Here is a 246068-nt window from a genome sequence, read left to right as displayed (position 1 = left end):
AGTACAGACGCAAACCAGAGAACAATGAGGAAAGCACTTGGAAGATGAAAATCTGATAACAGCAATAAAATTCAAAAGAAGGATTGAAAAACAGAGTCAAAATCTCGCAGGAAGTAAAGAGACAATAAGAGGGGAGAAGAAAAAAATTACAGGATTAGAGTAGGGAGTTCAATGTCTGGATCATAAGAGTTCCAAGAAAAGAGAACAGAAAACATAAGGGTGAGGAAATTTTAAAAATGAATAAATAAAAACCCCGGAGCCAAGGACTAGGGATCCTCGACGCCCAGCACAAGTGAGGGGGGCGGGGAGGCGGGATTCTCACTCCGGCATGAAGCACGGTGCTGTCCAACTTCTCAGCAGTGACCGCGGGAAGCCGGAAGAGAGGACAAAGTCTGCAGGACTCTGAGGGGAATGTTCCTTTCGCAGAGCTCTACGCCCAGCCGTCACTGTGCACGAAAGTACCCTAAGGACAAACATCTTGACCTTCGGGGTTTTTTCTTTTCACTTTCTCAACGTTCCTGGCAGATGGCCCCCCTCCCCCACCCCCCTCCCCCCAGACAAGGGACTAAACCGGAGAAGAAGAGTCTGTGTGATGAGGGAGACGGAATCCCACACCAGGAGGGAGACAAAGGGTGACTCTGGGAGGTGGGGAGTGAAGTTTTCAGTGTCCGCAGAGTCCTAAGGGGGCCGGACCCCCAGGACACTGGACAGGGAGGCCTTCTGGAGAAAGGAAGGAAGGGGCGCCTGGGTGGTTCAGTCGGTTGAGTGTCCAACTCTTAATTTGGGCTCAGGTCATGCTCCCGGGGTTGTGAGATCCGGCCCCTCGTCGGGGCTCTGTGCTGAATGTTAAGATTCTCTCTCTCTCCCTCTGCCCCTCCCGGCTCCCCTGCTCGCACACACGCACTTGCGAGTGCTCTCCTCTCTCTCTCTCTCTCTCTCTCTCTCTAAAATAAAAGTAAGGGAAGGAAGGGAGAGAGGGAGGGAAGAAAGGAAAGAAGAAAATAGATTATGTAATGTATTTGAACACACTTAGAAAAGATTTAAACTTCAAAGGTTTAAACATCAAAGAGCATGGAGTTACAATGACATAGAAAACTATGCAAATTTTTTAAACGAGGTAATTATTTTTTTTTAATTAAAAAGCTGAACCAGAAAAAATCACAGTATGATCACAGTGAACACAGTGTGAGCTAACTTGGGCAGGAGGCTCCTGTGTTTCTTAACAAGCTTCATAATTACTATTTGAGTTTTTAAATGGCATGCGTGTTTAAATTTCATTTTTTTAAAAAAAAATGGGTTTAATTTAGACATGTAGATAAAAGTAAAAATATACTTCTGAATAATTGCGGAGAAAAATCCCAAAGGAAATTACAAGGAAAGCAACTGAGTGCGATATATCACCGCTCATCGTCTGAGCTAAAGTGGCTCCAAAGGAAAATTAAATCCTTATAATGTATGTATTACAAAACAGGAAAGACTACAGCCTAAATAAGCCTGACTTAGTAAAATGTACGACCAAACGTTGCCTTGGCCATGGGCTGTGTCCTTGGCCGTCAGCAAGTCTTTCCAAGACACCATTCAGGCCTGAGGGGGATCTGAATGACGTTCTGCCTGCAGGTTAAGGGAAGGCTGGTGGATGAGGCTCAGGGCAGGGGAGAAGGTCCCCAGAGAGGTCCCTCTGGAGGGGCTGAGCCAGCTCTGCCACTTAGACACCACAATCGTCACTCCTAGAGACAGACCCTCCATGCTCCCCCGGGAGCAGGGGAGTTGTGTGCGCGCGGAAGGTGCTGCACCTGCTGTCGCTGGGCTGTGACAGAGAACCGCATGCCCCGCCCCCGGGCACGCCCCGCCCCCGGGCACGCCCCGCCCCTGGGCAGGTGGGACGCCCCGGCCCCCACGAGGATCCAGCGTCAGGTGGACACGGAGAGTCCAGCAAAGACCTAGCTACAAATGAGAGCATGACAGAGGCCACCAGAGTATATCTGTAACAACACCAGCACGCCCTGAGGACAGCCAGCAATGTCCCCAGGAAAGGATCGTGGGAGGAGAGTACCAGCAGTCCACAGGTGGAGGTTTGAGCTACTGTTGTCGGGGTCACTAGGAGAAGGCGAAGACTCACTTTGGGCCAAGGAGGAGTGACAGGGACCAGATCCACACTCCCACCAGAAGCAACTTACAATTTTTTTTTAAGTTTATTTATTTACTTCGAGAGAGAGAGAGAGAGAGAGAGAGAGCGCGCATGGGTGAGCGGGAGAGGGGCAGGGGGAGACAGAGAATCCCAAGCAGGCTCCGTGCTGTCAGTGCAGAACCCAACTCACGGCTGGAACTCACGAACTGTGAGATCGTGACCTAAGCCAAAATCAAGAGTCGGTCGCTTAACTGACTGAGCCACCCAGGCACCCCCAGACGCAACTTAAAAACAGACAAAATATAGGGGCACCTGGGTGGCTCAGTCGGTTAAGCGTCCGACTTCGGCTCAGGTCACGATCTCACAGTTCGTGGGTTCAAGCCCCGCATCAGGCTCAGAGCCTGGAACCTGCTTCGGATTCTGTGTCTCCCTCTCTCTCTCTGCCCCTCCCCTGCTCACACTCTCTCTCGCTCAAAAATGAATAAACGTTAAAACATTTTAAGAAAAAAAAACAGACAAAATACAGAAGACAGCAGTTCACAGACGCTGGCTATCCGGCAGGACACGAGAGGGGTCGGCTGAGATGGGACACAAATGAGGTGAGCCCTGCTTGCTGCCTGGAAGAGAGCTGTTGGGCCCAGCACGGGGCGGGCGTGCCCTGGAGGAGGTCTCAGGTGTCACTGGACAGAGACACCACTATGGTCGAGAGAGTCTGGGGGAGCCAAGCTTCTGGGTCTGCAGGGGAGAGTGTCCCGAGAGAAGAGAACGTGGCCCTGGGGTCTGCGAGGGCTCCTCTTGAACGTTCAGCTGAGAGCAGACCAAGGCGCGAAGGAAAGGAAACTCTCTGAGGCCAGAGAGGGAGCCACGTGGAAGGAGGAGAGGGAAAGGCGGCAAAGCCACCTGTGTCTCCAGCCATGCTGGGGACCGGACACACACGTGCGCAGCCACGTCCCCGGTAGCACCGTCACAGCAGCCAAAAGGTGGAAGCAGCCCCCGCATCTGGCGCTGGAGGAAAGGGAGAGACTAACTGGTCCACCCATACAGTAAGGTCCTTACACGGAGGGCTGCTCAGCCCTGAACAAAGCAGGGGATTGTGACACGGGCCGCAGCCCGCGTCAACCCTGACGACGTTGTACTCAGTGAAATAACCACTCACAGAAGGACAAGCATCGTGTGGTTCCATTTGTATGAGGTACTTAGACGAGTCACATCGGTAGAGACAGGAAGCAGAAGGGGGGCCCCAGGGGGAGCAGGTGGGGGTTCGTGTTGAACGGGCTGGGGGGGCAGAGTGTCAGTTTGGGGAAGATGAGAGAGTCCTGGGGACAGACGGTAGTGCTGGTTGCACAGCCGTGTGATGCACTTCACACGGCCGAACTACACACTTAAAATGGTTAGTGGTAAATTTTACGTTACGTACGTTTTCCCAAAATTCATCTTAAAAAATACATGCTGGGAGTGGTGTGTGTTCCAATCCATCAGAAGGAATTAGGCTCGTGGTTCACAAGACATGGGGGACAGTGCTCACCAGGGCTGCCTCCCTGTTGGGGAAAACTTAACCCTAGAATAGAGGTGGGGCCGGTCCCAACGAAAGTAACAGGATCCTCGGGGATCAAACACTTCACAATCAGCTGACCCATGTCCCAGAACAAGGCTCATAAACACTTACAGGACGCAGAATTACACAGCATCCACCAACACAAAATTCACAATGTTTGCCGACCAATCGAAAACTACCAGGGATACAAAGAAACAGAAAACTAGAGGATGAGGAGAAAAACCAATGAATAGAAACAGATCCAGAAATGATGCAGATGGTAGAATCAACAGGCGAGAACTTTAAAGCTATGTTGTAATTATATTCCAATATGTTCAGAAAGATCTCGGAAGGCTCGGATACATTAAGAAGAGCCATGAAAGTATAAAACAGATCCAATCAAACTTCAATAGATGGAAAATATAACATCCAAGATGGAAATTACACCCACAGAATTCATCGCAAATTGGCCACTGCAGAAGAAGCAAGTGTCTAGATAGAAATGGAAACTACCCGATGTGAAACACAGAGAAAACAAAACACTATAAACAATGAACAAAGTTCAAGTGGCCTAATGCACACACACCACCTTAAGAAACTAGAAAAGCAAAACGCATAAACCCAAAGTGAGGACAAGGGAAATCATCAAAGTGGAAATCAATTGAATAGAACACGAAAAATAATATGGAAAAATCAAGCCAAGAGCTGGTCCTTTCAGAAAGTCGGTATAAAAGTAAACCTCTAACCAAGCTGAAAAAGGGATAGGAAACACAGGCATCAATATTAGGCATGGGAGAGGAGGCAATGCCACAGACCCTACGGATATTAAAAGAATGATAATGGAGTATCATGCGTAACTTCACAATCCGACAACTTCAGGTGGCTGAAATTCACCTGAGCAATTGAAAATCTTCTAACAAGGGCGCCTGGGTGGCGCAGTCGGTTAAGCGTCCGACTTCAGCCAGGTCACGACCTCGCGGTCCGGGAGTTCGAGCCCCACGTCGGGCTCTGGGCTGACGGCTCAGAGCCTGGAGCCTGTTTCCGATTCTGTGTCTCCCTCTCTCTCTGCCCCTCCCCCATTCATGCCCTGTCTCTCTCTGTCCCAAAAATAAATAAACGTTGAAAAAAAAAATTAAAAAAAAAAAAAAGAAAAAAGAAAATCTTCTAACAAAGCAAACTCCGGGGACAGGGAATTGGGAAGGGAGGAAGGAACCACAAGGAGCCAGATGAATCCTGTCGGTGGCCGATGTGTCCCTCACCTTGATTGTGGGGGTGGGTGGCTTCATGGGTGTACACATGTCCAAAGTCATCAGATTGTACACTTTAAAGGTGTACTTACGTAAACTGGAACCACCTTATTAAACTGGAACCACCTCTCAGAACCACGGCGGAAGTTCAGAGAGCCCGTGGCAGCTGGCCCCAGAGCCCTCGCACAGCGGACAGATCTGCTTCCCACGGGGCTCGCCAAGTCGCCCAGGGTGTGGAGGAGGTAAGAAGCCATCATCCGTCCTTCCCCATCCCTGCCGTGATGAGCTCCACAAGCAGCTGAAGACACACGGGGGCAGCCTGGTGTGGGCCCCCAGTGGGTTGCCTGCGGGGTAGGGGCCGGGGGCATGGGCACCGAGAGACAGAGGGGGTCACAGGCAGGTTCTGTTCGGGGGCTCCCCCTCCCCTGGGGTTTAGTGGCCTGGAACAGCTCCAAAAGCCACAGGTTCAGGGTCTGTGTCCCCTTCCTCCATCCTGTTTCTCTTGATGAGGTCTACTACTTAATGACAGTTGTTCTCAGCCTCAGGCCTCGGTCAGAATCACCAGGCAACCCGGTAGGGGTGTGGATTCCTGGCCCATCCTATCCACGGGGCCCAAGCCTTGGTGCTCTTCACTAGCCCTCCCTTGATTTAGCCACACGGCGAAGCTTAAACACCACTGACTCAGAATACTGGTTTAGCCACCTTACAGAGACCAAAACTACAGCAACTTTAACAAGATAGGTTTATTTCTCATGGAAAAGATGGGCTGGTCCAAGGAGCTAGGGTGATGTGTCTCCCGAGCTGGTCCCCGGTAGAGTGACCAAGTGTCTCAGTTTGCCCAAACGGAGGGGCCTCCTAGGCCATGACACTTTCAGGGCTAAAACCAGCAAGTCCCAGGCAAACCAGGGTGATCCTGTGGGCACCGTCCAGGGAGGCTCTGCCGTTGCCCACGGCGGCCCTCCACCTGCATAGCGAGAGCGGGCTCAGCACCACAGAGCCCAGTTCTGCCCGGAAAGGGGAAAGAGGAAGTGGGGACAATGTCCTCCGGAGGCAGGTCTTAAGTGGTAGCTGTCTCTCCGGGCACCCCGCTCTGGGCAGGGCCTCCCGCTAACAACGCGGGGGGCTGTGCCCTCAACGAACACTCGGGGCTTCCGTAATTAAAGAGAACGAAGACTGGGACCCAAAGTAGGAGCTGCCTGTCCTTGTGGGGCCCCCAGGGACCGAGGGGGCCATTGTGAGTGCCCAGCCCCGTTCGGGCTCCCCATACCAACCCTCCCGCCAGGAGGTACTGCCACCCCTGGGGTGAACCCTCGCTCTGTCCCACATCCGCGCTCCGGGAGTCCGGCTGCATGGTCCCCTGGGCTTTCCAGCAAGTCCTGTGAGGTGGGTACCACCGCCCTCTTTGCAGGGGTGAGACAGGAGGAAGGGGGACCGGCCAGGGTCACTTGCTGGTGGGCGGCAGGGCTGGGATTTGAAGCCATGACTGACTGTCAGTCTGTGTCAGGATGGGAGAGCAGAGATGGTCCTCCGTCACTCCAACCCCTAAGCCCTCCACCCTCGCCCCTGCCCATGGCCAGAGCCCCCTGCCAGGCTCGGGTGGCAGCTGGCCAGGGGGCCAGTATAGGGTGAGGCCGCAAGCAGGCCCCCTCTCCTCAGCCTGGCTCCTGCAGCAGGCGGGTGTGTGGACAGGGGAGGTGGAAGGGGTCCGCTGGGTCCTGGGGGTGCCCCTCCCCCACTAAAAGCCGGCTGCCGGCAGGCTGTGGGCCTTGCTGGGAAACTAGAAGGCCAGAAGCAAGGTGAGGCTGGGAGCTGGGTGCAGGGTGGGGACCTGGCCACAGCCACGCACGACCACTTCATTTCCATCCCTCTGGGATTGGAGGGAAGAGGGAGGGGTCCCATCAGGTCTGGGGAAGAAAGGACAGCAAGCCCCAGAACAGGGTGAAGCTTTGAACACGTTTATTTGCATCAGTCTGTAATGCATATACCCACACTGGACGAAATGATTCCAAGCTACAGAACACGGAGGACCCCATAGCAAGCCCCCCACCACCACTACCACTCCCCCCCCCCGGCCCCGCCCTGGCCCTCACCAGCCTCAGCAGGGGAACCCGGCTCACTGCACACATGGAACAGACACCCCGTAGAATTAAATCGCCACCAGTGGTCAGGGGGCCGCACCTAAGATCCTCCGGACCCTTCCGGGGCCACGGCCCCAGCCTCCTCCTCCTGCCGCTGCTGCTGCTGCTGCTGCTGAGAGGTGGCCACGGGGCAGTTTGCTGAGAGGTGGCCACAGGGGAAAGTGCTGGCTGCGGGGGTGGACCCCCCCTCCCAGGCAGCCAGGGGTCCTGCACTGTGGGCGGCGGCCACACCCTCCTGCAGCCAGCAGCCCACCTCACCTCTCCCGCCCTCTCACACACCCACGTGCCGGTGGGGCTCGGGGAGAGCACTGGCCCGAGGCCACCCAGCCGGGCAGTGCCTGGTGACCTCAGACCGAGACCCGTCCGACCTGCCATCCAGGCTGTCCCGGAGCGTCTCTAAACACTGGGCCACGGAGGCAGGCACCTGAGGGACGCCCCCACCTCTCCCCAGAGGGTGCGGCCGGACCAGCGGGCCAGGCAGGCTCCGGGAAGGTCGGCCTCGTCTTCCCGGCGGGAGCGGGGCGCGCAAAGACCCTGCGCTCGGCCCTTCCCGGGGCCGGGCGCGCCCGGGGCTTACACGCGGAGGTCCCGCGAGACCTCCCCGCACCCCGCGCGTGGTGTGCGGGCGTCGTCCACCGCGTCCCCGTCCACTTTCTGTCCGCCAGGTCCTGGCTCCGTCCGCGCGCTCGCCCGACGGGGCCCGGGCTCCCGCGGCGCGGCTCCCAGCGCTCCCAGCGAGCCCGCCCGGCCGACCCTACCCGGGGCGCGGCCGCCGCGGCACCAGCTCCGGGGAAGGGGGTGGGGGGACGCCGTCGGGTCCCGGTGGGAATTCGGCGGACTTTCGAGAAGGGTGGGGCCCTCGGGCGCAGGAGCCAGGAAGCGTGGGCCGGCCGGCGCGCCCTCTGCCCGCGGTTCCCAGGCCCGGCCCCGGCGTGCGGGCGCGGGTGCGGAGCGGGGTCCGGCCGGCGGGGCGCCGCGCCCCCGCCCCTGCCCCTGCCGCCGGGCCGCGTCCGTCGCCGTCGCCGCCAGGCCCGCCGGGTCTAGTGGTCCTAAACATTTCACAATTGCGCTACAGAACTGTTGAACTGTTAAGAACCACTGGACCCAGCGCGCCGGGTGAAGTCCGCGGTCGGCCGCGCTGCGGAGAGAAAGCCCGGCCGCCCGCGCCCCGCCGCCCCTGCCGAGCCCCGCGAGCTCCGGCGGCGCGTCCCCTCGGCCCGCGCCACGCGTGGCCGGGCGGCTGCGTCCGTGCGGCGGCGGCGCCTTTTAAGCCACGCGGCCGCCCTCCCCCGCCTCCGGAATGCGACCGCGCCGCGCCGGCCCGACCGGTTTTTCCGGGCCGGGCGGCTCCCGGGCCGACGGGTCGCGCGGCGGGTCGTCCGCGGCCCGGGTACCTGCTCGGCGCGCCCGCGCGGGGGTGGCCCTGACTCACCGGCCCCCCCCCCCGGCCCCGCCCGGCGTCCCCGCCTCCAGCGCCCGGCCGGGTGGCACCTGGCGTCCCCGGCTCCGCGCTGCGGGCCCGGGGACCACACCCGCTCCCTCCGGCCCGCCCCCTTCCCCCCCCTCCCCCTCCCCGGCACCCGGACTCGCCGCAGGGGGCGGAGGCCGCCACCGGCCCAGCTGGGGCGCGGGGCGGCCGGGCAGGTGAGGCCCCAGCCGGCAGCGGCCCGAGTGCGCTCCCCGTCGGGCGTGGGGAGGGGGGAGGGGGGAGGGCGCGGGCCGGACACGCCCATCCCTGCCCCTCTCACTTCAAAGGGAACTTCGTGGGAGGGGGGAACAAAGAGAAAGTGAAACTAGACGGAGGACCAGAGGGAGGGAAGGAACGCGCCCAGCCGGTTTCTGGTTCTCAGACCCTGGTTCTCAGAGAGTAAGGAGGACAGCCCGGGCCCCCCCCCCCCCAGCCCCCAGGGCCCGCGCTGGGAGCCCCGTGCTGCCCCCACCCCCCACCCGGGGCCACAGCCCACGCCATGCCCCCCTCCCCCCCAGCATGCGTCAGCACAGCCCCAGGCGCTCCGGCCCACTTAGTCACCTGGAGATGTTGGGGCCCGACCGGCAGCACCCTCGGGGGACTCTTGCAGGGAGCTGCCTGCTGCGGGCAAATGGGGGCTTGTGGGGGTCTAAGCTTTAGGAAAGAGAGAAAGTGTGGACGGAAGTAACCCGAAGTCCTCAGCCCTCATTTTGAGCCGCTGGTGTGGCCGCATGGGGGAGGGTGGCGGGGCTGAGTTCAGGGCGAGACACACACACACACACACACACACACACACACACAGCCCCAGGAGACCAGCGTCCTCTTGGCTCAGGGGCCCGAGTTGGTCCCAAGCCAGACGCCGCAGCCACCGAGTCACGATGGCCACTAGGCATTTTCAACAGCGCTGTTTGTGGTTTCGAGCCGTACCCCTGCAAGGGGGGTAGCGAAGGTTTTCCTCTGCCATGTTGCAGCTGGAGAAACGCTCACAGAGGGGCCGGGACTTCTCAGAGGCCAAACCGCTCTTGGTGGGGACCCAGTGCCCAGCACCGCGGCTGAGTGCAGGGCCTGAGCATCTGTGTTTGAGGTCAGGCACCAGGGCAGGGGTGGGGGATGGGATGGGGGGCACAGAGGCATGTGACCGAGGGGACCGAGCTTGGGAATTTCTCCCCGTCACCACCACTGCCATCACCACATGGGCCGGAAGAGCGCACCTCTGCGTCTCCAGCAACCGGGCGCAGCCCTGGTCCAGGGCAGACCCCTCCCCACACGCCCTTCCCCCCGCCCCCCCAATCCAGCAAAAGTGGGTCACTGTGTCCAGCACCAGACAGGACTGGTGACAGAAGGGTGACATTACAGGAACCTGTAGACCCCACTTGCAGCGGGAGATACTGAGGCGTGTCCCGAAAGGGAACGTCCTGCCCTGAAGAGAAATGAGTGGGGTGGCCTGGGGGCCCTGAGAAGTCTGGCTTTATGATGGAAAACACTGGGTAAACACAGATAGTGGCCTAAGTGAGAAACAGATGTTTCCCAGAGATAACCCTGGGATCCCGGTGATCTGAGATGGGCGGCTGGGAGCTGAGGCCTCTCCCAAAGCGAAATTAGTGGGTGTGAGCAACGCAGGTCTCCTCTTGGTGCCACCGCCGAGACCCGGTGGGGCTCAAGATGCCTCCCACGTCTATCCGGCACCAGCTCCCACAGCTCACCCCAGCCCCCGTGCCGGGTCCCCCGGGGGCGCCTTCAAGAGGTGAGGAGGCTGCCCCAGTGCCAGGCGGGTCCATAGCCCGGTGTGCCAACGTGCAGCCTGAGCGCAGGACCGGGCCTTAGTTTCTTCAGCTGTGAAAGGGGAGGGAAGAGAAGCCCGTGCCCTTCCGGCAGCATAGTGGGGACGTAATCAGCTAGCACGTGGCGGAAGGTGACCCTCCCCTGCCATCCCCGAGTGGCCACTCCAGCTCACACGGTGCATGTTGGGACCCAGGGGACAGGCCCTTTGCTGCCCTGTTGCTACTGGGTGATTGTCAGAGGAGCTGACTACAGATCCACACCGGCCTCTTCCCAGGGACACAAAATGGCCCTGAGGAAGTTTCCAGGCATGCGCCTGTGACTTTCCACAGCTTTCCGAGACACACACGCCCAGCCCGGGAGCCGCTCCTTGTGGGGCTCTGCGTCCCACAGCTGTGTGCAGGGGCCCAAGAACTGGGGGCCTGTCCCCACCACCTGCCCTCGGCCGGGGGAGGAACGTGCTGTTCCCTCTGCCTGGCTGGCAGAGGCCTCTCACCTGTCGTCAGTGAGCCACCTGGGGAAGAGCCAGGCCAACATGTGCTCTCCCTGGGACACCCAGGACAGCGGGAGCGTCCACACCGGCAGGTTAGGGGGACGCTTCGCCACTGCCAGGTGGGGGAGGGTGTGGCCCTCACGGCCTGGGGCTCCTCGGGGTCTGAGGGAAGGGCGGGGTGCCGAGGGCTGTGAGCAAGCAGGGCCCAAGGGACGGCTGCTTCCAGTGAGTTGCTGTGCCCTGGAGGCAGAGAAGACACGGAGGGGCGCTGCCCCAAGGGACCTGAGAGGCAGCCTCCCCCAGGCCTGTGTCCCACTGTCCCACCCCGCCCCCACCCCGGCAGCACAGCAGGTGCTCCTGACATCAAGCCCCCAGCTCCCTTCTTCCCCCACACCCCACTCTCGCGGCCTCCATCAGGGTGTGGGGCAAAGGCTCCTCGGGACCAGCCACGCTCAGGTGGTGTTACCTGGTTGTGCAAGGCCCGGGCACACCCGTGTCTGGGCGAGAATCTGGAAGGCCGCCAGCCAAGGTGCCAGCCCGGGCCTGGGAACCAGGCTGAGAAGCCTGGGGGTGCGGGTGGAGCCTCCCCCAGCCCGGCCCACCTGGGAGAGGCCCCAGCTGCACGGTGGGTGCCAAGGGCGAGCTCTTTGGGGTCACGCTTTTGCCCAGTATCTACAGGGCACATGCCCTCAGGCTGGGCCCAGCTCTCCCAAGCCCCCAACCCAGGGGCCAGACGGATGGACGGGCAGACGGGAATCCTCAAGTGGGCCTTTAAAGAGCTTCCAAGGTGGTGGAGAACCTGGATGGAAGTATCCCCTCCCCCCTCCCCCTTCTCCCCACCCCCATGCTCCTCATGCTCAGCAAGGACGGGTCAGGCCTGGGCCCGAGGGGGCCCTTGCCCCACTGGGCCGCTTATAATTGGACAGAGAACCAGCCAGGGGTCCAAACACCTGATTTCACTCCCAGCCGGGCCTCCCACGAGACTCGTGGCTGACCTCCGGCCCTGGAGGGCCACACCCACCTGCCCGAGGCGGCATGGTCACCCGGGCTGTGGCGACTAGGCGGCCAGGGCCGGCGCGGGTCACCCTCTCAGGCCTCCCTGGGCAGGGGCTGTGGGCACATTGGGCTGGACTGAACCTTGAGGAGCAGCCAGACAGACTGGGAGGGGCCGGGAGGACTAGAGAGACAGTTGGGTCGGTCCGGTCCGGTCGGTCCGCACAAGGGGAGTCGGGCAGAGGCAGGTATGAGTGGGGGCTGCTGGGAGCAGGGGCTTCAAGTGTCAAGAAGGAGAAGAAGCAGACAGACCGAGGAGATGGGGCAGAGGTTGTCTGGAGAAGTTGCAGCCTGAACAGTAATCTGGAGGAGGAGGCAGGACAGCGGGGGAGGGCCGGCCGGCGTCCCTCACCCCCGGGGGTGCTGAAGACACGGCCCTTTGACCCAGAGCCTGGGGCGCGACTCCCCACACACATACCCACAGTCCTGGGACCCAGAAGGACGCGCTGGAGCTGGGGTCTGGGGACCGAGGGAGGTCCCCAGAGAGACTTTATTGCCGCTCTGCCCGACCGAGACCTTTAGGTTGTGTGCAAAACAGAGTGGGGAGAGTCCCAGCGGTGGGGGTACGTCACAGAGTCGTGGGGTGGCATCCCTCCAGCAGGCCACAACAGGAAGGAATGGCTTGTTCCGCAGCAAGGCAGCTTCAGGTTAGACACCAGGCAGCACTGCCTGAAAACCGGAAGTCTCTTGAGATCTCTTCCCTGGGCACAGGCGGTGTGTGGGGGCAGGGCAGACGGACAAGTCCTTTCCCAGGGAGGGACCCAAGGACCTGAGCAAACCCAGCCAGACTTGAGAGTCTTCTGGAGGGCCAGATGACGGGGTGGGGGGATGGGGTGTGAGGTAGGAGGCAGGTGGGAGCCCCCCGCCCAGTGGAGTGGGGCAGGGTGGGCAGGACACGCAGTAGAGGGGTCTGAGGTCCCCTCCAGGCTCCAGGAACCTCTTGGCCATGGCCGGGGCCCTCCGGTGCGTCACAGAGTGGCCTGACAAGACAGAATACAGGAGGTGTGGGGTTGACCCTTCCTACGGGAAGCCCTCCCGGATTGCGCCCTTCAGCGCTTTTTTGGCTCCGCCTACACAGTGTGTGCCCCACCTACAGAAACAGCTCCACAGGCCTAAGTGACTTTGACCCACCTCAGCTTCCTCTGGCTCGGTCCCCAGGACTGGCCCTCAGACACAGGGGGCCACAGTCCAGCGGGGGAGCCTTCGGTCCTGTGTGGGGCAGAGGGAACTTACTGGGCCTGGGGCCTGGACAGCAGCCCCACCCTGGAGGTTCTGCAGAAAGGTCACCACTTCCAGGTTTCCAGCTGCTTCTGCCTACAGGAGGGTGCACGTGGGGGCGGGGCTGCCTCAGGGACACTGACCAGCAGCCTGGCCCCTGACCACCCACCTGGATGTCTTCCCTGGCTCTTCCCACCCACGCCCGTGACTCCTTGTCCCCACAGCTCCGGGGCCAGGGACCAGGAGAGCAGGAGTCTGGACATCGGGTGGGGGGAAGAGGGGGAGCCAGGGGAACGGTCAGGAAGTCTTCCTGGAGGAGGCGGCCTAGGAGAGGGCAGTGGGGGCACTGGTGGCACTCACAACAAGCAGGGCACTGCGCCCATCATAGCCTGGGCAAGCCAGGTCAGCCCCCGCCCGCCACCATGACTGCAGGCCTTCGAGGTCCGCCCTGGAAGCCAGCCTGGAAGAGGGAGCAGAGGAGGGGGTGCCGTCAGGACCCCAGGCGCCTTTACAAAGCCAGTCCCCAAACAGCTGACCCAGTGGCCAGGGCAGGAGGACAGCGGTGCGGGGCTCCCTGGGGGCCGGCCAGGGGCCTCCGGTCTGGTTTCACCCAGAGGGGGTGACTGTGGCTCAGGTGGAGGGCGCACGCAGGCGCACACTCACACAAGTGTGCATGCGCGTGCACACATGCCCCACGTGCATGCCAGTTTCATGTTTCACAACACCGCTCTCCCTGGGCGGGGTCCGCAGAGGCAGGAGGGAAGTCTGCGCAAGCCCAGTGGTGCAGGGAGACACGCGGGAGACCCTCGGGTGGCCTGGACCTGCGTGGCGGAGCAGGTGCCCACTGGGAGAGGGACCTGGGCCCACGTGCTCTGAAGAAGGAGGGGCCCTCGCCGGGGTCCTCCCCTCCATCCTCACCCTCCCGCCCCCCATCAGGGAAGCCCACTCCCCACCCGGGGGCCGAGCTGGAAAGGGACCGAACGCCAGGTGTGCTGGCCCAGGGCAGGGGGTGCTGCGGGGGGAGGCCTATCCCCCCAAGGGGCCTCAGTGACGCGCCCCTAGTTGGGAGACAGCAGCAGCCTCCACAGCGGCGCCGAGCTATTTCTGGGGTGAATCACGCTGGGTGGCAGCACCAGGCCCTCCCGGACCTGTCGCCAGCCTCCCACAGACTTGTCTCTCGGAAGGGCCCTCAAACGCAGCCAAGCAACTCAGGCTGGACAAGCCCACCGCCAGGTCCGGGACGCTCGGTTTCGCCACTTGTCAATGGAGCCATCAAGGCCCACCTGGCCGTGCAACCCTGAACCAAGTCACCCCAGACGTCCCTGCAGGGCCATGGCCAGCGGTTGTGAGCGGGGCCCTCCCTTGCTAGGTCCTAACAGACCCATCCCATCTGAGAGCTCACCTTGTCCCTGTCACCTGAGGAGGGCAGGGCCTGGGTTGTCCCCCCCCCCCACCGCCCCTAGGGACACAAGATCAGAGCAGGAGAGCCTGAGGCCGGGCTCAGACCCAGAGGGGCCTGTCCACCCCACCCCACATCTAGGACTGGGGCCCCCAGGGTCGAGGGGGTGGGGGAGGCACTGGCTGGTGGGGACAACAGGGCCAGAGCCTCGGGGCCTTCTTGTGAGCAGAGAGCTCACCCACGCCTCACTCCCGGCCGTTCAGCCAGAGACCCCACTGTCACCACCCACTCCCCAGGCTCGGGGGCTCCGACATTCAGGGCTGTGGACCTACGCTGCCTCCGACACCCCCAAACCTGGCTACCACCAGTGCCCCGGCCTGGGCTCCTGGACAAGCTTCTCCTGCCCTCTGCCTGTCTCTGTCCACTCCCCACCTGGGCTCTCAGACCCAGCCTGGGGAGCTGACAGGTGGCACCGAGTGACCCAGCGCCGGTGAGGCTATGACAGCAGCACCGCTGGGAGGGGGTGCCCGCGGACGCAGGAAGGAGCTGAGCTCGGCAGCCCTGGGCCTGGCCTGCACCCCGCCCACCACCAACACCCTCCCCGGAGACCTCCGGGGCCCCCGCTCCCCTGTGCCCAAGTATCCCCAGGCCTGCCTTGGTGTCACTCGGGGCACCTGTGAGGTCAGAGCCATGTTAGCGACTGGCTGCAGTGTGCCCGCGCTGGACAGCCACCAACCCCGTGGTTAGTTTACCAGTGACAGGGACTGGGTCCCACCACTGTGGGCCCGCACTGGAGCCCATCCATGGTGGGGGTGGGGGGGGGTGGGGATGGAGACTCATGAGACCTGTCACCCAGCCCAAAGGGGGATCAACCCCCCAACCCTCAGGGTGGGTCTCCTCTTCGGAAGCCCCCCACCCGGCCTACCAGCCCTCCCTGCATCCTCGCAGCCCTCACCTGCACAGCTCGGTCCCTGCGTCCTCTAGCTCCTGGGGGGACAGGCAGGCCCCAGCAGCCCGCAGTAGCCCAATGATATCCTGATGCCTGCCACGAGAGAGAGTGTGCTGACCACCCACCCGCCCAGGCAGCCTCTGCCCAAGCACGGCAGTGCCTCACCCACCCCCAGCCTGGGCCCCCAACCAGGGCCACTGCCCCCAGCCCCAGCCAGGGCCACCGCCCCCCGACCCCGACCCCGACCCCGGCCCCGGCCCCAGCCCCGGGCCAATGCAATGCCCTGCCACTCATCCAGGTACCTTCCCAGGACATCGAGGGGCTGCGGGGTGGGGCCAGGTCTGAGTCCCCCCCCATCGGGAGGGTCCGTCGGCCCTGACTGAGCAGCTCCTCCCCTTGCATCATGAGGCCCCTGCCATGGTCTCCCTCAGCCCGTCCTAAGGGCCCAACGCATCCCTGTGAATACCTGGGGATAGCCGGGCCCCGCTACACGCACCCGTCCCAGCCAGGGTTGCGCCTGGGGAAACTGAGTCAATCGGGCCTGCACTCTGCCCTTGGAGGTAGGGTGTCAGTGAGACACTAGGGGTAAATACGAACAGTAGGGACCCAGAGCAGGGCCCCAATGTCTGTGGGCTCCCCAAGGCCGACCGGCCTGGGCCAAGCCTGGAGACAGCCACTGGTTGTGCGTGGGACATGGGGGTGAGAGGCGGAGCAGGGCCAGGGCGGGGGCGTGGGGGGGGGCTGGGGCCACGGGCGGGCAAGGCAAAGGAACAGGGCGAGTGGAGGCTGGCTCTCACAGCAGAAGTGCTGACCAGGCCCCTTGCCCCACAGTGTCTGTGTCCTATAAATGGCACGGTCACCCCACTTTTAGGAAGCCTGGGGAGGAGGGTGGGGCCCCCCAGGCCTTGCCCTCCCCACCCTGAAGAGCCCTCTAGAGCACAACAGGTCTGGGAGCAAGGCCAGGAGAGTGAGGCCGGGAGACCGGTTTGGGGGGGCTGTTGTGCCAGGGGCGGGGGGCGGGGCAGGGACAGTGAGCTCATCACCATCCACCCACACCCAGCCGGATCGCCCTGGCCCCTCACCCCCATCCTGGGAACCCCCCGTGCCTCATGCTCACAAGAGTCTGGTAAAGAGGGTGCTACCCATCATTCCCCTCACCGAGGGTCACATGCCCACCCCAGGGCTCACACAGCTGGGGCACGCAGGACTTGACCTGGACAGTGTGGCGACCCCGGGCCCACACACCCTCAGCCTCTCTCCAGGAGGCTCACCAGCACTCCCCCCACACACCACAAAATAACCCAGGATCTGGCCGGCCAAGTGCCCATAGGGAGAAATCCCCAGGAGAAGCTAGGGGTCTGGGCTGGGGGGTCTGGGGACTGCTACAGACACCAGATAAAACAACAAAAGATGAAAAATGAGGGCTGTGACCCCTGCCCCCAGACACACACACACACACACACACACACACACACACACACACAGCCAGGCCAGGACCCCTCCCTTTAAAAAATCAGAGTTGTTGGGTGGGGCCAGCCTGGGGGACATCTTCCCTACCTTGCTGGCTGAGCCTGTCCCCCGAGGGCACCTGTGCCCATCCCAGCCTAACATCTGGCACTAAGCAGCCCGCTTTATGTCTACGACATGCACGTGCTGGGCCGGCGGCTTCTCCCCTTTCCCACCCTCCAGGCCCACAGGCGTGTGTGGATGACGGCAAATACGCATTCAACCCCTTGAGCTTTGTCCGTGAGCATTTTTCTTTCCTAGAAACTGCACCAGGGTCTTGCTGCGCCTGCCTGGCTGAGCTTAGAGGTCACCTCCTCCAGGAAGCCCTCCCTGACCACCCTGCCCATTCAGTCCTCCCTGTCTGGGCCCAAGCATGGTCCCTGCTAGTACCTGCCAGGCTTGGGGGGGGGGGGTGTAGGGAGGGGGCAGCAAGGTTCCAGGAAGCAGGTGTCGTCAGCTCTGCCGGGGAAGCTGTGTCACCACAGGCAACAGGGCAGCCCTGTCTAAGCCAGCTGTGCCCAGGTCCGCCCCACACGGCCCAGGTACCTGCCCTTCACCGCCAGCAGCAGCGGGCTCAGTCCATCCTCATCCCGGGCGCTCACACCCACCCCTCTCTGCAGCAGCATGGTGACCACCTCGGGGTGGCCTCCCCGGGCAGCCGCGTGCAGAGGGGTCTGACCGTTAAAGTTCTCTTGGCTCAGGTCACTGCCCTGGGTGAGGCAAGGGCACGTCACCCACTGAGGGGGCGCTGGGCAGGGGCGGGGAGGGGACGGGAGGGGCGGGGTGCACCCCGGGAGTGGGGCCCGGCACGGCCACCGGCACTCCCTGTAGCGGCAGTAAGGTCCCACCGGCTGGCTGCCCAGCGCGGCAGAGCAGGGCCCCAGGGAAAGGCGGCCCTGCGTCCCCCGGGGCCCGGCGTGGTGGGGCTGGTCCCTGAGGCGGTGGGGGGGCCTCACCAGCTCCACAAGTGCCTGCAGCACGTCCAGGTCGCCCGCATGGGCCGCAGCACAGGCCAGGCCAGGCGTCAGAGCTTCCCGCACCGCATCGGCCTCCTGGGTAGAGGACAGCGGCACCCTGGGACCTCGCCTCTCCCTGGAAAGGAAGGCCCTACTCCACACGTGGGCAGAGCTCCTTCAGGCTGCCTGCCCCCAGCGCCGGGAATGCTGTGGGGCATCTAGGGGCTCCCCAGGACGCCAGAGGGCCGGGAAGCCCAGCAGAGACCCCGCAGGCAGCCTCACACCCAGCCCAGCACCCTCGGCAGGGCCCGACCACAAAGCGACCGTATCTCTCGAGCTATTAAGCCCGACACAGCCGCCCTGGTGACAGGCCACACACACCCGGGCCTCTGACCACGGCCTGCCCTGGGCAAGTGGCAGTGAGCACGGCCAGAGCTGTCCATCACAGACCCACCCACCCCCACTCTGAGAGGGGAAACTGTCACATGCGGGGTGACCCCGGGTTGCAGTGCTGCTGTCCGTGAGCTCCCATGCCAGGCCTGGACATCTCGGGCAGAGCGGGGTGTGAGGTGGGGCACCAGGAGGCCCCCAGCACCCCTGTGGGTCTGACCCGGCCTGAACCCCAAACTCTAGACCCGGAAGTATGAGCTCAGCTCCCCTGCCCCTTCCAGGTCCAGGCCCCCGGGCTGGGAAGGTGAAGAGGAGCTTCAAGGTGCTGTACCCGACAGGTGCGGCTGTGGGGCCTGGGCCCCGGTGCTCAGAGCCCAGCCAACCCCGCAGCAGGCGCCGCCACTGTCCAGCACCCAGGACAGCGCGCCCGCCTTGACTCAGGCCTGCGGCTTCTCAGTCAGCCCTGCACCCGGGGCCAGCGCGGGCCGTCAGCAGGCCCGGTCCAGCCGAGCTTGGCCCCACTGGGTGATGGGGCCACGTTTTACCCACCATCCACATGTCACCAAGACTCCGCTAAACCGTCCCGGCCCCTTCCCACGGGCAGCTCCTTGCCTGAATCCTCGCAAATCCTCCCCACCGCGGACCCCAGCCCTCCACCTGGGTCCCAAACCACACCATGCCTGGTGGTTTTCTGCTCATGTGCTGGCATGATGGGGGCCACGGCTGGTGCCTGGCATATCCAGAGGCGACCCGCAGCTCAGGCCCCCATGTCACACCCCTCCCCCCCCCACACACACACTGGCCAATACCTGGCTCAGACTGAGGAGCTGGGCGACCCCCCGGCCCAGCGTGCTACAAGTCAGCGAGGGCTGGTGCTCGTCCCCCGCGGGCAGCGTCACCTCCCCCCGGAGGTCCCTGGCCAGCAGCTGGAGGAGGAGAACACAGAGAGCCAGGAATGCCCTGTGGCAGGCAGACCACTGGCCCAGGCACCCCTGGGGCACGCGGCGAGGGCTGTCCTGGGCCTGCAACTCCTCAGTCCAGGCTGTATCCCTTAGGCCTGAGCTCGACCCCAGCCAGGTCCCCACGGGCCGACCCCACCCTCCATTCCATTAGCTCAGGGTCTCCCAAGGACCCCATCCCCCACCCCCTGCACCATGGCCTCCACCCAGGTTGGCTGTGTCTGAGGTCCCCCTGGGAAGGGTGGGGGACGAGGGGGTGTCCTGGGAGCGGTTTGAGGAGCCTTGGCCAGACCGAGGCTCCCCGAGAGAGTGGAAGAACGCGTTGTCTGGGCTTGGGGTTGGCAAGGGGTGGAGGGAGCCCAGGCCTCAGAGCTGGTGTTTCCCCGCCACGGGGAGGCCCCGCATCCCTGCCCCCTCCCGACCCAGGCACACAACAGCCCTGACACGGGTCCCCATGCCCCCCAGCCCAGGGGGGAACTGTGCCCAAAGCCGAGGGTACACCTGTTTCCTGCTGTCCAGGCTCAGCCCCGGCTGGCCCAGCACGTAGGACAGCTTGGCCATGGCAGCTTCCGACGTCATGTCAAAGCCGGAGACGATGCCGGCTCCCGCCACGGCCTGCGGGGAAGGGGGCACGAGCAGGAAGGGGGGTGCCACTCGCCCTGTGCCCTCGGGCCCATCCCCTCCCCCTCCAGCCCTCCATCCCCGTCCCCACCATGCCGGCTGCGTAGCCAGAGGTCACGGTGCCCTGAAGGCAGTGTGTGCAGTTGACGATGAGGAGCCCTCGCTCGGTGGCGGCCCGGAACTCCCGCAGCAGGTCCGGCTTGGTGGGCCCGTTCCCGCAGCCGAACGTCTCCATGACGACGCCCCTCAGGGGGGGCTGCAGGAAGGCCCGAACCTGCGGGGCCGGGAAGGGACGGGGACGGCCTTGGCCTCTTGCTCCGGCAACAGGAGCCCACAGGCTTGTCCTGCACCTTCGGCTATGGCAGGGACGTCCGGGCTCTGAGCAGGCCACACGGAGAGCCATGAGGGTCTGCTCCCCACCACGCCCTCCCAAGGAAAGGCCTTGTCCCCCGTAAGTGTTTAAGGCTGCGGGTGGTGCGGCGACAATCCGAACGCCCCCTCCAGCGCGCCCCCAGCCTCGCCAACCCTCTATCCAACCCCTTATACCTGAAACATAGCAGGGGCTGCTCCCAGCAAGCCTGTGCCCTGCAGCTAAACACACATGCAGGGCCCCCAACGAGCCCCCCGCACTTCCTGCTTGGCCGCCAGGCTCCACTCAGAAGACGGCGGGCGGGACCTGGGGTCCACCTCACACATGGACGGTCCCCCTGAAGGCCCGGCTGCAGGAACACAGGTTCCCCAGCCCAGCACTGCCCCGTGCTGGGCGCTGGTAAGTGTGGCCCAGACGACCATATCCGTGTCTGAATCTGCCATGCAGGTGGGAACACAAGCGCTGAGCCACTGGCCTGGGGACAGTACTTCTGTGCAAGCATCCACTCCTCTGGCTGTGTCCCCCGTCAGAGCCCTGACCCCTCATCAGAAAGGCTGAGTCCAGCTCCCTCTGCTTCTCCAGGTAGAGGTCAGAGGTGACTGCACCCTGTCCCTGGTAGACACCGGGGATGGGGAGGCGACGCCCTGAGATGCACCGCAGGAAGCAGGCCCCGCCCTGACGGCCCAGCTGCCCCCAGCAAGCAAAGCCCCCAGGGCCCTTTCCCCTGCACAAGCCTCGCCCCGCTTTGTGGGGTGGGGGCAGGGCTGGGGAGCCAGCTCCATGGCCCTTCATTCCCCCAGCTATGGTGAGTTCTAGGAATTTCAGAGGCCCAGCACGATTCTCCCTGAAGCGTCCTGTGTGGCTCAGCCCCATTCAACCTGGCAGCCTCGGACAGTGACACACAGACACTACAAATGTGAGACCCACCCAGGCCCGCAACTGTCCCCTGGTGACAGTCCCTCACGTGGGCCCCCCCGCCCCCGCACTCCCCGCAGGTCCAGCCCGACCGCCAGTGTCAGCTCCTGGGACAGCCCTCGTTTTCGAGACCAACCGTTGGAGGAGCAGGCTCCAGCCCAGGGAGGCCACGAGGCCCAGCCCCAGGGCCTCGAACTGCCTCCTACTCTGAGGGTCTCTGCCCTTCAGAGGGGCCTGGGGAGAAAGGACCGTCGAGGACCCTCAGGCTACGGGTGACACAGAGCACAGCGGTGGCAGGACGGCGGGGGGCACATACACGGGGCCGGGCCCCGCTTCTGGTTGTAGGACAGGGGTCCTGGTGCGCGTGGCCTGCACACCCTGGCTCCCCGCAAGAGCTTCCAGCACCATCTCTGGTCCAGTCTCGGGGAGGCCACCTGAGCTACAAGCCCCCCCCCCCATCTTTCCTACCGGATCTTTCACAGCACTGAATACATGTCCCACGTACTGTGGGACGCTGTCCTAGGCCAGGCCCGGGACCAGCACGGGGGACACATGGTGGGAAGACCACCCCGTCTGTCCCCAGTGCCTCTGAGGGGGTCAGGTACCGGTTCACAGACTGTGAGCGACCCAGAGCCCAGGGCACTAGCACCCACCAGGCCACCCTGTGTGCGGGAACGTACCCGCGAAGCCGCATCTGCCCACGGTGCCCGGCTGGTCACAGCACTGAGCCCAGTACCCACACCCCGGCTCGTGGCCCTGCGATGCCCAGAGGTACCTTCAGCTCAGACACCCTATGGGACGGGCCACGTGGCATCTGAGCCCAATTCACAAGGCAGGCCGCAGTCAGGCGCCGTGTCTACCCCAGTGGCAGCTGGTGGCCGAGGGGTCATGAGCAGGGAGCACACGGAGGATGGGGCAGAGCCACCACAGAAGGAGCAGTCTTAGGGCCACGCCCCCCGCGGCCCTGCAGGAACCCGGGCCACGAGTCCACAGGCATCCACGCGGTCAAGCCCGCGTTGCAAATGAGGGAAGACCGGGCCCCGAAGCCCCAGCGGAAGAGGCAAGGGAGGGGTGCAGGTCTCGGGGACACGTGCAGCTTCAGCACGCCAAGGGGCCTGCGTGCCCGGGCCCGCGGCGGGGTGGGGGACGGGAAGGGGCGGGGCAGGACACAGGATGCGGGGGAGTGCGGAGGGCGCGCAGGGCTGGGCGGGTCCCTACCAGGGCAGCGGGGATCCCGGGGTAGAGACGCAGCAGCCCCACGTCACGCTCCACGCTGCTGTGCACCACCAGCCGCTCCTTCCCTCGGACCTTCCGCACCAGCTCCCGGTTGACTGTGAGGGCAGAGGTACACGTGTGGCACCGCTGGGCCACCGGACAGCCGACACCCCCGCACGCACTCGGCCCCAGCAACGCCCACGGTGCGTTCAGCCCCTCAGGCCCTCCGTGTTGCCCGGCCTCGCTCTGGGTGTCTCCAGAGCCCCGGCCCTCTCGCCGCCACCCTGCCCTGCCCTGCCCCCCCTCCCGAGGCAACTCCTGCCGGCCCTCAGCTCACTGTTAGGTCGGGTGCAGCCCCAGCCTGTGCCGGCTCTGCAGTGGCTCGGAGTCCGGGGCACAAAGGAGGGCACCCCCCCCCCCCCCCCCCCCCCCCCCCCCCCCCCCCCCCCCCGGGAACGGAGGCTGCCTGAGTCTGGCAGGGAAGGTGGAGGAGAGGCGTTCCAGGCAGGGGGAACGCGTGCGCAAAGGCCAGGAAGCACAACAGACATGACAGAGCTGACGAACCAGAAACGGTTTGTTGTCCCAGACGCCAGGAGGAGTCGGGCCCGGTCCTCTGACCAGCCAGCCTCACCTGTGCCTCTCTGGGCACCCACCTCGCCCACAGCTCAGCGAGTCAAGGAAGGAAGGAATGGGTGAACCAGTGAACGAGTCTTCTGGGCCCCCCACCTTTGGGGACAGAGAGCCTCCATCTGAGGCCCAACGCCCCAGGCCCCGTGGAAAGTGGGGGGCAGATATTCGCGGTCCGTGCCCCTTTCACCCACCACACAGAGGAGCTGCCCAGAAGGCCCGTCTCCCTGCCGGTCCGAAGTCACTGCTCTGCCAGGACCAAGCTGGCAGATGCCTCCCAAACCCGGGGGGGAAAGGGAGGGGCTGGGCAGCAGGCCCAGCCTTTGAGCCCTCAGGAGCCCCACACCCAGCACCGGACCCCGTTCTCTCCAGTCCTCGGCACAAGACAGCGCGATCTGGGCGGAGGCGTCGATGCCCACTGGCACGGACTGTGATTACGGCCTCTCTGAGGTAGCAGGCATCACGGAGACGCCCGAGTCCAGCACAGGGAAACCGAGGCCCAGAGTGGGCAAGGGCCACCCGGGCTGCTCATCCAGTCAGGTGCGGAGCCAGGACGAGAATGGCGGGAGGGGCGCGCCCAGGACCCTGGCCCAGGGCCCCTCCCTACGCCCCCGTCCGCGTGGGGGTGTAAGCCTGCACGCCTGCTGCTGTTTCCACCAGACCAATTCATGTGTGATAATAAACCAGGGAACATTCCGGACACATGCTGCCCTCTCCCGATGCGTCAAAGGGGGTGTGGGGGGATGGGCAGCGGGAGGGGGCCCGCGGCATCAATCAGCAGTGAGAGACGCCCTTTAATTTAGGGCCGAGCGCCCCAGCTGGACGAGCAGATAAGCTGGTGGGGGGGTAGGAGCGCTGCCACCGCCCAGGAGTTATGGCTGCAAAGGGGGCTTTACGGAGACAAAGAGCCCACGCCCCCTCCCTGCACGGCTGGACCATGCCCGCAAGAGCCCGCGGGGCCCAAGTCCTTCTTCCCCCAGCGGAGCCGAGGGAGGAGGGCGGGGTGGTATCCACGTAGCATGAGGGGCACCGTGACAGTGCCACCTCGCCACGCAGACCTCTGACAGTCCCCCCCGCACAGGAGGGCCCTGGGCTCTGCTGTCCCCGCAGCTGGTGGCAGGGTCACCACCACACGCCCCTCTTGACCCCCAAGCCCTGCCTGTAATGGCCTCACAGAGGGAAGTAAAAACACAAGCGAAAGTCCAGGCTGGGCTGGGGGGTCGTCCTCCAGCTCCCCAACAGGAGGGGGGGGTAGCCCCTGACAGCCCAGGCGTCATCGGCCCCCCCCCGCCCCCCCGCCCCCCCCGGCAGTCCTGCCTGCCACATCCTGGGCAGAACCTGGTGTTTCCCAACACCGGCTGCCGGAACGGGCCCGGGGCAGGTGGGGGCAGAGGCTCTCACGCTCTGCACGGGCACCCTGGCCAGCGGGAAACAATCTTGGCGGGGTCATGGGCCTGGGGCGCCGGGGTGGCCTCTGCCCTGCGCCCACCAGGCTTCCAGGCCGGGCCTGCCTCAGCGTGCTCCGTGCCCTGAGGCCTGCCTGGGCCTGGTGCAGCACAGACAGAGCCCTGCCGTCCCGGGTGAAGTCCTCCAGGCCTGCCGGCAGGGTGCGTCCCGGAAGTCCCCCTCCTGAGCCCCAGATGAAGTGTGACTCAGTCCCCAGCAGGGAGCCGGGCCTGCAGAGCGGGCGGCCCACTCCTGGTGCCCATGCCTTCCTTCCCCAGCTGGCCAGCACGGGGGCAGGAGGGGCTGAGCACCGCCACCCACCGCGGCCAGGAAGCTGATCTGTCCTCCAGCACCAGTATGCGTGCCACCTCCTCCGGGGAGCCCTCCTGACCGCTCAGTGAGCAAGCGGCCCCCCCGCCTGGCTCCCGGCGCCCTGGGAGTACCGCACATACTTCACATCTGCTCACATGTTCTGTCTCGTGACCCCTGGAGGGTGCTCGGGGAAGTGGAGGGTGGGCGGGGGGAGAGGGTGCAGGGTAAGACCACCAGAATGGGAGTCAGGGCTTGGCTGAGCCAACACCTCCCTCTGCGGGCCTCTCCACCTCCGTTTCCTCCCCTGTGGCCCCCTGCTGCCCGGGAAGAGAACCCCGGGGGACAGCCAGGTCGTGGCCATCGCCATGCTGGGATCCCCACTCTGTGTGTCCTGTTGGGATCCAGAGGCACTGGCGGCTTCCAGAGTTACGTGACCAGCCTGCCCATCCCAGGAAGGACCCGCTCCCACCATCTGCTCTCCACAGACAGCCCAGCAGCAGCCAGAGCCCCTCCCCACTCCGAGCCTTCATCATCAGCCTTCCCAAAAAGACTTCCGCCCCTACAGCCCCTACCCGGCCTGGGCCCAGTGCTCCTGAGGCCCTGCCTGTGCTGGAACATTCGAGGAAGCCCCTGTCCCTAGGAAGTCAAGGCTCTGGCCATCCAGAGTCCACTTCCTTCCCTGGTCTCGATCTGCTCACCCTCCTGCGGGTGTGGAGGCCGCTGCACCAGCAGACCCCAGGGCTCTCCCCATGCCAGCCTCCTGGAACCGCCCCTCAGGCCCCAGCGGAGCCCATGTGGGCGAGGAGGCAGCGCTGCCCTCCCAAGGGCCTGCAGTCAGGCGGTCTAACCAGAAGAGCCACCCGGTCCTGCTGGTGCTGGGTCCCCTGCCTCTCAGGCTTCTAAGCCCCAAAGTTCCCCCCAGGAGGGCTGGTTCTGCCAGGCCCTACAGCACCCCTGCCACCACCACGGGGTCTCTAGGACAGGACCCCACAGCTGGTAGGGCGGGGACAGGTGCCCAGGCCCCCCCCAGCTCAGTCAGGAGGAGACACAGGGCAGGCCCCCAAGCTGTGCCCACTGTGCTGTGCCCACCATGGACCCGGAGTGGGGACTCCTGGGGACACAGCAGGAGGGCAGACATCCCGGGTGGAGACAGGGCAGCCCTGGGGGGTGACTCCCTCTGGGTGAGTGAAGCCAGCCGCCCTTGCTGAGAACAAGGTCAGAGACAGCTCTACACTCAGGGAGAGGCGAGAGTGGGTCAGGGGCTCCCTAGGGGCTGGGCTGCCTGCCAGGCTCAGGAGGCAGAGGACTCCCCTGGAAGTTCCAGGGACGAGGTCACAGCACAGGAACCTCGTCCCGGGGGGCCCAGGTGCACGCCAGGGTCACAGACTCCTGAACTCAGGGTCACAGGTCCCCCAAGCCTGCTCCTCCTCTGGTTCAGCCCCCGGCTCCGAGCTGGGGCTCCCCACCGGCGCTCCCCCCTTGGTGGCCCACGCAGGCCCCCTCTCTGAGCGGCCCCCGACTTTGCAGCCCAGGGCAGCAGGGGGACTCTCTGGGGCCCCCAGACACGGTTTCCCGCCCAGCTCCAGGCATGAAACCCCGGGCGGGAGCCCTCACGGGATGGCCCTGCTCGCCGCCCAGCTTACGTATGACGTCAGCGCCCACGACGGCCAGAGGGGGCAGGTTGGGGGAGCAGAAGGCCGCAAACCTGCGCGAGTCCACCTTGGTCACTCGGTTGCCCCGAAACAGCTGATTCTGGAAGAACAGGCAGACCTGTGGGGGAGGCGAGAGGCAGCGGCTCAGCGCTGGGGAGCCCCAGGGCCCTCCGGCCTCCCCCCTGCCATCAGCGGAGCACCCAGTGAGGACAGGTTGCAGATGTCGATTGCGGCTGCTGCCCTCCCTGCCGCCCATCCCTCAGGGCCTGGGGAGAGCCAGGCAGGGAGCTGGCCACCCGAGGGCCCTGCCGCCCCTTACTTCCCACCTGCCCTCCGCCCCCATCCCTGCTTCTCAGGGAGTCCCTGGTGAACTCGGCCCACCCCTCACCACAGTGTCCGCGCTCCGGAGCTCAGGGGCTGGGGGGTCTCGTTCTGCCCCCCGCCCCAGCTGCTCTAGGGCTGTCCCCCTGGGGGAGGGAGGGAGGCACAGCGGTAGGGAGACAATGTGAACCGTGCTTCGGTGAAGCGCCCTCCCCCTGGCACAGGGTCCCCTGCAGTGCTAGGGGGTCTCGTGAGGTCTCCCCGTGCTGCCGTGTGGACAAAGAATGCTGAGCAGGGCAAGCCAGGTCCACAGCTATACTGTGTACAACCTCCCTTTACAGAAACTTACACGTAAACACACATAACGTGAACACGTGTAACACGTAACCCGGAAGGGAACACAGCACGCTGTTAACAGCAGCGTCTCTGGGAAGTAAGACATGGGTGGCTTTGTTCCCTTCTGCTTTCTTTATTTTCCGGGTTTTTCCACGGTGACGGTGTATGCCACTTGTAAGGCAAAAGACACATCTTCAAACCCTGGCTGACGGCTCACCTGCATGTCCCACCTGAGTGCCAACCACAGCCCCCGCCTGCGCCACGCAGGCCACGCCCCCTGCAGCCCACGCCAGGGAGGGAAGGGTACCTCGGGGATCACGTACTGGCCGGCCATGAGCAGGGCCCCCAGCAGGTTCTCACGGCCATCATTCCATAGGGCGTGGATGGGCACCTGGGGGGAGGCCGGAGATGGGCTGAGACTCATGCAATACCGGAGGGAAGAATGAAGGGGGGGGACAAAGAAAGGGCAGCTGGACGAGGCGGACAGCGGGCCATGGATCCCCCCACCCACCCACGGGACCCAGGGCACGGACCAGCCCGGCCGGCCAGAACAGACAGGACAGGCGCTGCCTTGGGGAGCTGCAGAGCTAAGCAAGAGGCCCAGGGTGCGGCCTGGGTCCCCCACGGTGCCAACTCCCCCGGTGGCCTCCGGAAGGCCCTCGTGCTCTCCGGTCAGCCCGGGACATTACCTGGGCACCAGTCAGGATGACGGTTTTCTGCAAGTTCTCCAGCACGAAGGACAGCACGGAGGCCGCGAAGGCCATGGTGTCAGTGCCGTGGACGACCACGAACCCGTGGTACTGCCCGTAGTGTCTCTGTGGGGGTGCAGCAAGCTTAGGCCGGACTCCTCCCAGGGACAGGCCCCTCCTGGGGACAGGCAGCTAGCTGGTCTCCCACCCCCTCAGGGAAAAAAAAGGAAACGATCCCAAATGCAGAGGGAGGGAATCAGGGAGGCACAGGTGGGATCCTGGTCACTTCTGGCCCAGAAGACACTCTGTGGGAAGCAAGCCTCTACCTGGAGTCTCACCCCTCCATGCTCTCCCCCACACCCAGGACAGCTTCCTTTCCTGACACCTCTAATTGCATGAGAGACATGGCCTAGCGGGGAGGGGTCTCTGGACACTCTCCTAGGATAGGAAGGTCCCCTCTGGACTTCCGGCCAGCGTCTCCCCCAGGCGATGCCCAGTCAGGCGTCCCAAGAACACTGGCGAGTTGGAGGACCACACCAGACTACTGTGTGTGTCAGCACAGTTCTCCAGGAGGGCCCCTTGCCGCATGACCACTGCCTCCAGGCAGGGGGCTGTGGGGGTGCGTGAGCCTGCGAGCCCATGGTCCTATAGGAGGGCCAGGCAGGGACACAGCAGTGGGCACAAGGCACAACCGGTGCCGGGAGCTGACAGGTGATCTGGGACGCTGCCTGGAACAGGACCTGGCAGGAAGGCAGGACGCTGGCAGGCAAACGTGGGGAAGGGTCCTTCCAGATACAGGCGTGCTGGCCACCTCTGAGAGGACATCCTCAGGCCACCACCTAGAGGGCAGCCGAGGCCGGCCCTAAGAGGGTGGCTGGCCCGGGCTATGGTCGCAAGGACACAGTTCTGGGAACCAGAGGGTCCAGTCCCTCCTGAAGGGACCCTGATGAAGCCAGGCTGGCCCTGGAACCGTGGTTGCTGAACCATGTGGCGGGCTGGGGCACCCTCTGCTGGCCACACAGGGCACTGCCACAGGCAGGCCCTGAAGGCCCTTTGAGTCTGCATGTGGCCGGACACTGCAACCAGGACAGCAAAGTGGTCAGGCCCCAACCAGAGGACAGTGCTGGCCACAAGCCAGGGTAGCTGCCCCGGACTATGGCCACAGACACACCCATTGGCAGCCAGTGGCCCCGTTCATGCACGCAAGGACCAGGCCCAGGACCACACAGTGTCCTGCTCACAGGGAAAGGGGGTGCAGCCCAGGGAGATGCTCTCCCCGCAGGACTAAAGAACACAAGCGTGTGACTGGGGCCAGACCCCAGCAGCAGGGAAGGGGAGCCTGTGTGATGAGCCTCTGAGGCTTAAGGGAGACGGGTGAGAATTGGGCCTGGAGGAGGTGGGGTGGGGTGGCAGGGCCCCCCAGGGAGGCAGTCAGGCCACAGGGCCAGGCTTGTGCAGGAGCGGGGGCTGGTGATGAGGAGACTGGGCAGAACGGAGAGGAAAGCTGATGGAGGGGCACTCTGGCAGCAGGTCCAAGGGGTCACCACGTGATGCTGTAAACCACAAGACCTGCACGGGGTTCGGAGCTTTTTACGGGCTCCAAATCCACTAAAGTCCCAACTCCAGGGTGGACAGAGAAGGGTGGGCCAGACATGCAGCCTGCCAACCTTCAGGGAAGCATCGTGCATCCCAGCCTAGGATACTAACTCAGACAAACCAATTACAGGAACACACTAGGGCTGCTGTCCAGACCATTTCCTCACCAGGAGAGTGGACATGGCCCTCGCTGCCTATCCTCTGCCTGCACGTGGGAAAGGGCCTCAAGGCCTTGCAGCTGAGATGTGACCCAAGGATCCAGCACTTTCCTGAAGCTGCCATTCTCAGACGTTCCAGGGTCTCAGACCAGGCAGGTGGAGTGCTTCCGCAGCATTGGCTCCTCCCTGGCCCACGAGCCCCGCCCATAACCCGAGCCCTGCCCACACCCCAGTCAAGTCCACACCCAGCCCTGCCCACACTTTCAGTCCCGCCCATACACATGTGTAGCCACGCCTACACATCCCTAGCCCCGCCCACACTCTCAGCCTTACTCTCACAGCCCCTCCCAGTACAGTCCCACCCATGCTCCCAGCCCCGCCCAGTACACACAGCACCGCCCACATTTCCACCCCTACCTACACGCCCAGCCCCACCCATACATACAGCCCCGCCCACAGTTCCAGTCCCACCCACTCAGCCCTGCCCAGTACACGCAACACTGCCCACACTCCCAGCCCCACCATACGTACAGCCCCACCCACACTCCCTCCCAGTATACACAGCCCCACCTACCTAGTCAGCCACGCCCACAAACAGCCCCGCCCACACTCCCAGTTCCCCGCCCCCAGTAACACAGCTCCACCCACACCACTAGTCCCGCCCACACTCCCCAACTACCTCGATGGTCTGGGCAATCTGAACCCACTCGGTGATAGTCATGTCACTGGAGTCGAAGAGGGGCTGGCACTCCAGTACCGTGTAGATGACCCTCTGGTCAGGGCTGGCGGGCCTGCGGGAGGCAGAACAAGGGCTCCCACTCTGTCCCCTCCTCCCTTGGCCTGCTCTGTTCCCCTCCACCCAGCCAGCCCCCCTCGTCCGCCCCCCTGCACTGAGGGGCTTCTCAGTAGGTTCTGCATATCCACAATCTCTCAGCAACCTGAATACAGGGCCCAGCCTTCCTTCCACCCAGAGTGCCCAGGAACAGGGACCTTGGTCCTCACGAGGGGTCACGGCTGGGCCGGGACAGGCTGCTCCCCAGCAGTGTCACCTTCCCAGAACCGGCTCTAAGAGGGGGCCCAGGCCTGGTCCTCCGTGGGCCAGGAGCGGACCCTGGGAGGACGATCTCTGGCAGGAGGGAAGCCAGACCAGGAGGCCATGAAGGGCACCAGGCAGCCTTGGCCCAGAACTAAGAAACAGAGAGAACTTTGCACTGGGGGGAGGCGGGGGCTACCTGGGGCCAGCCCCTGCCTCTCCCGATGGGCTTGGGTCCCCGAGTGGCTAGGCCCAAGGCCTGCAGCCCCCCAAGGCTCACTTGAAAGAGGGCCACGGGTCGGTGCTAAAGCCATGACATTAGTGACCACAGCCTGCCCCACGGACCCTGCAGGAGCCGTCCCGTCCCAGGATAGGCCCACCCCCATGACAGCAGGCCGTCATCCCCGGCTGGGCCCCAAGGCCCCACACTCACGGCAGCACCAGGGTGTCCTCCGGGAGGCCAAGGGCCCGGGCGTGGTCCTCATCATGGAACATGGGCAGCGTCCTCAAGGCAGCGGCCAGGCCCCTCCCAGGGACGAGCACTGCAGGCAGAACCCAGCGCAGGGGGTGTGGGGTCAGGGGCCAGCAGCCACCACGGGCTCCTGTAACCGCCGGCCCCTCCCTCCTCATCAGGGCACTTACCCAACACGCTGGGGGCCAGGCCAGGGCGGGGGCCAGGCCAGGGCAGGGGTCAGGGGTTTGGGGTGGGGACAGAATCCAGGGCCCTGGTGAGATTGGGCAGCCGTTCCAGGTCTGGATGAGACGGCTTCCTCCCGGGGGGCGGGGCAGCCCCCCTCTGGCCACTCCACCCAGGGCCTGCCCCGGCCCACCCCGTCTCCGGGCGACCCCGTGCTCCCAGCTGAGGTTCAGGGGCCCAGGCTGTCCCCCGCCTTCCATCACAATGCAGCGCAACGCACCCACGCTTCTCCCCACCACTTGCCAGGTCACCACACTAACTCCTGCGGGCAGACATGCTGTCTGCTCTGCCTGGAAGTCCTTAGCCCCTCCTCCTTCAAACCCAGTATGTGCTTCGCCCCCGCTCAGGTCACCACCTCCAGGAAGCCCTCCTTGACGTCCAGGCCCCGATGCCCTTCCCACACACTTCCCCAGCGGCCCCTGCTCCCTCACTAGGCTGTGTGACCCCTCCAAAACCCAGAAACATGTCCCATGTCCCAGAAACAGGCATCTGAGGCACTGGGCAGAAATGGCGTTGTGTTTTAGAAAACCCTCAAAGGTCACAGCTGTGTCTGCTAGAAACAACCCCTCGGCAAAGGCTCCCTCTTGTCCCTCCCTGCTCCCTACCAGCACCATGACCTTGGACAGGTCAGCTAACTTCTCCGGGCGTCTCCCACACACTTGGACACAGTGACAAGGACAACAGGGTCCCCTTCCTCGAGAAACGCCTTTAGCTGAAACGAGGAAGGAAGACCTTTCAAGACCGGGCGAGTGGTCACTCCTGGACGACACCCTTGCTCTCGGCCTCCGCAGCCCACGGGGCACGTCCAGCCCCCGCTGCCGCTTAGCGGCCTAAAACATCCTGCTGTTCGGGCCTTGAGAAGCCTCCAGTGCCAGCAGGGCTGTGACCTCACTGGCAGTGCCGGGGGACGGTCTGCCCAGGCCCGCTCGGGGTGTCGGCGGAATTCAGTTCCATGCGTGTACAACTGCTTCTCTGCTGCCTCTCCCACGGGGGCGGTTCTCAGCTTCTAGGGGCTTCCCGCGTTCCCGGGCTCGGGCCCCGTGCTCCGTGTTCACAGCCAGCAACGGCTTTAATTCCCATGCTGTGATCTCTCTGACTTGGCCTCTGAGTCATCTCCTCCCTTTAAGGAGCCGGAAAGCTCACTCGCCTCACCCGCGGACACCGTGCCGCTCAGTCCTTCCTGAGGCCACCGTGAGAGTCTGTCTCCTCACCAGGCCGGCGGCCAGCTTCCCGCCGCTGAACGTGAATCTGCTCTTTTCCTGAGGGCCAGCAGCTCAGCATCAGGCCCTGAATCTCCAGCCCAGCACCCTGGGCCCTCTCCTGTCCCTCGTGCCCACTGATGCCCTCCCTCCCGCCCTGCAGCTCCCGGCAGGGGCTGCCCCCCGACCGTGGCCTTCTGAGGGCCGCTCGGGCAGATCGGCTTCCCACGGCCGCTTAGCACATTACCCCAAACAGGTGGAGAGTGGGCGCAGCACCTCCCTGTCGTCACACAGCATCTGTGGGGCAGAAGCCCGGCCCACTCCACGCTCAGCAGGACCGCACTCCTCGCTCGCTCAGCTTTGCTCAGGCTCCCTCCATGTGCCCACCTTCTGCGTGCCAGGCACACTGGCCCCATGGGTGCTCCTGGGTGTTCATGGTACCATCTCCCCAGCCGGGGAGGGATCCCCAGGGGAGCCCCCGCTCCTGCACACGGCCCCAGCAGGGGCTCCACGCACGTTTAATGCAGGAGTAAACAATGCGGGTTAGCTGCTACCGGGCTGCTTGAGGAAATACCACGTCGATGGGGCTCAGGAGACAGAGGGGGACATCAGTGCACGATTGCCCGCCTGGCCACACCCCCAAGATGCCCGAAGCATGACCAGGACACGTGCCTGCCTCCACACAGGTCCAGGCTCACCAGCCCCACCAGCATCGAGGACAGAACTTCAGAACCCGGGCACGGAGGAGGGCTCACAGCCACCCGGCCGCCCAGCCCTGGCGGCCAAGCTCCCCGACCCCACCCTCGACAGGCTGACGGGCAGCCCCCAAAGGTGCACATGCCCTCCCCGCGAGAAAGGCAGTCTTTGCAGGTGCGATGGAGTTAAGGGTCTGGAGACGGGGGCACCACACTGGATTATGCAGGTGGGCCCTAAGTGTGGGAGACTGGACACATGGAGGAGGCAGCCATGTGAGGACAGGGCAGAGAACCGCATGAAGGCGCCGGCCGTGAAGACCACGGCGATTCAATCACAGCCAAGGAAGCAACAAGGACGGACCCTCGCTGCCCCATGTCAGACGCCTGCCTGTAGCACAAGGGGGCCACCTGCTTGGTCACGTGTTGGAGCAGCCCCAGGACGCTCACAGAGCCACTTTCCACCCCAGGTCCCCGTGGGGGGTGGTGCCAACCTGGGGATCCACGGACGGGGCAGGGGAGGTGGGGATCCACGTGGTCTGGGTTTCACAGGGCGAGCTCATGATGTGGGTGGTCGCCTCCACCCACAGCCAGGCTGTTGCTGGCCGACGGGGAGGCAGTGACCGCCGGGGGCATCCTGCTGCGGCGGGGTGGGAAGCGGCAGGGCCAGAGGACCCCGAAGGGTGGGACCCTGCTGTTCCCGCCCGGGACTTATGTGCGCGGCACAGGCAACGCTGGCCCAAGAAGAGGCGATGCCCTCCTGGTCTGTTCTCTCTGGGCAAAACCCGCCACGGCACTGTGACACCAAAAGAGCGTGGGAAAACGTGCAGCCAGAGAATGGGGGGAAAGAGCTGAGAGAAAGTCAGGACGTCAATGAACAAAAATCGTGCCTTGGGGTTCTGAGACATCCTTGGCTTTTTCAAACCGGTCATTTGTTTTGATTTCCTTACTCGTTCCGCATAAACGTCCGCTCTCACACTGAACTCTAATTTTGTAAATTGTATTATTTTTCTCCACAAGGGCCCCCGCCCCCCCACCAGGCCCCTATAACCAGAAGCAGACCATGCTTCTCAGCTACGGCCAAACCCCTTGTGTCTAAGGGACGGTTTGTCCTCTAGGACTGCGGGTCCCCGGGGAACCACCTATAGCTTCGGCTAGAAAAACGTGAGCGTGTGAAGCTATGCTCAGGGAGGAGGTCCAGGTCGAGTGCTCAGACGCCATGTTGCGGTGACCGAGAGACGGTGGACACCACCCTCATGGGCGAAGCTTGGCTGCAGGACCAACTGTGACCCCCACCCCAGGCTGTCCTGGCATGTTCAGATACCTGCCCCCAAAGTTCTGCTCCCCATGCCGTGTCTGCAAGTGCCTGCAAGGGATGCTGGGGCAGGGCGGCACTCAGAGGTCACAGGGGCCTCTGGCTCCCTCAACCGGATGGGAGGGGCCTCTGGCTTCCTCAGCTGGGTGGGAGGGGCCGCTGATGCTGCTCAGCCTTGGGACCGAGGCCATCATCTGACTCTGCTTTCATGATGCCCCTTGACCTGTGACATCTCTGCTGGACTCAGAGAAGGGATGGGTCCAGGGGTGTCCCAGGCTGCAGCGGCCTCTGCCCTCCGCTCGCCGTCCCGGCCTCTGGCAGGGTTCAGACAAGCGGAGCCGTGTGCCCTGCAGGCCACTGTTCACACCCTCCACAGTGACAATCCAAACAGCTTAGCTGCGGCTGGCCTGCTCCCCTCACCACCCTCTGCCACTGTCCCGAGGCTGGAGCCCCGTCAGCAGTGCCAGGCGAGTTAATCATTGATACTGTCCCGAGTTCAACGACCCCTGCTGGGCTCGGAGAGGGCAGGGGCTGCCCAAGGCCTCCAGTGTGGCCTCCAGCCTCCAGGCCTGGCTCCTGCGTCCATCCCCATCGTGCCCGTGCCCGTGCCCTGGCCTGGGGGCTGCCCTCGTCCCCGGACACCTTTTCAATCTACGCACACTTTTAGGCAAAAAAGCACAAGATGTGTGTCCCTGAACACTGAAAGCAGGCCTGAGGGCTGTCCCTGGCCTCAGGGGGCCAAGGGGTGTATGACACGAGAGGCACAGCAGGGACCAGACCCCATGTCTCTTCCTCTTTCGTCCTCTGGGGTTTAAGCCACACCTCCCCCCCCCCCAAGCCTTCCTGAAGTCGGAGAACTGGGGAAGGAGCAGCCCTCAGCAAGGAGCTAGGAGGCACCACCAAGGCCCCCAGCGGACTAGTCGCCCCAGGCCGCAGCTGCCTGCTCCCCAGCCATCGCCTGCCCCGCAGCTCAGGAGACCAGCTTCCTTGCCCCCCAAGACAGGCTGGTGCTTCTGAGGTGCCTTCCGAGCGCAAGAAGGCGTCTGCTGACCTCGCCTTCACCAGGCCAGGAGGCCCCAGCGCCAGAGTAGGCTCCAAGGGATTCTGGAAGATTCTTCCCCATCTGTAGCCGACCCCCACACCCTCTTTCCTGAGTCAAGGTCTCTAGTTCACCTTCTGAACATGTGACTTCGCAGCCTCTCCGGGAGTAGCAGCACCCGTGGGAGTGAGCCACAGGGCTGCCTCGGAGGACGGGCAAAGAGGTCAGAGAAAGGTGGGAAAGAGGTCAGAGTCCACCAGTCCATGCAGTCCAGACCCTCAGGAACCATGTGTGAGCTCAAGAGAATCGCAGACGGCCACATGCCAAGCCTGGAGGGGCAGCATCCGGGATGGGCCAGGGTCCCAGACGGTCCGCCCAGAGCAGCTCCCCTCTCTTGGCCCAGCCTCCACCTCCCGGCCCCTCCCGCTCTCTCCCACCTGGGTCCAGGCCCCAGGCCCTCAAGGGAGGCCACAGCCACACACAGGGTCCCAGCCGTACAGGTGCCCACGGCCCTACATCCTCTCCCCAGACCGCCTCTGTGACTTGAATCACATGCCGCTGCTGGTTTAATGTCAGCCCCTCTCAGGCTTGTGACGGCCGAGGGAACCAGACAGAGCAGCACCCAGCCGGCCAGTGTCACCGGGGGCCTCCAGGCTTCAGAAGTCCACCCATGAACTAACCAGGCAGAGAGGCGGAAGGCACAGCAGCAGAGGGCTGGCTCCTGGCAGCCCAGGGAGGGGCAATTGGCAGGCTGGGTGGACGGCCACGTCCCTGGGGCCTGAGCCCCCACAGGACAGGGCTCTACACAGGCCTTAGTCCTAGAGCCCGGCATGGAGTGGGCCCCAAGGAATGTGTGAGCTGTCTGTGTCACAGATGGAATAACAGGGACAGAGGCTGGAAAAGCTGCTGTTGGAGCCACAAAGAAAGCACCAGTGGGAAGGGGGGGACCAGGAGCGGTGGGGGAGGGGATGGGCCGAGGCCGAGGGACCCACCAGGACAAAGGAGATGTTCTGTTAGTCCTGGGGGGCGGGGGGAGGGGCGGGGGCCAGAGTTGGTTGTGACAGGGGAGGGGCATGGGACGTCTGCTCTGGCCAGGCCCCTGCAGTGGGAGAGGGGGGAAGTGGGGGGGGGGGGGAGGACACTGCAGGGCCGGGTGAGGGGCTGACCCAGGTGTGAGCACAGACGAGGACTGGAGCAGCAGGGAGGGGCCACTGGCAGGGAGCCTGGGAGGAAGGGGTCAAGATAGTGCCAGCCCACGGGAAGTGGGACCCCTTAGGGACAGTTAACCCGCAGACAGCAAGAGAGTGGCAGAGAGGTTCAAAGATGAGGCTGAGGGTGTGTCCCGGGCCCCCTGGGCTCGGCTGGGCATCCCACACGTCACGGGACCAGGAGGAGCCTTTGGGGAAGGTACAGGCAGTGTCCCACTCTCCCGGCCACGCCAGAACATGCCGGATGCTGGTGCACAGCCATCCACTTCCCACCCCTCCAGGCTCCCCAAGCCAGTCTCCCTGCAGGTGCTCGGCCCAAGCTGATGGTCTGTCCGGGGTCACCCGCGAGCTCCAGCGCCCTGGCCCAGGCCCTCACCCCCCACCCCCAGCAGCAGCCCCTGTCACAGGGGCAAAGACAAAACGCGCAACTCCCCAGAGCCATCTCCTGCACCTGAACAGTCCAGAAAGGTGTGATGGGAGGGTTGCCAGGAGCCCTCAAGCTTGAACAACGTTGGGGGAAGGGATGGGGTCTGGTCACAGCCCCTCACGATCCCTGGGGAGGGCCTGGACTGCCCTAGCCGTGACACCACACGGTCTTGTTTGTCCGGAAAGGGGTGAGATAGAAGCCGTGGGCCCTCGGAGACCCCCGTGGCTCTGTGCAGAGGGATGGGAGAGGCCCCGGAGGGCTCCGACCTGGGAAAGGCCACTGGGCACGGAACGACCCCATTCCACTCACCGCCGCGCTCGATCCGCATGCCGATAGTGCCGCCGGTGTAGATGGCCAGGAGCCTCCGCTCAGGCTCCACCGCGCGCGACATGCCTACCGGGGACCAAAGAACCAAGGGGACTGAGGGCACCAAGGGACGGCGGCAGGCGCACCCAGGGCAGCCGGGGAGGGCTGTGCCTGTGGTGGGGAGACGCGGCGAGCTAGGTGTGCGGGTGGGAGGTGGCGGGTCCTGTCCGGGGGCGGGTCCCGTCCCGGAGGGGGGGGGGGGCCGGGGGGGCGGGGCCTGAGAGGCCCTGGGCTGTCGGATATCGACCAGTGCAGTGGCCCTGGGTGTTGGAGTGGCTGTGACCTGTGACACACAAGCCACGTGCCTTACGGTTGGCCTAGGGGACCCCCCAGCGCGGAGTGGGGGGCGGGGGGGCGGGGGGGCACCCTCCCCTCCCAGGTGGCTCCCACAGACCCCGGTGCTCCAGCAAAGCCAAAGCCCTGCAGGCCACACCCTCGGTGTCACTCCTTGCGGGTGGGGGTGGGGGCAGGCAGAGATGCGGCCCGCCCACTCACTTCCCGGAGAAGGGCGGGAGGGGCCCTCTCCAGGGCTAGGACCCACCCCCCTCACCCCCTCCGCAGCTCTGGAGGGCAGGGAGGGCAGGGAGGGCAGGGAGGGCAGGGGGCAGCAGGCTTATCTCCAATGGGTTTAGCGAGGCTGTACCCTGACCGCTGGGGACCACCCCCCACCCCACCCCCTGGCTCCCCTCGGGGAAAACTGCATTGTCTCCACAACGAGCCCCTCCAGTATTTGATTTCTCTCCAGGGAAGCTACTATGATAACTTCCAACAATGCCAAAGTAATTCCTGTCTAAGCACCAGGCAAGTTTATTCTGTTGTCTGCTGGGGCTGGAGGCTTAAACAATAGAAACTCCTCACCGTCCTGGAGGCTGAGGTCCGGGATCAAGGCATTCCTCCGGGTTTCCTGAGGCCTCTGCTCCAATCGAGGGTGTCCCTCTGCCTCTGTGTGTATCCACACCTCTTCCTAGGAGGACAGGACGTCCTGGATTAGGACCCGCCTAATGGCCTCAAGTCAATCTCCTCTCTAGAGATTGTCTCCAAATACAGTCACGTTCTGAGGGGCTGGGGGTCAGGCTTTATTTACCATGTGAACTTGGGATGGACACGGTCCTGGCCCTCTCCCCCCCCCCCAAAAAAAACCTGGTTGTGCCTCCATTTCCATGTTCCTGTTCGAGTTCTGTGTGTCTGTTCTTGGGCTCCTCCTCTGAGCGGGTCCGGACACCTGCCGGGCCCCTGGTGCTGGGTTAAGTGAGCTCCTGTGCCTGCAGGGGCCACATTCACTCACCCTTTTGGGAAGCCACCCCCTGACCGCCCACCACTAGCACCCGAGGAACGGAGGTTGGGGTCCAGGCAGACCTTCTCCTCCAGGGCGTGGGGTCACACCAGGGCTCCACCTTCAAACTGTGCAGGGGCCAGGGGGGGCCGGTCCCCAGGCCGCCCAGCCACTCTGCCACGTTTTCCTGTTCTGCTCTGACTGCATTTCTGCTATAGCTCCCGATGTCCACACAGTCGTCTTGTTAACCATTTGTCACCTGTATGTAAGGGCCTGCTCTGCTTCTCCAGGCACTGGGGACTTGGCCCCGCTTTGGGCTTAAACCCAAATGTGACCATCGGCCCCTGTTCCCCCGGCCCCCAGGCGGCGCTGGTTTGTCGTAAACTCTGCCGCGTGGAGAGAGGCCGACAAGAGGCGTCAGGAGCCAGCGGCTGCGGAGGTGAGAGGTGGTCGTAGTGGGAACATGTCTTGAAGCTTGGGTGTGAGGCCAAGACCAGAGTAAGGGACCCCTCAAGTTTTGGCCAGAGCTTCACTCTACTTAGGGATGCCGTTTTTGACCACATAGGGAAACCCTGGGGTGGGGATCGGTTTGGGGCCAGGAGGTAGCGAGGTGTGCTGGGGGCGTTACGTTTGACATAGCACCAGACAGCCCAGGAGAATCGAAAGCTGTACCTTCTGGAGTCATCGACGCAGGGATGACATGTAAAGCCATGATGAGGTTGCCTAGGAGCGGAAGCAGGGACCCTGAGGCCCAACCTGAGCCTGGCTCTCCAGCGGCAGAGGCCCGGGGAAGGGGAGAAACTGGAGAGCCAGGAGAGAAGGTGGGGGGTCTGTACACCAAGCCCCAGGGCTTGACTGCAGGGTGGGGGGTCAGGGGCTGACTGTGCCCTGAGCAAGACGGAGGCTCTGGGCAACTGGACCTCATCGTGGGGCAGAGGGGACAGAGCCCCACCAGAGGGCCACTCTGAAGGCCCGCTGAGCTCCCTGCTGCTTGAGGAACTGCTTCTGCTGCAGGGACTGGGCTCCCAGGCTCTGTGTTTAGGACAATGGTGACTGTGGGCCTCTCCCTGGGTGGGGGGAAGCTGTTCCAGGATCCCCCGAGTCTCCTCCACGGGGAAGGTCAAGACTGGGAGCTGAGTCTGGGGGACCCGCACAGGCCCCCCACCCGCCTGTACCTGTTTTATTTCTCAAACGGTTCAAAGGAGCAGTTTCTCAGGTGCCAGGGGTCCCGTCCACACCCTCACTGGTGCCACCCTGTCCATGTCGGGTCAGAGACCCTCCCAGAGCAGGACCCAAGGCTCCCCGGGGGTCCCTGGCCCCCACTCAGGCTCACCTTCTAGAGTTCAGTTCTCAAAGCGCAGCCCCGGTCTAGCCACCTCACCCGGAGCCTGGGGGACACCCAAACCCCTGGGCCCTTCCCCAGACCCCCGACTCAGGAACTCGGGGGGCTTCCGGGGTCCATGCTCTACACACCCTCCGGGGAATTGTGACGCAAGTCCAAGCTGCAGAACCCTTGGTCCAGGCCAGGGGCCAACAACCTGTGACTCTGCCTGTTCCTGGAAATACAGTTTTACGGCAACAGAAACACCCCCTCATGTTCGTCCTGTGTGTGGGAGAGGCCAGGGGAGGACCGTGAGCAGGACCCCAGTGACCACACTTGGGTAACAGGCCCGCGGGGGTTCAAGGGAACCCGGCACACTCAGTCCGCATCGCGAAGCCACTCCCAGGCGCAGGCTTCCGCTCGCCAGGCACCACCTCCGCCTTGACGCTGGTGCCCCAGCAGTCCCAGCAGCTCCGGAGAAGCTCCACGAACAGCAGCCACGCATCCAGAGGGCACACCGGGTGCCACCACGTAGGCCCTGCTGATGGGAGCTGGCGTGGGCAGGACACCCTGGAGTCCTCCAGGAGACACAGGCCCACGCTCCCCGAGGCTCCCAGGGCACGGCCCCTCCAGCCCCTCCGTGCACGACGGGCCCTGAACAGGCCCGCGTGGTGCTGACTGCGGGCCCGGCCCTGTCGCAAGCACCTTGCAAACCCTGCTTTATTCCTCATTCCCTGCACCAGGCACATTCCCTTCCCGCTAGCCCCGTGAGGGAACTGAGCCACGGCCTGGGCTGCACGGCCGTGGGCTGCACACGGGGCCCGTGGACGCCGTGTGGAAGCAGGCTGGCCCGGGCCAGGCCCAGGGGCCGCTCTGAGTAGCTGGGGTGGAAAGTGAGGCCGGTGGTCTGACAGGAAGCCTGCGGGCAGAGCAGGGAACAGAAAAGTGCACTGGGACCCGGGGCGAGTCCTGGAGGCAGAAGTCCAATCGGAGCCCCTAACTCGGTGACACAAGAGACCCAGCACGCCCCCCACAGCCCCTGAAGACGCAGTGTACCCGCCCCTCCCTATGACCCGCGGTCACTGGTGGGAGTGGACGCTGGGTGGAGGGCAGGTGGGGAGATGCCCCCAGACCCATCAACTGGGGGAGGGGCCTCCGCCCCTGTGCCCACTGTGCGGTGACCTCAGGACGCTGGCCGGCGCCGCAGGGCGGCGGCGAGGAGGGGAGACACAGGAGTCCAGTGCCAGTTCTGCCTCAGGCCGCCCGGCCGCACCCCTCTGAACTTAAACACAGGGTGGCATCGAGCCACCCGCAGGCCTCCGGGAGGCGGGTGGGACGGGCCCACAGGGCGCTGCAGGATCGAGAGGCAGCCTCAGCACCCTGTACGTCTTCAGTTTCTTCGTCCTTGGTGAAGAAGGTCCCCTCAACTAAGCCAATGTGTCTGGGGTTACTCTACTTTTCGGGCATGCGTATTCTGCCCCTCCAGCCAGGTTCAGCCACACAAACGGGGCCCAGACCGGGCCCAGAGAGTCAGCGCGTGAGACCACACGTAAGCCTGTTCTCACCAGCTGTGTGCCACCTGTGGTCTGCACGCTCCGGGTCGAGGCTGGTACCCGGCTGCCTCGGTCACGCAAGGCAGCGTGGCGGGCCCTCAAACAGGCCACTGGAACAGGACAGAGTCCAGACGCAAAGCCTCACGCGCTGGCAGGTGGAGGCGCGACACCTGCCCACCCGGCGACCATGCGAGGGAGCTGTGTGCAGGGTGTCTGTTAGGAGGCGCTCTTGGGAGGGAGGCGGGTGGGCCTGTAGTCCACTCCCAGATCTCAGCCAGCCCCGGGGCCTCTGGGATGACCTTCGGAGCTATCGGAGTCAGAGCCAAGGTGCCTTCGAGCCCCGCGTGGACCAGTCACCGGACCCACACCTTGTCGGGAGCACAGCGTGATCGTGGGTGGGTGGTGCTTTTTCCTGCAGCAAATATCCCCAAAGAGGACCTGCCCACTGAGGGCCGTCGTCCAGCAGCTGGAGGGGGGCCCAGCAGTGTCACAGAGCCCTGCACCTGTCAGTGGGACAAGGAAGTCTCCAACGATCGAACCAAACGTTCACATTGGAACAAATAACCGCGGCCCTTATCTCTCCACACACACAAGCCAATCTGATACGGGCCATAAGCCAAACACAAATGCTGAGAGTATAAAATTCACAGAAGAAAACCCTGAAGGATTTCTTTGTGACCTGGGGTCAGGCAAAGACTTCTCAGTTAGGAAACTCAAGGCATGAACCATAAAACTTTTAAACTGACGAGATAAACTTCATCAGAATCCAAACGGCTAGTCATCTAAAGACATTGATAAACAATGAATAGACCACATACAAAAACTCAAGATAGATTAAGACCTCAGCATAAGACCTGAAATGACAAAACCAGAAGCAAACTCGGGGAGAAGGTTCTTGACACTGGACTCAGCAGTGATTTCCTGGAGATGATGCCAAAGCACGGGGAGCAAAAGAGAAGCCGGGTGACATCAAACTTAGAAACTTTTGTGCAAGGGGCACCTGCGTGGCTCGGTCCTTTGGGCCTCAGACTTCAGCTCAGGTCGTGATCTCGCAGTTTGTGAGTTCAAGTCCTACATCAGGCTCGCTGCTGTCAGCTTAGAGCCCGCTTCGGATCCTCTGTCCCCCTCTCTCTGCCCACCCCCTACTTGTGCTCTCTCAAAAATAAAACATTAAAAAAAACCTTTTGCGGTACCTGGGTGGCTCAGTCGGTTGAGCGTCCGACTTCAGCTCAGGTCATGATCTCACGGTCTGTGAGTTCAAGCCCCGCGTCAGGCTCTGTGCTGAGCATGGGGCCTGGAACCTGCTTCGGATTCTGTGTCCCCCTCTCTCTCTGCCCCTCCCCTGCTCATGCTCTCTCTCTGTCTCAAAAATAAATAAAAACATTTAAAACAATAAATTAAAAAAAAACTTTTGTGCATCAAAAGGGAACTATCAACAGAGTGAAAAAAAAGCAACCTATAGAATCAGAGAAAATACTTGTAAATCACTTATCTGACATGGAGTTCATATGCAGAATGTATATAAAGAATTCCTACAGGGGCACCTGTGACTCAGTCGGTTGAGTGTCCGACTTCGGCTCAGGTCACGATCTCGCGGTTCGTGAGCTTAAGCCCTGCATCGGGCTCTAGGCTGACAGCTCGGAGCCTGGAGCCTGCTTCGGATTCTGTGTCTCACTCTCTCTCCGCCCCTCCCCCAATCATGCTCTGTCTCTGTCTCAAAAATAAATAAATAAATAAATAAATAAATAAATAAATAAATAAATAAATAAAAGAATTCCTACAACTCAACAATAAAAATCAAGTAACTCGGGTCGCTTGGGTGGCTCAGTCAGTTGAGCATCTGACTTCGGTTCAGGTCCTGATCTCGCGGTCTGAGTTTGAGCCCCGCATCGGGCTCTGTGCTGATGGCTCAGAGCCTGGAACCTGCTTCGGATTCTGTGTCTCCCTTTCTCTCTGCCCCTCCCCTGCTCACACTCTATCTCTCTCTCTCAAAAATAAATAAACATAAGAAAAATCAAATAAATTTTAAAAAAGCTAATTGGCAAAGAACTTGAATGGACATTTCTCCAAAGATTATATACAAACAGTCAGTAAACATATGATAAGCTGTCCCCCACCACATGTCATCAGAGAAATACAAATCAAAACCATAATGAGATACCACCCCACATCCATTAAAATGGTAACTATTAAACAAACAAAAACAAAAACAAGCGGAAAACCACCAATGTTGGTGAGGATGTGGAGAAACTCGTGGGATTGTGAAATGGTGTGGCCACGGCAGAAAAGTAGGGAGGCTCCTCAAGGTAACTGAAACCAGAGTTACCACATGATCCAGAAATCCCAGTTCTAGCTAATTATCCACAAGGATCCAAAGCAGCGTCTCGAAGAGATGTTCAGCCACCCCTCCTGCTGGGGGCAGCACCGTCCACGGCAGCCAAGAAGTAGAAGAGCCCAGAGTTCTTCATGGACGAGGGACAAAGAAGCCGTGGTCCATCCACACCACAGAACAGCGCTCAGCCTTACCCGGGAAGCAAATCCTGACCCTGCTCCGAAAAGGACGAACCCCGAGGACACTGGGCCACGTGAAATCAAGCAGTCGTAAACAAAAGACAAACGCCACGTGATTGTGTTTGTCTGACGGACCTAGAGTCGTCCCAGTGATAGAGACAGGGAGGAGAATGGCGCGTAGGGAAGGGGAGGAGGTGTCTGATTTGCAAGACGACAAGGTTCCGGAGACCTGGGCCACAACAGGGCGAACACACCTGCCACCGAAACACGGTTAAGCGGGTACATTTTATGTGTTCTAAACGGGCAAGGACAGACCAAGAGAAAACATCTCTCTGACAAAGGACCGTAGAAAACAACATGTGGGGAGCAAAGAGCCCTGCGACTCCCTTACAAAACCACAAACACCCCCCAGATAGTGCCCAAGGCCGCACAGATACTCACAAAGACCCGGCTACAGCGTAGCAGTGAGGAGTGATGTAAAGAGAATTAACTACCAAGGGGGCGAGCAGCATTCTCACGAACGCAGGCGGAGGGCACCCCGGCAAGGAACCGACGTGGAGGCCCCCTCCGCCGCCCCAGGATGAGGGTCAGGCCTCTCTGGAGACGGTGTGGGGGGGCACCGAATGGCCCGAGCTGCGCAGGCTGGGATGACCGAGAGGCTGGCCGGGAAGCCACCTGTGGAGGGAAAAGCACCAGGGGCAGGAGGGCGGCCCCTCCTCCTTGTGCCCTCAGTGCCTCCCCGCCCCCCCACCCCCCGCAAGGCCTAACGCCACGGGCTGGGGAAGCCGGCGGGCGGCTCCGCTGTGACCAAGGACAGCAGAGCAGGCGGATCGGGAGCTGACAGAAGGCCGCTACCAACAGGAGTGTGGGCTCCAGCCACTTGGGCAACTCGGGTAGTTTCTTATGAACTTAGGCCACCACGCCCGCCGTCCGTGACCCAGTAATACCACCACTGCTAGGTATTTATCGGAGGGAAATGAAAGCACCTGGTAAGGACTACTCGGGGCGGCCTCGTTCACAATGGGCCCAACCTGGCGACAGCCCACGCGCTCCCCCGCAGCGGGTATTAGGAGATCGGTGAACTCACATCGGGGAAAGTGGAAGAACAAAGGAGGGCCGGCTGCGGTGACGGGAAGGAACCTCAGAAGCGGGGCGCCCAGCAGAAGCAGCCGGGCACAGGCCGCCACCTCCCACGGCAGCCAGGCTCGACCACGGCGGGAAGGCCCACGGCGTGGCTGCGAGTGGCAGAGCCCACGGACGGTGCCTCAGAGCCGCCCCCTCCCGTGTGATGTACCCCTCAAACAACCGTAACGGGGAGAACAGAACCTCCGCTTTAGGGCGATTCGAAAGCAGAGGAGGGGCCGCGGAAAGGCCCGGGGGCACCGCCGTCTTGCCCGGCACGGCCTCAAATCAAGTGATTTCGTGTCAACCTGAACTCACTATACCCCAGCAGCGAATAGCTTTCACGCAGGCTTCCAAAAATGCTGGAAGAAGTTGTTTTGTTCTAATTCCTCGTCAATATTTCCAGCTCTAGTTTCTATCATTGATGGGGCACGCCTACGACTAGTAGTTTTTCGCAAGCTGAGATTTCGAGGCGCTTCAAGGCCTGCCTGTGAAAACCAGGAGCTGCAGCCAGAGGGCAGTGCTGAGCCCGACGGCTCTCCGTCCCTCCCAGAGGGACACCAGCTGGCTCCACCTGCCTGGGTTTACTGAAACCCCCGAGCTGTGCGTCCCCAGCACTGCCACCGAATACAACTTCCGCAAGGAAATCTGATGTACGAGATCACACACCCCTTTCTAATTACAGGCCTTCGAAAGCACAGCCTAATTCAGCATCCCACTAGCGCTGGCCTACTGTCTTTCAACATTAGGCCTTCTATGAGGTTACAGTGACATTTTTCTTTTTTGCTTAAAAAAAAATCTTTTCAAGTTAATGTCCGAAGGTAATTATTCCAACACAAAAGCAAACCGGTACGAAAGCAGGATGCTATTTTTGTACCATGTCCCCACGTGCTCCAGAATTCTCTCTCCTGTGGCCCCCCAGTTTCCTAAGGAGTCTTCACTTGCTGTGAGGGGCTGAGTCAGCCGTGTCTTTCATTTTCCTTAAAGCAGAGGGGAAGCTCCGTGGTGGAGAGAGAAGATGCTTAATAATACCTACTTGAGTTCTGAGGATAAAAGGAATTCTGGACTTTTCAGCGTGGTGAGCGGGTGGTCAAGACGTACTCTGATCCGGGCAGGTCCGAATGAACGGGCTGGAAGCAGAAATTCGTGATTGCATGGGTCTAGGAGCCATCTAGGATCCATCCATCTGCCTCGGTCTCATCTCATCATTTTTCATGCTCCTTGGGCAACTTAGCGCTTTGTTGTGTATCCTTTTACCTTCGACAGGCTTTTTTTTTAGTACATACTGTACCCGACACGAATTCTGTTGCCTTGTTGTGACATAAACCAAAATTAACAGAAGCTTTAAAGAGCTAATTTCTTGGGGCACCTCGGTGGCTCAGTTCGTTAGGCATCTGACTCTTGATTTGGGCTCAGGTCATGATCCCAGGGACATGAGATTGAGTCCCACATTGGCTCTGTGCCGACAGCGTGGAGCCTGCTTGGGGTTCTCTCTCTCTCTCTCTCTCTCTCTCTCTCTCTCTCTCTCTCTCTCTCTCTCTCCCCCCCCCTCTTTCTCATGCACACATGCTCTCTCTCTCTCTCAAAATAAATAAACTTTTTAAAAAAGGCTAATTTCGCTCCACGGCTGACAGGAAGCTGAGTCCTGCCACTATTCGTGGCAGATTCCTCCCTCCATCAAGGTGCTCTCAAGTCTGAAGAAGGCTGCCAAAGCCCCGGTCGTCAGGCCTGTGTTTCAGGAAAGCAGCAGGAAGGAATCCCAAAGGGCCCACCGCACATCTCCCATTGGATGATGGCCATTATCTAGAATGTGCCCTCCACGTGTTTCTCTGGGCTCCCACTCTCACCCAGACGTGCATAAGCGCATGCACACACACGTACGCACGGCATCCTGGATTCCTGGTCCTGTAAATGAGGTATTCTGCCCGTGTCTGCCTCTTTCCTTCCCCACTGGCCACGCCCCATCGAAACCCCTTCAGCTGACTCTCACGTCGTTCTCCTCACGGCTGCACCCACCCCCAGATGTCGGCCGCAATCGTTAACGTGCCCCCACTGGTGGGCGTTCGCTAATTCTAATATTCTACCAGGACACCGTGCGGCCGTCCTGACATGGGGAAGTCAAGGGGGAGGCTGGGTTTCATTTTCACAGCTATTGCCAGACTGATTTCCAAAGAAGCCAAAACACTTCATATTTTACCAGCACTGCAAGTACTTTTTCCTTCCACCTCCCCACCAACAACAAATGCTACAACTCTTCTGAAAATCTTGCCAGCCGGTCCGTGGGTCTAGAGCTCACGGATTTCTGTTTCCCTACCTACTGAAAATCTGGGCATTTCCATGTTTCTTGGCCATTAGGATTTGCTCTTCTATGGACATTCAGTTCAGATAATTACTGTTTTTCCGTTTGATCATCACTCTTTGACAATTTCTTTAAAGGTTTCTTTATAATATATATTAACTCTTTGTCATCTACATCACAAATATTTTTACAGTCTATCCATCGATTGCCAATGTTACAGTATTTTTGCCATACGAAGTTTTTTTATGCTTATACATTGATACTTTCTTGAATAGCTTCTGGTCTTGCAATCTGGTAGTTACTGAGGGTTCCCCCTTGGGGTGCCTGGGTGGCTCAGTTGGTTGAGTGTCCAACTCTTGACTTCAACTCAGGTCATGATCCCAAATCGCGGTATTGAGCCCTGTATCCAGCTCCATGCTGAGCATGAAGCCGGCTGGAGATTCTGTCTCTCTTTCTGTCTGCCCTTCTCCCCTGCAATCAATCAATCAATCAATCAATCAATCAATCAATCAATAAAAGAGGGTTCTCCTACATCTATAGTGGCATTCTATTCTTGGGCATTTATTCATCCATATACATTTTAAGATTTTTTGGGGCGCCTGGGTGGCTCAGTCGGTTAAGCGGCCGACTTCAGCTCAGGTCATGATCTCGCGGTCTGTGAGTTCGAGCCCCACGTCGGGCTCTGTGCTGACAGCTCAGAGCCTGGAGCCTGTTTCAGATTCTGTGTCTCCCTCTCTCTGACCCTCCCCGTTCATGCTCTGTCTCTCTTGTCTCAAAAATAAACAAATGTTAAAAAAAAATTTAATTTTAAGATTTTTTTATCCAATTCCAAAAAGATGCCTCCTTGGGATTCTAACTAGAATTGTATTACATTCGCATATTAACTTGATTTTTTTATGGTGTAAAATCTTCCTAAACATGCCTTTCCATAGGTTCAGATTTCCATATGATCTGTTTTCTTCATGTGGGTCCTACACCTTTATTCTGAAATGTATTTTTTTCTTCACCATATATATGAAATGTTTGGTGGGTTCTTATTGCCAGAGCGGAGAAAGCCAATGACTTCTGTATTTCAGCTTGTATCCAGAAACCTTACCCAGGCTCACTGTGCCTGTTTGTAGAAACAACGCGGTTTATGCCGAACTGGGAGTCTGGAGCATTGGCACGTGCTAGGCAGAGGGCGCCTATGTGAGCCGCGGGGCACAGAGGCTCTGATGAGCTTCCTGGCAGACGCCACTTCACAGATGCTGTGACAACCCAAACACACTCGCTGTGGCTTCAGCGGGAGACGCCTCCTGGAAGTTGGCACCTGTTTTTCTCTGCACTTTGCCCCACGTGCCCGTTGCCCGTGATTTTACTTTGTGCCCTTTCGCTGTGCTAACTGTGGGCTGTGAAGACAACTCGACAGTGCGTCCTGTGAGTCATTCTAGTGAATGACCAGACCTGGAGGTGGTCTGAGGGACCCCCACACATCCTATCAGCAAAAAGAGCTTTACCGCTTGTCTAGTGTTATATCACTTCCTTTCTCTTTCTGGAGTCTTGTTGTATTTGCTAGAACCTTCAAGTCATTTTGAGCAGTAGTGGTAGCAGACAGTCCTAATTTTAAATGACATGGTTTTAATGTTTTGCTATTTAAGAGAACGTTTAAGAGAATTTCTGGTTTGCATTACATTTAAAAAAATTTTTTTTAATGTGTATTTATGTTTGAGAGACAGAGACAGAAGGAGCGCAAGTGGGAGAGGGGCAGAGAGAGAGGGAGACACAGAATCCGAAGCAGGTTCCAGGCTCCGAGCTGTCAGCACAGAGCCCGACGCGGGGCTCGAACTCACGAACTGTGAGATTATGACCTGAGCAAAGTCAGATGCTTAACCAACTGAGCCACCAAGGTGCCCCGGTTTGCATTACATTTAAGCAAAACTGGTCCTTCAACAACACAGTTCAAGTGTCAGTGACACTGTGTATTAACTGAGTCGCCGCACCAGGTAGAGACTGCCTGAGCTCGCCAGCCTGCAAATCACTACATAAACAACAGCCGCGCCTCCTGATCAGTGACCATCTGGCGCTTCTTCCCAAGCCCATGGGTGACCGGTCACCGCATGTTACTCAGCACCCGGACACCAGCCAGGTCGGGAGCCGTGCCACCTTCCGTGATGGACACACTGGCTACTCTGCGGAAGCGCGTCACCGAAGCCGGGAGTCGACCGACAGAGGTGAGAAAGTGGCAAGGACGGGAAGTGGGGACACTGGAGGCAAATCCAGGGGCAGCAGCGACGGGGCCAGAAGAAAGAGCTGCGGCCAGAGGGGCCTGGTGAGGCCCACTTGATGAGAAGGACGATGTCCCCCCGGGAGTGACGCCGGCCACGCCCCCATGCCCACGGAGCCCTCGACACGTTTCGCGTCGCCCCGAGTGCGAGTGCGAAGGCCGCGCTGGAAGCTCATCGCGACGCGGAACAGACAGCGACAACCGACAGAGGTCCAGAGAGGATGCTCGCGGCACGTCCTAAGTCACAGCGGAAGAGGCGAGCGCTGCTATTGACAAGTTTTTTGCAAAGAGAGAAAACGCTTCGATTCTTAGTGTTTCTGGTCTTTTAAATCAGTGTAGTAAGTACTGTGACTCTTCTCCTGCTCTGTGTCTTTAAATTGGTGGGGAGGGTCTCCACTGTTTTCACAAAACATCTTAAGGTTATAGAGCCACTGCGCTCCCCTGCGTTTTACCACACCGACTTCCCTTAATTTAGGAATGGAACCTCACGAACAGCTTCTTCACCACCCACCGAATAGAAGCAGCCAGCTTTCCTTCTGGATTGGTGTAGGACTTGGTTGGCGGTTCTCGACATGAAGCTGTGCTCACTTTCGTGGATGGGCCTTGCTTTGTTGTTGTTTTGAGCATCACTGGATTCTGTTTGCGAATGACTTAATTTCTTCCGTCTTTATTCGTGAGCGCTGTGTGGTTTCCTACTACTAACACCACCTCCGACAGATTTTGAACCTGGCGCTAGCTTCTTCAAATGAATGGAAGGTGCTTCCTCCCTTGAGGCTTGGGCTGGGTTAGCCAGGTTTGATCTGCTCTGTAAAGGCTGTGAACCCACCAGCAGCAGACCCTTTTTGAGTGGTGGCGTCTCACTCCACGTAGGCTATTTTCTCTGGACTTGTGGAGGGCTGATCTATTTTCATGGAACCACCTTTTGGATTTACTTTTCCTGACTAGTTTCCATTTTCTATCTTTAATCTGTTTCTCTAGGAACCGTTTTTCTCCAATGGCCTAAAGAATACTTAGTTCCTTTGACTTCTAGTCTGAGCAACTCCCAGGGTTTAGAATCGTTACCCTCTTGGCAGTCTGTAATTATTCTTTTCATTTCCTCTTCGTTCGGACAGTTATCTAAGGGCATTTTCTTTTTCTAATTTCCAAGCAGTTATTATTTATGTCCAATTTTAATGGATTATGACCAAAACATGGGGACTTTAAAATCCCCTCATTGAAAAAATGTTTCAGGGAGCCTGGGTGGCTCAGTTAAGTGTCCAGCTCCTGATTTCAGCTCAGGTCACGATCCTAGGGTCACAGGTTTGAGACCTGCTCAGCACAGAGCCTACTTAAGATTCTCTCTCTGTCTCTGCCCCTGTCTCCCACTCATGCACTCTCTCCAAAATAATAAAATAAAGTATAAAAATAAGATGTGTTTCTTTGTAGTCAGGCACACAATCTATTCTTGTGAACATTTCACAAACATAAGGAAAATGATTCTTCCAATTCGAGGGATGTCGGATTCTACACATTAACACGTCACCTTTACAGACTGTACTGTTGAATTGCCGTCTCCTAATTGGTCAGTCGGAACTCTCAGAAATGGCAAGAGTTGTACCAGGATCTCCCATCATCACTGCACTGTTGGGAATTCTCCCTGTATTTGCACACGTATTCATAACATACCATAATTTTGCCTCTGACCTTCTGTTACTGTTCCTTGTTTACTGGCACCCTTGACCTTGGGCGTCACCCCGCCGGACGTTAGCAGCTCAGCCCCTGCTTTTTGTTCGCCTGTCTCTGGAGTCTTTGCCTGCCTTTACTTTCCACTTTCATGGCTTTGGTGTGTTCTGGGAGAAGCACAGGGCTGGGCTTACTTTGCAGCCCTACGTGACTGTCTTTTGGTGGGAAAAGTCACTCTCTATAATAACTTACTTGCCTCTGCTCCCCTCCCCTTTATGTTATTACTTTGTTCATTATGCACAACTGTTCCTTACTCCTTCTCCCTATTTCCCTAAGTGCAGCTCGCCGTATCTCTCCATTTGTCGGAAGTTCTGATTCCGGGCTCCGTCCCTTTGCCGCGCTCGTGATCGAAGACTAGATCCCAAGTTATTTCCCACACCGTGTTTTCTTCCCTCTACATCCTCAGTGCTGGAAGGCGAAACTCTAGAACCTCCACTCCTACACGCCATGAGACCGTGGAACGTTCACTTTAATGATCTGTTCCTTACTTCTCAAAGAAAGGTAACCAGTGGACAGGAGGGGAGAAGGAACAAGCTGTTGAGAGGCCAGTTAGGAAGTTATTGGTCAGAGATGCTGGTTTTCAGCATGCTGATGGTTTTCAGATGTTTGGGAAACTCGAATCTGCAAGGCTTATGTGTGCAGTGACAAAGTAAACCAGCTCAGCCCCCTGTGTAAACTGCCCCATCCCAGCCAGACCCCTCCCTCCACCCAGACCAGACACCTCAGGGCTTTTCACACTTCACTCAACTACCACAGGTACTTCAAGCTCACATCCAGAACCCTCCCCCTACTCCACCAGATGTGATACCACCGACCTAGTGTGCAACTAAAGCCCTGGAGGCCACCCCAGAAGACAGCTCACCACTCCCAGTCAGTAACGCATCCTCAAGTCGGCCTCCCCCAGGGTTTTGAAAATTCACTCTTCTCTTCCCAGCTCGGCAGACTGAGTTCAGGCCAGGTCGCTGCTTGCCTCCCTCCCAGGAGGCATCCCCTCCCTCCTGCTCTGCTACCTGTTCTGCCAGTCTGGTCCCTGGAATGGAATAAGGAACCTCATTTAGAGCGGAGTTAGAATGGAGTCGGGAGGCAGGCGGGGGGAGCTCTCCCACCCCAGCACTCACTGCCCACCGCAGACCCAACAGGAAGAGAGGCACCTTGCGTCCCAGCGGGAGGAAAGGAAGATTTCCTCCTCCCCTGGCAACAGCCCAGACAGTGAGAGACCATCCCAGCTGAGCCAATGAGAGAAGGTCGGGAGTCCAGCCAATGGAAGGCTGGCCCAGCCCAGCGAGTAAGACACGGTCGCAGCACAGCCAATGAAAGATTGCCACGACCCAGCCAATGGGAGACTGCTCCAGCTCAGCCAATGAGAAACCTATACTTCCCGCTCCCAGTTTACTCCAGTGGACTTTTTGCTTACAACAGCCCTCCCAACTCCCCACTTACAAAGGAGCGCCTCCTCTCCTTTTTTCCAGGATTTGCCTATGGCTTTGGGGTAGCTTGTCTGTCCTGGATTGAAATTATCCCAGATAAATCCACCTTTCGATGATAAAATAGCTGGCAGTTTTATTTTCGAGATTAACAGATTTCCTCACCTTCTGCTCCTGTTGGTTCCTATCTATTCTCTACCCTGAAACAAGAACGGTCTAAAGCTCAAATGTGACATCACTGCCCTGCTTAAAATCCTTCCCTGGCCAGGATCTGCCTCCATTATGAAGTCCCACCATTCTCTCTGACCCCATTTCACAGAAACCCAACCTGGTCCAGCTTGTAAAAGGCAGAATCTGTGATCCGTCTCCTGAACCGTATTGTAGACCGTAACCATAGCCAAGGACTCAAACGTCCACCAAGCCCCAGGCTCACACAGCCCCACCCCCGTCCCGGCTTCTCTAGACATGGTGGCTTCAGCCATGACTCTAGCATTGCTGTCTGGTTTCAGCCAAAAGAATTAGGAGGGAGAGGGAGGGGAAGAGGGAGAAGGACCCGATACTATAGGACCAGTTTAAAACCCTGAAGGGTGCACCGGTCCAGTGAAGGCAGGTGCCATATTCCAGATCAGTAAGGGACCCACTATATTGGTGGCATAAGAGAAGCAATACTCAGAACAGGGCGTTCAGTATCCAAATTCTCAGAGCGGAGCGGGTGGTGCTAATTGCAGAGCAGACAAAACATGAAGTGCCCCCTGCTTGTTCAGTTCCCCTCTGGCCAATTTTCCTCCCTTTGACCCTGCACCCCAGTCTTCCTGGGCCATTTTTCTTCCAACATGCAGGCTTTCTGATGGTTCACGCAGGTTCTCAGCAGGGCTCCGATGTCCTCTCCGTGCCCCTGACTCTCCACCTCCCCTCAGAGCTCAGCTGAAGTGCCCCACCTCAGGAACCTTCCCAAGCAAACATCCTCACACATCCCCTCCTCCAGGTCAAGGCCGGACCCTCCAGAGGAGCTCCTAAGACAACACAGATCATGTCCCCTTTCAATGGTCTCTCCACTATATCGTGGGTTCTTCTAGGCAGAAAGCCTCTCTTGTTTCTATTCTACCTCTAGTACCCTGGACCTGGGACAAGTACTCAACTGCTTAGAAATCTTTTTCTAAAATTATTTATGATAATGACTCTTTTTCTGCACTTCACTGTGAACCGCTGTGACTCTGCAATCCATCCTACACTTAACGGGCCGCTCTTAAACCTCAATATAGCTCTCTGCCACCTCCATGAGCCCTGTGACAGAGGAGAAGGTGGCTTTTCACCTGACCTGAGGACAGTACACTGAGGCACCCAGGTCAGAGTCACAGGCCATCCAGGTCAGAGAGCCGGGGATACGGAAGATCACCTCCCAGTTCTGTGTCCTTCCCTGGATGCCTCTCCCCTCCTGACCGTCGAAGGCAGGCCCTCCGGTGCAAGCAAGAACTCCCTCCCCAAGCTTTGTGGGTTCTATCAAGCTGTATTTGAGTACCATCTCAGTGTCGGGTAGTTCAGATCCAGAAATGAATAAAACACAGATCTGACCCTCGAGAGACCTATAATACAATGTGGAAAGTCCACTCTTCAGGAGATCAGCACTTACTCAGGGGCTGGGTCACTTAACTATAACCCCTAAAAAGCAATCCCAAAATGATCGCAGCATAAATGAACTACTTAATTCTGGCACGCTAATAAACGTGGGGGTCACAGGAAAAGAGATACTCCATTCTGTCCAGAGATTTGTAGGCTGCCTTGCCGTAGACGGGACACCTCTGGGGGTAGAGATGTGCGAGGAAGGGGAGGGCTTCTGGGCAGGGGGGAGGAGGGGTGAGCAGGGGGAGCAGTCAGTCCAAGCAGGGCAGCATGTGCCAGGGGAGGGACGTACAAGGAAGTGAGAAACAGCCCCGTGGGCCTGGGTGGGACCCAGGTTGGGAGGCGGAGCAGCGAAAGGGCAGCCAAAGGCACGTCCAGGCTGGACCCGGAGGGCCTCCCGGGCCCGCGGAGGCGGAGGCAGGAGCACGTGGAGTGCCGTGTGGCACGCAGGGAAGGAAAGAAGCCAGCCCTGGCAGGGGAGGGGAGGGAGGGGCAGCCATTAGTGATCAGGCGGGAGACTCCCGCTCCCGGCCACCAGGACTCCACATGTCCACGCCGCCATTCTGACAAAGTGTATGGGATCCGAAACACGTTCATCAGCATGATATTAACAATTCTTCATTTTCACTGGCAAGTATTTTCCGGAGTGAATTTCACTATGTCCTTGTAATTCCCTGCTCACTTTTTTTGTAATAAAACATCTTTCATTAGGGTTAATTCTCCTCCAGAGAAATGTATGGGGAGTTGGGTTCCATCTATAATTTTATCAGTCACAACTTCTGCCACTGTAGATTCTCATTGGAGCCATTCTTTTCCCATGTGAGATTTTAGGAAGATGATTGTCCTAATCATTTGTAGACTGCAACAACTCACGGAGTGTGGTTTTAGGATTAATTATTCCTGCTGAGCTTGTTGTAATAGTTTTCAATGTCATCAATGAGATGGAATTCTTTGGTTTCGTCTGTAATACATTTCATCACTCCGTTGTATCGTGTGTTACATTTTGTACCAACAACATATATTACGAATCCTGCCCGTGGCTGCAGCGGTGTGCACTTTCAGGTTGGTCACAAGAGGGGCGTCCCGAGCAACCGCGTCCCGAGGTTTCAGCGGCGCGGGGAACGACGACACTGGTGGAGTCCCAGTGAGAACAGCCCGCCTCCCTCCTGTCTCCCTCACCAGAACGAAACAAAACAAAGGCACCAAACCTGAGTGGTGCCTGCCCCCCCCTCCCGCCCAAAGGAGAGCTGGTTCACCCGAGAACAGTAGGAAGAATCTGACCCCAAAACGCCAGGTTTTGCACAACTCGGAGTGCTTTATGCCAGATAATATTAACTGTCAAAGGAAGCTGAGGTACTCACTCTCCCACACCTGCACAACATCAAGAACAATCAAAAGCAACCTCAGGCCACATCATGATGCGCATCCAGTGATCCGTAAAACTGACACCTATTGGCACCGAAGTCCAGTCCGCAGGCCTTTGCCTCCTTGCCAAAGAGGCCCAGGGCAGGATGCCGTCACCCCTGGAGCGACAGCACATGGAAGCAAGGGCAGGACACCCTTTCAGTGTGCTGAGTTTGCTACCATCCAGCTGAGGGCTTTTACACCGATATCCTAAGAGCTCTCTGTCTGTACTTTCCTTGTGGTGCCTTTGGTTTTGGTGTCCAGGTGATGCTGGCCTCACGGATGTGTTAGGAAGTGTCCCCCCGCTTCGGTTTTCGGAAGAATTTGAGTAGCATGCATGTTAACTCTCGTGCTTTGTAGGACGTTTGGTACTGTAGCCTTCTGTTCCTTAAGTCTTCTTTGTGGGGAGGTTTTGATTATCCAATCTCTTCTCTCGCTAGAAGTCTGCTGAGATTTCCTCTTCCTTCCTCAGCTGTAGCAATGCGTGTGTTTCTAGCAAGCTGTCCATTTTACCTAGATTACCTAATTTGTTGGTGTATGACTGTTCACAGTATTATCTTATAATACTTTAATTTCTGTCAGGTTGGCAGTAAGGTCCTTGCTTTCATTTCTGATCTGTTATTTGTGTCTTCTGTTTTCCCAGTCTAGCTAAAAGGTTGGACCCCTGCCTCACTCCATACACAAACATTAGCTCAAAATGGATGGGTGGCTTAATATAAAAGCAGAACCTATAAAACTATTAGAAGAAAACACGAGAGTAAATCCTCATGATCCCAGATTTGGCAACAGATTCTTTTTTTTTTTTTTTTTTTTTTCTGTTTTTGTTTCTGAGAGAGCGAGCCTGCAAGCAGGGGACAGGGTTGAAGGAGACAGAGAGAGAGAGAGAGAGAGAGAGAGAGAGAGAGCGAGTGAACGAGAGCGAGAATCTTAAGCAGGCTTCATGCTCAGCATGGAGCGAACGCAGGTTTGACCCCATAACCCTAAAAAATAGGCAAAGGACTTGAAAAGACATTTCCCCAAATAAGATATAAGAGTGGCCAAAAAGTACATGAAAAGATGCTCCACACACTGGTCACTAAGGAAATGCAAATGAAAACCACAAGGAGACAATACTTCATACCCACCACAAGGGCTTACATTTAAAACAAAAACAAGGGGGGGCGCCTGGATGGCTCAGTCGGTTAAGCGTCCGACTTCGGCTCAGGTCATGATCTCGCGGTCCGTGAGTTCGAGCCCAGCGTCGGGCTCTGTGCTGACGGCAGGGAATCTGGAACCTGCTTCAGACTCTGTCTCCCTCTCTCTCTGCCCCAACCCCACTTGCGCGCGCTCTCTCTCAAAAACAAACAAACATTAAAAATATTTTTTTTGACAAAAACAAGGAAACTACAAGTTTTGGCCAGGATGTGGAGGAACAGGACCCAGCCCACACCGCTGGCAGGAATGTGGAAGGATGCAGCCACTCTGCAAAACGGCCTGGAGGCTCACTTCCCTCTGCTCTGAACAGTCCCTCCCAACTCCCCTGTTCTCTCTACAAAAGAAGGCTCCTTTGCTCTCCAGACTTGCCTCTGGTTCGCCACAGCTCGCTTGTCCCGAACTGCAACTCCTCTGCTATTCCCAAATAACCCCACTTTGCCACACCAAAACTTGCCCATGAGTGTTTGCTGCAGTATTCACGATAGCCAAAGACGGAAGCAACCCGAATGTCCATCAACAGATGAGTAAGTAATCCGACTGTGGTACAGACACGTAACAGGATATTATTACTCAGACGCAGAAAGGAGCAAAGTACTGACACAGGCTACAACTTGGATAAACCTTGACAACATTACGCTACGTGAAAGAAACCAGACAAAAGATCACATTGTACGATTCCTTTTAAGTAATACATCCGGAGTAGGTACATCTGTAAAGACAGAGGCAGATTAGTGGTTACCGGGGCATGGGAGAAAAGGCAGTCGGGAACGGGCAGCAGAAAGATTACTTCATAGATACGGGTTTTCTGGGTAACAAAAAGATTTTGAACCTAGAGAGCCAGTGTTCCACCACACTGTAAATACGCTAAATGCCGCTGAATTGTACCCTTTAAAGTGGTTACCTGTAAGTTCTGTGATTTCCCCCTTGACTTAAAGAAAAGTAACTAGCAAGTTATTTCATGGGTATCTATAAACGGACTCTACAAAGTTTACACGGAGGGAGAAAAGACCAACAATAGCCAACACAACCGAAGAGGAGTACAAAGCACTACCCAACTCAACAATCAAGACAGTGTGGTACTGGAGAAAGAAAACAGATGAAGAGAACAGAATAGAAGGCCCCAAATTAAACCCACAAAAACACAGTTGACTGATTTTGATAAAGAAGTAAAGCCAATTCAACACAAGAATAAAAGTCTTCTCATTTTTCAACAAATGTCGGTGAAAAAGGCGGACATCTGTACGGAAAAAGATGAACTTCAACCTCATATCACTGCCACCACCCTGAACTCCAAACGATAAAAAAAATAAAAGATAAAACTTGGTATGAATCACAGACTTAAATGTCAAAGTTAAAATGATAAAACTTCCAGAAATTCTAAAAGAAACTTTTACACTTTTTTTTAATTTTTTTTTTTTTTTTACATTTATTTATTTTTGAGAAACAGAGTGAGACAGAGCATGAGCAGGGGAGGGGCAGAGAGAGAGGGAGACACAGAATCCAAAGCAGGATCCAGGCTCCGAGCTGTCAGCACAGACCCCGACGCGGGGTTCGAACTCACAAGCTGTGAGATCATGACCTGAGCTGAAGTCGGACACTCAACTGACTGAGCCACCCAGGTGCTCCAAAATTTTTACACTCTTAAGTCAAGATTTCTTATATAGGATACACATACACAAAAACCACAGAAGAAATATGACTAAATTAAATAGTAAAATGAAAAAATTTTACTGTTCAAAAACACCATTAAAAAATGCAAAGGCAAGCCAGATTGGGAGAGAATACTTGTGATATAGATCTCTGACAAAGAATTTGTACCCAGAATATCTAACAAACGCATTCAACTCAACCTACATCCCTATGCCATAACAGCAGTATTTATATGCCTATAAGAACCCCCCTCTCAAAAATGAATCAACTTTTAAAAAGTTCTACATGTATCGTGTGACCCAATAATTCCATCCCTAAGTATTTACCCTGCAGAAATGCAACACACATCCACAGAGACATTAATCCACAAACATTCATTGCTACTTTAATCATAATCAACCCAAACCTGAAAACCACCCAAACCACCATCAACAGGTAAATGGATCAATACACCGTACAACAAAAAATGAACTACTGAACACAATAACACGGATGAATCTCAAAAACATGCTAAGTGAAGAAATCCAGACACGTGGAGTAAAGCACGTACGAGTCCATCACATGGAATTCTAGAAAGGGGAAGTCTGTTCCACAGCAGTGGTCACAGCAGTGTGACAATGTCTGGACAATGTCTGGCTGCCACAACTGCAGGGGGTTTGTTCCTTGTAAGTGGCGGGTGGAGACCAAGGGTGCTGAACGGCTTACAAAAGCACAAGACAGCCTGTGTGACCATGACAAAGAGTTATCTGGCCCAAAATGGCAACAGCGAGAAACCCAGCTCTCCAGGGACAGAAGGCAGTTCAGCGGTGGCCGGGGCTGCAGTGGCAGTGGGGAACTCTCTACAAAGGAGTCAGTATACGGGAACTTTAGAGGGTGATGGAAATGCTCACTACCTAAACTGTGGTAGTTGTCCCACGAATGTGTATGACTGTCAAAAGTCAAACTGCACACTTGAAATGAGTGCATTTTACTGTACGTAAATTTTATCTCAATAAAGTTAATTTACAAAATGAAACCATCAGGAAACTAGAAGAGAACAAAGGGGCTATTTCTAATAAACTCAAACAGGGAGGAGGGAGTTTAGAAGCCATAAAAGATTCATATATTTAACTACATGAAGATGAAAGGCTAAATTTCACATGGTAAAAAGAAAACACAATAAAGTCAAATGACAAATGGGAAAACGTCTGTAACCCATATCACAAAGGGTGGATTCCTCACTATAAAAATAGTTTTTAAAAACTATTAACATTAACATCTAGGGGCACCTAGGGGTCTCAGTCGGTTTAGCGTCCGACTCTTGGTTTCGGCTCAGGTCATGATCTCACGGTTCGTGGGTTGGGGCCCCGCGTCGGGCTCTGCGCGGACAGCTCAGAGCCTGGAGCCTCCTTTGGATTCCATGTCTCCCTCTCTCTCTGTCCCTCCCCCACTTGCACTCTCTCTCAAAAATAAATAAGCAACAAAAAAACCGTAACGTAACACAAAGAAAGCCTGGTAAAAGGTGTGAACACGGTTCCCACCCCAGGAAAAACCAATGGCTCGTGGTGTTCGAAGAGGCTCAGCCTCACTCATAACGACACATCCAAATTAAAACAAGTAACCTGACAGAAACGGCACCTCCTATTGTCACAAGCCGTGGGAACACTGCGGTGCGGCCACGGGGAAACGGGGCCCCCGTCTCGCTGGCAGGAGCGTATGCCCACTGGTACCAACCAGACCGAAGGCGGCATGGCAACGTCTACTAACTGGATGATTTTCTAAATGCCCTCTGACGCAGCAATTCTTACTTTAGGAGTTTATTACGGGTTATGTAAACGTATGAGGATAGTCACTGCAACGCTGTATATCACAGCAAGACTAGAAACTATCCAAATGTCCGCTGTGAGGCTGTAAAGTCAATTACAAGACAGCAATTAAACCATATACTGAGGCACTGAAAAAGCAGGAGTAGACCTCCAGAAACAGGATCCACAACAAACATCAGGTGGGCACACGGAGGTACAGCTGAGCGCATGTTGTGTGCGGCCCCCGGGGAAAACTGACAGAAACAGTGTCCACACGACAGAGACCGATCTCCGGACATGTCCAGTGAAAGGGTGCAAAGGCCCCGGCTGGGCTGGCTTCGGGGCCACCGTAACAAAGCCCCCACACACCGCGGGGCCCTGAACAACAGGAACTCATTCTCTCCCAGTTCCGAGGCGAAGGGTCTGAAATCGAGGCATTGGCAGGACTGTGTTCCCTCGGCACGGGGGGAAGGCTCGGGGCGCAGTGGGAGGGTCCTTCATGACTCTCCCAGCGCCTGGTGGCTTCCGGCACTCCTGGGCTTGTGGCCATGTCCTTCCGGCCTCTGTTTCCGTCCTCGGACGGCTTCTTCCTGGCGTCTCTTCTGTACGTCTCCTACAAGCACACCCGCCACGGGCTTTAGGACCCACCCTAAATCCAGGATGATGACCCCATCTCAAAATCCTTCACCTAACCACAGCTTCAAAGACCTTTGACCAAATAAGGTCACCTTTACAGGAGACTCAGGGGTTAGGACGTAGACAGAGCCTTTGAGGGGCCACCATTCAGCCCACAACACCAGTGGGCCTGAGACCTCTCTTCCCTCGGATTCACTGAATCTGGGCCCCTCTCTTCCCTCGGATTCACTGAATCTGGGCCCAGGCTCAGCACGGAGGGTCTCTCCCCGGCCTTGGCTGCAGAGCGCCCACGCGGAGCTCCATGTGGCAGCCAGCACGCTCTCTCCGTCGGTCAGTCTGGGCACGGCACGGTCTTGCTCAAAACCCTCTGAGTCCTCCCCTTGCTCGAGTACAAGACAAAATCCACCCCGCGGCCCGGACCTGGCTTCTTTCTACAGGCCCCCCCCGCCAGACGGCTCCTGCTCCAGCCCCAGAGGCCTCCCCACTGGCCCCCCAAGAACACCAGGCACGCTCCCTCCCCCGATCTCAGCCAGGACCTCAGGTCCTCCCCACAGAAAGGCTGTCCCTTCAGAAGGCAGCGCCACCGCCACCGCACACACCCACCAGCCATGGTCTGACAGTCTCTGCAGAGCGCGCTCCCCAAGTCTCCCTTCTCCATGTGCGCACCATCCACAGGGACACCGCGGAGGGGAACAGAGGCAACCGACACACGTGGCCCACAAGGCCTAAACCGCTCACTGCCCGGCTCCCGACAGAGAGAGCCACACACTCCTGCTCGGTCCCTTACCCAGACCCCGGACCCCCGCAGCTCTTCCGTCTCCTGACACCCCATCTGTCGCCCATCTGTACCCGCTGCACCGGCAGCTCCGGGAGTGCGGGAGCCTAGGCACACTCTACTCAGAGCTGACCTCAGGGTCCGCAGCCCAACGAACGCACGGGTGAGGGCTGGGGGGTGGGGGGGACAGGACGGCCTTTCACTCCCTGCCCTTTTAACCTTCTCATTCCATATCCTGTACGTGTATTACTATGAGCATAAATAACTCCTTAAGACCATGGGGATAGATGGCTGATTAATCCCTGACAAAGCAGGAAAGAATATCCAGTGGGAAAAAGACAGTCTCCCCGACAAATAGTGTTGGGAGAACTGGGCAGCCGCATGCAAAAGAATGAAACTCAACCACTTTCTTACACCACACACAAAAATAAACTCAAAACAGATTAAAGACCTAAATGTGACACAGGAACCCCATCAAAATCCTCGAGGAGAACACAGGCAATAACCTCTTTGACATGGGCTACAGCAACATTTTCTCGATGTCTCTCCCCAGGAAAGGGAAACAAAAGTAAGACCTCATCAAAATAAAAAGCTGCTGCGCAGCGAAGGAAACAATCAGCAGAACTAAAAGACGCCCCGCCCAGAACGGAGAAGGTATTTGCAAATGACATCTGATAAACGGTTAACCAAAATCTATAAAGAACTTCTAAAACTCAACACCTAAAAAACAAACAATCCAGTAAAGAAATGGGCAGAAAACACGAACAGACGCTTTTCCAAAGAAGACATCCAGATGGCCAAGAGACACATGAAAAGATGCTCAACATCACTCATCATCAGGGAAATACAAACCAAAACTACAGTAAGATACCATCCCACCTGTCAGAAGGCCAAAATTAGCAACACCCTTATGCTTATACCAGCACTGTGTACAGCAGCCAAGATATGGAAGCAACTGAAGTGTCCGTCAATGGATGAATGGAGAAAGGAGACGTGGGGGGTGTGTGTGTGTGTACGTGTACATACGTACACACAAACGATAGAATGGTATTCGGCCAAAAAGAGAAAACCTTGCCATTTGCAACAACATGGATGGCGCTAGAGAGTATCAAAAGTGAAGTCAGAGAAAGACAAAATACCACATGATTTCTCTCATATGTGGAATTTAAAAACAAAACAAATGAGCAGAGGGAAAAAAAAAAAGAGAGAGAGAGGCAAACCAAGAATCAGACTCTTAACCATAGGGAACAGACGGTCCCCAGAGGGGAGGTGGGGGCCGATGGGAAAACAGGTGACGGGGACAAAGGAGGGCACCCGTCGGGATGAGCAGCGGGTGACGTATGGACACGCTGCGTCACCACACTGTACACCCAGAGCTAGGAGCACACTGCGCGCTGATGAACTGGACTTAAAATGAAGCTTTAAAGGCCCACAGGACTGGAGAAGCGTGCACACGAACCATCACCGTGTGATCGCTGAGTAACGCCCCGTCTTCTGCGGCAGGCGGGGCTGTCAAGCGTGCTGCTGGCTTTTGCAGAGAGCAGGATTTCCGGAGTTGCTGAGAACAGAATGAATTAACCAGTCACGCCGACGTGACCACGTCGAGCGATGGGGAACGCGGATACCGAATGATATAGAGAGCTCAATCTTCACCAAGACAGCAGCAAGTAGACGACGACTGTGGCGGAAATCATGGAGGGCAAACTTTACTTACGATGCTTAGCAAGATGGAAGCAATTCCAGAAAAAAGAGTCAGGATGGTTTTCTTTAAGGGTTAGAACCAGAGAAACGAAGAAGCTGGATTTTTTTTTTTTTAAGCAAGCCTTCTGGTACCGTCTGACTTAACCAGGCCCCGCGCTGGACAGCCCCGGGGACCGGCTGCCGCTCACCTGCAGCGGGGCGCATGCCTCGGACCCCGCAAAGCAAAGAGCTGGCAGCAGGGGGGGGGGGGCCTATCCTGCTTCTTTTCACAGAGGACTTTCTGAGGAGGCAGGCCTCGGGCTGCCCCAGGCATCAGGAAGGGCTGTGCTGCTAGCGAGGTGCCCCCCTCCTGCCTGAGGCTGGGAGTGCATTCCCAGAACCCCCACCTGGACCACTCTGGCTCGGAGCTGAGCAAGACTGGGGGCGCGAGTGTGACACGGGCGACAGAGGGACACACACACAGTGCTGGGCCCCCAGTTTACAGAAGCTCCCCAGACAGCAGTTGCCCAGACCTCTACGCGAGCTCCTGGTCACCACCCCACGGCCCCCAGATACATAGGCTTCTCAGATTTTCTCACGGGCTTCGAACTGCCCGCTGGGAGCAGCCTGCCTCGGCGCCCGCTCCCCTGATCCTTCCTGCCGCCCTCGCGGACCCTCCTCCCATCAGCGCCTCTGACATCCGTGTGAGGCCACCAGGGACCCCTTGCCACCGTCTTTGCAGCGACTGCTCCTCTGATGCAACCCTGACCGACAGGAATCGGTTTTCACAGAGAAGCCCTTACTCCTCTCCCGGTTTTCTAAATTCAGAGGTTTTAGAATGAAATACATTTGAATCTCCTCTGACTAAAAACTGTCAGAAACAGAAACTTGGTCTCATGCTTTTTTATTCTTTAACACAGATAATACTAGTTGCCAGGTAATCTCTCTGATTTCCAAAATTTGGATTCCGAATTGTAACATAAGTAAAAATCTAAAATATATAAAACTGAAGTTAGTTTTATCAAAATTAAATATTTTTCCTCACAGAAAACTAGAAAATGCCACACAGTTGTAAGAAACATGCAGCTCCCTGTTGCGGGGTTTGGGGTTTGTGGTTCTGCCTGTACCCCAGGTTTAAATCACTGTAACAAGATAGAACATACTAGCACATTCTGGAACCTTACATGTAACATCGTCTATTTCTGTTTACCTTAATAAATTCAAAGCAAAATATAGCTCTTTTTCCAAATAAAGCTTTCTTTCAGAATGGTGTTATCCCAGAATCTTTAACACAGTGATTTTTCTGTTTCTGGAAAAGACTAGACTTTCCAATCCTTCCCACCAGAACAGAAATACCACTCTCCAGCCACCACCCACAGAGAAGAGGAACCAGGATGGGGAAGACCTTTTGGATGCAGTGGGCAAAGACCGTAATGCTCAGATACAGAGAAGTCAGTCTACAGCTGGAGCCTTTAATCCACCGCTCCGTGGCGGATCTGGTTCCTTCGGGAGGAACCGGGGCACGGCCCGCCGGCACGCCTAGGCACTGAGAACAATCAGTTTGTGAAGCTGGTAGAGAAAGGTGTTCTTCCCTCGGCCACTCTCCCGGTCAGCCTGCTCCATGACCAGCTTTGGATCCACCTGAGGGGACAGACAAAAGGACCGGTCAGACCCTTCTAGAAGACGGGCCTGCGAGACATCAAGCAAAGTAAGTAAAACGAATCATCAAAAGGACATACACACATGCACGGACACGTAAGACAGCAGAAAGTAGTCTTCTGGTCTCCAGGCATATTCCAGAACACCTCCCGTCTCTCACAGCGCTCAATGCCGCGGGTCTGACGAGCCACTTTCAGTAACCCAGTGACTTCACCCAAAGCTCCACACGCTCCTCCCCACGTACACACGAACTGCGGCTCCACTATCGGCTTCTAAGTATGTACATTTTCTAAAGCACATCAACCTCAAAGTAAAATTCTGCTCTCGGATTAAGTCTCCCAACAGAGTCTGCAGGAGAGGTGGCCGGCACACCTCCTGTCCCCTCCTGTCAGGGAGCTGGCTCCAGGCCCGGTCCTGAGGGCTCTGAAGAGGGACACCGGTCGGTGCCCAGGGGAGGAAGAAAGTCTCGTGCCGACTGAGGACGGGAAGCACCACCTGCAGGGGCATCTCGTGGCTCATGTCGCAGCAGGTTCATTCACAAAGACGCCCTTGGCTCTAGGAGTCAAGCTGCAAACCCCTCCCTTAGTTCCTTCCCCTCAAGTCCAATTTTATTTTATTTCATAAACATTATACACGGTCAAGGTCAAGGTGCCCCGGATGGGCCCTGCCCTATTTCCCAACTGCTATGGACTGAACTGTGTGCCCCAAATCCCTAATGTTGAAGTTCAAATCCCCAGTGCGATGGTGTCTGGAGGTAGGGCTTTGGGGAGGTGAATGGGGTTCCACGAGGTCACAAGGGCGAGGCCCCCACGACGGGATCAGAGCCCTTCTCAGAAGAGACATAAGGGTGACGCTCTCCACCACATAAGGACACAGGATAGGGGCACGGGCCTGCAAGTGAGGAAAGGGGTTCTCACCAGAACCCGGCTGTGCTGGTGCCCTGACCTCTGACTTCCGGCCTCCGGGAACTATGAGAAAATAAACGTCTGCTGTTTAAGCCACCCCGTGTGTGGCATGCTGTCAGCCCGAGCACACGGAGGCAACACCGATGCGCCCTGACAGCTGATCCAGATGTTCCTCCCGGCTTTATCCCAAGTTACAGGACAGTCGGCCTGGGCATCACAGAGGGCATGCCATCCAGAGACTGCCGGTCTGCTCTGTGACGCTACCCCACGACTCAACAGAACCGTCCACATCGCCTGTCCCTTTCTACTCTCTCCGGACCCTCCACAGCCCCTGCTCTGGGCCCCTCACTCCCCCGAGCCCATCACTCCCGGGCAGGCGGCTCGCACGGCGCTCGATTTCTCACCCACCTGATTCCATTCGTATGGCTTTTCATGCCACGTAGGGACAATTCTCTGTCTTGGTTTCGACTGACAGAACAAACTACAATTTAAAGAAGAAATAAATCATCTTAATTATACTCAGTAACTGAAAACCGGGAAGTCAGTAACTAGGATTGAAACAAAGATTGAAATCCAGAATTATAACTACAATAAGTTTTTTAAAGGTCGAGATTTACATACTTACAACCAGCAGACATTTAAATCTACTGTACGTTCAAAACCAGGCACGAAATGGAGCAAAGCAGGGGTTAAGACCAACCCTCGTTCTCCCCGTCCCTCACCCACAAGTGGAGGTGCCCCGTCACCACACATCACTGCGTCACGGGATGGAACAGGGTATTTTCTGTCCTCTACTCTAGACACCTGTGACAAGCCGGGAATGCCACTGGCTTAAAAAGGCAGAGAGCTAGAGACTTCTAGCAACGACAGAATAAAGAGGGCTGGAAATCTTCTTGCCACCTGAAACAACTATGAAATTTGACAACATTGTCAAAAAAAAAAAACCCACCCCAAACATGCAAAAGCTCTGGAAGTTAATGAAAAGCAAACAAGCTGAGAAGCACCGATTCATGAGAAACTGCGGACTTCAGGTGAACTGTGGGGCCAGCTTCTCCCAGCCACCGCCCATAGCCCCCAGCAGCGCAGCCTAGGACCCAAGCGTTGCCAGGGACAGACTGGCCACGAGAACCAGCATCTCCGCTGCCAGACTGAGCTTCCCTGATTTGGTGCAGGGGCTGAAAGACCCTCCTGTGTGGCAACACTGTCAGCATAAATTGTCCACCTGACAGGCAAGACGTAGAGAAAGCCCACAGCTCCGCTGGCCTTCGGTCACAGTCCTGCTGGGGGCCAGAGCAGACCAACAGACCACGTGGAAGCCCAAGAGGGAGAGCCTGGAGTGAGAGTACCAGAGGGCCAGACGCACACACACACCCGGGGGAAGGCGGGGAGGCTGCACACACGTGCAGGCAAAGTCCATGGAGGCCCTGAGCCGGGCACGCGGCCCTGGGCCACTGGGAAGTGGCGCACAGGAAGGCCCTGGGAAAACATAAAAGCTGGGGAAGAGTTCAAAACCACCCGAACCGTGGATGCACCACCCAAACCACACATACGTCTACCGGCAAAGGGCAGGAGCTTAAAGGCTTAGGTAACTAAGCACAACTTCTGACCCCTCGCTGGCTCAGCACTAAGCAGTGCAGACACGAGGACAACTCCTAGTAAGCCAGGCTGAAAAATAAAAAGGACAACGAACACAAAAACAAAAAGAGAACCCAGGCATCAGTGGCCTCACGACACGGAGGGGAACGTATCCTGCGGAAGCCTGCGGGATCAATACCCTATCCTGCTACCCTGCACCGTCTAAAATGACCAATTCTCAGCCAAAAACTGAGACATTTTGCCAGAAACAGGAATGTGTGACCCATACTCAGGAAAAATGAGCAGCCAAAAGAAGGTGAGTGGGCCCAAATGTGGGTTTAGCACACAGGACCTCAAAGCAGCCACACTAAGTACGTACGAAGAATTAAAGCAAACCACGTTTTAACAAATACGTGGAAATATGATGACAATGACTCAAAGAGAATTGCAATAAAAATCAAAAACAAAAAAATCAAAAACAGAAAAACCCAAAAAGAAATTCTAGAGTTCAAAAGTACAAGAACTAAAATGGAAGATCCCTTACAGCAGACCCGCATGTGCAGGTCTGAGATGTCAGGATAAAGAAGCAGGAAACTGAAGGACAAATCAATAGAAATTAACTACTCTGAAGAACAGAGAGAAAAAAGATTGAAAAACAAATGCCCAGAGACTCAGAGCGCAGCAAGACAACACCAAGTGTACAGACACAGGTGAGACAGGAGCCCTAGGGAATGAGGGAAGGCATAGAAAAAAAAATATTTGAAGAAATTCCAAGATGCAAATAGATTATAAGTAAAAGGACAGAAAAGGATGTGCATGCAAACAGAAACCAGACGGGTAGAGTAGCTACATTAATATCTGACAGACTTTAAGACACAACTCTTGGGACACCCGAATGGCTCAGTCCAACTCTTGATTTCAGCTCAGGTCACAATCCCAGGGTCGTGGGATCAAGCCCACAACAGGCTCTGCCCTGGGCATGCAGCCTGCTTGAGAGTCCCTCCCCACCCTCCCACCACCCCTCTCCTACTCGCAGACATGCACACATTCTCTCTCTCTTTAAAAGAAATTTTTTAAAAAAGAAGAAGACAACAACTCTTCCTAGAGAGAGAGATTTATTTCATAATGACAAAGGACTGGCACATTCTGAAAAGGCAACAATTACGAATGTATACATATCAAACAATATAGCCCCAAAAACATAAAAGAAAAGCTGACAGACTTGAGAGAAGAAATAATTCAATAATTCTAGAAATTTCAATACCCCACTTTGAATATTCATAGAACTAGTGAGAAAATCAGCAAGGATAGACACTTGATAGCTGCCACAACTCACCAGCTTGATCTAACCAACATCAACCGAGGCTTCCACCCCACAAGAGCAGGTACACATTCAAATTTTCAAGTGATCACGGAACACTTCCCAGGAAAGACTATATCTATGCTAAGCCATAAAACAAGTCTCAATAAATTTTAAAATATGGAAATCATTCATGGGGCACCTGGGTGGCTCAGTCGGTTAAGTGTCTAACTTCAGCTTAGGTCATGATCTCACAGTTCATGAGTTCAAGCCCCGCACTGGGCTCTGTGCTGACAGTTCAGAGTCTGGGACCTGCTTCAGATTCTGTGTCTCCCTCTCTCTCTGCCCCTCTCCCACTTACACTCTGTCTCTCTGAAAAATAAACATTAAAGTAATTTTTTTAAATATGGAAATCATTGAAAGTATGTATACTGCCTACACAGAAATAAATTATACGTTAACAATGTAAGGAAAGTTGGAAAATATCCCCAAATATCTGAAAATTAATATACTTATAAACAATTACCCATTTGGTCAAAGAATACATCACAAGGAAAACGAGAGCATATTTTGAAAAGAGTGAAAATTAAAATAGATCAGAAAATATGGGATGCAGCTAAAACAGTGACAGAGGGGACATACAGCTTTAAATGCCTGTGACAGAAAAGAAAGGTCTCAAAACAATAATCAAAGGTTCTAGGTTGTACAACTAGAAAAAGAGCAAATTAAATCCAAAGTAATCAGAAGTAAAGGACTACTAATTTTAAGAGTGAACATCGACAAACAGGAAAAAACATTAACACTAGGAGGAAAAAAAATCAGTGAAATTGAAAAGACTGACAAAATTGGTAAACTTTAGCTGAGTTAACCAAGAAAAAAAAAAAAAAGGAGACACACATTATCAAAATCATAAACAAAAGAGGGGACACAACTATCAACTGTACAGAAAATAAAAGGATTATAAAAAGATTCTGAACAATTTTATGCCAATAAATACGTCAATTTAAATGAACAAATTCCATGAGAAGATATTTACAAATGACATATCACATAAAAAGTTAGTATCCAAAATCTGTAAAGAACTTATCAAACTCAACACCCAAAAAACCAATAATCCAGGGAAGAAAAGGGCAAAAGACATGAATACAGACACTTTTCCAAAGAAGACATTCAGATGGCCAAGAGACACCTGACAAAACACTCAACATCACTCATCATCAGGGAAATACAAATCAAAACCACAATGAGATATCACCCCACACCAGTAAGGATGGCTAATATTAACAACTCAGGAAACAACAGATGTTGGGCAAAGATGCAGAGAAAGGGGAACCCTTTGGTACTGCTGCTGGGAATGCAAGCTGGTGCAGTCACTCTGGAAAACAGTATGGAGGTTCCTCAAAAAATTAAAACTAGTACTACCCTACAACCCAGCAATTGCGCTACTAGTTATTTACCCAAAGGATACAGGTGTGCTGTTTCAAAGGGGCACATGCACCCCCATGCTTATAGCAGCCCTATCGACAATAGGCAAAGTATGGAAAGAGCCAAAATGTCCATGAACAGATGACTGGATAAAGAAGATGTGGTATATACATACAATGGAGTATTACTCGGCAATCAAAAAGAATGAAATCTTGCCATTTGCAACTATGTGGATGGAACTGGAAGGTATTAAGCTAAGTGAAATTAGTCAGAGAAAGACACATACCATATGACTTCACTCATATGAGGACTTTAAGACACAGAACAGATGAACATAAGGGAAGGGAAGCAAAAATAATATAAAAACAGGGAGGGAGACAAGACAGAAGAGACTCTTAAATATAGAGAACTAAGGGTTGCTGGAGGGGAGGCAGGTGGGGGCATGGGCTAGATGGACAAGGGGCAATGAGGAGAACACTTGTGGGGTTGAGCACAGGGTGTTATATGTAGGGGATGACTCACTGTATTCTACTCCTAAAATCATTATTGTACTGTACGCTAACTTGGATATAAATTTTAAAAAATAAATAATAAATAAAAATAAAAATAAATGAACAAATTCCAGGGATGCCTGGGTGGCTCAGTCAGTTGAGCATCTGACTCTTGTTTCCAGCTCAGGTCATGACCTCATGGTTCATGAGATCAAGCCAAGCATCGGGCTCCGTGCTGAAGGTGCAGGGCCTGGGGTTCTCTCTCTTCCTCTCTCTGCCCTCCCCTGCTTGCCATGCTCTCTCTCTCTCTCTCTCTCTCAAAAATAAACATTTTTTTAAATGAACAAATTCCTAAAAGACACAAATTACCAAAACTGACTTAAAAAAAATAGAAAAATCTGAATACACCTAAAATATAAGAAATTGAATTAGTAAGTTAAAATTTCCCACAAAGAAAAGTCCACGCTCAGATGGCCTCATTGGAAAATTCTGTCAAATATTTAAGGAAGAAATACTACCAATCTCACACAAACACTCACAGACAAGAGCAGCAGGGAACACTTCCCAACACATTCTTAGAGTCCAGTTTTACCCTGACACCAAATCAGACAAAGATATCTCAAGTAAACTACAAAGAAACAACCCTCACGAACACAGGTGAGAAAATCCTTAATAAAAACATGTTGCAACCAATCTACGAATCTATGAAAAGGATTATATACCAAGTGGAATTCAAAACAGAAATGCAAGGCTGGCTTTAACATCCCAAAACCAATTAACACAATATACCACGTAAACTGAATGAAAAGAAAAAAAAAAAAGCCATGCTGACCTCATAGACAGAAAAAAATACTTGGGAAAACGCACCTCCTTTCCTAATAACAGCCCTCAGCCCATGAGGAACAGAAAGGATCTTTTTCAACCTGATAAAAGAGCCTTTATGAAAACCCGACAGCTAACGTCATACATTAACAGTGGATGACTAAATGCCTTCTTCCTAAAACTGGACTAAGAAGACAAAGCTGTTTGCCTTAGCACTTCCATTCAGCATTGCAATGGCCGATATAATAAAACAAGAAAAAAAAATCGGGGCATAACAGGTCAGTAAGGAAGAAGAAAATCTGTCTTTGCTTGTAAATACGACCCTGTACGTGAGAGAGAAAACCTGAAGAATCTACAAAAACTACTATACTAATGGCTTTTACAGAGTCACAAGATAAAATCAATACGTAAAAATCATTCTTCATTTTTAGCAAGGAACAACCTAAAAACAAAAGTAAAATGATTTCATTCACAATAGCAACCCAAACACTAAAACACTGGGGTGCCTGGGTGGCTCAGTCAGTGGAGCATCCAACTTTGGCTCGGGTCATGATCTCACAGTTTGTGGGTTCGAGCCCCACGTTGGGCACTGTGCTGACAGCTCGGAGCCTGGGGCCTGCTTCGGATTCTGTGTCTCCCTCTCTCTGCCCCTAACCCACTTACATTCTGTCTCTGTCTCTCTCAAAAATAAATAAAGCATTAAAAAAATTTTTTTAAACAAATGAATAAAATGTATATGGAAAAAAAACGATCTAGAATAGTTAAGCATAGGGGCACCTGAGTGGCTCAGTCAGCGGGGCAACCAACTTCACTCAGGTCATGATCTCACAGATCGTGAGTTCAAGCCCCGCCATCGGGCTCTGTGCTGACAGCTCAGAGCCTGGAGCCTGCTTCGGATTCTGTCTCCCTCTCTCTGCCCCTCCCCCACTCACGTTCTATCTCTCTCCTTCAAGAGTAAATAAACATTAAGAAAAAAATTTAGAACAGTAAGCATAATTCTGAAAAAACAAGAACAAAATAGGAAGACTAACGTTACCCAATTTCAAGCTTTGGCAATCAAGACGATGCCATATTGGCGTACGACAGACATAAGCAGAAAGAAACAGGAAGTCCGGACACAAACCTTTACAACATTTGTGGCCAACTGATTTTTGGCAGGCGCCAAGGCAATTCAGTAGGGAAAGTAGAGCTTTCCAGCCAGTGTGGTTATAATGAACGGATGTTCAGCTATGACAAAATGAACTTAGACTCTTGCACCTCATACCATACTACACAAGTGTCATCTCAAAACAGACCCAAAACCTAAATACACCAAGTAAATATAAGAGAGGAAAATAGAGAACAGAACTTCTATGACTTTGGGCTTAGCAAAGATTTTTCAGATATAACAACACCAAAAGCATAATCCATTTTTTAAAAAGAAGATAAAGCAGACGTCATCAAAACTAAGAACTTGTATTTTTCAGAAGATGCCATTAAGAAAATGAAAAGACAGGGGCGCCTGGGTGGCTCAGTCGGTTGGGCGGCCGACTTCGGCTCAGGTCATGATCTCGCGGTCTGTGAGTTCGAGCCCCGCATCGGGCTCTGTGCTGATGGCTCAGAGCCTGGAGCCTGCTTTGGATTCTGTGTCTCCCTCTCTCTGACCCTCCCCCGTTCATGCTCTGTCTCTCTCTGTCCCAAAAATAAATAAACGTTAAAAAAAAATTAAAAAAAAAAAAAAAAAGAAAATGAAAAGACAAAATACCAGGAAAATATCTGCAAATTACATATCTGTGAAGAAACTTTCAGCTAAAATTTATAAAGAATTTCTGAAACTCACAAACAAGACAACTCGATTTAAAAACTGGGTAAAAGAGGGGCGCCTGGGGGTGCCTGGGTGGCGCAGTCGGTTAAGCATCCGACTTCAGCCAGGTCACGATCTCGCGGTCTGGGAGTTCGAGCCCCGCGTCGGGCTCTGGGCTGATGGCCCAGAGCCTGGAGCCTGCTTCCGATTCTGTGTCTCCCTCTCTCTCTGCCCCTCCCCCGTTCATGCTCTGTCTCTCTCTGTCTCAAAAATAAATAAATGTTAAAAAAAAATTATTAAAAAAAAAAAAAAAAAAAAAAAAAGAGGGGCGCCTGGGTGGCGCAGTCGGTTAAGCGTCCGACTTCAGCCAGGTCACGATCTCGCGGTCTGTGAGTTCGAGCCCCGCGTCGGGCTCTGGGCTGATGGCTCAGAGCCTGGAGCCTGTTTCCGATTCTGTGTCTCCCTCTCTCTCTGCCCCTCCCCCGTTCATGCTCTGTCTCTCTCTGTCCCAAAAATAAATAAACGTTGAAAAAAAAAATTTTTTTTTTAAATAAAAATAAATAAATAAATAAATAAATAAATAAAAACTGGGTAAAAGATTTGAACAGATATTTCACCAAAAAATATAAACCTGGTTAATGAGGATATGGACAAATGCTCTGTATTATTAGTCACTGAAGAGACACCAATCAGAACCACAACGAGCTACCACCATACCCCCACCGGACTGTCGACCATAAAGAAGTATCCGGACAGTGCCGAGCGCTGGCGAGGACGTGGAGAAACTGGAACATGCGCTGCTGGCGGGAACGTAACACAGTAGTCACTGTGGAAAACCATCTGGCCGGTCCTTAAAAAGTTAACACAGACTCACCACACAGCGAATCAACGGCACTCCTAGACATCTACCCGAGAGCTGAAGATAAATGTTCACCTGAAGACTTTACACGACCCTTCGCGGCCGCGCTGTTCAACAGAGCCCAATACTGGGAACAATCCACGCATCTTACCCGCTGCTGAACACAGAGTGTGGCGCATACACAATGGAGCATCACCCAGCAACAGAAAAGAACAAACGTGTTATGACACGGATGAATCGCAAACCTGTTATGCTAAGTGAAGAAAGCCAGATTAAAAAGGAAAAAAAAACCCGATTCCAAGTACATAAGGTTTTCAGAGACCGAGCACAGATCAGTGGCGGCCAAGGGTGGGAACAGACATGCTTTACAGATGGGCAAAAAAACAACTTATGTTTTTTAAAACAGCTTTGTTGAGATATAATTTACTTACTACAGAATTCATCAATTTTAAGTCTGTAATTCCATAATCTTAGTAAATTTACAGAGCTGTGCAACAATCACCCTAATTCAGTTTAAAAAAATTTTTTAAATATTTGTTTTTGAGAGCGCAAGCAGGGGAGGGGCAGAGAGACGGGGAGACACAGAATCCGAAGCAGGCTCCAGGCTCTGAGCTGTCAGCAAAGAGCCCCACACAGGGCTCGAACCTGTGAAGTATGAGACCATCACCTGAGCCGAGGTCGGACACTTAACTGACTGAGCCGCTCAGGCGCCTCCACCCCAATCCAGTTTTAAACTGTTTACGAGTGAACTTCCGGGGACGACAGAAATGCTGTACCACTGAGTCGTGGGGAGGCTGGCACAACTGTACGAATGCGCTACGATCACTGGACTGCCGGTCAGGACGAGGTCACCCTTGCCAACAGTGGCTGTGAGGGAACAGGGACACCAGGCACTGGCCCTTCCTTGCCCGAAGCAGTGTCTTGTGGAGGGCAAGCAGCATCTGGCATCGTGGTGATATTCCGCACCTTCCCGTGTACATTCTAGGGGGATTTCTTTTGGTTTCAGGAGCACTTTTCACGTTTTCTAGAATCGTTTCTGATTTGGGCGTCGCTCCCCTGGGCAAATACCCTGAGACGGCCCACGCACCTTATGTATGTTCAACCTCAGCACGAAGTTCACAGAAAAATATGGTTACGTAAAAAAACGAAGAGTGCAAACTAAAGCTAGCCTTTCTCCCGACAGCTGGGACAGCTTTGCATATTTAACACCTTTTCCAAGGTGGACAACTTACCCTAGAAGTTTCTGACGAGCACTGTCCTGTAACTGTGCGATTCTTTCTGGCCCAAGAAACTTCGACCCATTGGGTCCATCGCACACTAGCTTGTTAATAGCAGCCCTGAGAATATTGATCTGTAAATAAATGGTAACACCAACATTCATGTGGTTCTGTAACTGAATTCCATTCCACATTTAAATACTTCATTAGCGTTCAGAGTTCATACTCTTATTACTATCATCAATACAGTTTCTGGAACAAATTATTAAAACAACACAAATAACATCAATCACCACTATTGTAGTTTAAGGAACAGTAACAAAAGAAAACACTGAAAATCAGCAAGAAAGGTTCTGACGTTTCAGTCTAATCACACCTCTTACGCCCCTCCTCTTCTGCTTGGACGCACATCACCGAGTCCAGTCCACCCCCACAGTCGGGTCTGGGGGCAGATGACGCTCCGCTTCCTGGAGGCAGGGATCCACAGACCCTGTTGGGGATCCTCCGGTACGAAGACCTGTCTCTTCTCCCGCATTTGTTTATTCCACCGTTTCTTTATGACCTTACGGACACGCAAATAATCATCTTACCTTCCTGGGTTACGATCCAGTACTGCTTTGTTCATTTTGCCGCCCAAACCGCGGCAGCTTTGGCGAGTGGGGCTCTCTCGGTTGGCCCTGCGGCCCCTCGACGTGCCCTGTCCTCTAGCTCCGAGCACTTGTCTACTTCCTGGCGCTACAGGAAGCCCCACACCTCACCCTCTGTTTTCCCTGCTCCAGCCCCAGGAGAGCCATTTCTCCAAGAAGCCCGCTTCCTTCTCCCGGGAAATCCTGTCAGAAACCAGAGTCTGGGCATACGGTGTGCTGGTGGCTTTGGGGGTGTCACAGCCTCTAGGCCTTCACAGGGCGGGCGGGCGGTACATGCGTGTACGGAGCTGCATGGACGCACGCGCACACGCGCGCACTGGTGCATGGAGAGGTTGCACATGCTCATACTGATGAGCGTCTGGGTCATCCCGTATCCCAGGGTCCATTCCAGCCTTCCCTGCTCGTCTGGAACTCCTGACCAGTGAGAAACCCAGCTCGCACATCCATGTACCGGCCGCTCAGCCTCAGTACCGTGTAAAACACCTCCAGAGTGAAGCGGCTGGACTGAGAGCGGTGTTTATGCGCTGCAGCCTGTTTTCAGTCAAAACGCTATCTTCCAAAGCTCCTTTTCTCCTCAACACAATTACCCAAAATCTGTGTGTGTGTGTGTATGTGTGTGTGTGTGTGTGTGTGTGTGTATGTGTGTGTTTCAATCACACACCTTAGTTCCCCTCCTTCGTGAGGGGCAGCCTGTGTGTGGATTGACAAGCACATGGGGTCACGCACCCACCAGCTGAACACCCCAGAGAGGAGCCCTTCTGCTCTGGAGTGACCACCAATCCGCTCTGTCCTTTAGTTTATCCTTCCCCAGAATGTCACGTGAATGGACTCTTAAAATAGTAGCCCGTGAGTCCTGGCTTCTCCAACTTGGAAACACGCATTTAAGACTTATCCATGGGGTGCCTGGAGGGCTCATCATCTCACAGTTGGTGGGTTCAAGCCCTGCATCGGGCTCTGTGCTGATAGTTCGGAGCCTGGAGCCGGCTTCGGATTCTGTGTCTCCCTCTCTCTCTGCCCCCGCCCCCGCTCTCTCTCTCAAAAATAAACATTAAAAGAAGTTTTAAGAGAGACTCGTTTGTGTCGTTGCATGAATCAACCGCTCATTCCTCTGAAGTGCTGAAGAGCATCCCATCCCACGGCCATCCCGCACACCCCCCGTTGAAGGACATCTTGGCTGCTTCCAACTTTCAGCAATTATAAACGACGAGCGACGCAATCGACATTCCCAGATGGATTCTCTGTGGATGTGAGTCATCGAATCTCTTAGAGAAAACACTTTGAGGTGGGACTGTCGGGTCTCACGGTGGATGTGTGCTCTGTCTTCTAAAGCTCTACCTCCTTTCTGCGTCCCCAGAGTCCCTGCTGCTTCACATCCTCGCCAGCATTGTTGTCAGTTTTTTGGATTTCAGCCATTCTAACGGGCACGTGGACGTACGTCATGGTCTTAACTCGCATTTCCTTGTGACTAGGACGCTGCTGTCCATGTTTTCGCTTACTTACGTTTTTAATGACTGGCTTGCGTATCATGATAAAAGTCCTTCATCACATACATGATCCGCAAGCATTTGCTCCTCGTGAACGGCCCATCTCTGCATCCTCTTAGCCGGGTCTCTGGCACAGCAGGTTTTAATTTTGACAAAGTTCAGCTTCTCCTCTCTTCTTTCACAGACTGTACTTTAGGTGTTGCATCCAGAAACTCCCTGCCAAATCCAAGGCCATCCAGATTTTCTCCTATATTTACTTCTTGAAGTTTTGTATTTTACAATTAGGACTATTAAGGAGTATCTTTAAGTCCCAAAACACCTTAGAGTGAAAGTTAAGTCAATAAAATGAAAACACCGACAACTGTAACCACAGCACCCTGGGGGATAAGGGCGGGCTCGGCGCAGCTCACCATAGCGCCTGCCTTCTTCCTCCACCCCCTTCTACGCAGTTACGCCGACCTCACCTAGTTCGTGCAACTTCTGAGAAGAAAAAGGGCCACGTACTTTACAGCAGCGCCGTTCAAACTACCTGTGGTGGAGGACCAGCTTTCTCACTTTGCAAAATGCACCAAAACTGAATTACCAGAACAACAAACTATAAAAAACACAAGCATATAAAACATAAGCCCACATTTTTCATGATCAGATTCAAAAGCCGTAAAATTGCTTTGTCAGCCTGCTCCCTAAGTTTCTAAGTGCTTAACCCTGCCCGCTACATTTATTGCGTCCCAGCCCCGCACAGACACACGCGGCCGCACCGCTACGCGCTCAGCAGGCCGTCCACCCTTGTCGAGAGGATGAAGCCGAGAGCAGGATTCCGCTTCCTCGCTTCCCACCGCGGACCAGCAAGGATGTGCAGCTAGTCCGGACCCGGAGGGAGGCATGGACAGAGATCCCAGCAGTCCTACTGGCCTGGTGTTTACTCCCACTGCCCAGAAAAGCCTCCTGTGCCCAGAGATCCCACAGGAGAAATTCAGAGAGCACCGTCTCTATTGGGAAGCTACTTCCTACAGAAAAGGGAAGTAAAACAGGCAGGATAAGGGACAGCAAGCACCTCTGGGGCCAGAGACGTAGGTGTGTATTTAAAGGTCCATGTCAGGGGCGCCTGGGTGGTTCAGTCAGTTAAGCGTCTGACTTCGGCTCAGGTCACGATCTCACGGTCCGTGGGTTCGAGCCCCGCGTCGGGCTCTGTGCTGATAGCTCAGAGCCTGGAGCCTGTTTTGGATTCTGTGTCCCCCTCTCTCTCTGCCCCTCCCCAACTCACGCTCATTTTTAATGTTTTAATAAACATTAAAAAAAGAAAAAAAATTTTTTTAAGTAAATAAATAAATAAAGGTCCGTGTCAGACACTGCGCTGTTAAATGGGTGTACAAACCAACCGAGAAAGAGAGAGAGAGGGAGAGGGAGAGCGAGGGAGAGGGAGAGGGAGGGAGAGGGAGAGGGAGAGGGAGGGAGAGGGAGAGGGAGAGGGAGAGGGAGAGGGAGAGCGAGGGAGAGGGAGAGGGAGAGGGAGAGGGAGAGGGAGAGGGAGAGGGAGAGGGAGAGGGAGAGGGAGAGGGAGAGGGAGAGGGAGAGGGAGAGGGAGGGGGGGGTAGCTACTACAGTGCTGATGAGTCAGTCTTACCTCTATGATATCCTCCACGTTGAACTGAACATCAAATGCTAGCTCAATGTCATGCTCTGGCAGGATAGGGGCCCCCGTGGTTGGATTCCACCCCAAACCACAAAGGACTCCAGTATAGTTTTTTCCATCCCGATCAACCCTAAATGAAAAGTTTTTAGAAGAGTTAGTATTTTGAAATTGTTAACCCATTGTTTCAACGTTAAAGGAACTGGCCAATAAAATCATTGTTCTGCCAGACCTCGTACAGCAACAAATTTTGTTTATTTTTGCATTTTCTCTTCCGGTGTTTACATCAGAAACAACAGAGGCTATGTAGTTATAAGGACGGTAAATGTGTTTATCAGTCCGTTATTTAGGTTTCTATTTCTCACTGCAGCACAGAACATAAAGACTATTTTATCACATTCAGTCTTTTCCTTCCTTCGAGTTCTTCCCATGGGTTAAATTCTTATTAGTGAGGTTTCCACAGAATATTTATGGCTTGTGAAACAAGTCTAGCACTTAGAACTTACAAGATGTTATGTCCCACCTTCCTACCCTGAAACAGCTGTACACACAACACAGAGCGTTACATCCTCCTTTAACCAAAACCTGCCCCCTCCCTCCAGCACCGCGCCCTGTCACTTCCATGTTCAACACATCCTTAAACCTGGTGACCCCTCCATCTCAGCTGCCACCAGCCTGGTCCAAGCCATCACCACTTGGCACCTAGACTCATGCGATCCCTTTCTGACCCATCTTCCCCACGCCGACTCCTGCTTCTTCCAGTCTGGCTCCCACACAGCAGAGAGTGTTAGTTTTTCAAAACAGACCCAGGATTTTTTTTTTTTCTCTTCACATCATTATAACAAAAACAAACCGAGTCTCAAGGGTGGTTTCCTGTGCCATTTTGAGAACAACCAGAGCCTGCTGCAAGCCACGCAGCATCCAGTGCTCGCTTCGCTCCCCCAGGTCATCTCAAACCCACGTTCTCCCTCCATCCCTGCGCCAGGCTCCAGCTCCCCCGGCTTCCCTACAGGCCTCTCTGCCAGGCTCCTCCCGTGGAGACCCTTCCTCTGCCCGTGGGCTCCTTCTTTCACCCCAGATGTTAGATTAAATGACAGCACCACAGCCCAGAACAGGCTCGACAATATAAAATGAACAGATATTGGGATGCCTGGGTGGCTCAGTTGGTTAAGCATCGGACCTCAGCTCAGGCCATGATCTCATGGTTTTGTGAGTTCGAGCCCCACGTGGGGATCTGTGCTGACAGCTCAGAGCCTGGAGCCTGCTTCAGATTCTGTGTCTCCCTCTCTCTCTGCCCCTTCTCGGCTTGTGCTCTGTATGTGTCTCTCCCTCTCAAAAATAAATAAAAACATTTAAAAATTTAAAAAATGAAATACCTTTTCCCATAATTTATATCAATAAAGTTTTGTGTTTAATATCAGTTTTTTTTTAATGTTTATTTATTTTTGAGACAGAGCATGAACGGGGGAGGGGCAGAGAGAGAGGGAGACACAGAATTGGAAGCAGGCTCCAGGCTCTGAGCCATGAGCACAGATCCCGACGCGGGGCTCGAACTCACGGACCGCGAGACTGTGACCTGAGCCAAAGTCGGACGCCTAACCGACTGAGCCCCCCAGGCGCCCCAAGTTTTGTTTTTTTTAATCAACAACGTTTTGATGAAAATAATCTAGGCAAAAAAAGAGCTTTTTTCTTAGTCCTAAAGATATACATACACACACAACAGACTTCTTTTTCACTTCAATGAAAATGAAAGAGAATCCCACTTCAAGTGAAATCAAAGACCCAGAATTCAGACTGGTAAATATGGTGCTGAGCATTTGCTATACAAAACGATTGCTGAAGTGTTCCTTTATAAACACTATCCTCCCCACGTTTTTAATAGAATATCATTTACTATTATTTCAGTTTATACAAAACTTTTCCAGAACACAGATAACAGCCCAGGTCACCAACAGTACGACTAACAGCTGCTCATCAGTGGCCCTCACATGTGGTAACACATGCTCATCACCACGGACGGTCCCCAGATATTCAGCCTGGAACTGACCCGCACCTGCTCATCTGCTCTACACCTGAAATCAATAAAGGTAATTAAAACACCGGCTTTCGTTCTTTTCTGAGGATCCTAAAAACTTATGGGACCCTAAGACACAGTAATCAGGACCACAGAAATATTTTTACTTCCTTTATAACCACATTTAAACTCAGACCGACGACAGCAAAAGTCACGACAGGATCCAAGCAAGCGGGCTCAGTGCAGACACAGCAAGGACATGCCAGACAAGCAAACTGTTCGGAGACAGCTTACATGAAGGAGCTCACGTTTATGGGAGCTGACAACTGCTACGCTTGTTAGAACCAACTTCTCCAGACAATGACGTTTAAAGTAAATACAACAGAAGAGGAGCCTGTCCTGCAAGCTCATACTTTACAGCTGTCTACACAAGCCAAAGAAGGAAACGTAGTTCCTCTAGTCAGTCTGAAGCCTCCATATAAAAATGTTCCCTTAAATATTCTGCAACATGCACCGTAGTAATCTGCAAAGTACCGTCCACCCTTAAACACAGGTTTGAACTGAGCAGCTCCAATTATATGCGGATTCTTTTCAATGAATACACTGGAAAATTTGGGGGGCATCTGTTGAAAAGAACATTTTTCTCTTTCTTCCCCGATTGCGTGAATACAGTACGTAAACACATAGAACACACAAAGCGTGTGCACCTACCCCAGGTTATCAGTAAGGCTTCCGGTCAACAGTAGGCTGTGTTGTTTGAGGGACAACTGTGTTCAAAGTGTACTGAGATTTCCAAATCCTGCCAAGGCCACTCCCCGGGGAAGGACCTTCCGCCTCCTTCGGCTTCCCTGCGATGCTGCCAGGAGCGGCCAGGGCAGGACAGACATCCCTCACGGCAGCTACCGCCTCCGGGCACCGTGCTGCACCCGTGAGCTCACCACTGCCCTTCTTTACAGATGGGGACGCGTCAGAAGCTGGAGGGGCACCTGGCATGCCCCGGGGCGGGCAGCAGGGGGCATGCCAGCCAGGGAGCCCAGGTCCACCTGCTGCCACAGCCTTCCCGCCAGACCCGACAGCACCCCCTCCCGCTCTACATTCCAGTCACCTCACGCTTCCAATACTTAAAGACACCTTTGGGGCGCCTGGGTGGCTCAGTTGGTTAAGTGTCCGACTTCAGCTCAGATCATGATCTTATACTCGGTGAGTTCAAGCCCCGCGTCGGGCTCTGTGCTGACAGCTCGGAGCCTGGAGCCTGCTTCGGATTCTGTGACTCCTTCTCTCTCTGCCCCTCCGCCTCTCACTCTGTCTCTCTTTCAAAAATAAACATCCCAAAAAAAATTAAAAAAAAAAAGACACCTTTGCTGTATTCCCCAACTTTCTCCAGCTTTTTAAAAACAGAGGTAGATCAAGATGTTTTAAATTACAAAAACGGTCCACGACTACACTGAACAATTCAGACGACACGTCGGCATACAGAAGGCGGCATGCCGTACGGACAGGGAGGTCAGGAGCGCGCATCTTATGTGCTGTTTTCATGGTGCAAAGCAGACGCTTTCCGGTGAGAAGTGGGGTCTTGGATCCCAGGCCTCAGGTCTGAGTGGGACAGTGGCCGGAGCAAATCTCACCGTGGAACGCGCTTCGGAGGTCGCTCATCAAAGGGGACACGGCTTCCACTCAGCTCTGTCGGGACGCTGGCCATTGGCACCCAACCACCAGGCCGCGAGGAAGCCCCGACGAGCCCTTGCAGACGCCACCCGCGGAGGCCCTGGCGAGCAGGAGCCGAGGCCCTGGGCCACCAGCCACGTGAGCAGAAGGGCGGAGGCAGGGTTTCCACGGGAGCCGTCGGGCCTCCTGCTGAAGACACGCTCACCGCAGGGCTGTCCCTGGCGGCCGCTGAATCCCTGCCACAGCAACCAGAGGGCTGATGGCTGATCTGTCGCGCGGCCAGTCAGTGGAACAAACGGTGAGAGAGTGAAAGTTCCCTTTTAATCCACTGCCGTCATCCATTAATGGGTTTGCCTGGCGGGTCTTTCTGTTGTTTTCGAAGAGTTCTCCTCCCCCGGCCCCCGCAGCACCCCTGCCCAGCCGTGAGGACTCCGGCGGGAGGTGAGGGCGGCCAGCAGAACGCGCTCCTGGAGACGCTGGGCTTGCCACCGGCGCAGGGGACAACGCTCCAGCAGGCTCTCCACGCGGAAGCACCCGGGGCAGGGGCGGCAGGAAAGGCGAAGCCCACCCGGGGGCAGGTGCGCCGAAGGGTGACCAGAGGCAGAGGCGACAGGGGAGCCAGCACCGTCAGGGCTCGGTCACCGGGCTCGCAGAGGGGTCGTGAGCTGCAGCTGGTCAGCGGCCACCAGGCGCGGGAGAGGGGACCGCGGCCCTCCCTTTTCTCCGCCCAGCGCGAGAATAAAGTCCCTCCTTATCCTCTCCGAAGGGACCTTTTGCTCCCTCACCTCCCGCCACCACGGACACCATGTTGGAGATGGCAGACCTTCCCCGTGGTCCCCGGGTGGCCGCCAGCGTCGACAGGACTGCGTGGACCCCGCACCGAGGGCCGCTGGGGCCGGGGCGCCCGGTGCGGGGGGAAGGCCGAGTGCGCCCATGTCAACTATCGCGTCCCCTGCAAGCTCCTCAAGCACAGCTGCTGCTGACCCCACAGATTACAAAAGGCTCCCCCAGCTGACCAGAGGCAGGGCTCCCGTGACGAGGCGCAGGCCACCGTCCCCTCATGGGCCCACCTGGCGGAGCCTCCGTGTTTGGACCGCCGGCATTCCCCACGCGGTCACAGAAAGCGCCCCATTCTGGCTCCCTTAACCTAAACTCAACAAAATGAGTGTGAAGTATGGGCTATGTGCAAAGTACCACCTTCCCCCTCTGACGCTTGTTTTTGTTCTAGAAAGATGGTGATTTAAATACCATCGATTTCCACATTTCTTGAGTGTCTCTATCATGTAACCACTTGCGCTTTGGAGATTTGAAACTAATACCCGGAGTCACACAAACCCTCCAAAAGAGCACATTTACAGGGAAATCGAAGCAGGAGCTTGGTCTAGAGTAAGAGGCAAGGACAGTGCAGTGTCCGGGTATTCCCGGAGCCGTGCCCCTGCTCCCACACGGTGGCGCCCTTCCTTGTTAGACAAGGACACGTGCTGCAGTTTTTACACGTCTGTCCGCCCCGGGGAGGACTCAGAAGACACCCCATTCATCAAGGTATTTATCAGCTCATTATGGCAAAACTAGAGAGAGGCCCAATTCCAACATTTAAAGGCATATTAAATCCTATGGGGACAAGAGCAGGTTGGGAACAAATACATATGTGAATAGAGTAGGGCAGTGTTTATAAAAGCCATTTGACGTCCACTGTGCAATTTCTAAAACGGGTAATTACAAAGACGTCATAACATGAAAATGCCTGTATCTGTGGAAAAGGACGCAGTACGACAAACACCTAAAAACAAAAAATATATATAATACTGAAAATAAATACGCTAAACATTTAAAAATGATGATGCTACTTTTTTCCCATTCAGCTTTTTCCAGATTTTTCTAAGGAACGCACGCTTTCAGTGGGAAGCAAGACCCTACTCAGCTGTCGTCTACACTGCAACAAGCACCATCTGAGACCACACCGGCAGACCGAGCAGGTGCATGGAGAGAGGGCCGAGCAAGCGGCAGGGTCGGGTGGTCCCGGGGGGGCGTGCGGCCTTCCCAGAGACCAGACCCCGTTTCTCCGCAGCCGCCGCCCTCTGCAGACGCCCACGAGTGCTTCCCCGGCAACACCCCGACTCTCAAGTGAAAAGCTCACGCGGCGGCTGTCCCCACGTAAGGGTGCCCCGAGGTCTCCCCCCAGCTCACCGCCCTCTCCGCTACAGCCTCCAGGAGAAATCACTGTTTGGTGGAGGCATCAAAAAGAGCTACACCAGTAGGACACAGCAGTGCGCCTCCTCCCCCATGGTCACCAGCCCCCGGGGGGGGGGGGGGGGGGCGGGGACCAGGCGTCCCGTGGACAGCCAGCCGGGAGCCTGAGAGCAGAGTCACCCCTCGGCCCCTCTCCAACAGGACGCCAGCCCCGAGCCCGCTCCCAGCTCCTCCTGTCCCTCCCCCAACCCCTCTCTCACTCAAGCCCCGCGGGACTGGAGCTCTCCCCGAGCCCACTGCAGGCGTGTCCCCGCGGCAACCGCTCCCATCGTGCCCAGGCAGGCGCGGCCGGGGTTCTGGGTCTCCTCTCCAGGGGAGGGGGCGCAGGGGTGCGCTCGCCCACCCGGGTCCTCGCTCCGCGAAGCCCGGACGAAAGGACGACGAGCCCCGCACCTCAGCTCCATCGCGGGTGCAAAGAGCACACTGAGGAGAGCCGGGAGGCCGGGGATGTGGGGCATCAGAGAGGTCTCTCTCAGCAGCATGGTGGACCCTGCGGGACGGGCAACAAAGGCAGCGTCAGGGGCGAGAGTCGCTCTGCAGGACCCCGCGCCCTCCTGGCACACCCCTCCTCCCGTGTCCCCCGCTCCGCGGAGTCCACTCCACGGATGCACCCCACGGCACCCCACAGCGGACGCCATCAGACCTGCCGGGGACCTCTGTCTGCCTGCTCTCCTCTCCTCTCCCCTCCTTCCTTCTCGCCGGGCCATCGGCTTTGTCCCAGGGCCGAGCCCTGTTCTACTCTGGGGACAAGCATGATGTAACGAATGACCGACCCATCAAGAAACCGACACCCGCGCCCTCGTATAAAAGGAAAGGTGATGCTCTATCTCTTAGCCTCGCAGCAGCTGGCGCGCTCAGAAAATGGCCTCCAACTGTGGCACAAATACACGCGTTCGCTGTCATCACGGGACAAACCACTCCTGGTAACAGAGCGGCGCAGGGAGAAGAGCACGCGGCAAATGAACACAGCCCCGCTCACCGGTGGCGTTGACTGACAGGGAAGCCGCAACCAGCATCCTCTGGTAGAGGTCCTCAGGGGCGTCGCTGATGATGACAGAGTTGATGCTTTCCTTCTCGATCCAAACACACCTGAAAGGGGCGTGGGCAGGAGACAGAGGCTGAGCCACCCACCGGGCAGCGTGCTCCGTCCAACCCGCAGCCGGCACGACAGACACAGGCAAGCGCGCGAGCGCAACGCTCAACAGGCGCAAGCCTCTTAACGTCCCAGCGGTCCTTGGCGCCTCCTCTTCTCGCCCGGGACCGCCGGCTCCCACCCTCGTCTCTCGCAGGCCTCGGCCTCGAGCGACACCCGCGCGCCGACAAGGCCCAGATCGCCACCTCCTGGTCCCAGGGGCCGGGTCCCGCGCTCCCAACCCGGAGGCCATCAGCTATGGCGCAGGCGGGCCCCCGGCCCCCCCTTCACTTGCCAGCAGAGGCCCCGTGGCCACTTGGAAGGCCCTCCTCCGCTCTTCCCCTTCCGGTGCCACTGACTCTACTCTCACACCGGCCTGCTGACTCCACCCGGGAGCTCTCGTGAAGTTGTCTGTTTCTGCACCTCCTGCCGGGGACTCAGCGTGGCCCACGATGTCCCCACCCGGGATTCCGGCAGTGGGCAGCCTCCGAAGTACGCTCCTGCCTGACAACCTCCTCCCCTGAGATCCAGTGCGTTCTTCCTACTGTGCTCCGCACACCTTCCAGCGCCCACAGACCCCCTGCCAACCTTTCGGAACCGCAGGCTCTAGCAAAGGGCCGGTGGGCCCGAGCGCTGCACCCCTCACGGCTCCAAGAGGCGTCTGCTCTAGGCATCCAGCCGTCAGTTTACCTTGTAGCCAAGCGACTGTTTAAAGGGCACGGTAAGACTTTCCAACTGGCTTCAGACGTCGAGACCTCGCTTCTGGAGCTCGCCCTCACCACACAGCTCTGCAGCCCCTCCGTTTCCGCCCTCCCTCCAGCCTCACGCACTTATTCAAGTGCAGGGTCACAGCGAGGCCAACGCCTTCAGCCAGCCTCCACCGCCCCTCACTGCTGCTCCTCAGCCTCCCCTGCGTTCCTCCTGTCACAGGATCTCTGGAAACCTCTGTGGCCTTCCGGGTGTGGTCAGGGGCCCCTCCGAGATGCTTTCATGATGTTCCAGAGCCTCACCAACCCATCCCAGGAGGACCGGTTTTCCCTCACACACCACCCACCCTGGACCCACAATTTTGGAATCACACCGAGTGCATTTTGGTCACTGTTGTTCCCCTGAAACCATAAACAGTTCCCAGAACACAGTGGCATTCACAGGGTTGCTGAATGAATAACACTACAGAAAAAATGAAGTCTTGGTTGGAAGATTCTCAAAAAGGTCTTACACAGAACAGCTTTCATGTAAGAGACAAAGAGTACCTCAGATCTGGAGGTAGGAGAGAATGAGAAGGAGCTGGAAAAGGGAACGTCCCAAGAGCTTAGACATAAAGATTAGTTTCTGAAAAGCTCTATAAACAGGGGAGCAGAGGAAAAAGGAACCCACGGGGAACCTGAGCTAATCATACCTGAACTTGGAGATTCTAGTCAAACTGTGACACTTCAGTTCATAAGGGTTAAAAGGCCCGTGAAGTATTGCCTGTATATACAAAATATGCAGAGTGTTACCAGTAAGCGAGTTATCACTTAATATGCATTTAGGGGCACCTGGGTGGCTCGGCTGGGCATCCGTCCAACTCCTGATTTCGGCTCAGGTCACGATCGTGAGATTCATGGTTCGTGAGACCGGGCCCCACGACGGGGTCTGCGCTGACGTGCGGAGTCTGCTTGGGATGCTCTCCCCCTCTCTCCCTGCCCCTCCCTCGCTCTTGCGCTCTCACGCGTGCACGCTCTGTCTCTCCCTCTCAAAATAAACATTTAAAAACTTAAAAATACACACATTTCAAAAATCCAAAAATCAGCTCATGCGTTAAAGAAAACAGCTACGCCTCAGCTACGACACCTTCAGGTTCGGTGGGAAGAGATGTGGCACGGGTGCTCTTCTGGGGACACGATGACTCTCTGCTTAGCGTTCCTTGACAGGAACGCTTCAGGAAGACACTGGCCAAAAAAAGGAAATGTCGCCCAACACCTGAGTGACCGTATTCTTCTCGCCGCACCAGACCAGCCCAACCGAGCAGGGAGCGCCGGGGACACACGGCCCGGGGCGGCGGAGGGGGGGCTCTTCTCCCACCAGGCGGGCACCCCCGCGGGGTCCCGCTCTCCACAGCCCTTACGCCACCCTCTCCCCCCGGGCAAACAGGCACAGCGGCCTTCTTAGGAAAGGCTGGTTGAAACACAAGAACTAGACTAAGCACCTCTTTACGCCAGGCCCGGCTTCTCCCCTCACTAACATAGGCTCCACGGCCAAAAAAGCGTCAACATTAAAAACCAGGAAGAGAAAAACCCATCGGGACCACTGGCTTACGACTCAGCACGTAAACGTAAAATTATCTTAAGTTTTTAGGCTGTATTTTATTTTTATTATTATTTTTTTTAACGTTTATTTTCGAGACACAGAGAGACAGAGCATGAACGGGGGAGGGTCAGAGAGAGAGGAAGACACAGAATCCGAAACAGGCTCCAGGCTCCGAGCTGTCAGCACGGAGCCCGATGCGGGGCTTGAACCCACAGACTGTGAGATCTTGACCTGAGCCGAAGTCGGAGGCTCAACCGACTGAGCCACCCAGGCGCCCCTAGGCTGTATTTTAAAACAACTCCTATAAATTACCTTGCAATTGGGAGCCCCCAGTTTATTAGAAGAAAAGCTCTCCAACAAAATCCGAATCAGGTACTTTTTGTCATCTTTCACGGGTGACGGCATAGACATATCTGCTATGTCTTCCACGGACTTGGAGCAGAGACCCTTGAGAGCTTCGTGGCTTTGCTGAAGACAGTAAGGAAAGTTCATTTTGCCAGAAGAAAAAACTGTACTGAAAGCACTTTATTCTAAACTAATCAAAGTACTTCACAGGCAGGACCTTATTCTAGGCTGACTACTAGGCCTTTAAGGTCAGGAAAAAATCTTGTTGAGTATTTCAAACAAAAGAATTAAGACAGGACTCATTTAAGGTTCAATTTCATCAGCCTTCCCTACCTCTCGGCCATCAGAAAATTGAAGAGACTGAGAAACAGTTCTTAAGAGAACTTTCCGTACACGAAGTCTCTGCTGCACACGGGGGACACCGCCAGAATCCCTAAAGTGGCTTTCGCGTAACCAAACACAAAACCTAGCCGGCTCTCGGCTACCACCCTCTTGCCGGTCCCCGCTCTCCCTAATCCCAGCCCCTGCATCCTCAGCAGACGCCACAGAAGAGAAAGAATGGCCTTCGACATTTGATTCAAACGTGGCATCTCTGAAGCCTTCCAACCAAGAAAAATAGCTTCAGGACGGATTTTGAAAGAAACGGTTGAAAATCATTTTGAAATATGTGAAGTACTTGGAACAAACGTTTATTAATTACTTTCATCAGGGAGCTAAATCTTAGATTTCGTTACAGAAAAAACAACTCCCCAAATGGAAAACCTTTCTATACCTAACTTTCATTCCAAGAAGGAAAAAACAGCTTAATGATAGGAAACCAACAGAGCGACGCCCAGCCGCCATGCTTTAGTGTCAAAGAAACCTAGACCTTCAAAACGGTGCCAGACACGCTGACTGTCCACCCGTCGGCATCCTGGGAGAGGAAAGCAGGGCCCCCGTCCTCCCCCCTCCCTCCCTCCCTTCCCCCCATCTCTCTCCCCCCCCCTCGCCCCTCCCTCCCCCCCACCGGCTCTCTCCCTCTCTCACACGCACGGCCACACGCCCTCCAGCCACCAGGACGGAGGTGCCTACTCTGGACTCGTAGGGCTCCTCGGCGAGCTCGGCGTAGCCCTCCTGGATGAGGACGTCCCTGACGCTGACGGTGTCCTGGGCCCCCGCGCACCGGTACACGTCCACGTGCAGGACGCCGTGCACCACGGAGAAGACCCTCACGAGGAGGGCGCGGCCGTTCACGAGGGAGGCGAAGCGCCGGCCGGCCTCGCGGCTCCAGTGCTCGCCGCACACCAGCGACTTGGCGGAGGGCCGCATCCCGCGGATCTTCAGCTCCAGCGCCTACGGGACAGAAGGGCGCGGCTGACCCGCTTCCGTGACCCAGCGAGCCGCTCCCCCCACCCCCACCCCGGACGCTGCCGCCGGGCGGCCCCGAACCGGGGTCCGCGCCAGCGGCCTCGTCAAAATCCTCCCAGACACGCCGTGGCCCACTGACCGACCGACCGACCGACCGACGGACGGAGAAGGTCGACGTGGGGGGTGCGCGCCCGAGGAGGCGCGGGAAGGGCAGGCTGCCCGTCACACGGTAGGTCGCGGGAAGAGAAGGTGACGGCGCGAGGGACACGGTCGGCGGCCCCGCGATCGTGCCGTACGGAGACGGACGGCGGCCGCGCCCGCGCGAGTGGGGCACGAGGTGCCGAGTGGCGGAACCTCTACGCCGTGCGCCCGAAACGAACGTCAAGCTCGTGTCGACTAGACTTCGCCAAAAATAAGGAAAGGGTTGTGTATACTCAGAAAACACAACTGGGGGCAAGTGAGGACGTCGCAGGAAAGGAAACGCGGGGCTGCTCTTCTACCGGAACGGAAGTTCGGAGTTCAGGACGCCTTCCGGAAGGTTTCCGTGCGGAAGGAAGGCGCGCGGGTGCGTCTCCGGGCCCCCCAGGCTCTGGCTCGTCGCAACACGACCAGACCCCTCGGAAACAGCATTCAAAACGCTACGGAATTGAACCGCTCCTCTTCCGCTAAGCGCCAAACCCCGCGCGTATCTGAACTCGCTCCGCCAACAAGCCCGCGGCACTACGTTTCTGGAGAACGGCAGACACCGACGTGGGCCGCTGTGACACGGCGAGTCCCCACCCCCCACCAAGTCCGGGGCCCCGTCTGCCCGTGGGGGGAGGACAGGCCACGTGGCCTCCACAGGCCTTCCCAGCTCCTCACTGAGGCCGCAGGGACTTCGCGCCTTACCTGAAACGGGAGTTCGAGAAGTTGACAGGGAATCTCCATTAAAAGATCCAGATCCACGTGAGACCTGTTGCCATAGTCCACAAAGAACACCTGGAGGAGGGGAGAGGACACGCTTCGGCACAGGGTCACACGCCACGCAACCGTCTTCTCGAGCTCCGGAACCGCAGGAGTCTCGTGACAGGAACTTAAATCCACACGTCGCTGAGGGGAATAACTGCTTTGGAGGTTACTTTTCTTTTCTTTCTTTTTTTTTTTTTTTTTTTTAATTTTTTTTCCCCAACGTTTATTTATTTTTGGGACAGAGAGAGACAGAGCATGAACGGGGGAGGGGCAGAGAGAGAGGGAGACACAGAATCGGAAACAGGCTCCAGGCTCTGAGCCATCAGCCCAGAGCCCGACGCGGGGCTCGAACTCACGGACCGCGAGATCGTGACCTGGCTGAAGTCGGACGCTTAACCGGCTGCACCACCCAGGCGCCCCTGGAGGCTACTTTTCTAACTGAAACGATTTTATAATTTCCACTTAAAATTAGACAAGATCTTCTATAAGCTGCTACAAGTCTGCCTCGCTTCCCTCTGCGTGATTAGTTACAGAAAAACACACCTCAGCAGAATTCCCAGAAACGTAAAGGATTTGAGCTCGAAAGTAGCTCTCTTGGTCAAAATCAGTGAAAGGCGCCAGGCAGACCAGGTCCGGGTGCGGGTGCGTGGGCAACGGCACCAATTTCAGTCGGTTTATTTCAGCAGTGAGCTTTCTCAGAATCTTGGAGGTTCTCTCATCAACCCTGTATCCCCAGAAGTGTCCTACCTCAACCACCTAAAAAAGAAGGAAACAAAGCAGAGGTGACCTCCAGAAACGATTTCTATAAAAAGGTTATCACAAGCCCACACGGCAGGACAGACACACGGTACTGCGACCCGAGGGATCCTACAGGCTTTTGACAGGTGCTTACAAGAACACTCGGGGCTCGCGGGTCACCCACGGTGAGGAAACGTGTGTCACAGACCCCTCTCAGGTGTGCGACTCGCCAGCACGCTCACCCACGAGAGGCTCCGACCCGCGAGCAGCCCCGGGTGGGTGAGCCAAGTCCGCAGAGTCTGCAGGCGCCCTCGGGGGCAGCGCGGGCGGGTGTGGTGTGAGGGCACAGCCCCTGCGAGAGCAGTGACAAGCGGGAGGAGGAGGAGCAGACGCTCCATCGAAAACGGCCTCACTGAGCGGCCCCCGCCCATGCTGCCAGGTGCAGCGAGGACCCACACCCACCAGGGTTTTCCAGCAGCCTGGAATCCAGGTTTCTACGTGGAGTCTCCTGATGAAGCGTGGCCAGATTTACCAGGAAGCAGACATGTATTTCCACTGAAATTTTTTTTAAGACGGAGGGGCGCCTGGGTGGCTCAGTCGGTTGAGTGACCAACTCTTGGTTTCCACTCAGGTCACCATCCCAGGGTTGTGGGATCCAGCCCTGCATTGGGCCCCATGTGAGCGTGGAGCCTGCTTGAGACTCATTCTCTCTCTTAAAATATATAAACATCCAATTAAAAAAAGTAGTAAAAACCACCTTAAAGAATGATGATGCTGATGGCAGTTCTGTTGACATAAACTGAGTAATACAGGCATGTGTCACTGTGCCAATGAACATTTTCACGTGTCAGGTCGAAATTAATGTTTTATCATTTTAAACTTTTTTTATGACATAATTACAGAGAAAGAGCATGAGTGGAGGAGGGGCAGAGAGAGAGGGAGACACAGAATCCAAAGCAGGTTCCAGGCTCTGAGCTGTCAGCACAGAGCCTGACGCGGGGCTCAAACTCATAAACCACAAGATCATGACCTGAGCCAAAGTCGGACACTTAACCCACTAAGCCGCCCAGGTGCCCCCCACCCCGCTTTTTTAAACATTTTTTTAAACGTTTATTCATTTTTGAGAGACAGAGTGGCATTTTAAATGTACCTAACGTTTTAAAAATTAGACTTTGATTCTAGAATATTTGTGTTTCATTTTCTGTTACAGTTCCATTTCCATTTAACAAGTACAATAATGCAAGCCCACCCACATTTACTAGATCACTAAGGTGCACAGGCTGTGTGCATGTGTGTGTCTGTGTGTACAAGTACATGCACTATTTCATGTCTACAGCATGACAATCCTAGGTTAAAAAGACAGAAAAGCTCTAATGATTCAGACACACCATCTCACCTCTGTGACATCAATTGTTAAGAGAAGATCTGTAATTGTCTGGGACCTGTCGAATGTGTTAAATGAGACCTGCATAGGATCTACTGTCTGCTTCTGGAAGTCCACATTCACCCTATGTAATGTGATTTAAAAAAAAAAGAAAAAGAAAAAAAGACAATAAAAGTCAGGTGTTACAAAGAAAACACGTTTACATATGTGAAGTCACTGCTCAAACTATTCCATTACTTATACAAGAAAAACCCATTTTAACACAAGAAAAGAACATCTTGTAAGCTGGCAATGACAATTTGATTTCATCCCAAATCTGAGTGTGTGATGGCTTCCCGAGCTGCCCCGGGTGGGGGGGTGGGGGTGGGGTGGGGAGGGGGGGTGGAGCGTGCACCAGGGGTTATACACCACCCCCAGGGGTGTATTCTAAAGGTCTAGACTCTTACAGAAGACCTACTTTTAAGGGCACACATTCTAAGACCTGCCATATTTCCTAACTTCTGGTTTCAGAGGTGAGTGACTTTGACTTTTCCTAAAGTACGAGAATCCATGCCTGGTTCAATGTTAGAAAACACACAGGTGATTTTCTAGTAAACCATGGAGACATAGTTCATCTCTTAAAACAGTAAGACAGCAAATGCTGAAGTCTGAGGACATGAAATACAAATGTGATAAAAATACAATTCCCCTTTCCTAATACTTTCTTTCTAGAATGAAGTGGAAGAATTATGAGAGATTCTAACCCAACTCTGCCCAGCTTTCAGACCCACTTATTAAGAGTGATTCAGGCAAAGCTCCCAGCAGGACACACCCTCCCTGGGCTACAGACCCAACTCCCTGCACCTTCAGAGCCTCAGAATCAAAACCTCAACATGGAATAGTTGTCGATGGGACGTGCTTCCTTCCCTCACCAATTCCAAATTCCTGTCAAGGTCCTCACAGAACCAAAAAGATCACAAATAAGAAATGATGACTGAGGGCGCCTGGGTTGGGCGTCCGACTTCGGCTCAGGTCATGATCTCACGGCTTGTGAGTTCGAGCCCCGCGTCGGGCCGTGTGTCGACAGCTCGGAGCCCGGAGCCTGCTTCGGGTTCTGTGTCCCCCTCTCTCTGCCCCTCCGCCACTCGTGCTCTCTCTTGCTCAAAAACAAATAAACATTAAAAATTTTTTTTTAAATGATGACTGAGAATTCCTCCACACGGTACTGGGACAGTGTGACCCAAAGCAAAGGCATCTGTTACATCCCGAAGGGTGATTTAACTCAGTCCAAGAGAAACAAATCCGTACGCCCAACAGCATCTACCGAGTGCCGAGTATCACTGCTTGGGGCCGCCACGCGGGCAGCTCAGCCTTCCTGTAGCAAACGAGGCTGGAGGGAGAGCCCCCGTCAAGAGGAAGGGGTGGCTGTGTGGGCCGGCACCGGGGTGCTCCCAACGCATCTCCTTTTTTGTCCCACCATCCACTCTGCTGACCACAAAGAATACTCCACTTTGCTTAAAAAGAGAAAATGAGAGGCGCGTGGGTGGCTCCGTCGGTTCGGCATCTGACTCTTGATTTCGACTCAGGTCACGATCTCACGGTTCGGGAGGTCGAGCCCCACGTCAGGCTCTGTGCTGACAGCGCAGAGCCTGCTTGGGATTCTCTCTCCACCCCCCTCTCCTCCACCCACACGCTCTCTCTCAGAATAAATAAGCCTTAAAAGCAACAACAACCGTATTTGAGACTGTGACAGCAGGCAGACAGGGGTGCCCGCCCACCTTCTGAAAATACCTTGTGTTCCTGAGCTTCGAAACCGCCCCTCCTTGGACCTTCCCCTCGATCTCCTCTGCAGAGTGTACATTCAGCTCCAGGGCAACTTTCAGCTGAGACATCTTGATCGCCATGTACACCGCGGGAAGAGTTTTAAACCTTTCTGTCGGATTACGTGAGAACTCCACGAAGGCTCTGCTCCACAAACGTAAAGCAAAAATCAGTTCATCAGGAACCTGAAAAGGAGAACTGAATGCATATTAATTTCTCTCAAAATGAGATGGACATTTTTAATTACATCTCTCCTCAGAATACCAGAAACTCTTCATTCCACAATTAAGAAGTTTTCCTTAAATGAAACTACCCACTTAAGAGAAACAGAAATCACAAGGACCTGTCATCTCGGTAAAACCGAGCGCCACCCTTATGAATTCCCCCACGTAAGGACAGGACGCACACCAAGTGCGAATGAGACTTTCAGCCAAGGAATCTTGACTCTCACAGCAAACACAGGATGACGGCTCCGTGAGCCCCCACGGTTTTTCTATTTTACTGTAAACTAAACACAGAGGACGGAAAATCAAGAAGAGGTCAGTCTCTCCACACTCCCCTCCACAAACAGCACCGGGCTGACCCCCCAGGCGGGCTGGCGGACACCCCTCGCCACCAGGCCTCCCACATCCCTGCCAGAGGAGAACCGAGCGTGCGCTGAGGGCGTCTGCTGGCATTTCCCGGGATAAATAAAGCTTCAAGTTCACACTTGCTTGTACACGAATGCCCTGGGTCAAAACATCATCGTCATGCAAACAGACCTACGACCCCTCCAAGTACCGTCACGGAAACGTGGACGTCTGAGCCCCGCGAAGGACGCAGCCGGTGAGGAGGGGCCGGCAGGGACGAAAGTCAGCCCCTAGCTCGGCCCTGCGCCCAGCCTGTCTGCAGCCTGAGCCCGCTGCCCCGGGAGCACCAGCTGTCCTCCGCCCTCCTGCACCCCCCCACCGCCCTCCTCCCCCGCCTCCCGGTGGACTCCCCGCTGAGCATGCGCACTGGCCTGTGCCCAACTCGCTCCCCTCCTGTTCTGTCGCCTTCTCTAGCCGGCTCCTGAGTTTCTCCTCAGAAAGCTTCTTTCACACTGAGGCCACACTTCCAGAATGCCCATCTTACAGCAGATTCTGAACTCCCGCCCACGGGACCCCCGCCCACGCCCCTCCTGCCGGGGGGCCGCTCCTCACGGCCCCTTCCCACTCAATGCTGTCTGGAAGTCTGGAAGACCTGCCCTCGTGGACCCCCATCCCCTTTGTCCTGTACACACGACCAACAACCAAGCCCAAGAGATCTTGTGTCTCACCTGTGGCCTCCTTGGTGTCAAGGGTTACCTTGCTTTACACGACTGCCAAGGCTCCCCCTCTTCTCCGTCCTCTGATCACATCCTACAAAACGGCGCAGCTCTGACACCTGGGGGTCTCCACACACCCGTCTATCCGTCCTCATCCTGGCCAGGTGGCCACAAAGGACCATCTGGCATAGAGCACCCGACCTCCACGACACACACAGATCTGACACAACACCAGCTGCCGGCCACCCGGCCTCCGCCCCGGCCTCGCGCGCACCCCACTCTCTCCAGAGACCCAGCTGGGCTCACGCTGGGCCCCTATGGGAGCAGCGCCTCTTCCTGCCCCAGCAGCCACCTCCGCCGCCCACCTCAAACACCTCCTCGGAACGTCCCAAGTGAACATGACTGCTCCGAGCCCCAGAAAGAATGTCTTCTGACCACCTGGGCCTCCCTGATGACAGTCCGAGACGGACAAATGTCTGTGGAACCCCACAACTAAGCTGACACCCCACCGCCAGGCTGGAAGCTCCACGTGGGAAGAGATGCTGTGCCTGTGAACTTACCACCTGTGCCCGAAGGCCCTTCACGCCTGACACCACTTCCTCGCTCAAGAAAGCCCTGCGTGACCCCATAAGGAGCACAGCCTCTACTCCCTCAAATAGTGATTTGGGTCATCCTTTGTCCTTACACACTCGATGCACAAGGACGGCTCCTGGTACAACCAGAAGAGCACAGTTACACCTCCAATAACTGACATGACATTACTATTGTGGCTAAAAAGCCAGAAACAAGGAATCGTGTAAAATAGGATTAAAATACCTATTAAAAAAAAAAGGCTCAGACAGGAAGAATATGAAACAGACACAGACTCCAACCCAGTGACAAGATCAGACTTGTTGGCTGCCGGCCACTCAAACCCGGCAAAGATCACCCACGCACAACTGGAGCCAGAGCCAAGGCAAACGCGATTTCTCTTCTCTTTCAACCGAGTGACCTCCTAAAGGGGCTAAGCTGTGAGCCTGGTGGTCCGCTACCAACAAGGTCCAATGACGCCTGGGGAGTCAGGACAGAGAGCTTCACCATGTGGCTCCAGTTTTAAATAAGTGATTTGTAAACGTGATGAAGAATCTCAGCGTAATCTGAGGGGCCCCTGGGTGGCTCAGTCGTTAAACACCTGACATGGGCTCAGCTCACATCTCATGGTTCGTGGGTTCGAGCCCCACGTCGGGTGAGCTCGAGCCTCATTTTAGGTGAGCCCTGTTTCTCTCCCTCTGCCCCTTGCTCACTCGTGCCCCCCCCCCCAACAAACAATTTCAGTGTAATTTGTGTTTGAATATTTAAGAAGACTTGAGATACTATAAGCTAAGCTAGTTCAATCTGTAACCGCTGTGGACAGCATTGAGACCCTGTCAGGTTATGAAAATCGATGTATTAATCACAGGAACAGAACTTACAATGTCTGAAAAACTAACCCAAACTGACATCAGCTTAATAAAAACAATTTATAGACCACCAGAAAAAATCTCCAATGTTAGAACTAAAAATCAATTTAAAACCACAGTCTTTTCTTCACACATTCCCTCCTAGAAATAAAAACTCAAAGGGACACTCTGAGCCGTGCCATTCTGGCCCTTATACCTGCAATTCAGATGAGGTGAAACGTACTCAGCGTCCGCAGTACTTGTCTGCCAAAAATAATTAGAACACACTTGTGTTGAGTAACTACAAGCAGGGAGGCCCTATCCTGGGGTGTCTCCATGGCCTACAAAGTAACCTATCACTAGTGATGCACCGTGACCAGGCGACTGGGACAGGCGACTCCCCGAGCACTGTCCCGGCACCGCAGGGCGTCACCGGGCCTTGTCGGTAGCAGACCCACAGGCTCACAGCTTAGCTGCTCTAGGAGGCCACGCGGTTGAAACAGAAGAGAAATCGCGACTGATAACAAGACAGACCAAAGCCACATTCCACGGCCACGTGGAACAGCCCGAACAGAGACCCATTTCTACGTACACTCAGTTTTAAGGATTCGTTCCCACAAACATTAAAAACGTTACGGCTCTTTCATAACTACAGTTGATTGCAAAAATATACTTACTTTGTACCATCAAATACAACGGATTTGACTTGACCACACTGTCTAAAGAGAGACTGTAGTTGTTTATGGTAGAGAAATCCATAGGGAGGAATGTGCTTCAACTGTAACACACAAAGCAGGATTAGTATTTAGTATTAGTATTTTAGCATCAGAGCAGACGTAGAAGCTAAGGAAACAGTTATGATGTTCATAACTGTTCACAAGCTAAAGCCGCTACACATTATTTTAGTTCACAAAAACATAGTTTACTGTCTTTAACCATAAGATGTAGACTCTACGGACAGGTGTACCTAATGACTAATGACTTTTACATCGTAACTAAGCTTCAATAATAAATACATGCTAAATAAAAGCTAACTCTTTCTCTGCCAAAATACAAAAGTCCAACAGGAAAAAAAAAGCTGTTTTTTTATTTTACTTTAAGCAAGCTGACTAAACACGTCTCTTGGCACAACCCCTCCTACGTACACGAAGGGAACCAGCAGGAGCTCTGCCCCACGGGCCCGAGGGGCATCACACACCGTGGCCACAAGTCAAGCACACTGAGCTGCAAACCCCTCCCGGCCCCGACTGCTTGCTTTCTCCCCTCCGTCTGGGTGATCAGCGTTCCAGGCTCTGGCTGGGCAGGAAACCTGGGGCCCCTGCACCAGCGGTCCCAGGCCCCAGGAGAGGCCGCGAGAGGTGGGGGGGGGAGGGGGGGGGCGAGAAGCCCCGGTTCTGAGCTGCCGGGTCAAGCGTCCAGTGGCAAGGTATGGAATCGCCCCAGGACTCACCCACCACAAGAAGTAAGGATGAGGGTAAGTCCCCACATCGAGGGGTCAGCGCAAGGCTCAGGGAAGCAGAATATAAAATGCGTAACAAAGGGCCTCTCAGGTAGGGGTTGAGTCAACGCGAGCTATCATCTGGTCTTCCTAATGCGCGTGGAGGGCAAAGGTCTGGCCCCAAACCCCACTCGTGGCAAGCACAGCTGGAACCTGACAAGGACCCCGCGGGATCCTTCTCGCTGTGCACGGGGCAGGGGAGAAGACCACATCTCGAGTCAAGGAAGCCAAACAAAAGAGCCTTGTCCGGCCTGAAGACCCACAGGGGCAGAGTCCCCAGCAGCGATAAGAGACTAATGACCACTTTTTACATTAAAATTCCCTTCAGCTGCCTGCCCCCAGCCTGAGCACCAGCAACGTTCAGGCTCGTCCCAGATCTCCACAACACTCAGTCGCCTGTGACCCTCCCCGTGCGCCTGCTCCCTTCAGTGATCGTGGCGACGTTACCAACAGGAAAAAGCTGGCATGCTCGAGCGCTTACTGTAGGCCAGCCACTTTACCGAGGGCTTTACACCCCCCTGTCAGGTATAAACTGATAACAGAACCGAGTGGTGCAGTGAAAGTCCAGTTCCCAAGTACTTTATTCCAGCTGTGCATCCTGACATTTCCACGTGCTCAGGTTTGACCAAACGGTCCACAAATGTTCGTCCAATGGTCCATGCCAATGGCTGAGCATCAGATTCACCGAAAACGCATATTATTTAAATGTTAATTTCCAGACCTTTCCTTCTAGTTCAGGTTTTGTGGCATGGAGCCCTGAAATATTTAAAAATAAACAAACACTCTCTAGGTGATTCTACTGGGCATTCAGGTTCTGTGGATCAGTTTAAATCACAGTCCTAATCTGACAACCAATAACATTTCACTTTGTGTAAAATGAAATTGTTAACTAAATATTCTTAACCTTATGGAGAAGGGTCTTAAATCCCTCAAAAGGGCACATTATCAGTTAGCCATAAATAATGTAACTTCTCAAGGCTATTTTTCCAGGCCAGGTCTGCAAAAAAGGAAGCAAGACTGAGGGCAAGTAGATGTGTGTGAAAAGGTCAAACAAGCTGTTGATATCCACGTGAGAGGCAAAGATCCACCAGGTACTTGTAACAATGGAAACACCTGGAGAAACACAACGTTCTGTAGCGGCCACACTGAAACGGAGCGCCTACCACGATGGTGGTCTTCGGGTCTTTGCCGGCCAGCTCCCTCACCGCCATCTCCTCGTCAGGCTGTCCGAAAGTAAAGTAATTTGGGTAAAAAGCACCCGCCAATACAACCTGGAAGAGAATTGTACGTTCATGAAGTAACGTTATTTATCAGTCTGTCTCACCAACACACAAATCTCTTCCCAGAACGATGTTAACAGCTGTAAGGTAAAAAATGAGCTTACATTAAAAAAAACTAGACCTTCTACCAACTGAGCCGAAAGTCCCAATTCTGGTTATTTTACCGGAAAAAGAGCAGCAGTCCAGACACAGTCTTTCTTCAAAGGACATGGAGCCCATCTCAGAAGGAGGGCTAGGAAACAGTGCCGAGTACGAGTGAGGGCACAAATGACTCTGCACGCTTTCCTACCTGCTCCCCAGCAAACTCCCCTCTATAGGAAGGGCACCTCTCCACACTCCAAGAAACACATCCAGTGTGCGCTTCTATTTTTTTTTTAATTTTTTTTAACATTTATTTATTATTGAGAGACAGAGAGACACAGGGCATGAGCAGCAGAGGGGTAGAGAGAGGGGGAGATGCAGAATCCGAAGCAGGCTCCAGGCTCCCAGCTGTCAGCACAGAGCCCGACGCGGGGCTCAAACCCACAAACTGTGAGATCATGACCTGAGCCGAAGTCAGTCACTTAACCAACTGAGCCACCCAGGCGCCCCAATACGCACTTCTAAAAAGCACTCTGCAGAGTCCCTTCTTCAATCAAAATATCATTCGAAACAAACACTCACAGAAGACTCTCCCTCCTTAAAGCAATCTGAAACCCAGAAAAACACCGTCTTCTGGCATCATTCTGTTTGCAGACGTCTTCCGTCAACCAATTCGACGCGCTTGATGCACACAGACGTCCTCCTCCTCCTGACCCCAAAGTGGAAACAGTAGCCACTTTTCTAGGCTGTGCTTCCTTCCACACAATCCCCGTAAGGTCCCATCCAACAAGCTAACTTGATCACGGCCTCCAAAGTTAGTATCTTCAGTATAAGGGAATAGCTATATATGTTGCATAACACGAAGAACATTTTTAGTTTCTTGAAAGCAAAAAACCAAGGACCCCTCCTGAAACAGGAACAATGGCTGGCGTGCTATAGAAACATGCCTCTGGAGATTAGCAATGGATCTGGATGACCAGCCTGATGATGTGGAAACCCTACGCTATGCAAGGTAAGAATGTTTCCTAACCCCCAAAGCAGGATGAACATCACGGACCTAAAATCTCTGCTGAGACATGATTTATATCAGGAAGACAGAGTGCGTGAGCTCTCAACCACAACACCTGGCAAGAAGAAAGAATCAGGACAGATATCCAGGAAACCCCAGCATACCTGCAGGATGAAGCGCTGCTTATAAACATATTCTTGGTCGATGACAGGCCGCCGCGAATCAACGTACATGTTGAACTGAGAGACCCGATTCTTCAATTCTCCGTACAGCTCAGCCACCTAAGAAAAACACATGGAGATACGAAGTCTCGAAGTGCTCCTGCCATTCAGAACAGTGAAAACACTGGAAAATAAGCACACTATTGGGAAAGCACTCATACATCTACGGGATCAAACACAGAATTCATTAAGAGTCACCTTATCAAAGGCTAGTAAGATATGGAAAGGATGCTCAACGATAACCACTAACAGAAATATCAGGACAGGGGTGCCGGGGGGCTCAGTTAGTTAAGCGTCCAACTCTTGAATCGGCCAGGTCATGATCCCAGGGTCATGGGATCGAGCTCCGCATTGGGCTCCTCACTGACAGCATGGGGCCTGCTTGGGATTCTCTCTCCCTGCGCCACCCCTCAAAATAAACAAATAAACATAAAAAAAGAAATACCAGGACATAAAACCATATATGTTTCATGATCCCAATCTATAAGTGTGCAAGCGCGCAAACACACACACACACACACACACACACACACACACACACACACACTGCAAACATGCACCCACAATGCCCTGTGGGCATAGGAAGAGCAGGTAACCAGAACCATCTCCTCTGCTTTAGTCCCTCACATGCCTCTGAACCCCCACCATGAACATGTATTGCTTTTGTAATTAAAAACAAGCTTAAGTGACCAATGGTTCAACAGTCGCTCTGAACAAAAAAAAATCACCCAGTTGCGATAAAAACCATCTCACACAGAACATCAAACTTCAATACACAGACACAAAGGAACACACAACAATAAATATCCGTAAATTGTTCATAAATTAATTTACCACAAAATTATCTTAATAAACTAAAAAAGTAAAAAAAACCACACAGATGTGAACATTAACTGGAGAAAACAACTAAGAAGACTTGGAAAGATAGAAAAACTTAAAAGCTGTGTTCTGTGAGGATGTGCAAAAAGCCTACGACACGTAGAAGGACCAAGCCCATCACCCCCATGGTAACCAATGCACTTCCATGTTCCTGAAACAGTTCTTTTTTCCTTTTTTTTCATGTTATTTATTTTGAGACAGAGACGGTGAGTGGGGGAGGGGCAGAGAAAGAGAGAGGAAGAGAGAATCCCAAGTAGGCTTCCAGCTGTCAGCACAGAGGCAGACGTGGGGCTCAAACTCATGAAACTGAGAGCAAGAGTTGGACGCTTAACCGACTGAGCCACCCAGGTGCCCCCTCCTGAAACCTTTCTTAAGGCTGTCATGACATATGACTTCTTTAGTTAAAAATCAGTTTAGCAGACGGCAGAGGAGCACGAAGTTCTCTGCTTCTCTCATCCCTGAAATGCAGCTAGATCAGCACCAAACCATCTTGCACACCTAGAAAACTGATCTGAGGATTAACACAACAATCTGCATAACTTCAGCCACAGAACTCGGCAGGTACGCGGCATGGATTGGTGAACTGGGGGAGAGAGAAGCTTCTGAGGGTAGAGAGCTGTTTTTGTGGAGAGAGGACAGAGATGGGGGGAGAGTACAGGAAAAGCACCCCCCTCAAAAGCAGCTGGAGAGAAAGAGAAGAGTGGAAACAGCCCCAAGAGACTGAACAAAAAAGGGAAAAAGGAAAAAGGAGAGGGTTTCACAACACCATTACACTCCATAAGCAGGGGAGTGCAGGGTCGGAAATTCTGCAGCTAGTGGTGCTCTGGTGGAAAGGATGAATCCCCTGGGAGCAGACAGCAAGGTCCAACGGTCCTCGGGCCACATGGGGAGAGGCAGTTCCCCTGCTGGGAGGACACTTGGTTGAGGCTGTGTGGCCTCCCCACCGGGAAAGGTCCCAGTGGGCCCCAGAGAACAGCCACGTTTGCTGGTGTTGGAACAGGGACGTTTATGGTGAAGACTGGCACCAGATGTGCGTTGCGGTTTGCCATAACCCCTGAATCGCTGCTGCTACGTGACTGCGCGAACTTTCTCTGGGCGGGCTAACACCCAGCCACAGTCTCCCAGCCTCTGCAGCAGCACGGTGGCCATCAGCATTCCCGGGAGCAAGCCAGCTCCCAGCCATTGCTCGGTGAGACACTCCCCCAGAGGGTCTGAGCAGGCCAAAGCAACAGGGCCCTTAGAACTCAGGGTTTTGGAAACATGGGCACATCTGAGATAAAACTCGGGAGAGAGATGCTGGCTGGCAGGCTGACAGCTTGGTCACCAACAGTGTCGAAGCCGGAGTAGACAGAAGCCAGAGACAAAGGAGGGGTACCTGATGATCAGTCAGTGAGAGCACAGAGTTCTGATGCTACAGACTGGGAAGCTGGGTGACTCCGTTTTCACCCATCCCGTACCTACACACACGCGCATGCACACCACACCAATCAACCCCAATAAGCTAAGCAACGCCACCTAGTGGAGAATGGAGCCACTACACCAACCCTGTCCAGCTGCGTCAACCAAGTCCTAGAGGAACATCACAAGTCTCTTGGCCGGCTCTGTGTACAGACTATGAAGTGCTTCATAGTTTGACTTCTAGGAGAAACTGGATGTAATTTCATTCGGATTTCATTCTGTTTGCTGGTCTATCTACTCATTTTCTCTTTTTCTTTTGTTATTCTTGGATACAGAAAGAGAAAAAATGTATTTTTATTTTCTGTTTTTGTAATTTTTACTTTTTTACTATATTTTTAAATTTTCGTATTTTTTTATTCTACTTTACTTTCTTCATTTCATTTTATTCTATCTTATGACATACATTTTTTTAATTTTTAAACTTTTTCTTACTTTTTTTTTTATTTTCTTTCCCTATTTTCTCTATTCTAGCAAGCTTCATTCAACAAGAAGACCCAAACATACCTAGGATCTAGCTTCTTTTATTTGGTTTTTTGTGCTATTTTTAATTTTTTACTTTTTACTTTTTTGTTTAATTTTTTTAATCTTTATTTATTTTTGAGAGAGAGACAGAGTGCGAGCGGGCGAGGAACAGAGAGAGGGAGACACAGAATCTGAAGCAGGCTCCAGGCTCTGAGCTGTCAGCATAGAGCCCGACGTGGGGCTCGAACCCACGAACCGCGAGATCATGACCTGAGCCAAAGTGGACACCTAACCGAATGAGCCACCCAGGCGCCCCTAATTTTTACTTTCTTCTTCTTCTTCCTCCAAAATGACGAAAAGAAGTTATTCACCCCAAAAGAAAGAACAGGAAGAAATGACAGCCAGGGGCTTAATCAACACAGATATAAACACGATGTCCGAACCAGAATTTAGAGTCACTATAATAAGAATACTAGGTGGAGTTGAAAAAACCATAAAATCCCTTTCTGCGGAGATAAAAGAAGTCAAATCTAGTCAGAATGAAATTAAAAATGAAATGAGATGCAATCTCAAATGGCTGCCACAGCGTCAAGGATGGATGAAGCAGAGCAGTGAATTAACAATACAGAAGACTCAATTATGGAGAATGATGAAGCAGAAAAAAGAGGGAAACTAAGGCAAAAGAGCATGATGTAAGAACTGGAGAACTCAGTAGCTCATTAAAAAGGAATAACAACCGAATCATAGTAGTCTCAGAAGATGAACAGAGAGAAAAAGGGGTAGAACAGAGAGAAAAAGGGGTAGAAGATTTATGTCAGCAAGTCATAGCCAAAAACTTTCCTAATCTGGGGAAAGACACAGACATCAAAATCCAGGAAGCACAGAGAACTCCCATTAGACTGACCATGAATAAGGCATATCATAGTCAAATTCACAAAATACTCAGGCAAAGAAAGAATCATGAAAGCAGCAAGGGAAAAAGAGTCCTTCACTTACAAGGGAAGACAGATCAGGTTCACAGCAGACCTATCCACAGAAACTCGGCAGGCCAGAAAGGAGTGGCAGAATATATTCAATGTACTGAACTGGAAAAACATGCAGCCAAGAATTCTTTATCCAGCAAGGCTGTCATTCAAAACGTTTCCCAGACAAAATTTAAAGGACTTCGTGACCACTAAACCAGCCCTGCAAGAAAATTTACAGGGGACTCTCTAAGGGGAGAAAAGACAAAGGAAAACAAAAAAGACCAAAAGCAACAAAGACTAGAAAGGACTAGAGAACATCACCAGAAACTCCCAACTCTACAGGCAACAAAATGGCAATAAATTCGTATCTTTCAGTACTCACTCTAAATGTCAGTGGACTAAATGCCCCAATCAAAAGACACATGGTAACAGAACAGATAAGAAAACAAGATCCATCTATATGCTGTTTACAAGAGCCCCATTTTAGACCTAAAGTCACATTCAGATTGAAACTAAAGGGATGGAGAACCATCTATCATGCTAATGGTTGCCCCAAAAAATGACAGAGTAGCCATACTTATATGACAATCTAGGTTGTAAAATAAAGACTGTAACAAGAGATGAACACAGGCATTATATCATAATTAAGGGGTCTATCCACCAAGAAGATCTAACAATTGTAAACATTTATGCCCCAACGTGGAAAGCCCTAAAAATATAAATCAATGAATCACACACATACAGAAACTCATTGACAATAATACCATAAGGGACTTCAACACCCCACCTACAGCAATGGACAGATCATCTAAGCATAAAATCAACAAAGAAACAATGGCTTTGAATGACACACTGGATGAGATGGACTTAACAGATATATTCAGAACATTTCATCCTAAAGCAGCAGAATACGCATTCTTCTTGAGTGCACATGGAACATTTTCCAGAACAGATCACCACTGGAACACAAATCAGCCCTCAACAAGTACAAAAAGGTCAAAATCATACCGTGTATATTTTCAGATCACAATGCTATAAAACTCAAAATCAACCACAAGGAAAAATTTGTAAAGACAACAAATGCTCAGAGATTAAAGAACATCCTACTAAAGAATGAATGGGTTAACCAAGAAGTTAAAGAGGAAATTAAAAAATACATGGAAGCCAATGAAAATGATAACACCGCAGGCCAAAACCTCAGGGACACAGCAAAGGCAGTCATAAGAGGGAAGTATATAGCAATCCAGACCTTCCTAAAGAAGGAAGAAATGTCTCAGATACACAACCTAACCTTAAACCTTAAAGAGCTGGAAAAAGAACAGCAAATAAAACCCAAAACCAGAAGAAGACACGAAATAATAAAGATCAGAAAAGAAATTACTGCTATCGAAACATACCAAAAAACAAAACAAAACAAAAAAACAGTAAACAGATCAATGAAACCAGGAGCTGGTTCTTTGAAAGAATTAACAAAATTTTATAAACCCCTAGCCAGTTTGATCAAAAAGAAAAAGGACCCAAATACATAAAATCAAGAATGAAAGAGCAGAGATCACAACCAGCACAGCAGAAATACAAACAATAACAAGAGAATATTATGAGCAATTATACGCCAACAAAATGGGCAATCTGGAAGAAATGGACAAATTCCTAGAAACATACACACTACCAAAACTGAAACATGAAGAAATAGAAAATTTGAACAGACCGATAACCAGTAAAGAAATCTAATTAGTAATCAAAAATCTCCCAAAAAACAAGAGTCCAGGGACAGATGGCTTTCCAGGGGAATTCTATCAAACGTTTAAAGAAGAGTTAACACCTATTCTCTTGAAGCTGTTCCAAAAAATAGAAATGGAAGGAAAACTTCCAAACCCTTTCTATGAAGCCAGCATTACCTTGATTCCAAAACCAGAGACCCCACTAAAAAGGAGAACTACAGACCAATTTCCCTGATGAACACAGATGCAAAAATCCTCAACAAGATACTAGTCAACCAGATTCAACAATACCTTAAAAGAATTATTAGCCATGACCACGTGGGATTTATACCTGGGATGCAGGGCTGGTTCAATACCCGCAAAACAACCAATGTGATACATCACATCAATAAAATAAAGGACAAGAACCACATGATCCTCTCAAGAGATGAAGAGAAAGCATTTCACAAAATACAGCATCCTTTCTTGATAAAAACCCTCAAGAAAGTGGGGATAGAAGGATCAAACCTCAAATCATAAAAGCCATATACAAAAGACCCACCGCGAATATCACCCTCAATGGGGAAAAACTGAAAGCTTTCCCCCTAAGGTCAGGAACATGGCAGGGATGTCCACTCTCACCACTGTCATTCAACATAGCATTGAAAGTCCTAGCCTTCCTTAGCCATCAGACAATACAAAGAAATAAAAGGCATCCCAATCAGCAAGGAGAAAATTAAACTTTCCCTCTTTGCAGACGACATGATACTCTATATGGGAAACCCAAAGATTTCACAAAAAAACTGCTAGAACTCATCCATGAATTCATCAAAGTCACAGGATATAAAATCAATGCACAGGGGCACCTGGGCGGCTCAGTCAGTCGAGAGTCCGACTTCGGCTCAGGTCATGATCTCGTGGTTCGTGAGTTCGAGCCCCGCGTCGGGCTCTGTGCTGGCAACTCAGAGCCTGGAGTGTGCTTTGGATTCTGTGTCCCCTCTCTCTCCGCCCACCCCTACTTGTGCTCTCTCTCTTTCAAAAATGAATAAACATAAAAAGAAATTTTTTAAATCAACGCACAGAAATCAGCTGCATTTCTATACACCAATAATGAGGCAGCAGAAAGAAATCAAGGAATGGATCCCATTTACAACTGCACCAAAACCCATAAAGTACCTAAGAATAAACCTAACCAAAGACGTGAAAAATCTGTACACTGAAAACTACAAAAAGCTTATGAAATAAACTGAAGAAGACACACAAAAAAGTGGAAAAATATTCCATGCTCATAGATTGGAAAAAACAATATTGTTAAAATGTCAACACCACCCAAAGCAATCTATGTATTCAATGCAATTTCTACCAAAATAACACCAGCATTCTTCACAGAGCTAGAGCAAACAATCCTAAAATTTGTATGGAACCAGACAAGACCCCAAACAGCCAAAGCAATCCTGAAAAAGAAAACCAAAGCTGGAGGCATCACAATTTTGGACTTCAAACTATACTACAAAGCTGTAATCATCAAGACAGTATGGTACTGGCACAAAAACAGACACACAGATCAATGGAATGGAATACAGAACCCACAAATGGACCCACAAACATATAGCCAACTAATCTTTGACAAAGCAGGAAAAGAATATCCAATAGAAAAAAGACCGTCTCTTCAACAAATGGTGTTGGGAAAACTGGACAGCAACATGCAGAAAAATGAAGCTGGACCACTTTCTAGCACCATACACAAAAATAAACTCAAAATGAATGAAAGACTAAACCTAAGATAGGAAGCCATTAAAGTCCTTGAAGAGAAAGCAGGCAAAAACCTCTTTGACCGAGGCTGCCGCAACTTCTTACTCAACACGTCTCTGGAGGCAAGGGAAACAAAAGCAAAAATGAACTACTGGGACCTCACCAAGATAAAAAGCTTTTGCATGGCAAAGGAAACAATCAGCAAAATTAAAAGGCAACCAACAGAATGGGAGAAGATATTTGCAAGTGACATATCAGATAAAGGGTTAGTATCCAAAATCTATAAAGAACTTATCAAATTCAACACCCAAAAAACGAATAATCCAGGGAAGAAATGGGCAAAAGACATGAATAGGCACTTTTCCAAAGAAGACATCCAGAAGGCTAACAGACACATGAAAACATGCTTGGAGCACCTGGGTGGCTCAGTTGGTTAAAGTGCCGGACTTCAGCTCAGGTCATGGTCTCGTGGTTCATGAGTTCGAGCCACACACTGGGCTCTGTGCTGACAGCTCAGAGCCTGGAGCCTGCTTCAATTCTGTGTATCCCTCTCTCTGCAACCACCCCCTGCTTATCCTTCCCTCCCCCCCCTCTCAAAAATAAACATTAAAAAAAATGCTCAATACCACTCATCATCACAGAAGTACAAATCAAAACCACAATGAGAGGGGCACTTGGGTGGCTCAGTCGGTTAAGCATCTGACTTCAGCTCAGGTCATGATCTTATGGTTTGTGAGTTTGAGCCCTGCATCGGGCTCTGTGCTGACAGCTCAGAGCCATGAGACTGCTTGGGATTCTGTGTCTCCTTCTCTCTCTGCCCCTTCCCCTGCTTGCACTCCATCTCTATCTTTCAAAAATAAATAAACATTAAAAAATAATAATAAAAATCAAAACCACAATGAGATACCACCTCACACCAATCAGAATGGCTAACACTAACAACTCAGACAACAGATGTTGGTGAGGACGCAGAGAAAGAGGATCTCTTCTGCATTATTGGTGGGAATGCAACCTGGTGCAGCCACTCTGGAAAACAGTATGGAGGTTCCTCAAAAAATTAAAAATAGAACACCCTACGACCCAGCAACTGCACTACTAGGTATTTACCCAAGCTCTACAGAAATACAGATTTGAAGGAGCACATGCACCCCAATGTTTATAGCAGCCCTATCAACAATAGCCAAAGTATGGAAAGAGTCCAAATGTCCATCAGCGGATGAATGGATAAAGAAGTGGCAAATATACACTATGGAGCATTACTTGGCAATCAAAAAGAATGAAATCTTGCCATTTGCAACTACGTGGATGGAACTGGAGGGTATGATGCTAAGCAAAATTAGAGAAAGACAAATATCATAGGACTTCACTCTTGTGTGGAATTTAAGATACAAAACAGATGAACCTAAGGGAAGGGAACTAAAAATAGTATAAAATCAGGGAGAGGGACAAGACATAAGAGACTTAAATACAGAGAACATCCAGAGGGTTGCTGGAGGGGTCATGGGTGGGGGGGATGGGCTAAATGGGCAAGGGGAATTAAGGAGGACACTTGTTGGGATGAGCACTGCGTGTTATACATAGGGGATGAATCAACGGAATCTACTCCTGAAAACATTATTGCACTATAAGCTAATTTAGATAGATGATCAGTTTAAAAGTATACAAGTCACTTTCTCTGACCACAATGCAATAAAATCTGAAATGAACAAAACAAGGGATCTAAAAATATCTCTATTAGGAAATTCAAATATTCTTTTTTTTTTTTTTTTTCAACGTTTATTTATTTCTGGGACAGAGAGAGACAGAGCATGAACGGGCGAGGGGCAGAGAGAGAGGGAGACACAGAATCAGAAACAGGCTCCAGGCTCTGAGCCATCAGCCCAGAGCCCGACGCGGGGCTTGAACTCACGGACCGCGAGATCGTGACCTGGCTGAAGTCGGACGCTTAACCGACTGCGCCACCCAGGTGCCCCTCAAATATTCTTCTTAAAAACACTTGCATCAAGGAGAAAACTGACACTAAAAGAGGTTACAGGAAGGAATAACAACAATCCCTCCTTACCATAAATCAACAGAATGTGGCCCAAGCTGTGTACGCAAGAAAATACACAGCTTTAAAGGCTTTTAATTAGAAAAACTTGGAAATGTTAATGGATTAAATACCCATCTCAGGAAGATTAAAATAGTAAACTAAGAGACAAAGAACTAAATTAACAGAAACAAGCAGGGCACCTGGATGGCTCAGTTGGTTGAGCATCCAGCTCTTGATTTCAGTTCAGGTCACGATCTCATGGTTTGTGGGATCGAGCCCTGCATCCGGCTCTGTGCCGACAGTGCAGGGCCTGCTTGGGATTCTCTCTCCCCTCAATCTCTGCCCCTCCCCTGCTTGCACTCTCTCTCTCAAAATAAATAAACATTAAAAAGAAAAAAAAAACAGAAAAAAGCAAACATCAGTCCATTAAAATCCTCTACCTCTCCTTCCCCAAAAATGCCTAACGCAGTAAAACTGACAAACCAAACCAAGAGTTAAGTTCCTTGAAAATAAAACAGGTTAAGCATGTTGCAAACTGCAGTGAAGAGTGAACACAGCAGGCCTGGGTTGCCCACACCCTGCACATTCCAAAGATAGACTAGGTTCCTGGGACACGGCCTTTAAAGCCCTCGGAACTTCCTGCCTCACAGGAGCGTCTTGTCCGCCCGAGGCCCTGGGCCTGACAAATCGTCTGTGGTAGCAACAGGATTTATGGCGGAACACCTGCCACGCAGTACCAGCGGGACCTCTGCGGGGCCGACCGCTAAGCAACCAGGGCCAGCTATGCGGGCGCCCCGTGCCTACATACCTCCCTCAGGTAAAACCCTGGACACCAAGGCCCAAGGGAGCCTCTGGGGTCGGCGGTGCTTCCCGCCTGCCGTCACACACGACTGCCAGGAGAGCTGCCCTGCCCGCCCCCCCAGCAAGCCCACGCGGAGAAACAGCTGAAGCCCTGTACCTGCCGTCTCTGGGCTTCTCCCCCTGTGCCTGTTACCTTTGCTCGTTTTAACGTGTATCCTTTAGCTATAAGAAACCAGAACCGGGAGAGAGGGAAGATGGCGGCGTAGGAGGACGCTGGGCTCACCGCACGTCCTGCTGATCACTTAGATTCCACCTACACCTGCCTAAATAACCCAGAAAACCGCCAGAGGATTAGCAGAACGGAGTCTCCGGAGCCAAGCACGGACGAGAGGCCCGCGGAAGAGGGGAGGAAGGGCGGCGAGGCGGTGCGCGCTCCACGGACTGGCGGGAGGGAGCCGGGGCGGAGGGGCGGCTCGCCGGCCAAGCAGAGCCCCCGAGTGTGGCTGGCAAAAGCGGAGGGGCCGGACGGACTGTGTTCCGACAGCAAGCGCGACTTAGACTTAGCGTCTGGGAGGTCCTAAGTGAACAGCTCTGCTCGGAAAGCGGGAAGGCTGGAGGACAAAGGGAGGGAGAGCTGCTGAGCCCCCGGACGACAGAGCTCAGTTTGGTGGGGAACAAAGGCGCTCGCCAGCGCCATCTCCCCCGCCCATCCCCCAGCCAAAATCCCAAAGGGAACCAGTTCCTGCCAGGGGACTTGCTCGCTCAGCGCAAACACCCAACTCTGCTTCTGCGGAGCCAAATCTCCGGCGGCGGATCTGACTCCCGCTGCCACAGGGCCCCTCCTGAAGTGGATCACCTAAGGAGAAGCGAGCTAAGCCTGCCCCTCCTGCCCCCATGCACCTTGCCTACCCACCCCAGCGAATACGCCAGATCCCCAGCATCACAAGCCTGGCAGTGTGCAAGTAGCCCAGACGGACCACGCCACCCCACAGTGAATCCCGCCCCTAGGAGAGGGGAAGAGAAGGCACACACCAGTCTGACTGTGGCCCCAGCGGTGGGCTGGGGGCAGACATCAGGTCGGACTGCGGCCCCGCCCACCAACGCCAGTTACACACCACAGCACAGGGGAAGTGCCCTGCAGGTCCTCACCACGCCAGGGACTATCCAAAATGACCAAGCGGAAGAATTCCCCTCAGAAGAATCTTCAGGAAATAACAACAGCTAATGAGCTGATCAAAAAGGATTTAAGTAATATAACAGAAAGTGAATTTAGAATAATAGTCATAAAATTAATCGCTGGGCTTGAAAACAGTATAGAGGACAGCAGAGAATCTCTTGCTACAGAGATCAAGGGACTAAGGAACAGTCACGAGGAGCTGAAAAACGCTTTAAATGAAATGCATAACAAAATGGAAACCACCACAGCTCGGCTTGAAGAGGCAGAGGAGAGAATAGGTGAACTAGAAGATAAAGTTATGGAAAAAGAGGAAGCTGAGAAAAAGAGAGATAAAAAAAATCCAGGAGTATGAGGGGAAAATTAGAGAACTAAGTGATACACTAAAAAGAAATAATATACGCATAATTGGTATCCCAGAGGAGGAAGAGAGAGGGAAAGGTGCTGAAGGGGTACTTGAAGAAATAATAGCTGAGAACTTCCCTGAACTGGGGAAGGAAAAAGGCATTGAAATCCAAGAGGCACAGAGAACTCCCTTCAGACGTAACTTGAATCGATCTTCTGCACGACATATCATAGTGAAACTGGCAAAATACAAGGATAAAGAGAAAATTCTGAAAGCAGCAAGGGGTAAACGTGCCCTCACATATAAAGGGAGACCTATAAGACTCGTGACTGATCTCTCTTTTGAAACATGGCAGGCCAGAAAGAATTGGCACGAGATTTTCAGTGTGCTAGACAGAAAAAATATGCAGCTGAGAATCCTTTATCCAGCAAGTCTGTCGTTTAGAATAGAGGCAGAGATAAAGGTCTTCCCAAACAAACAAAAACTGAAGGAATTCGTCACCACTAAACCAGCCCTACAAGAGATCCTAAGGGGTCCCTGTGAGACAAAGTACCAGAGACATCACTACAAGCATAAAACATACAGACATCACAATGACTCTAAACCCGTATCTTTCTATAATAACACTGAATGTAAATGGATTAAATGCGCCAACCAAAAGACATAGGGTATCAGAATGGATAAAAAAACAAGACCCATCTATTTGCTTTCTACAAGAGACTCATTTTAGACCTGAGGACACCTTTAGATTGAGAGTGAGGGGATGGAGAACTACTTATCATGCGACTGGAAGCCAAAAGAAAGCTGGAGTAGCCATACTTATATCAGACAAACTAGACTTTAAATGAAAGGCTGTAACAAGAGATGAAGAAGGGCATTATATAATAATTACAGGGTCTATCCATCAGGAAGAGCTAACAATTATAAATGTCTATGCGCCGAATACCGGAGCCCCCAAATATATAAAACAATTACTCATAAACATAAGCAACCTTATTGATAAGAATGTGGTAATTGCAGGGGACTTTAACACCCCACTTACAGAAATGGATAGATCATCTAGACACACGGTCAATAAAGTAACAAGGGCCCTGAATGAGACATTGGATCAGATGGACTTGACAGATATATTTAGAACTCTGCATCCCAAAGCAACAGAATATACTTTCTTCTCGAGTGCACATGGAACATTCTCCAAGATAGATCATATACTGGGTCACAAAACAGCCCTTCATAAGTTTACAAGAATTGAAATTATACCATGCATACTTTCAGACCACAATGCTATGAAGCTTGAAATCAACCACAGGAAAAAGTCTGGAAAACCTCCAAAAGCATGGAGGTTAAAGAACACCCTACTAACGAATGAGTGGGTCAACCAGGCAATTAGAGAAGAAATTAAAAAATATATGGAAACAAACGAAAATGAAAATACAACAATCCAAACTCTTTGGGACGCAGCGAAGGCAGTCCTGAGAGGAAAATACATTGCAATCCAGGCCTATCTCAAGAAACAAGAAAAATCCCAAATACAAAATCTAACAGCACACCTAAAGGAAATAGAAGCAGAACAGCAAAGGCAGCCTAAACCCAGCAGAAGAAGAAAAATAATAAAGATCAGAGCAGAGGGGCGCCTGGGTGGCGAAGTCGGTTAAGCGTCCGACTTCAGCCAGGTCACGATCTCGCGGTCCGGGAACTCGAGCCCCGCGTCGGGCTCTGGGCTGATGGCTCAGAGCCTGGAGCCTGTTTCCGATTCTGTGTCTCCCTCTCTCTCTGCCCGTTCCCCGTTCATGCTCTGTCTCTCTCTGTCCCAAAAATAAATAAACGTTGAAAAAAAAAATTAAAAAAAAAAAAAGATCAGAGCAGAAATAAACAATATAGAATCTAAAAAAACTGTAGAGCAGACCAACGAAACCAAGAGTTGGTTTTTTGAAAAAATAAACAAAATTGACACACCTCTAGCCAGGCTTCTCAAAAAGAAAAGGGAGATGACCCAAATAGATAAAATAATGAATGAAAATGGAATTATTACAACCAATCCCTCAGAGATACAAACAATTATCAGGGAATACTATGAAAAATTATATGCCAACAAATTGGACAACCTGTAAGAAATGGACAAATTTCTAAACACCCACACTCTTCCAAAACTCAATCAGGAGGAAATAGAAAGCTTGAACAGGCCCATAACCAGCGAAGAAATTGAATCAGTTATCAAAAATCTCCCAACAAATAAGAGTCCAGGACCAGATGGCTTCCCAGGGGAGTTCTACCAGACCTTTAAAGCAGAGATAATACCTATCCTTCTCAAGCTATTCCAAGAAATAGAAAGGGAAGGAAAACTTCCAGACTCATTCTATGAAGCCAGTATTACTTTGATTCCTAAACCAGACAGAGACCCAGTAAAAAAAGAGAACTACAGGCCAATATCCCTGATGAATATGGATGCAAAAATTCTCAATAAGATACTAGCAAATCGAATTCAACGGCATATAAAAAGAATTATTCACCATGATCAAGTGGTATTCATTCCTGGGATGCAGGGCTGGTTCAACATTCGCAAATCAATCAACATGATACATCACATTAACAAAAAAAAAGAGAAGAACCATATGATCCTGTCAATCGATGCAGAAAAGGCCTTTGACAAAATCCAGCACCCTTTCTTAATAAAAACCCTTGAGAAAGTCGGGATAGAAGGAACATACTTAAAGATCATAAAAGCCATTTATGAAAAGCCCACAGCTAACATCATCCTCAACGGGGAAAAACTGAGAGCTTTTTCCCTGAGATCAGGAACACGACAGCGATGCCCACTCTCACCGCTGTTGTTTAACACAGTGCTGGAAGTTCTAGCATCAGCAATCAGACAACAAAAGGAAATCAAAGGCATCAAAATTGGCAAAGATGAAGTCAAGCTTTCGCTTTTTGCAGATGACATGATATTATACATGGAAAATCCGATAGACTCCACCAAGAGTCTGCTAGAACCGATACATGAATTCAGCAAAGTTGCAGGATACAAAATCAATGTACAGAAATCAGTTGCATTCTTATACACTAACAATGAAGCAACAGAAAGACAAATAAAGAAACTGATCCCATTCACAATTGCACCAAGAAGCATAAAATAGCTAGGAATAAATCTAACTAAAGATGTAAAAGATCTGTATGCTGAAAACTATAGAAAGCTTATGAAGGAAACTGAAGAAGATGCAAAGAAATGGAGAAACATTCCATGCTCATGGATTGGAAGAATAAATATTGTCAAAATGTCAATACTACCCAAAGCTATCTACACATTCAATGCAATCCCAGTCAAAATTGCATCAGCATTCTTCTTGAAACTAGAACAAGCAATCCTAAAATTCATATGGAACCACAAAAGGCCCCGAATAGCCAAAGTAATTTTGAAGAAGAAGACCAAAGCAGGAGGCATCACAATCCCAGACTTTAGCCTCTACTACAAAGCTGTAATCATCAAGACAGCATGGTATTGGCACAAAAGCAGACACATAGACCAATGGAATAGAATAGAAACCCCAGAACTAGACCCACAAACGTATGGCCAACTCATCTTTGACAAAGCAGGAAAGAACATCCAATGGAAAAAAGACAGTCTCTTTAACAAATGGTGCTGGGAGAACTGGACAGCAACATGCAGAAGGTTGAATGAAACTAGACCACTTTCTCACACCATTCACAAAAATAAACTCAAATGGATAAAGGACCTGAATGTGAGACAGGAAACCATCAAAACCTTAGAGGAGAAAGCAGGAAAAGACCTCTCTGACCTCAGCCGTAGCAATCTCTTACTCGACACATCCCCAAAGGCAAGGGAATTAAAAGCAAAAGTGAATTACTGGGACCTTATGAAGATAAAAAGCTTCTGCACAGCAAAGGAAACAACCAACAAAACTAAAAGGCAACCAACGGAATGGGAAAAGATATTTGCAAATGACATATCGGACAAAGGGCTAGTATCCAAAATCTATAAAGAGCTCACCAAACTCCACACCCGAAAAACAAATAACCCAGTGAAGAAATGGGCAGAAAACATGAATAGACACTTCTCTAAAGAAGACATCCAGATGGCCAACAGGCACATGAAAAGATGTTCAACGTCACTCCTTATCAGGGAAATACAAATCAAAACCACACTCAGATATCACCTCACGCCAGTCAGAGTGGCCAAAATGAACAAACCAGGAGACTATAGATGCTGGAGAGGATGTGGAGAAACGGGAGCCCTCTTGCACTGTTGGTGGGAATGCAAACTGGTGCAGCCATTCTGGAAAATAGTGTGGATGTTCCTAAAAAATTAAAAATAGGTCTACCCTATGACCCAGCAATAGCACTGCTAGGAATTTACCCAAGGGATACAGGAGTACTGATGCATAGGGGCACTTGTACCCTAATGTTCATAGCAGCACTCTCAACAATAGCCAAATTATGGAAAGAGCCTAAATGTCCATCAACTGATGAATGGATAAAGAAATTGTGGTTTATATACACAATGGAATACTACGTGGCAATGAGAAAAAATGAAATATGGCCTTTTGTAGCAACGTGGATGGAACTGGAGAGGGTTATGCTAAGTGAAATAAGCCATACAGAGAAAGACAGATACCATATGGTTTCACTCATATGTGGATCCTGAGAAACTTAACAGAAACCCATGGGGGAGGGGAAGGAAAAAGAAAAAAAAAAAAAAAAGAGGTTAGAGTGGGAGAGAGCCAAAGCATAAGAGACTGTTAAAAACTGAGAACAAACTGAGGGTTGATGGGGGGTGGGAGGGAGGGGAGGGTGGGTGATGGGTATTGAGGAGGGCACCTTTTGGGATGAGCACTGGGTGTTGTATGGAAACCAATTTGACAATAAATTTCATATATTTAAAAAAAAAAAAACCAGAACCATGAGTGTAACGGCTTTTCTGAGATCTGTCTTTCTGGTGAATCGCTTAGCTCGAGGGTGGTCTTGGGGACCCCCCTGAACACACAAATCTAATCAAGAATCAGAGAGAGCACAAGTACACGATATTCAGAATGAGAAAATGAGGCTGTTATTTTAGAAATTATAAGAATACTATACTGAATATATGTAATTAAATACACGTAACATACACCATACATACAAATTATGTAGGTATTACAGTTATACACAGACGTAAACATTTATGAGTTATGTAAAAATCGTATCATAAATAAATAGCACGTATACAAATTCCGCTAAAGCTGGAGCTCTCGCTTACCACCCTGTGTACTGTGGGTACTTAATACACATGTGATAAATCTTTACACTCAAAGAATTTACAACTTACCTCTCTAATTCTCTTGATTTGAATGTAATTTAACCGTCCCCAGTCAAGTTCATCCTTTAAATAAAGGCATAACACTCAATATCAATTGACAAATTAGAGTTCGTTTGGCTACCGTAACACATAGATGTCATACAAAAACATAAATCAAAAAGAATACATACACCAACAAGACAAATAGCATAGCTGACTCTTTTTGTTTGTTTGTTTTCAATATGAAATTTATTGTCAAATTGGTTTCCATACAACACCCAGTGCTCATCCCAAAAGGTGCCCTCCTCAATACCCATCACCCACCCTCCCCTCCCTCCCACCCCCCATCAACCCTCAGTTTGTTCTCAGTTTCCAAGAGTCTCTTATGCTTTGGCTCTCTCCCACTCTAACCTCTTTTTTTTTTTTCTTTTTCCTTCCCCTCTTCCATGGGTTTCTGTTAAGTTTCTCAGGATCCACATATGAGTGAAAACATATGGTATCTGTCTTTCTCTGTATGACTTATTTCACTTAGCATAACCCTCTCCAGTTCCATCCACGTTGCTACAAAGGGCCATATTTCGTTCTTTCTTATTGCCATGTAGTACTCCATTGTGTATATAAACCACAATTTCTTTATCCATTCATCAGTTGATGGGCATTTAGGCTCTTTCCATAATCTGGCTATTGCTGAGAGTGCTGCTATAAACATTGGGGTACAAGTGCCCCTATGCATCAGTACTCCTGTATCCCTTGGGCATAGCTGACTCTTTAAAAGGCAGCTTTAACGGGTAACTTGTGCAGCTGTTGTAGGGACACCTGTAGGCAAGGCAAATTTAAACACACAAATCTATCCAGTCTTTTGAACCTAATCAGTTTAGAAGGAGAACAAAACCTGACCAAAAAAAAAAAAGAATTGAGTTCTTTAGAGCCTATTATCTAAACTAAAACTCAGGAAACAACAGCAAAAGGAAGGTTTCGGGGTTCTTAGTTGTGTTTTTGCTTTGTTTTGTTTTTACGTATCATTTATTGTCAAGTTGGCTAACATACAGTGTATACAGTGTGCTCTTGGCTTAGGGAGTAGATTCCCGTGGTACATTGCTTACATAGAACACCCAGTGCTCATCCCAACAAGTGCCCTCCTCAATGCCCATCTCCCATTTTCCCCATCATCCCACCCCCCCCCCCATCAACCCTCAGTGTGTTTTCTGTATTTAAGAGTCTCTTTATGGTTTGTCTCCCTGTTTTCAAACTATTTTTTCCCTTCCCTTCCCCATGGTCTTCTGTTAAGTTTCTCAAGTTCCACATATGAGTGAAGTCATCTGGTATGCTTTTCTCTAACTGACTTACATCACTTAGCATAATACCCTCTAGCTCCATCCATGTTGTTGCAAATGGCAGGATTCATAGGGGCACATGCACCCCCATGTTTATAGCAGCCCTATCAACAACAGCCAAAGTATGGAAAGGGCCCAAATGTCCATCCACTGATGAATGGACAGAGATGTGGTTTATATATACAATGGAATACTACTCAGCAACGAGGAAGAATGAAATCTTGCCATCTGCACGGTTCTTCGCTGGGAACGGTGCCTCCAGGCACATCCCTGTGGGCACGAAGCACTTGAAGCTGACGCGGCTCCAGACCCAACAGAAGGATCCCCAGGACTCGGGAAGTGGAAGGCCAGCTCCGCCGTGGGCCCCGGGAGCCACCTCCACAAGTGACCACTACCCCGAAGACAGGCTCCGAAGCCCTTCGCCAAAGGACCGCCTACTCCCTGTTCCAGCCTGCCGCCCCCTGAGGACAGGCCGCAGCGACCTCAGCTCAGGCCTGGTGCTCTCCTGTGTCACCTGCGGTGATCAGGCCAAGCGAGAGAAGCCCAGGGGAGTCTCCCTGGATCCTTACACCCAACTATGAACAGAAGAAACAACTGACCAACCTTTGGGTGCCGAAGCTCTCCTCTCTGTCTGCAAGCCTGCCAAGTCTAAAAACAAATGACCCAGTTTCAAAACACCTTATTAGCTAATTAAAAATTTTTAGAGTCTAATTCCAACACATTTTAACCAGAGAAAACTTACAAATTTTTTCCCAACAACTTCATAACACGTGCCCCCCCGCCCCGCCTCCCCCCCCCCCCCCCCCGGATCTACTTCTTCCAACGCAGTTAGTTCAACGTTGGATGCCAACAAGCCTCACAGTGCTTCCGGCAGAGAAAGGGCTGTGGTCTGAACGCACACTAAGGCCCTGCGGCGGCAGGCCCCCTCGCCCGATCGGAAAACACTTACTCTAAATGCCTCAACCAGTGCAATGCAGTCGCTCTTGCTGTTGCCGGAGAAATTCACTTTGTTCCTACAGGGAACAAACAGCATCATCCGATGCCCTTAAAAAGTGGCTTTTAAAAATAGGAATGCCAGGGGCATCTGGGTGGATCAGTCTGCTAAGCATCCAACTCTTGATTTCAGCTCAGGTCATAATCTCACCGTATGTGGGAATGAGCCCGTCAGGCTCTGCACGGACATTGCGGAGTCTGCTTGAGATTTTCTCTCTCCTCTCTCTCTCTCTCCCTCTCTCTCACTCTCTCTCAAAACAAATACTTAAGAAAACTATATATATATATGCACACACATACACACGAACACTAAATACCTGTATCCATCAAGATGCTGCCTAAAAGGCATTGCAAAAAAGTTCTTCAAGGAAAGCGCTGCAGCTAAAGAGAAAAACAAAGACGAGGTGAGGCTGGTAGAGCGGCAGTCCACAGCCCTCCCAAGACCTCCCTGCGCCCACACTTACCTATAATAAGACACTCATCGAGACATCCAAATACGTGTCCAAGGACTATGAGTTTACCGAGCTGCTGATTAACAGGAAGCTGGGCCAAAACTCTTCCTAAGAAGGTCAGTTCACCATCGTGGGGGTTCTCGTCCTCTCTCTGCCCACTCACTGCAAGTGCTCCAACCTTTACGAAATCAATTAGTGCTGTTAGCAAGCACAGACTTCTTCAGGTTCTTTTTTCCCAAGAGGCAGGCAGTTTAAACAGGAAATGAAGACCACATCTTGGTAAGACTCTGAAAGACATCTAAGTTGACTTATGAAAAATTGATGCTCCCCAAAAAAAGTCTTTTTAATTTGCTTTCTGGAATTTAGAACACATTTTCTTATTTTTTAAAAAGAGCGGCACTGGGAGGTAATGCTCGAGACACTCCCGCCAAAGTCCACTTATGATTCAACAAGTATAGCGCGCACGACATTAAACCGCAGACCTGACTACCACGTCACACACGACGTGACGTATTCAACTGTCTGTGGGAGAAAACAAAGGTACCTCAGTGTTTCAAAGCAGAGGCGAAACACCAGAGCGCCCCCAACTTCAAGGGCCAGAAGACCATCCGCAGCCCCAAGAAGCGGCGCATGGGCCAAGGCCCGGGCCACGGGCAGCAAGAGCACGGCGGGTTGGGGGTCAGGAGCCCAAGAATCCAAGGGGGCAGAGCAGTTTCTGGCAAGGGAAGGAGCCGCCTAGAACTTCGTGCAGATAGGACTTCGTGCAGATTCGGCCACGGAGCTGGTGGACACCAGCAGGCAGGCACGGTCGGGCGGAGCCACCCCGAAACCCTGCACGTCAGCCCACAACAGCGCCCTTTAGACGCTCGTCCCGCACGGCCTGTGAGGAAGAAATACTCACACCCCACTTGGCATTGGCATTCGTTACTTTCACATCTGCAGAAACCCCTCAGTATCACCACATGCTGCGTCTTCTCCCCTCCTGGCAGCAAAGGCCAGCAGACGGCATGGGGGCTGGGAGGGGCCCGGGGAGGGGAACCCAGCAAAGGCAAGAGCCTCAGCGAGATCACCCACAAAACTGGGGCGAACAACAGGTATGGAGCCTGGTATCGACGACGAGGCATTACAGGTGCTTTTTAAAGCCGATGCTGATGGTTTAGGACCATCAAAATACTTTAAAGATATCCATGTCACAAAACTTCCAAAATTTACCCAACAAAATCTTAGCTTTCCCAGCACTGACGAACATCACGCAGGCCTACCTCCTTTAGCAGAAGGATGGTTCGTTCAATGTCACCCAGACCAGGTGGAGAAAGGGCCGTTGCCAGCAAAGCTCTCGGTTCACCCATATCCAGCAATTTCACTTTCAATATTGTGCTTCCTAATGGACAACGCTGAAAAGAGCAAAACATTTAGAAACAGAAGAATTAAATAAATTAACCTAACCTACCTACACATGACTAGTACTTCAGAGACAGATGCAGGAGAGAGGAGAAGAGAAAAAGAAAGAAAAACAGAAGATGGAGAGAGACAAAGGGTGAGAGAGGAGAAAGAGAAGAGACAGGAAAAAAAGATGTGCAGGCAAGGGAGAGAGATAGGGCAGGAGAGGAGGGGGGGAGAGACAGATGGGGAAGGAGGGGGAAAGAAACAGATTGGTGGGGGGAGGAGGGGGGAGAAAGAAGGAAGAGAAAGAGAAAGAGAAAGACAAGGAAGAAGAGAAGAGAGGACAGAGAGGAAGCCGGCGCTGACCCCACGCTTAAGGGCCATAAAGGGGCCGGAGCCCGCAGGCACAAGGAGCCACTCCTCTCACTACAAATTTAACAAGCATGCGCAGTCCTGGCCGAGCGCGGGGCGCTCAATAAATGGCAAGCCAGCACTGTGATTAAAGACTAGTTTGGTCAGACAGTGACTTCCCTGGAATCAAAATTGTTAACACCTAACACTGTATTACCTAGACCATTCAATAAAACTCTATCTATAAAAAGCAAACTTTGGAAATGACCAAAGAGCATTACCAACATCTCGGGAACAACGTGGTCTGGGATGGAGCTGTCCCAGAAATCCCTGTGGATCAGTCTATAGCAGTGCCCTTTAGACACTCTTCCTGCACGGCCTGCGAAGGAGAAACATCCAAACACCATTTGGCATTAATCACCTTCGCGTTAGCATAAATACGTACGTAAGAATAACCATTAAATATTAAGAAAAGCCCTTGTTATTTTCTACCAGACCAGGTCGGTAAAGACTTCAGAATAAGCTGGTGTTCAAAGACCTCTCATGTAGGCAGATTAAGCACTGAAGTTTCCTCTGTGATCGACGGCATACAATGCGATGCGTTATTTCTAAAGAAAACCACGTTGGCCCCAATATGCAACGAAAATCAAAACATTTTAAATACAAGACATTTCCTGCAGATGCAAAGCTCACACTAATAAAAACACAAAAAGCATAGCTGGCAGGAGCCGGTGAGGCTCCCCCAGTGACGTGGCTGTGCAATGAGACATGTGTAGGCTGTCGCTGTCGCCGTCTGCCTTGGGCTTCTCACCATGGCCATCAGTCCCGATGCCTCCGCAAAGGCTGCCGTCACGACAGCTGCTTCACGTGAAATGAGGGCTCGGAACCAGGCCTGGCCCTCACGGACCACCATACGAGGACTCTTCTCTCGTGACTGTATTGCTTGTGGAGGACAAACTCCTTTATCCCTAAACATAATAAAATCTCCCAAGGAGAAAGAGGGGCGGGGAGGAAAAAGGGTGTCCTTAATAAATACCCAGCTTTTAAAAATGCAGCAGCCCTGGGGCACCTGGGTGGCTCAGTCAGTAAAGCGTCCAACTCTTGATTTCGGCTCAGGTCATGATGTCATGGTTTGTGAGATTGAGCCCCGCGTCAGGCTCTGCATTGACAGAGAGGAGCCTGCTGGGGATTCTGTCCCTCCCTGTCTCTCTGCCCCTCCCCTGCTCACGTGTGCATGCACACATGCTCTCGCTCCCTCTCTCTCAAAATCAATAAACAAACATTTTTAAAAACGGGGCAGCCCAGGGAGGTTGTCTCCTTCCCCACCTGTGGAGTCAGGAAAGACGGAGGGGCGTCTGGACTCCTGCCCCCCACCTCCACCTGTCTCCCCTGGTAGGTCCCTTCACCCGCGGGGAGTTGAGTGGAGAGTCCGGACTTCCAGCACTGCCATCATCACCCCCACCCTGCACCTTAACGTGCCAATGACAGGACTCTCTAAGTACAAAACTCCAAGGCAATGACAAAAGACAAAAGTGAAACCAACTCCTAGAACCAACTAGTGAACTCAGCAAAGCCACAGGGTACGAGATCAACACACAAAAGTCACTCACACGTCTATACACACGGCAGCAATGAACCCGTAAAAACCGAAATTAAAAATGCAACGCCATTTCCAATCACCCCGAGTAAAATAAAATAGTTAGGATCTGCATGCTGAAAACAACACAAGCTGATTAAAGAAGTAAGTGGAGACACAAACCGTGTTCAGGGATTGAAGACCCAGCATAACAAAGACGTCGATTCTCCACAAACCGTCCTATGGGTTTAATGCAATTCCGATCAAAATCACAAATGAGTTTTTTGTAGACAGGGACAAGTTCATTCTAAACCCTGCGTGGGAGGGAGAAGCGTGACACTTCCGAAAGTAAAGAAGGCAGGGGGAGGGGCCCAGCAGGGTGCAGGGCAGGGAGAGGCACACAGCGCCCGTGACACCGCACAAAGGCACAGAAGCCACTCCGCGGGAAATTCAACGGTGCTGGAATGGGACACCCACGGGCAAAGAGATGGACCTCGCCCCTAACCTCACACCTCTCACAGAAGTTCATTCAAATGGGTCACAGCCATAAACGCAGAACACACATCTCCGAAACCGTGAGAAGAAAACGCAGGAGAAACCCCCCCGGGGACGCAGGCAGAGGTGAAGCGTTGACACGTGGCCCCCAACACCACCCAAAAGGAAGACCTCAGCCAAGTTAAAAGTTTTCTCTCCAAAAGACCCTCGGAAGAGGACGAAGAGACAACATACAGGACGGAGTGGGGGAGGGTGTGCAAACCACACATCCAGCATCTCCCAAAGGACTAGCATTGAGGTGGCAGGGAGAACTCGACTCGCCAGTCACCACGCACACGGTCCAACTCTAAACCGGGCCCAAGACAAAAACGGACACCTCGCTGTGGGCACACAGATGGCAGAGAAGCACAGGAAGAGGCGCCCACCTCATCAGCCGTCGGGGACACGTACGTTAAAATCACAAGGAAAGATTATCACACGCCTTCAGAATGGCTACAACGAAAACAGCCGTTAACACCAAATGCTGGCACCGGTGGGGAGAAAATGAATCGCACACACCGCTGGCAGGAGTGGAGCCACCACGCAGCCACCGTGGAAATCGACTGACACAGCTTCTTCTAAAACTAACCATACGCTTGCCGTATCACCCAGTAATGGCACGCCTGGGCTCGTATCCCAGAGAAACGAAAACTTACATCCGCACAAAACCCGTACGTCAATATTCTTGGTGGCTTTATTGGCAACTGCCAGGAACCAGAGATGCTCCAACATCCTTCAAGAGGCGAATGGTACAATGGAATCCAGCAACAAGAACTACTGGGGTGCCTGGGAGGCTCAGTCGGGTGACCGTCCAATTTGGTTTTGGCTCCCGTCATGATCTCAGAGTTTGGGGGTCCGAGCCCCCAGTCAGGCTCTGGGCTGACAGTGAGGCGTCTGCTTGGGATCCTCTCTCCCTCTCTCTGCCCCTCCCCTGTACATGTGCGTGCACGTGCTCTCTCCCTCATCCTCTCAAAATAAATCAATAAGGGCGCCTGGGGGGCTTAGTTGGTTGAGCGACCAACTTTGGCTCTGGTCACGATCTAGCGGCTCTTGAGTTCGAGCCCTGGGCCAGGCTCTGTGCTGACAGCTCAGAGCCTAGAGCCTGCTTCATTCTTTGTCTCCCTCTCTCTGCCCCTCCCCTGCTCGTGCTCTCTCTCTCTCAAAAACAAACAAGCATTTAATGAATAAGAGCTGTGGATACATGCAGCAATTTGGAGAGATCTTAAGGATGTGGTGGTGAGTGAAACGAGCCCATCCCGAAAGTCCCCAGCTGCGCGCTTCCACCCGGATAACATCCTGGAAACGAAGGACAAAACGGGGAAGAACAGCGGCTGGCGGAGAGGCCAGTGCCAGGCAGCTCCTTCCGGGCAGCTGTCCTGTTCTGCATTCTGATGGCGGTGCTTACACGGGTCTGCACGTGACGTCAGACGGCAGAGAGGACACGCACCGGGGCGCGTGTAAAACTGAGCAGTGACGGTCTGTGGTCTACGTGTTGTACCGACACCGACCGCCTGATCCGGACGCTGCACTACGGTTCTGTGAGGTGTCGTTGCCAACAAGCTGGGAGATGCTGGCCGGTGTTTGAGAGACTCCAGGGACGATTTTCCAACTTCTCAAAGGAAGAATGTTTATTACAGAAATCTTGAACATACAGAAAAACAAAGGCTAAGACTCCTATGATCTCAAGACCCAAAGGTTTTTGTGTGTTTATTTCTAGTCATTTTTTTCCGAAGCATGGGACTTGTTTGGGGGGTAATTCTGGGTTGGGAGGCTAAGACACAGTAAGATGGTTACAGTTTATTATCCTTTCTTTCGCTCAATTTTATAACAACACGTGACTCAACATACGGTTTTCCCAAAGCGACGAGAAGCTGGCTCCGGCCCTGAGTGACCCACCCACTCGCTCTCACGCCCTCTCTGGGCAGCCGTCTCGGGGGAGGCAGCAGAGCCCCGGGCTAAGGGTGTGGACTGCAGCCGGAGCAGCGCCCCCACTGTCCAGGACAGCCTGAGGCCGTCACCCCTTCTCTGCCTCTCCGCTGCACCAGTAAAATGTGAGGATGTCAACAGCGGACTAGGTCACGGGGTGGCAGGAGGATTAAATGAGTTCACGTTAAGTACTCAGAATCGTGCCCGGCGCATAGTAAGCACTCAATAAATGTTGCCTCGACTCTATTTTGATGAGGTAGCTTTACTGCCCCACAGGTATTTTTGGAATGGCCCTTCGCCCATCCTCCCTAAAAGTTCTCTAATAAAACATAAGCCACGCTCAGTCCACACCAAGAACTCTGTCCCCGGGGGCCAGTCCCCACAGGTGACAGTAGCAACCTACCTCCGTGCATCACAACCACACCTCCACTGTGATCAAAGCCCTCCAGACCCTCACAAACGCCTCCACACCCTCAACTCCCCAGCAGTACGTGTGCCGCAGCAAATGCTGAATGAACCTTCTGTGGAACCTGCTTAGGAAAAGCAACCCTAGAAGGATCAGAACTTGGACAAGACAGAGGAAGAATTATCAAAAGTTAATTAAAAATTATCAAAACTTTGGGGGCACCTGAGTGGCTCAGTCGGTTGAGCTTCTGACTTCAGCTCAGGTCATGATCTCGCGGTTCGTGAGCTCGAGCCCCCCATCAGACTCTCTGCTGTCGGTGGGGAGCTCACTTCAGATCCTCTGTCCCCCTCTCTCTGCCCCTCCCCCATTTGTGCTCTCTCTCAAAAATAAAGAAAATATTTTTTAAAAATTATCAAAAATGTATCTGGTTTCCATAACTATTCCCCAAACGTTTTCTAAAATTCACCGCAGGGGTGCCTGGGTGGCTCGGTTAAGTGTCTGACTCTTGGTTTTGGCTCACATCACGATCTCATGGTTCATGGGTTAGAGCCCCAAGTCAGGCTCTGTGCTGACAGCTCAGAGCCTGGAGCCTGCTTCGGATTCTGTGTCTCCTTCTCTCTCTGCCCCTCCCCTGCTCACACTCTGTCTCTCTGTCTCTCAAAAATAAACATAAAAAAAATAAAGATAAGTTAAAAAAAATAAAATTCACTGCAAAAGACTATAGTGTTGAAATAATCACATGCCTGTCCGTTATATACAAAGACCGTCACCTAATTCTATGGATGAGAGGAGAATCACAAATTTAAATGCATAGTCTGACGATATGAGACATTGTTGCTTAAAACTTAAAACTGGTTTCAGTAAAGAAAGTATCTGCATAAGAGTAAAAAAACAAAAACCACAATGTTTTAAAACATCTGAATTTGCCACCAATTCGTTATTGTGCTGGAACACAAGTGCCTTACCTTTTCTCTGATTACAACTGGTTTTAGAGGCCCAACTCAATCGCAGACTCTGGTAATTCGTATCTTCATCACAAACCAGAGTTCTAGTCAAACAAAAATCTATAACTGTCATTTAAAAAAAGGAATGTAAACACCATGCCAACAAGAAGTAACTGTGTAATAATCACAACGCACAGGGATAAAACAGCAAGAAACATGCAGCCTTCAGATCAGTGCACATTACAGAAGACTCTGGAAGAGCACTGGCTACTCCTTACCACCCAGGACAGATAGAGGCTGTGGCCACATTCTTTCTTCTATGGACAAGAGCCTTTGGGCACAAAGAGCATAAGCCCTGTAGACCCGACAAGCCTCAAGAAAAGCCCATCCGGACTGCACGCAAAAGAGGGTCAGAGGGCACAACGTGGGCAGCACAGAAGCGGCCACGATGCCGGGCTGTGGGGACTCACATCCTGGGGGGGAGGAGGCACGCTGCCTAGTCTCTCCATGCTGCAGTGTCCTCGTCTGTGAAAGCTGGCTGCCGGAAGCCCCTCCAGCTCTCCTCTGGATTGATCGTCCCTGTCCTGACTGTGGTAAGCGGGCACGCTGGCCGGCAGGGTGCCGTCTTCTCTTTGCCCCTCTCCAGCCCTCCCATACCCTCACTGCCACTGCCCTCCTGGAAAACCTCTGCCTCGTTCAGTTCACCACCACCGCCCCTCCGTTATGGCTCCCCGGTCCCCACACCCTCCTCTACTGCTCCCACCCGAATTCTGGTGACTTCCAGGCCCAGGAAACCATGTGGGTGGCATTCAGGCTCCTGGTTCCATGAACCCTCTCCTCCGATCATCCTGTCCCCCACCTTCTAGCAGCCCTACCTGACACCAGCATCACAGTGACAGCAAGTGCCTCTCTCCAAACCTGCCTCCAGGCCTACCCAGCAATCCTTAATCCCTGCCGACGGCACCACAATCTGTCCATCTTGTGACCTGTTAGCTATCCCTCCACCCACCTCCTCACCTCCCTCTGTGCCCTCCCATTCTGATCTGCTGGGGTCCCCACCCCCCCCCCCTCCGTAGCCCTGGGGAACGTACTTCCCACCTCCACTGTGCGGCCCCTGGGACCAGGGAAGGACCGACCCATCGGGCCAGCAGGTTGACTGCCCCCTTCCATCGCTGTCCACTAGGCTCGAGTGGCCCTCGGGGCACCTGGCCCGTCAACCCCCCCACCTTTAGGGTCTTCTCCTCGACGCTCTATGGCCCCCCATTCTCAGTCTGCGCTGGCATCGTGCCTCTAGCTCACCAGGGGAAGCAGGGGTGGCAGAGGGCCCCATGAGCTCCCTCTGCCACCCGTCCTCACACTTGGCCCTTCCCCGGGAACAAGGGTAAGGCGCCCACGCGCACAAGGAGGCCCAGCGCCCACGCGGTATCCCATCGTATCCCTGCACAGGGACGAGGCCGCAGTCAACAGGCCCCTCTCTCCCACGGCACCTCTGCACCGTTCCTGTCACCCAGACGCTGGGTCTCCCGTCCATCCGGGAAAGGTGTGCTCTTGGGCCCGGCCACTCTTCGGCAACCTCCCCGTTTCTCTGCTCCCTTTGACAGCAGCATGTGCTAACTGCACGGTCCCCAATGCCCCTCTCCTCCCCTCCCTCCCTAACCTCCAGCAAAACTGCTCTGGTCAAGGTCACCTATGATATCCATGTTGTTGACCCGATGGCCAAATTTCCAGTCTTCTCCAAACTTGACCAATCATCAGCATGACATGTTATCCACCCCGTCTTCCTCAAAGCCCTGACTCGGTTTCTACGTCTTTGCTGGCTGTGCCTCTGCAATTCATCACTGCCCCCCTTCAAACACCAGAAACGCCTTCCCCACGTGCCACCACTGCCCGCCGGTCTCCGGGCCTGCACAGCCAAGTGTCCGTGGACGGGCAGCAGGTGCCTCGCCGCACCGCTCCAGCTGCCACAGTCCCACACCAGATCCCCCAGCACACCTACCAGATAGGGCCCTACGGCCACCATCCCCCTGTAACCCGCCGCCGATTCTTGCCCGCACTAGTCACACCCTCCTTCCTCACTCAGCCCGCCAAGCCCCCTGCCTCACTGCGGTCTGTCCCTGAATGAGCCTCCAGACGACGTCGTCCCTGCTCTCCAAATCCTGTCTTGCCAGCAAAACCCTAAGCCTTCATACGCCCCGGAAGGCTCTGCGTGACCCAGTACCCCGTTACCTCCTTGACCTCGCCCTCCAACCACGTCCTCCCCGCTCACCTGAGCCAGCTCCCGGCCTCCCCGTTTCCTGCACTCGCTCCGCAGACTCTGAGCCTCAGCTCCTCCTACGCTCTTCCCCACGCGCCCACCCCTCCCCGGCCGTTCGGCCAACAGCGTCTGCTGTCCTCCCCACGACTCCCTCCTCCACGTCCGCCTCCTGCACGCACCGTCACTTCACCTGCCACGAACTCTGGTCTTATTCATCGCCTATCACCCACCCCTGAAGGTGTCACGAGAACGCGGACTTTCTCCTGGTGACTATCTCCCCAGCACCTAGAACGGTCCCCGGCGTGGAGACCAGACACTGCCACGTTCTGTGGGTACGTGTGTATCTGTCCAGCCACGCCGTCCCTGCTGCTCCTCAACCCTGAACCGCCTCCTCCCACAGCTCACTCCTCACTCAGTTCAGGTCTTGTCCAAATACTGCGTCCTCGGCCGGGCGTTCCCTCATCACCCTAAAAGCTCATCTTCCCAAGGACCGTAGCCCTCTGATATACCTTCCCTACAGGGAGCACTCTGCTCCACCCGAAATGACACGTGTCTCTGACTGCCGTCTGTCTGTCTCTGCCAACAGAATGCAATCGCCCTGAGACGGGCCTTCTGCGCATTCACCACCATGCTCCCGGCACCCAGAGCAGTGCCTGGCACATGGGGAGCTTCAAACTACGAATTAACAAATTTAGGAAATCCATGAACAAAGCAATCAAGGACATGCATGCAGAACGCTAAGTCAGGAAGGGCTCCCTGCCGAGCCGACACAGCGCCCTGCTACACTTCCCCCTTTCCCCGACGCTCCTGCCTCACCCCCCTCCAGCCACAGAACTCCACCTGGGGCAGCCCCAGGCCCCACTGTCCACCAAGGCCCTCGAAGTGCCCCTGGGAGAGGAGGAAGTGGTGAACTACGAGTGCAGAGAAGCTGTACGAACCTGCTTTTCTAAATTCTCTCTTGCAACAGCCAAGAGCTGGGGAAGAGGAGGAAGAGCAACCCCTCAAGGGGCAAGCGGGCCTCTAAGTACCGTGCTTTATGTCGGGGAGAAAACAGAGAAGCATCTTACCGTACTTGACGTCTGGAACTGTGATGGAGCTCTCTGCAATGTTGGTGGACAGAATAATCTACCGAACATAAAAAAAAAAAAAAAAAAAAGCAAAAAGCATCTGACGTTCCTGCTATATACTGGAAACACTGGGCAAAATTAAAAAAGAAAAAAAAAACTCAAGCTCAAAAATTATTTAAAAGATTGTTAACGTAGACAATGGACTCAAGTTTTTAAATTAACAGTTTTCCTATTTTCTATAAAACACAACTGATCAAGGGTCTGGGAGGAGGCTGGGGGGAATCAACGTGGGGGCAGGGGGGCCTCAGCAGCCAAACCTGTATACCTCGAGGCTCTGCCCCACACTGGGGTGGGGCCCTGAGCCACCTACTTACCTCCCTGTCCTCAGAGATGCCACGCAGACAAGAATAATGATGCCCACCCACAGGCTCGCCGTGAGTGTTAACAGGAGTTAACAGATGTAAAGTGCTTCCAACCGCTCCCGACGCAAAGCACGGGTTCAATCACCAGTACCTACGGACCTGCAGTGCCTAAGTCACAGCGCCCAGGCACTGTGACATGACCTTAACTCAAGTCCAGATGTACATGGCTATAATTCACCTCCCTAACAGCTCTACGTTCCAACAGAAGTTCAGTCTCACAAAAGCCGTTTGCTAAGACACACTACAGGTGACAGGGACCCAGGCCATCTATCTGTTCAGGTCCACATGCATGACCTTAACTGCTACCCCTTTTCCTGGCATAATCACTGGATGCCCACAAAGCCTGGCAACACGGCAGGTGCTTAAAAGCAACAGGCAAGAAGCCAGACAAAGACAGCCGTCCCAGACCTCGGACACAGTGCTTCCGGGGTCCTGGGATTAGCACGGGGCAAAAGGCACGACCAAGCTAACACCCAAAGGAAGGGCTGAGCCTGCACCGTGCAGGGGCCGGCCACCCCTAGAGATTCCACACATTTGCCAGGAAGCGAGGGGGCTGGGTTGTGCGTCTGAGGTTCCGGACCACCGTCAACAGCTCTGGAAGGGTCGTGCTAAGACGCTGCCACGGCTCACGCACAACCCGAGGTTAAAGCCGTCCCCCTTCACCGGGACTAAGAATGCGGGTTCCACCCAAGGCCACGGGGCAGTGCTGCAGACACCACAACCGTCCCACAGTCTGAGAAATGCCAAGAGGTGAGAAGCATCAGAATCCACCAGCAACAACACCCTGAAGTGGAGGAGGTAAAGAATACTAGCAACCGACCGATAAAACAAAAGACGAGAGAGAAGCAACACACGCGGCTCCTCGGGCAAGTACGCGTCCGGGTGAGTCACCGCCAGCTGCGGCGCACATCAGGCCAGCTAGCGGAGGTGTCCGCGCTCCGCGACGGCACAGTCTCGGCGGAAAATGTGCCTGAAGTGCTCGCAAGTCCCCTCCCGGTTTCCTACCTTTCTGTACCCAGGAACTGGACTTAGAAACACGTTATTCTGTTCTTCTAAAGTCACACTTGAATGGAGTGGATAAACCTGTAACCTAGGGAACAGATTAACGAAATAACATGTCCATAAAGAACAGAAATGAGGACACACAAAAGCGAGCAAGTGTTCACTGAGCTGATCGGACTCCTTTAGGGCAGAAACAATAACGGAACAGTAAAGATAGAGCCATATCATTTGAAACATACCTTTTGTGAACCATGTTTGTGAGAAGTTCATGCATGTAGTTTATTTCACCCAGACCTGGAGACGAAAAACAGTGGAGAGAGGAAAAAAGATGTATTTGCTGCTTAAAAAACAACCTTTAAATGAGATGACATCCTTTTCAAAAAAAGGCCCTACCAATTCATTTTGACTTTGTTATCCTGTTTGCCCAATTACATCTCAATTACAAATAAAAATGTACAATGACGTTGACCACCGATAACTCAAAAATATGAAAAAAAAACCCATTCTTCTGGTGTTTCCCTTCCCACAACAGTGACCGCCTGCAAGTGTGGCCATCCGAATAATTACATTTCTTTTTTATTTCCCACTGATTTTTCCAAACTTTCTATGGTCAACAGGCAACATTTTACAACCAAAAAATAGTACTCAAAAAGTCCTGGTCACACAGATAGGCTAAATTTTTTTCATTAGGTTTAAAAAATGTCTATGGATACATCAAACTTTCATGTGCTCTTGTCCCAACCTGAACTATCAACCCTGTAATGTGCTGAACTGTGTCCTCCGAAGAGGTGCTAAGTCCTAATCGCAGTACCTGAGAACATGGTTCTGTCTGCAAACAGCATTACTGCGGACGTAACGAGCTAAGGTGAGGTCAGACTGGAGTGGACGGGACCTTACTCCAATAGGGCTGGTGTCCCCATAAGAGGAAGGGAGAGGGACACACAGAGAGAGCGCCATGTTAACAAGGGAGGCAGAGATAGGAGGGACGCAGCCACAAGCCAAGGAACACCAAGGATGGATGGCCGGTGGCTGCTGGAAGCCGGCAGAGGCAAGGGAGGGTTCTACCGGGAGCCCCAGAGGGAGCAAGGCCCTGCTGACACCTTGATTTCGAACTCCTGGCCTCCAGAGCAGTGAGAGAATAAATTCCCATTGTTTTGAGCCTTACACTTCGTAGCATTGTTACAGCAGTCCTAGAGAACGAATACAGAACGGCTCCCAAAAGATCAATTCACAAAATAAACATCTATCCAACCTGCGTTCACATAAACACGTAACAGACACGAGACAAAGTAAACTGTAAAATACCGTTCATAAATATTTGCCGCAGACAATGTTTAACAGTTAGAAGGCATTTATCTCCTTTTTAGGTATTCCTGAGCTAGTACACCGTGGCTCTGCTTTGGCCACACTTCTCCTTCATACGCCACCACACGCACAGCAGTCTTTGATAAATGTTTATTGGGGTAACTGCAACCCCACCCCACTGGCAGCGATGATTGTTTCCTGGGTACAAAAGTAATCCACAGCAACATAAGCAAAACATAACTGAAGCTGCAAACTCAAATGGTGCATCCCAAAATTAAGTAAGCTACTTTGATTTAGGGTTTTTGTTCTCCAAAACTACTTGTACAAAGACTCATGTGCTATCATTACCTTTTAACAACAAAAAATATGTGAATTATCGTCATGATGTGTCACCAAACTATACCACTGTATTTAAAAAATCAAAAACATCATTTTGAAAAAGTACAATTTACCACAAATTAATCTTTCTCAGGTAATTCACAAGGCCGATTTCCCAAATACTGAGATAGGGACACAAGGACTTTTCTGATGACTCTCATGGTGTCACAGCAGCAACATCGTCATTAAGTAAGCTTTGCGTGTACGATGATGGCAATCACCTCACATTTACGACGATATATGTGAAACGACAAATTTAACAAAGCCAATTACTTTATTGAAAATTTGGAAGCAGATAAAACTGGCTTTAAAAAATTAAACTCTTAAAAATAAGTTAATTAAATAAAATAAAAATTAAACTCTTGGGACACCTGGGTGGCTAGTCAGTTAAGTGTCAAAATCAACAAGTCTATGCTGATGGGGCAGAGCCTGCTTGAGATTCTCTCTCTCCCTCTCCCTCTGTCCCTCCCCTGCTCATGCTCTCTCCCTCTCAAAGTAAATAAATTAACTTTAAAAAAAAAAGGATCAGGGCGCCTGGGTGGCTCAGTCAGTTAAGTGTCTGACTTCAGCTCAGGTCATGGTCTCACCGTTCATGGGTTCTGTGCTGACAGCTCAGAGCCTGGAGCCTGCTTCGGATTCTGTGTCTCCCTGTCTCTCTGTCCCACCCCTGCTTATGCTCTGTCTCTCTCTGTCTCTCTCTCTCTCAAAAATAAAGTGTAAAAAAAATTTTTTTAAAAAAAGGAAGAAAGCCTAAAAAGTAGAAGCACAATTAAAAAAAAACTTAAAAAAAATTAAACTCTTCATCATCATTTTAGCAATGCAAAGGTTACGATAAGAGATCAAACTGAAAACCACATGTGCTCATGTTCTCGGAGTCTAAAAAGACTAAACACACAGAGCCAAGTACCATTTTTCACAAAATGGGCTAGACACAAACACAGCCTCCATCAAGGGCATTATAATTCCAGGCCACAAGCATGACACTCACCTGGCAAAAACACCAACACGCTGCTCCGCTCCGCCACAAACTGGGCACCCGACGAGCTCTTGCTCCTGTTACAAATGTTGAGTGCACAAACGTTAATCTGGCAAAAGTAGCCACTGCTGGTCTAGAACCCTGACAGCCCAGGCTTCTGTCGCGAAAGTCTCATACAGATCATCCAGCATGTTTTCTTGTATGTAAGAAAACACAGAGGTCCTGGGACATGGTCCCACAGTCACTGGGGGTGCCCAAGAGTCTTGATTCCCATAAAACTCATCTGCCAAACTTTCCCTTGAAATTTAGTTATTGTAATCGAGAATCTCAAAATACAAAACTTTTAAAATAACTACAAGTAAAACTTAAACTCAAACCATCAGCTTGCCTTCCCACTCCTGTCAAAGTATTTCCTCGGTGTGAAATCAGAACTTTGGTTCTCTGCACACCGCGAGCTCTCCTCGTGCAGGCAGACGGGGCAGTAACAAAACAGACAAACAAGGTCCCTGCTCTTTGTGGAGCTCACATTCTAGCAGGAGGGAGAGACCAGAGACAGGGAAGCAAATCAGGTGTCTTCAGTTTAGCAGTAAGACACCGTCAGGAACAGATGGGGGCCCAGAGACGCTGTGTTGCAGTCATTAGCTAATCTCCACACCCCTTCTCCTCTGCAGGTACTGGTCCCAGCACAGCCCAGACTGCTGTTGATCAGCTCTTCCAAGAATTAATAAAGACTAGAGTGAAAACTAGTAAGATAAAGTAAAACAACAACAACAAAAATCAACAAACTCAAACCCAGGTCTTTGAAAAGATCAATGAAATGGACAAATCTGGGGGCCCCCGGGTGACTCAGTCAGTTAAGCGTCTGACTTCGGCTCAGGTCATGATCTTGCAGTTCGTGAGTTCGAGCCCCACATCAGGCTCTGTGCTGACAGCTCAGAGCCTGGGGCCTGCTTCTGATTCTGTGCCTTCCTCTCTCTCTGCCCCTCCCCTGCTCACATGCTATCTCTCTTTCTCTCTCAAAAATAAACATTTAAAAAAAAAATTTATTAAAAAAAAAAAACAGAAATGGACAAATCTTTAGCTTTTGACCAAGAAAAAAAGAAAGAAGATTCAAAACACTAGAATGAGAAATGAAAGGGGCGCCTGGGTGACTCAGTTGGTTGAGCGTCCAACTCTGGACTTTCGCTCGGTTGTGATCCCACAGTCATGGGTTCAAGCCCTGCATCGGGCTCTGTGCTGACCGTGTGGAGCCTGCTTAGGATTCTGTCTCCCTCTCTTTCTACCCCTCCCCAGTTCACACATGTGCTCTCTCTCTCAAAATAAGTAAACATTTTTTTTAAAAATGAAAGAAAGGGCATTACTTTACAGAAATACAGAGGATTACGGAGGAATACGATGGAAAACTGTACACCAACAAAGTAGATACTTGACAGGAGATGGACACATTCCTAAATAGACACAAACTATTAAAACTCACCCAAGGGGGAAAAAAATGTGAGGGCACCTGGGTGGCTCAGTCAGTTAAGCGCTGGATTTCGGCTCAGGTCATGATCTCACGGTTCATGGGTTCGAGCCCCACATCAGGCTCTGTGCTGATGGCTCAGAGCCTGGAGCCTGCTTTGGATTCTGGGTCTCCCTCTCTCTCTGCCCCTCCCCAACTCTCACTCTGTCTCCCAGAGCTCTCTCAAAAACAGAGATTAAAAAAATTTTCTTTTAATCTGAATATGCTTATAATAAAGCAATAAACTGAACTGAGAAGTTTAAAATTACTCATAAAGAAAAGCCCAGACCCAATGGCTTCACAGCAGAATTCTACCAAACATTCAAAGAATCGATACCAATTCTTCACAAACTTGCGAAAAACAAAACATTTCCCAACTTATTTAATGAGGCCAGTACCAGACAAAAAATCACAAGAAAACTACAGACAAGACCTCTTGTACCTATGGATGCCAAGAGTCCTCAACAAAATACAAGCAAGCCAAATCCAGCAACATACGGAAACGACTGTGCACCATGACCAAGTGGGACTTATCCCAGGGATGCAAAGTCGCTTTAATACCTAAAAATCAGTGGGTCCTGAGAAACTTAACAGAAGACCATGGGGGAGGGGAAGGGAAAAAAAAAAAAAAGTTAGAGACAGAGGGAGCCAAACCATAAGAGACTCTTAAAAACTAAGAATAAACTGAGGGTTGATGGGAGAGTGGGGGGTGGGAGGGAGGGGAGGGTGGGTGATGGGCATGGAGGAGGGCACCTGTTGGGAGGAGCACTGGGTGTTGTATGCAAACCAATCACAATAAATTTCATATTAAAAAAAATAAAAATATCTTTAAAATATACCTAAAAATCAATTAATTTAATACATTATATTAGCAGAAAAAAAACAAATTTCACATCATTACCTCAACAGACCCAGATAAACCATTTAAACAAAATCTAACACTCTTTCACAAAAAGTTTTAAGAAGATAATAAAATAAAATCTAAACACTCAACAAACCAGCAACAGGAGTTTACTCCCTCAACCTGATGAAGGTCATCCACCCACAAGGAACCCACAGCACACATGATACTTCACAGTCAAAGACCGGGAGGCTTCCCCTGAGATCACAGACCAGACAAGGATACCTGCTCCTCCACTTCCGGTCAGCACTGTGGTGAAGGCGCTAGGGCATCCAGATTGGAAAAGAAGAAATAAAACTCTCTGTTCATAAACGACATGACCTTGGGTACAGAAAATCCTAAGAAACCCTACCAGAAATGGGGCACCTGGGTGGCTCAGTCGGTTAAGTGTCCGACTTCGGCTCAGGTCATGATCTCTCAGCTTGTTAGTACAAGTCCCGCATCAAGCTCTGTGCTGACAGCTGGGAGCCTGGAGCCTGCTTCGGATTCTGTGTCTCCCTCTCTCTCTGCCCCTCCCCTACTTGTTCTCTCTCTCTCTCTCTCAAAAATAAACATTAAAAAAAGTTTTAAAAAATCCTACCAGAACTAATAAATGACCTCAGCAAAGTTGCAGGATAAAAGATCAATACACAAAAATCAACTGTTATTTTGATACATCTCCAATGATCAAAAAATGAAATTAAGAAAATAATTTCATTCACGATAACATCAAAAGGAGTAAAACACAGAAATGTGTTTGACAAGATAAGTGCAAAACTTATACTTTGAAAATTACTAAGCATTGTTGAAAATGATTTTTAAGAATCTAAAGAAATAGGAAAAGATCTCATACTGGAAGACTGAATACGGTCATAGTTAGGATGGTAACACTCCCCAGATCTCCAGACTCAACCCAATCCTTTTCAGAGGCCTGGCTTCCCTGTAGAAATGGACAGGCTGATTCTAAAAGTTCACCCAGGAGTACGAGGGACTTGGAATAGCCAAAACAATCCTGAGTAAGAATGAAGTTAGAAAGACTCCTACTTCTAATTTCAGAATTACTTCAAAACAGTGGTAACCAAGGTGGTGTGGTACTAGCCCAAGGATAGACACAGAGACCAACGGAAGAGAATTTAGAGTCCGGAAATAAACCCGTCCATACGTCTATGGCCAACTCATTTTCAAGAAGGTGCCAACACACAATGGGCACAGGAGAGTCTTTGAACCAACAGTGCTGGGACGAGTGGTTAGCACACAAGCCCAAGAATGAAGCTAGACTCTCACCTCACATGTACACAAAACTGAATTCAAAGACCTAAGACCTAAATGAAACACCAAAACTGTAACACCCTTAGAAGAAAACAAGGGGTAAATCTTGATGAGCCTGAACCTGGCAATGGATCCTTAGCTATGACACCAAAAGCATGAGCAACAAAAGAAAAACTAGACAAATTAGACTTTACCAAAATTAAAACCTTTTGTGCTTCAAAACCACCAGCAAGAAAGTAAAAAGACAGCCGTCAGGATGCAAGAAAATATTTGCAAACCATGTATCTGGTAAAGGGCTTGTATCTAGAATATACAAAGAATCCTTATGATCAGTAAAAAAACAAAAACAAAAACAAAAAATCCAATTAAAATCGGACAAAGGACGTATGCCTCTAAATATACACACGCGCGCCTTTAAAGAGGATATACAAATGGCCAATAAGCTCCTAAAAAAGATGTTCAACATCATCAGTCATCAGCAACATGGAAGTCAAAACCACAACGTGATACTACATCACACACACCAGGATGGCTGGAATCAGAGGTCAGACATCAACCAGTACTGGAAAGGACGTGGAGAAACGGGGACCCTCACAAGCTGCTGGTGGGAATGTAAAATGATCCAGGTGCTCTGGAAACCAGTCCGGCAGGTCCTCGACTGGTTAAACACAGAGTTACCATATGAGCTGACAATGCCCCTCCTAGGTATATACCCAAGAAAAATGAAAATACACATCCACACAAGTACCTGTACATGAACTTTCACAACAGCATTCTGCACAAAAGCCAAAAGGAGAAAGAGAACCTAAGTCACCATCAATACACAAGTGGATAAATGAAACGTGGTGTATCCTACAACAGAGGACTGACCTCAGTCATAAAAAGGAAGAAAGTCCCAATACACACTACAACATGGACGAGCCGTGAAAACCCACAATAAGTGAAAGAGGTCAGTCACCAAAGATCACATCCTACAGGATTCCACTTACATGAAAGTCAAGAACAGGGAAACCTATAGGGACAAAAAGTTGATTAGTGGTTGCTTAGGACCAGGGGTGAAGGGGAAGAATGAGGAAGAGAGTGAAAGGGTCAGGGTTTCTTTCTAAGGTGATGAAGATATTCTAAAATGGGCTGTGGTAATGGTGCCGCGTATGTGTGAATATTCCAGAAACTACTCAACTGTACAGCTTAAAGGGGTGCATCATATGTTATGTAAATAGTATCTTGATAAAGCCATTTTAAAAATGAGGGGGAGGGGCGTCTGGGTGGCTCAGCAGGTTGGGCGACCGACTTCGGCTCTGTTCATGATCTCACAGTTTGTGAGTTCAAGCCCCACATTGGGCACTGTGCTGACAGCTCAGAGCCTGGAGCCTCCTTCGGATTCTGTCTTCCCCTCTCTCTGCACCCCCCCCCCACTCACACTCTGTTTCTCTCTCTCGAAAATAAACATTAAAAAATTTTTTTTAATGAGGGGAAAAGGAAGGGGAACAGAGAGAGGCGAACAGGATGCTCCATTTGTCACAAAGCTAACAAACAGGTGGAAGTCAATGAGCATTTTCCCCAGGGAACAAGGGTCAGAAGCCTTCACAATGGAAAAGAAGTCTGTGGGCCTTCTCTAAAGATACATTAACTACAATGACGACATTATAAACCTTCCTAACCACCAAGAAAAGATTTTAAAACGAAAGAAAAGGCCATAGAGTAGGTATGACACATGTGAGACTAAACACACGGTCGTATCAATAAGCACGGATGGCTGAACTCAGTAAAGCCAAAGTTTTTCAAACGACTCAAAAACCACCCCCAACTCTGCTACCTGCAAAAGACATACCTAAACATAAGCCGTTCAGAAAAGAGTGACAGCAAAGGAAGGGCAAAGATTTTAGAGGCCAAGACAGAAAGAAAGCAGGGCTGCGATCCTGAAACATGACAAAGCGGAATTCAGGCCCCACAGCATTAAGCAAGACCGAACGGGGCACAATATAATGCCGAAGGCACAGTTCACATCTGACAAGAGCTCCGTGCCAAAACACGAGCAGCCAAACCCAGAACTCTCACACAACCAGATGCTGGTGGGGACGCGGAGGCACGGGGCCCCCTATCCATCGCTGCCGGGAACGTGAAATGGCACAGCCACCCTGGAAGGCACTTGGGTGGTCTCTTACAAAACCGATCCAGCGATCCTGCTCCTTCGTGCTCACCCCGAGGAGCCGAAAACTTACGTCCACACCAACACCTGCACATACATGTTTACAGCAGCTTCCTTCATAACTGCCCGAACTCGGAAGCCACCAAGACGTCCTTCAGCAGGTGAACGCATAAACACACCGCGGGGCCACCCAGACAGGGGAATGCTGTTCGGCGCTACGAAGAAATGAGCTACGGGCCAGGAAAAGACATGGAGGAAACTTAAATGCTTGCCGCTAAGTGAAGGAGCCAATCTGAGAGAGCTGCGTATGTATGATCCCAACCACAAGACATTCTGGAAAAGGCAACACCAGGGAGACAGTAAAAAGATCCGTGTTTGCCATGGTTATAGGGGAGGGAGGAAGAGGCAGGACAGACAGGATCTGGGGGCGGGATACTACCACGCCGGATACACACCATCACACGCCTGCCGAAACCCATCAAATGCACACCATCAGTGAAGCCTACACTGCAGACTTGGGGGGCGACGATGATGTGTCAACAACAAGGTACTGCTCCAGTGCAAGACGCTGACGGTAGGGGGCACTGTGACTACGTCGGGCACGTGGGAACTGTACTTACTCCTCAACGTTGCCGTGAACCTAAAACTGCTCTAAAAATAAAGTCTATTTAAAAGAAAACAAAATCCATAAGGGCACCTGGCTGGCTCAGTCGGTTAAGTGTCTGACTTGATTTTGACTCAGGCCATGACAGGTCACGGATCTAGCCCTGAGTCAGGCTCTGTGCGGAGCAGGGAGCCTGCTTAAGATTCTCTCCCTGGCTCCCTCTGCCCCCTCCCCTGCCTGTGCACTCTGTGTCTAATTTAAAAAAAAAAAAAAAATCAAAGCCAGAAAGAAATCTTTTAAAATAGGTAAGAAAGAAAGAAAGACCAAAACTTGAAGGAGCTCAGAAACCACTAAAGTAACACAACTGCACGCAGGTTGTGGGGGACGGGACGGGATGACGGCCCACTCATTCTCAGGTCGTGTTCAGGGGGACCGCAAGACGAGTGACTTCACGCGTCACGGATGTCTGCACTTCGCAAGTGACAGTAAAAGGAGGGAGGCATGGACGCGCGCGTCGGGCCTGGAAGGACAGGCGGCCCGCAGTCACGTTCCGGTTGCCGCGAGGAGGCGGACTCTACATCGTCCGGGTCTGTCATTCTCACACAGAAACTGCATTTACGAGCCACAGGAAATGAACACAGGGAGGGTTCAGAACATAATACAGTATTTTTTATATCACAGACTCCAACCACCCTTGATAACCTGAAGTTGCTCTTAAGGGAAAACAGGTTCCGCTTCAAAGGTCCAGCTAAACACGTGAGCAAATGGGTGACCAAGGAGCCTTAGGGTGGGGAGCGGATCTTCCTCTTTTTTTTAATGTTTATTTATTTTTGAGAGAGAGAGAGAGAGAGAGCATGAGCTGGGGAGGGGCAGAGAGAGAGGGGGGACACAGAATCCGAAGCAGGTTCCAGGCTCCGAGCTATCAGCACAGAGCCCGACGCAGAGCTCGAACTCACAAGCTGTGAGATCACGACCTGAGCCAAAGTCGGACGCTCAACCGACTGAGCCCCGGGGCGCCCCCCATATCTTCTTAACAAACAGAAACCAAGGCAAGGAAATGCGCCCGACACCTTCTCCTAGCGCGGTCCTCTCCACCTGCCTCAGACTAGGACTGACAGGACTCAGCATGTCTGGAAACCATTCTCTCTTTAGGCTGTGACTGCTGGCTTCTAAAATTGTCAAGTCTTAAAACTGTACTTGGTCTTACTACTTTAAAGTGGAAATTTCCAGGGGCGCCTGGGTGGCGCAGTCGGTTAAGCGTCCGACTTCAGCCAGGTCACGATCTCGCGGTCCGGGAGTTCGAGCCCCGCATCGGGCTCTGGGCTGATGGCTCAGAGCCTGGAGCCTGTTTCCGATTCTATGTCTCCCTCTCTCTCTGCCCCTCCCCCATTCGTGCTCTGTCTCTCTCTGTCCCAAAAATAAATAAACGTTGAAAAAAAAATTAAAAAAAAAATAAAATAAAATAAAGTGGAAATTTCCAGTAAAAAAAAAAAAAATGGCCAATGTACCGACATTATTTTAAAATATACAGTGACTACTGGAGAAGGTATCTATAGTTACACGTTAACATTATAAAAACACTAAACGGTTTCTAAACAAACAGCGAACCGTTTGAACTCGCACGTGAAGCACGTTGCCAAGCGGAGCGTCTCTTACCCACTTTCCTTCACATCCATGTGGTCGAACATCTGGATCAGGGAGACAGCGACTTCGTATATGTCCTTAGTAATCACCGGCTCCTCCAGGATGTGAGGAGAAAGCTAAACACAGGAAAAGGAAAGGCCGGAAGATCAGAACAGGATTACAAGGGGTTCTGGGTTCAGACAGGTGACTGTCTTTAGTGCGTCACTTTAACACCCCAATAAAAAAGAGTACTGTCAGCAGCCAATACATGAACGCTTGCTGAGCGCCAGGCCCCAACGGACACGGTACGGACGAGTTCACCCCCTGTCCCTGTCACTGGGGTGCAGATGGGCTCAGAGTGCAGACACACAGAGGTGGGACGTCTGTCGGGAAACCTAGTCTGAAGACAGAGCGAGCAGCTCCAGATGCGTACAGAACCCAGCGCCGGCGCCCCTCCCGTCAGGCGCCTGTCTCAACAAGTCCTGAGACATCACCGCCACCACCGTCACAAGGACCGGGGAAGGCTAACACCCCATTACATCTGCCAACTTACAGGAAGAATATACCGAAGTCACCTATGCACCAGGGCACGGGTCGCCAGACTACTTTTAATCGCATACTAAAACAAAACTAATGAGCCCAGCTCATTCAAAACTGCCCTCCAGACACCTCCGCAGAATGCGGGAAGTCAACCGCAGCAGCCACCCCCCCCCCGGTGAGGTTGGCATCACTGGTCTGAGCTGACGGCTTCATGGAACCAAGGCCACCACCATGGAAGAGTCTCTCTACAACATCCGGCACAACAGTTACGGCATAATTTCCAGAAAATCTCTTTCATAGCCATATCGGGGGTTTTTTTGCACCAAGAGTAAGAAAGCTTTTGTGGTGTATTTAATAACCTTACTTATCGAGTACTATGCTCAAAGCACTGCATTTAACTTTGTGAAAAACACATCAGAAGTCTACAAGTGATAAGTAGTTAGCCACAGATGCAAACTTTTCCCCCCATTTTTAGAGTAAATTAAGTCAGCTGGTAAACCATTTTTCATTATTAGTACGATCCTACTAATGTAAGAATAACAAACCGGCTTTTATTTCATCAATAACTGTGAAGGAGCATTCTATCTTTACCTGGAACGACTTTCTACTTTATCCAAACGATAACCGTAACAGAAACATACAAAACAGAAATAGAAAGAAAGCATAGTTTTCACAAACCCCAACAGTGGCATTCACACCCATCAGAACGGTTTTTCTACAAACCAGTAAGCCACGGAAAAGGTACGTCACCAATTCAGAAGTAACTTCACTGTGTTCTAGAATCCAAACCCAAAGACTATCATTTAAATACAATACAAGACACCAGATACAGCCCCGCTTTCTCCCAGCAGGCGTCACACAGGTAACGATGGGAACAGTGAGGTGGGTCACGGGCCCGCTGATCCACGGCTGCCCTCGCCCCCACCACGTGTGAGAGTCAGGGGCAAACAACAGACGACAGACGAGGTCTCTGCTCCCCCAGACGGTACAGTGCGCTCAGAGCAAACGGGCCCACTCGCTCGGTCGATGCGCTCCGACAAAAGATAAAGCAGGGGAAGGGGCAGAAACGTGGAGGGAACGAATTCACGCAGGCGGAAACGGAGAGACTCACTCCTCCGCCGAACTAACGACCGTGACGCCGTCAACAGAAGGAGGCTGAAGCTCGTGTTTCTGCCCCACGAGGAGAGGCTGGAGCCCTGCGCGTCTGCCGTCACCACGAGCCGGCGGTGCCGAGGCCGGCCGGCTGGTCCCAGGAGGAGGGCGAGAGACTGCCAGAACGATGCCGAGACGGCCAGGCACCATCGGGGAGCAGGATGGGGGCCTCCACCTGTCTCACCGTCCCCGTGATCCCCTTGAAGTGGGTTACTGCCCAACTGTGAACAGGATTATAAAAGCCCCGTCCAGGGCGGGAAGGCGCGGGAGTGGTGGGCGGGGCCACGCTCTCCTTCAGCTCTGCTTCCGGACTAAAGCTACACATCGTGGGCGCTCCCTCCTGTCTCACGTCTAAGGGGAGGGTGAAAACAAAAAAGTTTAAAGTAAGTAGTGAAAAGAACTCTTCAGAGGACGTTGAAAAGAACAGCCAGGGTTGGCAACAGAAAGACCACAAGGGCAACACTGGCCTCAAGGGAAGGGTGACTTTCAAGAAAACCAAACTGGCCAAAGGTGTCAAATATTACAAGGAGGTCATGGTAAGTTTAGGGCAGAGGACTCTCAACTTAAGGAAGTCGCTAGTGATCCTGACAAATGCCATCTCAGAACAGGGGCAGTGGGAGCCAGACCACGGAGAGAAACACGGGACCTCGTGAGGGTGCTTTTTAAGATGAGAGAGACTCAGTTCTGATGAAATGGGGACAGGTAAGGGGCAGTGGAGAAGGCACTAGGAAAGGTAACACGAGGAGGGTGCTGGGGCGCCGGGGGGGCTCAGTTGGTTGAGCAGCCAACTTCAGCTCAGGTCATGATCTCGTGGTCTGTGGGTTCAAGCCCCACGTCAGACTCTGTGCTGACAGCTCGGGGCCTGGAGCCTGCTTCGGATTCTGGGCCTCCCTCTCTCTCTGCCCCTCCCCAACCCACGCTCTGTCTTTCTCTCTCTCTCAAAAGTAAACATTACAAAAGAAAAAAAAAAAAGCGAGGAGGGGGCAACAGTCAATCAGAAAAGGTCCCTAAGAAGGCAGAAAGGGAGAAAGGCTGGTGTCTGCGGAAGGAACGCTGCTTCTCCCCTGTAACATTAGATGGTGCGCCCAGGGAGTAGTAACAATAACAAAACTAGAATTTTTAAAACTCTTCTGACTCCAAAAACTATACAGCAGAATCTATACAAAATACTGCTTTTATAAGGCTTAATGTTAATATATTCATTCACCGAAATATTTCCTGAGTACCTATTAAGTACCAAGAACAGGATACTGGGTATGCAAATGCCAAAACCGGGTTCTCCCCAGCCTGGAGAACATGAGCGAGCCCCTGGCTGGAGAGGAGTCCAGGCTGCCCCGCCCGCACGGGAGCAGAGGGCAGGTGCCCAGGCCTGACCCAACTCCACAGTGCACCCACCAGCAATCATCGACGTGATTCCAACACACAACGGCCAGCTGGAAAGACTTGTAAAACCATCGGTACTTTCACATTCCAAAATGGGCCAGAAAGTACAAAATTTTTAAATGTGACGAAGTGCCCTCTCCCCTCCACCTTGAATACGGGCTATACGGGCTGCAATTAGTGACTTGTGTCCAAACAGCAAAGGACAGACGTGTCTCTCTTATGCTGCTTACATCTCACTGGGGTGGGGGGGGGGGGAGGGAAACAGGCAATGAGCAAAGAAACAGGTAAACACATACAAATACACAAAAGAAAAAGGGACAGTAACACTGTAGGGCAGAAGTTTGGCTAAAACTTCCTTGGCCAGGAGGGGCGCCTGGGTGGCTCAGTCGGTCGAGCATCTGACCTTGGCTCAGGTTGTGATCTCACAGTTTGGTGGGTTCAAGCCCCGTGTGGGGCTCTGTGCTGACAGCGTGGGGCCTGGAGCCTGCTTCAGATTCTGTGTTTCTCTCTCTCTGCCCCTCCCTTGCTCACACTGTCTCTCTTTCAAAAACAAATAAAAAAATTTTTTTAAAAACTTCCTTGGCCAACATCACCAGTGATAGGCCACGCTGGCGGTCCCCCCGTGACAATACAGCACTTCACCCCAGTGGTCTGCCTCCCGAAGATCCATAGCCCCAAGTCTACTCATGAGAAAAACATCAGAAAAATTCTAACAGTGGGGAATCCTACAAATACCTGACCAGTACTCCTACAAACCGTCAAGGTCATCAAAAATAAGAGACGTCTGAGAAACTGTCACAGCCCAGAGAAGCCTACAGAGACATGACGACTCAAAGCAATGTGGGACCCTGAGACAGAGAAAGGAAATTAGGGAAAAACCAGTAAAATCCAAATAAATACAACTTTAGTTCTAATAATATACCAGTTAGTTTCTTGGTTCTGACAGTTTTTTTATAAACGTGAACTTTAGAATCCAGGTGACAGAGAGGTGTTTACTATAAAATTCTTATAACTTTCCTGTTTTTTTGAAATACTGTCATCTACAAAGTTGGAAAAAAAGACGTGCCACATTTTAATGGCCATCGCTGGCCTCCCTCCACTGTAACAGATCTGACAAAATGTGTCTTCTTACCTTAGGTGGAACCCAGTCGGCTGACTCACCATCGTCGAGGCTACAGTCTACTTCCACATCACAAATGTTTGTGGTACGAGTCCAGCTCCTACACAGAGCAGTCTGGCACCGTCCATCAAAATCACAAGTGCACACACCCTCTGACCCGGCAATTCCACCAGCAGACGCTGTCTTCTACAAGGCATAACCTACACAGGGGTCTTCAATGGGGCAGCCGACCGCCCACGGACTGTCTGGAAACACTGTTGGTGGTCACAGTGGGGGCCCCACTTGCAGCTAGCGGATCAAGGCCAGAAACGCTGTTAAACATCCTACAGTGAGTGCACAGGGCGGCCCCCACCACAAAGAACCGGCCCCAAATGTCAACAGTAACAAGGCAGAGAGAGCCCAGCCTCTGAACACACCGTCGGGAGCGCACAGTCTCCTCCCGCAGCACTGCTTTCAACCAGAACAGACCAGGGGCACCCGGGGGGGATCAGCCGGTTTAGGCCTCCAACTCTTGGTTTCAGCTCAGGTCACACTCTAACGGTTCATGGGGTGGAGCCCCACGTTGGGCTCGGTGCCGACAGTGCAGGGCCCGTTTGGGATTCCCTCTCTGCCCCTCCCCCACTCAAAATACATAAAGAAACTTAAAAAAGAAGAAGGCCAGAAATACTGGAGATTAGTGAGACACGGACATGAGAGAACAGAATGTAGCTCTGAAAAGAGAATGAATAAGCTGTGAGTTGAGAAAGGACACGAAAAGCAGAACGAGAAGGCAAGGTGCACCGAGGGCACTGCTGTTTCTGCAAAGGGAGAAACCGCACATTTGTATCTGCTCATATAGACATTCAGAGTTACAGCACGATTCCTAAGAAATTAGTGACAGTGGTTTCCTCTCGTTGGCAGGGGAGCTGAGCAGAGGACAGGAGGGGGAAGGATAGAGTTTATACCTGCTCATAAACCTCTTTTTGATTTTTGAATCCTGTAAATGTATTACCCACGTGAAAATAATGTCAAATCAACTGCAACTTTTCGTAAGGATGTATTATCCCGGTCCTTCACCGTCAGTACACTCCTCCTTCAATTGAGAGCACCACAATTTGTATTATAAGAAGCAGTTTAATCAAAGTAAAATTTGAAATAAAACTACCTCCCACTCTCAACTGAATCTACAATTTTGTAGCTGACCAAAATCTGACATTTTACTTTTCACCAACAAAGTGTAAAACCAATCCAACAACTTTCACAGGAGCGTACAATGTGTTTCGATGCCCACAGTTCACAGCAACAAACTCGGGGCTCTCCCGACCCGTCCTTCTCCAGCCCCAGCCCGCACCATCTCCCAGCTTGGATTTCGTACGGTCTTACAATTGCAGCTGACCAGTGCGGGCTTACTCTGACACAAAGGCACATTTGCTATGAAAGAAACGATGCCTTCCAACATACCCTGCTGTGATGCATGTGCCCCAAATCATCAAGATAATACTCTTCGACTGAATGGGGCTTTCCTTCCACTTCAAAAACATACGCAGGGTTCATCTTGTTCTGGACAGGAACGGCAAAGTAATCTGCAAACTCTTTGCAACTGATGGTGGCCGACATGAGGATTATCTGCAGAAGAGAAACCATTAGAACAAACAAGAGCAACAACAACTAAATGTGATGTTGTTAAATTACCAAGCTTGTCTTCTGCTTTAGTAATTTTCAAAACTTCAGTATGATACATTGACTTAATCTTTAACGGAGTACAAATTATTAGAGTTGAACGAATGCTCAGAGACAACCAACTTTTACTACTTCTCCTAAATTATTTTATCAAGTGAGAGACTACAATAAAGCTAACCTATGACCACTTATCTAAAAGGAACCTCTGCATCAGAAAACAAAAGTAAAAACGAGCAAGTTACTAGACGAGGTGTTACAGAAACGCCAGGGAGCAGAACAGCAAAGAGGCAGACGCGGAGCCATAAAACCCCGGCTCTGAGCCACGAATCTGGAGCAGTCGGTCCCAGGGCCACAGCGGAGAGAAACCAGCCTAGGCCGAAGCAGGACACAGAGGCTTGGGGACCCACCACAAGTGGTCAGTTGTGCCAGGAAGCAAATACGGGATGTCCTCCGTGGGAAACTCTGTGTGAAAGCCAGGAGCAGCACCCACAGCACCCCAGATGTGCAGCGGACAAGGCAGCAGGGCCACGAAGGACACGCGCCATCCGCCAGTCTCTGAGACGCTCACCGGGGGTAAACCCAACTCTCAGCCGGCTGCCGACGACCCAGTGCGTTACTGTGTAAACAAAATATGTGTATTTTCCCCTAAGATGTTAGGTCCAAATGGTAGAAAGCATATTAACCAGAACTCATTTAAGATGAGTTGCTTCAGGTTGGAAGGAAGCCTCTGAGAAGCCATGTGGGTGTAAGAGTGGCCCCCACGGGGCATACTCGGTCCCGGCAGATGCTCTCTAAACTGTCTTCCGAGGGACAGTGAGGCTGATGGCGTGCGGGGCCTCCGTTCGGTTGAGGCGGCATGCGGACATGAGGCCAGACCGGACTGCTCGAGGCCATCGAGACTCCTCACTGCCACCAGCCTCTCCTCCAGACAGACAACTCGGCAGCCTGCTCAAGACACCAGCGTGGGACTGACGTGAGTGTGATCAGCCAACAGTGACAGCGGGGCCAGCAGGTGTGGGGATGGCCCAGAGCCAGGAACCTCTAAGGGTCTGTGCGGCAGAGGAAGGGGAGACCTTCAGGCCCATCTTCCCACGCTCCCGAATCTAAGTCTCTGACAGCAACTCTCTTTTTTAAAAAGTACTAAAAAGAGAATTTTTGAGCATTTCAAAAAACTCAGTATAATGCCATCTATAACTTGATTTCTCATTTCTTGGCCCAGAAAATATTCTGCTTCATAGGTTTAACAAATGAAGAAAATACTGAAACCAACCAATGGTTTCCTACCATTTTTATAATGGGAACCAAATTCCTGCCCACCATTTTCAGCGATGTGGTAGACTTTTTTTAAGTAGGCTTCGCACCCAGCGCAGGGTCCAGTGTGGGGGCTTAAATTCACCATCAAGACCTGAGATCAAGACCTGAGCTGAGACTAAGAGTCGGATGCTTAACCGACTGATCCACCCAGGTGCCCCTAAAAACAAAGTCTTAAAAAAATAATAATTCCTAATGACTAAGTAATTTGCATGTTACAGAAATTTATGCTGATATGTTAGACTATGAAGTTTCCAATTTTTCTTCAGTTTCCATCATTTCAATGGTATCATGTGACCTGAGTCAAAGTCAGACACTCAACCGACTGAGCCACCCAGGCGCCCCAAAATGAAGTCTTAAAATGACAACCAAAAGGTCCCAAATTGTTGAACAATCTTTAATGTCATCTTTAAGATTCCAAAAAAGGAACAGAACGGCCAAATCCCCGCATTCGTGCTACAATCGTGTCAAGCAGTGACACAATCACAATTTTCAGATTCCATCTGTCTGGCGCCCACCAGGTGAGCCTTCTGCGGCAGACGGGTCTCATCCTGGGAGCAGAGTCCCAGGAGATGCTTCCCTAAGCAGATGAACAGACGGAAGGCTGGCAGACAACTGCTTTCCAACAGCAGCAAAGCCCGTCACAGCCCTTTCCACGAGGCCACACTCCAGCCGCGGCCGCCCTTCGGAAGCTGCTCCCCACACACGGGGTGGCCTACATGGGGAACACGTAATTATCACAACCCTCTGCTAGTTCAGTCGAGTTCACGCCCTCCTCCTTTTAGTTCACGTGACGCAAACAGCGATCACCATCCCCACGGACTTTCAGTCAACTCAAAACCTAAGTCTTTAAAACAGCAGCGCACAGAACTGTCCTCAGGGTGCCTGGGTGGCTCAGTTAAGCGTCTGACTTTGGCTCAGGTCACGCTCTCACGGTCCACGGGTTCGAGCTCCACGCCGGGCTGGGCACTGACAGCCTGGAGCCTGCTTGGGATTCTCTCCCTCTCTCTCTATGCTCCTCCCTGACTCATGCTCTCTCTCTCCAAAATAAATATACTTTATAAAAAAATTTTAATTAAAAAAACCCTCAATTCCTCTTCTGGTGTCGTTTTTAGAACAAAGAATGCAGATGTAGTCACATACCTCCAAACTGTGGTAATTATTCAACCAAAAGCAGTGATCCAACACTCAGTATTTCATTAGAGTCAACAACCATCACATCACTTTCTGCCTGGAGAAAATTTCCGAATTTAATGCAACATAATAATCCAAAAAAAAAAAAAAAAAAAAAGATTCCACACTCCCATCCTGAGGGAATGCCCCGGAGCCAGCTTCCTGGCCAGATGTGGAGGAGGACACACGACAACAAATGTCAAGAGTCACTGCTTTCGATGGTTTCTGAAAAAACGAAGAGACACAAATCCAAATCATAAACCTTAACCCTGAATATTCCTGTCACTCAGGAAATCAGATTTACCTTCACAAAGCGCGAATTTGTTCTCAGAAGTTTGCGGACTACCAACAGCAGGAAATCCATTTCTTCAGTCCGTTCGTGTACCTGCAAAATAGAAAAGTGGGGCGCCCCACATGGCAGCCAGCGACGCACATGACCGCGCCGCGGAGGCGGGGGGCAGGGCAGCTGGCTCTGCTAAACACGCTTCCTCTGGACGGACCGGACGGCGCTCCCGGCTAAGAGGAAGCCGGGCCGCCTGGCCCACGAACGAGAGGGCACAGAAGAGGCCCGGGTGGGTCTCTTCCCCCTCGGTGCTTCTCTCTGGGGCCTTCTCTCTGGGGCATCTGGGCAGAGAACTTAGCATCTCTGGTCCTGCGCGTGCAATGCCAGTGGTGCCCCCCGGGGTCACGGAGTCCAGCGGAACCATCCCCACCCGTCCCCGGCACAGACAGCCACCGGACCCACCTCCTCTGCTTTCCCCTGCCAACCACACGCTCCCCTCAGTCTCCAGCTGCACCCAGGCTGGCAAGTGAGCACAGGGCGGAGGCTGAGGCCAGCGTGCCCGCTCCGTGAGACGCAGAACCGTGGCGACCGAGGGTGGGCCGGGTTGGCTGTGGCACGGTCAGGTCAGCCACAAACGGGCAAGCAGATGGAGGCTAGGAGCCGAGGGCACCAGGGGGAGCTGCGGGCGCTCGGGGTCACCCTGGGGAGCTGGCGTGGGAGCTGCAGCCCAGGGAAAGCAGCCCCGTCCTCACCCTCCTCTACCTTCCCCCCCCCCCGCCCCCGGCGAGGCAGGCAGGGCCCCCATGGACCCACAGCTCCCTCAACCTCCCCTGCTCTGCCGGCCCCAGGCCAGCCAACGGCAAACGTTTGGGTCACGTGGGGCTGCTTTTCTACAAGAACTGTCACTCAGCCGGGGTAACTCAATGCACAAGGGGACAGTAAGATTCGATTCTGGGACATTTTGCCGCCAAAGTGGAGAGACTGGCCACCGAGTCCAAAGGCGGGAGCGCTCTTCCCCTTGGTGTCCGGGCCCAGTCATTATTCCACAGCCACCTCTGCCCCTGGTCCCGATCCTTCCTCACTCCCCACCGAAGCGGAGCCGTGGGGAAGCGGGACAGGGAAAAGAAAAGAAAAACAGCACCTGAAAAGTATTTAACGTTCACATGAATGGCTGGACATCCCAGGGACACCATTATAAATGTAATCCTTATTTCATCCTATCACCAGACTCCGGAACACCTCAGCACAAACATCCCGTCTCCTACTCGAGAAAGAAAAATAAAGGCTCTCATCAGCCAAGAGCCCCCAGGTGACTTCTCCTCAGCGTTCAGTTCCCCGCGGCCACCACACCCTGACTTTCTAGACCCGGCTTCTCCCCAGGTTCTCGGGCCGTCCGGCCTCCCTCTCCTGCCCCGAGGACCCCACAGTCCTCTCCCTGCCACCGGCCAACACACACCTCAGCAGGGATCTGTCTCCCCGGGGGAGTGGCTGAAGGGAGACACCACCAGTCATGTCTTGATAATCTCCGCCCGATGAGGCCGGTACTGGGAAAAAGCTTATTGAAGGAATGGTTACCTGAAGCCACTTTATTCTTTTTCAAGAGCTGAGAAGTTAAAAACATTATCATCCCGTTTTCAACAGCCTGGCCGTCTTCAACCTTTGCTCTTAGATCGCCTTTGAAATTCAAATCATTCCACCATTTAGGAACAATATTGCTTATAAACCTAAAATTTCAAGCATATCCAATCCACTCTTCGCTGAGGCAGGTAATTATCAGCATGCCTACTAGGTGCAGGGGACACAGGTGCAGAGCCAGAAGCTGTGGTGGCAGGGTGACAAGACAGCCTCCGCTAGCCATGGCTCCCCTGCAGGACAGGCCCTTGCTCCGGGAAGGAACCAAGTCAGTACCGCGGGAGGACAGGTGTGTCCAGGACGTGCGTACAAGCCCAGTCAACGGTCAGAAAGACAGCGGACACACAGAAAATAAATGGGGGCACCGGCAGCAGAGCTCTCGAGTGAACTGCCCAGGGCGAACGCCACAAGGCCGTTTGCTGTCGCCAGCCTGTAGTATTAAGGCTCCAGGAAGTATTACGTACTGGGTAATGGCACCTTTGGATACACTGCCCGTGAAATTGCATTTCATCTCTATCTAATCTAAAGACACTCAAAAATAACCATCATGAAGAAAAACCCTGAGCCAGACTGTACGTCACGCTATTTTGCAAAGGACAAGAGATCGTCTTCCTACCTTCCACTCTCCCAAACGTCTCCTGGTAATGTAAAACCACGTTTAGCTGCGCACACGCTAGCAAATGCACCTGCTCGGCCCCTCCTCCAGTAGGTCTGAGTGCTGTTGACCATCACACGCATTTCAACAGAGTGGAACGCTGACCCTCCACAGCCGCCCGGGCAGTTTCACGTCAGCCTCTGTCTCTAGCCCCGTCTCCAACCTTCCACAAATCTAGCTCTTTGCCAATGTTTTTCATGCCTCCAGAAAGGCGTAATTACTGACGGGCTTTAAAAGTCAAGACTGCGGGGTCAGGCATTTCCAAAACTCCTGGGAAAGAAAACTCAACACCACATCCTCCCACCACAAAAAAACTCGTTTAAAATGTAAACAAAATCAATCAAATATTCCATCCTGAGAAAAATCCAGAAAGCTAAGACTGGCACAAAGACTCTTTACTAGAGCTTCTTAAGAAAGGAGACTGTATCAGTATCTCACGTGTACTTTATTTTCTTAAAAAAAGCACGACTGTCCTCATTTTACTAGATGGGAAATACCTGCATCCATGAAAGTTCTTCTGAGTGTCTGATGTGACTAACACTCTAAACCAGGGCCCGCCAGACTTTTACTGCAAAAGGCAGGTCGTGAGGACGCCCGGCTGCTGCAGCCACGCCTCTCTTTAGCGCCAGCAAACAAACAAGCCAAACTGTGTTCCCATAAAACTTTATGTAGGAAGGCAGGTGCCAAATTTGGCCCGAGGGCTGGAGTTTGCCAACCCCGCTCTAATCCAGGAACCTGGTCACAGTCCTCAACCTCCACACCTGTGTTTTAGAGCTAAGCGCCAACAAAAAAACAAAATCGACATCTAGCAACAGAATAAAGCAGATACAGACCAACGGCACGACACTTTACGAGGAGGGAACGTTTACAATAATTTGCACGTTGTCTGTTCTCTTACAAAGTAAGAACACGAGCGTAAGGGCAGAGCTGTGTTCAAGAAGTGCGCACCTCATCGATGAAGATGTGGGTGAACTCCACCAAACTCTTAGTACTGACTATTTTCTGAAGCAGGACTCCCGTTGTCATATAAATTAACTTGGTGTCTTCTGTTGCTATCTTCTCTAACCCTACCTAAAAGCAGAGAAGGAAAAGAAAAAGGAGAAAACTTTCAGGTTTCAATGGTTCACATTTAACTACAAAGAAGGCTATGTCCACACTGGACCTCCATATTGGAGGTAAGTAAGAAAGGGAATAAAAACTAGAGGCCCTAAGTTAAAACTGTCATTCTCAGGCACCTGGGTAGCTCAGCCAGTTCAGCGTCTGACTCTTGATTTTGGCTCCGATCACGATCCACGGTTTGTGAGTTCGAGCCCCACACTGGGCTCTCCTGACAGTGCAGAGCCTGTTTGGGAGTTTGTCTGTCTCTCTCTCTCTCTCTCTCTCTCTCTCTCTCTCAAAATAAACATTAAAGAAAAAAAAAAAACTAAAAAAAAAAAAAACATCATTCTCAAGATGATTTTTTTCCTTCTCTTTTTCAGGGGGTGGGGGGAATGTGGCTTATCTAGCCATACTGCCTGCACCATTTTTACATTAAGACCGTGGTGTATGAAGACATCTACGTACAAAGATAAAATCACAAAAACCGTGAGTCTCAGAATTCTGGCTCCTTTCGTATTCAACCAAGAAAGAAATGGAAGTTCTAATCAAAAAATTCAGTTTCACTGCTTTTTAAACATTATTATTATTTTTTATTATTTTTTTTTTTTTAGAGAGAACGCATGGGAGCAGGGGAGAGGGGCAGAGGGGGAGAGAGAGAGAGAGAAAGCAGAGCAGAGGGAGAGAGAGAGAGAGCAGAGCCCGACCCGGACTCAATCCCACAACCCCAGGATCACGACCAGAGTCAAAATCAAGAGTCAGCTGCTCAACTGACTGAGCCACCCCGGTGCCCCAAGTTTCACTGTTTTTTACATTACACCACAGGTCTGCCCTGTAAGCAACTGGTTTCATTTCAATTTCCAGCAGAAACCGTAGACTTCTACAGAATAACACACTCACGAGGAAAGAGGTGGCTTGCTCCCGGCCTCACCTGATAGCCCACCAGACCACCGAGCGTCCAGGCGCGCTCTTTGCTGATCCACCTGGCGATGCTGGTGGCCCCTATCTTCCGGGGCTGGGTGACCACAATGTTGCAGTAGGCAGAGCGCTGAATGTAATGGTCCAGGATATACTGTGGCAGCTGAGTGCTTTTGCCACTACCCGTGGCACCGTGTATAATCACCACAGAATTACTTTCTATCAGAGAAATAACCTACAATTTAAGAAAAATTCTTTTGAGATTGCCATAGTATCATCTACGAACCGAAAACTTTACCTGGGGAGGATGTTCAGGACTTATTTTCCTTTCATCTTTAAAAGTTAGATTATTACGTAACCATCTAACCGTCACAAAAGAGCACGAAGGCTGCAAATGGTTGCCACCTGAAAACCACTGTGACTGCCGTGAACAGGAACAGCTCACGGCTCTGGAGAGCCAGGCCAAGGCAGCCACGGGGCCCCAGGGCTCAGTGTCTTTATGCAGAGATGAAAACACCAATTTCTAGAGCTCTCGCTAAGTTTAAATGTCTAGTATTTTTAAATCTTGTAACGAACCTTACATAATTCTTCTGAGAAACACGAAAGCATTGCTGCCGTCACCTCAAGTGGTTTTAACATTTCATTTGAAATTCCGCAGATGCATTTTCAAATAATTAACTTCTACCGTTCCACTCCCAGACCGTACACAGCGTTTTTAAAACTCCAGTCCAATTCCTGCCCGCCACTCCCTGACTCCACCCTAAATTTATCTGAACTCCTCTCTCTAGCAATTGCTACGGTCAGGGAACACCGTCTAATTTGAGTAGCGGCCCCCAAAATTAGAGTAGGTCTACTCTACAGAAGTTGCATGACTCACTAAAACAAAACAAAACTTATATCTGTAACATTTGTGGTTTCGTTTTACCTGTTAGCTCATCCTCTACTAGTACATTAAATAAAGGTTTCAGTACGCTTATTTCTAACGTGGCTTAATAACAGGTAGCTAATTAAAAGCGTGATCGTCTTGCTGCTATACGCGGCCCAGCATTGTCGATAACAAGATGTATCGGTGATTGATCAAATCAGTTAACAGGCCAGCGGAATGCTGGAGAGAACGGTGGCCAGGGGGCATTATTACTGTATAAAAACACTTGGCAGTGAGTTTTTTTCAAGCAGCAGCTCTCCTGGGGACAGGTGTTTACCGACAGCTATCTCAGAGGGAAGGCTGAACACATTAAAGCACAGCCCAAAGAAAGACCATCAGCATGGTCATCGCACGGCCGAGGCACAGGACCCTCCGGCCGCCCCACAGTCCGGCACACGCCACGGACGCTTGCCTGGCACCTCGTCACTTTCCAGCCGTAGACCAAAATGTTGGGCCTCAGACATTTATTTAAACAGCAAAATTACATCATGACAAAAATAATTTTACCTCGTCCTTACATCGATTTATAGGCAAATCAGGATATTTGTAAGTTGTCTCTGGGACGCATGCCACCTTGCTTAATTTAGCCAAAGATGGCCTTGGACCTGTATTCAAAAAACAAAACAAAACAAAACAAAAAATACTATTACGTGTCTGGAAAAAAAAAACAGTAAACAACCCGAAGTTATGTCTAATCTATAAACCCGGCACGCACGTGTCCACAAATGCAGAAGTACATTCTGCAGGCTAACCCCGCAAGCAGCGTAACTAGAAGATTCCCTCCGTACCCGCGATGAATCATTTATACGAGCTGGGCACACTCTTACACCTCCATCACAGCCATCATCGCGGTAGGCCTAGCACCACCTCCTAAGACAAAAGACCTACAAAGCACACGGTTGAAAAGTAACGTGAAAAGTAGTCCAAGGGAACCTCGTGTGGAATGGCATCAGGAGGCGCGCGTGCGCGGGGGAGCCCTCACGCCCACCACTCCCTGCCCACCACAGACCCACAGGAGGAGACCCACCTTGCTCAAGGATCCGGTCTTACTCTCCCAGCAGGAAGAAGGAAGATTTCCTCTCCCCCCCCCCCCCCCCCGCCCCCCCGGCAACAGCCCAGCCAGTGAGAGTCTGTCCCAGCTCAGCCACCGAGAAACCTCTATACTTCCAATTCCCAGTTTACTCCAATGGAGTTTTTGTTTACAACAGCCCCGCTCTTCCCCTCCCCCTGCCCTCCCAAAAGAGTCTCCTGTCCTTTGTTCTCAGGACTTGCTTTTGGTTTTTTGGCAGCTTGCTTGTCCCGGATTAAAACGATCTGTTCTTCCCAGAGAAATCCATCTCTTTGCTGTAAAATAACTGGCAGTTTTATTTTTAAGGTTAACAGTCCTAAAATGGTTAAAGAACAGACGTGATGTGAAATTTCAGTAGAATGCACCGATGCATTAAGGGGTAGCTCCTTACCGCTGAAATGCACTGGTAGCAGACGAGTGCCGCTCAGGAGCTCCAGGTGCCCTGAAAGGGCGGCCTGACTGCCCACACAGAGGCCGACTGCGGCACTGACCACTAGCACCCCCTGTAAACACCCTGTCCGGCCTCGGGTCATGACCTGACGAACTGACAGGCATCAAAATTCACAGGACGCAAGCTTTCACCGGGAAATAAACTTCTACTTCAAAACAAACTTTTAAGGCTCCCGCCGCTTCAAATTTAGAGCTGTTCCCCTTCTTCGGCATCTCTCCCCCGATGCCCGTCTCCCCTGCTCCTCCCAGCCCTTCCTTTCTCTGTCCCAACATCTCCTCATCCTGTGTTCTGCCACCGTCCTTTCTCACCTGATTCACGTGTTGGCGGTGTCATAACTAATCTAATAATAAATTTTAAAAATGTATGTCTATTCTCCTACATTTGAATCAAAGTGTGTAGCACTTGTTCTGAATTCACAAAACAGAGCAGTCAGACCTGTTACAATCTTTCGGGCAAAGGTCGCTTCTTTGTAGACAGCAACGCTCTTCCTAGGGCGCCAGGGGCCATGGCCGAAGGAGGACTCCCCAAGCCCTGCCCTCAACAGCTCCAATCTTCCCGTCAGTGCACAGATGGCCACCGGACTCTCAAAAACGCGCACTGTCCTTCTGCTGTCCTGTCTTGCTTTCCTCCCATCACTCCTCTCAGCTTTTACATTTTTTTTCTATGTTTACTTTTGAGGGAGACAGAGAGAGAGCGAGCAAGCATGCACACCAGCGGGGGAGAGGAGAGAGAAGGGGGTGGGGGACAGAGGATCCAAAGAGGGCTCCACACTGACAGCGGAGAGCCTGATGCAGGGCTCGAACCCACGAACCCTGAGATCACGACCCGAGACAAAGTCAGACGCTCAGCCGACTGAGCCACCCAGGTGCCCTATCTCCTCTCAGCTTTTGAAGAACTCCATCACCAATGCCACCCTGCCTTCCCAGGTGGTACACCTACTCTTGGTCTCACCCCTTCCAGAAGCTCTCTTCACTAAGGAGTCCTTAGAAGTAATTAACCACACTACCTGCCAAACACTGAGTTGGAGCAAAATTTAATGTCTGGAAAGGTCTTAATTTAAAAATGGCTCCAACAGTTCATTAAGTTATCTGGAATTCTGAATGGTGGCTGGGTATCCAGGCCAGCCCACAAATTAAGAACATAATGTTTACATAAATAGGCGAAAAATAAACACTTTCCCACGCGTGATGCCAGTAGGTTTATCAATCAGCAACAGGCCTTTTTTCACGTACTACAGGAGAGGGATGAGAGTCCACTCGGCAGCAGGGGCTCCACTGTAAGACAAGACAGAAGAACAAGCAGTGGAAGAAGTGGGGAGTGAGAAGCGCGGGGGGACTCAGAAACACAGAAAGGCAGCAGCCGTGTCGTTTGCCAAGCGACTTTAAGACGTGGTTCGCCGTGCTGCTGACCGAGCCATTACTTGGACACCACTGATGTGACTTACGTTCCTTGATTACGTGCATTTTGAAGGTTGTTACTTAAAGACAGAAGCTGTACAAGAAGAGAATTCTGAAAGTCTTAACTCTACCGTCCAAACCCTACGCCTTCCTCCACGGAACACAAACACGGCTGGACGTTTCTAGGTCACTGGCTGAAGCACACCCAGCACAAATCAAGTCCTGCCTCCACGTCCACCGCCACAGGGGACAGGAAACCAAACAGGGAGATGTTCGTGGCCACAAGGCTCTCTCATCTGTACATCAGCAACAAAGGGAGGTGACCAGGCAAAGCATCATGATTAAGTTCTAAGAAAACAAAATGGATAATTCAGGGCATATCAGCAAACTACATATGACAAAGTATAATCCCAAAGTGCCGTGAGAAATACCTCAACCTCACAATTCGCTATTTTTATTTCCTGTTATCTTTTTACCCTGAGTTATTAACATTAAAATGTTTTTACGTGAACTGGAAAAAAACTAGAAACTGCTAGTTTCTCTTCACTAAGCCACATCACTCCAACCTATGGCTTCCACAGTCACATCTCCTCCTACTGATTGCGACCCTCCTGCCCCCTCTTGTAAGAACCCTGTGATCCCACAGGGCCCGCCGGGACAGTCTCCCCCTCGCCATTTGACTGTGACTTAATCACGGTTGCAAGGATTCTTTCTCCTGTGAGCTAACACAGTCACAGGTTCTGGGGCTTAGGATCGGACCTCTTCGGGGGCCTATTATCCAGCCTACAACTGTCTGTGCCCAGGCCTGCCCACCCCCACTCTCGATTCTCCGACAACAACGCCCATTTCAAGTCTGGGGCACCAGGGTTTCGTCCGCCACAGACCCCCGGCGCACGTTCCCTCCTCCCTGATCCCCGTGCTGCCCGGTAACGTCTGTCATCCGTCAGCTCTAAGCTCAACTGTTAACTTTCCCGATACCCCAGCTCAAGTCAGAAACCCTGGTCTCAGGCCCCCATACAGCTGTCTTTCAGAGCACTCACCTCCACAAGCATGAATCTGCGTAACTACATGATTAAATGATAATCTCTGCGAGGGGAGGGACCAGGTCTTACTACTTACCATGTTCCCAGGCCTCACACAGTCCCTGGCACACACCTTGATAAACACTGGTTGTTGAATGAATCCTTGGAATACAGCCAAAGCTATAATTTATGTAACTGCCTGGTGAAAAGTTCCAAAGGCATTAAGATGCCAGGGACAGAGAAAGCAAACAGTTCCAAATCTTAATCCAAATCAAAAGTTACTAGAGCAGATGCCTCCAACTGCAGGCATTCAATCGTAACCTCACTACTTTGCAGCAGCGGCAATCCCATGTGGCATGCTCCAGGAGCGGCGGGCGGCGTGCCCCAGGTCAGGCCATACGGGCGTTAACAAGAAGGATCGCATCACACAGTCATCTGAGAACGAACGCGCCTCCGCAAAGGGAAATACGAGCTGATGGAGGTCTCTGCAAGTAACACGCACACGGCTCCTTCACTGGACCGCACTGTGCTCTGCTGCACAGGCAAAATCGCCAATCCCTGTCCGCTGACATTCACGAGACCTCCGAGGCTCCCCACAGATTAGCAATGAAGCAATCGACGCTCGGCCACGTCCAGCTCTGTATTTTTAGCAGAGGTACGCACTGGACCAAGGGGCGCACACACTTTCAACTATCACTTCTGATGTTAACCTACCAGACCGTCCAGACAACTATTCCTCCTGAGGGAGCTAAAGACAGTAGCTGAAATATACAAACAACACCTAATGAGGCAACACCAGGCCGAAGCCGACAGCAAGGCAAGAACACAGACACAAAGGCAAAGAACTCCATGCGCTTTTGCTTTAAGGTGAAACATAAACCATGAGAAATAAACCTGAATCTATGTAGGGACCCAAACAATGAGAAAACAAAATGGAATGAGACAGTGTGGTGGGGCGCCTGGGTGGTTAAGCGTCCGACTCTTGGTTTCAGCTGAAGTCATGATCTCAAGGTTCATGGGTTTGAGCCCCGCATCGGGCTCTGTGCTACAGCTCAGGCTGGAGCCTGCTTCGGATTCTGTGCCTCCCTCTCTCTCTGCCCCTCCCCACTCATTCTCTCTCTCCCTCTCTCTCTCTCTCTCTCAAAAATAAACATCAAAAAAAATTAAAACAAAAGAACAGACTATTTAAGAACTACGTTTAAAAGAGAAAAAAAACAGGGCGCCTAGGTGGCTCAGTCAGTTAAGCGTCTGACTTCAGCTCAGGTCATGATCTCACGGTTAGTGGGTTCGAGCCCCATGTCGGGCTCTGTGCTGACAGCTCAGAGCCTGGAGCCTGTTTTGGATTCTGTGTCTCCCTCTCTCTCTGACCCTCCCCCGTTCATGCTCTCTCTCGGTCTCAAAAATAAATAAACGTTAAAAAAAATTTTTTTTAAATAAAATAAAAAATAAATAGAATTTAAAAAATAAAAGAAAAAAACAGAGCACTTGTGTGGCTCAGTTAGTTGAGTGTCCAACTCTTGATTTTGGCTCAGGTCACCGTTCATGAGTTCAAGCCCCACAACGGGCTCTGCCCTGACAACACAGAGCCTGCTTGGGCTTCTCTCTCTGCCCCTCCCCAGCTCGCATGCGTGCGCGCTCTCAAAATAAATAAACTTTTTAATAAAAAGAGAGAGAAAAGTGACTATTTTACAACCCAACATATACTCACCCACTCAAAAACACATCTTGAATTAACAAGCAATATGGATTCTTTGTTGACCAAAATATCACATTTCTTAAAAACTTTAAAGAATGTAACACTTTAACCTGTAAATAACTCATGCAGCAGATTTTAAATATTTAAAAATACCCATTTACCTGGCCTACTGGTTGACTGATCACTGCCACACATGTCAAATTCTTGTGCTTCAAGCTGTCTGTATTTGTCAATATACTCCATTTCTGAGCTCTTTCGGCTAAGTGGCCTAAAAAGAATATTAAACGTTAATATGCTATTTCCAAAAAGCCAAGAAATCCCACGTGCTAGAAGAATTCTTGAATAGTTACTTCTACTTAAGTCAGAGAAGAAAACACGCTAATGGTCATTCAACAAATGCAAATAAAGGGCACCTGGGTGTCTCAGTCGGTTAAGTGTCTGACTTCAGCTCAGGTCATGATCTCACAGTTCATGAGTTTGAGCCCCGCATCAGGTTCTGTGCTGACAGCTTGGAACCTGCTATGGATTCTGTGTCTCCCTCTCTCTCTGCCCTTCTCCCTCTCTCTCTCTCTCTCTCTCTCTCTCTCTCTCTTTCTCTCTCTCTCTCTCTCCCCCCCCCCCCAAAATAAACATTAAAAAAATTTTTTTTTCAAATGCAAATATGCTCAACTCCCCATCTTCTGGCCACCCAAGTGCAAATTAAAGCAGGGAGAAACTGGACACCTGGGTGGCTCAGTCAGCTGAGCATCTGACTCTTGATGTCGGCTCAGGTCATGATCTCATGGTTCATGAGTTCAAGCCCCATGTCGGGCTCCATGTTGACAGTGGAGCCTGCTTGGAATTCTCTCAGCCCTTCCCCTGCTCATACTCTCTCTCCAAAAAAATTTTTTAATTAAAAAAATAAAAGAGTGAGAGACCAGTATTTCCCCCTTCATATTAGCAGAAGACTGAATATCCTTAGATCGCTGCAGGGAGTGGTAAATGAGTTAAGACTTTTGTTATTCTGAAAGGCAACCAGCCAGTATCTGAACCAAAATTTTCCCCTCAGTGTCTTCCGTAGAGCAGTATTTCAACATGCAGACAAGGAAGCACGTGCACGGACATGGGAGCATTCACTTAGTCAGCAAATATCTACCGAACACCCAGCACATCGGAGGAACTTAGACACTAGAGGTGCAGCAGTAAACAAAACAAGGTCCTTGCCCTCATGAAAGTGTCGTCTAGTGAAGGAGACATAACAGATACGCACACTCACCAGTGATATGGAGGTACAAGTTTAAAGCTAAGGGTATGGAGAACTCCAGGGAGAGAAGGTACCTTCGGACGATGTTTGTAATGGTTAAAACCTGAAAACAAATGTCAGAGGGAGGGCCAAGCCACGGCACGCTCGTACTCAGTGTGCATCTTTTTAAGGATGGCCAGGGCCATCTTCACGCTAACAGGCAAACATGTCCAAGATGTTAATAAAAAAAAAAAAAGGCAACTGCTGTGTGATATGCAAAATATGCTACCAATTATGTTTGCATTATCCGCATCTAATTTAATCGCCCTGCCGTCAGAAAGAAGACTGCACAATACCAATTCTTGAAATTTGAGGTTTACTTTAATAAAACGCTATTTGCCTCAAAGCCTACTCTTGCCTGCTATTAACAGTTACATCAACATTCTTTTGGTTACTGTTTACCTGATATTTACTCATTAATCCACTGAGCAAATTAATATTCAAGGCTGCCTCCGTGCCAAGTGCTGTTTTAAGCACTTGGGATAAAGCGGCTGGCAGACAGTCCTCATGGAGTTTACAGTCTAGTTGGGAGAAGAAAAATAAAGTAAAACATAGAACACGTCATTCAGAGATGAGCCCATAGAGAAAAATACCTGTGCAGCCAGGAGAGGAGATGGGGCGAGGGCGGCTGCAATATTAATAGGATGATAAGGCGACAATAAAGCAAAGATCAGCGGAAAGAAAGAGAAGGGCCATGCAGCCCTGGAGGGGAAAGATCTCCTGAACAAGGACACAGGAAAGGCCAGCCTTGAGGCAAGTGTGCCACAAGAGGCGGGAGGCGGAGGCAGCCCAGGAGAAGGGTGGGGGGGCCCCGAGGTACGGGGAACAGGAGTTGGTTACCGGGAAGGGCAGGGGGTAGGCTGCCGGCAGGGACGAATTACAGAGATTTGGGCTTTTGCTCTGAGGGAGATGGGTTTTGAGCCAGGACAGACAAACAGCAACATCAAACTCCTATTTTAACAGAACGGCTCAGACCGGGTGAAGCGGGGTGCGGTGACAGGGGTGGGTACTCAGAAGCAGGGAGACCACCGAACACAGGAGCACAGTAACCAAGGCCAGAGACGACGGGGCTCGGACCAGAGTGGCAACCATGAGGGGGGAGCCACTCGAACGTGCTGGCATGGGGACGCCTGGCTGGCCCAGTTGGTGGAGCGTGTGGCTCTTGATCTTGGGGTTGTGAGTTCGAGCCCCGTGCAGGGTTTAGAGATTACTTATAAATAATATCTTTAAAGAATACGTATGCCGGCATGCTAGATCTGGGTATGAAAACACAGGAGTCGAGAACGTTTCCCCAGTTCCAGCTCCTGGGAAGACCAAACGAGCACACCACACTCTGTGCCTCAAAATGAAGCCACAAAGCCAGGACAGAGCACGTGAGCTGTTACCAGAGTCCCTGAAAGCACAGTACTGGGCAGATGGGGGAAAACGACCAGAATTCAGAGCAGCGGCAAGCAAACCAGAGGTGCATCTGCAATCATTTAACTCTGCCGTCCCCAAGTGCAGACACAGCACGGGCGTAGACAGGGCGCCCCAGAAGCAGTTCTCGTGCCTCAGGGAGGAGAGGGGACCCCACATGTTCAAAGTGAAGGCAGTCCCCAGATTTTGTGTTTCCAGGGGTCAGCAAGAGCCTCAAACTCTAAGGAGGGGAGACATCCTCTCCCAGAGGGTAGGGTGGACCCTCACTGCCTTCTTTCCTCCAGGGTCCTCCCATCGCTTGGCCCTGAATGTGAACGCCGGCAGCTGAACCGGCAGGAAGCGCATGGCGAGGCAGGGCAATAAAGCCGCAGGCTTTGGGCCGGGAGCTGCCTCAGGGACAAGAGAGCACCTGGGGAAGCGAGACCCCCAAGGCCGCCCAGAAGCCACTGGGCCGTACAAGCATGCGCTGACCCCAAAGAGCCCACCACGGACTGATGACTGAGGGCTGAGCTCCAGGATGGCCAACAGGTGGCACCCTGTAGGACAGACCGGGTGGCGCCGCGAGGGCTCTGAAAACCGGAGAGTTCCCGAAACCTCACACAAGGCTGGCGGGAATTTGCCACCCGAACACGGCTGCTCAGCTGCAATCCCCAGAAGATTTAAACAAGCCCCCGGGTCCCGTAATACAGCATTCAAGATGCCCAGGACACACACAACTACCCAGCACGTGAAGACCCGGGAAAATCTCCAGGCTGGAGCGATGGCCACGTAGTTGGACACTGGCTATCCAACTTGGGTGTCCGACCCTACACCTCACACCAACCTTAAATCACTTCCAAACCCATTCAACCACCCAGACACCTGCTTTTTCACACCTGTAAAGCTAATGTTCTCCTACACTTGATAATCTGGAATAGAGAAGCCTTCATAAACAAGAGCACAAAAAAAGAACAGTCAAAAAGGAAAATATCAATAAACTAACGTAAACTGTAAAACCTAAAGCTTATGAACAAGGGGTGCCTGGGTGGCTCAGCCGGTTGAGCGGCCGACTTCGGCTCAGGTCATGATCTCACGGTTCGTGAATTCGAGCCTTGTGTTGGGTTGTGCTGACAGCTCGGAGCCTGGAGCCTGGAGCCTGGAGCCTGCTTCAGATTCTGTGTCTCCCTCTCTCTCTGTTCTCCCCTACTCACACTCTGTCTCTCTCAAAAAATAAATAAACATTAAAAAAATTTTTTTAAAAATGTCGGGCGCCCCGCAGCCTCAGTCAATTAAGCAGCCGACTTTGACTCAGGGCATGATCTCGTGGTTCATGAGCTTCAGCCCTGCGTCGGGCTCTGTGCTGACAGCTCGGAGCCCAGAGCCTGCTTCGGATTCTGGGTCTCCCTCTCTCTTTGCCCGTCCCCTGCTCCTGCTCTGTCTCTCAAAAATAAACAAACATTAAAAAAAAATACACGATTAGTGTGTTTTAATTAAAATGATTTTATCAACTGCATCTCTAACAGCCGAAAGACAGAAGCAGCAGCGATCCAGGATTTTAAACCGAGTAGCAAAGGACTTAAAAGCAGAGGGCCGGGTCACCAGGCTCCTCCGGGTGAGGAATCCTCCCTGCGCCACTATCAAATGCTGCCGAGCACTAACGAGGCCCCGACTGTAAACACGAACACTTGTCCCTGGCTCCTCAGCTTCCCCTCAGGTTTCCAAAATTTTGTTTTTCCAGACTTATTTTCTTATGCACTTCTCTACACACCTTAGAAGTTTATATGCTCACCCTGTAAATGCTACAGTGCGATCTCACAGCGAGTATGAGAGATGGTACAATCTTCAGCTAACAACACGCAGCCTGGAAAACGATGACAGTGACCAAAAGAAACTGGCCAGTATCACAGTCTAAGCTTTCTGCCTTCCACACAAAATGCCTGGAGGCTGCAGCTCCTCAGAAACAACTCATCTGTTCAACGTACTAAAATGTTGAATAAAATCCAAGTTAGGGGAGCCTGGATGGCTCAGTCGGTTAAGCGTCCGACTTTAGCTCAGGTCACGATCTCGCAGGCAGTGAGTTCGAGCCCCATGTCGGGCTCTGTGTTGACAGCCCAGAGCCCGGAGCCTGCTTCGCATTCTGTGTCTCCCTCTCTCTCCGCCCCTCCCCTGCTCGTGCTCTGTGTCTCTCTCTCATAACTAAACGTTAAAAAAAAATTTGTTTTAATCCAAGTTAATCTGGTTATAGCTTAATAAACAGAAAGGATTAACATGAAGGTACTTTCTCCACAAATCCTGATCCACGGATATTTCTGGTGTCCGTCTACAAGGTAGCAGGGGCACGACTGTACTGATACCTGAGTTCTACTTCAATCAAACAATCTCAGGAGACAGGACAGAAAACATACCGGTGACAATAATATAAGCAGCACAGCCTGAGCACCAGAAATGCAGGCTCACACGCAGAAGACGGAAGGGAGGCGCGTGGAATGGAAGCTGAGCCGTAAGAGAAACTGTGAGGGCTCCACCTGAGCAGGCGCCACAGGGGCAGCACAGGCGCCAGAGAAGTCTGCGGCGGGGGGTGTCTCTGAGGAGCTCTTTGCGCAGCAGGCTCACCGATCTTCAAATCTCCCAAGGACACCACCACCCCCCCCGCCCGGCCCCGAAAAGGCCTTCCCCGACCTCCACAACAAACTACAAAGTGAATAAAGAACTACAAAGTGGATACACGGAAAAGAGAGAGAATGAACATCTCAGAAGACAGAGTCTGTGTGAGCAACTCTGAGGGCAGAGGGAACACGACGACACGTGTCGGGAAGACACGCTCCGGGGCAGCGCCGGCAGGAAGGGGAAGGAAGCCACAGAAGGCCCCGAAAAGAAACGTGGCTCGTGTTCCACAGCCGCTATACTCCCGACGTTGCCGTCACCATCGCAGAGGCACAAACTGTTTAAATTAAAGCAACAGCAAGGAGGTTATTCGAAGGGAGAAGTGTCAGGATTCGTCGTAACTTCGGCAGAAAATCCGCGAGGACGTTTCTGTCCTGCCGAACTCGACTGCTTCCGTTCTCAGAGCGCCGCACACGATGCGATGTGAAAACCTGCCCGGTGAAGATGATGGATGCCGACAGCGGGCCACTTCTCACGTGTAAGGAACAGGGCCGTAGGCTGACCGCACACGTCACTCTTCATCACGCGTGACAAGCGGGTCTGATGGGAACCATGTCCATTCTTCACAGTTCATTTGAAGGAAAAGGCAACAGAAGAAACAAGTGGTATGAAAGGAAAAGCCGCTACGTAGTCACCGAACACAGAAGCAGAGAGTAAAAGACCCGCGCGGCCCCTGAAGGAAAGACCATCCCGCATCGCATCGCCATCGCATCGGCCCTCGCCCCAACGGTAAGTGTGTTTCACCCTCGGCTCCAAAAGAAAACACTGCCATCGTCTTCTGTAGAATGAATTACAAGGTTTCGTTTTCAATTTCTCATGCTCTTAGATCTCTTTTCCCCTACCCTTAATCTATTATTACGGTTTTTCAAGAGAGTATAAACTACACTGTCAAGTCACCTACTTCAGCATTTACGTCCTCCGGCCTCACAACTGGCTCCAGCATACAAATCTCACTACCGGTTAGAGAGAGAAACGAGATGAATACAGAAAATAACCCTGACTAAACAGTCCGCCTAGGACTGATACCAGCATTCTTCGCCTCTTTTGCTCCATCATCACGAATTTCCTCAGGACGGATATTTTGCAAATCGTCAAGACTGATCTGTTTTTTCTGCTCTCATTAGAGGGGACAGTGACCTGGCTGCTAGATGGCCTGAAAGTTAAGCAGAAGAATTAAAGCAGCGTGGTTATTTTTAGCTCTCTACAGGCATAAAAATACAGCCCTGAGCTGTGACCCACAGCAGAACATCACAGCACGCACCGTCCCCCCCGTCGCTGGGAGCGCGGCCCCGGTGCCTCCCGGTGCCGTTCCTCGCTGCATCACCGGAGCCGAGTCGGAGTGCATTTAGGACCAGAGCCTGTGGCTGCCGGCATCTTTTTCAAACAGACGGGGCTACGTTCAAAAGGCAGACCGTTATATAATTTGTGAAGATTAAACAGTAAGTTATTTTTGTCACTTCTTCTAGCTCACTTACAAGGTGAATTAATGAGCGTTCTCTCTAAATGAAGACATCACAACCTCATTCCTAACACAGAAATTGATTTATTTCAAATACAGTTTCAGTGGGTAAATAAGGAGGTTCATTCCTTCCAACAGGGGACGCATCCGGAAGAACAATATACGCCCAAGAAAAACACAGCTTCGTCACTAATTCAAGCAAACTCTTTGGCAACATCACCACATCGGATCCATCAACTTACCAGGTACGCTTTAAACCTTTTCTGCGCAAAACCTAAGTCAAAAGTGTGTGTGGAGGTAGAGCTTTCCTATACGTTAATGTTTTAAAGCCTCCTAAGAACTTTTAATAGCAAGTGCCAGTGTTATTTTCAGAAAATGTTCAGTCTGGAGATTATCTCTGACTTTGTATATTTCACTTCTGCTTAGCTACATAATGTGTTTTCAAAGCTTGGTTTTTGGTACTGACCTAGTTAGAAATTAAAAGACTTTAATCCACATTCTAATCTCGTTTTGACCTGCATATCTAACCAGTGAAAAATTCACGCAGTTTCTGGCAAATTTACTGAAAAGAAACAGATGTGCTGATCAGAACCGCAACATTTTATACAAATAAACAAGTGAGAATATTCCCGTAGGCTGAGCATGCCACTTTTTGGCTGGATGAAATGGCCAAAATACGATGCCTACAAACCCGCACACTGTCCTGGCTCAGATGTAGTGACAAAGACCCTGCTTCGGGAATTAAAGTGGCATCTGAAGGAGCGAGAGAGACTAATACAGGAGATCGAAAATGAACAAAAAGTAAAAAAAACAGGAGTGGATTACAACTGGCTGAGAAACCACCAGAACCCCCACATGACCATCCCGGCTACTGAACAAAGACAACTTGAAGTCCTTTGCTCACAAGTTCAACCTTGTCAGACCGGAACTATTCTCAGCAGGTAAAAATACTATGTTCTCTTTTGTGATTATCTGCTGCTGTCAAGTCTAAGTTCTTCATATATCTAGACTGGAAATCGTATTCTATCGGGTACATACTTTAATCACGTGCATCAAAAACCCAAAACCAAAATCCCCAAGGATAGGCTGGACAAAAATATCTTACTGGAAATATTTTTAAGTCACAGAGAATGTCTTTACTAGAAGCGTAATTTTAAAGGGATGAGCAGATTATTCAAAAGGTAACTACTATGCAATTACATTATTTCAGCTATGTTTCAGAGATAAATGAATATGCACAGAAGGGAGTTTCTGAATTGAATATTCACTACTGCTTTCCCTCTAGATTTCGAGAAGTTTTAGCAGAAAATGATGTACTGCCATGGGAAATAGTCTACATCTTCAAGCAAGTTCTGAAAGACTTCCTAAACAGTGCTGACAAAGGCAACCAGCAGGAGGGCCTGGAAGAGTCAAGGAACACAGACTGTCCTGTTCCTTCTGTGATGCCAGGCTCAAGCTCCAAGAGTTCAGACAAAGACGAAATACCCACTATTTCCAGTTACGTGGACAAAACCACAAAGAACAGGTTCCCAGCATTCTCACACAGAATATGGAACCTCCCATATTATTACCCATCAAGTTAAGTTACTTATAGCCAGAGGAGTTTCTATGACCGCCTTTAGAAGCAGAACTCTTAATATTAAAAGAAAAAGTGATGTGATTTCATGTTTTGTTGCAAAGTCAGATGTTACGTAGCGTTTAACTCTGCATCCTAGGTTTTAAGTAGTGTTCCTTTTTTAACCACTCTACAAATGCAATGTTTTATTAAACAGTCTACTTTTAACTAAAATGGTTCCAAATATTTTGAAAAAAATGTTTGAAGTATTTTCTTATACCTCAAACATCTCTCACAGGAACATAGGCATTTTATTTAGTATGAAACTGGACAAATTCTGTGTGGAAATTAGACATTAACCTTGACTTTTATTCTGAAAGGAAGCTGTGTAGAATAAAATAAATGACTGACGTGAATCTTACTTTTACAATAAAACACGGACCGGCCTCCAGTCATAATCAGCGGGGAAGGGAGGATGGGCAGTCACAGAGAAGATAATGTGTAAAGACTAAGTGATGCTTTACTCCAACACTCAGATTTGTTACTAATTACAATATTTTTTAATCGCAACTAACATTAAGGAAAGGCGTGAAAAAGAAACAGGGACATCTGGGTAGCTCAGTCGGTTGAGCGTCCGACCTCCGCTCAGGCCATGATCTTGCAGTCTGTGAGTTCACGCCCCACATCGGGCTCGCTGCTGTCAGTGCAGAGCCCACTTTGAACCCTCTGTCTCCCTCTCTCTGCTCCTGCCCTGCTTGTGTGCACATGCTCGCTCGCTCGCTCTCTCAAAAATAAATAAAACATTTTATAAATAAATACGACAGATAGATAGATAGATAAATAAATAAATAAATAAATAAATAAATAAGGAAATAGAACACTATATTATATCAATAAAGAGAAACAGACTGGGTTCATTTAAGATGGCAAATATTCAGGGTGCCTGGTGGCTCAGTCAGTTAAGCAGCTGACTCTTGATTTCGGCTCAGGTCATGATCTCTTGGTTTGTGAGTTCAAGCCTCACATCTCGCTCTACACGGACAGTGCAGAACCTGCTTGGGATTCTCTCTTCCTCTCTTTCTGCCCCTCCCCACTCACGCTTGCTCACTCTCTGCCTCCCTCCCTCTCAAAATAAATAAAATAAAATACCTAATAATAATATGCAAAATTCAACATTTCATAATTTCATTCAAGAAGAAAACTCATCATTGGGGTTTTTTTATTAAGTGCTAGAATCTTTATCACTTTTTTTTTAATGTTTATTTATTTTTGAGAGACAGAGACAGAGCATGAGTGGGGGAGGAGCAGAGAGAGAGGGAGAGACAGAATCTGAAGCAAGCTCCAGGCTCTGAGCTGTCAGCACAGAGCGCGACGCGGGGCTCGAACCCATGAACCATGAGATCATGACCTGAGCTGAAGTTGGACGCTTAACCGACTAAGCCACCTAGGCTCCCCTAGAATGTTTATCACTCTTAAAAGTAAGTCCAAGGAACCCAATGTTTACAACTTTACACTTGGGATTTTATCGTTTTCTTCCATCTAAAAGGAAAACATATTCAGGACCAGAACTGAATACACACCCCAAACAAACCCTTCTGACCTGTTTTCTCCTATACTCTCAGACAACATCCACACCATCCTGAGCAGGCTTCAACTTGGTCTTTAATCCTAACCATGCAGTGAATGGTGTCAACCCGACCAGGGTTTAATAAGACAAGGTAAAGGGAAACACAGCTCTAAGTGGATCTGAAATAGACCCCTCTCGTTCCTGTTCCCTTGTGGTTCTGTGTTCACAAGCTAACTAGCAAGGGCTCTTCCAGCACTGAGAAATTTGAATGGAAACTATTTGTGGGAGAGCTGACTGTCCCCAGAAGTGCATAACTGCTTATTATCCAGTGAATACAGAAAACAGCACACAAAAGTTTTCGTATTATCACCTTAATGGTGGGAACAAAATGTCTGTTTTAAACAGCTTGGACTGGTCTATGATGCAGCCCCAGAAGTGGCAACCTCACCATGTAGATGAGGAAATATACACCACAAAGAGACCCAGAACACTCCATTCTTCCCCCCCACCCAGGGCACCTTAATCAGCCACCACACAAAAGAAATGACCAAGCACAGGGAGACATGGGAGAGATGCCCACTCTCCCTGTCCAGACAGGAAGAAGAGGACGGTCTTCAGTCCCCGCTGTCAGAAGCTTCCTACGACTGAAAAAGCTACAGACACTTCGGTGACCCACTAGTCCAAGAGGAAAATGAACCCATACTGCTCTAAGTTGCCCACGATGCAGTCAATTCCACAGCCAGACTTTAAAGAGAAATGGAGGGGCGCCTGGGTCACTCAGTTGGTTAAGCGTCCAACTTCAGCACAGGTCATGATCTCATCGTTCATGGGTTCGGGCCCCAAGGTGGGCTCTGTGCTGCCAGCTCAGAGCCTGGAGCCTGCTTCAGATTCTGTGTCTCCTTCTCCCTTGGCCCCTTCCCCGCTCACATTCTGTCTCTCTCTCTCTCTCAAAAATTAACATTAAAAAAAAAAATCTTAAGGGGCACCTGGGTGGCTCACTCCGTTAAGCCTCTGACGCTTGGTTTCAGCTCAGATCATGATCTCACGGTTCAGGGGTTCAAGCCCCACATCAGGCTCTGCGCTCATGGTGCAGAGCCTACTTGGGATTCTCTTTCTCTTTCTCCCTCTCTCTCTGCTACTCCACTTGTACTGTCTCTGTCTCTCTCAAAATTAAATAAACTTAAAAAAAACTTTTAAATAGAAGTAAATAGGGGCGCCTGGGTGGCGCAGTCGGTTAAGCGTCCGACTTCAGCCAGGTCACGATCTCGCGGTCCAGGAGTTCGAGCCCCGCGTCGGGCTCTGGGCTGATGGCTCGGAGCCTGGAGCCTGTTTCCGATTCTGTGTCTCCCTCTCTCTCTGCCCCTCCCCCGTTCATGCTCTGTCTCTCTCTGTCCCAAAAAAAATAAAGGTTGAAAATTCACTTTAAATAAATAAATAAATAAATAAATAAATAAATAAATAAATAAATAAAAGTAAATAAATAGAAGTAAATAAACAGGAATGGAAAAAATACACTGCATTTTGGTAGACAGAATCTCTCTGTTTTGGCAATAGCGTAACAACCATGGTTCCTGTGAGAGCACTGGTGTATGTAATTTAAAACTACAGTTGTTTAGAGGCTCCTGGGTAGCTCAGTCAGTTAAACATCTGACTCTTGGTTACAGCTCAGGTGGAGCTCCACCTCAGGATCTGTGCTGACAGGGCGGAGCCTGCTTGGGATTCTCTCTCTCCCTCTCTCTCTCTCAAAATAAACTTCAAAAAAAAAAAAAAAACCACAGTTGTTGCTCGAAAATCTACAAATCAAATAGAAATTTTAACACAAATAACTTCCTAAATATTAACAGATCTCATTCCATACGTTGGCCTGTTTCTAAAACCGGCAAGAAAATGAGGGTCAAAAACATTAGGGGGTGCAAATGGGGGAAAGAACTACCAGGAAGGCTTCAGGCATGTTTTATAAAGAGAAAGTATTGGCTCAGTGGCTAAAAGCTTTGGCTAGAAAATACTAAGGTGCGGGGGGGGGGGGGGGGGGTGGCCGGGTGGCTCAGTCGGTTGGGTGTCCAACTTCAGCTCAGGTCATGATATGGTTTGTGAGTTCGAGCCCCACATCGGGCTCTGTGCTGACAGCTTGGTGCCTGGAGCCTGCTTCGGATTCTCTGTGTCCTTCTCTCTCTGCCCCTCCCCCACTTGTGTGTGCACTCTCTCCTTCTCTCTCTCTCTCTCTCTCTCTCAAAAATAAATAAATGTAAAAAAAATAGTGAGGTACAACATACATTAATCCACATAAAAGTACTCTGTGTATCTGACACATCATAAGCTCTCAAAAGTTAGCAGATTTTTTTAAATGTTTGTTTTTGAAAGAAAGAGAGAGCACACTCATATGGGAGGGGCAGACAGAGGGAGGGACAGAGGATCTGAACTGGGCTCTGTGCTAACAGCGCAGAGCCCAATGTAGGGCTCAAATTCATGGGCCATGAGATCATGACCTGAGTCAAAGTCAGATTCTTAACCGAGCCACCCAGGCGTCCCTCAGAATTGAGCATTATTTAACCAGCCCAATCCATTTAGTAGCGTTTAAGTCATTCTTTCACATGCCAGGTGCTGTGTGCAAAGCACTGTATACATACACTCATTTAATCGTTTCCTTGAAAGTAGCATCACTCCCACTCGACACATGAACAAACAGCCTCAGACAAGTTCAATGGCTGTCCAACGTCAGTGAACAACAGGGCAGGGACTGGCATTTGTCGGGTCCCTGCACTGTGTCCAGCCCCAACTTAACCTCTGAGCTCCAAATGCATACAGTCAGTTGTTTACCTGACACCTCCTCTTGGATGCCCACAGGTAACCAAGGTCACAGAGATTTGTTTTCTAAAAGGATAAATACAAATCAAGAAAAGGAACAAAGGAATCAAAGCAACACATGTACACCCAAAAAAGCACAGCTCTTTAGACACTTCAGCTCAGTAAACAACAATGCCACCAAGCCATCCAATTCTTAGAGAATCCCAGAGCCAGAAATCTCAGAGTCATTCTCGATGGTGGAGGGACCAAAAACACATCACAAAGAAGACTTGGGGCACATGGTAAGTGCTTTAGAGGAGAAAACAATGTTGAGAGAAACTACAGAGATGGAGACAGGAGGTGTGGGAGGATTTGTGCAGCTGTGGAGGCCACAGGAGGCCCGTACAAGGAGCAGACATCGGGACAGAGCCCGGAATGGTGAAGGCGGTCCCAGGAAGAAACAAAGCAGAGGGAGACGGAAAAGGGCAGGCACTCCGGGAAGAAGAGTAGAGAAAGAAGCCCCAAGGTGGAAGTGAGTTTGGGGTCTTCAAGACACAGAAAAAATAAATGCCAATGTGGCCAGAGGGCAGCAGCAGATTAGGCAGATGTCAGCTGGAGGAAAGCTCGGTTAGTCATAACAGAGTCTACATTTTATTCTAATGACAATCTAGCCACAGATAGTTGCACACGTACTCAAAAAACCTTAGATGTGAGTGTTGACTCAAGAATTTGCTCATTTACCAAACATTAACCGATCATCCACTTCGTGCCAGGCATTCTTCTAGGTGCTAGAATATTCGGGGGACAAGGATGGGAAGCGAGGAGAATAAAAATAGAAGGCTTTTGCAATAATGCAGGAAAGAGAGGATGGTTCATCTAGGCCAGGTTGGTGAAAGCACAAACGGGGAAGTGCACTCTTATTCTGGAAACATCTGCCAGGATATTCTAATTTTCATCGGATTATACAGATACACACACACACACACACACACACACACACACACACACACACACACCCTTAGGGAAATCAGCTGTGGTCAGAGGCGTATGACAGATTTCACAATTCAGTCAAAGCAGGAGCAGATAAGGAAGCCATACTCATTTCTAGCATATCATAAGACCTCAAGAATTGGGACCTAACCAAGGCAGTCCATTCATGCAGATACCTGGGCCCCTACTATGTGCCAGGCACTACACCAGGAGGCGGAGATTCAGTGATAAAACATTCCCTCAAAAAGTTCTCATGTGGAGAAAACAACAGAAAGCAATTCCATACAAGTACTAAGAGATGTGGACGCAGGGCACCAGGCAAGTGGTTATTCACAAAGGGGAGGTGGCCACCCGCCTGGTTTTCCCGAGCCTTCCAGGCGTTCCTTCTCACTCTTCTTTATTCCATCTCGTCAACTTCTCAACATTCAAGGGGTCCAGGCTTGGGTCCTTGGACCTCTTCTCACCCACTTCTTCTTCTCAGGTCCTTGGACCTGCACTCACCCACTAGGATCCACCACCCATAGTCTGGGTGAGCTCATTGGTCTCCAAGCCTTAAACTGAACCCCCAAACATCTAGTTCCAGCCAGGCTTCCTTCCTCAATTCCAGACTGCCTGCGTTTACTGTCATCTAACAGTCATGTCAAGTTAACACGTCCAAATCAAAAGTCTCCCCATACACCAGCTCCTCTCGTGGTCCTGCCTTTCTCCATCGATGGCAACACATTCCAGCTGCTCGGCCAAGAACCTTGGTGTCCCCGTTATTGCTTCCCCACTCATGTTCTGTATCTGATCCAGCTACAAAGTCCTCGCTTGTGTCTTAGGAATACATCCAAACTGCATACTGCTTACCGCCTCCAATGCCACAGTCCTGGTCTAACCCACCATCCTCTCTTCTTAGATGATGTATTAGCGGGCATTCTCCAGAGAAACTAAACCAACAGATGTGTATAGAGAAAGAGAGATTTACTTTTAGGAATTAGCTCATGAGATTGTAGAGACACAAGTCCAAAATGTGCAGGCTAGGCCAGCAGACTGGAAACCTGAGAAGGAGTTGCAGCCCGAGTCTGAAGGGACGTGGCAGAATTCCTTCTTGTTTTAGGAGGTAAATCTTCGTTCTAGCCAGGTCTTCAACTGATTTGATGAGGCCCACCCACAATTTGGAAGGTAATCTGCCTTACTCAAAATCTATCAATTTAAATGTTCGTTTCATCCAAAAAGCACCTCCATAGAAACATCCAGAATCATGTTGGGCCAGGGGCACTGAGTGACTCAGCTGGTTAAGCGTCCAACTTTGGCTGAGGTCACGATCTCGAGGTTCATGGGTCTGAGCCCCGCATTGGGCTCTGTGCTGACAGCTCAGAGCCTGGAGCCTGCTTCGGATTCTGTGTCTCCCTCTCTGTCTGCCCCTCCCCCTCTCACACACTGTCTCTCTCTCTAAGATAAATACACATTTTTTAAAAAAAGCTTTTTTTAAATCATGTTGGGCCAAATATCAGCACAACTGTCCAGCCAAGCTGACATCTAAAGTGATGTCACAGATGATATTAATGGACTCTTCCCTGATCCCCTGTTACTGCCCTGGGCCCGCTGCAGTCCATTCCACACAGCAGTGATCATGTTAAAGCCAGAAGTCACATCACCCCACAGCTCTGGTCAAAACCTCAGAGTGCCTTCCAATGGCCCCCCAGTAGCCTCAGATGAAGCAGCAGAGTCCTTCGTGGTTTCAGAGATAATCGTGGACCCAGCTCCGTGCCCCCAGAGCTCCCCTATTCTCTTTCTCTCTCTCTCTCTCTCTCTCAGCCACTCCCCTCCGGGGCATTGAATTACATAAGGAACACTGTAATTCATGGGAAAGTGGCCTAACAAACTAAATCTGTAAACGGACAAAAAGGTCTTTAAAAAGCACGGCTTTTGTGGTCAACAGAAAACCGCAACTCTCGGAGGATAACACGTACACACACTAACGTGTGCAAAGCCTACATACCGAAAAGCAACAAGCGAGAAGTGAAAAGTAACATATGCTGGAGTCAGACAGCCATCCTACCACATAAGAAATAGGTGGACGGGGATCGGTTTCTCAACTTAGCTGATCCTCAGCTATAAAATGGGACCTCCCTTGTCTGTCGGAAGGACAGACTGCTGTGCTTCCTGTCCCCTGACGCGGTGCTCAACACAGTGGGCACTCAACTTACCTGAGAGATACCGAGAAGGGAAAACTGAATTAGGTAAAAGGAATCACCAGATAGGTGATTTGAAATGGGGAGTTTCTATGGGAAAGCTTTCTCTGGGACAACGTACATTTGGAGATGCCAAAGAGTCTCGTGTTTTCTACTTCTCTTCTTTATTCTTAATGCCGGTAGTCATTACTCACATGACTCATGAAGCTGGTTTAACAACGCTCTCGTGGACTGGACTCCAGAGACTCAACGCAAACTGATCGTACCCTGATCGTCCCTCCCAAATACAGTTTCACTGTGGGCTATCCTATACTTCAAAACCTGTCTTCCTCTATGTCAGATGTTTTCTCACCAACATCAAAACCTCATTCAAATTCTCCTTTCTGGAAAGACCTCAGTCAACAAGTATCTGAGCATCAGTTGTGCGCCTGCCACGGGGCAGAGGGTGCCTTTATGGTCAGCTCACCCTACATCAACCCCAGGTCTACCACTGTATCAGTTTCCTGTTGCTGCCATACCAAATTATCAATAATCCAGCAGTTCAAAACAACACAAATTGATTATTTCATAGTTTCTGTTAATCAGTAGTGCAGGTGGACACAAGTAGGTCCTCTGCTTAGAGTCCCGTAAGGGCAAAATCAAGGTGCTGGCAGGACCGCGTTCACTACCAAAGGCTCATTCAGGGTCGTTGGCCAAATTCAGTTCCTTGAAGTTGTAGGACAGAGGTCCCTGTCTCCCTGCTGGCCGTCAGCCGGGATCCCATCTTTGCTCCTAGCTGTCCACATTCTTCTCCTGCTTCCTTTGTGGTCGGTCCTGTCTAACACCAACTGGTCGAGTCCCTCTCGTGTTTCAAATCCCTGCTTTTAAGGGCTCGTGTCATTAGACAATCCAGGTAATCTCCCTATTTTAGAATCTATAACCTTAGTTACATCCACAAAATCCCTCTTTCCTGTAACAGAACACAGTCACAGGGTCCTGTGGTTATCTTTGGAGGGAGGTAGAGGCTCTTTCTACCTACCGTGACTATTTATTTCAGGAAGTTATTGGGCAAGGCACTTTACCACCCAAGTCTGTTTCCTCAACTACAAAATTAAGTTACTGCCATCAATCTCAGGGGGTTATTTCAAGGACTAAATAACGTAGCTGTATTTGAGTGCCCACTACACAGCAGAGCCTCCGCCTTAGATATGCACATGGTAAGGGCCCAGGAAGGGCCTTTCAGAGAAGTACTGCTCAGACTCAAAGCACTACACAAACAAATCTCAATGTTATTTGCCTATTTCTAGCTACGTACAGAAGTTGAAACGTTTATGGCAATTTTACAAAGTAATTTTACTTGATAATTATAATTAATATTTTAAGTGGGGCTTGTATTTTCTTTTTTCCATTCCATTACTCTGAAATTTCATTTTTATTGATTTTTCAAAGTCTTAATCCGCCAAAGACTGGAAATTGTAACAACCGGTCCTCAGTAGTTAGAACATTTAAATCTATACTTTTAGTTTCTGAAAAGGGCAATAATAATTTACTTCCACTACCACAGTAAGTTATTTAGAAGCAACACAGCTCTGCCCGTTACAAGCAGAGGAAACTCAAGGAGAGAGGGTAGCCTACAGGATTACTCACTAGAGCAATTCAAGGGGAAAAAGTACAAAAGCAGCAACAAAAAAGCCACTCTAAAGGTGCACAAGGGTCTCTTTGTCCCCTCCCCGCCTCCAAGAACAGGTTTACTAAAGATCCCAAGTAGTCCTTGACTCTACAGAGGCTTGAAGCAATCCCATGAAAACCTGACGGGGCCAACCAACAAGAGAAACTTTCTCAAGAACTAAAAAACTGGGGTGCCTGGGTGGCTCAGTCGGCTAAGCATCCGACTTCGGCTCAGGTCATGATCTCACTGTTCACGAGTTGGAGCCCCGTGTCGGGCTCTGTGCTGACAGCTCAGGGCCTGGAGCCTGCTTCAGATTCTGTGTCTCCCTCTCTCTCTGCCCCTCCTCAGCTTGTGCCCTGTCTCTCTCTCAAAAATAAATAAACATCACAAATAAAAAAAAAAAACTAAAAAACAAAAACCACCCTCTCATCTGAAAAAGGTGTTGAATGGGGGGGGGGGGGGGGGGAGGGTCCGAGAACTGACACAGACACTCCAAGATGGGAGTACTTCCACAGTGGCCCGCTTTATAGAGGGAACAGGTGTTTCGGTACACCAGGCTGGGTCTTCTAAAAACAGATGCCCTCCTCTTGCCTTTTTATTTCCACCAAAATCATGTGAACAGATGAACCAAGAACAGTTGCTTAAGTTAAAAAAAAAAAAAAAATAGTGGGAGAAGGAGCGTTCATAAAACCGAACGAAGATCCAGCTTTCCAGCTCCTTGGTATTCACCCAAATGGACTGAAAACGTTTGACCCACAAAATCCTGCCAGAAATGTTTACCACAGCTTTACTCATCACTGCAAAACTTGAAAGCCACCAGCATCCTTCAGGAGGTAAATGCACAGACTGTGGTACATCCAGACAATGGAATATCATTCAACACGTGTTAAAAAAAAAAAAAGAAAGAAAGAAAAAGAATGAAAGAAAGAAAAAAGCTACCAATCCATGAAAAAACATGGAGGAAACTTAAACACATATTACAAAATCAAAGTAGCAGATCTGAAAAGGCTAAACAGGCCTGATTCTAACTATAAGACACTCTAGAAAACGCAACACTACGGATAGTGAAAGGATCAGTGGTTGCCAGGGCTGGGGGGGGAGAGGGAGGGGTAAAGAGGCAGAGCACAAAAGGCAATGGAACTATTCTGTATGGTGGTGGATACAGGTTCATACACCTGTCCACAACCACGGACCACAACACTAAGATTGAACCCTCATCGTCACTACGGACTCTGGTTAACGATAACGTATCCACATGGGCTCGTCACTTGTACAATGACACACAAAAAGACATTAACAACAGGGAAACGTTGGCGGGAGTGAAAAAGGTACTTGGGATTATGCTCAACTTTTCTGTAAATGTAAACTGCTCTCAAAAATAGCTTATTAATTAAAAAAAAAAAGTTAAAAAGTGAACCTAATTCTGGAGTGGCTCAACTTCCAGGAGAGTTAACCAGGCCTAGGTCACGGGGTGGTCCAGCCGGGGGCCAGGGACGTAGTCATGGAGAGTCTGGGGAGGGGCAAGGGCTCGGGCCTCACACCAACCCCCACTGCCGGCCTCGCTCCCACCCCTGGCCGGGCCTGGGCTTCGCACCCACCCTCGGCCTCCTACCTCCCGGACGCTGCCGGCTGGGCCCCAGTCTGGGCCCCGGCTGCTGGGCCGAAGCGGGGGGGCGCGTCCCTGCGCTGCGCCTCGTCCCTGGCCGCCTCGGCCGGGAAGGCGGGCGGTGAGCCCAGCAGTTCCACATCCGTCACGGTCTTGCCGATGGTGAACCAGTCGTTGATCTGGTCGACGGTGAGCTTGCGCAGCATGCTCCCGGCACGGCGACGGCGCCACCACAACTGCCCAGCGGAGCGGCGGGAACAGACGACGCCAAGAACGCGAAGGCGCGTCGGGGCACGGCGGGAACGCGGCCCCGCCCCGCCCGGGCCCTCCAATCAGGATGTGCCAACGCTCGCACGGCCGAACCTCGTGCCGCCGGCCCCGCCCCTCGGCGCCGCGCTAGGCCTGTTGGGAGCACTGGCAGCCCAGCGCCTGCGCTGTCGGCCGCGCCGCTGTTCCGCACGTTGGGGAACGCCTGAGCCACTGCGGAGGCCCCCGAGCCGGCGAGGTGAGTCCCTCGAAGCTGCTCTCCGTTTTAGGGGCCTGGGCCGGGGCATCAGCGGATCCAGGAGGTGCAAGAATTTGGTCTTGACTTGCTCTCCACAGTTCCCTCTGCGGTTACGTCCGCGGCTTGGCGCTCCAGGCCGAGAAGGGCCAGACATTGACGGAGCACCTGCTGTGTGCCAGGCTCGGCGCAGAGCTGCCGGGGTACCACGCTGGGAGACCTCAAGGTGGGAGATGGAAGGCAAACAGGAGGAGGGGGTTGAGTGTATATTGTCCAGGTAAACAGCTGGCTGCTGAACTGGGACACCTTGCACCTTACCTGGGGAACAGAAGTAAGGTCAGGAAAGATTTCTGGGAGAAAGTGACCCCAAAGTGAACATCTGCAGGGTAACCAGGAGCGAGGCAGGTGAAGGACGACTGCAGGGGGAGGACTCACAGGGAACGTACTCCATGGGCGGAGGCCTGAAGGCACATGCCACTAAGGCCTGAACTGCAGGCCTGGAAGAAGTTCTCTTGGGCCACAACATGACTAAATTCCCTCCTTCTTTCCTAAACCTGCATCTGGGGTACGGTGTCTTGCACACGGCTGGATGGAAAGAGGTGGCCAGAGGTACAGATTTGGTGGTCATCAGCAAATGAACGGTGGTTAAGACCCTGAGAGCAGCTGAAATGGCCCAGGCCGAGCGCTAGAAGAATGAAGGTGGAGGACAGAACCCTAGGAAACAGCCTGAAAGATGAGGCAGAGGTGGGGGAATCCAGCAAAGATCTACAAAGGCAGGGAGATGACACGGAGAACAAGAAAAGTGGCATGATTGCCTGCCGGCCATCATTCCAGCGGTGCCGAGCCTAGCATAGTGTGGGCTCTCCGGAAAGACGCGTGTGAAAGAGTAGACGGAAGGCGTCAGGAGCGTAGTGCTGACCAACGTTGTGAAGTCGAGTTAAGGACTGGAAAATGCTGAAAGAGTGGCGAATAGAGGTCAGCTTGAGAGCAGTGCAGACAGCGGTCAGACTGGTTGGGGGTTGAGCGCTCCACGTTTCAGGAACAATGAGCCCAGCAAGGTACTGAGCCAGGGGTCCTAAGTCCAAATCCTGATGACACCACTAGTTTATATTTGTGAGCTCTGGGCTTCCCGTTCTAACGTTTCCAAACACAGCAGCCTGCAAAAGGTGCCCCTCGCCCACGCACTTTTTGGCCATGGGAAAGAACCTGTTTTTCAATAAATAAGAATGTAATCACAAAGTCATTGAGACTTTTCAGACGTTACTCAGCGTTGACTAAAAAACACTGTAACTTCATAGTTTATGTGAAGGCTAAAACGTGTTCTAAATCTCCCCAAATGCATCGAAACCACTTGGAACGACTGAAACTCGCATTTGTGTTTCCTAGTACGTTACGGTTCCCACACTCTGACATCCCTTGTCTGTGACACGGTGGATGTTGCTTGGGTGTTTCAAGTGGAAGTTGCTCTTTTTTTTTTTTTTTGGAAGAGCGGGCTTGTTCTGTTTTTATCTGACTATAGTCAGCGGGCAATGGCGGAGGCGTAGGTGTAGAACACAGCAGTTCAACACTCTATACATTATACTGTGCTCACCGCTGCTGCAGCTACCATCCGTCACCATGAGGCGCTATTACGGTATCATTGACTCGGTTCCCTATGCGGCGCCTCCCGTTCCCATGACTTACTCATTCGATAGCTGGAAGCTTGTATCTCCCGCTCCCCTTTACCCCTTTTGCCCAATCCCCCCTTCCCTCTAGCAGTCATCAGTTTGTTCTCTGCATTTATAAGTCAGATGCTGCTTTTTGTTGGTTCCTTCATTTTTTTTTTTTTTTTTAGATTCTACATATAAGTGAAATCATGTATTTGTTTTTCTCAGTCTGACTTCTTTCACTGAGCATAATACACTTTAGGTCCAGCCACGTTGTTGGAAATGGCACAGTCTCATTCTTTTTAGGGCTGATATTCCGTTGTATCTTCCTTTTCCTTTTGGCTATCAATGGACACTTTTGCTTCCATACCTTGGCTGTTGTAAAAATGCCGCAATAAACGTAGGGGTGCAGATATCTTTTTGAATTTGTGGTTTTGGGTTTGGGGGCATCATTACCCAATATTGGAATTATTGGATCATACGGTATGTCTATCTTTAATATTTTGAGGAACCTCCATACTGCTTCCCACAGTGGCCGCACCAATTTACCTTCCCAGCAACAGTGATCAAGCATATTCCTTTTTCTCCAAGTGTTTCTGTCACCAATACTTGCTGTTTCTTGCCTTTTTTATTTTAGCCAATTCTAACGGGTGTAAGGTGATTGGAAGTCCTTTTCTATGTTCTTTGGACCTTTTGGGTGGCTATCTCTTTCAGTCCTCTTGAGTTTTGAGGGATTTTTTTTAAGTTTATTTACTTATTTTAAAAGAGACAGAGACAGTGTGAGGAGGGGGAGCAGAGAGAGATGATCCCAACCAGGCTCCATACCATCAGCACACAGCCCGATGTGGGACTCAAACTCATGAGGCTGCGAGATCACGACCTGAGCCGAAACTGAGAGTCCGACAAGTAACTGACAGAGCCACCCAGGCGCCCCTTGAGTTTTGAGTTTTTAACTACAGTTTAAGGATGCTTCTAACTGCTGTCTTGATGCTTCTTCAGTTTTGAAACTTGTTCTCATTTAATTGCCATTTTCCTGACTACTGGTTTAACACTGTGTCATCACAGACCGAATCGCTTTGACCCCTTCATTTGATCAGTAGTTCTTGGTGCTTCATCCTCAGTGAGCCCAGCTCATCTTGCCTTCCTGTCCAGAGTTGAAAGAGACAGCTTGACAGTTCCCAATCGGCTAATAGACATTTAGACCAGGGCGCATAGGAAGTCCCCTGAGCGTTGGCGGAGGTCATATGTGCATTCCTGGAGCAGCCTGAGCTGCGGAGCCAAAGGGAAAACACGCAGGCGAGACGATAACAAACGATTTATGCCACTCAGCAGCACCCTTGACAAAGTGGGAGAAGCTGTGCCCAAAGTACCTGCACGTCTTCTCTGACCTTCTCAGCTACAAAATGCAGCAATTCTGCACTTTGCATAAATCTGCTGAGGAGGCTCTATCTTTAAACATTTTGTTTCCTTTGAAGATGTATTTTTCATAGGGTGTTTTGGATTGGCAACAAAAGACCTGAAAATTCTGTTGATCTCAAGTGGAGTTTGAAGTTCAAAAGCTTTGTTGTCTTGAAATAGATTATGATGATACTCATGAGTTTTCCCTAAATGCTTGTTTCCTACCTTTTTTTAGTCTAAATCATTCTTTTTCTAGGACAGTGGTTCTCAAACCTGGTCCTTCTCTGAGGACCCCTTTCTACTCTTAAAAATGAAAGAAGACCCTAGAGGACTTTCATTTTTGTGGGTTACATCTACTTTATTAGGGATTACAACTGAGACATTTTGTTTATCCATTTTTAAGTGACCATAACCTATTTGATGTTAAAGAGAATATTTTTATAAAAAGTCACTCTGTGAGAAGAATGACACTTTTACATTTTTGTAGATCTCTTAATGTCTGCCTTAATGGAACATAGCTGGATTCTCATATCTGTTCTGTATTCATTCTGTTGTGACATCACAAGTCAGCCTCTGGAAAACTCCGCTGAATACTTGTGAGATAATTCTAGTGAAAAAGACAAATAACATCTTACCATTGTTACAAAAATAGTTCCGACACCCAGAGGTCCTTGGAAACCCCCCAACCACCCTTTGAGAACCACTACCCTAAAATAGCAAGATTTCCAAGTTGTGAATGCAGCTTTCACTTGATCCTAAGCGTTTTTTCCCTTCAAAGCAGGACCTCGCTCACTGCTCTTCCTTCCATGGTCCTCGTCCCTCCAGCTGAGCTCACTTCCCTTCTGCCTGAGTAATGAACGTTGGTTGTTTGGTTTCTATTCTTTTTGTAAGGACTGTAGATCTGGTGATCGATCATTCCTTCAGCCTTAGGTTATCCAAAACGTCTTTATTTCACCTTCTTTACTGAAGCCTAAATTCTATATGCGTAGAATTCTGGAGAGGCAATTAAGATCTTCTCATCTTTACTTTTCCATGGTTTTATTTTCTGTGGTATTTATTTTTATATGGTTTTATTTTATTTATTTTCTGTTTATTTCAGAGTGTTGGTCTATTTTCATTTATCGGCCTGCTGGGTTTCTGTGAGGCTTTCTGATTCTTTGGTGTGATTTTTTTCCCCATCACTTTTGGAAAATCACCTCTTCTAGCTTTTCTGCCCCATCTCACTCTGCTTTCCTCTGAGATGACATACGAGGGGCTCTTCTGCTGTACCCTATCTCTCATCTTCTCTTTGGTCTCCCTGTGCTTCTGAATGGTATCTTCTAATGCAGCTTTCAGTTCAGTATTCTTCAACTGTCTAATCTGCTGAACCTACCCAATTTCTATCTGGCTTTTTTTCAGACTGTCCAGGTGGGTTTTTGTTTCTTTTTTAGAATTTCCAGCTTTCTGCTGAGAAAACTTGTTTGTTTCCATTTTTTATGCATTGCCTGGTTTATTTAACCAAGTAATACCCCTTTTGTTGATGAGCTATTGAAAGCTGCAGTAGCTTGCTTTTAGTATTGTTGTTGCACTTGAGTAGAGACAGACCTTTTGTCTACAAGATACGTGAAGAGTGCGACTGCAAAACACGAGCAAAAGGCACTTCCTCCCACGACCTTACCGTAGGCGCACAGATCGAATCCCCAGGGACAGTCCATCATTGCAATAGCTCAGATTTTTGTTCCTTTCTCTTTGCACACCAGCTCTATTCTTCAGTGAAATTGTAAAAGGCTGCCATTATGGACGTTAGGTATCCCAGCATAACCATCTGGAGTGTGTCCAGTTTGTTCTTCGTAGGACCAATTTTTGTTTGCAGCTTGAGTTTTTATATGAAGTTGCATTATTGTGGACTTGGCCGTCTTGTGATGAATTTTTTTCATAGGTGTTCTGTGTCATACTATCGTTAAAATGAACTGTCGCTATTGTGAGACGGGTTTTAACTGACCTGTTAAAGGTTTCTTTAGAATGGCACTACTTTAGGGACATTCTAGTATTTGCTTCTATTGTTTGGGCCTTGTGGATAATGTACAGATTTAAAAACAAATCTTGTTGCTGATTTGTCCCTTTCTTTCCCTGCACTTTGTTACATCTGGGATACAGTCTAACTCATCTGATTTAATATGCATTCTTTTAAAAATGCCATAACTATTAAACACCTTGTTTACAGACAGATGAAAATAAATTTATTCCAACCAAAAAAAAAACAACAACAAGCAGAGTTTTTTTCAAAGCCTGTGTCTTTGAAGTCCAGTGTCTGTTGACTAAAATTGCCATGCACAAGATAGCTGCATAAAAATATGCAGAGCAAAACAGTTAATACACAGAGAAATAGCAAGAAAACAGCGGCGGGCACCTTGTTGGTTCAATTGGTTGAGCCTCTACTCTCGATTTCAACTCAGGTCATCATCCCGCAGTCGTGAGATGAAACCCTATGTATGGAGCCTGCTTAAGATTCTCCGTCTTCCTCTTCCTCTGCCACTACCCAGCTCTGGCTCTCTCTTTGTCTCTAAAAAAGAAAAAAATAGGGTGCCTGGGTGACTCAGTAGGTTGAGCGTCTGACTTCGGCTCTGGTCATGATCTCTGGTTCTTGAGTTCAAGCCCCACATTGGGCTCTGGGCTGACAGCTCAGAGCCTGGGTCAGCTTCGGATTCTGCGTCTTCCTCTCTCTGACCCTCCCCTGCTCGCTCGCGCGCGCGCGCTCGCTCGCTCTCTCTCAATAAACAAACATTGGGAAAAGAAAGAAAACCAGAGGGGAGACGACTTCTCAGACTTAATACATCAAATAAAGACAGCCCCTTTTTCAGGTGGACGCACCTTTCAGCTTTGTCCAGGACCCTACACCGGAAGTCCCGCAACGGGACACGTCCCACCCGTTAGTCACCTGGTCGTGACAACACACCCAGGCCCCCTTGGCCAGCCCCTTCCCCTGGCACTCCGCCAGCTGGCCGCACCGGGGCGGCCGCTGGGGGCGCTGTGGCGAGCAGGCACGGCCCGGGAGGCGCTCTGGGCTCGGGGCGCCGCCGCTCCTTCCGCCTTCCCGACGGACCCCGCGCGGCGCTTGCGCATTCGGTGACCTTTCCGCGTCGTTAGTCGTGCGGGTCCAGGCGGCCTGAGCTGGGGGTCGGGGGCCGAGGTGAGTGCGGGGGACGCGGCCGGCTGCTCGGCGCGGGGTATGGGGGCCCGCGGGGCGCAGGACTGCGGGCGGCAGGTGGGAGTCCCTCCGGGCCCCCGCTGACCTTGGGCTGCAGCCCCCGGCCCAGGAAGGGAGGCGGTCCGCGCGGCCTGGCTGGTTGTGCGAAGTCCCGCCGTCTCCTTCGGCCTGGACGCCTCTCGCGCCCCGCCGGACTGCTTTGACGAAGGGCACTCGGGCGGTGACAGGGTCGGCCACCTGCCCGGGGTCGCGCAGCTGCTGCTGATGGAGCTCCCGCCCAGAGCTTGGTCCCTTCAGTCCTTGTACCTCGGTTCCCTTTGCGACGCGCTGTTCTACAGGTTACTAAGCCGGGGCGCGGCGGCGGGGGGGGGGGGGGGTACCACGGGGCCCACAACGGGGTCGCAGGCGATGGTTGCAGTTGTATGGAACTCGGGCCTGTGAATCCCCTTCCGGGCCTCAGCGGGTAGACGTGTCCTGTCTGCCGTGTAAGGTCGGGTAAAGTTTGCTGATACAGAGTGAGTGCCCTAAAATCCGCACACAGAGCCGGTGATGTGCACGGACAGTGGACTCAGGTGGGAAAAGTGGGGGCCTCACTTTATTAAATATCGGGGACATGACACTTGTCCAGCCTAATATGGCAATCTTGGCCAAAAGGAAAGTCGCGCCGGGGTAGGTAAGTATTTGTAGGATACTGCTCAGTCCGAGATGATTTTAGGTGAGGAGTGCCGGGGGACCAGGACGGTGTGCAGAAAATCAGGGCAACTCAAGTGTCTTCAGCCCCTTCTCCCCTCCTTTGCTCTCAGTTTACTTTGCTGTTTTCCATCTAGATCTTCATCTGGCCTAAGTGAGGGCAGGTCCTTCAGTTCTCCTTCTTAGAATCCCAGTAGCTTAGCACTACTATCAGCCGGATGTTTGTGGCACTTCCTTCTGCCGCCGTTGTGACCGTGTGCTGAGTCCTCCTTCCACATCAGTCCGGGTCATTTATGGTTCCCCTTGGAGGCCATCCAGAGCCCTATGGGGCTCGTGGACATATCCCTGTTTCACAGGAGAACCTTCTGAAAGGACAACTTTGGGGACTTGCCCCCAAGATTGGGAGCAGAGCAGACGGAGCTGGGATTGGGACCCAGCCGCAGTGGGGGCTGGGATTACCTTCCTTCCCAGTTACTGCTGGGCTCAGGGAGGAGGGGAATGCTGTTGGTCGGCCTGAACTCTTTCCACCTGGGGGTTTTAGAGGCCCCCCTCTGGATCCCGTCTGGGTCTTCTCAGGTACCTTCCAAGAGCAGGGTTGTTGCTTTCTTGGATCCTCGTGCTCTGACAGCATCTCAGCCTGAGGACAGACATATCTGCAGGGGTTCCAGGAGGAGGACACAACCACATCCTTCAGGGTCACACCTGGCTCAGGGGGCAGGGCTGGCTGACCTTTACGACCATGCCTCAGCCTCAATAAGACGGTCCTTGGAGCAGATTCTCCTAGTGATGAGGACTGGGGGCTTGGGTGATTCATAGATCCAGCTGGGTGATCTCCGGCAACTCCCTCTAAGTAGCCACCTGGTAGGGGTCATCTGGTAGGGGTTAGGGAGTGGTGCAAGAGGTAAGTGTGTACGTACTTTGTGAGCGCTGGTAGGTTTGCATGACGCGCTTAGAGTAAAAGCTGGACTCCTCACCACAGCTTCCGTGGTCCCAAACGACCGACCCAGCTCCTCTTCCCTCCCGTGGTCTAGCCACGCCGTTTTATGTAACAGCTCTCGGTACAGGACACCTGACTCTGTAAACACTTGATGCAGAGGAACCTGTCTTCACGAGAGCCCTTGGTGGGTGGGCAGTGTTTTCACCCCCGCTTCGCAGAGGAAGAAATCGGGGCAGTGAGCAGGAAGGTGGCAGTGCCCGGATTGGGACGTGGGCAGCTGTGGTGGCTTCCCTTCCTCCCCCTTCCGCAAGCCCATCCCGGCCTGGGGTCTTGGCGGACACGCTGCCTCTGCCAAGGACACTTTTCTCCCAGGTATTCGCACTCCTGAGGAGCCAGCTTCTCAGCCCCCAGACAAGGCCTGCTGCCTAGTGCGTGCTCAGGAAATCGCGGTCACGCCAGAGAACACTGAATCCGAGAAGTGAAATCTGCGTGGCCCCAGTAGTGATGTGAAGGAGCGACGGACGGGGCTCTGGACGGGGCTCTGGACGGGGCTCTGGCCGGGGCGGGGACCAGCAGCCTCACTGATTGAGGCTGGAGGAGCGCTTTCGCGGAAAATGCAAAGTGCTTGCTTGGATCTAGTGAGTCCTGACAAGATTTGAAGGACTGTAGTTTAATACACCACTTGAGAGGTTACAGAGCTTAAATGAAAACGCGGGCATCAAGTTTTAGAGTCTGTAGTAAATCGTGTCATCAAAAGCCTTACTTGGAGACCTGCACATAAAAGCAAACTTAAAGTTCAGCATTTGATGGCTTTTCTCCATCAAATCCAGTGATGAGGTAAATATTTTCATGCATTAAATAAGTTCGGTCATAATTGCAGCTCTTAGGAAGTAACCACGTCATCCTTCGCTGTCTGCTTTGCGGTTGGCGGCAGATTTCGAAGCTGAAACACAGGTGAAACATCGTAACTGTGGTCAATAGCCCCATAAAGTTCATACACACACACAAGTGAAGTGACGGATGTGGTCGTTGACTAGATGGGGGAAATCTTTTCACGGTGTTTATCGAGTCACCACCACGGTGTATGCTGAATGTCTTACAGTTGGAGGGTGCCTGGCTGGCTCTGTCCGTAGAGCATGGGACTTGATCCGGGGTCGTGAGTTCAGGCCCCATGTTGAGGGTGGAGACTGCTTAAAACAAAAATTAAAATGTGTATGTCACAGTTTTAGAAGTCACTTATACCTCACTAGGGCTGAAATTTTTAAAAGCAGGAGGTTCTGGGAGCTGATCGGCATGTGCCCACGCTGGGTGTGGGTCTCATGAGGACCTGTGTTCTTTTTCAGCTCTGAATGCCAGCAGTTCTTAACGTGATGATGCAGACACACAAGTTTTTCTATTTAAAGGTTAAAAGAAAGTGGTGTGTGATTTTGGGCACAGCGTTCATGGAGAGTAGCTGTCGGAGAGGGGACGTGGGCTGTGCAGGGTGGCACGGTCTGGGGACTCAGGAGCGAGGGGTGGCAGAGCACCAGGGTGGCCTCGGCTGGCAGCCCCGAAGGGGGGAGTAGAGCTCCAAGAGCTGCCGAGCGGGGGCCCCATGCGGGGTAGGAACGGCCCCTGTGCGGGAGTTGTAGGAAACGGGGTCAAGTTAAGGAATAGGTGGGACCCCCTTAACCAGTTAGCTTTAAAATGACGGTCATGGTAACATTTATCTCTGTGCTTCTTTTCAGATGCTTCAAAGCCTTATTAAAAATGTTTGGGTCCCCATGAGGCCCTACTATACCCAAGTTTACCAGGAGATTTGGGTAGGAATGGGGCTGATGGGCTCCATCATTTATAAAATCAGGGCTGCTGGTAAGTTTCTGTATGTTCACTCTTTAGCAGTCAGGATGAAAATTCTTTTCAAAAGGAATCACGATTCATGTTGTGAAGGAACTATGGTTCTTACCCAGAAGTGAGCATCAGAGCCCTTTGTTAAAACATGAGGAGTAGGGGCGCCTGGGGGGCTCAGTCGGTTGAGCGTCCGACTTCGGCTCAGGTCACGATCTCACGGTTCGTGAGTTCAAGCCCCACGTCAGGCTCTGTGCTGATGGCTCAGAGCCTAGAGCCTGTTTCAGATTCTGTGTCTCCCTCTCTCTCTGACCCTCCCCTGTTCATACTCTTGTCTCAAAAATAAATAAAAATGTTTTAAAAAACTTAAAACGTGAAGAGTAGGGGGGCCTGGAGGGCTCAGTCGGTTAAGCATCCGACTTTGGCTCAGTTCATGATCTCACAGGTCATGAGCTCAAGCCCTGAATTGGCCTCTCTGCTGTCAGCACAGCAGAGCCTACTAGGGACATTGTCATTCTCTCTCTCTCTCTCTGCAGCACGCTCTCTCTCTTCAAAATAAATAAACTTAAAAAAACATGAAGCGTACATGTCAGCTGTAAGAGACATTTGGGGGCAACTGAGAAAATCTGAACAAACCTTGATAACAGGGAATTGTGAGTTTTCTTAGGTGTCATGGTGGTACTTCAAACACATAGGAGATGTCCTTAGTTTTAAGAGATGCGGACTGAAATAGGGGTGGAGTGTCGTGGTGTATCGTGCGTTACTGTGCCTTTTCCGCTGGTGTGAATGTTTGAACTGTTTTCATAATAGAAACTGAGACGAGGTGACCATTTGGTCCCCAGTGGAACAGAGATGAGCCCCAGTCATGTATTAACAAGCAACTGGTTTAAACTACAGGACTGAGGTTTGGGGGGCGGGGTGTGGGGGGTACAAAGCCCTCCAGATGCTGAAGGGCTGTTTAACTGTCCATGGAGCATCTTGGGTGGAAATTGTACTGCTTCTTGGCTGTGAGACACCATAGAAACTCCCTATTTTCTGAAAGTCTTCTGGAACAGCTTTACTGAAGCTATGAGCTCTTCAGCCAAATATCGATTTCAACACTAGGTTGATTGAAAACATGTTTCTAAAACACTGATACGACCAATTTTTCTTTCTTTTTATTTCAGATAAAAGAAGTAAAGCTTCGAAAGGTAAGATTTTTGCTTCTTAAAATGGATGGGGAATTAAAAACCCCATCGTGCCTTTTTAGATCAAGGCGTATCTGTTCTGCGGTGTGTGCTTATCAGTACATAAGGTACAGGGGGATCACGTTGAAACGTGAAGTTCCTCTTACAGTCGGAGTGTTAAAAACCACTGCTCACCCCCTTGGACCAAGTAAGACTTCTGGGGGTAATGGAAAGCCAGATGTAGCCAGTGCCGCCAGCAGGGAAGCACAGGTTAGCTGTGTGAGCTCGCTGCCCTGTGAGGTGTGTTTTGGAAGAAAGCATCACATAAGTTTATGCCCAAGTGTCAGACATTTCACTCTATTTCCCAAATGACAGTGAAACCAATCATGTGAGTCCTCACAAACCCAGGGCTGGCTCGTGACACCTCTGGGGAGAAGACACTTCCTGCCCCTCTGTCCTGTGCCACAGGTTTGTGCCGTGTGCACGAACTGATTACACGAACCCGTAAATGTGTCAGACGCTCCATGTAGAAGTGACCCTCCAGACTTGTCCATAGTGTTGAAAACTGTCATTTACAGACTTGTCAGTAAGGAACGGAATAGACCATCTTCTGTGTGTCCCTTTCTTCCTCACTTACAGTCACACTGTGCTTCTCTTTTAAAAGCTTCGAGTCCTGCCCCCGCCCACGGTCACCATTAGCCAGCTTTCCTCGGAGCACACGTGAGACCGACCATCTGGCTGTAAATCCCGGCAGCTCTGTTAGATGGGGGCGTGGAGCACCGCCGTACGCGTGTAGACGTGTTGTTTCCTTTGTGGCGTGAATAAATGGAACTGTGAGGTGCGCCTGTGCCCGTGTCCCCTTGTCCGCCTCCCCGGTGAGCCGTCCCGTCCTCGATCGCCACAGGAGTCGGGGTTAGGCCGAGGCCCTCACCCCTGTGATGTCCAGTAAACAGTTGTGAAACAGATGATTCTGCCACTTAACTCTCGTGACCTCGCCGAGCCTGTGTTTTCCCCTTTGGGGACCGTACGTCAGTTCCAACGGATCCGTGAAGACGGCGGCGGGGGGTGGGGGGGGGCATTAGTGACACTGTAAAGTGCCAGCGCCTGGGGTGCTTGGTCCTTAGGCATTCAACCTCAGCTCAGGTCGTGATCTCACAATTCGTGAGCTCCAGCCCCGCTTCTCTCTCCCCTCCCCTCCCCGCCCCACTCTCTCTCCCCTCGTTCACTTGCAGGTGCACTTGCTCACCCTCTCAAAAAAAAAAAAAAAAAAAGACAACTGTAAAACACTGTACAATTAAGGTAGGAGATCTTGTAGCGGGTGAAAAGTATAAGCTCCGAGAGACTTTATCAGGAAGTCCCTGGTAAGGCAAAGTACACAGTACTTAAAAACTGACATGATTCCAGCTCAGGGTCCTGGGATCAAGCCCCGTGTCGGGCTCTGCCTGACTGACTGATAATTTCTCCCAGTTTGGCTAATATCAAATAAATATTGCATGCTATTTGTCTCCATTTAAGGCAGTCACCAAACTGCAAGAATTGTACCTTTTTCTCTCTTTTTTTTTTTGAGAGCACAAGCTGGGGAGATGGGCAGAGGGGGAGAGAGAATCATAAGCAGGCTCCGTGTTCAGCACAGAGCCGGACGAGAGACTCAATCCCATGGCACTGGGATCATGACCTGAGCCAAAATCAAGAGTCAGACAGCCGGGTGCCCCCCAGAATGACACTTTTATAAAGGATTCTAAAGCAGTAAGGGTAGCGGGGTCCAATTTGAAATGTGGTGCTCTGCAGGCCAGCAGGGGTCTCGCTGTGGAATAGAGACAGTGGCCCAGGTCCAGTCGCCAGCGGTCTTTCCTCATAAGGGCAGAGACCCTCCCGGGTTTCGCGTGTGTCTCCAGCACATAGGGTCAGGTCTGGCCACGGTCAGCGCCTGACAAGTGACCGCCATTTGCTGCAGGGATTCCCAGCTAGATTTCTCCTGTCGTATAGATGGGGATGACGCCTGCCCTCAGTGTCACTGCCCACCTCACAGTGGTATCCGCGCTGGGGCCAGGGTCAGGACCAGAACTGGGAGACCCCAGTGTTCCTGATCCCGTTGGTCTGGGCAGGAGCCTGAGAACTTGAACTTCTCATCATCTGCCCAGAGGTGCTGCTGCCCGGGGACCACGTTTTGAAAAGCTCTAATGCAAAGAACCGCACCCACGGGGCCCTTACCCTCAGCGCTCCCCCGCGCCCTCTGTGGGGCCCCCAGACGCCAGCCCTGTGCTGTGCAGCTTAGCTCATGCGGTCAGAAGAACCAAACGAGGTGGAGCCCCAGCCCCGTTTTGAGGCAGTGAGAGCCAGAGGTCACCTCGCGGGGGCTGGGGCCGGGACTCCGAATCTGCACTTGCCCTGGGAGGGAGAGACACGGGACCGGGGAACCGGCCCGGGAGCTGACCGGGGCTGCAGCGCCGGCCCCCAGGGGCGCACTCCCCCCCCGCCCCCCCCCCACACACACACCCCGTTACCACCTGTGGGTCCTTTAGTTCTCATCTGGGTAAATGAGTGTTTTGCCAAAGGTGCACGTGATCCACCGGGAGCCCGCTGCCCGCACCACTGCTGCAGAGTGGGGTTTGGGACCGTGGGTGGGCTGCCTGCCGCAGCGGGCAGTTCATGCTTAGTGACACAGTGAGGCAGGTGGGAGGACGTCAAAGGTGAATACCCCCTCCCCCCGCTTACCCCCAGACGCTGCCGAGGAGCAGCGGTGCCTCTCAAAGTGGAGCAAAGCGACCTTCGTGCCAGGCCAAGTGGTTTCCTGTCCCTAAAACCCTCAGCGGAGGCATTGTGTTTCGTGGTGGGGAGAAGTAGGCTTTGTTGCTGGCCCAGAACCCATTGAGAGTTTGGACAGTCCCTCCACGCTTTGGGAACAGGCGGGTGTCCCAAGGCGGCCAGCAGGTGGAGCTAGAGCGTGCCGCCAGCAGGCTGTCCCGCAGCTCCCGGTGGGTGACGCGCCGGCCCTGCGCCGGGCGCCGGGGGAGCACGAGGAAGGCGGCTGCCGACGCAGCGGGGCCCCGCGACCTCACCCATGGGAGGGAGCAGCCGGTTTCCACAAGAAACGAGGCTTCTTACCCTAAACCTACACGTTCTCCCGTCCCGGCTCAGTGCCGTGCCGCTCACGGTGACCGGCGAGTAACCTCAGGCAGAGGGAAGAGAACACAGGTCTGGGCATCTGAAGGTGGAACTTCAAACGCCACGCTGTCACTCGGCCTCTGGGAGGAGACACGTGTCTCTTGTTGCCATCCCAGGGGTACGTGAGCCCCGGCGGGACACCGTGGAGGACGTGGTTCCTGCCGCCCTCCGAGGGGTCGCGTCTCTAAAGCCGGCGGGGTCCCGAGTCCCCAGGTGCCAGCCCCCGTCCGTCTGCCCTGCACTCACTCACCTCCGCGAGCTCGTACTATTTCCCGTTTGGCGGACGGAGTGGGGGTCCTGGCGATCAGCCTGCACTAGAGGGTCACTAGCTGGCTAGCGAACAAGCTACCTGATTGGCGGAGCCAGGGTCCCAGTCGGACCATCTGCTTCCGAGTCAGGGTGGAGAGAGCATGCGCACACCGCCCCTCTCCCCCTGGCCTGTAGCGCCTAGAGAAGAGAGCCCGGCGCTGGGCAGCCCGCGCAGTGGTGGGCGTCTGCGTTACAGGTGCCGCTGGAGGTCAGGCCCGGCGTCACCAGCCAGCTCTGGCCTAGATCCTTATTCACGTGACCCTCGCAAGAAGGCATTCCCGGTACCACTCGGGAGATTGGAACGTGGGCCGGATGCTCAGCGGCACCAAAGAACCCATTTCATCAGCTTACTTTGTTCCAGTGCTGGTGTTGTGGTCATCGAAGGAGATGTCCTTGGTGCAGACGAGCAGATGTGGGTGAAGATACGGAGCGGGGACGACGTGACCGCTGGGGTTTACCTTCACACGTCAGCAAACACCAGCGACCTGAACGGACGGGAGCGAAGGCGCAGCCCAGATGAGACGGCCGGCGTGTGTTCACGCTCGCTCGCGATGCCTGGGGGGAGGCCATTACGTTATTCTCTCTGCCTTCAACCCGTGTGACCTTCTCCCAATGAACATTTTCTTTTTATCTTTGTTTTAGGTTAATATTTATTTTGGGAGAGAGAGCAAGAATGGGTGGTGGAAAGGCGGGGGGGGGGGGGGGGGGGGGGGGACAGGACCCGAAGCAGACTCCGCGCCGTGTACGGCTTGCGTCCCGGTACCGGAAATCATCCCGGCAGATTGGATTCAGGTCCCCGTTGGTGCCACCGTTCATCACTTGGGTGTGTGGCCTCAAGCAAACTCCTTAACTTCTCTGGCTCTTGGCTTCCCTGCCTCTCAAGTGAAGTAATTGAACTCAAGGGCCTCCAGAGCATCTCAGCTCTATAATTCTATAGCCAGTGGGGCTGTAACGAACCTAAAAGTCGTGATCTGAAAAGCGAAACAAAACAAAACACCGAGCCATGAAGCAAGTGTCGGACGATGGATGATACGTTGCAGATGTCCGTGAAGGACGCTACGTCGGCTCTTCCCGCCTGGTACCCAACACAGGACCAGGCGTTAGCGGTTGACACTCCGATGTTTTTGTAAATGTAATCGGACGGCGATGCCAGTAAAAAAGATTTTTCTAGTTCTTGGTAAAACAGAATAGGGGATATCTCTGGTTAACCGATATATGGATATATGAACGGTTACTCAGAAAGAATGAGGAGGCTGTGGGGGAAGGGGCTCTCCATCAAGGTCTCCCAAGGTGTGCTTGCAGGGACGGGGACGGTGCACCCACCTTGCTTCGGAGGGGCCGTGGGGCCTGCGCCCTCTGGTGGACAGACCGTGAGCTCGCACCAGACCGCGTGAACACTCCCAAGTCACGCAAGAGGGAAAAACCAGTTTAAACCCAGCGTGACCCAAATGTGTGTGACCTTGAGGCCCATTAACCCTGGAACACACTTCGGGGGTGCTGGTCATCACCAGGTGTCGTTCCGAAACCTCTCTGCTGCGCAAGCCCTGAGCGCCCTTACCCTGCAGAAGGCTGTTTCCCAGCCCACTTTGGGGCCCCAGGGTGTCTCCACCACACGTTTTGCAAGCACCCTGCCCTCATCGCTACTAAGCTCTTTCGATCATTCACATGCTCCTTGGTAGGTGACACAAGAATTTCAAGGACCATTCCATTCCCGGCTAGAGGGGTCTGGGGAGGACCCAGAAGGGGTGGACGCTGTCACTGCCCCGCAGAGCCCTGGAACCCACTCACAGCCCCCAAGCCTGTGTCCGAAGACTGGCCCAGGAGGAGCCAGGACTGCTGAGAGTTGGTGTCCCGAGCACGGCCACGGACCACTGACTGCCCAAGACACGTGCTCAGGCCGGGCTGTCGTCCCCACGAGAGGCTCAGAGGCGGTGCCCCCGGGCACTTCCGCCTCCACCCCCCAGTCTCCCCTGGAGCCGTGCCCAGTAAGCCCCGCGTGAATCCCCACCTGGAGTCAGCTCACGACAACCCGTCCTAAGACTCCAGACACCTTTCCGGTGAGCGTGCGGGGCCATGCAGGGGCTGCGCTGAGGTCCGGCGTGCAGGACGGGGGCAGGGCTGCCGCACCGCCTCGCACCCTCCCCCTGTCCTGGCGTCACCCTCCTCGGCCGACTGGACCTCCCAAACCTGAGTCTGGGGAGCATCCAGATGGGCCTGCGCTGTCCAGGAGACTGGCGGGAGGCCCGCTGCCTTCCCCGAACCACAAAGGGACCACTGTGGGGACAGCCAGGTGCACAGAGACGCTGCCTGTCCCCGCAGGCTCAGGTTCTCACCGCGGTGGACAATGGTGGGACTCAGTGTAGACACCGCTATTGAGGTGCAGGCTTTCTCCCTTTTGAAAAGGGGCAGAGAGGAGCCTTGTGTTTGCATCTCCTCTCTGGCCTGGAAACCAGGTGGCTTTTCCAGGGAAACCAGCACCTGTCGCCTGGAGTGCACCCCCCTAGGGAGCCTGAGCGGCTCCGAAGTCCACCCCGTGTGCCGAGGCGCCGCCGGTCACAGACCCTCTGCCATGTCATTGACCCGGGCAGGGTCCCCTGGTCCCTGATTTCCCCATCCCTGCCATCCCTGCCGAGGCCCCCTCTCAGAGGACGGCTGTCCCCAGGCCGCGGGCACTGCCCACCCCACCTTCAGGAAGAAAGCCAGGGTTCTGCCGAGCACCACGAGGCCAGTCTCTGGAGGGAGAGTTGGTTCACTTGTGCCCAGTAAGGCTGCTGTTTCCTTCTGAAAGGAGTTGCGGGTGCGGTGAATTTGCGAATCAAGTCCTGAGATGCCTTCAGCCAGAGCAGCGGTTCTCAAAGTGGGGCCCGGGGCGGGGGGGGGGGGGGGGGGGGGAGTGGCTGCAGCAGCATCTGGGAACTGGTCCGAAGTGCAGATTCTCAGCACCACCCTAGACTTGCTGCGTCAGACACTCCAGTGGGGCCCATGACCTAGGAGACCCTAATCACATTCAAGTTCAAGACCCACTGACCTGGAGGGTCCTACCTTTAAAGGAAGCCTGGAGCAGAGCCTTCTGAGGACTGTGAATCAGACGTGGACTGACACAAGTTCCTAATACAAGGCATGATCCTTCAGAGAGAAGCGCCCTCCGGACCAGCGTCTGGGTGTCACAAGGAAGTCAGGCCACAGAGCAGGGCTGCATACCAGAAAGCTTGCCTCCCTTCCCTTCCCTGGCCCACCCTGCCTACCCAGCCCCTGATTATGGCCGGGAGCGGTCAAGGAGCCCCACCCCGCCAGTGCCCGGGGGTCTCAGTTGATCTGGTGGCCTTAGGCTCCATTTCTGGGCTACCTGGAGGGAGGAGGCCTGGGCCAGGGCCATCTGCCCCTCGTGTGTCCAGCTTGTCCCCTGCCTTCTCTCCCTGAACTGAACATTGAGATGGGCATCCGAGGTCCCGCCTTCCCACCTGGGGCCATCCCCTCCCTCCAGGAGACCGACTCTATCTATCTCCTAATCCCCAGTTTGTGGTCAGTTGTACAATGTCAACAAAGGGGGTGCTAATATCAGCCACTGACCAGAACACCCCTGTGCCCCTCCCACCTCAGCTGACCCCGAGGTCACCAGGCCCCTTCACAGATGGGCCACTTTCTTCTGGAGCCGGGCCTCTCTCCACCCCTCCCCACCTGCCCACCCAACAGCCAGGTCCTGCAAGCCCAGCATGTGAACCAGTGTGAGCTGACCTGTTTACCAGAAGGTGGACACTTGACCAATACTAGACTCCTAGCACAGACCTACTCATGTTGTGCAGGTGACAGCCCCTGATTCCACTCTGCCCCTCCTCACTTCCTGTAAACTGAGGCAGGCCGGAAGGAGAGTGGACTCCAGTAGGCACAGATGTCCATCCTACGATGTTCTCACTCGGTTTGCCCATTCATGTTGGCCCAGGCAGGATAGAGGATCCCCAGGGAGCCCAAAGGAGACAGTGGGGGCCCCGGGCCTCCCGGAACCCAGATCAAGGGCTCTCTGCATCCCTCAGGGCCTCCAGCCTGTCTGTGCCCCACTCCTCTCCCTCCTCCTGGTCTGGGCCCCTACGATGCCCTAAGGCACCTTCCTCCCTTTGTGGTCCAAATACCTGAGGGGGACAGCTGATCAGCCCAGCCCATCTTTTTGCACCAGACTGTAGGTCATGGCCAGCGGGGACTATAGGGCCAATTTTCCCTCACAATGGCTCGGGCCTTTCACCCCATCACTGAAACCTTGTCTGCATTAAAAAAATTTTGCTTTGGAGGCGGGGGCACCTGGGTGGCTCAGCCAAGCATTCAGCTCTTGATTTGGGCTCAGGTCGTGATCTCACGGTACAGGAGATCGAGCCCCACACAGGGCCCTGCGCCGGCAGCAGGGAGACTGCTTGGGATTGTTTCTCTCTGCCCTACCCCATCCCTGCCCACACTCTCTGTCTCTCTCTCTCTCTCTCTCTCAAAATAAATAAATAAACTTTTAAAAAATAATAAAAATAACATTTTGATTTGGAAAGTCTCCAAGTTTGTGACATTGTATTCACGTTCTAAAGGTCGGCACATCACGGTATGTGAGCCCAGCAACCTTGGCCTGAAAGTCCAGGTTTGGGGGCAGCTGCCGAGGCCGTGCACTGCCTGGGTGCCCCTTTCCTCCCAGGACCCCAAGTCCGTCTCTGTTCTCTCAAGGTCAAGAGCGGACAGGCCGCTCAGCTCGCTGCCCAGACAGTCGAGGAGCTGCTGTTCCGCCTCTGCTGCTTCCTCCGGGAAGGCCGAGGGCCGCCCCCAGGATGCTCGTTCTCAGGGTGAACTCGGGGTCCGGGAGACAGCCACACCCAGCTTCTCCTTGACCACCGAGGGGGTGGTTAATAAACGCCTGGGCTGGTGGTGGGAACGTCTTTCTTCCAGGAAATTAGTTCAGGAGAGCTTGGTGGCCCAGATCAAGTGGCCTGTTAAAGAGTAACTTACACCCCATATTACATCCGAGTCCCGGGAGTAAATATCCAGGGGAAGTGTTTATTTTAACAGGTGAACAAAGCATCCTTTGTCAGCCGGCTCTGCCAGCGCCAGGCTCTCCTTTGGTCGGAACTGGCTGGTGCCGTCCCCTGGGAACGTGCATCCTGGCGGTGGACCAGTAAACCACTTTTCCGGGTGGGTTTATGCTGCACAGGTCTTAGCTCCTTGGAGCACCGATCGATGGGGCTGTGAGCACCCCCTCCAGGCGGCCCTGAGGGAACTGGGCCGCCCTCTCCAACCTCCCCAGGGCAGGGTGGAGTGGGATCTGTCTCCACATGTGGTTTCCCTCCCCGTGAAATAAAGGGAGCGCCTTTCAGAGTCGGCTATGGCAGCACCCTGTCTGTCCCACCCTTTCTGGGGTGTCACCGTGTCCTCCAGATCCTCCTGGAGGCAATGCCATAGGTCTCCCTGCTCTGAGTGCTCCCTCCGCCGCACCTCCACATCTCCGGGGACGTTTGCTAACATACACCTTTTCTGGGCCCCAGCCTAGATGACTCAATTAAATTCCTGGGAGTGAGTCTGGCACTTGTCACTTTAGAAAAGAGGTGGGGGCGGGGGGGGGGGGGGGGAGCCGCACCTGGGTGGCTCAGTCAGTTAAGCATTTGACTCTTGGTTTCGGCTCAGGTCATGATCTCGTGGTTCGTGGGATCGAGCCCCACGTCGGGCTCCAAGCTGACGGTGTAGAGCCTGCTTGGGATTCTCTCTCTGTCTCTCTGTCTCTCTCCCCTTACCCACTCGTGCTCGCTTGAGTTCTCTTTGTCTCTCTCAAAATAAACTTAGAAAACGATTTTTTAAATAAAAAGAAAAAAATGGGCATTCCTTGGGTTGATCCAAAATGTGGGGAGAGAGGGTCTGGATACAGCATAAATGAAACAAGCTGGGCGTGAGTTGATGGTTGACATGGGGACACGGAAGCTCATTAGAAAGCCTGTTAGAAAAGTTTGACCCGGGGGGCGCCTGGGTGGCGCAGTCGGTTAAGCGTCCGACTTCGGCTCAGGTCACGATCTCGCGGTCCGGGAGTTCGAGCCCCGCGTCGGGCTCTGGGCTGATGGCTCAGAGCCTGGAGCCTGCTTCCGATTCTGTGTCTCCCTCTCTCTCTGCCCCTCCCCCGTTCATGCTGTGTCTCTGTCTCAAAAATAAATAAACGTTAAAAAAAAAAATTTTTTTTAAAAAAAGAAGAGTTTGACCCGGAAGATACTAGTGACATGTGACATAATGAAAGTGTCCTAAATGCTCCAGGAGAGACTGTGCTCTGCCACCAGGTCCAGGACGCCACACGTGAGCCCGTGGGGTCTGACGGGCCCAGAGCGGCCGGCTCAGAAAGCAAGGGGGCGCTCGCGTGGCTCCTGCCACAGCCAGCGGCCTTTCCACCCTGAGTGCGGTATGATCCAGGCAGCAGCCACGGGAGGCAGGGGCTGCACGGGCCACGACAGACACCAGCAGGATCAGAGGCAGCTTTCCGCGAGCTCGAGGGCCCGGGGTGTGCGGGAGGCCCGGGACCTGCAGACCGAAAACTAGGACGCCTGCCCCCGGGACCCCTGGGTCAGGGTGAGGCCCTTTAGCATCTCGGGGGCACCAGGGGGGGTCACAGCCCTGCCGCCAAGTACGCTGTGCAGCTGCTGGCACCATGAACGCACCCCAACTGCACCCTGAGCGTCTCCGCCCGCCCCACCCTTCGGGACCGCCCCGTCCTCTGCCAGCCAGATGCCTGGGAGGTGGGTCAGCCGAGGCAGGCCCATCGGGGAGCACGGGGCAAGGCCCCGACCTGGCAGGGGCCCCTGAGTTTGGGGAGGCTGGGTGACTTCCAGCCAGCCGGTGGACAGGCCAGCGGTGAATCAGGAGGAAAGAGGGTGTGGCAGCCCGGAGGCCGCTTCCTCTTCCTGGTGCTTTTCCGCCCCCTCGGGAAGCCTGCCCTAATTAGCACCTTGGCTGGCTAGGCCTCCACGGAAAGGCTGCAGGTCACGGCCTCGGCGCACCCAGGTGGCCTGGCCTTTCCTGGCATGTGCCTCACTTACCCTGACCCAAGTTTCGGGGGGTGGGGGCCCGGCGGAGGCCACCCAGAGCTGGTGTCCAGGTGAGACTTGACACTGTGCCGTGTGGGCAGCTGGCCCTACCTCTGCACCTGGGACCACCCGGCATGGAAGGGAGTAGGACCCAGGACTCAGACGCTCGGGAATCAGGAGCCTGGACGAGGGGGACGGTGGGCGGACAGCACCTCAGCATCACGCCTCAGTTGCAGCTGGGATCACCCAGATGGGATTCCGGAGGCCCTGATTCTCCCCCTCTAGCACCTGGGCTGTGGCCTTCCCCCCTCATCACAGTCCCCCCCCCCCCCCCCCCCCCCGCCCCAGCCCGTCACCTGCCACTCCTCTTTTCTGTGCCTCAGGCTCACCAGTAACCTGGGCAAGTCAGGCAACCTCTCTGAGCCTCAGCTTCCTCATCCATAAAATGGGTGTGAGGATCCCCGGTGTGGCCATCCGCTCCCTGCAGCTGTGGGTCCCACGAGGCAGTTATGGGTCACAGGGCGTCTCTCCCCACGGACAGGGCAGATCTCCAAGGTATGTTTCGCTCGAGGGAAAAGGCAGTTGATGCGATCGGAGTTTAAACGCACACAGAGACACGAAACTCAAGCTCTGTGTTTATACAGGCACATGCTCTTACGTAAGTAACACAAGGAAAGAGTCCGATGGAAAGTTCGCCAAAACCAAGCATCGAGCACAGTGGGGGCAAGATCAAAGGGGATTAATCAAGATGGACTTGGGTCTCATTGATTTTAATTTTTATGAGACTGTTCGAGAATTGCCGTCTGATTTCAGATAAATAAGACACAATGGTACGTCTAAGATGCGCCCTTCTTGCAAGGGCGTGGGGAGAACTAACATGGCCCCTCCCTCCTCCCCTGCTCCTCTCGCCTCCTCAGGACCTGCGGCCCCCATCCGGGTCAATTTTTCACTCAACAAGCACACGCCAACACCTCCTCCATGCCAGCCTCCGGCCCGACTCTGGCTCAGAGGCCGTCCTGAGGTGGGCCTGGCCCAGAGAGGGACCAGACCCCCAGATCTGGTTCCCTTCACCCAGAGGGTCACACCAAGGCCTGGGGGAAATGTGCGTGTCAGCCCCGGTGGAATGCAGTCCCCAGGAGGGCACCAGGAAAAACAAGTCAGGTCCCTGGAGGTCACACCCACTGCCTGGTGACCGTGGGGCTCTGGGAGGCCCTGCTCCCCAAAGATGGGCAGCAGCATCGTATCTGTGATGTCAGGACCTGGAGAGCTGGTGGGCAAGGAGCTGGGGGTGGGGAAGGGCTCAGAACGGCCCCAGGACAGGGCAGGCGGGAGGGATGTGGGTGACGAGCCGGGGACCCCAGGGCTGGGGGAGGCCCCTGGCGGACAGTGGGGCTCCAGTGCCCAGGCCAGGAGCTGAGACCCAGAAGTGGGTCCTGGCTGAGGTCTGACCGGAAAAAGAAAGTGCAGGAACTTGACCGAGGTCCCAAGAACCCAGCAATCGTGGGCTGAGGCCACACAGATGCTTCCAGGAGTCACGGCGAACATTCGGGCACTGGGAGTCCTTCTGACAGGCCTGGGGGAGGCGTGGCTCGCCATCAACGGGGAGCATGGGGACAGAAAGAAAGCCAGTGCGGACGCCATCACCACCCTGTGAGGCCCTGCTGCGTGCCAGCCCCTGTGCCGAGCTCCGAGCTCGGGGCCTCCTCAGGACCCCAGCCAGGAAGGGGCGGCCCCTTCGAGCCAGGCCAGGTTGGCCTCCCTCCCAGGCGGACCTTCTGTTCCACCCCAGCTCTGCGATCGTGGCCAGTGTTCACACGGCGAGGCACACGTCACCTCAGTCGATCCTCACCGCAGCTAATGAGGCAGGGTGGTCATCATCCATTCTTCCGATGAGGAACTGAGGCTCAGAGAGGGTGAGCAACCTGTCCGAGGGCACACAGCTCGTACTCAGAACCCAGATTCAGACCCGGGCAGTCTGAACCCAGCTCTTAGCACGAAGCTGTGCCACTCACCACAAAGCAGTATGGGAAAGGCTGGTCTCAGCCCTACACTCGACCGCAGACCCTCTGGTCACCTCTGACCTCCCGGCCCCTGGCCCCTGCCTGCCTGACTCTGTTTCCCACAAGGCAGTGGGATGAACTGGAGAGAAGAGAGGCTTCTGCTGCCCGACGACACCGGGTTCAAATCAGATTCAGCACTGGAGTAATTGTGGATTTTTCCTCCGAGCCTCAGTTCCTAACCTGTAAAATGGGGTCGCGATGTCCACGGCAGCAGCCCGTGGTGAGACTGCATGAGAATGAACGTGGTGACCTGTGGGCTGTGGGGAGGGGCTCAGCCCTAAAAGCAGGGCCGCGGAAACACAGGGTACACCAGCCCAGATGCACCGCCAGCTGTGCGCAGCCTGCCCGACCGAACCCGGGGAGCACCCGGGCATCACAGCAGCCCAGCCCTCGTCCCTCCCACCCAGAGAAGCAAGAGCCTCGGCAGTGCCAGGGGCTCAGTCCCCGTGGCCACCGTGACCTGGGCCCAGGCCCCTGCCCCTCCAGGGTTGTGCAGAAAACACCAGCATTTTTGGTCAACCTTAGGCTGGGAGGGGCTGGGTGCAGCGTCTCTGCCCTCCTGTGTCGGAGGGGAGGTTGACTAAAGGCTTTCCGTCCTCGTCTTGCTGACACTGATGCATTGCGATGGGATGTGTCACCTCCCCCTCCATGAACCCGGCTCATAACCACCCACTCGGTGCTTAAAGGTCTTTATCATGAGCGGGTATCGCTTTGGTAATCAGAAAATAACCACAGGGCACTTTAAAAACAATAAGTAATGGGGCACCTGGGTGGCTCAGTCGGTTAAGCGTCCGACTTTGGCTCAGGTTATGATCTCATGATCCGTGGGTTCGAGCCCCGCGTCGGGCTCTGTGCTGACAGCTCAGAGCCTGGAGCCTGCTTCTGATTCTGTGTCTCCCTCTCTGTCTGCCCCTCCCCTGCTCATGCTCTGTCTCTCTTTGTCTCTCAAAAATAAATAAATGTAAAACAAAAAGAAATTTTAAAACAATAAGAAATAACCCCCCAGGCCGGCTCAGGGCCGGTTGAATGAGAGCCTGCCAGGGTCGCTGTCCTGACCTCAGCCCGCATGGCAGCCTGACCACCCCATGACGGACACTGGTGTCACTCCCATGGCAGCGGGGGCCCCAAGGAAACCGAGGAAGCCCCGGGATTTCTCAGCTCCTCCGCCCAGGCCCCACCTGCACCTGATGTCTGTGCTTCCTGCCCCTCTGTTCCCTGCCCCTGCAGGAATGAGAGCCCGACCTGAGCCCCTCTCCTGACCCTGTCCCACACGGAAGGCCTGTTTCCCACAGGGACATAGAGAAACTTGCAGGGCAGGGACGAGTGTGAGGCGAGGGAGGCACCCCCACACATTTAAGGGGTGCTCACCTTACCGCCCCTTAGCCCCTCCTCCAGTGCAGCTCTGCCTGGCTCTCCTCTCCCTGCCCTGCCTGGGGCCTGGCTCCCCTGTCCCTGCCCTACCTGGGGCCTGGCCCCCGTCTCCCATTCCCTACCTGGGGCCTGGCTCCCCTGTCCCTGCCCTACCTGGGGCCTGGTCCCCTTCTCACTACCCTACCTAGGGCCTGGCTCCCCTGTCCCTGCCCTACCAGGGGCCTGGCTCCCCTCCCCCTGCCCTACCTGGGGCCTGGCTCCCCTCCCCCTGCCCTACCTGGGGCCTGGCCCCCTTCTCACTACCCTACCTGGGTCCTGGCTCCCCTCTCCCTGCCCTGCCTGGGGCCTGGCTCCCCCCTCCCCTGCCCTACCTAGGGCCTGGCTCCCCTGTCCCTGCCCTACCTGGGGCCTGGCCCCCTTCTCACTACCCTACCTGGGTCCTGGCTCCCCTCTCCCTGCCCTGCCTGGGGCCTGGCTCCCCCCTCCCCTGCCCTACCTGGGGCCTGGCCCCCCTCCCCCTGCCCTGCCTGGGGCCTGGCTCCCCTCTCCCTGCCCTGCCTGGGTTCTGGCTCCCCTGTCCCTGCCCTGCCTGGGGACTGGCTCCCCTGTCCTGCCCCGGGAGCTCAGCCCTTGGAAGCGGCTTTCTCAAAGGGCCCAGAGCCACTTCTATTGTCTGAGGCTTTGGGCAAATTTAAAAAAAAATTTTTTTTAACGTTTATTTATTTTTGGGACAGAGAGAGACAGAGCATGAACGGGGGAGGGGCAGAGAGAGAGGGAGACACAGAATCGGAAACAGGCTCCAGGCTCTGAGCCATCAGCCCAGAGCCCGACGCGGGGCTCGAACTCACGGACCGCGAGATCGTGACCTGGCTGAAGTCGGACGCTTAACCGACTGCGCCACCCAGGCGCCCCTTTGGGCAAATTTAAAATGCTAGACCAGAGTTGCCGGGAGTGTGACGCCCCTGAAGGCTGACATTTGACCACGCGATCTCTCCGTGTGGCATAGAGCTGGGGTCCGACCGTGCACAAAGAAGCACCAGCTCCTGCCCGAGCTCTCTCCAGCTGCAACACGCACTCCGTCACCCCGCTCATCCTCCTGGTGATTCACCTGCTCGGTCTCGGTCATCATCTAGTCAGCAGCAGCAGCATCCAGCATCCCGAAGAAGACCCACCAGCTCAATGGAGAGCCGAGGGCGGGAGGGAACCGGGCAGGAGCCGGCCCCAGGAGGAGCACCAGGTGCCTCTGCTGGGAGGAGCCCTGCTTCCTGAGGTCACAGAACTTTGCACACCTCTTCTCTCCATCCTCTCACGGGGGCAGGGCGAGAGCTGGGGTTGCCATTTGGCCAGTGGGGAACAGAGGCTCCCAGAGACTCTGATGGCCCAGTGAGGGGCCGGGTGAAATGCATCCTGTGCCTTCAGGCTGCTTTGGGACGAATCTGGGGTCACCTGTCCTGTCCCAGCACCAAGCTTCAGCCCCAAGCCCAGGGGTGAGGGAGGAGGGCTCGGGTCCCTCCTGGGCAGTAGGGGGTGAGGATGGGCTAGGGGTGAACACAGCACATGCTAGTGCTTGGAGGCATTCCCGAGCCAATCCCCTCCCCACCCCTCCTCCCAGCCTAGGAAATGGTAGAGGTCAGAAGCAGCTGGGGAGGGGGGGGGGTCCACCTGTCTGGGTGGTGGGTGGGCAGAGGTGAGGAGTGCACCATCTAGAGCAGATGGGGGCACGGAGACTCCCATGCCCCCGGGTACCGTGAGTGTGGCTCATCCCAGCCCCACAAGAGCCCCGGGAGGAAGCTGTTGCTGCAAGTGGAGACTCCGGTACACAGACACCTGCTCAGGATCTCCCGGCTCCGAAGGCTGCACACCTGGCTTCCTCCCCACCCTCGGCTCCGAGGCTGGCTGTCCTATGCTTCTGCAGAGCCAGCCACCGGAGGGACCGCACAGCCTGGCTCCACCTTGCAAGGCCCTGGCCACCCCCCACCCACCTCCGTGAATCACAGCGCCCCCGCCACAGTGTCCAGCCCAGAAGGCTTTGATGGTTCTGTCTGTGTCCATCGGGGTGCCAGGGGCCCAGGACGTACCCAGGAAGCGTGAGGGGAGGGAGGCCCAGCGAGCGCACAGCCTAGTGCTGGGCGTGCCCAAGCCTCCAGAAGGCTGGAGACGAGACGCGAGGGCAGCCGACTCCGGGCCTGCCCCGACTGGCCTGGCCAGGGCTTCAGTTTTTACATCCACACCTCCCGCTTCTCTCGCTGTTCTAGGGAAAGGCTGGGGGTTGGAAGCAGCCGGACAGCACCTCGGCCCTGAGCAAGCGGCTGCCACCCATGTCCCCAAAGGGGGCCCTCCTCTTACAGCGTGGCCGCCGGATGCCTCTCTTTGCCAGGGACACGCAGGGTGTCGAGGGATCCAGGGATGCTGGAGGAGCTGGCCTTGTGCCCGGAGGGACTGGCACCTGCCCGGGTCTGGCCTGCCCACTGCCCTCCTCTCACCCCCAGACTCAAGTTCCCGCCCCATTCCTCTGTGACCCCAGCCTGTTGAGGAGGAAGCTCCTTCCCTTTCTTTACAAAAAGCAACCTGCACAAGAATTCTCGGAACCTGGCCCAGGCGAGAAGGCCATTATTAGTTCTTCCTGCCACCGGCACTAAGAAAGCAATGCTGAAAGGGGACCAGCCAGTAGGAGGCCAGATGTCTCCCAGGTCAACGGGGGAGCTGACCAGCACGCCTTTGGTGCTGAAGCGGGGCCTCCTTTGGCAGGATGTCTCCAGGAGACACAGCGGGCTCCGTGCCAGGGCTCATGATACTTCAGGGCCCCCCGGAATGTTCTTATTTCTTCTAAAATCAGAAGGAGAAAAATCAACTTCTAGGTTGAAGAAAATGTCTCAATGTATAATATGAATCTATTCCTCTTTATGCCAATGCGGTCATAAAATGTGATTTTTAATATTCCTGTGTTGGAGGAGGAAGGGGCCCTTCCTCTGGACGTAGCCAGTTCAGAGTCAGTTTCCAGGAGAGAGATTCTGACTGGTCAGCCTGTGTCGGGGGCCCATACTGGGACCAAAAATTAAGACCAGTGGGTAGGGTGACCAAGCCCAGGCTTGACTACCGGACCTCCGTATAAAGGGAGAATGGGGGCGCCTGGGTGGCTCAGTCAGCTGGGCGTCTGACTTTGGCTCAGGTCATGATCTCATGGCTCGTGGGTTTGAGCCCCACGTCGGGCTCTGTACTGCCAGCTCGGGGCCTGGAGCCTGCTTCGGATCCTGTGTCTCCCTCTCTCTGCCCTTCAGCCTCTCTCTCTCTCTCTCTCTCTCTCTCTCTAAAAAATAAACATTAAAAAATTTTTAAAGGGATAATGGGGAGCAGCTGGGAGCCCCCAAGGTACGGGTCTATCCTGATTGCTGTGGTCCCCCATAGGGGCCGTGCTGGGCTCTCCGTTTCAGGGCTGGGCTCTCGGCATCATCAGAGGTGGACATCTGCAGGTTCATGCTGACAGCAGCCTCCCTCCCGGATGCTACAGGCAGGGCTGGGGTCCTCCCCCACCAGCCGGGGGGCTGCTGGCCACGGATGGTCTCCTGTGGTTCCCTCCAGGTCCTGGCGATAAAACAGACTTCAAGATCAGCTTTGGATTTACTTTCTTTTCTAACATTTCTTTCTTTATTTATTTTTGAGAGAGAGATAGAAAGCCAGCAGGGGAGGGGCAGAGAGAGAGAGGGAGACACAGAGTCCCAAGGAGGCTCTATGCCAGTGGCGCAGAGCCTGACGTGGGGCTCGAACTCAGGAACCATGAGATCATGACCCGAGTCGAAATAAGAGTCGGATGCTTAACCCAGGTGCCTCTATTTATTATTTTTTTTGAGAGAGAGAGAGAGAGAGAGAGAAAGTGCACGTGGGAGGTGCAGGGGTAGGAGGAGACAGAAGATCTGAAGTGAACTCTTCACTGACAGCAGCGAGCCCGATTTGGGCCTCAAACTCATGAATAGTGAGACCATGACCTGAGCCAAAGTTGGATGCTCGAGCGATTGAGCCCCCCCAGGCGCCCCATCAGCCTTGGATTTAAAGCCCGGGACCAGCTGTAGAACACTCCACATGTGTATTTTCTTCTCTGAGCCTTGTTTTCATCTCCCGTAAAGAAACTCAGCTGCAGGGAACCAGCCCCACGGCATTGCAGGGGGAGCAGGGACAGAAGAAGGGTCAGGAGAATCTCGGGACACAAGGGCAGAGTCTGAGACTAACATTTCCTCAACCGTGCTACCGGACATTTACCGAGTTCTTCTGGGCAACCTGGGAATCTTGAATGCGGATGTCATCCTGCCCCGGGAGCTGGCAGGCCAGTGCTGTCCCGAGGAGGCCTGACCGGCACCAGAGGGCAGGAAGCCATCCCTCTGGCCCTGCGGCCCTGCTGTCAGGCCCTCCCGTGGGACCAGCCTTTTGCCGCCCTCTACGTTCGACTCCACAGCCGGCCTCTGAGCGTGAGGCTTTCCCGGGCCTTGGAGTTTGCAGACATCCTGTGTCCCCCACCAAGGTGCCTGTGTCCACACGGTCAGCCCAAATGATCCAGAGAGACACAGACGGAGCCCCTCACCCCTCCTCTGCATCTGGGGACACCCCCGGGCGTCGTCCTGAGCTCTATGTCCAGAGCACCCGAACTGTGCAGTCTCATCCCCAGGACAGCCCTGAAGCTGTGCCCTGAGTCTCATCCCATCTGACACATCAGGAGGCAGAGCTTTGAGCAAATGAATTGCGGGTAAGTCTGCGTCACCTCTGCGAACTCCTCATCCTCATCATAGTGGCCTGTGGGAGCTTCCTCCCGGGCTGGACTCTGGAGACCCGAGCTCTGGGGCTGGGGTGGGTCTGGTTCATCTGCTGCGTCCAGATAGCTATGCGGGGAGGGGTGACCAGGCCCCTCTGCCAGGCCTCCTGCTCACAGGCCACCTCCCACCCAGCCTGTCCCACTTGGCAGTGAACTAGAATGGACTGCGGCCATGTCCGTCCCCCAGGCCGGCACCAAGTTCCCAAGGTCAGGCCGCGACCCCCAGTGCCGGTCCTTACAGGCCTGCACGTGAGTATCAGCAGGGCTCCAGGGACCCCACCCAGGCCTGCGGCTTCCTGGCTCTTCCCTCCTGCCCCAGGGCCCAAGCGGTGCCATTTGGAGCACACACAAAGCTTTCAGCCCGAGCTCTGCCTGGGCAGGGCCCGAATGGGAAACAGTTCCCAAACATCTGGAAAATATCTTCTCCCTCCCCGGAGTGGCGCTGGAGATAACACAGCCTGTTTGTCTGGGGCGATGCACCCTCTAGGCCCCGTGTGGAGCCCGGCGGGAGGCTGTGGGTCCCACGGGGATGGACACCCCGGCAGGGGAGTCGGTGACCGTGCCCAGGGTGAGAACACCCCTCCTCACCAGCACCCATGAGCCTATGCTTTCTTTTAAAGGTTTCAGAGGTGTAGGGGCGCCTGGGCGGCTCAGCTGGTTGAGCGTCCAACTTTGGCTCAGGTCGTGATCTCACAGTTCATGAGTTCGAGCCCCGCACCGGGCTCTCTGCTGACAGCTCAGAGCCTGGAGCCTCCTTTGGATTCCTGTGTCTCCCAGTCTCTCTGCCCCTCCCCCACTCGTGCTCTGTCTTTTTCTTTCTCAAAAATAAACAAACGTTAAAAAAATTTTTTTTAAAGTCTCAGAGGTGTTGCTCACGGTGAGCAATTTTGTCTCTCTGGGATGTAACTTGAAATAAAATTACCAAGGGGCGCCTGGGTGGCGCAGTCGGTTAAGCGTCCGACTTCAGCCAGGTCACGATCTCGCGGTCCGGGAGTTCGAGCCCCGCGTCGGGCTCTGGGCTGATGGCTCAGAGCCTGGAGCCTGTTTCCGATTCTGTGTCTCCCTCTCTCTCTGCCCCTCCCCCGTTCATGCTCTGTCTCTCTCTGTCCCAAAAATAAATAAACGTTGAAAAAAAAAAAAGAAATAAAATTACCAAATAACCAACCCGCTTCCTGAAACCCTATTTACAGAAGAGGGTCCTTTTCCCACTGACCTCTGTGGCCACCTCTCCATGGGCCAAGTTCTTCCTTTTTTTAAGTTTATTTATTTATTTTAATGATGGGGGTGTGCAGAGAGAGAGAGAGAATCCCAAGCAGGCTCCGTGCTGTCAGCGCAGATCCCAATGCGGGGCTCGAACTCACGAACGTGAGATCGTGACTTGAGCCGAAGCTGGATGCTTCACCGACTGAGCCACCCAGGCGCCCCTGTGGGCCAAGTTCTTTAAGACTTGATCCCCAAAGCAACAGAGACTAGTCACAAGCCCTATCCAGGCAGCCAGGCCCAAGAGTGGACGAGGCCGCTGCTGTGGTCTGAGGGGCATGGAGGCAGCCGGCTTTGAAGGACAGACACGGGTGGGGCCTGGAAGGTCTGTTCCTGGCGAGGCCCCTCTGGCCCTCTCTTTGAGCACCCCTGTACTTGGGCAGGCCAGGAACAAGACAGAGGCGGGGCTGTCAGACCCCTGGGAGGCTCCTGCCCAAGTCCTCCTTAACTTCCTGGATTCCAGGAAGGCTCCCAGGGGGGCGGTAGGCAAGCTGGAGCAGGGGTGTGCCCATCCTGCAGCCCGGGTCAGCCCTTCCGGTGCCAAGCCCCACGCACAGCCGGCCGCGGCCTCTGGGAGCGTCTGGCCAGCTGACACCGAGGGCTGGCAGGCAGGAGGGCCCTTCGCAGGAGGTGAAACCCGGGGCTAGCTGGAAATGTGGAGCCACACGGGGAGGCCAGGGGCTAGTCAGGGAAGAAAAGCCCGGACCCTCTGTGTACCCAGGCCCCTTCCCAGCAGCGTGGCGGCTTGTGACCCATCGGTCTCCAAAGCTCAGCATCGGAGGCTGTGTCCACCCGTGCGCGGACCGTGCAGTTATTCCTGAGCAAGACTGTGACGTCCAGTTTCGCTGGACACTGACACTGCGGTGGGCACGACACACACAGGGCACCGCTTATGGGGGATGGGCCTGCCCCGAGGGGCTCTTCGGCACAGGGAGGGGGAAGGTGGGCAGAGGATTCCGGGGGGGTGGGGTGGGAAGGGGCAGGGCTCAGGAGGCAGGGATTTGGGAGAGTGGAAAGGTGGGGGATGCCCAGATGGTTCTGGACGCCTTGGCGGGGAGGGCTGGCAGGGCCCCCTTGCAACGTCGACCCTCGGCCGTCAGCATTTCAGGCTGGGCGGTGGGCTGCAACTAAACAGAGAGGGGACCGGGAGGCGGAGGTGTGAGCTAGGAGGGGACAGAGAGAGTGGGAACCCTGAGCCCGAAGCCCGGGGACAGGAGGGGGATGGGCGGAGACCGGGAGAGCCAGTGCCCTCCATCCCAAGCAGGCCTCTCTAAATCAGCCACCCCTTCCAGCCAGCTGCCCCAGATGCCGGAGCAGCAGAAACCCGGTGCGGGCTGCTGACTCCTGTTGGGAGCCCTCCCACCCCCGCCCCCGCCCCCGCCCCTGCCAGGCTGTCCTCGGGAGGGGGCAGGAGAATGGGGGCCAGCGGTGACAGGGGTCAGGGGAAGGAGGGGCAAGAGGAGGCTTGGGCTTTGCGTGCCTGCTGGGGGCTTCCAGAGAGCCACTCTGGTGGAGGACAGCCCTGACTGGACACCTTGAGGGAGGAAGCAGTGGCGCGGGGGGGGGGGGGGGGGAGCTCACTCCTGCGTCCCACAGCAGCCCCTCCTTTCTGGGGAGAGTCCAGCCGCCAGGATGGGAGGCGGGGGTTGGCTGCTGTGTGGACCCTCGGCAGTCAGCATTTCAGGCTGGGCGTGTGGGGGAGCCATGTACCCCAACAGCCTCTCACTCAGGGACCCCAGCCTCTGGCAGATCTGCCCAGGGCTGGTCCCCCCATGGGCTCTCTGCCGATCCCAGAACCAGGCGTAGGGGCAGCGCCTGCAGGGGGCCCGAGAACACGCCACAAGGCCTACGGGCGCCTGGGTGGCTCAGTCAGCTAAGCATCCGAATCTTGACTTCGGCTCAGGTTATGATCTCAGGATTCGTGGGATCAGGCCCCACATCAGGCTCTGTGCCAACCTTATGGAGCCAGGTTGAGATTCTCTCTCTCCGCCCCTTCCCTGCGCATGTTCTCTCTCTCTCTCTCTCTCTCTCTCTCTCTCAAAATGAATAAAATAAAGCTAAACAATTTTTCTAGAAGCTATTTCACAGCCCCCAAAAGGCAGGTCCCTTAGTTACCTCCCAGGGAGCCCCAGAGGCCAAGAGGTCAGTACTGGTTAATGGACCCCCCTTTATTCCAGCTTTATCAGCTAATGGCAGCTAAAGTGATTTTACACAAAATAATGTGTCAGAGATAATTGCTCCTGGGCACAGCTCCCACATTCCAACCTGCAACCAAAGGCCAGACGTGCTGTTAATGATTAAACTGCAATGGTGCTGCTGCGGGCAGAGTGGCAGGGAGGCTCCTGGCGGGGGCCCAGCGGCTCGCCCTGCCCAGCGGGAACCGGTTCCTGCCCCCGCAGGGGAGGGGAGACACTTCTCCACCGAGGGAAAGCTAAATATTGTCTAATCCCAGCATCCCGGACTGCAAACAGGCATCCCATTGTCTGTCACCCGGCCGGTCACGGTCGCGGCCCGGCTTGCACCCACCTAAGGTCAGGATGAAGGCCCAGGCAGGTCTGAGCGTCCTGGCACCAGGCGGAAAGGACAAGAGGGGTGGGGCGGGGCCCTGTCTCTACTGCCTTCCTCTGCACCGAGGGACGTTCTCGGGAAGGGTCTTGCCCTGCACAAAGGACTTAAACCGCCTGAAGTGAATGGGTGTGGGGAGAAGGCAGCGCACAAAACCCCACATTTGGCGACAGAAACACGTGTGGGCCATTCTCCGAGGTGGTCAAGCGTCTGGGACTTACGCTCAGGCTCAGGCTCTGATCCCCCCTCTGCCACTTCTCAGCTCGCACGCAATGTCTCTAAGCCTCCATTCTCTCATCTGTAAAACGGGGACATGTACCCGACCTCAGGACATCCTGAGCCTTCACGAGATGATGCCCGGGAAACACCAAGCGCTGCCGCCTTGGCACGTGGTTAAGAGCTCGACACCCACCAGCCATTGTTTTCTCACAGCTGCGATCGCAGGATTCTGTCCCTCCAAGACCCTCTTCCACCCTCAGCCCCCACCATCTGCTGGTGTGTCCGCGGGGTCGAGCCGGTGACTCAGGCTCAGTGTTTGGAGCTGACTGAGGGGGGACGGTGGAGTGGAACAGAGGCCACCAGTAACCTTGCCTTCCCAAGGGGGGAGGGGTCCACTGTGAAAGTATACATTTTTTTAAAGGAAATCGGTCTCTTTTTTTTTTTTCATTTTCTTTAATGTTTATTTATTTTGGGGAGAGAAACAGAGACAGAGCATGAGTGGGGCAGGAGCAGAGAGAAAGGGAGACACAGAATCCGAAGCAGGCTCCAGGCTCCCAGCCGTCAGCACAGAGCCCGACGCGGGGCTCGTGCTCACAAACCACGAGATGGTGACCTGAGCCGAAGGCCAATGCTTAACCGACCGAGCCACCCAGGTGCCTCAGTCCCTTTTTTTTTTAAATTTTTTTTAATGTTTACTTATTTTTGATAGAGCATGAGCAGGGGAGGAGGAGAGAGAGAGGGAGACAGAGAGAGAGGGAGACATAGAATCCGAAGCAGGCTTCAGGCTCCGAGCTGTCAGCACAGAGCCCAGACCATGAGATCATGACCTGAGCCGAAGTCAGACACTCAACTGACTGAGCCACCCAGGCGCCCCGCCCCAGTCCCTTTTTTAATGTTTATTTATTTTTGAGAGAGAGAGAGAGAGAGCGCGCGCACGCGAGCGGGGGAGGGGCAGAGAGAGGTGGACAGAGGATCCGAAGCCGGCTCTGCGATGACAGCCAAGAGCTCGACGCTGGGCTCGAACTCATGAACCGTGAGATCATGACCTGAGCCGAAATCAAGAGACCGATGCTTCATCGACTGAGCCCCCAGGCGCCCTTCCCATACAGGCTTTTGAGTGGACATGTTTTCAATTGTCTTAGGTGTATGCCTAGCAGTGGAATCCCTGGGTTAAACGGTAGAATGTTATTCTAGGTCACCAAAAAAGTGGTGAAAGAATAAAAGTAAGCCTATAAATAGGAAAGGTAGGAATGTAACATAGTTAAATTTCCATCTTTCAGACTGAGGGGTCCACGGTGCCTGGTTTGGCAAGTCAGGGACTGGAGTTGACCTGTCATGTAGAGCTGCGGTCCGGTGTGAGCAGAACCGAGTTCAGGGAGAGGGATTACCAGCCAGGGGAGACACGGGGAGAGCGGGGGGGGAGGGGGGGTGGATGGGCACCCGGTAGCTCTGCCTCATAAGCAGCTCTGTGCTCTTTGATTTGTGACTGTCTGTTGTTTATTAATTAGAAAGTGTTTGCAACTGAAAATGTGAGTTACCGGGCAAATCAGGTTTTATTTGCCACGTGCAAGGAACACAAGAGGGGGCGTGCGTCCACCGCCCACCCTTGGCTTTGCCTCGAGACACCATCTGCCTCCCTCCCACTTCCGCCACGGGTCCAGGTCCTTGGTCCACCCTGGAGCCACAGCGTCAGGAGGGGGTATCCTTGCTTCTCCCAGGGAAGAGCCCTCCACACCCTTGTCTCCTGGAGGCTAAACCCCACCCGCTTCCTCAGATGTTTTAGGGCAGCCTCTAGGATCCCTCGTGGCCGGGAGCCCTGGGGCACTCGGGTGTGCAGGGCGTCAGGGACAGTCAGCTGACCTCCGTGGGGAACACCGTCCACCTGCCTCCTGTCCACCCATCCCCCTTCCATCTATCTACCCCCCCACCTTGCACCTACTCATCCCTCCACCCGCCCACTCACCTGTCTGCCTGCTCACGCACCTGTCCATCCTTCCATCATTTCCTGATGCTTCCATGCAGCTGGCCCCTTGAGCTTTGCCCTCAGGGCTCCCAGAGTGAGGACCAGACTGACCTGTAAGCCAGCAGTGATCACAGGGGGTGTGATGGCACAGGCCGTGAGGAGCTGGGGCTTCAGGGCCCCTCCTGCCTGGTCCAGGCCTGCTTCTCCCATGGAGCTTTCAACTTCCGGCACTGAGTTTACCTTCTTGGGCCCCTGTTATCTAACCGACGAGAGTTTATTGAGCGCCCAGCACATGTCGGACACAGTTCTGAGCTCTGGGGGTGCAGCTATGAGCCAAAGTCCTGCTGCCAGGGCCCTCCGGATTAGGGAGTGCATAGACAGCTCACAGCACACAGCAGGGGCTCAAAAAAAAAAAAAAAAAGGTGGCTGCACTGGTCACTTTCTGCAAGAGAACGCAGATGCAGAAGGACCCGGGCCTCACTCGGAGGGATGCTGTGAGGCCACCGCAGTCTATCTTTCTACTGTGGACAGACCCCAAACCAACCACAAGGAACGTGTGCCTGCCAATTCGGCCTCAGGAGACATTCTGCCCACTGACTGTGGTTCTGGAAAACTTCTCCCCTCCAAAACAAAACCCAACAGGACTTCCCAGGTGTGGTCTGGGGGCCAGGGAGGGGAGGTGCGGCCCTTCCTCCTCCAGGCCCCACCCCACTCTGGGGGAAGGGCTCTCAGCTTCCTGGCTCTTCAGGGCCGCAAGTCACACCGCGTAGGGGACAGTCCATCCTAAGTCTAGTAGGAAAAGATCCTTGAGGCCCAGTTGCGCCACGATGCCGGTGGCCATTGTGGAAGTGACCCGCCGAGGTCCCTCGGCGACGGCACATCTCACTGGCCTGGCTCTGGTGGCTGCGATGACACTTGGTGGCAGGTAGGGTGCTGGAGTAAGAAGTTAAACTGGGTCCCCCTCGCGGAGGGGCAGTTTCGAGGACAGACTGGGGGGATGGGCAGGGGAACAGGGCTGAGACCGGGTGGTTGGCAGCCTGGTAAGAAGGTTTGGGCGGAGGCTCTGGCGGGACGTCTGCGGTGGACCTTTCAAGGGCAGGGGCCCAGGAAAGGCGGAGGGGGCCCCAGGGAGAGCCAAAGCACTCTCCACGTTGTCCACGTTGTCGTTGTCTTCACCTAAGATACTGGGTCCGAGAGGGGGCGGCTGCGGGCGAGGAGAGCCCGGCTCCGGGGGAAGGAACCGCAAGACCCCAACTGGCGAGACCTGAGCCCCCCACGGGAAGGAAGTCCGGGAGGGGCAGGAGGGGCCCGGGGCGGAGGGGGGCGGGCTCGGGAAGCAGCCCCGCCCCCACCAGCTGAGGCCCCGCCCCCACACGATGCCCCGCCCCGGGTGCCAAGCCTGCGTCTGTGCCCCTCTGCCGCACCTGGGGCGCCCCCAGCCCCGTGCGCGCTCAGCCTCACCGCGCGCCCCGGCGGCACAGCACAGAGGCTGCTTGCGCCCTAAGTGGTTCTCCCTGTCCGGGGCGGTCACAGACCCCTGGGGAGGGGTCTGTAGGCGGACCTCGTCTGAACCTGGGGCCAGGCCGTGACCATCAGGACAACAGGAGAGGGTCCAGGAATGTAGAGGGCTGGGGCGAGGGGCAGGGTCTGGCCCACCTGCTGGCCCCAGTGAGACACTTTCTCCCCAGGATGAGGCTCTACAGCGTGGGATGCGCCATCAGGGCAGCGGAGCTTAGAGCCCTTCACCTGGTGCCTTCACTTGGATACAGGAAGCACCGTCCCTGGAGGTGGGGACAGGCTGCAGACATGGGACAGGAACACAGCCACAGACATCACAGTGGCTACCACAGAGGACCTGCACGCGCCAGGGGCTTATGGCTCCATTAGTGGGTGATTCCACCTGACCAGCCAGCATCTAGAGGCCATGCCCAGGGAGGATGGCGCCCGGGCCCATCGGACAGGCGGTCAGAGCCAGTGACAGGCACAGGACAAGGTGGTTGGTCCCGGTGGGCAGCAGCAGGCAGCATGGAGGGCAGACCACAGGGCAGAGAACGGGGCCCAGAACACGGCCACAGCCCTGAGGGGCCCACACAGGCCTGGTGCACGAAGACCAAAGCACAAGGACAGTAACAGAGGTGGGGGACCCTCCTGGGTTGGACAGGCTCTCAGAGGTTCTGTCTCTGAGCTGCCCGGCGGCGGGGACTGAGCTTCAGATCTGGCTGGGCCCTGGGGCAGGGGGGTGGGGAGAAGAGGCAGTCAATCATGTGGCTCCTGCAATTTGGAGCGGGGAGTTAAGCTGAGCCCGTGACTCCATCTGTGGGGGCCAGAGGCCCAGTTCTGTGCCCCACACACTGTTCTGACCAAGGCCACATGGATCCTGCCAAGTCCTCCAAGGCCCAGGATGGGGGGGGGTGTTGGGGGGGGGGCTCAGGAGCTCTAATCGAGGAGAGACAGCGGGAAGAAAAGCCGGTCCCAGGATGTGGCCCTCGCAGTATAAGCTGTGGGGAATATCCCACAGCGGCCCAACGCGCTCGCTGGACACACCCACACGCCCTCCCGGATGACCTCACGCAGGCAGGCTCACGACCAGGAAAGCTGTGCCCAGCCCAGCAGTTCGGAGCACCGGCCAGCCCACATCAGGTCAAGGCTCAGCACTGCCACCGCCTACCTGGGAAACCCCTATTCTCCTCTCTTGAGGGCATTCCAGACATTGGTAGAGACGGAGGGCCTTGAATGCCACGGAAAGGGAGACTTTATTCCAGAGGCAGTCGGGAGCCAGAGGGCTTCAGGATGGCCTGATCGGATCTGGGTTTCAGCAAGCTGCTGTGTGAACCCACAGAAGAGTGTGGTTGGGGACAGGAAGCCCAGAGAGTGACACTGCTGTCTGTGGAGAGGAGGCACGCGGCCTGGGCTGGGCGGAGACTGAGAAGCCGGGGACCGGGGGTGGGGCGGGGGGAAAGCCCAGCCTGTGGCCCTCACCCCAGGACGTCTGGGGTGGCTCAGACTACCGTGGGTCTTTGGGCCCCTTTTCTTGGAGACCCTGCAGAACCGATGCAGCTTCCCAGAAGCCCTTGGGAGGGTGGCTTGCCTCGTGCCCCACTCTGGCCACTCGGGCTGCTAAGGAGACACCTGAGCTCGGCTCCGGGCAGGCACAGGATGACACACGACTGCGTCCCCAGGATGCCCCGTTTGCTGGCCTGAAACTGACCTGTAACTGCAGCTCTCAGAGCCTTCCGGAACCCAGATCCCCACCTGAGATCAAACCGAAGACCTAGTTTAAGGTCCTTGCTTTGGCTGCGGCCTCCCAACGCTGCCCCACTTCTCTGTGTCCCTTGCCCCCGCCCCTCGCCAGCCTCCCTGGGCCTCGGCTTGCCCGTCGGGAGCTGTGAGGGGCCGGGAGACACCCGAGATCCCTCTTCACCTCACCCCTGCCCCACACACTTCGGGGTGCCAGGCCCTCGCAGACCGGTGGGGTCACAGAGGGTGCAGACTCAGAGGAGGACACACGTTTACTCACACGGTGGCACATGTGACAGTGGTAACAGAGAAGAGGGAAGAGGGAGTTTGTGGGGACACGTGGCCCTTGAAGGTCGAAATGAAGCAGAGCCTGGGCTTCCCCCACCCACGCCACACACACACTCACACACGTGCGCACACACACCATCTCTAGGCCACCCTGCCCACCCTCAGCCCAGCACCAGGTTTTGCTTACAGGCTTGGTTGATGGAGGACAAATTAGGAGTACTAGCAGCTCCCGGAACCTACCAGTAGGTACGAAGCCTGTGGAATTATTACAAAGGCCCGACATCGCCACTTGGTTCGCAAACACCTGCCCCTTACGACAGCCTCATTACCTCGATGCACAAACGAGACTAGGGGTCCTAGTGGCACAGGTCACTCACGGCCAGCGAGCAGCCATGTAGGGTGGCCCTGAGCCTAGGTGGGGTGGGGGTGCAAGCCCTGGGGGACCAGGGGAGGAGGGTGCTGTGAACCCCTTCCTGCGGCCCTGGGCATCCGGCCAAGCCCAGCCAGAGCCTCAGGGCAGCCCACACTTTCCCCTCCCTCCTGTGCCGGGTTTTGGAGCAGGAAATGGGGGCAAACTGAGGGCCCTGAGGCTGTGTCTGGTTCCTGCAAGGATTTAGAAAGATAAAGGCGTAGGTAGACCAGGTGAGAGGGTGGGTGGGTGAGGAACAGCTTCCTGGAGGAGGCAGCCTCTGGGCTAATCCTGAAGACAGAGTTGGACTCTAACCAGAGGAGGAAGCAAGGACACCCTGGGTTCAGGTGACAGCAGGAGTGAAGGAGGCACGGAGTAACCAGGGAACAGGGGCCCTGCTGGGGGAGGGGGGGGGGGGGCGGGGAGGGGGCCGCGGAGGAGCTGACCCAGCAGCCTCTCCCTTCAGCTAGCCCACAGAGGAGTCGCACGGCCCTTCTGAGACGTGAAATCTGGGTCTGCCGAGCGACCAGATGGGTGGTTTTCAGGGCCCCGAGCCAGAGCCTGCGGGCCCAGGCCTGACTGCTGTCCACCAGCCCCGCCTCCCACCTGGTGCTGCCTGGCACTCTGTTCAGCCGGCCCTGGGCCGGTCACCGCCGCCCACACGTGTGGGAGCCCCTGGAACTGAGCCTGAGGCAGCAGGGACTCCGGGCCCACTCCTGCCCTGTCTCCGTGGGTGACGGGCTATTATCAAACTTCTCTGGGCCTCAGTTTCCCCATCTTTCAAATGGGGCCGATAACAGTGTTCACTTTCTAGGGGGCTGCGGTAGGGAGAGAGGACGGTGTGTGTGTAAAAGTGCCCTCGGGGGGGTGGAGGGCACCTGGGGGGCTCGGTCTGTTCAGCGTCTGACTCTTGATTCTGGCTCAGGTGATGATCTCACGGTTTGCGGGTCCAAGCCCCACGTTGAGCTCTGTGCTGACAGTGAGAAGTCTGCTTGGAATTCTCTCTCCCTCCCTCTCTCTCTCTCTCTCTCTCTGCTCCTCCCCTGCTCGAGCTCTCTCTCTCTTTCAGTAAATAAACAAACAGGAACAAGCCCCCTGGGGAGCTCACAGCCAGGGAGGTACAGGAGGGAGGATCGTGGAGTCACAGGACAAAGTCAGTTACCTGGCAAGTCCACTCTGCCTCTGGGGAGGCCCTGAGGGTCGCAGGGGGTGCTGGGAAGGCTTCCAACAGGCAGAGTTCTGGAATGCGGGCCCAGGCTCAAGCCCCTCCCTTCAGGGCCCGGTGTAAGTCCTGGCCCCTCTGCCGAGCCCTGCAAATCTGGGCCTTTGGGACCTAAACGCCTGGAGCTGCCCACTGCTAAGTGTGGCCCGTCCCCATCACCTTCAAGTGCCCAGCCAATACTTAGCAGCTGCGTGGCCTCGGGCAAGTTTCTCATCCTCTCTGATTCCGTTCACAACCCTGAAAAGTGGGAGCGAGGACTGTAGTACTTTCCTCCGGGAGGCAGGTTTTACCAAGTCGGTGCCTACGAAGGAGAGTGGCCCTTAGGGCCAACGACCTAGGGGGAGGAGCTGGGAGACAGCGTGGGTGGCAGCTGTGGCTTTCCAGGGACTGCCCCAAGCCTGCAGGGCAGCAACAGGACTGATACAGAGCCCAGGAGGGGCCGGTGCCCGCTGTGAGGGTGAAAAAGCAGCAGGAGGGGGGGTTGGCGGGTCTGAGGGGGCCGCGGAGAGACGCCAGGGGAAGACAGCCCATTCACTCATTCACGCACTCACTCATTCGCTCGCTCATTCACTCAAACTCTTGAAACTCTGAATAATGTGAACTTTGAGGTGGCGTTTCCCAGGTAGACTTGGGTGGAATGATGGCGCGTGCAGGGGGCTTGGAGCCTGGGTTAGTCTGTGGGTAATCCCACTGCCGGCCACCTCCCTGCCCCTTGGCCACCCTCTCCCCTGCCGGCTGGCACCCCAGACTCCATCACGCCCACATACGCACACCAGCCTGGGGCTTGCTGCCGCCCTCTGTCCCCAGCGGGGACCTGGGCACGAGCACGGGGAGGGGCAGGGACAGTCACACACACTTCGTGGCATCTCAGGGCGGGGTAGGGAGGGGGCTGTCTCCGCCCCGGACCGCCAGCCACGTGGCCCGTTCTGTAGGTGATTCGGCAGAAGCGACCCTCCCGCCCACTTCCAGCTCAGGTACTGACTGCTTCCTGTGCAGAGGTTATAACACCTTGGGGTCACCCGGGGGAAGAGGAGAAGATGGCTTTCCCGACACCGCTATTAGAGGTCGCTCGGCAGCCCGTGGTCTGTGCGTGTGTGTGTGTGGGGGGGGGGCTCTGGGCACCTGTCAGGGCTGCACGTTCATGGCAAGCCTCCTTGTGCAGCAGGGAGTATTGAATGACAACAACAATGACCAAAAAAACCCCAGCATGACAGATCAAGAGAGAAACTGTGGAAGAAAGAAATATTTTCTATTTTAGTACGTTTAATAACAGTATTTTGGGGGGGCGCCTGGGTGGCTCAGTCGGTTAAGTGTCCGACTTCGGCTCAGGTCATGATCTCGTGGTCTGTGAATTTGAGCCCCGCGTCAGCCCCTGTGCTGACCGCTCGGAGCCTGGAGCCTGCTTCGGAGTCTGTGTCTCCCTCTCTCTCTGCTCCTCCCCCACTTTCTTTGTTTTTCAAAGATAAATAAATGTCAAAATTAAAAAATAAATAAATAACAGGGTTTTTTCATGCTCTCTGAATGACGAGTCCCAAGTTTTCATTTTGCAGTGGGTCCCACAAATTATGTAGTCAGCCTTAGTCATGTGGAATCTGAGAGAAGGACTTCTGAGGCCAAGGGGAGACAAGTGCAAAGGCCCTGGGGCAGGAATGTGGCTGGCACAATTGAGCAAGGCAGCCCGTGTGACTGGATTAGAGTAAGCAAGAGGGAGAGTTTCTAGGGATAAGGTGAGAGGGGAGGGGAGGTGACGTTTGTGTCAACCCTGTAGGCCGTGGAGGGACTGCAAGGATTACATTTTTTTTTCTAAATGTTTATTAATTTTGAGAGAGAGAGGGTGCGCACAGGCAAGTGAACACAAGCGGCGGGGGGGGGGGGGGGGGGCGCGGTGTGGAGGCAGGGAGAGGGAGAGAAAGAATCCGAAGCAGGCTCCAGGCTCTGAGCTGTCAGCACAGAGCCCGACATGGGGCTCGAACTCACGAACTGCAAGATCGTGACCTGAGCCAAAGTCGGACGCTGAACCGACTGAGCCCCCAGGCGCCTGGATCTCTTATGTTGGAAGGATGGTGAGAAAGCTAGGCTGCGAATAGACTCCAGGGCAGATGGTGGGTGGTTAGCAGACAGCAAAGGCAGGAGCAGGTGTGGAGGCTCTTAGAGCGTTCTGGGGGCAGGAGGGGGGCGGGGGATGACGCCACGCTGGCCTGGGGTCGTGGCAGTGGCTGTGGCGGGACTGGGAAGATTCTGGAGACGTGCTGAAGGTAGGGCTGCAACAATTTCCTGGTAGACCGGGTTCTGGGACATGGGACAGAGAGGGACGATTCAAAGGTGACTCAGGTCTGGCCTGAGCTGCCGGGAAGAGGGGGTGCCCTCCCCTGAGTTGAGGGAGGCTGCGGGGATGTGAGGATGGGCCGTGTGTCCGTTTCCAACGGCTGCTGTGACAAATCACCGCATTCTCGGTTGTGTAGAACAACGCGCATTTATCCCCTGACAGTTCTGGAGGCCAGAAGTCTGAAGTCAGTCTCACTGGCCTAGAGCCAGGGCGTCAGCAGGGCTGGCTCCTTCTGGAAAATATGTGTCCTTGTCTTTTGTAGCTTCTGGAGGCCACCTGCGCTCTGGGGCTCGCGACCCCTCCTTGCATCACTTCCAGCCGCCTGCTTCTGTCATCCCCCTCGCCCGCCTCTGACCTCTTGCCCCCGTCTTAGAAGGACCTTTGTGATGGCATTTCGGACGCACCTGGAGGACCCGGGACCGCCGCCTCATCCCCAGAGACTTCAGCCCATCACACCTGCAAGTCCTTTTTGCCATAGAAGGTAACGTCCACCTTGTGGGTTTGGGGATGAGGATGTGGTCATCTTTTTGAGGGGCTGTTACTCAGCCTCCCACAGGAAGTTTAAAAACCCGTGGTTCCGTTTCGGCCAGATTCAGCCAAGATGCCTGTTAGATATGGAAGCAGAGATTCTGAGAAAGCGGCGAGAGAAAGAAATGTGGAGTTGAGGCCAGAGGTCCAGGCTGAGGATGCGATGTGAGAGTCATGAATGCAAAGATAGCATTTAAAGCCACGAAAGTGGACGAGGTTGTCTTGGGATCACCATTTCATTACGTTGAAGAAATCTCCCAAAAGACAGAGATAGCAACCAGGAGAGGAAGCATGAGAAAATGAAAAGACCAGACCCGGAGATCCAAGATTTGAATGTCAGGAATTACACAAGGAGAAAGAGAGAAAGAGAGAAAGAGAGAAAGAGAGAAAGAAAGAAAGAAAGAAAGAAAGAAAGAAAGAAAGAAAGAAAGAAAGAAGAAAGAAAAAGAAAGAAACAAGAAAGGAAACAGGAGAAATAAAATTCTCAAAGTTTAAGAAAAACTCCACGAGCCAATGGTATAGATATCCTGATGAAAGACCCCTGCCCGTTACCAGCACAGTTAATAAACAAAAACCCACATCAGTGCACTTGACCTTGAAATTTCAGATCAACAGGGATACGTATGTGTAACACTCGAAAAGCTTCCAAAGAGGAAAGAGGCTGGCCATCTTCAGGGCCTGAGGTCCCAGAATCGCTTCCATAGCACCCCAGGAGGTGAGATGGACATAGAATGCTTTCAAACCTCGGAGAGTTGATGAGTTCCAACCCAGAATTTGACACCCAGCCAAACTACCAGTCAGCTGTGAGAATAGGAAAAAGATTCGGGGGCACCTGGGTGGCCCGGTCGGTTGGGCATCCGACTTCGGCTCAGGTCACGATCTCACGGTTTGTGGGCCCGAGCCCCGCGTCGGGCTCTGTGCTGTCAGCTCGGAGTCTGGAGCCTGCTTCGGATCTTCTGTCCCCGTGCTCTCTGCTCCTCCCCCACCCCCCTGTCAAAAATAAATAAAACATTACAAATAAAAGAAAAAAAACTCGGAATGCAAGATCTCAGAACAGCTTTCTCACGTGCACCCTCTCTCAAGGAGCTCCAGGAGGATGTCTTCGCCATAAAGAAGCTGTGTGCGCCGAAAAGAGGAAGATAAAGGGTTTAGGGCACAGATTCTGTGCAGAGAGGGGCGGGGACAAGTCCCAGGACAACAGCTGCGCAGCAGACTTGAGAGAAACCCGTCCAGACTGAGACATAGTGACTCCCAGAAGAACAAAAAAACTTACAGAGGGAAGAAAATGTAATCGTAATTGAGATAGCTTTGCTGTAATTAAATCTATGTGCTCCTTTGACATCCGGCTCCCTGTAAACACGTCCGTGAAAAATACTAGGGCTTACGGAGAAAGGAGGGTAAGACGCGGACTGCCCCAAATCTAGGGAACGGTTTTAAGAGTGGGGGCTACTGAGGCATAATTTATATACGATGAACGTTTTCCTTTAGAATGTATGGTTTGATGGGTTTGGGAAAACGTGGGTAGCCGTGTAGGCACAGTGCGGAATAGCTCACACCCTGAGAATCCCTCCCACCTCACTGCCGTCAGCTTCCCCTCCTCTCCCGGCAGCTACCGATCTCGTTTCTGTTCCTCTGATATTTCTGTCCCTATGACATTCCAGAACGTGCTATGAATGGAAGCACACGGTGAGTAATGTTTCCTGTCCGCCTCCCTCCCTTAGCATAACGCTGTTTCTAGATGCATCCTTTTCCCTCTGTCACTTGGTTCCCTTTTATTGCTGAAGCCCTACTCCCTTGTGTCATCTACCACACTCTCCACGTGAAGGGAGGTTGGGTTATTTCGACTTCGGGGTTCTCATGGCTTGAGTTGCTATGAACATTCACACGCAGGTTCTTGTACTAACTTGTATTTTCATTGCTGAAGCGTAAATGACTGGGACTGGTTCTCGTGTGTGTGAGTGTGTGTGTGTGTGTGTGTGAGTGTGGGTGAGTTGTGTGGGGGGGTGCGTGGGTGCGTGTGTACCGACATCAACTTTCCAAAGAAAGTACCGGCCTGGCTTCAAAGGGGCCGAACCACCCTGCGCTCCCACCAGCAGCGTCCGAGGGCTCTGGGGGCTTGGCCTCCTCACCAGCACTTGACATTGTGGGCCTCGCCCAGTTTAGCCTTTGTGGCGGGTGTGTGCGTGAAGCTGTCTCACTGATGATGAGGACCTTGTCACGTGCCTACATGGCAGCCGTGTCTCTGCTGAAGTGTCTCTTCACATGTTTTGCTAATTTTTTTCTCGGGCTGTTTGTCTCGTTATTGAGTTATAAGCGTTCTTTATATGTTCTGAATAGAAGTCCTTTAAGAGATTTGTGCTTTGCATCTTGGGATTTTGTGCCCAGAACCCTACCGAAAGCAAAAATGACACTAAAAACGGGACTACCGGGGTCATTTCCCCTCTGGCGTTCGCACCTAGAATCTCAGCTGGGCCTTCCTTTGCAGCCTTAGCTTTTAGGGTTCTGCTTCCTTCTCGGAGACGCTGACCCTTAAAGCGGCTCACTTCTAAATGTTTTGTTCATGTTTATTTATTTTTGAGAGAGAGAGAGAATGAGCGTGAGCAGGGGAGGGACAGACAGAGAGGGAGACACAGAATCCCAAGCAGGTTCCAGGCTCTGAGCTGTCAGCACAGAGCCCGACGCGGGGCTCGAACCTGTGAACCGTGAGATCGTGACCTGAGCCGAAGTCGGATGCCCAACCGACTGAGCCACCCAGGCGCCCCAAAACTGGTGTCTTTTAGAAGTGAACATCTTTGGGGCGCCTGGGTGGCTCAGTCAGTTGGGCATCTGACTTTGGCTCAGGTCATGATCTCACGGTTCGTGGGTTCGGTCCGCACATCAGGCTCTGTGCTGAACGCTTGCTCAGAGCGTGGAGCCTGCTTCGGATTCTGTCTCCTTCTCTGTCTGCCCCTCCTCCACTCGCACTCTGTCTCACTCTGTCTCTCAAAAATAAATAAATGTAAAAAAAAAAAAAAGAGCATGGGACTCTTGATCCTGGGATTGTGAGTTTGAGACCCACATTGGGTGGGTGTAGAGATTATGTAAATAAATTAATTTTAAAAACTTTATTTTTTTGGAAATGTTTATTTTTGAGTGGGGGGGGGTAGGAGGAGAGAGAGGGGGACAGGGGATCCAGAGTGGGCTCTTTACTGACAGCAGTGAGCCTGATGTGGGGCTCGAACTCACAAACCACAAAATCATGACCTACGCTGAAGTCAAATGCTCAACCGACTGAGCCACTTAGACGCCCCAATAAATAAAAGTTAACAAATAAATATATAAAAGAGATCCGTTTCCTCAACAAAAATATAATCTAATGGTAGCTTTCTTTATAGAATGAAAAACAAAGTGGTTTTTTAAAATTTCATTTATTTATTTATTTATTTATTTTATTTTTTTTTTTTCAACGTTTATTTATTTTTGGGACAGAGAGAGACAGAGCATGAACGGGGGAGGGGCAGAGAGAGAGGGAGACACAGAATCGGAAACAGGCTCCAGGCTCCGAGCCATCAGCCCAGAGCCCGACGCGGGGCTCGAACTCACGGACGGTGAGATCGTGACCTGGCTGAAGTCGGACGCTTAACCGACTGTGCCACCCAGGCGCCCCTATTTATTTATTTTTAACGTTTATTTATTTTTTGAGACAGAGAGAGCATGAACGGGGGAAGAGCAGAGAGAGAGGGAGACACAGAATCCGAAACAGGCTCCAGGCTCTGAGCTGTCAGCACAGAACCCGACGCGGGGCTCGAACTCACAGACCGCGAGATCATGACCTGAGCTGAAGTCGGACGCTCAACCGACTGCGCCACCCAGGCGCCCCTTATTTATTTATTTAACAGCATCTGCAAGTTATTTACTTTTCTAATTTTATTTTTTGAGTAACATATTACAAACATTCCCTTGTTTTCCAACTGGGTCAGATAATGTTTAGAACTAGCAGATGTTTAGCTGTCTTTGAATATTACAACATCGTCTTCTCACCAGGTTTGAAGGTGAGACTCTTGGCTTCACTATTTTCTGTTCATGAAAGCATTAAAATGACAGATTATGAATGACTGGAATTGGTATATATTGAACACTTTGCTTTTTGGAATGACATTTTTTTTAATTCTTTTTTTTTAAGTTTATTTATTTAGACAGAGAGACAGAGACAGAGAGAGCGGTGGAGGGGCAGAGAGAGAGAGGGAGAGAATCTCAAGCAGGCTCCGCACTGTCAGTGCTAAACCCAATGCGGGGCTTGAACTCACAAACCGTGAGATCATGACCTGAGACAAAATCGAGTCAGAGGCTTCAACCGACTAAGCCACCCAGGAGCCCCTGTAACGAAATACTTTATTTTTTATTATTTTTTTTAGACTTAAAAAACATTTTTTTTAACATTTATTCATTTTTGAGAAACAGAGACAGAGCATGAGCGAGTGAGGGGCAGAGAGAGAGGGGGACACAGGATCCAAAGCAGGCTCCAGGCTGTCAGCACACGGGGCTCAAACCCACGAACTGTGAGATCATGACCTGAGTCAAAGTCAGATGCTCTACCGACTGAGCCACCCGGGCGCCCCTGTAACGAAATGTTTTAATACAAGGGAACATCTCTGCAGTTTCCGCAGGTGCACCCCCACTTTCCCTAGACAGACTGCACGTGGAGTGGACAGAGGGGTCCTGCACGACACCATTCCTGCCTAAGGGAAGGCTTCTCTGTGGTGTTTTCCAAATCCCATATTTCCCAATGCCTTCACATATCCCTAAGGCCCTCTTTTTCATTTGTTTTGTGCTTTCATATTCCACGTGTAAGTGAAATGATATGGTATTTGTCTTTCTAGACTTACTTCGCTTAGCATAATACACTCTAGGTTCGTCCGTGACGTCACAAATGCAAGATCCCACCCTTTTCTATGGCTGAGTAGCATTCCATTGTGTGTATGTGTGTCTACACCACATCTCTATCCGTCCATTTGTCAATGAACACTTGGGCCGCTTCCACATCTTGGTTATTGTAGATGACGCTGCAGTAAACATAGGGACGCACGTATCTTTTCAAATTAGTGTTTTCCTTTTCTTTGGGTAAATACCCAATGGTAGAATTATTGGACCATATGGTAGTTGTATGTTTGGTTTTTTGAGGAACCTCCATACTGTCTTCCACAGTGGCTGCACCAATTTACATCCCACCAATAGTGCACGAGGGCTCCCTTTTCTCCACATCCTTGCTGACACTTACTGTTTCTTGTGTTTTTGAGAACAGCGTTCTGACAGGTGTGAGGTGATACCTCGTTGTGGTTTTGATTTGCACTTCCTGATGATGAGTGAGGTGGAGCGTCTTTTCGTGTGTCTATTGGCCATCTGGATGTCTTCTTTGGAAAATGTCTATTCAGGGCCTCTGCCCATGTTTTAACTGGATTGTTTGTTTGGTTTGGTGCTGAGTTATAGAAGTTCTTCTATATATTTTGGAAATCAACCCATTATGAGATATGTGATTTGTAAATATCTTCCCCCATTCTGTAGGCTGCCTTTCTGTTCGTAGATGGTTTCCTTTGCTGGGAAGAAGCTTTGTAGTTGGTGTAGTCCTAATCTTTTATTTTTGCTTTTATTTCTCTTGACTGAGAAGACATACCTGGAAAAAAAAATGTTGCTAAGGCTGGGATCAAAGAAATTCCTGTTAAGCCTCTTTTTTTTTTTTTTGATGTTTATTTATTTTTGAGAGAAAGTGCCCCAAGGCTCTTTTTTTAAATTGTATTACTCGCCCCCGATGACTTCAAAACATGAACACGATGGGAAAATCTGCCCAGGAGAGTAAGCTTGCTAAATTCTCATCCATCAGAGTAGGAAGCCAGTCAATAATATTGAGAGTTGAAAAATCAAGGAACAACAGCATGATATTTACAAATACGAAGATAACACATATACACACAAACTATAGAAGAGTTGAAAGCATTGTCCCTGGGGCACATGACTCATAGACGGGCCTGGGCCTGCTGTTTTACATCAAAGTCTTTGCATACTATTTGTGTGGTTAAGAATCAAGTCAATGGTGGGGCGCCTGGGTGGCGCAGTCGGTTAAACGTCCGACTTCAGCCAGGTCACGATCTCGCGGTCCGTGAGTTCGAGCCCCGCGTCAGGCTCTGGGCTGATGGCTCGGAGCCTGGAGCCTGTTTCCGATTCTGTGTCTCCCTCTCTCTCTGCCCCTCCCCCGTTCATGCTCTGTCTCTCTCTGTCCCAAAAATAAATAAAAAAACGTTGAAGAATCAAGTCAATGAGGGGCACTTGGGTGGCTCCCTCGGCTAAAGGTCTGACTTCGGCTCAGGTCATGATCTCACGGTTCTTGGGCTCAAGCCCCGAGTCAGGCTCTGTGCTGACAGCTCAGAGCCTGGAGCCTGCTTCGGATTCTGTGTCTCCCTCTCTCTCTGCCCCTCCCCCGCTTGTGCTCTGTCCCTCCCTCTCTCTCAAAACTAAAAATAAGCATTAAAAAAATATTGTAAAAAGAATCAAGCCCATAGATTATTTTAGTAAGAATAAGAATTACGGTTGATCTTTGAGCAACACAGGTTTGAATTACATGGGTCCACTTATACACAGATTTTTTTGATAGATACAGTATAGTAGTACTGTAAACGTATCTTCTCTTGCCTTATGATTTTCTTAAAGTATTTTTCCTCTAGTTTACCTTATTACAAGAATATAGTATATAAGACATACAACATACAAAATACGAGTTAATCGATGTTTCATGTTATTGGTAAGGCTTCCAGTCAACAGTGGGCTATTTGCACTTGAGTATTGGGGGAGTCAAAAGTTACATGCAGATTATCGACTGCCTGAGGGCCCCTAACCCCTGCACTGTTCAAGCATCAGCTGTAACTCGAAACATAAAGAAAGCTAGGTGTTTTGTCCCATTTTATCCCGAGTTTTGCACGTTTGGGCTTTGATTTGGAATTTGAATCAGGTCTTTCTGTCTCCAATCACTCTTTACACGTAAAGAGCATTGGAAGCCCGTTTGGGAGGTGACAAGAAGCGAGTGAGGCGCTGTAACCTGTACCCGTGCATGCGTGCGTGCGTGTGTGTGTGTGCACGCCCACTCCCCTCATGGCCCAGCCAGACCCATCTTTCAAGAGCAGTATTATTCTCCAGCAAGGGTCCTGCGTGGCCTTGACATATTCTTTACACCTCATTCAGCTGAACCTCCCTCCTTGCTCACCCAGGCAGGCTAACAGGTGGGCAATTTCCCGTCCGGGTCACAGGGAGGCATGTCCGGTGTCGTCCTTGTTCACGTGCAGGAGCTTCCTGAACTTGTCCATGACCATCTCGGGCACCCCACTACAAATCACACTCGTCGGTCACACGGTCTCCACACGCCAAGAGAGCCTAGCCCACTGCCAGCTGCCGTCTTTGGGGCTGGCAAAAAGCACAGATCACCCTGTTCTAGCTCGTGTTCGTGTCTGTGTGGAGGAGGCTGAGGTGGGCGAGTGAGAGAGTCGTAGGCACGGCTACGCAGCTGATCTTTCGGCTCTGGGCATTTCGAGCTCAGGCTGGCACGCCCGGGCGCCTAAGGTTGCAGATCAGCGAGGAGGACGTTGGCTTGTCCGGGGATCAGGGACCCTCCTTGCCTGGCAGCAACGGCTCACCCAGTACAGGGTATCAGCAAATGCCTGTGGGGCATTCCCCGTGTGCCACATGGATCATTTCATGCGATCCAGGCAAGCATCCTTGTGGGAGACCCTATTATTATCCCCATTTTACAGATGAGCAAAGGGGAGGCACAGAAAAGTTGTATAACTTGGCCAAAGTTACACAGCCGGAACTAAGTTGCAGGTGGTCTAGTTCCACAGTCCAAGCTCATAGGCACTATGTGAAAGCATATTTTCTTACCTTCTTTATTGCAAAATGGATTCTAAGCTCATAAAGCAACGCAAAGTGCGTGCAGAATACAGGATTTAAAGTAAAAACTGGGTTTCAGTCTTGGCCTCTGCCTGGGGAAGCTCACCTCCATGAACTGCACCCACCAAATCCAGTGGGTTTGCCCAGTAAAGTGCCCTGATAGGAGATCAGGGGACAGATCCCAGCTCCTCCCGGTGGGGGGCCTTGGACAGGCTGTATCAGTTGCTCTCAAGGTCAGGCCTCCCCTTGGTGCCTCTCTTTTGCTGGTGACCTCCTCTTCCACCCTGCAGCCCTGGGGGTGGTAACGGTCTCCCTGAGCTGGCCCTGGAGCCCTGCACTCTCCCTGCGGCTCCCTTACTCCCCCCACTTCCGTAAGCAACCTCCCTTTGTAAATAACCCTCCTGGAATTTCCCTAATTTGCGGAAGCCATCTGTTTTCCCATGGGACCCTGACTGATGTGACAGCATCATGAATAATGGTGGAAACTGGAAGCACCTGAAATGTAGGAGAGCACGGGGAGGGGGGCTGTTGAGGAGACCCTGAGCGGCTCGGCGGGAGGTGATGCAGCCAGTGGAAAGATGTTGGGGGAAAAAAACATTGCAACGGAGTGGGGGAAGGGCACGGCTAGGGTAGGAGGCTTGGGGAAGAACAAAAGACCTGCGGCTAAACTGCGTTTATGGCCAGACCTCTAACAAGTTCCCTGCGGGCAGGGAGTGCGACCTCGTAGCCTCAATTCTAGCACTGAGGGGGGACACAATAAAGATCAGAAACCAATGAATCAAGGAGCGAGTCCACGAGCGTCCCAGCCCAGCCCAGCCCTCTCTCTTGCCCACAGAGGCCCGAGGTGAATCCCAGGTGGAGGGGAGAATGCGGCTGAGGCCTCAGACCAGGACGAAGGGCTTGTGAGCGTGTGCATGCATGCGTGCGTACGTGAGTGTGCGCGCGCGTGCGAGCACCTGGCGGAACCCCGGGGAAGCCGGGCTCTCTGGGGACGCTCCGCCCACTTGGGGGCGGAGCCTGCGGCGGGGAGGAGCGGAGGTGCGGCGCGGAGGGGAGGGGCGGAGACTGCGGCGCGGCGGGGAGGGGCGGAGCCTGCGGCGCCCCGGGCGCTGCGGCGGGCGCTCTGGCACCGGCGGGAGCTGTTGCAGTCCCAGCCACCTTCGGTCCCCGCTCCGTGGCCCTGGGCAAGTGGCGAAACCTCTCTGGGCTTCAGAGAGCACCTGCCTCACGGGGTCCACCGCAGGGTGAGTGGAAGCTACCGTGTGCTGAGCATTTGCTGTGTCCCGCCACCGGCAGGCCGCACCCCAAGGCAGTGAGTGACCCGGCCGTTCGGCCCCGGCGGCGGCGGAGTGGGCTCCGCTCCCCCGCTCCTCAGACCCCGCCTGAGGCCCCCGCGCGTGGTAGCGGCCGGGCGCGGTGCCCGGCGGCCGGGCTCATTTCCCTCGGTGCGCGCGACGGGCCACGCGCCACCCGCAGAGTGGCGCCCGCTCTGCCCTGTGCCGGCGGGGTGGGGGCCACACGCGGAGGGCACACACCCCCGACAGCCCAGCGAAGCACGAAAAACACACAGATCGCTGGCGGTGGTCTTTTCTAACCTTGACGACAAAAATATCCTTTCATGCGCCACATGAGCGAACGGAACCACGACTGATTCACAGCTAACAAGGGTTCTCCCGGGAACTGTGAGAGTGGAGCCCCCTCCCCACTGTCCCCACCTCCACACTGTGGGGCAGGGGGCTGGGGGCACGCTGGCCACCTCTAGGGCGGAGTGGCTGGGGTAGGAGTTGGCCTGGGGATGGGTGGAGGTGGGGGGAGTGTCTGGCACGGGAAGGTGGACGGGCTGGGGAGCAGGAGCTCCTGAGCCCCTGGGGGGGGCGGTTAATTACCCTTTGCTGGGTGTGGGGAACCCTGAGGGCTGTGGGGAGCCACTGGGGAAGTGGCCAGGTGTGATTTACACTTTGGAAACACCCTTCTGGCCTTAGGGGGGCTCAATCAGCGGGGGTGGCTCAGGTTAGGGTGCAGTGGGAAACAGGGTTGGCTGGCAGAGAGGGGGAGAGGCCTAGGTCATGCCCAATGTCTGGCTGGAGTGCTGAGTAGATGGCAAGGTGGGGTGGCGGGGGGGGGGTGCTGGACAGAGGGAGGGGGTCCTGAAGTGAAGAGAGAGGGTGGCCCTCCCCAGGGAGGCATGGCAAAACAGGACACAGCCCTGGACCTACCAGTGCCAGCTCCCCAGGCCTGCAGTGGGCTCTGTGGGCACCAGGTGGGCTGCTCCACACCAGCTCCCCAGCACTGGTTGGAAGCCTCGGGGGCCATCCCAGGGCCTTTCTTTCTGTCTCTCCTAAGAACCCCCCTTCAAGCACAACGGAAGGGAGTCCCCTTCTCCACATCCGCCTTCTTCCTTAGTCCTCCTAAGGGGCTTCCCTTCTCCACTCCTGCCATCCTCCCCGCGGTGCCCACCGGGCCTTGGAAAGCAGAAACCAGGCCCCTCTCGTCCCCTGGAAAAGTGCCAAGATAAAATCCAGGCTCCTCATGGCTCCCAAACCCAGACTTGATCTTACCTCCCTTCGCTCTCCCCCCGGCTCCTCCCTTGAGCCCCCAGTGCTGCCCCCAGAGTTGCTGTCAGTTCGTTCCCTTCTCACCTGCTTTTTCTCTTCCTTCACACAGTCTCCCTGAGGAGTCCTGCCAGGCTACCTCCTCGGTATTTTGCTCCCAACTCAAATGTCACCTTCTTCTGGAAAAAGCAGCGACCTCCGTCACATTATCTGGCTTTATTGTTTTTTTTTTTTTTTTTAATACACTTAACCAGTGTTGGAAGTTATTTCGTGTTCTTGTTTATCATCTTCTCCCCTGACCAGAATATAAGCTCCATGAGTATAGGGACCATGTCTGTCTTGCTCAGGGTTCTGTCACCACAGCCTGGACCAGTGCTGGGCACCCAGGGGAAACCCAGGCGACACTTGTTGCCTGAGGGAACTGACCCCTGGGCTGAACAGGTATGTCGCCAGCTCTAAGGTGGCACGTTGTGACAGGTGACCCAGGACTGAGCAGTTTGGGAGAAGTTCTCCTGGGGGGATCTGGGGAAACCTTGAAGAAGAGGAAGGGTTTGAATTGTGACAAGAACAGGTACCACTTCTTCAGGAAATTGACAGTGCTTTTGTGGGCACAGGAAGGTGGATGAACAAGGACTTGGAGGAGGGAAGGCTAGGGTTTGGGACAGCTGGTGTATAAGATCTAGACGTGGAGGGGCGCCTTGGTGGCTCAGTCGGTTAAGCATCCAACTTTGGCTCAGGTCATGATTTCATGGTTGGTGAGTCTGAGCCCTCCATTGGGCTCGGGGCTGACAGTGTGGAGCCTGCTTGGGATTCTCTCTCTCTCTCTCTCTCTCTCTCTCTCTCTCTCTCTCTCTCTCTCTCTCTCTCTCTCTCTCTCTCTCTCTCTCTGTCTCTCTCTCTCTCCCCCCGCCCCCACCTCTTCCCCATGTGTGCATGCATGCATGTACTCTCTCTCTCTCAAAACAAATAAACTTAAAAAAAAAAAAAAGTTCTAGCTGTGGAATGCTAGGGACATGGGAGATCAAGTTGGAAAAGTAGATTGTGGCTATGCTCTGAGGGCATCTTGTTATGGACTGAATTGTGCTCCTGCCCCCCAGGATTCATATGTTGAAGTCCTAACCCTTCTATAACCTCCAGATGTGACTATTTGGAGATAGGGTCTTTAAAGAGGGAATCAAGGCTAAAGAGAGGTTATATGGATGGCCCCTCATCCAATATGACGGGTGTCCTTACACAGGGGGAAAGCCACCAGGGCTGCACGTACAATGAGAACATTCCCAGCAAGGGAATGGCCATCTGTAAGCCAAGGATCAAGACCTCAGAAGACCTTGGAAGACCCAGCCCTGCACACACCTTCTTCTGGGACTTTCAGCCCCCAGGACGGTCAGTTTCTGTTGTTTAAGCCCCCTGTTCTGTCATCTTTTGTTATGGCAGCCCTAGCAAATGAATATAGGTCTTAAGCTTTTTATATTTTAATTTTAAATTGTAATATTTCATCTGGTTCAGAAATCAAATATAAAAAGTAATAATGACCAGAGGATCAAGGGCAACATCAACAGTGATACGTCATATTGATAGTTTGTGCCCTTGGTAGGATGTGATGAAAATGGTACTTCACCTGTGTGGTCTTCCTCCAAAAAATCCCAGAACCTCAGTCCGATTATAAGGAAAACATCAGGTAAATCTCAAGTGAGGAACATTCTACAAAACACCTAACCCGGGGGGTGTTGGCTGGCTCAGTCAGTGGGGTGTGTGACTCTTGATCTTGGGGTCATGAGTTTGAGCCCCATGTTGGGTGTGGAGCCTACTTAAGAAAATAAAATAAAAATAATATTCAAAAAACCCACCCAACCTATACTCCTCAACACTTTCAAGGTCATAAAAATACAAGGGAACTGGAAAACTGTCACAGCCCAGAGGAGCATAAGGAGACATGATATCTTAAATGTGATGTGGTGTCTTAGATGGGGCCCTGGAATGGAGGACCTTGGGCAACACTAAGGAAATCTGAGGAAGGTATGGCCTCTAGTTACTGCTCGTGTATTGACATAGGTTCACTAGTTTAACGTGCCGTGCTCACGTAAGATGTTAATAATAGGGGAAACTGGGATGGGAGGGAGCCTGTGAGAACTCTCTATTTTTCCTTGGAGTTTTTCTGTCAATCTAAAATGGTTTGAAAAATAAAGTTCATTTTTCCAAAGTGATAGTGAAAAGTCTCACTCAGATTTCTGTCCATTGTGAAGCGACCGTTCCCACCCACAGCCACTAGTTCATTAATGTTCTGTGCATCTTTCAGGAATCCTTTGTGCAAATATGAATCCATGCTGATTTTCTCCCTGAAAGGCCTTTGTGTTTTCTTTGAAGAGCATTTAATCATTTTTGATATGTCACACTTCAGACATACAAAGTGGAGAGAAAAATACAACGCACCCCCTGTGCCCACCACCCATATTCATCACTTATCAAGAATTTGCTGTGTATGCCTCACCACCCCTCCCTGTCTTGCTGTCCCCCTTTTGCTCATTTTCAAACAAATTCTGGACCTCTTACATATGCTAGTATGTATCTCTGAACGATCTGCATAGCTTTTATTTTATTTTTTTTAATGTTTAACTTTTTTATTTTTGAGAGATGGTGCGAGTGAGTGAGGGACAGAGAGGATGAGAGAGAGAGGGAGGGGGGTAGAGAGAGAGAATCCCATGCAGGCTCTGCCCTGACAGAGCCCAAAGCAGGGCTTGAGCTCACCCGATGCGGGGCTCGAACTCATGAACCATGAGATCATGAGCTGAAGTTGGACGCCTCACTGATGAGCCAACCAGGTACCCCATTATTGTTTTGTTTTTTTTAATGTTCATTTACTTATTTTGAGAGAGAGAGAATGCATGTGAGCTGAACACTCGTAAGTGGGGGAGGGGCAGAGAGGGAGAGAGAGAGTTCCAAGCAGGCTCCACCCTCTGGGAGTCTGATGCAGGGCTGGATCTCACAACCACGAGATCATGACTTAGGCTGGAATCAAGAGTCAGACACTCAACCGACTGAGCCACCCGGGTGCCCCCTGCACTTCTTACGATATACTAAAGTCTATATCTCACCATCAACAGTGGTTCCTGAAGAACCTTTTGTGAACTTTAGTCTGGGTGATGAGCAGACACAGGAGAGCTTTGCAGGGCGGGCGTGTGTATATGTGACCTAGTTCTGTCTGTGTGTGGGATGATTTGGGCTTGGAGGAGGTTAGAGCAGGGAGGCCAATTATAAACACACTTGGTCTGGATGGCAAGTGGTAGGGCCTGATGCATGGCGGCCGCAGCAGGGTGGGGAGAAGAACCAGCTAAGGAGCCGGTCGCGGCGGGGGGCACTAACCAGCCTGGCTTCAGATACACGTCTGCCTGGAGGATAGACGGGGCCTTGGTGTGAGGGCAGGGCAGCTGCAGCTATCTGTACCCAAGGGTCCGGTGGCTAGGCTTTCCTTTTCAGAAGAGTGGGCTCATTTTGACCACCTCAAGGCAGGTGTCCCAACTCTGCAGTGCCCCGGCAAAGCCTGTCCTTTGCTTGGCTTAGTGGGCCAGCACCCACCCACATGGGTAAGGAACATCAGCATGTCGGAGCCGGAAGGCCACCAGAAATCACAGCATCTAACTCCTCTCTGGTTACGCACAGAGAAACAGAGACCCAGAGAAGGGGCGTGTGTTGCCTCGGCCACACAGGGAGTGAGAAGCAGAGCTGGAATGAGACCCAGGGTCTCTGACTTCCTTCCTCCCATTACCCACAGCTTCCTCTTCTCTCCGAACCCTGCTCCCAGAAGAGATGTGACACGAGCCAGTGCTGCCCGTGTGCATACGTTTGAAACGTCCTGGGTGACTCCGCTCCCAGGGACGCAGGCACACTAAGCCTGCTTGCTAATGACAGCATTACTACAGGAAACTATTTACGGAGCACCTACCACGTACCACAAACTGTGCCGGGAACTTTGTATACGTCACGTCTGAACCTCTCCAAATCCCATGAGGCAGCCACTATTATTTCTGTAATCTCCCATTATAGAGATGGGCAAATTGAGATACGGAAGAGGTAGCTTGGCTAGGATCATACAGTGAGGGTGTGGCAGAGGCAGTGTTTGTCCAACTGGAAAGTCTGCACTCTTAAACACTAACCCCTGTGGCCTCTGAAGAACAGGGGTGGCTTCCTGTGAAGAGGACGCTGCTCACTCCCTGGCCTCCACCCTCGTTGTCCCCCAGACCCACACCCCGGCCCTGAGCCTCTCAGTGGACAAGACAGGCTACAGATGGACCCTGACCCCCTGCTGTCGTCTCCAAGACGCTGGGCCCTACCCAAGGTGGTTTATGGCCTTTGGTGTTTGGGGCCGTAAACAGACCTCCATGTTCAGGGCGCGCATGAAGTGTCAGCGCCGCCTGTGAGGACATCAGACACAGTGTGCTCTCAGGGTTCAAACGAACGGATGCCTGCCCTTTCGACAGCCTTTACTACACTCTGTTCCGTGCCCTGCGAGGGGCTCTGGACACATGGCCCTGGTGTCCGTCATTCAGGCGCTCAGGCCACAGCGGGAGGTGCCACGGGAGACAAGGCTGTAAGAAGAGACCGGGTCCCTAGGGATGGGGCCTGGACCCTAACCAGGGTGGTCCGAGCCGCAGGGATGTTGGCCCAGGTGGGCCCAGGCTTTCTAGGCCGCGGCTGGAGAGCGGGTGCGGCGCAGGAAGGCCGGCTGCAGCAGGGCGCCGCCAGCTGCGGAAGACGCGGTGGCGGACGGCCCATCAGGTGCCCAGGGGCCGCGGCGCGGGGCGGGTTCCCGGGTCCCTCCCCATCGGTGCGGGGCCGGGTCACGTGGGTGGTTTGGGGCGCACCACGCCCCTCCGGCCGGGCCCCCAGCTGCAGCACCCCCACCACCACCGCGGCGCCGGGAACCCGGGGTCAGGCCGCGGTCAGACGCTGGCGCGCGCCGTCGCCGCAGGACGCGCCCCGCCCCTCGGCGGTCGCCGGGGGCCCAAGGTTCGAGTCCCGGCCTTGGTGTGACTCGCCGCGGGGAGGCCCCTCCCCGGCCCTGCCCTCTTCCGGCCTCGGTTTTCCCATTCCAGAGGTCTCGGAGAGCCTGCGCTCCCGGTCACGCGCGGCCCCGAGCCCACAGGCCGCCACACGGGGCGGGGCAGCGGCTAGGCGTCCGCAGCGCGCCCGCCCGCGGGAGCGCGGACGCGCACGGGCGCGCTCGCACCTGGCCGCCGCGAGAGCGGGTTTGGGCGGGCGGGGCCGGGGAGCCCCGCCCCCCCCCGAACCCGCCCCTGGCCCCGCCGGGCCAATCGAAGCGGGCGGCTGGCCCCGTGTGGGGCGACGCGCTGGGGGCGGGGCCTGCGGGGGCTGAGGAGAGAGCCCGAGGGCCGGCGGCGCGAGGCGGTCGGGCGGAGGCGGCGGCGGCCGGTCCCGGGACAGCGACGCAGCGCGCCCGCGGCCGCGACAGGGCCGGTCAGGCTCCGCAGCCCGCCGCAGCCGCCGCCTCGCCGCCGAGGGCCCGAGATCGCGGCGGCGGGTGCGCGGCCTGTGAGAGCGGCCGGAGCGGCGGGCGCGGCGCGGCGCCGAGCGTCCTGTCAGGCGGCCGAGGGCGCCGCGGACCCGCGTCGCGATGATGCCGGTGGGTGCGGGCGGCGGCGGCTTCCTCCGTGGGCGGCCGGCCAAGCCTCCTTCCTCCCGCGGCTCCCCGCCCCCGGGGCCCGCGCGAGGCCGGGCGGGCGGGGAAGGAAGTGGCCTGGCGGGCGCGCCCGGCCCCGGCGCCCCCCGGGCGGGCAGGTGGGGGCGGCGCCGGGCTGTCAGCGCGGGCCGGGCGGGGAAGGGCTGGGGCCGGGGCCGGGGTCGGGGTCCGGGCGAGGATCGCCGCGGTCTTCCCCGCCCTGCGCCGCGGGGTCTCCCCCCCCCCCCATCCCCCGCTCCCCCGGGCCGGCGCCCCCTCGGCCGCGGCCCGGCCCTTCCTGCGGACCCTCCCGAGCCGGGGGCTGCCCGGGAGGGGGAAGCGGGAGATGAAATTGGAGCCAGTCGTTTTTCCATCCGTTCTGGCGGGTGGTCAGACGGGCCGGGGGGCGGAGGGGGGGCTGCCGTTTGGCGCCCGCTCGGTTTCGGGGTCTCGCGGCGCCCGTGTGACCCCCCCCCCCCCGGCCTGAAATTTTCTGGGGTCGCGTTCGCAGTCGGCGCCGTGTCCACCTCCGTGTGGCGTTCCCACGCTTGGAACCCCGTATTTGTCCCCAGCCCTGCCCCGATTCTGAAATCGTGTTGCATTTAGGAATTTACGTGGGGAATGGATTTGGAGAGCCATCTTAGGAATTCCCCTGTACCGCGCGCGTCCTGCTCGTTTGTACGTTCTGCTTCGACTGGCCTTGCTGTCACTGTGTTCTGGGGGTTGAACGAGGTTCACCGGTGGCGGTGCCGCCTTTGTCCTGTCCTCAGGGATGCGTTCTGCTGGAAAGAGGACGCTACATTTGCTATTTCCTTTACCTGCAGTCTAAAGAGCAGCGGGCGCTGAATTACAATTGTTCTGATCTGGATTTTTTTTGCGAGATAAATGCCGTGACTTAGGAAAAAAATGTAGGACTGGTGGCACCCGGTTGGATGTACTGGTGTTCTGAGTGCCTTTATTTTGGGTAAAATTCAGGAACACATTTGTAGTAAAGCAACAGCAGAATCATTGTCGTGACCTACAATTTCTACGTTGCAAATCACATTTCTGAAGGAAAGTACCGTTTCTCTGCATTTTCAGCCTGGATGCTGCTCGTTTGCGCCGCTGCACTCAAGGACATTTAGATTAGAATTCCCCCCCCCCCCCCACCCGATCTTTCAAGTCATTTCCTGTCTCTTGATAATCTCTTCTCCCCTTTTTGAGCTGATTCCAGCACATGTTTGCAGAGTCTTAAGCTTTGACCTCGTTGATCCCGAGGTCCTTCTTTGGCATCAGGGCTTGTGGGGTTTCTAGACGTTTGGTTGAAAATGAATGATTGTCTTGTAATGGAAGGAGAATTGGGTGAGGATCCGAAGGTCGCGAGTTGAGTCCCGGTTCTGCTACTTTTTAGCTGTGTGACCTTGAACAAGTCAAGGTCTCCAGCCTGGAATCCCGTCTCCGGCAGGAATAAAGACATGCCGGTGTCTGAGGATCAAAAAGGGTGGCGTGTCCAAAAGTGCTGGTCAGACAATGCCGTGCGAGTCCTTATTGTTGTGGCGTGGCTCTAACTGTAACCTCGGAAAGATAAGGCATCTGGAGGCTGTGCTTCCCTAATTCTCGCTGGCTGGATTTGGGAAAGGCGTTACGTGTTGGGGAGTTTTGAAAGCGGTTTTCGTTGAATCACGTGAGAGTTGATTGTATTAGATACTGCAGTAATATTGAAGGGTATCTGTGCAATTTTGGTTGGTTTCCTCACTGTGTAATGTTTACACGTACCCTGTTAAGGACCTGGCTTACATTTTCCAGAGGATATACTGACATTTACCTCCCTTACACAGGGTTAGGGTTTCTAGTCTCTTCCTTATCATGTTTCTTTATTAAGAAGTGTGCTTAGCTGGCAATTGGGAAACTTCATGATACTCAAAATAATCAAATACTACTTAAAAAAAAACAAACAGGTCTGTTAGCTATTTCAAACACACTGCTTTTGTTTTGAAATGCCTTCTAGAAACATGGTATTTTTCTTAGTCTCTCCTTTGTGGCCTCTAGGTCTGTATTTCCTTCTTGATCCCTAAAAATACTACTTGTAGGATTGAGCCCTTCGTCTGTTAACACAGTTGGGGCTGGTTGTAAATTTAACACAGGTTTTAAGGACTTGCCATTCTTACTTGGTCCTATCTTTATGTATCCAAGATGTAAATGATTTTTCTTACTTTATATTTGGTGTTCGTCATCATGAGGAATCATCAAAGGAAGATTGGCTCATGTTTTGCGTCCTTTGTATACAGCAGTACACGCTTTCTTTTCTAGTTCATATTGTTCTTTTTTTTGTCTTAAATTTTTATTTAAATTCTAGTTAACATACAGTGTAATGTTGGTTTCAGGAACAGAATTTAGTGATTCATCATTTACACATAACACCCAGTGCTCATCACAAGTGCCCCCCTTAATACCCATCACCCATTTAGCCCAGCTCCCACCCCCCGCCCCTCCCCCGCAGCAACCCTCAGCTTGTTCTCCATAGAGTTGAGTCTCTTATGGTTTGCCTCCCTCTCAGAGCAGTACTTTCTAATAGGAATGTAATGGGAGCCACACAAATGTGATTTTCTAGGAACTACATTAAAAAGGTGGTATTTGAGTAATGTCTTTTGTTAATGCAGTATATCAAAAGCATTGTAGCATGTAATCAATATGAAAAATTTACTAATGTAATATTTTACTTTTTTTTTTTTAACTAAGTCATTGAAATCTGGTGTGAATCCTGTGTGACTCTAGTGAAGTTTTACGTTTATAGCTCATACCAGTTCAGAGTAACACATCTCAGGTGCTCGGTAGCTACGTGTCGTCAGTGGCTACCATATTGGGCAAC

General features: G+C 52.9%; 5 protein-coding genes and 1 long non-coding RNA gene across 30 annotated transcripts in view; 3 read left to right on the top strand and 3 right to left on the bottom strand.

Annotated features, from left to right (window-relative positions):
- Nucleotides 1-12293: 12293 nt before the first annotated feature.
- Nucleotides 12294-41065, bottom strand: ASPG (asparaginase). Of its 7 annotated transcripts, XM_023256121.2 has the most exons (17): nucleotides 37395-37616; nucleotides 30942-31050; nucleotides 30155-30266; nucleotides 27722-27847; nucleotides 27340-27423; nucleotides 26367-26493; nucleotides 22342-22454; nucleotides 19930-20112; nucleotides 19719-19832; nucleotides 19068-19184; nucleotides 17869-17964; nucleotides 17459-17622; nucleotides 15413-15499; nucleotides 13419-13518; nucleotides 13074-13154; nucleotides 12778-12820; nucleotides 12294-12509 (listed from the first exon to the last, which is right to left on the bottom strand). In XM_023256121.2, exons 1-16 carry the CDS (start codon nucleotides 37474-37476, stop codon nucleotides 12809-12811), a joined length of 1707 nt encoding a protein of 568 aa, XP_023111889.1. In that variant the 5' UTR covers nucleotides 37477-37616; the 3' UTR covers nucleotides 12294-12509; nucleotides 12778-12808. The 7 variants fall into 7 exon arrangements, 6 of the variants coding, with proteins under 6 accessions (XP_023111889.1, XP_044916547.1, XP_023111888.1 ...); XM_045060612.1 differs by lacking the exon at nucleotides 37395-37616 and adding an exon at nucleotides 38310-41065 and having other exon boundaries at nucleotides 12294-12820; XM_023256120.2 differs by having other exon boundaries at nucleotides 12294-12820.
- A 23505-nt stretch (nucleotides 41066-64570) lies between these two features.
- TDRD9 (tudor domain containing 9) lies at nucleotides 64571-183263 on the bottom strand. Of its 14 annotated transcripts, none has more exons than XM_045060598.1 (36): nucleotides 182986-183262; nucleotides 164014-164120; nucleotides 158725-158822; nucleotides 157306-157527; nucleotides 156228-156350; nucleotides 153014-153094; nucleotides 150007-150171; nucleotides 144405-144508; nucleotides 136358-136422; nucleotides 133926-133980; nucleotides 133690-133774; nucleotides 132263-132320; nucleotides 128963-129067; nucleotides 123837-123934; nucleotides 123084-123215; nucleotides 121834-121999; nucleotides 121687-121750; nucleotides 121326-121389; nucleotides 120980-121024; nucleotides 119073-119126; nucleotides 102127-102243; nucleotides 100756-100863; nucleotides 98772-98872; nucleotides 95362-95589; nucleotides 93604-93715; nucleotides 92013-92225; nucleotides 91410-91499; nucleotides 90201-90506; nucleotides 89142-89297; nucleotides 87940-88010; nucleotides 86388-86497; nucleotides 85802-85898; nucleotides 79474-79612; nucleotides 75734-75852; nucleotides 66655-66727; nucleotides 64571-65323 (listed from the first exon to the last, which is right to left on the bottom strand). In XM_045060598.1, exons 1-36 carry the CDS (start codon nucleotides 183183-183185, stop codon nucleotides 65222-65224), a joined length of 4233 nt encoding a protein of 1410 aa, XP_044916533.1. In that variant the 5' UTR covers nucleotides 183186-183262; the 3' UTR covers nucleotides 64571-65221. The 14 variants fall into 14 exon arrangements, with proteins under 14 accessions (XP_044916533.1, XP_023111882.2, XP_023111884.2 ...); XM_023256114.2 differs by having other exon boundaries at nucleotides 90246-90506; nucleotides 182986-183261; XM_023256116.2 differs by having other exon boundaries at nucleotides 90246-90506; nucleotides 95362-95535; nucleotides 182986-183260.
- RD3L (RD3 like) lies at nucleotides 168833-172623 on the top strand. 4 transcript variants are annotated; one of them, XM_045060609.1, is made up of 5 exons: nucleotides 168833-169671; nucleotides 169763-170632; nucleotides 170791-170897; nucleotides 171288-171593; nucleotides 171938-172623. In XM_045060609.1, exons 4-5 carry the CDS (start codon nucleotides 171295-171297, stop codon nucleotides 172233-172235), a joined length of 597 nt encoding a protein of 198 aa, XP_044916544.1. In that variant the 5' UTR covers nucleotides 168833-169671; nucleotides 169763-170632; nucleotides 170791-170897; nucleotides 171288-171294; the 3' UTR covers nucleotides 172236-172623. The 4 variants fall into 4 exon arrangements, with proteins under 4 accessions (XP_044916544.1, XP_019689263.1, XP_019689262.1 ...); XM_019833704.3 differs by having other exon boundaries at nucleotides 168833-169922; nucleotides 170391-170632; XM_019833703.3 differs by having other exon boundaries at nucleotides 168833-169922; nucleotides 170064-170632.
- A 112-nt stretch (nucleotides 183264-183375) lies between the features above and the next one.
- ATP5MJ (ATP synthase membrane subunit j) lies at nucleotides 183376-195173 on the top strand. Of its 2 annotated transcripts, XM_045060610.1 has the most exons (5): nucleotides 183376-183484; nucleotides 183583-183707; nucleotides 193067-193190; nucleotides 194333-194356; nucleotides 194997-195173. In XM_045060610.1, exons 3-5 carry the CDS (start codon nucleotides 193067-193069, stop codon nucleotides 195029-195031), a joined length of 183 nt encoding a protein of 60 aa, XP_044916545.1. In that variant the 5' UTR covers nucleotides 183376-183484; nucleotides 183583-183707; the 3' UTR covers nucleotides 195032-195173. The 2 variants fall into 2 exon arrangements, with proteins under 2 accessions (XP_044916545.1, XP_003988064.1); XM_003988015.6 differs by lacking the exons at nucleotides 183376-183484; nucleotides 183583-183707 and adding an exon at nucleotides 189564-189694.
- On the bottom strand, nucleotides 194302-196789 carry LOC109501052. The gene is made up of 2 exons (XR_002159050.3): nucleotides 196544-196789; nucleotides 194302-196307 (listed from the first exon to the last, which is right to left on the bottom strand). It is a non-coding gene; the product is annotated as an uncharacterized LOC109501052 (long non-coding RNA).
- A 39283-nt stretch (nucleotides 196790-236072) lies between these two features.
- Nucleotides 236073-246068, top strand: part of PPP1R13B (protein phosphatase 1 regulatory subunit 13B) — a 101028-nt gene continuing 91032 nt past the window's right edge. Inside the window, exon 1 of one of the 2 annotated variants that reach the window (XM_023256110.2) lies at nucleotides 236073-236238. Coding sequence is in view for 1 of the 2 variants with exons in the window: in XM_023256108.2 (XP_023111876.1) it covers nucleotides 243176-243184 (9 nt within the window). In the remaining variant the exon portion in view is untranslated. Of the gene's footprint in view, nucleotides 236239-242937; nucleotides 243185-246068 lie in introns of those variants that run through there. The other variant, XM_023256108.2, reaches the window with a different exon arrangement.

This window comes from Felis catus, chromosome B3 (genome assembly GCF_018350175.1).
Source record: "Felis catus isolate Fca126 chromosome B3, F.catus_Fca126_mat1.0, whole genome shotgun sequence".
Lineage (NCBI taxonomy): Eukaryota > Metazoa > Chordata > Mammalia > Carnivora > Felidae > Felis > Felis catus.
The sequence above is the reverse complement of the archived record's forward strand: the minus strand, read 5'-3'. Positions and strand labels throughout refer to the sequence as shown.

Bases quoted from the DNA above. Each gene is read 5' to 3' on its own strand.
- ASPG (XM_023256120.2), bottom strand. From the start codon at position 37,476: ATGTCGCGCGCGGTGGAGCCTGAGCGGAGGCTCCTGGCCATCTACACC. The intron at 20,113-22,341 runs GTAGGGACCCGC...CCGGCCCCGCAG, and splicing joins CCGGGATCCCCGCTGCCCTG to GTTCGGGCCTTCCTGCAGCC. The intron at 15,500-17,458 runs GTACCTGGGCCG...CTCTCGTGGCAG, and splicing joins CTGCTGGCGGTGAAGGGCAG to GCATCAGGATATCATTGGGC.
- RD3L (XM_045060609.1), top strand. From the start codon at position 171,295: ATGCCACTTTTTGGCTGGATGAAATGGCCAAAATACGATGCCTACAAA. The intron at 171,594-171,937 runs GTAAAAATACTA...CTTTCCCTCTAG, and splicing joins ACCGGAACTATTCTCAGCAG to ATTTCGAGAAGTTTTAGCAG.
- ATP5MJ (XM_045060610.1), top strand. From the start codon at position 193,067: ATGCTTCAAAGCCTTATTAAAAATGTTTGGGTCCCCATGAGGCCCTAC. The intron at 193,191-194,332 runs GTAAGTTTCTGT...TTTTTATTTCAG, and splicing joins TTATAAAATCAGGGCTGCTG to ATAAAAGAAGTAAAGCTTCG. The intron at 194,357-194,996 runs GTAAGATTTTTG...CTCTTTTAAAAG, and splicing joins AAGAAGTAAAGCTTCGAAAG to CTTCGAGTCCTGCCCCCGCC.
- TDRD9 (XM_045060596.1), bottom strand. From the start codon at position 183,185: ATGCTGCGCAAGCTCACCGTCGACCAGATCAACGACTGGTTCACCATC. The intron at 122,000-123,083 runs GTAGGCCTGCGT...GATTTCGTAAAG, and splicing joins CCATCCTTCTGCTAAAGGAG to GTTGGAGCACTTGCAGTGAG. The intron at 121,390-121,686 runs GTATTTAGTGTT...TGTTCCCTGTAG, and splicing joins CAGCATCTTGATGGATACAG to GAACAAAGTGAATTTCTCCG.